The sequence below is a fragment of the Falco biarmicus genome, chromosome 4 (assembly GCF_023638135.1).
Source record: "Falco biarmicus isolate bFalBia1 chromosome 4, bFalBia1.pri, whole genome shotgun sequence".
NCBI classification, from domain to species: Eukaryota; Metazoa; Chordata; class Aves; order Falconiformes; family Falconidae; genus Falco; species Falco biarmicus.
The window spans coordinates 16,016,623-16,304,980 of record NC_079291.1 but is presented as its reverse complement, the minus strand read 5'-3'; the positions used below and the strand labels follow the sequence as shown (position 1 = coordinate 16,304,980).

General features: G+C 42.4%; 9 protein-coding genes and 1 non-coding gene across 20 annotated transcripts in view; 5 read left to right on the top strand and 5 right to left on the bottom strand.

Moving 5' to 3' along the window:
• Positions 1–13,683, top strand: part of UBP1 (upstream binding protein 1) — a 38,345-nt gene extending 24,662 nt beyond the window's left edge. For 3 of the 4 annotated variants that reach the window (XM_056334237.1, XM_056334235.1, XM_056334238.1), the window contains 8 exons: positions 3,249–3,352; positions 4,166–4,220; positions 4,413–4,506; positions 7,492–7,582; positions 8,258–8,367; positions 9,778–9,920; positions 10,467–10,518; positions 11,800–13,683. In XM_056334237.1, coding sequence (XP_056190212.1) covers positions 3,249–3,352; positions 4,166–4,220; positions 4,413–4,506; positions 7,492–7,582; positions 8,258–8,367; positions 9,778–9,920; positions 10,467–10,518; positions 11,800–11,837 — 687 coding nt within the window. In that variant the 3' untranslated portion in view covers positions 11,838–13,683. The remainder of the gene's footprint in view (positions 1–3,248; positions 3,353–4,165; positions 4,221–4,412; positions 4,507–7,491; positions 7,583–8,257; positions 8,368–9,777; positions 9,921–10,466; positions 10,519–11,799) is intronic. The other variant, XM_056334236.1, reaches the window with a different exon arrangement.
• A 178-nt stretch (positions 13,684–13,861) lies between these two features.
• On the bottom strand, positions 13,862–69,586 carry FBXL2 (F-box and leucine rich repeat protein 2). Of its 3 annotated transcripts, XM_056334240.1 has the most exons (16): positions 69,445–69,586; positions 55,218–55,279; positions 39,164–39,218; positions 37,605–37,679; positions 34,056–34,150; positions 30,889–30,957; positions 30,707–30,802; positions 30,274–30,400; positions 30,004–30,078; positions 26,598–26,728; positions 22,499–22,559; positions 21,030–21,074; positions 20,691–20,747; positions 16,758–16,970; positions 15,691–15,800; positions 13,862–15,542 (listed from the first exon to the last, which is right to left on the bottom strand). In XM_056334240.1, the coding sequence occupies exons 1-15, from the start codon at positions 69,445–69,447 to the stop codon at positions 15,693–15,695; spliced, it is 1,272 nt and encodes a 423-aa protein (XP_056190215.1). In that variant the 5' UTR covers positions 69,448–69,586; the 3' UTR covers positions 13,862–15,542; positions 15,691–15,692. The 3 variants fall into 3 exon arrangements, with proteins under 3 accessions (XP_056190215.1, XP_056190214.1, XP_056190216.1); XM_056334239.1 differs by having other exon boundaries at positions 13,862–15,800; XM_056334241.1 differs by lacking the exons at positions 37,605–37,679; positions 39,164–39,218; positions 55,218–55,279; positions 69,445–69,586 and having other exon boundaries at positions 13,862–15,800; positions 30,707–30,821; positions 34,056–34,149.
• A 28,784-nt stretch (positions 69,587–98,370) lies between these two features.
• SUSD5 (sushi domain containing 5) lies at positions 98,371–142,238 on the top strand. The gene is made up of 5 exons (XM_056338661.1): positions 98,371–98,613; positions 106,876–107,053; positions 120,021–120,139; positions 128,915–129,103; positions 138,764–142,238. Exons 1-5 carry the CDS (start codon positions 98,520–98,522, stop codon positions 140,044–140,046), a joined length of 1,863 nt encoding a protein of 620 aa, XP_056194636.1. The 5' UTR covers positions 98,371–98,519; the 3' UTR covers positions 140,047–142,238.
• A 6,266-nt stretch (positions 142,239–148,504) lies between these two features.
• On the bottom strand, positions 148,505–171,232 carry CRTAP (cartilage associated protein). 2 transcript variants are annotated; one of them, XR_008821549.1, is made up of 8 exons: positions 170,626–171,232; positions 166,957–167,106; positions 166,165–166,336; positions 163,184–163,312; positions 161,506–161,651; positions 158,997–159,080; positions 149,450–149,564; positions 148,505–149,239 (listed from the first exon to the last, which is right to left on the bottom strand). XR_008821549.1 is itself a non-coding variant. In XM_056336868.1 (7 exons), the coding sequence occupies exons 1-7, from the start codon at positions 171,076–171,078 to the stop codon at positions 149,180–149,182; spliced, it is 1,194 nt and encodes a 397-aa protein (XP_056192843.1). In that variant the 5' UTR covers positions 171,079–171,225; the 3' UTR covers positions 148,505–149,179. The 2 variants fall into 2 exon arrangements, 1 of the variants encoding a protein (XP_056192843.1); XM_056336868.1 differs by lacking the exon at positions 149,450–149,564 and having other exon boundaries at positions 170,626–171,225.
• A 2,251-nt stretch (positions 171,233–173,483) lies between these two features.
• LZTFL1 (leucine zipper transcription factor like 1) lies at positions 173,484–184,034 on the top strand. 2 transcript variants are annotated; one of them, XM_056334400.1, is made up of 10 exons: positions 173,484–173,588; positions 175,169–175,293; positions 175,774–175,968; positions 176,447–176,507; positions 177,380–177,448; positions 178,836–178,901; positions 179,010–179,087; positions 181,502–181,660; positions 182,142–182,245; positions 183,057–184,034. In XM_056334400.1, the coding sequence occupies exons 1-10, from the start codon at positions 173,586–173,588 to the stop codon at positions 183,073–183,075; spliced, it is 879 nt and encodes a 292-aa protein (XP_056190375.1). In that variant the 5' UTR covers positions 173,484–173,585; the 3' UTR covers positions 183,076–184,034. The 2 variants fall into 2 exon arrangements, with proteins under 2 accessions (XP_056190375.1, XP_056190374.1); XM_056334399.1 differs by having other exon boundaries at positions 181,487–181,660.
• A 131-nt stretch (positions 184,035–184,165) lies between these two features.
• Positions 184,166–205,552, top strand: SLC6A20 (solute carrier family 6 member 20). 2 transcript variants are annotated; one of them, XM_056334398.1, is made up of 12 exons: positions 184,166–186,452; positions 186,526–186,734; positions 194,551–194,691; positions 195,426–195,517; positions 196,190–196,417; positions 198,010–198,120; positions 198,515–198,756; positions 199,634–199,796; positions 200,283–200,487; positions 201,185–201,344; positions 202,380–202,545; positions 204,356–205,552. In XM_056334398.1, exons 3-12 carry the CDS (start codon positions 194,577–194,579, stop codon positions 204,503–204,505), a joined length of 1,632 nt encoding a protein of 543 aa, XP_056190373.1. In that variant the 5' UTR covers positions 184,166–186,452; positions 186,526–186,734; positions 194,551–194,576; the 3' UTR covers positions 204,506–205,552. The 2 variants fall into 2 exon arrangements, with proteins under 2 accessions (XP_056190373.1, XP_056190372.1); XM_056334397.1 differs by lacking the exons at positions 184,166–186,452; positions 186,526–186,734 and adding an exon at positions 190,013–190,639.
• Positions 205,553–205,824: 272 nt separating this feature from the next.
• On the bottom strand, positions 205,825–212,265 carry SNRPD1 (small nuclear ribonucleoprotein D1 polypeptide). 3 transcript variants are annotated; one of them, XM_056334402.1, is made up of 4 exons: positions 212,046–212,265; positions 211,372–211,448; positions 208,289–208,480; positions 205,825–206,006 (listed from the first exon to the last, which is right to left on the bottom strand). In XM_056334402.1, exons 1-4 carry the CDS (start codon positions 212,057–212,059, stop codon positions 205,930–205,932), a joined length of 360 nt encoding a protein of 119 aa, XP_056190377.1. In that variant the 5' UTR covers positions 212,060–212,265; the 3' UTR covers positions 205,825–205,929. The 3 variants fall into 3 exon arrangements, with proteins under 3 accessions (XP_056190377.1, XP_056190378.1, XP_056190379.1); XM_056334403.1 differs by lacking the exon at positions 212,046–212,265 and adding an exon at positions 211,541–211,564; XM_056334404.1 differs by lacking the exons at positions 211,372–211,448; positions 212,046–212,265 and adding an exon at positions 211,046–211,307.
• Positions 212,266–213,080: 815 nt separating this feature from the next.
• SACM1L (SAC1 like phosphatidylinositide phosphatase) lies at positions 213,081–244,134 on the bottom strand. The gene is made up of 20 exons (XM_056334396.1): positions 243,939–244,134; positions 236,223–236,320; positions 234,561–234,635; positions 231,998–232,125; positions 230,842–230,991; positions 228,392–228,451; positions 226,819–226,852; positions 224,019–224,120; positions 223,239–223,324; positions 222,962–223,048; positions 222,450–222,518; positions 222,268–222,347; positions 220,382–220,480; positions 217,730–217,868; positions 217,429–217,498; positions 217,269–217,341; positions 216,726–216,819; positions 216,550–216,642; positions 215,844–215,901; positions 213,081–215,171 (listed from the first exon to the last, which is right to left on the bottom strand). Exons 1-20 carry the CDS (start codon positions 243,995–243,997, stop codon positions 215,035–215,037), a joined length of 1,791 nt encoding a protein of 596 aa, XP_056190371.1. The 5' UTR covers positions 243,998–244,134; the 3' UTR covers positions 213,081–215,034.
• Positions 244,135–244,491: 357 nt separating this feature from the next.
• TRNAR-ACG (transfer RNA arginine (anticodon ACG)) lies at positions 244,492–244,564 on the top strand. The gene has a single exon. It is a non-coding gene; the product is annotated as a tRNA-Arg (tRNA).
• A 982-nt stretch (positions 244,565–245,546) lies between these two features.
• Positions 245,547–281,259, bottom strand: LIMD1 (LIM domain containing 1). The gene is made up of 8 exons (XM_056335566.1): positions 279,870–281,259; positions 269,322–269,423; positions 257,915–257,982; positions 256,556–256,618; positions 254,962–255,092; positions 253,797–253,848; positions 252,560–252,628; positions 245,547–251,706 (listed from the first exon to the last, which is right to left on the bottom strand). The coding sequence occupies exons 1-8, from the start codon at positions 281,023–281,025 to the stop codon at positions 251,569–251,571; spliced, it is 1,779 nt and encodes a 592-aa protein (XP_056191541.1). The 5' UTR covers positions 281,026–281,259; the 3' UTR covers positions 245,547–251,568.
• Positions 281,260–288,358: the final 7,099 nt, after the last annotated feature.

Here is a 288,358-nt window from a genome sequence, read left to right as displayed (position 1 = left end):
GTGTTTGAGGCAAGAACCCTGCATTTTACAGGTTCATTGAAAAAGCTGTATGCTGTTTATAATAAAACTGCTGCTTTGATCGCTAAAGATGATACTGTGTGCCCAAGTAGTAAGTCTGATTTGGAGTACAAATTAGACTTAATATATTTTGTTTTCATGTTTACTTGGTATTTCAATGTAGTATGGAATTATTTGCAAAGTTCAGTTTTACTCTCTTGTAAAGCAAGAATTTGGGCAGATTCAGGTAGATTGGAAGTAGGAAGGGAGATGACATTAAATGGTGGCCTAGAATAACTTGAGATTTTGCAGTTCTTCAGAAGTTAAGAACATTGTAAGCTTAAATGCTGCATATCCTGAATCTGAAAAGTCATATTTAGAAAGATTTCCTATCTTCCTTTTTAACTTAATAAAACCATTGGTAAACAGTTCATAACTTCATTCATGGCCTATACAAAAGGATGTTAAAGATCTGAAACCAGAATAGTTTTCTCCTTCTCAAGAATTAATCAGTGTTTGGAAATCAGACATGATTTCCAGAGTGCAGTTGTATCAGTATACTAGTAATGCAAGGCAGTTAGTCTTGAGACCTCAAAGCCCAACATATTTAGAAATTCACCAGGATATATTTGTTGTTCATTACAGGTAAACATACAGTGCCGGTCTTTCCTGTTCTGTGATTGCTTTTTACAGAGTTGGATGCTTCCTTGTGACAGGGTGATGTTTTTCTCTTAAGTTTATGTTTAGTGGCCAGGGACTTCTGTATTAGTATCATTAGCTAGCTGAATGTCCTTTGGTTAACTCAATTTTGGGCTTAAGAATGTAAGAAATACCCTGATTGATGAGATCACGATTCTGCGAAGTCTAGCGTTCCGTCCCAGGCAGTGGTGATTGCAGATGCTGTTTCAGGCCCATGCCACTTTGTGTGATCCATTCCCCTGGTAACCCCCTCGGTGTCCAGAATCATCATGCAGGCTGTTAGAAAGCACATCCCTGCTTAGTCTTTTTCATGTTAATGGAGTTGATGCCCAGGCACTTGTCTAATCCTGTTTCTGAATCTGATGTTTTTGGGAAGTGTGGGTCAGTTACGCATGTGAATGATTTTGAAAGCATAAGCAGCTCGGGTTAATTGCTCAAAGATGCTTGAATATGTGCTGTTACCTTTTTTTTTCCCCTACATGCTAGGCTTTCTTGTTCCTTGAACCTTTCAGAATTAAGTATTGCAGTATCCAAATACTCATTTTTTCCTCCCAACCTGTAGGACAGAAGAAAGGAGAACTGAGCCAATAGGCATGCTGCAGTAGTACTGTAATTACTACTGCTACTACTTTTTATGGTTTTTAACTAACTGATTCAATCTCAGTGGATAGTCTTAACATTTTTGCTGGAAGAGGAGACAAGGTAGGAAAGTCTGTTTATAGAAGAAAGGCTACTTGCTTCGGGTTGAGATTTTCTACGCGTTTCAAATGTGCTTCTTTTTGTATTGGAACTCAAGAGTTTTGTTGTGAACTTCAGCTGAGTCTGAAGGACAGAAACATGAACTGCAGTACATGCCTTGGGAATGGCTCAAAAGCTGTTCTCTGACACCAGCGCGTTCTTCCCTGCTGCTGAATTTAAATCTGTGTGATGAACAGAATCTTGTCATGGAATAGTGGCTAAGGATGTACAGCTTGCATCTGTGTGTCCAGATCAACATCTTGCATTAAAATTCAGGGAGAGAATGTCAGAGTATTAAAGAAAATTAATTATGCATTCAAAATACTTTGGAAGAACAAAGTCAACGTTATTATGTTGAACTTTTATTTTAAAATTATGACTTTGGACCAATAATTAGAGAGTGAAGGCCTCCTTTAACTACCTGTTGTAATATAATATCTATGAGATTAACGATAAAATGAGCTCGAGAAGAGAGACAACAGATGGGAATATACAGAATAGCACTGTTTGTAGTCTAAAGGGTGGCTCTGACTATGATAATCAAAGCCAGCGTGTACACAGTGGCTAGCAAAAATACTGATTTGAATCAAATATCAGACAGATCAATGATTTTCCTGATTTCTAAGCTATTGGCGTGCAAGATGACTATTCTTAAATTGTCTACGTTCTGCTGCAGAACTTGGGCTCTTGCTCTGACAAGTGAAGACTGGAGTCCAGCACAGAAATAGTTAAATGTTTTACAGAAGATTGCAGCTGGTGTTGCACTTATTTACTGTTTCCCCCAGATAGTGAAAAGGTCTTTCAACACAAAGTTGTTGAAACATTTTCCATTAATATTATATTAGATCATACTTGTTCCCTTCCATCCCTCCTTCTCCCCCCTACAAGGCTATGATATAACTCTGGAAATTTCCTTACAGGGTATTTAGCTGGTGCATAAGTGTATCAGAAATCTGTTGTTTTAACAGGCATGGTCTTAGCTTACTTTGTCTTGGGAAACTCACTTGTTTTAATCTTGTCTGTTTGTCTTTGAACGTACAAAATCTCTTTATTCTTGGTTTTTTTTTAAATACTGAATTTGCAGTAGTATTGCAAACACTAAGAGTTAGTCTCATTTTCAAGGGCTCTATCATGATGCTTTAAAAAAATACCCAAAAAAGTGTGACCAAATTGGACAGCTGGCTCATCATACACTTGTGATGACTTAAATTTATGTATAAAAATTCCAGTTTACCAAGCAGTTTAGAGAAAGTAGTACATGTAAGCATCATTTTAGTCCTGCAGCAAATCAATAAAAATTTTCCAATTCACAAAACTTTTCAACTGAAAATTCCATTTGTATTTAATTGTTCTCAGCGCAGCTACATTACATTTATCCACAAGCTTCATAGTTTTACTTATTATTGCTGAAAACCTATTGTCAAGTTGTGATACCTGCAGTTTAAACAGCCCCTTCATCCCTTTTAGGATGGAAATAATTTTTTTCGGCAGATGGCTTGGGGTGGGTTGGTTGGTTGGTTTGTTCTAAACAGAGTAATCTGTACAGGTCTTCTGTCAGTTCCACCACAAATACCTTCATTTTGTTGACAGAAGACAGTATAAATAGGAATCTTCATGAAAGAACAAGATAAAACAGAACTGATTTTAACTTGGAGTATCTGCATGCAATGTGTGGGACGGAGGGAATCATTATTTGGAATTACAACTCAAAATTCTCTGTGGATAAAACCCTGGCTTTAAACAAAAGAAGTAAGCATTAGAGTAAAAAAAATGTATTGTCAAGAGAAACTTAAGTTCTAATTCTTTATCTTCAGTGTTCACCATGGCCTGATACTCCTACAACATTTGTAAACAACAGTCCTACTCCTGCTCCAACTTTCACCTCTGCTCAGCATAATACCTACAGTGTCCCAGACAGGTGGGTTCCTTTTCTGTACCCTAATTGAAGGTAACATTTTAAAATCAGGCTTATTCAAAAGTGTTGTCTGAGTAACAGAAACTGCTTTCTGGTTCTGCTTGGGGAGTGAGAGATTGTTTTGACCTATGTATTTAGCGTTTGACACTTGCATTACATGATTCAATTATAATGTGATTACTTCTGCTTCTTCAGTTTTGTACTATACATTGTTGAAAACTTCTTGTCCTTTGTCGTATAGCAAATACTTGACTTTTTTAACTGTTCTAATTTAGTCCTTGTCTATGGAAACTAGTTTTTTTCAGTAAGAACAGTCTTTGTGCCCCTCATATACAATTAATACAATTTGCAAGGAAACCCCTGACAATTATCTTTACAAGATTTTCAACAGAAATTGTATTGGTAAAAACATTCATTTTGTATTGAGGCCTTAATTAACCTACTGTGATCAAACTTGTGCGCTCAATGGATGATTTACAGTGGTATTGTCTCATCTATATGCTTTTGTTTTGTCTGCCTTGTATTTTACTACCTCTTCCTCGGTCACCTTTTAAGACAGTTATGTGGCCATATAACCTCCTGAGTGGTGGTAAAGCTGCTTCTGCAGTTGATAAAAGAGTACACAGAATAGGAACCAGATCACTTGCATATTGAAGTGTGATAATCTTGCGAGTTTAATTGAACTTTGCTCTACACAGTGTTTAATTTGTCTTTCAACAGTGATATTTATTGTTTTGGGAATTCCAAGTTATTTTTCATCGATGTTTAAATATTTTGCTTAATAAAATTCTAGTAATGCTCTTTTCTTATCTGTAGCAATTCTTCCTCCCCAAATCATCAAGGAGATGGAACCTCTCAAGGGTCTGGAGATGTGAGTATTTGCTTTCTGGTATTGATTGTGTCTATATTTGTGTATTTGTGTCAGAACATCTGATTTATACATACCTTGGTATTAATAGGTACTGGGAAAGTGTTTAGCTAAGGGACATTTTTTTCAATGGTTTTGTCTTTGGTTTTGGCGTTGTTTTTAATATCCAGTCATGTCCAATCTTGTTTCTTGCAGCAGCTTCATCCTTCAGCCACAATCCAGGAAACTCAGCAATGGTTGCTCAAGCATAGGTTCTCTACCTATACAAGGCTTTTTTCAAATTTCTCAGGTATCTGTAGTTTGCTTTTTTATTTAGAGTGTTGATGTCAGTAAGTTTTGTGTGGGAAAACAATTCTCTAAAACCAAAATTGCATTGATATTTATTGTAATTTACTAATTTGCTTCTTAAATGTCGAGTTTGCATCGTAAGGTGTTTTTTTTCTACTTTGTTTGGTACAAATCCAGCCTAACAGCCAAAAGCGAAGCTAAATTCTTTTTTCTTGATGATAGTTCCAACAGCATTTTATCCCTGACCAGTCCTTTTGAGAAAAACGGACGAGTTTGGTGAGTCAGACCAGCAGGCTCTTTCTCCACGCTGTTTCCTAATGGCAGCCAGTAGGCAATGATCTCAAAGAAAGTGCAAGAACTTGTTCACATCTGCCCCATGTCGTCAGATCTTTTCATAGGAGTTAGATTTATTTGTAGTATATGAAGCTTTCATCCTTCCGAACTCCGAAGCTGTGGATAGTAGTCTTAATTCATAGAAACAGCAAGTTCTTTTTTGTACTGAATTCTGCTTCAGCGCCATGCAACGGGAGAATTCCTTTACCTACCTGTATTTGTCTGGGTGTTTTTTCATTTCAGCAGAGTATCTGGTTGCTCTTCCTTCAGTGTGGGTCAGTGTAGTTTCCACTGTATGTATGGAAGCAAGAAATGGCAATAGGTGCACTGTCTGGGGCTGTGGTTTGCTCTTTGCTTCTTTCATCTTCTGCGGAATTGTGCAGTGGGTGGCATGACACAGTACACACCATGAGTAGAGTTCCTTCTCAGGTTTTTTTTGGTGACACATGATGGGGAGAACATGATGGATGACACCTGCCTCTTAGCTTAGCTCATGCTTCTGCCAGAATTCCCTTTGTACCAGGCATCTTCCCTGGCTGGGGTTGTCTTTCTCTTAATTCCATCTAGTAAGGATTGCAGCCCCCCTGACGTACAGATGCTTTAATGTGGTGGTCTTGACATCTGTAAGACTCACTTCATCTTTTCTGTAGGTAATTAATTCTCTTTGCAGCCGCCTGATATGTTCTGCCTAAAATGCATAGTTTTCTTCTATGATATACAAGTTCTGAGAAATAAACTCGTTTAGCCTTTCTGAATGAGCTGTGAAGGTGTCATCCAACCCCGAGGAAGGAAGTTATGCAATCTCACCAATGAATGAGCCAGTATTTCGCAAGTACCATCCTCAGCAAACAGTATGGAAACACGCTGTTGATAAAAATTATTTATGTATAGTTCCAATGACATCAATGTGGGCAGCAATAACTAAATTTTTGTAAGCTACTGCTAATAATAATACAGCAACACAATATAAACAACTAAAATTTTGAGATCCCAGGAGTCCACAATATTTTGCTATACATAGGCAGTATGACTTCTGCAAATAAAAACTGACCACACATTGAGATGATAGGCCTCTGGAAAGCTTTTGGCACATAAGAACATGATTTCCATGAGGAAGAAAACCCCAAAATAACACTTGCAATATGTAAGAACCACTTGGCACTCGTCCTGGGTTTCCCTCCTCAGCGTGGCTCAGTGCACCTTCTAGCAAAGCAACCTGCTCTTGTACGGCAGTGGGCAGCACTGCGGCAAGCTTCTCTGGCACCAGCAGCATCGACCTGCTCATCAGGACTGACACACTGAGGCTCCCTCGTTTGCATATAAAATGTGTAACATAAAATATAAAATAAAAGCTCCTTAGCTTTTATTTTAAATACCCTGGACCTAATGGAAAAGCACAGTATTTTCTAGTCAACCCTTGCAGTGTTGGAAATTGATTGTTCATTCTGCTGCTGCTGCTGCTGCTGGGTTTGTGTTGTGTAATTTTTTTTTGGTGTGTGTGTTTTAATTGCAAAGCTTGCTCGGTAAACTCGGTACCAAATTTCTGACAAAGACTCTTGGAAAACTTCTGAACGGTTCTCCTCTTTCATTATTATTTTTATATGTTTATAGAAGTCAGATGCTAGCTGGCTGATAGATTTTTTTTTTTTTTTTTTTTTTTTTTTTTTTTTTTTTTTTTTTTTTTTTTTTTTTTTTTTTGAAGGAAGAGGTGTAGTGTATGTAACTTTTAGTATACTTCTTCAGGTATGGTGTTGTTTTGTCATCATAGCCATTAAATACTATAATAAAAAATTTATTTTTGCTGGCTTTTACCTATGCATTCCTAGATTGCCTGTGGAGTATTTTCACAAATAAGCACTATAATTTTTTTCCTGTCCTCCCACTCTAGTATAGCGACTGATTTTTCAGACAGTTGTTTCCTTTGTTGACACCCATGCCTAAGGAGGTATCCTTTCTAAGAAGGATCCTTCCTTCCATTTTGTGTTTAGATCTGCTTAGTATCTTCTATTGAAGCTTCCTTTTCTAAAGTTAATGTTCTGGGAAGCAGTTATTTTCACAGATCACTTATTCCAAGGATCATTAAAAAAAAAAAACCACCTGCTTTTGGATGGAAGTATCCCACAACCAGGATTCACCCCATAGGCTGCTGCTGTTTGACCACACTGATTTCGTGATGCCAGCCCTCAGCAGGATCTTCTGTAAATGAGCACATTGTAGTAACCTCAGTGCATAGGGCTTCTGACGTGTTAGTTGAATGCCTGGGATGATTCACTGAGAAACCATCAAGTATCTTTGCTCTGTATTTTGCGTGTGTTCAAAATAGACTAATCTGGGTAGCAGTTAAAACTTGAAAGCCATCGTCTTGATACCGAGCGTTCGTCTGGCTCTATAGAAATAGTGTGCCTTGCAGGCTTAGTGCTTTCTCAAAGACGTGAACGCCATCAAGTGAAACTAACCACCTTTGGAAAACTGGTCATTTTTTTCTCAGTGCTAGCTAGTGCCTATTCTAGATTTTACTTGCTTGTGTTTGCAGGATTCCTTTTTTTATAATAGCGGAGTTTGTTATTCTTGGTTTTAAATGAACATACGATTTATTCTAGAAAGTATAGATGTTCTAAAATAATCTTCATAAAATCCTCATGTGTTTTTCCAGGTGCTGATTTATTAAAGCTGACAAGAGAAGACCTGGTACAAATCTGTGGTCCAGCCGATGGCATTCGGCTATACAATGCACTGAAATCCAGGTAGTGTGTTGAATGTGAGGTTGAGTTGAGTGGGTTTTGTTCTGTCATTTACTGGAATCCCCTGTCCTTAGAACTGGGTCTGGGAAGTCAGTATCAGGGTGGGTGTCGATGCCTGTGTGAGCTGTCTCAGGAAGGGGCAGCAGTATGTTTAAAAAGACCCTCCTGTGCGGACCCCAGAGGAGGCGCAGGCACTTGATGAGTTCAAAGTTAGGCTGTAAGACTGGTACCAATGCCGCTGGGCGCTCCCAGTTTCTTGGAAATAGATGGATTTGTTGCCAAGGCACAAAACTTCTTGTTTAGGGGAGGTCAGAACACCCGAGGCTTTTGGGGGCTACAGGTGTTGAGTAGACAGCATCCCAGGTGATGTGTGTGGTTCTGACTGAAATGGGTATTTGTTGTTACCATTGACCTTTATATGTAAGAATTGTTGCTGTTACTTAGCAGTTATGTTCCAGGATTCCAACATTTGGAATTGGATTGAAATTTTGCTTAAATGCGGTAGCATATGAGAGACCACCTACCATTATAGTGATTTTTGTAATATTTTTTTGGTCCGTGGAAGAAAACATTTCAAGCGTAGGATTCACATAACACATCCACATTTGTGGCATATCATCTTGTGTAGTTCCAGGGCAAGTAGCCTTTTCTCTGACGTGTGATTTCGTTGACTTGCAGGTCTGTGAGGCCCCGTTTAACCATCTATGTCTGTCAGGAGCCACTAAGGAGCATACAACTGGAAAGACAAGATGCAGGCAACGGTGATAGCAGCAACGGTGCAATATATGGTATGGCACATAGGGGTCTTTTAGCCGAAGACATTTGTGTCTTAAAAAGTCTAAACCAAAGATAGACGGGAAGGAAAAAAGAATAGTGGAGAGGCTGAATTTGTTTCTGGGGTGCAGAGAAACCGCAGCAAGCTGTATGCACGACGATGTCGCTCTTTTAACACTGCAGGGGATGAACAGTACCTTAAAACCTCTCAAGGTTGAATCACTGATGTTTTTCAGCCCATTGATAAAACCAACTGTAGTTCCATGATAGATAATTAAGGAGCTCTCAAATTAGCTGTGCTATGTTGTTGCAGACATGGTATTAAGCAGATAAATGTAGGCGCCTGTAAAAGCTACGTGCAAATCAAGCACCTTGATCCTTTCCCCCTGTCTGTTAGGTTTTGCTGTCGTTTTCTGTGCAACTGAACTAAAACTGGTAGAGCTTGGAGGAGGGAAGACAGCCAAGAAGTGTACGGGCTGACGGTTTTAGTATTATTTTCCTGATAAATAGCTGTTGTTCCAACACAGATGGGAACTTCATATTTAATTGTAAATGCATGTCAGTTGTGCAGTTAAGAGAATGGAGCTATTTGAAATGGTTCTTTTCTTGATCTTGGCTTTGAGTGAAGAGACCTCCTTCCCCAGCCAACTGAAATCTGTATAGGCTGCTGCTCGAATAATCATGGTGTGTTTTCCATGCAAGAATTGAGCGGGAGGAGGATCTATGAATAGGATACTGTCTCTGTCAAATACGTATTTTTCCTCTGGATATCTTCAGTCTTTGGTTTGGGATGGAAGAATGTGCAAACACAGAGCTGCCAAGGGCTTCCAGCACAATTAAATAAAGCTGTGGAACTGTAAATACAGCATCAAACTGAATAGCTACTTTGTCTTACTGTTCTGTTTGTTTGCTTGTTGTATTCCCCCGCCCCGCCACCCTTCGGCTCTGAGATTATCTGTAGGAAATTTATTCACACAGTTGCAAAAGGCTTTCTTTACCCCCCCACAAAAAAATTACATCCCTATTTAAAACAAGTGTATTAGGCTAAGTCAGATTAATTACCTGCTGCTTCTGAGGTGGTCCAAAACTACTTCCCAGGTTATCTTTAGGTGACTCTAAAGATCCACGTAAGTGTGTTTGACATGGCTGTGCCTGTTTGTGCGGGGTACAGGAAAAAAGGTGGAAGTTCCCTGCAGTATCAGAGCAAACAGAAGCCGCCTCCTTGTCTCAGAGTTGTGCTCATGACTCGACTTGGAAAGAAAAGTCATGGCAGCTCATACTTTTTAGTGAGAACAGGGGGAGAGTAAAGTAAAGGTTTTTAGCTTTTCAAATTTTTTAAAGTTGGGGTGGAAACAAATTCAGATTTTTTTCATATATGTTATCAATCAGTACCATGCTTATGTAAATAATTTTTTTTCTTGTAGTTTATCATGCAATCTACTTGGAAGAAATGGCAGCCTCGGAAGTCACACGCAAACTTGCTTTGGCATTTAATATTCCTTTGCATCAGATCAACCAGGTTTACAGACAGGGTCCCACAGGCATCCACATTCTTGTGAGTGATCAGGTAATGGAAATTTTATTTCCTTGTCAAATTTTATTTATGAATTTATAGATTTTCTTACGCTCGCTTCTTTGTTACTGCTTTTTCTGTTTGATAATGCAACTCTTATTTTCTGACATTTTAGAGTATTTTTGTTCCTTTACATTAAAATAAGCAGAAGGATCCTTTTAAATGTCACTCTTCCTCTGCCTGCTTAAATTCAGATTAAGAGAAGAGAAAGGCAGCTGGTCTATATAGTTCTGAGATGCGGCAGTCGTTATTTAATATGCATTTATTTTGAACATGCCTAATGGCAGGGAGCATTTAAATGCTGTTGAACTCCTCCTCTTCAAGCATCTGTGACACGTATTTAGAGTTCCATAAACACAGCCAGCAGTAATAGGCTCCCAAATGGTTGTCATGTGATTAACAAGCAGTATTTTGACAGCAAATGTATTTTGATTTGATTTGGTATATGCTTGTCATTTGCTGAATGAAACCAAAAATTTTCAATTGCTTATAAAAGGCTGTGTTTATTTTTTGATGTATTTATTTCTGATTTTTTTGTAGATGGTTCAAAATTTTCAAGATGAGAGTTGTTTCTTATTCACCACAATAAAAGGTACAGTGTCTTTTCTGACAGTCTAAAACAAAATTGTTTATTCTGCCAAGGAGCTGCCTTTGCAGCAGAACGCTATTCTAGTAAATCTTCCCTGAGCAAAGAGTAACGGCAGAGCTAGTGAAGGCTGACTGGCAAAAAACCCCCAAAATTTAAAAAAATCTGCGAGTTCCTCTTCTCTTAGCCAGACCTTTCGGCCTCTGCGTGGCACCTCAGTCTTTTCCCCAGGCTTTCAGTTCAGAACCAGTGCAGCACTTGGTAACAAACCTCATGTAAAATCCATCCAGCCATCACTGTGCAGTGCCTGCTGTTAGTAACGGCCGAGAATGGTGAAATTTCAAAAGAAATGTAAAAAGTTAAAAAAACTTGGCTGTAGTACCTCTGAAGTTCAGAAACCGAATGTTCTCAGAGTCCTGAGAGAACAGAGTATAAAATTCTTTCATTGCTAGTAAATAATCCTCTTCAGCAAACTCTTCCCCACCACCCCACTCCCACCCCCGCCCCTGTGCTTTCTTAGGAGTCCGGCTTATTTCTGGTAAAAGGTGCCAGGAAACTGCCGGCATCGGTGGGCAAGTCTGAATCCGTGCAAACTTCACCTACAGAAACTGTCCCCAGCTTCGAAGCTCCAGTTCCAGTTACCAATTGTTAATCAGAACATTTTTGTTCGGCATAAGTAGGAAATTTTTAAAAGCTCTGGTTTTGCTGTAGATGAGCTGTATTTTTAAAGCCTCTGTCGCTTTATCAGCATCTTAACTAATTGTTCCGTGTATTACTAGATCTGTCCATGCGGTTAGTGATTGAGAGACCCCTCTGGTCCCAGTTGCTACGCCCTGTGGTGGCACTGCTCACTTCCAAGCATAAAACCCGCAAGTTTCTTTTTTTTAAAAAAAAAAAAAACACCACAACTGTCTCCATTTGGCTTTTAGTTTAAGGCTGAGCATCACAAAATAGGTGATTAAAAACATACACAAAGGATTTATATTAGCCTTGCAGAAGTTAACATCTTTCTATGACACTGTCACTGTTACGAGGGGGGTTTCATGTGTAACAGGAAGGGTTCAGAAATAACTGCACACCAAAGAGGTTTTTTAAAAGTTACTCTTCAAGTGTTTAGTCTGAATAGCAAGTTACTGGTGTTGCATGTGTTTCGAGTTAATTTCGCAGGAGTAATGAACCACTTGCACACAGTAAAAACCAGGTTCGTACTTGGGACGTTTTGGTGCGCTGGCCAGTATTATTTATGATTCTGTTTACAAAAGACAGATGCTTTTTTTTCTTTTTCAGCTGAAAATGGTGAAGGCTTCCATATAATTTTGAAATGATGTCACGTGACTGCTAGACTGATACTCCGTCGCAGAATGAAGTCCTGCCTCAAGATCATGAAGATCATCCAAAACCTTAGGATCTAGCTTCACCGTATAAGATGTTTCATATTGAAAACACAAAATGACCTTTCTAATGAGCTGTTTGAGAGGTGAACTTTCTTATCACTGCCATAGCTAAGTGTCCTCATGAGAGGTATAATGCCATGACAGCTTACGTACAGGCAGGGGAGACAATGTAAGCAAAGGTGCTTGCCCTTTACTGAAATAAGGCAAATTACGGCCAGTAGATACAGTTTCTAGAGCGAAGCGCTGCTGCTTTTCTAGTCTCTGTATCCAGTTGGAGATGAATGTAAACTTATTTTGGGGCATTTACCTTTCTGTGCCAGTTTGTCTATTACTTGCTTGTACCTTACGCTGATTTTATTTTTTGATGTTAGCAGAGCACATATTAATCTGTGTGGAGATGAGTAGTTAAGCGGATAGTGATCAGGTTGTCGGGTCTTTGAGAGTCAAGCTGTCAAAACAGCTTCCCGTGTAAATTGTGTATAAGAGTGTATGTAAGAAGTGTAAATGCCAGAACAGGGCTTTTAAGAAGCCCTAGACAGATGCAATATATGCATGCAGCAAACTGCATTATCAATAGTACCTTATTGGAGGGATTAATATAAATCCTATGGGGTACCAAGTAATTGTGTTTTGCTTTAATGAATTTAATGGAAAAGAATTGCCTATGCATCCTTTACGTTTAGTTTCCTAGGTTCTCTGCGGAGCACTGCTGCAGTTTAACTCTTTGCTTGTAAAATTGTGGGTTTCAAAATAGTAGCCGTGGGAGGCGGATTTTTATGACTTAGTGGAATTATGCTGATGAGGGAAGATGACCCACTGGCACCACAGGGCTGTCATAGCTTTCCGCAACATCAAATAAATTGCTTAAGAAACACTAAATATACACCATCTAAGTCTCCTTCCCAGCAGGTAAAGGCCTTGCTGTAGTTGCTGTTACGGACACGTATCTTACCTTTTCTGTTGACCTTTCTCCGCCCTCCGGTCCATGCTGTACAGCTGTTCCAGTGCCTCTTCCGTATGACCAAATATTGACTTTTCTTTGAAACAGGCAGTGTGCTTTTTCAATATTTTGGATATTCCTTGTAGAAACACGGCGCAGCGTTTCCTAGGTTAACGTTAAGTTTCAACTGGTAGGTACTTGGAGGGGAGTATTTCAAAAGGCGTTGAGCGACGGTTCCGTAGCTGTCATCTGGTGCCTTTGGGAAGTTCCCCCTTGATCTCTGGCTTAAGGGCTTGGGAATAGTTCGCTTCTTGTGCTGCAGGGTTCAGTGTAAACAACTACTACAGCATGAAGAAAAGCAACGTTGATTTTTTTTTTTTTTTTCATTCCCTCTTTCGTAACTGGCTCAAGTGCTTAGCAGAAAAGCTTCTTTGCTTCTAAATTTTTAAAATCTAAATTCATCAAGGCTAGAGGTTTTTTCCTGGTTTTGTTTTTTCTGCACTGAAAGTAAAACTTCATGTACTTATAGACAGTAATGTTTTTAAGTTTCTTCATCTTTGGGTATTGTTTGGTCCTAGTATTTTCTTGAACTGACACTTGTGTCTTTTCAGCTCATACCGTATTCAAATCCAAATGTTTTATAAAAAAGTGGAAAAATCCTTGATTAGAAAGTATCCAAATATCTAATTTTAAAGAATATTGAAAGTTGTACAGTAGTTTGTCCAGCTCACTTGAAATTGGAATTAAATTATGGCACCAGCAAATTGCTTTTGTTTTTTAATAAGATGTACACATTTCAATTTAAGTATAATAAATGTTTTTCAATAATTTTGTAAATGTGCTTTTCTTTTTGTTTACTCCCCCCCGCCCCCCTACATTAGAGCTACTCTTGTCGTTAAGGTTCAGGTTAACTGCAAGACTTACCGTAACAGCAGGTAAAGGTAAGTAACGGCAGCGCGCACCCCTAGAGCTTCTGCTTCTAATGGAAAACCTAACTTGAAATAATCAAAACAAATTCAAATTTGACATCAGCTGATTCTTTATTTAAGAGTGTATATCAGAGTAGGTTCCATTGGGTTTTGTACATCTTTAATGCAATAGACTTACAAGGTTCGTTACGTTCTTAGAAAAAAAACGAGCCAACAAAAGGCAACACGTCTTGACATACTGGTACCACTGACTTTCCTGGCACAGTTGAGAATAAAATCTGCTTAAAACTCTCAAGCGTTCCATCATTAAGATACGGCTGTAATTAAGTACGATTGTAACAACACTGCTCCACTACCTGTGCAAAGCAAGCCCTGATCGGCTTGTTTTGTAGTAGGCAGGAAAACCAGGTACTGCGCTGCGAGCTGTAGCCTTAAAGATGAGGCCTCAGTTTCCCCTCCCCATCGTCTGTGGAGCAGGAACGCAACCCGGCTGTTGGTATCTGTACAAGTCTCTTCACGTTCACGCTGCTTTTATGAAGTAGCTTAAAATTTTGGGGGGGAAACTGCAGTACTGTCCAGTAGGAGCTTCTCCAACTGCTTTTCAAACCAGTATTTCTATTAATTTTCAGTAAACACACAGGCCCTGACCTCTTAAAACATATACGCACACGATCAATCTTACACAGAAAAGCTTTCTGAACTGTTGAGTAGTTTCTCTCAGATAATTAAGTTGCTTAATATAAAAAAGTTTATCTAATCCTCTAGCACTGAAAAACTAAGGATGAAAGCATGGCCTTAAGAGTTAATACATAGTTTTTATTAATATTATCATCATCATTCAGAAGTTGACAGCTTCTTAAATAACCCAAATGTGAAGAGTTTGGCTTTCTACCTTTGAAACCCACAGGTTTGGTTTGGTTCGGTTCAACTCCAGCCCCTCTGCTTGCTGTGTCCCTGGAACGGGTGGGGACAGCCAGCTCAGAACTCCTTGCTCCACCACAGTTCCTGTAACTGAACCTGGTTTCCACTCCTCATCTGCAGAAAAGCACGAGTAACGCACCCTCTGCCTAAGGCCACCGCGTTCTTTCCTTGCAAAGGGAGGAGGCGGCTGAGGACACGGGGCGCAGGCAGCACCGTCTCAGACGGTGGCAGCCAGTCACGAGAAGTGCACGAGCTCTACCACGGTGGATTTCTCACCCCTTTTAAAGGCTGATGGCGTTGGGCATCAAACGTGCTTCAGTGACGGGCAAACCTTACACTAACATGTAGTTCAACTGAACCAAGTTCAAAAACTTGGAGGGTATTTCTATTTATATAGTTACCTTGAGGTACTAGCTTACCTTTTGACATGACCTATTATGTCCTGTTACGTAATTAAATACGAAGCTGAATCATGAAAAAGTCCAAGCTGTTTTGCTGTAAGAGCTCATGATTACCTTGCGTTTTTTGGTCAACACCTGCTAAAGCTGATTTGTCCTTAAACCTGATACTGAAATCTGTCGTGTATATTACAGAACAGCAGGTTCAGTTCCGAGGTGTGACGGACTTGAACCTCACGTTACTTTAGAACTTCACGCTGAGTAGTGCTTACAGACGCAAATTAACTTCCAAGTTTAGTGGCCTTTCACCACGTAGCTGCTACGCTGAAATGCCCGCACAGTTTACACGGTACTTCAGTTCTCATGCCAACAGAAGGAAGGAGTTACTAATACAAACCGAAGCATCACCAACTTAATCCACAGCTGCACATTACGTTAAGATTTTTACCTGGAAAAAAAATGCTTTTCTTATCACAAAACTGGATGACCAAACACCACCATTGGGACTGTCAGGAAACCGACTCCTTCCACCGACTCGCAGTCCCATTCTTTTCTTCAACAACAACAACAAATTTTTCTGTGTGGGTTGCACTTACTGTCAAAGGATAATACAGCATCTGCAGAGGCGCTGTCCGCTCCCTCCTACCGAGGGAGGGGGAGTTACTGGAGCAAAGTAAGCATGAACCTTCACGTGAGGTAGATGAGCCTGTGGATGAAAAGTCCGCATTACGAGGGGAGAGAAAGGAACAGAACTAGTAAAAAGGAGGAGTACGCCTCAATCGTTACTAGCAAGCAGGCTCTCGTTAAGGTTGGTTAGCCAAACAGAGAGTGTGCGTACACTTGATGCTATGCAAGCTGTCGTCTCCTGACACGTAATTCTCCCATGCCACCCAGCTAAGGCAGGCTCCCGTCTGGGCACTCGCCTGCTCGGGGCTCCCACTTACCACCCAACAAAGCCCTCGCCGGGCGGCCCAGCGCGCTCCCCGCCGGGAGAGGCACACGCTCTGCTGCGGCCACTGCAGCGGGCTCGCCTGCATCTTGTCTCCCATGTTCCGCCCTGCTGCTCTCGCCCTGGAGAGCAGCGTGGAATAGAACTGGGCACCTGCCCTCGACAGTCACTGTCGGGGATGAGCTCTCCAACCGCAGAAGCGTTTGGACACAAGTCTGGGACACGTCCAACAGAAAGGCTAAGGCACCGCCCTCCCACCCCCACCCTGAGGTAGGGGGTCCCTGACCCAAGAGGGGAGGTACGTGGCGGAAGGGTTTGTGGCTGGGTTCCAGGGCCTGAAGGCACTACAACCCACCAACCAAAACGTCCGCACAGATGTTGTGCTATTGGCCCTGTGTATTAACGTGTGTTTTAGGCAAGCTACAGAGTACCACTACCCAGCCCTAAAAACAAACCTGTACTTGAAAAATACAGAAAGCAGAAGACCGACACTCATCACCCCGGCAGCAGAAGTGCCGTCAGTTATAAACAGACAATTATTGCTGCCCGTACGGGCAAGCTGTGTTTAGTCTCTAGGGGCGCGGACCTAACAGAACCATGTTCAGATTCTGTTTTTCCATCCTTCCTTGCCTGGGACATCGGTGAGATCCATGCAACCTCAAGCACTATCAACAGCTCGGGCATTCCCACCGGAACAAGTCCGCAAACACGTACTCGGATCCGTTTGATTCCAGCTCGCGTGACTTGCTGACAGTCGTACAGCTCAATTCTCTCCAAGTTGTGGCAGTTCTCCAGGTGTTCCAGAGTCACATCCGTGATGAGAAGACAGTTATCAAGCTCCAGTACCTGCAGCCTCTCGTGACCACACGTACTGTTGCTCAGGTGAAGAATCCCATCATCAGTGATTAATTCACAGTGAGATAAGCTCTGAAACAGAGAGGCAAACGGTTAACGACATCACTCAGTCCCCTCTAAACCTCGGAAGTCCTCTTCAACCTCCTTCATTCCAGCGATTAAACAGTCACAAAGAGTAACAGAAGGAACAGCTCCGCTTCACAACATGGCCGTACTTTGGTTTTAACTTTGCTTCAAAACGAGTGGTGTCGCAGCACACACATCGCCGGCAAAACTCCTCAGGCCCCTTTGCTCTCCGTGAATGTGGGAATTCTGTTCCAATTGTCATGCACCTCCGTCACCAATGGGTGCAAACGGCACGTGTGCCATGCCAGGAAGAGGCGATAACTTTAAGGGTTGCTCAAGAACATACAGAAATAGATGAGGATCTACTGACAGGAGTTATAAATGGTCTAACACAGCTGTTTCACAGCTACCGTCTTTTCCTAGGTATAACCCAGGACCGAGCCCGTGCAAATCCACAGAGATACAGAACAATGAGACCGGACTGATTTGCCAAAAGATGATTGCAAAAAAACATGAGTGCTTAGCACCTCAGGCTACACATACAAGGATTAATAAACATTTTGTGCAGCAGGAGCAAATCTTTTTTGCCACAGTCAGCATAACAAACAAAAAAATTCTCTCCAGCATGTTCTTTAACACTCTTGTATTTCAAGGGCATGGAAAAAATTGCAGCATCTCAGGCAGCAGCACCACATAAAGCAGCTTCCTGGTTCCTTTAGGGAATTCATGACTTTTGGAGAAGCACTGATGATGACAACAACAGGAAACAGATTTTCCTTGGCGGAGGCTTAAAAAACACTCTTTGTCACAGTGAAATGAATGCTCTCCAGTCTTCTGCACTAGAAATGTGCAGGATCTATGAACTCTACTCCTCTCGCACTGGGCTCTGAGCTAGCTCCTTGCTTTGACCGGTTCTCAAGCAGTGTTTCCTTGCCCCAAGCGTTTTTCAGAGAGCAAATGGTGAAGAAACACTTGCAGCAATCCAAAAGCGCGTTTTAACTCAGGGTAAGCAAACAGTAGCGCTCAAAAGTACCTCCCACCAATCATCTGAATCAACCACGTAATCCTTCCCTTCCCTCGGTACGACACATCCGTCTTCTTTCATTTCAGCCTGACATGGAAGCCTGAGGACTCCCAGCCTCACCCTTATTTCACCTCCACTAGAGTCAGGAGCATTTCTTGCCTGCTACCAGACACACGGGTGGTCTGCCCTGCCCTTTAGAACAACTTGCCCCTCAATTTTTTGTCTCCTTTGCTCAACAGGATGGACAAGTAACCAGAGAAGAGGCTGGGAGACAGGTCTGCAACTCCCCTTGAGCTGCAGAGGAGCCACCCCGCAGCTTCCCTTCAGCTCCAGCTGGTCCGCTTCTACTCGCTCACCAAGTGTGAGCAGCTGGCAGTGACTCCAAGCAACACCACGGGTAGTGCACACTGTCCCCGAAAGACAACAGAAATGAAGCGCTTGTAACTTACGACACGTTTACATTCCGAAAGTCTATCAACTCTTTAAAGCTCCCTCCTATACCTCACATTTATGTGCGTGTTCCAAGCGTTCGATTTGGCTCACAGCCTGGAAACCATCAGCAGTTGCAGGGTTAAAGAACATTTTTATAATAGACCTGTTGTTTCAAGGAAGGACAGGAGGTTATGTGAAGCTGTTGGCTACGGCAGCAATCTGCTGGCTAATTAAGAGTTTTCCGTCCCAGGAAGTAAGCAGCTTATAAAATCAGCTTTCCTGAGACACTGTATTTGGTACTGAAAAGACAATACAGGATGTACAGCTGAGTTCGTAGAAGTTTGTAAAACAAATATGCCAAATGATAGATATTTTGTGTTAAACCACATGGTTTTTCTGACTTTGTAAGCCTGTTAGAAAGCGTTAATAAAGTGGAATTTTACAAAAAGAATTGCTTGACATCTTTAGAATAGAGAGATATGGTCAAATTCTTTTTTTTGTTGTTGTTGTTAATATACTGAACGCTGTATATTGTATAAATCAAATATGGCACAATACACTGAGAGTAAGAAACAGTATGATCAACTTAACTGAAGAACTCAATTGTCTTCTCATCTCCAGGAATATCATATCAACAGTTTCTCTAGTACCTTCAATTTACAATTATTAAACACTTTCACCAGAAATTACTTCTTGAGTAAGTAATAAAGTGAGTACTCTGATGCTGACAAAGATTAATGGTTATAACTGGTCTAACAGTGCTTTTGCTTATTTCCACTGTCTACTGAGTTTCCAAACATACCTAAACATACGCTAAGGCACTGCTACACAAGAGTTAACAGAGCCATCAACAGTATGTGATTTCACACTTGAAGTATCAAGATTAGTTCACCTAGGGTATTTGGTACCTCCTAGTCCGTAATTCTTAGCCATCACTGTTTACTCACACAGAATCATTTAGGTTGGAAAAGACCTTTAAGATCATCAAGTCCGACTGTTAACCCAGAAAATCTTTGAGTATGTATCCTTCCTACACACAGGATATACACAAACAAACAAAAATAAATTCTTCTGGTTCCCTTAGAAAAGGTATGCCATTTTACCAATGCCACACTTCACTGTCTGTGGGCTAACACACAAAGGCCAGCAAACAGAAGCAGGTTCAGAAAAATACTTGGAAATTATAAGGTTTTGTGGTATCTTTAGTGAAGCACCAGCAGAACCGGTACAAAAGATCTCTTGCAAGTACAATTACAATTGCGATTACAATACAAGAACATATCTGTTACAGAAGAACAGAAAGGGTCCCAAATAAATGTCTCCGCATCTCCTGACAACTCTTGTTTGGCTTAACATTAAGAATTATGGTACAGAAATGAGGTCAGACAACTAATAAGCAAAAATAAAAAACAACTGCCATAAAAAACAGTGAACACGCTCCTTTTAAAAAGCCATCTCTCCTTGTGTTGCTGCCTTAGTAACACTGAGTAACACTAACTAATCATAACACAATTTAATTAATGAAGCAGCAAACCTTCCTTTAATCCCATCTAAGGACAGATTATAAAAGATACCTGTTCTCTCACACTGACCTGAAGTAGTATATAACAAATCTACACTTCTGGGACAACTGGCCCTCAATACAGGAGCTCCATAGTAAGGAGAGTCTAGTAATTTTATAGTACCTTGACTGAAGAACAGCCAAATTCATGTCATCTGAAATTGGTTTTGATTTTCTGAAAGATCTAAGCAACCACTCCTTAGAAAACAGGTCTTTGAAATACAGCAAGCAGGGTACCCCACTGAAGGCATCTCAATCCTCTCCAATTACGTTCAAAAGTTTATGTCAAAAAAGCCTTCTATAATTTACTCCCAATTACATTTATCATCACTGGGTGGTTTTATTTAGTCAGTATTTTATGTAAACTGTCATACTCCCCAAGAAAAACCATTAGGGAACACTTCAGAGTATCTATAAAGGCTCTGACCACTATAAGCTGAACTAAGTAATCAGGTATGAAGGATGTTAACCATGAAATACAAGCTTCCTGCTTATTACCCACCGATTTGGTGATATTTTATCATCAAACAATGCATGTAAATATTTTAGGAGTAATCTGCTTCTTTTAGAATATTTATGAAATTTTGCACGCAATCATACTACATCAGGAACTTCTAGATGCAGGGTGAACAACCTGGTTTTGTACTGCAGGAGTTGTGTATGTGTGTGGTTTTGAGGGATGTTAAAGTTCACAAAGAGTTAAACTTACCAGTGCTTGTAGCTTAGGACAGTGTATAGAAAGTTGTATCAACGTGCTGTCGGTTATCTAGAAATAAAAGAAATCAGACAACCATAAGTGACAGGAGAGTCAACCCTCAAACAAGGTATCTCTTTCTCTACCAGATGAAGGTTCTGTTATTTCTGAGAAACACCCAATCACCAGTCACTCTTCAAGTACTTCCCTCTACAGAATTTCCCAATAATTATTTTTACTTACTATGACAAACACAGCAGTATAATAAAAACCAAAGCACATCTAACTGAAAGCGCTAATGCACTGCACTCTTCCACTGGATGTTCAATATTCCTTTTCATATTAAAATCTCACCAAAACACACTCTTCCAAGTCCATCTTCTCCAGCTCATGGCAATTCTATAACAAACAAAAAACAAACAGATAAACAAAAGATGAAATAAAGCAACATATAGACATAAAATCATGCACAGGCCTAGTAATACGGGATAATACAGCTTCCAAGAGGATACTGTGAACTAAAGCTCTTCAAGTATTTGATCACCAAAGGACAAAAAATGTTTTCAAAACAAAAGCAATACACCACCTCCCTCCCAAACCTCTACATTTCAGCCTTCCTCTTACTAAGTGAGACATCTCCTCCTTGCCCCGTAAGGTGGGAACAGTAAGTATCAGCACTCACCCAGCCCTGCTTCCCTGCCCCCTTTTAGAGTGAATTTCAAACCTATGCTATTTATGGCCTGTGCACTAAAGCTAACTAATCTGCATACAGAAGAATGCAACTTCTGCATACATCAGCCTGCACTCAACTAATCTGCAACACACTTAAGCCCACGGAACATCTCTTTTCACCATCATACATTAAAATGAACCCTTAAAACCGATTTACTTTGGTAGTGAATGCTGAAAATATTAAAATAGGGTCCACTTTAAGGTTGTGAGAAAGTTGCACTTCACATTTATAAAAGCAAGCTCCCTAGCAAGCTTTTTGAAATGCTTTCAATATCTGACCATGACTAATTTCAAGAAAACGATGTAACCTTGTGACCTCGCAGCAGCCCACATGGTGCCACAGCTCAGCTGAAACCCCAACTCATTTTTTACAAGAATAGGAAGAAGTGGTTTAACTTCCAGCTCCCCAAACCAGGCCTGAAGCAACTACCAAAAGCCCAAGGCTGTACTGCTGAATGACTACAAAACCACTCTGTTTAACTACTGTGGCTAGAAAACCCCCCCCTCTCGTTCACACTAAATATCAGCAGCATAAATTACTCCTGTTTAGAGAGTATTATTTTTGTATTCAGATTCCCAGCAAGCATACAAGTCTAACTTGAAGCATTTTATACCATCAATATGTTTACTTTACATATTTACAGCATGAATCAGGGCACAAGGGCTTATAGTTTATAATGTATCATGTAAATATCTTTGTAATTTAAAAGTCTGCTTAAAATAATCTATTATATGGCGATTTTTTGGGTGTAAATATCACAAGGGTGTGCGTCATCTTTATAGGGGCAATTTGGCTAGAATATACAACACAAGTCTGGAATTATGTTAAGCATAATAAATGCAAGTGAAACATACTAAAAAACAAGAGAGAGAACGAAGTAAGAAGTGCGATGACAGATGGCAAAATAGATCAAACTGCAGCTCTAAGTATAATCCAGAAATGAAACCACTGTTTAGTCCCCTCCTCCACTGGGTTCTTCCTACTTTATTTTTCTTCTTCTCATATTCCTTCCCAGCAGGACTACATCAATTCACAGCTGCTCAGCAGCAACGAAAACAAGGCAAGCTCTAACCTCTGAAATGACCCTTACCCGTGCTAAAAGGGTAAAACCAGCATCTGTAAGATGTGAACATCTTGCAGCTTCCAGTATCCTGGAAAAGTTTTAAATATTAAAGGAAACATTAACATAGAGAAAAGCAAATGCATCCGAGATACAAATCTGTCTCTTGCAATTTAAAGCTCTCAATAGCAAATGTATATATATGCCTATTTTTCACAGTGATTTGCAATTAAAAAGCACTAGGCAGACTTTTGAGCCAGCTTATTAGAAGATTCTAACAGTCACAAAACAGATCAACTTCAATCCTCAAATCTTCTTAACACTTAATGGAAAAAAATTATACATAATTATGTGCATTTTAACCTCTTGTTTTAGTAAGCATAATGCTCAAGTTTTCTCACGTGTTATCTGAGGAAAGATACGCAAGAATAAACCCCGAGTTGAGGAAAATGCTGACAAAGCCTGCATCTAAAACCTGTTATCTAAACACAGGATGTTGGGAAGCCACAAAACTGAGAAACTGCTTACTAGAAATTCACTCAGAGCCTCTGCATGAAGTACAGTAAAGTAAGTTACCAGAAAGCAAGGAGCTTAACGTCTCCAAGCCCACAGTAAAAACAACAAATTACACCAACACAACCTCAAAGAAAATAACACAGTGCTTTGGAAAGAGAAACCTAATGCTCTTTTGAGAGGCACTGGGAAGCAGCACTGACAAAAAAAAACAAAAACCGAAGTCAACTGCCCCAAACAGCACCACTACTATGTGGAACAAAGCCTTCATGCAGTGTCTTGTCATCTTTGTTTTCTTCTTCTTTTTTTTTTAAATGAACACTTTTTACTTTGCAGGTGGAATTAAGCATCAAGATCAGTAAGGGGAAACCACAGCACCATGTAATGAGCAGCAGAAACCAAACGCCACTTACCCACTCACCACAGCAAACTACTGTACTGGAGATGGTGGGGAGCAGGCAGGGAAAGGTGGACAAAAGAACCTCCTGCTGTGGCAACACTTAAGAGGCATCTAGATCCTTCCCCTGGTTTAGGAGGTCATTAGAAAGCCCTCTATCTCTAGAGAAAGTGCAACGGGAAAAGCCATGCTGTCTGCATGAGAAAAATACAAGCCCAAATTACGGGATGTGGGGCTCTGACTACAACTTTACTGGATCAGTCTCCTCCAAGCCAAAAGCAAGAGGACAGCTGCGAGTTTAGAAGTAAGCAGCTCTGCAGGACACACCCTTGAAAACCACTTCCAAAGCGCTCATCGGCAACAAGGTTCAAGGTTCAAAACTATGACGGAAACCCAAGAACAGCCAACAGAGAGGTACAAGACAGGTACCGCTTCCCAAATGGATGGTTGTAACACCTCTGGGTTTTCTTTCCAGACTCACATTTGGGAACTTCATGCCCTTCCATCAAGGGCAGCTAGCAACCTAACATAACATACTCTCAGCTACTCCAGAAATTACCCAGGACACCAAATAAGAAGGGAAAAACTCAGCACCCCAAAAAAAGCCATGATTCAGGCCAAATTTGTTACCCTTCTTACTCCTTTCATCTATTACTTGCTTTCAACCCCACCTACACTTAAAAACATTGGATCCCCAACCCCATTAAATTTCTAACTTTAAAGGAGGGGAATAAAACTGAAATCACAGCACGCAAAATAGCAAGGATGCTACTTACTGCACATCTGGTTGAAAAGACGACTATGGAAACAGAGGGATAAGAAACCAGAAGACTACTAGCAGCTATAGCTTTCCTGAACTTGGGGCTGCAGTCAGTCAGAAGAACAGAATGGGGAGAGCAAGCTATATATAACACATGCATGCATCAGTCAGGCCCCAGTATGAAAAACAGGTGGGAAGGCACTGGCCAGCAGGAAAATGAGCAATTTTTCACTTTGTTTTACTGATTGTACTTAATTACAGAGGGCTCTTTTTTTCCAGATACAGCTAACACTTATTTCCCAACCAGTGATTCCTGACAAAGTACCTAGTACAGAAGCTGATGAGGCAAAACGGTATCTGAGAGCAGATTCCCTGCTCCTATAAACGAGCTGGTCTCTGAGACAGACCTCACAGCTGCATTCATTGTGTTGCCTTTTGGGCACAGCTGGAGTGTCTCTGCACACAGCACCTCCTCGCTCCTGCTGAAGTAGCAGCAGGTGAGAGAGAACATCGGTGGGGTTAAAGGCAGTATGATCCTAACTTTCACACACCAACCTGGACACTTTCATGAGTGCTTTTCTCAGTAAGCCTCACCAAAACACCTACCAGTATTTTAACACCAAAAAGTGCTAAACAGGAAAAAAGAGAAGGTATCAAGCACTTAAATGAGCAGATACAAAAAGGGATAAGGAGACAGCTATGCCATGATGAGAGGGGGGAAAAAAACAGCTGAAGGGAGTTGGTCAAGCTGAGGATTATTTCTTTTTTTTTCCCAAAGAGATGTAATTTGTGAGTGGTAACAGCTGCAGAACACAGCAGTATCATGGAAAGCAGCATAGTAGGACATCCAAGACACTGAAGCAAGAGTAGCACAGCACAGCAAATACTCAAAGGTTTCCTATCAGGGCCAGCACGTCCAACAGAGGCAGTAGAATTTTCTTTCACACGCAACACCGAAACATTCAGAAGGTAGAAACAAGTGCAGAATTACGTTTCCCTTTCACTTCCAAAGTAATTTTTATCTGGTACTTTCCATACATGATCCCAAAAGTCTAGATGTAACCAGCTGTATCATCTCTCCTTCCATCATGCACTCCTCTGTCATAATCACTGCAAAGGGTCATTTTTCTACTGTTCCTCCTGACCGGAGAAGAACGGCAGACGCCTTCCCCCTCGTGGCACAGACAGGGGCTAACAGTTTACCTACCAAAGTCAATTCCTGCTACAGTTGTACTGCCCTCGGAAAGAACGGCACAACTAATAGCACTTTAGACCTCGTTTTGTTTCCAATTTGAGCTCTAAATTTAAAGAATGAGAGAAAACGTGGAAAAAGACTAGTAATAACAGCACTGCTTTCAAAGGAACACAAGTGTGTCAGAACACTCCTAAGCCCCCAACACCGGCACACGTAAGCTCTTGTAAGTATGAACGGCTACATGAAGGGGACTGTCATTCTGGAATTGTCTTAAGGACACGTTTTCTACAGTAACAAAAGCTCTATTTTCACTCAATCAACTAAAGGAACTCTGCATGTCAGCACAGTGCACACTGGCATTTGAATGTAGCTTTCCCTAATTTCTACAATCTACATTTATGTGATTGAAGTACAAGTTGTGACTCCTGCATATCCCTGTCATAAATGGCAATTTAGCATCAGCCAAAAATCTTCTGGTTTGATTTACGTTAAAATTAGACCTTATAAGAAGAATTATATGTCTCTACGGAGAGAACTGCTGCGTGACTGAGCTTCGTTATTAAAGCTGAAGCTGTCCCTCCTCCTGAGATTACCATCATAGCATACACGTTAACGCAAATTACACCAATATAAAAGTTTATATTATTTTTAACTGCTGAGCCCCTATTACTCAAAACATATCCCATAAATGTAAGTCCTCAGTGCTTGCACAGACATTGGCACACTCCATATCAGAGTTTAAGAATGCCAGGATGTACTGCAGAGCATATTAAAAGCACATTAATAATAAAATCTGTAAATACAATGCTCTAGTATGATTCAGCTGTATTTTTGCAACACACGACTGCGTAAAACCACATCAGAGTACAAACAGCACAAGACAACACAACTGCAGATATTTTTACCTTTTAAAAAAATAATGGGCTTTATATCTTCTTTTCTTCTGGCTTGTAATTAGTACCTAAAATATTTAGCTGGAAGCACAGAATTGAACTGCTAGGTTCAACATGTTTTATCTGTCATATATTAATTCTTGTTTTTCCAATATACAGGGGACTACATTTGGACAATAGCTACAGCGGACCAGCCCTCAAGTTTATATTCAAATGGTACTTCTAACTTAATGTTTGGTTGCAAAGGTAAAGGAAACAACCCAAAGCTAAAGCAAAGCTGTGGATATCAGCTGATTATCTTCAGAAGTTAATTTCTTAGATCAGGCCAGTAACAACATGACATACTCACGACATGCTCGTGACATACTCACTTCAGCCTTGGACAGTTTAGACCAAGTGCTGTGAGAGAAGCATCTGTAAGGTTGCTACAGCCTGAAACACAGAGTGACTGAAGTCTATGGCATCCTCTACAGATTTTTACAATGCCTTCATCTGAAATTTGCTGCAACACAGAAGAAGGTCGAAGTTACTCCATTATCAAGAATCAGCTAAGAACAAAAATCAAGTCATATTACTGAACTGTATATATTGTATATAGCCAGAGCAACTTGTGGATTTGCAACCAAAAAATACCATTGTGAAACCACATTCATTCGTAACACTGAAGATAATCAACATGCGCAATTCCTACTTATCTATGAACTTTGCCATTGATCTTGAAAGGCAGTCTGAAGCACAGAGGGACAGTCTGTTGTTGTCTCAGTCTCACTTCGCTTTTGCTTTATAATTTTCACATTATTTTTTTTTTAATTGTAGCTGTCATTGCGTGAGATGGCTTGCTGCTTTTATGTTTGTAGAGTTCAGGTCTTTTGTTCCAGTGTAAATTCAGTAATAGTGCAAAAGAATGCTTCAAGTTCAGCAGCAGGAACGCTAACTACCTGTTTTGTACTGGAGCAGTAGGACCCAAGGGTAAAAATCCATCACCTTCAGATAATTTTCAAACCAAGAGTTACAGGTAAACAATTATATACAATTCATTCTTTACATTAGATAAATCTAAAAGCCAGATCTGCCCTACCTCTATGCTGTTGTCTTTAGCTGGAAGGTTTAACTCAAAAGAGGGTTTTTCATTTCTCAAAATTGCTTTGTACTAGATATTCTGAAAAAAGGAATTCTAAATTTGGAATATGAATCAAAAAATAGCCCCAATGCAGCTGCACGCAAAATAGCAACAGGAACTAGATTATTGGGGGTGCATGCAAATGTTATTTTGTTTACAGGTCCTCTATTCTGGAGAAAGTATTCTCTCTTCTTCCCACTCCTAACTCTTAAAAAAATAATTTTTCTGCTGAATGACTAATCCTTCATGGTGAAACAAGTTATTTTATTTACTGGCCTAACATTACTCTTCCAATACTAGTAAAGGCCTCTACTGTATTTTGAATTGAAAATACACATTCCTGTTAGAATCCACTCATTTAGGTAGGCTAATACTACTACAGTAGATTTCTGAGGCTACTACCACAAACACTACCTTTCTGATCCTGTGATGAGAAATAGCAGTAGCTACTGAATAGCAGCACTTCTGAACACCTGAAGTTTATATTTGCATTTTGTTCTACCAATTAAAAATTATTCTAGACAGAAAACTAGAAGTCTTCTTTTTGTGGAGCCAGAAGGATTTGCATCACCTACAGATAAGAAAATAAGCTTTTTCTTTAAAAAAAAAAAAAAAGTTTTAATTAAAAGTCTAACATCAATCGGGTAATTTCTGCATTTGACTCTCCAAAAACATGTTATTTTCTGGAACTGTCTTGTTTCCTTTGAGATACTCATGACTATTACTGGGAAAAGGAACTACTTTGGAGGTAAGGACCATGTAAATTTTAAGCTGCTGCTGGAGATGGACAAAGCACTCAAGTTATTTTTGAAAATTTTCCACTCTGAAATTGCTTGTGATTCCAATGCCTACATCCCTCTCAAGAAAGAAGAGAGCTCAAAAAATGCCAGCAACTCCCCAGTTTCTAAAATCTTTTTTAAAGATGGTACCTTTCAGATGTGTAGTTTCCAGAGTTAGTATCGGTTCACTCCATAACTGCTGGAGCTTTACAAGGTCCATAAAACAGAGTCACTAGAATTAAAGTGTGGATCATACAAAGCACAAGGAGACCTGCTGTGTAAAAAAATCAGTGCTAGCCTTTACATCATAAAGAGCCTGGCTGCTTCTGGAAGCATGCTTGTAAATGCCAGTAAGCAGGACACATCTCCAGTGAGCTTTAAAGCACACGCAACTAGGTAGTACAAGCAATCAATCAACTCAAAAAATTCAAAGGGAAAAATACTTTCACTCGTGAGGGTTTTTTTTGTTTGTACTTAGTATCTACATGACAACAAACGTACTGGCCAAGGGAAAACTCTGGTACACTTCTATGCCAATGGCCCATTTTAAGTGGGAGGAATCGTAATTGACTATCATCAGATCTCTTGACAGCCTTCCACAAAAATAATCAGAAAAGGCTGGCCTTGATATATCTCATTAATCTCAGGTAAAATGCATCAGAAAAAGAACTCTGGAGGAGGACAGCAAAAGGAGGAGTGAAAGGGGAGGAAATTATGTATAGACTGTATTTATTTAAGTGTGGTTCTGACCAAAAGATGGAACTTCTTTTCATTCCTATTATCTTTAGGTGCCCAACTTCAGTGGGCACTTAAATTCAGATTGACAAATCTGAATTTGTCTCTTTCACTAAACATCTGGCTCATGGAAGCTCAAGCTTTGTATTCATATTGTTCTTAATTTCTGCAATTTTTTAATGTAACTTTTAATAATCCCTAAGCCTCCAAAACGTTCAACACTTCAAAGAAATGTATTAGGTCCAAAAATTTTCACTGCATCTTAATAAAAAACGGTCTTATGCCACATTCATTCAGGAATAATGTGTAAAACAGATCTGGGAGTTTTAGCCCAAGCAGATTTTATGGTACCTTCTAGCAATAAAACTTCAGAAAACTTTCCAAAAGTAAAAAAAATAATATTAAAATCTAACTTCATTATTCAAATTTGCATGACTGAGACACTACAGTTCTAATTTAGTTCAATATTTTCTGAGGCTTATTTACAAATAATGACTTCAATACATTTAAAATCTAAAGAAAATTCTCCTATTCCTAAAAATCTAATTTTTGTGTACTCTCTAAGTAGAATTAAAAGTACTTGAATGTTTCCCAGTCATTTCATTACAAATGAATATGTTCTTCCATCACTATTGAAAAAGCATACCCTTCTGTTACCTAGATAGTTCTAAGTCATCTTCAGTTACCATGCCATTACATTTTACTCTCACTTACATAGCCCAGAATATGGCTTTTGCTCAATTAGAAACCTTAAAATTATGTACAGAAAATGTCTGACCTTAACAGATGAGAGAACAAGAACTACATCTGCAGAACTGCATGTTTTATTTTTATTTTAGCACATACACACGTATGTTTAGCACATACATAGTTCATAAGATCTGAATGAATGCAGTTAATTCTTACTCTAGAGCTTGCTACAGTTAAAAGATGTAATAAGGGGAAAAAAATAACTCAACACTCCAAATACATACTCAGGCGTAGTAACAGCAAGCTCATTTAAGACCTCCATGCCATACAAAATTCTGTAAACTGCAGAGATGCACTATTTGAATTATTTGTGTGCACCAGAACAATTCATTAGCATTAAAAAATGCTGTATGATTCTTAGAGAATATATCTTTTGAAACTTCAAATACTTACTGTACAGGATTGCAAATTCAGGATTACAAGTTCATGACAGTGATTTTGAATGTGTTTCAATGCTTCATCTTCTAACTGTATTTAGCAATTAAATCAGACATAGGAAAAGAAACAAGAAATTAAAAGTACAGCAAAGCAGCCCAAAGAAAGTACACATCTTATAACACCAAACAAAAGACTATAACAAAAACAGTATTTTTTAATTCATGGAGATTTCAAAAACCCAAAATAAAATTTTATTCCTAAAGGATCACTCAAGCAGTTATGTACCTGTGTGCAACCTCTAAGAAATAGAGCTTTTAGTCCACTACACCCTTTCACCAGTGCTTCAATACCATCCTTCGTAATCTGATCACACCAGGAAAGATTCAAATGTTCCAGATTTCTGCAACCCTCACTGGGAGAATTAAAAAAATACATAAAGTTAAATCCAGCCTTCAAATAGTCATAACAGTGGGAAACCCAAATTAAACACACTGTTAGAAATTAATGATAGCCAGTGGACCGTGCCAGGCCTCCACAGAAAAGTCATGAGAAAAGACCACACACAAACATCATAGCCTACACCCAAGAAGTCCTAGATGCAGGATACAGTCAGTGCTGATACACCGCATTAAGGTTCAGCACTGACTTTTTGACTCTATTAAATGCTGAACAGCTCTTTAAACACTTTTCTTTAACACAAAACACCGAATCTTCTTACCTTAAGCCTTTCAAAGAGCTGTTTGTGATGGCTACACAAGATGTCAGATCCAGATGTTTCAGCTTGGAACAGAATCTGCTAAGACTGTAACACGTGCTGCAAAACAGCAGACACACTAAAAATACCTTCAGCTACTTCTTTTTCCAAGTTTTCCCATCAAACAAAAAACCCCTTTGACTTACCTGTCAGTGATTTTTGTGCACCCATTTAGATTTAAGTGTTCGATGTTTCTACAGTTCTGTGCAAAGGTCCTAAAACAGCAACAAAAAGCTGGAGAATTAATATAATGTCCCAGGTTGTAACACAGTCACTAGAGTGCGCTCTGTCCCCTCCCTCCTTCCACCTCAGTCAAAAAGCTTCACCTTCAGGCCACAGAGTAATTACAAAGTACATTTCAAATACATCTGTCTCAGTGGTTGCTTTTTCCTTTTGCTGTTGCAAGTTTCTGTCTTGCAGGTAACTCCTGAAACCAAGTGTTGTTCCCCTCTCAAATACCACTTGAGCAAAGCGTTTATTTCTGTCATACATAAGCCAGTACTGACTGACTTCAAACGCCTTAACTAAAAACATTACGGGCATAAACAGAAAGGTTTAAATATCACATCAGTTAAATATTAAGCTGCTGGGGAGAGTTTTTGCACATCTCATTACTGAAGACTTTGTAGGTCTTAAGGAGCTCACTCCCACATCAAATGAAAAGGAACGTACTTTGAAGAATACAGAAGCGGGACCTAAGCCTATCGGACTACCACTGGAAAGCCCTGTGGGCTGCATATTATTTATTTATGATTTTAAAAATTAAAGTGCATCTGTGTGCACTAGTGGGTATGAACTCTAAGGATGATTGGAGCTATTATACTGCTAAAAGCCTGTACGTATCATTATAGTAATTATCCAGAAGAACTATATAAACTTTCTTTTCATCTCTGCAGAGTAATATTTACAGCTGCGTTGCATTTCAGAACACTGTTTTTATGCCCATGTTTCCTCCAACTGCATGGATTTTTTTGGCAGGGGTGGAGGAAACACACAAAACCAGTTTTGTCTGGAGGCTTGCCGTGGTTAACAGATCCGACTACACACTCAGCTGGTAACAACTTCCTGGCTCTCCAGTGTGGATTGAAAACAATGGAAAAAAACCCAGCAAGCAGTTATACTGGTGTGAGTTTCCACTTCAACTCTCAAAACAGCTATTCCAAAATTCATGTACTGGAGGGAGATTTACAATCGAGACGCTCTTCAAATCACTTGGAAAGATGCTACACTCTGGAGGAACAGCAAACTTAGCCTCTGAGATTCAAGCATGGAGCGTGTCCAGAGAGAGCTGCCACAAACATTCAGTACTTACATAGCAAATACCTACTTCGATAATTGGCTGTTTTTAGACAGAAGTTGATGTAGAAGAAGGATAAACAGAGAAATTATTATCACCCACAAAACTAAATAGATCTGGACACAACTCAAAACAAAAAGCCTGACAGGAAAAGTAATTTTCAGAACAAGTATCTGAAAATTAATACCACCTTTCCCATGTTAGTGTTTTGAAAGTCTTAAAGCTCATGTATTTATCATTCATTTGTTAATTTCAATATAACTGCATATATTTCAGAGGTGAACCATCTTCTTTCCTGAAGTGTCTTAAGACACGACCATCTGCATCAGTTACTTGTTACGATGCATGTGTGAATACTGGTAATGCTCCAGTAGCTGGTGTCAGCTCAGCCTGTCCTATTACCAGCTAGCATGACTACCTATACCATCCCTACAATGCACACGCTACACACTGAACTGCTCTATACTCATTCTAAGTATCTGTTTATTAAATATATCGCTGTTTAAAAACATCCCATCTCCAGCCCTCCCCTTCTCCTCAAATGCCACTAATACCTGAATTCACTTATGAATTTTGGCCCTATTCAGAACCCTCACTGCGGTTCCCTAGCCTGTCCTGAAAAGCTAGAGGCCTAAACAAAACGTGGAAACAGAGTTGGGGGAGTGGGGGGACTGTTACATACTGTCCTGACTAATTTTCCCTACACCCTTCTCATTGCCTTCCCTGCTCCCCCCTCTACTACTCTTCTTCTACTGCCTTCCTTACGGAGCGCACAGGGATGGTCCACGTGAACGCTCTGGGAACTCGGGAGGAGCACTGCAGAAAGGTAACTCTGGTTGGGGCTACCTCTTTTTTGAAAGCAGTCGCCAGTAACCTGGGAGATGGTAATTAACATGCACTTTCCTCTGAGGAGGCAAGACTGCCTGAAAGTGGAGACGCACCATGGAGCAGTTAGGGAGATGGCCTAGAGGCAAGGAAAGCTCTGGGGAAATCTTCAGGTCTGAAGCCAGGATGCCCATCTGGGTTACTAAAGCAATCTACTACTTAACTAGCTGCTGGATGAATTGACCTTACAGACAAAAAACCCCAGTGAATTAGACTGACTTTTAAATTTTAGAAAGCGCTATAGGTCAAAAGATACTAACTTAATGCCCACAGCTTAACAAAATATTTGTGCTTGTTATTTTCCACCTAAGAATGGCCACACTATGTCAACTGAACACCAGCCAGCCCAGTCTCCTGTGACCGTGGAGGAATGCGTAACTGCAAAGCGCCATACCCCAAGGCTTCCTCCAACTGTTCTTTCAGCCCTAATGTATTTGTGGCTTAGGGACCCTGCAGCTGAGAGGTAGAATCTTTGGATTTAAACACTCAGAGAAATACCCACACAGGAATCTAGCTAAACAGTTTGCATACAGAACAAGTTATATGGGTTCAAACGACCTTCTGGGAACAAACTGCACAGTTCAATTTACAGACAGCGTAAAGAAGGATCACTGACTATTTAGAGACTCCTGAGATGTTTCTGTTGCCTGCCTGTTCTTACATTAAAGCAAGAAGAGAGTCCTAGGCCTTCCCTGACTTTGTAGGCACTTAATTGTACCAGTCTTTGTTCTTCCTCCCATTGCTAGTGTCACCTCTTGTCCAGACTAGAAGACAAACTATAAACTGACGGACTACTAATTGTGATGAAATTAGTATTGTAGGATGCCAGAGCATAGGTCTGAAAACATTTTAACTGCTTGAAAACTGAGAGATATCAACATAATACTAATGAAGGAAAAAGAGGCATTTCTGAAAAGCACAGTTCTCATTTCTTTGTTCATTTCCAGAAAATAGCAGTAGCTATACTTTGATCTCAAACTGATATCTCATTTAGTCATTATTATGGTACTTACTCAGGTATCCCATTTTGGTCATTAGTCAGTACTTAGAAACCCAAACAAATGTAACAATAATTGCTTTTGGTCCTGACATCAAGAAATAAGTAATATCTCAATCTAGGACTTTACTTACTTTAAAGAAGAGTCTCCAACACCAAGGCATCCTCTCAGACTAAGTTGTCTCAGGAACCCACCACACCTTTTTGATATATTTTCCACAACACGACCCTTAAACCAAATAAAAAGAAGATTTTGTTGAGTTTTACACTGACATTGCATTCTAACCAAATTAAAAATGCTGGGAGTGAAGACCAGCCTAAGCTACACCCCACCAGAACTACACCTCTTTGAATTTTTTTTGCTGCTTTAAGAACAAACAGTTACCTGTTGAGAATCTCCGCTCACACTGAAGTGCTATTCAATTCAAACTTTGGTTCTCTCTTTTTTTCAGTCTATCACATATGGCTCGTTTTTTTGCCTCAGCAAAACCTGCCCATTAAGACAGCTGAAATGATCTGCAAGTTTTGTCAGATGTGTAGAGAACATGAAGAACTGCCTCAGAGGCAGAATGGCAGGCATGCCAGTTCCTCAAGGATCCCAGGTACTACTACAGCACGTAAGTTTAAATTGTCCAAAAAGATGTGCTTAGGCTAGCACATCACTGAACTACAGCTACAGCCTCTGCTAAGTCCCATTTTACAGTCCCTGCTATAGGGATGGTTGCCTCTGCAACTGAAAGGTGCTGAGCACCTTGGTGGGAGCAGCCATTTCAGTTGCCTTCAGAAGATCAGCTGGAACCCACTGCCAGTCTTCAGTGTCATATATATTTGGGTGTCTGTGCCTGAAACTTGGGATTGCCAAAGAACTTCTCACACTGTGAAGCTTACAGACTTTATGCCTTGTTACCTTGTCAAAAGCTGAAGAACAGCTTACAAACAAAGCTTCCTACTTGACCCCACATTTGCTACAAAAGGCTTTTTATTTCTATCCTGGAAGTGCATTTTGCTATACCTTAGGAGTAAGCAGAATAGCACAGTACTTCTAATATTCAATCTGAAAGTAGCATTACGCAAAAATGTTAAACTACAATAATTATTTTTTTTTTGTAGGAAAACCAAGATAAGAGCAAAAAGCAGGTGCCACTGCAAAAGCTGACAAGACATCACATTGTGTCTAATTTTAGGGAGGTAAGGTCAAAGAAATCAACATTAATCATTTAACAAACAAGACTAATACCTAAAACCACCTTTTATTTTCTTCTTTTTTTTTTTTTTTCTTTTTAAAGGAATACTTACAAAATTACAGGTCAGTGCAGTGAATATTTTTTTTTCTCTTTACATGTGATGGCAATAACTTCACTGAAACAGTACAACGTTTTTTTGTTGACCTCTAACACCAAAGTCCTGGCTAGCACTATATAAAAATATTTTCTTATCAGAGGTTGTTTCTTAGTCCATAAGTAACATTGTTCTTCTTAACTCTCAGAAGAATTTACACCAAAACAAACAAAAAACCAGAAAATCATTATACAAACAGAATGAAGTATTTTTTAAAGCTTTCTGCTTAGTCAGTTATTTCTCAGCAGAGGACAAATAACTTTACTGTAAAGGATAAAGTCTTCAACAAATAATATATATTGCAAATTCAATCTAGATTGCAGAAAAAAAAAGCCAAACCCTAACGCATTATTAAAAGAAAATAGAAGCAAATAATGATGTAAGTTTTCCCAAACCCATTTATTTCTTTAGGCATGTAAAGAATCCAAGAAACAGCATATTCAAAAAAAGAACTTCAGTGCATTCAAATGTGTTTAGCTGTTTGAATAATTCAATGTCATTCAGAAAACAAATTTTTCAAATTACCCCAGCTTACATTTGGTTCCACATATCAAGAAATACTAAGTCACATTTAACTTCAAGAAGATCTTCACACATTTTTGTGATAGAAAAGAAACATTTTTTCTTTATAGCTTTTTTTTCACCTCACTTTATTCTCTACCGCATTGTCTTAGGTACGGAAAATTTCACAAAACCTTATTTTTCATTATGTGATAGTCTCAGATCAAGTACTGCCTGATGTTATGTGAAACATCAAACAGTACAATGCCCAACTGAGCAAAAAGTTGCCAAATACAATTACCAGCTTTTACCTGTCCTAAATCTATCGACAAAAAAAATGTTACTAAAACAGCTGAAGAAAAAACAGAGTTCTTAGACATCAAATGTGAAAGTGTACCTCATTCAAAACTAATTTATGTAATAATTGCTAGTTTAACATACTCTTATGAATAAACTTAAGGGGTTTATATTACAAATGTTCTTAAATATAACATACTGGAGTAACTGAATTGCTCCAAACCACAACAGCTTCTTATAGCAAAAGAAAACCATAACTTAATTTCATTCCTTCTCCTGAATCCCATGCTACAAACATGGTGTCTCAAAGGGCAATGCCACTAGGTACAACCTAAGACAAACATCAAAAACATAAAAATCCCATACCACCTGTTTCTGAACAGCAGGAGGATTTCAGACACAGAAAAGCCTACCAACAGAAGGATTTCAGACCTGTGGAGTTTTCTTTATTATTTCTTAGCAAATGAGAAACAGAACCTTTTTAAAGGCAACTGAAAAGATTACATTAAAGCTCCAAGTCTACTTAGACACATTTAGATAGAGGCAAATGCCAAAATCTTTCTCCTGCCTCTGTGAGATCCTCATGTTTAACATCAGTACAGCAGAGGAGTTGGCAATGAAATTTTAAAAGACTGGTGAAAAAATTTACCCTATATACTACTGTAAAGTTTTAGGAACAGTTTGAACCACGGTTAGCAAAATATACCAAATGAAACCCATCTGGATTTTATTCATGCAACTAAGAAACGAAAACATAAAATCCAGAAGCAAATTCATTACTGTATTCTAAATTTAATACACTTCATCAAACAACAAGTAATAAACCAGTTCAGATTTATTTCAGGATTTGTATTTTCCTATGGATTTTTGTCTTCATTTTCAGATGTCATATTTTATTTTGTTATGCACTCTATGATGGCACTAATGCAGACATGTTTTTCTTAAGTAAGACAAAACTGCCCTAATCCTTTCATTATATGCTGAAATGGTCTTTAATCTACATGCACCTGCATTTCAGGCAAGGTTCAAACACTATAGAACAAATGTTCATAAAATGGTAATCAGATACACACCAAATCAAACGTAGGCAAGTCAGCAGTAAGAAAAGTTTTTAGATTTGTTTCAATCTCCACTTCTGATAGCCAAGCGTCCAGAAAGCCTTCAGCACTAGATGGCACCCTCAGAGAGAGACTCGGGATCAGCAACTGAATTACCTTCTAAATGGTGAAAGTGATTTCGAGGATCTCACTCCACCCAGAGACATCATTTATACCTTTACTTTCTGGAAATGAGCTTTGACTTTCTAGAGCCCTGTATGTATAGGATATATGCAAATTATCTGATACATAGCTGGCAACCAAAATCGAAACACTTATTAAAAAAAAAAAGCAAATACACAGTTCTTTCCTATTTGCCCCTTCACAGTATTGTTATCTTGAACTTTAGCCTTTAAAACATGTGAAGGCAAGCACAGTCTATAGAATACTCAAAATGGGCTATGGTCTTAAACATCACCATAGGAATGAAAAAAACCCAGAGACACTTACCTCTATATCCGTTTGAAAGTTAAAGAGGTCTATTCTTTGCCAATTGCTTCCATCCAGAGCTAAAACATTCCATGCCTACAGAAAACAAATACAGTTTATTACCTCCACTGCCTGCTCCCTTGATTTGCTTCTCAGCAATTCAAATATAACAAACAAATACAACAAAATATACCATTTCAGGTAGCATTTTTAAAAAAGAAATATAATGGTAGATATTAGTAGTCTACAATAGCAACTAGTTAAAAACATATAATTTGTGGAAACGAATCTCAAATCTAAATGGATTACGCTTCAAACGCTAATTTATGCCCATAAAACATGCAGGAAAGCAAGAAATTAAATGTAAAGTACATACATGGACACAGCAAGATTTAACCCTCCACTTTCAAAAAAGCTTTTGTAAATTTGTCTAATAAGTTACTTTTGCTAGATCTATATGGAGAAAAGTATTCCTTCCAATGAAACCACAGTTCCTTAACCTCACTAGTTACTATTCTGAGAGGAACAGAAACCTTTCAGAAAACTGCTGACTTTCCACTATTAGGATCAGGCCTTTCCTTTACACATGCTGAGTTACGTGTATGTGTTCAAGAATTTATCCTTCACTGTCAAAGCCATAGCTGTTCACAGTGAAACAAAAAAGCCAGAGAAACACAACTAAACTCAGAAAAATAGAAAGAAGCATACAGCATCCAACTGACAGGTAGCAGTTCTGAGAGAAAAACACAATTTATTCAATCACTTTAATTTTCTTCTGCTATTTTCTAGGCTTTAGCTGAAGGTTCTAACAAAGCTTCACGTTTTGTTAAAACTTCCTGAAGTTGCAGGCCAGAGTGATATAGGTGTAGGAATGAAATAGTTACACACTTAATTATACAGTAAAACAAACACAAAAAAACCCCAACAAAACCAAACCGAACCAAACCCAATCCTCATTGAGAGAAGGAAGAAAATAATGAAATAAAGTTCATTCATGTTGTCTGAGAATTCACTTCATCCTACACACTTGATATAGGAACAGAATGTTATTATTATGATTCAAGAAAAAAATCAAGACTAGCTAAACATAAAAGCTCACTTGGTATGCTTTCTCTATTATCTTATGTGTGCCTTTTTCCTCTACTAGTAGTCCATCTACTTAACACCTTTTGTACTTGGCAAGCAAACGATGGATGTACTTCTTAGACACATGGTGCACACATTAACTGAACTACATGGAATTTTAAGCAGAAAATGCATTTGAAAAGTGTTATACAGACACATGCTTTATAAAAAGCAAATGCCATTATGCCAAACTGGGCTTAATCCTTTCTCCAGATATAGAGCATACATGACTAGATACCTTTTCCACAGCCTTTAAACAGAAGTCCAGTACATAGCAACTAAATCCACATCTGAATGCAGAACTGGACCATTTGTTTTAATAAACAAAGAGACTGAGATAACTATTTGATTTTTTTTTTTAACATGAAGCAGAATGCCCTAAAGCCCACAATTTGCATGTAATTAAGAGAATAGCATTCTGAAGAACAACAAAAAAACTCAACAGAAGTACATACCTTGGAAACCTGTGCACAACGACACAAAGTAACTATGTCCAAGAAAGAAAATATTCTAGGAAGAAAGGAAAAGAACAATTAAAATGTTTTATTGTAAATTCAGACTAGTACATGGATTCACAGTTTTGTAGTTCTATGGAAAGACACCAGTTACACAAGAAGCAAGTTAAATGCAGTATGAATGTTTTACTAAATTATTTTGCTTATTGAGACTTAAGGAATATCATAGCTATTATCTAAAGACTGTCAACACCAAAATGCAAGAACCAGCAGGTGCTTCTTCTGAAAATGTTTTCGTTTCTCCCTCCATACTACCCAGACATGTATGAATTATAACAATATTTTTTTTCCAATTCAGAGAAACCAGCTTATTACCTTTGTGCTACAATTCAGTAAGTAACTTACACAAATACAGATTTCAGAGGCTGGTGAAGAGTAAGAAATAGAAAACAACACGTAGATAAACCCAAGTTCAAGAATCTAAGTATTAACACAAAGAATAATGACCCAAATTCCTAAAGGGGTTTCACAGTACCAAGTCTAACGGTCAGTATCTTTTTTCATTTACTCTACACGAAACAACTACAACTGAAAATTTACCATTACTATTCTGATCACGGAACCAATTCCTCAAGGCTGCCAACTCTATATAATAGTTTTCTGAAAGAAATTTTTCCCTGTCAAAATGAGTTTTGCTAAATACCATTTCCAAACAACAATGAAATTGGTTCAAAGGATGTTCTCAGCAACAAGAAATCATTAGCATAAGCATAAAATATAGATCCTAATCCAAAATCATTTTCTATTACAGAGACTGGAAGATATGAAAGACATTACTGTAATTCACTTGTAAACTGTTACCTGCTCACCAATGAGCTTCTTCAGTCCTCAAAACAACGAACAGTAATAATAACAATTTCATCTCACAGTGAAATGTTAATTTCATCTTGCCAGTGAAATCTCTGGCAAGGGATGCTGAATTTAATTATGTGAAATTCTGGTTACTGTTTTCCAAGTGGAAATCTGAAGCTAGAGCTCAAAATGGATGCCTACATCTTAAGCACTGTGATTTTCAGTTGTGGCAAGAGTCAAAAAATGTAATGAAAGTTAATGGAAGTACTTCTTAAACGTAACAACCAAGTTTATTATGATCACTTCAGATACTAGTTTTCCAATATTTCATTAACACATGAAATACTTTCTCTTTTTCACTGTGCAGTAATACATTTTCTCAAAAAACTATGAGCCATGCAAACAGAAGGTCATTCTCAGCAGCTGTGAAATAATTTATAAAACCCTGTCAATAACATTTATTTTTATAGAATCTATTTTGTCATTTGAACATCCATCCAGAGGTCTGTCCACTTTAAGAAAATTAGCAGCAATTTATGCACAAAGTACACACTAAATGTGCTCAGCAAGATTTCTGGACTGCTCAGATGAGCACTCAAAGAACTCACTCTCCTTTAAGAGCAGCACTTATACCAATGACCCACCACGCATCCTCTTCTGAAGTCACCTTTCCCTTCACCACACGGCAAATGGCAGAAGTTGAGGGTGTGGAGATTATGCTAGACAGCTGCAAAAGCTTATTGCCTTGTAGAAGCTTCCTCATGCTACCACTGTACAAGTGGAATCTGAGGGTTATCTCAGATTTACAGAAGCTGAAGCACAAAAGACAGATTTCTATGTTATTTGTAACGAAGACAATTACATGACACAATACCCTTGCCTAAATGAAGAATTTGAAATGCTCTAGAAGCGATGTATCAAGTTCTACTGAAATAAACAGAAGAAATCGCAAGACACTGAAGAAAGGGTATTTTATACACCCCCACTACTCTGAGTTTTCTGGCAGTCTGTCTTCATGCTTGATTGTTTATTGCTGTCAAGAGATTAGTGTTGATGTGTGATTTCTGCTAAAAAAAGAAAATTAAAACCAAATGCAGAACAGATGTATTTTTAAAGAGTCAAAAACTAAAAGTGGTCATTCTACATTAAAAGAAGAAATATTTTAGTAAGTGTAAACATATACAATGCTTTTAGGTTTTTTATTTTTGTTCTAAAGAAGAAACCTTCTTGCAAGGCAGCCCAAACTGTCCCCATCAAAACAGGTAACATTAGGATGCATAACCCAGCAAAATCAGAATGATTGCTATTCAATTAAATACTATGATAGGTAAGAGATGCCAGTAAATTCTTTTACAACTCCAGAGTAATTTTGCCAACTTGCTTGAAGACGTTTTTTCCACAATTTTCTATTTATTTACCCTCTGTAGTAGTCTTACACATGCACCACTAGCACACACTTGCTTCTCTGCTGTCCCACAGAATTACTAACAATACAGCAACATACAAATAAGTAGCCAACAAGACACAAGACTAAGGTTTCACAAGACTCTGAAGGTTTAAAGTCATTTAAAGTCTTTAAATGCAACCAACAAACCGAGATGGAGATGGCAACACTGACATTGTCAGTCATCTGTCAGCGTCAAGACACTGACATTGTCTGGCTCTTGGGGTGAAGGACTATGTCAGCAAGCACTTGTAATTCTAAAAAGTGGAAAAAACTACCAAGTAGGGCAGCTGGTAGTTGCATAGCACTTCTGTCCTCTATGACCATAGCTATGTAGATGGAAGCGAATGCAGCCAGCAGTAGGATTAATTTCCATTTAAGTCTTTGGCATGGCTTTGTACAGGGAAACTGGAAGTTAAGTTAATAGATCCACAGTAAAGTTTAGGATCATCTACTCCGATTCCCGGCACCTCAGGCTATTCAATTCTCCATAGTTATCCTGCATCAAGCTCAGGAAGGAGAATCCGCTTATCAGCAACTGGAGCTCTTCAAGACCTTTCTTCCCTAGGCACATACCGCTCTGGACACGTGCCTCACGAGTTTGGCCTCGGAGATCTTTCAGTGCTAACAGTACCTGCAGCACGCATGAGCTTCATGTCACAGGCACAAAGGGTTGTACAAGCTTACAGTTCCTCAGTTCCTTTATGGTAAACTTGTATTGGCCAAAGCCTAACTTCCAGAAAAGGATCTATTCTTGACCTGAAAGCCTTCAAGAGATGGAAAACCACCACCTTTTTTGGTAGTTTGTTCCACTGGTTAATCACTCTGTCAAAATGTTTGCCTTATTTCCAAGGTGAACGTCTGACTTTCAGCTTTATGCTTTTTTCTACTTTTCTTCACCAAATTAAAGAGTGCTTTAGCAGTTAGCACTTTCTCCTCATCAAGTTTTAAAGCCACTTATGTCATCTTTCATTCTTTTTAACAATCTTTTCACTTTAGTTCTTTAAATGTCATTTTCTCTGCATTCATTTTGCCAGTATGTTTCTTCCAACGTAGACATCAGAAGCATGTGCAGCACTAAAAAAATGTATTAGTATCAACAAAGCTGTACACAGACATAAAGTATGATTTCACTACCTACATTTTCAGAGCCATTTCAGGCCACTGTAACTGCCTTTCTGACACTGCATCGGGCAAGAATCTTACAGTATACTACCCATTTCTCCCTCATACCCTCTTCTAGGAGTACACACTCCAGGCCACAGCTCTTTCTGTAGCATTCCTTAGTCCTGTATATCTATACACATAAAATTAATCCATAAAATCAATCTTGTTTGAACACATCCCAATTTATTGTGGTATTCAGACTTCCTGAGGAGTGCCTTGTCTTCACAGAAGTTTACCGTTACAGTTCTTGTGTCATCTATAACTTTTCTCTCTGGTGAATTCTGAAGCAGTGAGTTCCAAAGCATTAAATCAACCCCCTACAGGCTTACCTGTCGATTGCTGCAACCATTGTTAACCACTCCTGAGTCCCTTTAACATGCATTAATGTGCTGCATGCACACAGTGCTATTTTTAAAATTAAAAGGTCAAATGTTAAAGTCAAATGCCTCAGTAGAAACATGTAATTTTGGTTGGTAAAGCCAACTGGTTGTTTAATATCAAGGAATGATATCATCCAATCACTGATTTTCCAGAAAACAACAACAACAACTGTCATTCCTCTCTCTCAATTTTCTATCAAACAAATCTGTGGTGAGTTTTCCATACTGAATATGAGGCTGTGATTTCTGGTCATCTCTCCCTTGCCTAGTTAAAAGTGTTGCAGTCAGAATCCATATTCTTTTAGTCTTCTGGAATTTACTTGACACCCAAGACTTACCAAAACTCAGCGTAAGAGGGCCACAGACCTCCTAAGTCACCTTTTTAAGGCACTTTCACTGCGATTTGTATGGTCCTGCCAACTACAAGAGGTGATGATCTATTTACAGTCTCTCTCATCTTCCCATGTATTTCCACACATGCTTCGTTATTCCTGCGTGCTATAAACAGACTGTCCTGTGTCTTTCCTAACACAAAGACGCCTGACACCTAATATTTTGTTTCCTTCCCCATGGAGCCATGGAAAGAAACAGCTATTTCTCAAAACCCGGACGCTGTACAGTGTACCATCTACAGAGTCAGAAATCAAACTGTGCAAGAGTCAAACTGCTTCTTCTCTCACCTTTGCAAGGCCCTTCCAAATCTGATCATGTAAAGAATAAACTTCAGCAGTAACAGCCTGGCAATTACTCATTTTAAGTATTTTGATATAATACTACATGGATTGATAAAAGGTGGAGAACAAAATGCATACAGTAAGCACCACACATGCATACTGTAACTTCCTGGAATTTTTGGCCCAAACCCCAGGATTTGTTGTGACAGAAATACCCAATAATATCTACAAACATTCAACAATAATTTAAGTTAGAGGTTTTATTTAATAACTGCCTTGTGAATGAAATTCTATTTCAGAACTTCTATTTTTCACATCTTTTAAATTTATAGTGGTTTTGCACACAAAGAATGGTGACAAACCATCAAAATGAAAACCAAACTAAGGATGAGAAATGCCTGAAGATAGCGCACTACCTAACTGATCTGCTCAGAAGATCCTTTCAACTTGACCACACCATCCAGTTGTTACAAAACAAGCACCCAACAAATTTGTCATGTCTTCCCCATTTTAGACTATGAACTTCTTAAGGAAGGGACTTCATCACTGATTTGTACAATTCCTTGCATACCAAACCCGCTCTCATAAAGGCCTTTACATTCTACTAGAATACAAATGCAATATGGAAGAGTAAAGCCTACACACGTGACAAAACATCACAGAGAGACAAAGCACAGCTTTCATTTTTTTTAGCATCATTTGATTTTCCTCTTTTAGCAGGTTTTTCTCAGAATTTTCTGGAAGAATGCCCAAGCATAATCTGTTATTAAGTGACAGGGGAAAAGAGCATCAGCCACTCTCAGTTCACTGCTTATCAACATTTGAACACACACAGTCACAAAATCTCACAACCTGATAGAAGCCGCTTTGTATTTCTCCTAAAACATCATATTCAGTAAATATAAAGAATTGTGATAATGTTTTGTATGTGGAAGGTTTCTCTTCTCTTTGTCCCCCATTTTTACTAAACACCCTACTGAGGTATGACGCATCTCACCAATAACTGCAGCCCAGCAGCACATACAAACACTACAATAAAATACGCAGACTAGAAAACACACAGATAAGATGAATAATTCACAACCATAACTCATAAAAGCAGAACTTTGCATGCATAAATTTATATCTATATGATTAAATTAACAATGCTATTGTTGGTATACTTCCAAACATCACCAGCTTCGCAGGTAGGAACAGTGAGGCATATTAAAAGCTTAAGGAGTCTGACTATTTTCTACTTTTTTTAAAAAAAAAGTATCTTTCAGCTTGTTTTCTCTTGTTTCTCTCAGGCTTGTTTTCAGCATCACGTCACAAAAGACTGACCAAACACTAATTTCTACATGAAGCACACATCCACTAACTCATCTAATGCTTGACTTTCCAGGTCAATTATTAAAACAAATCCCTTTTTACTAGGGATGTGCTACTTTGTGAAGTAAAGCGCTTAAACTAGAAACTGTGTGAGACACTCCAAAACTTTCCTGTAACTTTTAGCCCTGCAGTTTCCACTTGTAAACTACTTGGGCTAAGATGCCTTTCTCAGCAGAGCTACACAGCAAATATTTCAATAACAAATGTGGCACCAAAAAACACCTCTTAACAAGCCAAACCTCCTCTTCCTTTGCCAAGATGCTTATTGCTACACAATCCTTACATAAGTATTAGCAACTGCAAAAGAACAGGCTGTCTACAGGATGCCTAACATCTGTTTTCAGTTGAAACAGAAGTCAACTACCACAAATAGTCAGCTCTGCTGTATTAATTTTATAGTTACAGGGCAGCATCTAACTTTATGGCCTATACATTTCTTGCAAGACAAGTGGATCAAATTACTTGCTCCTTAAAAACAAAAATAATTTTGACTTATTTGTAAAGCATGACCATATGTAACACAATAGCAACATTTTCAGTATCTAATTGCCTTAGTACCGGAAACAAAACGTCCAATGATAAATTCAAGAAGGGCCATTTATGTTTAATTTACTGTCAAACATACAGAATACAGCAACTACAACTTCTTTTGCAGGGTCAGTTACATAGCTAATAGATACAGCTACGTTATGCAAATCACAGAGTAACTTTAGCCTGAAAAAGAAATCCAGAAAATAGCACATGAATACATCCCTGTTGTATCTTTGATTTATATTTACTTCGATATTATGGATGCATAATACAACCTAAAAGGTCACATTTTTGTAACCTTTCAGAAGTAGAGTTAAAAACTTGAACACAAAACTTACATATAGTAAGTGTTGAAGAAAAGTTCAACCCATGAAACAGACTTTATCTAGTGTTTCACAAAAGGTCAGATCTATACTTGAATCAGTTTCAGTAACCTTGCTTAGCTGTTTCATTCATAATAGCTACTGACCTAACAATTTTAGGCAATCACCTCGTTGCATTGATTACCCTGATTCATGTAATACCAAGACACAGGAATCTTAAGTAGAAAAACAGTAACTGTTACTAGAAAAGAATCTAGTGTTTAGCATCATTAAGTCTTTAACAATACTGGTTAGGAATCTCACTGTGGCGCTTCCAGAAGAGAAGCTGAAGTATGAAGTTTCAGAATCCTTTCTTTGCTGTGAGTTTTCTCTTTTTTTTCTCCTCTCCTTTTTTTTTTTTTTTAATAAAATCATCTTTCGCCTTACCCAAAACAATATTCATTAAAGACCAAATACGATCTTTCAAACAAAAGGATGAGGCAAGTCATGTGCTTTACCTAGAAATGAAGTAGTAACAAGCTAAGAGGCCTCCTAACACCCCCACATTCATCCTTCATGCCTTCCTAAAACTGGAGTATTTGTAGAGGGGGATGATCCCAATTTCCAACTTTAAAAACCACATGGATTATCCAGTTTAATCACTTCTTGTAAATGCTGTGTGAATACAGTGCTCTCTAATTTCTAGAAGCCTGCATGCTGCAGCTCATATGACCCCCTAGCTTCACTAGTCGGATTTCTATCAAAGTTTTAGCTCTTATGTAGATCTTATCTAAAGCATAGGCTTTGTTTGGGTTTTGTTTTTTTTTTGGCAGGGGGGTGTGTGTGTCAACCAACAAACAACTATGTAAAGAAAAATGGGGCTCAGCTGAAGATTTCTAATTTAGAGAAAAGCATTTGATAAATGAGAAATTAACTACTACTTATGGGCAGACAGGAATCCATGGAAGGAGACACAGCCTGGAGAGGACACCTCATGCACCCATACAGGCTGGGAGTCACCTGACTCAGAAGCAGCTTTGCAGAAAAGGACTTGGGGATTCTGGTGAGCATGGACCATGTTGAACATGCCTCAAAAGAGAAGGTTTGAGGGGGATCTTATCAGTGTGTATAAATATCTGACAGGAGGGAGTTAAGATGACAGGCTCTTCTCAGTAGTGTCCAGTGACAGAAAAGCAGCAATGGATACAAACTGAAATACAAAAAATTCCACTTAAACAAAAGAATTATTTTTTTTTTCTGTGAGTACTGTCAAACACTGGACCAGGTTGACTACAGAGTTTATCAAGTCTCTATGTTTTGAGATACTCAAACGGACAATGCCAAGAACAACCCCGCTCCAGCTGACCCTGCTTTCAGCAGTGAATTTGGACTAGCTCATCTCCAGTGTTCCCTGCCAACATCAGCTATTTGTAATTTTTTAAAATATAAATTTTATTTTTATGAATTTTTGTGAAATACAAATTTGGCAACTATAACATACCTTACTAAATAAAAGCAGTTAGCCTAATGATTATTTAAGTGGTTTAACTCGTAGCCCACAGTCCCAATCCAACCTGCTGGCCATTCCAACTATCCTATAATCACTTAGGGGGAAAAAATAGACTATATAGTTTGGGCACCAAAAAGCCAAAAATCAACTATACCCACTCTGCACACATGCTACCAGCTAGGTAGAGATGTGGAAAAATAACATAATATGCTGGTATAGCAGCCTAGGGATCTCCATAAATCATGATCACTACAGCCATAGATGTTATGGAAACTTTGGCTAGTTGCTGGACCAGGATTCGGTAGACTTGATCCAATCTGTAGCTCTGCTACTGGCCTAGAGGATGACTTTGAACAAAATATTTCTCAATGCCTCTGTCTGCATCAGGAAGACACAGATAAGAAAGCTCACCTCTTCTGTAAATATTTCCAAGAGTTACAGACAAAAAAGAAGTTAAGTACTTGGTATTGTTATTTCATGTGTCTAGCATTAATATTTAACAACATTTTTCTTTTTTTAGGGAGTTACAGTATCTTTTCAATTGCCTTTATGTTTTGATAGCACTTTTATCATGCAAATGAGGAAGAACAACATTTCTCCATTTGCCTCCCAAGGAACATGACTTCTTTATATCCCTGATACTTCTGAACATTTGGTTGATTCAAGAGACTGAGTTTAAATAAGACTCAAGTTTCAAGGTAAATAAAGCTCTAAATGGAATTAAGTCTTCATTAAAGAACAGATTCTAAAGAGAAGCTTAATAGCAAATTAAAAAAAAAAAAAAGAAAAAAGAAAAAAAGGGTAATGTATGATTCCAAGGGTTGTGTAAGTGATTTCTGTATCCCCTTTAGCTGTTACACCTGCCTCAAATACTTGTCATTTACTTTTGTTTGTTCCAGTATGACTAAGCCTGTCACAAGCATGTTCTTACTGGGAGGTATTATCTGTACTTGAACCAGGTAATGCTGAAGCACTCCATTTATAAGGATATCTCAATTCTTCAAGCAGAAACATTAAAGTATTTCCTTTTCAGAATTCATAAATCATAGTCAGCACCCTTGACCAAAAAAGAAAAAAAAAAATAATCCCATCTCTTCCATTCCCAAATCCTCTTCATCAACACAGTATACAAAGCACTAGTGTGCAATTTTCAGCTTGTTCTTAGAGCCTCTCACTGAGGTTGTTAAAGAAATTCCATCTGAAACATCTCTGCCCAAAACATTCAGGTTTAAGTTTACTCTTGCCTTTGTGAACAAAACCAAATCACTTAAAACATTAAATGGAGGATGGCAGCTACCTACTCCAGTTTCAAAAGACCAAACCTAATTGATCATCTAATCATCTGCAAATGTTCAGCATCTCTTACAAGAAAGCCAGAAAATGCACATGAAGTGCCAACTAGTGAGGCAAAGAACTGAAAAATACAAAATTGCATCTGGAACTTACCTTGCCAAGAACTTCATAAGCAGACAAACAATACATGTAGCAGTGTAAAAAAAAGGTCAACATGAAACCTTTTCCGTATTTTGAAGAGGTTATGCTGACCTCCCAGCTATTGAGCCTTCAGTTTCCTCAGACAGAGCACAAGTTTTGTCCTGAATTTGAGGTAAATCAAATTGACACCAATTTCCACTTCAGAATAATTGGAAAACTTCCTAACAAAAGCTGATTAATCAGAAAATTTCTACTTGTTGCATTCCCAATGTATATTTGAGGTTAGACACACTATCTTGAAGGCTGAAAGTACAGAGAAACTGAATTACTATTCATTTTAACACTGGGTAAATCATGTTAAAACAAATAAAAATAGTACTCTTAGCTTGATACTATTTATCAATTGCTGCTAAAGCATGTAAGAATTCTGAAAACACCTAGTAAACCTTAACTAGTCCTGAAGAGTTAGAATTCTGTTGTTTCCCTGGCTAAAGATCGAAATATTTAATCACTTTCTAGAGGTTTTATCTTGTCCATGACTTATGCCTGTGGTTCATTCTGATCCCTTACTCAGTTTTCTAACCACTTTCTTGGAGGTAAGGATCACTGGAAATGAGTATGTGACTCCACAGGAGTGAGTCTGGATTTGTTATTATGCTGTTATCAGTCCCAATGTTCTTGCTTACTTCATGCCAATGTTAGTCTCCACATTTCTAGTTAACAAAAATATTTCCCTCACCCTTATCTAAAGGAGTTTTCTATATTGAGTAGTTAGTGTGAGACTGGAGAGATTGGAGCTGCTCTGCACTAATTCCTTGGACAGATGTATTTTCAGCACGCTAAATGGAAGGACTTGGCTTTACTTAATGAAACTTACTTGTGCAAGGCACTATTAGACTTCCCTTTACAAAAAGCATAATTTCAGCAACTATACAGAAAGGAAGTAAGTTTTCCTTTCATAAGCAACTCCTATACAATCCATTCAGTTCACAATCTATACGAATGCAGTTTACGTACTTGTATCAATTTGGTTGTTTCTGATGCTAAATTGCTATATTGTAATTGCTTGGCAGACTACTACAGAGGACTTCAAAGAGACACAAAATACCGTCTAAAAATCAAAATAAAAGACTGCATGTGCATTATAAAACTGGAATGTTTTCCTGGGATTGTACAAATAAATAGGGCAGTACATCACCCTGAGTAGCAACGACTGCTGCTCAGTATTTGACAAATACTTGAAGTGGGAAAAATTAATCAACTTTGAGGTCATAGATTTTTTTCCCCTCTTCAAAATACAATAATCGTTTGCCTGCTTACCAAATTTTTACCAGCTAAGAACAGTTCCAGAAACAAGTTTATATTCTTCAGTTCTTTGACTCACCAGTAGGTACTCTGTATGCTGAGATACAAATTTTGCAGTGATTGTGGGCTGTTTAAGTACCTACAGTACTGAGCTCAAACATACCAATAGCATTGTAATGATTTCTTATTGCAACCTTTGCTATATTTCTTTTTTATTTCCCCCATAACTGAGCACACAGATGGTAAAGCGTCACTTCAAATAAACTAAATATTATGTTTGACTTCACTCTTTTAAGCTTCCCGTAATTTTTCTTCTCTACAACAGACATACTAAAAGCCGAGCAAAAAGCAGTATGCAGTAATAAAACCAAAGAACAAAAACATGAAAACATGTAATACTTCATTAGCCAACTCACAAGCTCCGTATTCTTGCATACAAGAAAAGCTGCTGCTGGAACACAACTCCTGGGCTGCGGTCCTATTTTGAGTCCCAAAACTTTGCTTATCCTCTTTTAAATCTGACAAAGCACTCAAACCTGGAGTCTGATGACTGACTTATTATTCAAGTACATGTACCCAATAAGTATGATTTATAGCAGAACTCTCAACAGCTTCTACCTTTGTGGTACAATTTATGAAGTTGGTACTTTGCAGGCAGAAAGGAACTGAAAATGGTTCAAGTGGCCGAAAGGAATAAAAATCTCTGTTTCTGAAGCTTGCCATTTTTTGTGCAAAATCTTACAGCACAGAACATTAGCAGTTAAAATATAAATAACCAAATGTTATTTGTCCTTCTACATGCCAAAAGTACTGGCTATACCTCAATTTTCAAACATGTATTATTACTGTTTTATCAAGCATAAACATAAAAAAGTATTTTTGGAAGCTGTTGGGAAGTCAGAACAATCCAATATTAATTACATTCACTGGGCTTTTTGTTTCTAATGCTTTTGAAACGTACTGTAACTTTAAAAATCCATTTGTTTTTTCCAACAGTTTACAAGGAAAAAAAGAAAAATATTATAATCTTCAAGGCTGTAACCTCTTACTGGAAAAGCTATTACCATTAAAATTGCAATAGCCTATCTCTGACTTGATTTCTGATTCTTCTGATGATAGATAAGGGTTTATTAACTTTAGGCACCAATGCAAATCTACAACTAATGTACTGTATAATCAAATGATGCTTTTCCATAAACACATAGGTTACAGAAAAAAAAATAAAGCAGGACAAATGTCTGAAAACATTGTTTAAGTGATATGATTTATAATACCTCTACAGGATTCTTACTCAGACATCATACAATTGAGTATTTATTCACCCTTTCACTTCTTGTAATATATAGCAGGAGCGAAAGTGTGTTCCTTGCCAACTGGCAAACTAATAGCACTGCAACTGCTAACAGGGGTGATCATTTTTCTTTTAGCTTGAACTGTACTACAAATCAGAGTTTTCAGAAGCAGCCTATTTCTTCCACAGGAAAAAAAAAAAGTTACTTCAATATTACAAATAAACGCCCATAAACCAGAAAAAGTTACAAATGAAACACCTCCCTCTCTCCACTCAAGCTATTCTACCTACCTCAAAGCATAACTGGTCCCTCCAAACCAGGGTTGCCTTCAAACCCACCACTGTCCATATTAGTCCGGTATCTACTTCCTCCTCTGCCCAGTTATCTGGGTCCACTTGAGAAGGAACAAATAATCTCTGGCTTTGTATCCTTTCAAATGAGCTTCCTGCCCGAGAAGCTGAGGGTTTCAGTCATTTACTTACAAGCATAGCAGATGTTCTGTAGAAAATGTGCAAAAGACATGACACTGCCCTGAAAAACTTCCAATCTAATAATAACAATAATAACAAGAAAAAGTAAGAACTGCAACGTAAGACCAAGGCTTTCTTTGTTCAACTGTAGAGTATGCAACTATAGCAACAAATTAATAAATCTTAGAGTGAAAGTATTTGCTAAGTCCACCATCAGAAAAATATTTCTCAGTTTTAGAGAAAAAAAACCTGGAATGCTCATTATAGTCAGATTACAGAAGTTTAAATACTTGGGGCAAATGAGAACAAGACCAATTCTTACATTAGAAGAAAGTGTATTTACATTTAAATTCCAGATATTTGTAACAAGATATTAGCCACTCTTTTTCCACATGTCAAATTTTATATTTTTTTTAAAAGAGCTGCACTGCCTTCCAATGGTTTTCATGCATATCTGATACAAGCAACCAACAAACTAAGTGCATTTGATGACACTTTCAACAGTACTTACTATTCATTTCTGGCACTGTGAGCAAATTGTTTCCACTGCAACTAGTTTACTCTCCTTTTAATTAAAAGGTAGACTGTATAGTTAATATAGTAAAAATAATTAGGATATTAATTACACTCAGTGTGGCAATATTTAATTTCTCCTGTCATAATCATACAGCAAGACAATTTTAAAACATGTAGCACAAGCATAAACCGTTCTAGGTGCTGAAAGACATTCAGGCTCAGTCTTACAAAAACATTTATGTGCAGGATCATAAAACAAATTCCCCACTGATAATTCTTTAGACAGCCAGGTCTGTGTGCCTAAATTTCCCTGAGCATCTACACTCTGCAGGGATGAGAACTCAGACCCACATGCCATCATAACACTCTAACACGCTCTGCCCCTGGCCTTCAGAGCTTGCCTCTACGGCAGTACAATTTCAACAGGAGGTGTACAGAGCACCTCTCCATTCCAAATCCCCGATGACCAGCACAATATTGTGGGTGTTACAAAATATGGACTTTATCTCAGGCTATAGAAAAGACCATCACCTGAGTCCCAGCATTCAGAACGAGATTATCATGATCTTTATTGGAGAAAGCTGATGGTCCCAATTCTATTTCTCAGATGATCACCTCTCCCAGCTACAGCTGCAATGCTGCTTTGGTAGACCACTGTGCAATCACAAGAAGGACATAAACACACAAGAACTAGATATTTGGCTAAATCAGTTCTGAGTGTGCTTGACCTGGGCCATTTTATTTTGTTGGTCCAGCCCCAAGAAGACCTTCAACCACGCAAAAGGCTTCTTTAGACACTGCCACAACAGTTAGTGCAGAGGCAGTGCTTAGCCACACCACTTCCAGTTGGTCAAATCCAAGGTGAGCCTATATATCCTCTGAGTTGCTCTGTAAGATGTTACCATCAATACAAGAGCTAGCAGCTAAGCCACTGGTACTGTCCAGTTACTTGCACATGGGTTTTTTCCTGCCAAGTTCTTTAAAATGTACTGTATAGTAAGATATATGGTGGAATAAATTACTCAATGAAACAAACAACCTGCTCCCTATAGGACATTTTAAAAAACTTACCAAATTAGGTGTTGGAACTCAAGAAATTGACAAACGACAAACAATTCAAGAAACTGACACCTAGAAGTTAAATGCAGGAATTGTCACAGTAAACTTCACCACATTAATTTTATAGATGCTACTCATACAATTAGCATAGAAGCAATAATTTAGGAATTTAACTCTATATAGTTTCACAGATATTTTCCTTTTATCCTACAATGAAAACTGAGGTATACTACATAATCAGCAAGTTCTTTCAAAAGGTACTATCACAGTACACAATACTTTTCGCTGTCTAAACCACATCAACAAATTCTGTTGAATTACATAAATGGGACACTTAGCACCCGTAACAGTAAAAAGAACAGTCATTTCAATAGATATTTGGAGAGTCCTACTGCTAGAAAAGAATTGTTTGCAGATTATGATTCTCTGCTAAGGAGGCAGCATATTAAATTGACTTTTAACTTCTGGTTCATAGCATTGAGTGCAACAAAGCAAAGTTATTAGAATTTCTGTTCAGGGCATCATTCAGTGACACGTTTCTTTTAATCACATTTTCTAAAGAGTTCTACAAGTCTAATTTACAACACTGTCATCATATGGAATGAGTATTTCCCAACAAAAATTAAAATCCTTTTAAAATTCAATTCCTTTAAAAACAGACTGCTTTAATACCACCAAGAGAGTACTGTGATAGTAGACACTAAAAGAAGTCATAATATTTTAAAAGCACTTTCTTCAGACACAAGATACAAAATACCATTATTTGGGACATTCTCCCACTTCAAATTGAACAGGAAGCCATGACATACATACAAACTAATCCAAACATCTCTTCAGTGTATTAAGAAGAAATCTGCTCAATTTTAACACCACCATCACTGAAAGCTGTAATTGCACGATAAGGTTTTTTGTTGGGTTTTTTTGGGTTTTGTTTTGTTTTTTTAAAACTTTCCCCTCAAAGAGTGGGCTGTAGCGAAAGCTATATGCAGGTACAGAAAACATTGCTGAGCTGGTTCAGTTCCAGCTCTGAAGTGGTCACTTCCAGTCGAGTAGTATCTCCGCATCTGGCAGTTTACACTTGGTTTGAAAACAAATTCAACAAGATGAGAGTGTGACAACCTCCATCAGTGTCTCGATCATGGGCTGAACTTACTGATCTTCATGCTATACCTAACTCCTGCAAACGTGATCTAGTCATAAATTTCATCAGCTTGGTATGTGACTAACTAAATGACTACAGTAAGCAAAATCCTCCCATTGGTTCTACCTTACATAACAGACTGGCAGTAATTGTAACAGGCAGCACTTTTCACTGCAGTGACTTTCTGAAAGCTTTGAAGTTGAATTTACATTTTATTTTGTTATAAAACAAGTTCATGACACAAAGAATGTGAACTACATTAGAGAAAGTGCTATAGGCTCTTCAGACAGATAAAACATTGTATAGTGTGGAAGAGCTGATGACTCTACACCAAACTTTGGACATTTTATTTCACTTCTTTTTCTGATATGCAAGGAAAAGATCACTATTAAATGACATCTTCCATAGTGTAACATAATTTGAACGCATTAAAACAAATCAAGGCTAACCAAAAGACAAGTTCAAGAATTCCAAGAATTAAATCAGATACGTTGCTATTTATTTCAAAACAGATTTAAGAAAGAATCAATAGCACTTGACAGCCTGTAAGCCACGTAACTTACATACAATCCTCAGGTTTTTACTCCTTAACACATGGAGAATTACCTTAACAGAAGTTCTTTGGGTAGTTTTTTGTTAATAAGAGCTTCATCATTATTTGAGAAAACCTAGAAACAGAAAGAAAAAACACCATTTAAAAAGACCAACAAGAAAAGAGCTTTTAGAGAGTCTTTTCACCTTCTACTTAGGTGCTTAATTCTTTTAAATTCCTGTTAATGTCAAGTTTTCAACATGTTAGTTGGTAGGACTATAAAATGATTTCAATATACACAACAGGGCCACACTCACACATACACATGCTCTTCCCTAGTTCTAAGATTTGATTGCACAAAAACTGTGGAGTAACTTAATAATCATTAGACAAGTGATCAGAAGCCACATTCACACTCCATAAGAAAAATTTTAGGCAGTAGTGAAACTTGTAGCAATAGCAAGACACATATAAATATACATTAGCTGCACATCCTAAAATTGTCCCATTACAAAAACCAGAAACTGGACACTTTTCAGTTATTAGGTCCCTTCACTGTCTACAGTGGTCTCGGGCTTGTGAATACAGATAAAATACAATAAGCTAAAGATTTAAAGAATTTACTGCCACAGATATAACAGCAACTGTTATATAAGCAAGGGAAGCACTTCAAGAAATACTACAAGAAAAACTGAAAATACCTCTCACCCAGAACTCACGTATCTTTTAAGTGGAAAGACTGAAAGAAAATGCCCAAGGGAAAAAGCAGGCAATACTAATATTACATAGGAATGTTTCCACAAAAGGAGAAAAAGATCAATCAACAGTTAAGTAGAATAGCTAAACAAAGGAGATACTGACCAGACTCAAAACTTATTGTAAATATTTAGGTTTGAGAAATTTTGCCAGAGGAACACAGCAATAAACAAAACAGAAGGTGAATCAGAATGTAAGGAACCATGGCAGAGACTGGAGGAAGTCAGTCACAAGCAATCACTTCCCCTGTTAAGTGAAGATCTTTATGGAATCCATTTGCCATTCACATTGCCAGAAACAAAAGCTAGAAAGAGGGATCTAAAATAGCCAAGTTTTCTCAATGCTAAAAGGTAAATATGAAAAACACACAAAACAGAAACATGAAAAACGACTGGAAGAAATCCTTCCCCCGTCTTTCATTCAGAATATGGTGTTCCTGACTCAAGCATCAGGGTATTATCCCTTGTTCATCCTACCATCAACATGTATTGCATACTTGACAACTATTTGCTTTGCTTCCTGGTTTTACAAAATAAATAAATAAAGGGGAAAAAAAAGGAAACTCAAGAGGTAGTTCTGAAAAAAGGTACACCAAGCAAAAATGAAAAGAAGCTGAATATAAGCTTGGTTCTGTCTTCATTTTTTAAAAAAAGGGAGACAGCAGAAAGGACACATCCAGGAGTTCTGAGAATGTCTCCCTAAAATTTACTGTGAGATTAGAAAACCTGAATTTCCATCTGGCTGCTGTCAAGAACCCTTTTTCTCTTCCAGTACATCCTAGGCTGATTTCAGGTCGAACTGCATACTACTGTTTTTCAATTGTGACACAACAGCAAAAGCCACTTTCTTCACTCACCACCTCTGTGCAGTTACCCATACATCTAAGAACAATAAAACTGTCATCTTTCAAGAGGACTAACAAATTTAATCAAGCTTCCTTTTCCTGCAACACGAACAGCAGAATTACAGACTGGTGATTGTTGCCATTCAAAGCGTAAAACACCCATGCATATGTATTTCAACGGGATAACTCTGAGTTCCTTCAGAAGACAGACATTCCTGCCTTAAGCAGTCCCACTCGGCTGACCACAGGTCCAGGTTTGCTCTTGGTTCTGCTCTACATCCAATAGCTGTTGCTGTCAGTATTTTCAGCCTTTACACCGAAAGACACCGGTTTTAGAACTGGTTGACTCTTTATGAGCTTGGCAATTTATAGATTTATGAATTATTTGCATGTTTGCCATTTTAATATTATATACTACTCATGGATTACAGTTTATAGACTGAAAACAATAGTATATATTTGGGTAACTTTTTAGAGCAGTCAAAACAGGCCTAATTGTGTTTATTGCACCACTCATTCAGAAAAAGGAGACACATATGCCATCCTCATAGAACTTGTGATAACTAAAAAGCGAAGTGGGAAAACACTCTCGTACATTACAGGTTAAAACAAATGACGTTGCAAAAAAGGAAGTTACCTCTGTGAGAACACACACAGTCCGTGGTAAAACAGACAAGTGAACTTAGACCTCATTAATTCTGGTCCAGAATCTGAACATTCAGTACCATAGACTACTAAAAATCCTCTTTTAACTTAATTATTTTGTAGTTGCAGTTAATTCCTCAATAGTTACATCACCTCACATACGCTTCCCACTTATATACACAAATATATATTTTTAATAAAGCTGCCTTGCAGACTGCTACTAGTTTATGTGTGCTATCACTCTGCCAGTGGAAAAGTTGTTGTTACCAATTTTTTCCTTACACTGTAGATTCTCAGATGTACAGTAACATGGATATATGCTCACTGTGTGAAGGTGACACAGCATTTAAGTTTGTAAGGTATGAGCAAGTTACTGTTTAACACGAACAGCTACAATGTGTGCTCAAGACTTGATTATTTCCAACTACTCACCAACTCCTGCATTAAAAAGCCAAATCACTATAAATCATAGCACAGATTTTTGAGAACAATATTTTTCTACTAAGGCCAAGCTGAGAATCTAAACGTACAACATAACTGGTAACTCTTATGGGAAAAAGGCTTATAAGCGCTATATATTTTTATGTGAGGTAACTTTAGACTTAAAAGTTGGATGGAGAAACTGTTTTGAATACGCGACAGCAGGTATGACCAATACAGTTGCATTTAGGAATCCCAGTTAATACTGAAGAAAGTGCAGCTTTTACTACTTAATATGAGAAGCGTGCAACTTGCCCAGCCACATGAAGTACCCCGCCTGCTACACAAGCCACACATGAGGCCACAGATTTGAAGCTGTTTTCCCTCAAACAGTAAGTTTTATGTGTTCTTGTGTGCATAGCTATAGTTATATCACGAAGTATTGTTCTTACAGAATATGAATATTTAGAAAAATGGAAGAGTCTTTTTAAACTACTCTTTTACTCTACAAAAAGTGTATTAGCCTCTAGAGTCATACTGCATTTGCAATCTCAGGAGAGGGAATTCTTCAAAAGCTCATCAGTACTAGTTTTCCCCCCAAAGGAAGAATAGGCATGGGATAACTGGAGTAGTCACCTTCTAGATGAACATTTGTAATGTGATTTTGAATGTGTGCAAGCGGAGAGAAAAGACAGAAGGTGCAAACAGAGTAATATATTTATTCTTTGAACACTTCCTGAAAAAATAAAACATCCATTAATGAAATAAATATCCTGAGTACATTTATGCATCACCTCTCCAAAGTAAACAGTGCCATCCTTTTTGGTTTTTACTTGATTTTTATCATATAACTTCTAGTTTTCTGTTTCCATTTATAAAAAAACCAAAACATACACAAAAAAAACCCTACCAGAAACAATCAAGGAAGCATTCGATCACCATAAAAAAATATTTTAGTAATCTTGTCAAACATAATTTATTTTTCTTCAGTTACAGGTAGCGCTGACAATGATAAGCCCTCAAAATACCCATACACAATAATACAGAATAATAATGAAGAATACCATGGATGTAGACAGAGTATTTCTTCTCTCTTTGCTTTTGCATTTGGTAGCAAGTTTAACTGTTAATGACAAAGTATCTCAAAATCTAGAAAAGCGTTTTTAAGTGTATAAAATCCCACAATACAACAGACAAATCTGTGCACAAGGAAAAAGGACAGGTGAGATCGAACATCTGTAATAAATGTTACTCTAAAACCAACTCTAAATTTCCTGTAAACAGAAGACGAGATTCTTAAAGGAACTATGAGAAGCAGCAACACAAAACCCATGAGAGAAAACTGTAATTGCTTATTACTTGAATCTTGAGCCATTCCTTACATGCTTCAACTGACCCCTCTTGGTGGTATCTTCACTGTATTTTTGAAAGACTCGTTATAATGAGCTAAAAAGGAAGTATTTCCTTAAAAAATGACCAAATACTTGCTTACATTAAATGTCTTCAGCAACTACACTTGATTTTTTTATCTCTTTTATTATATAAATGAAGTATCCATTGTGTAAATCTGTCAAATTCAAAAAGAATACTCTCCCTGATTTGCCTCCTTAAACATATTAATTGCCATTAGTCCTAGAACATAACTGTACATCACAGTTAGCCTGCCACCATTAAAAGCACCACATATTATTCTCTTTTGGTCTAATAGTTAGTGATGAAGCTCTCCTGTTTTCACCAAAATTACTGAGTTGAAGAAGTCTTTTCTGATGGAGTTGTGCATTTGTGGGTTTGTACCTAGTCTGGCAAAGAACTCCAAGATGCTCAGAAAGTTTGTGTTTTCTCTACAAAGAAAAAAAGGACTATTAATCCTGGTTCATTAAGCTTGTCTAAAACAATAAGCAATTCCCTTCAACTAGTATTTCAAGATCAAAATAAGGTTATAGTACTGTTTTGGTGATAGTCCTTAATATTTTTTTTTAGTGATGCAATTTTAGGTGTCATTCAGTCCTCAATTGAAGAGGACTATTTTCTTTACAGATGAAACAGTTTTGTTAGCAGCCCAGACACTACGGCTCAGTTCCACAGAGATATTTATGCATCTAATTGCCACTGAAATAAAAGTAGATAAGGACTTTCAACTTGTCAACTTTTCAAATCAGAAGTTACTAAAAACCAAACTCAAAAATAGCCTTGCTTTGTAATGCGCTAAAGCAAGTAATTACGGGTAAATGTAGATCTGGGAAAGAGCAAAGATGAAGTCTAAGAGACCCCAAAGAACATCCGCAAAAAGCAAAGACAGATATATACTGAAAACAAAGCTGAATTATTTATCAAGCCAGGAATAAAACCCAACATTGAGTTGCTGTTGCCAAAGGAGACAGCAGTTCAGAATCAAATCCATACATTTCCCTCCTCCTATGATAGCTGACAGAGTAAGCATACTAGTTAAATTGTAAATATTGCCATATGTAAAACACATCAAGTCTTTCAGGTTTTCACTGGCAAGAACAGTATTTATTTAGTATTATTTAGGCAGTGATAGGCATCATAAGAACATCATGTTTAAAATGAAAATCCTGACAAAGTTTTATTCAGTTCCCTTGATGTTCAGATTTTCGTTACCAAACACAAAAACCCATCAGCTTGCTGTACATCTCTCCTCATTGGAGGCACCTGATTGTTGCCTGTGCTATTTCCCCTTCACTATACTACTGAAATTGCCTCTTGCTATTGTGGCAGCAAAGCCAGCAGATCAGCTTTGCTACCCAGAGCAGTTCACAAGCACACTAAAGTAATGAATGGCATCCTAAAAAGCTCTCTATTTAAATAGAGCAGAAAAATGCAGGAGGAAGAAGAGTAAACCATCTTCCTTTACTATAAATTTCAGATTATCTCACATTACACTATAGACTGCTCTCTAATGGTCAGAGAATTGCTGCTAGCTGCTGCTTTCTCCGGAAATACACAATTAATGCATTAGACAGGCAGACAGACGGAATCATTTAACCCATGCAAGTAGCGAAATGTAACTAACTGTATCTAGGCAGCAATAAGAGTGTTAGGCTAAGGGATATGCATTGCCAAGAGGACTGAAATAAGTGATACTGAAGACAACAGCTGACGGTGTTAAATTAGAACCCATGGTAAAGCTTTCTGTGTAATCAATAAAGTTAAAACACACTGAAGCAAACCTTGAAAGGCAATCCCATCTCAAGCCGAGCTTGTCTACAGCAGAGACTGGTGAAGTCTTCTATTTCAATACACAGACACTATCTGCTCTCCAGGCTCTCATTCCTATACTCTGGCTGTTCACCATGGTCCAGTCTTTGACTTCGTGCACTTCAAGACCCCAGCCATCCTGGTCTGTTGTGGTCACTAACCTCTTTTTCCCTTGGACACTCTTCTACCAAAATTCAGGGCGCTGCATTCAGTAGGCTTATAGCTTCCTCCTCACTGCCGGATACCTAGCAACCCTTTTGCACTGGTGTTTTGTCAGATTCTTTTCTCTTCCAGCACTGTGACAAACTGACTGATCAAAAGCAACTAATACCTCATAACAATTACTTTTGGTTTTAATGCATTGGTCATCTTAAACCGTTAAGGCTTACTTTCAGAGAGCAAGATCAAATGCACCTGTGAACACCTCTCTGTCTTTCCTTAATGCCTTCCACTGAGCTAGGGCTGCCTATAAGGGCCATATTGCTTTTAAAGCTTTCCCAGAGCAAGTGCTGTCCAATACTATAAAACCTGCCAGGCCGAAGCAGCTGGCCACACTGCCCGCTTCACTGCTCTGTTTTCTTCCAGAAGAGCTACCATTCTTGTTTTGCCAGCGCTGGTATTCACATCACATCATTCACATTTTACTGGAGGGCATCAGTCTGGTTCTGCAAGGCCCTGTTCTCACTGGGTGACAGGTCAAGGTCATTTGTGAACTTCAGAGCTGATGGCCATAGCTGCACAATTCTGTCTCAAGGCCTTTGGCTGTTCCAACTCAACTGCCTCTTAGCATGGAGCCGCTGTCTCGAGCACACTAGCTCATTCTCAGTTGACCAAATAGCTGACATCACCCTTTCCTGTGCGTTTTTCAGAAAGACAGTCACCTACCAACAACAACAAACTTGGAAATCACCAATCAAGTCTTTTCAAAAGTATGGCTTAATTACTGCAAGCAGCCAAGGCATTAAAGTCTAACAGGTTAGCCTGACCTGTTAGCTGAGCTGCCCATCCTTTAATGCAAAACTTAACCTCATCTCCTACAAAGTCACCAAAGAGACAGCAATCCTCCAAACTAGCCCCACATATTAAGCATACTTTCACATATTGCTGTCTTACCAGCAATGCTATTTAACATGCTGTGACACAGATTTATTTCAACTTTTAATACACTGTAAATTCTGATACAGACCAAAGAGGCACTGAACAAACTTGACGTTTAAGACTTTCTGTACCATGTCAATATTTCAGACTGACATAGTGTTATAGATCCTACTTTAACTTGTTCAAAAACAGGAAGGGGAAATCTAATTGTTTGCAGAATTAGTGATTGACCTAATTACTGGCAGGCCTAAAATTCAGTCGAAAGATAGTGTTTTATCAATACCTGCCATGATGTAACTGATGTTTTGTAGCCTGCATGACAGAAAACGTTAGGTTCAATCCAATACCAAATCAAAAGAAACAGCCATTACACTATTACTTGCAAAAAAAAAAAAAAAAAAGGTTTGCAAGTTCTACTTCCCCTATGTTACTCTGTGAGAAGAGCTATATGGAAGATTAATCCTCCATTCAGGCTATGATCCACCTAGCTCACACTTTGTCTTTAAAAGCATCTTGTTCTTACCACTACCAGAAATGGCAAAACAAGCCTGAACCACATGGAAAATTAAATTACTCCTTACCTAATATTTCAAGACTAGAGATTGTTTCATCTCAGAAAAAAACCCACAAAACAACAACTACTGGTTAAACACTAAGAAATTTGGAAAAAAAGCTGTCAATTGTACCTCTGCTTATTCTGTAAATATACATAAAGAGACAGGTGCAAAAAAGACCAAATTTTATCCTCATCATTTGTTAGTTATATACTGATTGGTAAATCTTTTCTTCAGTTTGTTTTCTTTTTAAACAAATTAATTACTGAATATTTCCTTTGTCAGATAGTCATCCACTGTTCCCCTTTTAAGATTACTCACTTCCAAATAAAACCAATACATGATGGAGCATTTAAACATTATTCCTAAAAAACAAAATAAAGCATTCAAGTAACAGTCAAATCTACAAATCACTTTAAAGTGGAACATGGGGAAACCCGTATCACCTACTTCATGGCTTCAAGAATAACAGACCTGTGGCAGAAAATTAAAATCAGATGGATGAAGCAGTTGTTGACTGTAGCCCATCACAAGGGTAGATTACACATCGTACAGCTTCTGTGCTTTTTTTTTCCTTGACCAGGTAAGTAATAAATCCCTCCTTAAGCATCAAGCAGAAGCTCAATGCAATTTGTAAAAGCCAACATTCAAAACACCTGAGAAAGTTACTTGAATGGTCAAAGGAAGGTACCTTTGAGACTCTAAGCAGAAATACTGGAATAAATTCTAAGGCAGCTTCCGTCACAACATTCACAGGGACTGCGTGCTCAAATCACAATTTGTTTCATCACAAAAATATTCCATTTGGTTTCACGCAGTCTTCTACAATCATGCTATATAATACACATTCTCAGACTCAGAGCATGATACGTTTCTGAAAAATCAGTTTGAGAAGAGCTGGTAGCCATTTGTTTTAATGCAGCAGTATTTGGTTACGGATAGCCATTCAGTCTAAGCCACCCAAGTCACAGGTTCATCAGAGCCCTTAAGAGTATTCCTTTCAAAACTCCTCCTCTGAATCACCACTTATGCATATAGTTGGTTTTACTGCCATACACACGGCTAAGTTTTATTCCCAGTCTCCAATATTAGCATACAAAGTAACACACTGATGGCACGACAAGGGAGACCTGAAATCCTCCCAGCATGTGCACACACAGATTCTCCTGCAGGTCCATTTCCCCAGGAGTTTGCACCATTCTAATTTGGACTGACACAGTCTTCCCTCCAGCCACGCAATCCCACATCCAGAAAGGCAATTATTTTTCTTACTGTACTTAGCTCAAACTGTAAATGAAATTACAGCTTAAGTCCTGACTGCGTGGATGAAGCAGAATCCCTTCTTCTAATCATCAGTGAAACAAGAATTTTGAGTACTAATAATTTTCTCCCCAACATAACTGCTCTTCAAAAATATATTTGAGATTTAAAAGGTGTATTTCATTACAAAAACGACTCTATAGCTTCTACAAAGCCATTTCAAAACAGTGCTTGATCTGCATCATAAACACTATGTCAGAACTGATGTTTTTCCTAATAATGAGAGTGTGAAATCTTTCTTATGAAAAGCAAACCTTCTCTGCAAGGCAATCTCCCTAGAGCATGAACCAGAAAAAGAGATGCCACAAAACCTGTATTGTGGCTGCACACACCATATATGTAGTGTGTAATTAATAAAAGCTTCCAATTATAAGAGACAAAATTAGGTACCTCTTCATGCTTACAAGCAGCAATTATAACTGACTTCAAAGGAAACAGCATCATAGTAGCATTCCAAAACACCTTTTTCAAGCTGATCCAAGAAAAGAGGTTGAGATTTAGAAGAGAAACTGGACACTCACTTAATTGTTAGTATTTGCCAAAATCTATGGTTCCTTAGTTTCTGCAGAGATAAAATAACCTTGATACTTTAGAAGTACATCATAGACCATTTTCAGAACTGCAAGCACACTCAGACATTCTGCCCCTTAATATTTAGATAACTACTACATAGTATCAAGTCATGATATGGAAATGCCCTTCCTCTGCGAAGCTCTGACCTCAGTTTCAACCTCTGAAAACAGACAAACCTGACATACTGGTAAAGTTTCACATTTATGGAGATCTGATGATGTCTTGTCTCCTTATCGATTTAAATTTATAGAACATACTGGTTAACCAGTTGAACAGCAAACAAATCCAATGAAAACAGAGTTTACTATTTCCTACTGCCTGAAGGAGAACACAGGAAAACACTGGGATAGAAAAAGAGAATATACCATGAAGTATGGCCAATATTTTAAGGGCAGCAGCCTGATACCAAATTTTAAGTACTTTGTGGGCTACACAGCAGCAGCTTGTGGTTCCATGTAGTCATAAATGCGCAAGCCCAGAAAAGGGCGCATTTCCAGTTCTAGTCCTCTAGCACAAGTGCAGTGTTTCCTCCAAGGCAAAGACAACCCAGAGGGAATCACCGAAGAGCTTGGCTGTAGCTGATTGTATCAACTGAGGTGCCCTTGTATTTTAAACAACGCAAGTATTGTTGCATTTCCATTACCTCTCTGTACCCAACAGAAACTATTTAGGCCATTTAAACACTTAAATTCATACCATAGTTTTGCTTGTTGTTTTTTTTCTGGGGTTTTTTGGAGGGTTTGTTGTTGGGTTTTTTTGGCAGAGGGGCAGGACAGGACACAGGAGGGAGGTCACTGGAGTCAGCAAAAATTACTTACCTTACAGATTTTGTGCTTTCTTTTTCCTGACCAGGTAAATAACAAACCCCTCCTTAAGCATCAGACACTCAAATGCAATTTGCAAAAGCCTAAGCTCAAAACACCTGAGAAAGGTACTCTCCTTTGATCCCCCACATAACTTTAAGACTCTACAGAGACATATTGAAATAGAAACTAGGGCAGCCTCCATCACATTTTAAGTATAATTTGTTTCATCACAAAAATAATCCATTTGGTTTCATGCAGTCTTGTAGAATCACACTGTATACACAATTTTCATTTACAGCACAGCACATATTTTGAAAAATTGATCTGAGAGAGAAGCTTGATCTTCACAAACTACTAGGAAAAAAATCTTCAATCTCAAGAACTAGTTTAAACTTTGATAGAGACATACAAGTAATTTCTGGATCCTGAAAAATAAACATGGAATTGACAGAGGAGACACCAGTTTGAAGTGAATTTTAAGTCCATCATTATGTTCTTTTAATGCCTTATGTGTACCTTCTTCTGTTGTAACAATGGATAAAGACTTCCAGCATTTTTAAGAATGCAAATCTGGCTTTCACCATTTTGAAGTTACTCTATGTTTACAATCTTCCTCCTCACAAGCTTTAGAAACAATTAAAATATCCCACACCATCTTAAAAGCTCAAGTGGGAAAGCTATTCTGTAAAAGCTCACCCAGACAGCTGGTCTCCAACCCTATCACATTCTAATCAAATACAACTCAAGTATCATAAGAAATTTTAACAGTTTTTGCACTGTGCTAAAACAAAGAGAGAAAAAAAAAAAGAAAAAAAAAAAGAAGCAATCTATGGAGCATAGGGATCACCTTCCTAAAAAGGTTATTAGAAAGAATGCAAGTGAATGCTGCAGCTATTGTCAAAACTAGCTCGAGGCTACTGAACTGTGAGAAAGAACTCTTTGGTTTCACAATTTCATTTGGTTTTGTCCTACTTAGCATACACTGTTTATGTGTATTTCTGATTCAGCAGAAACACTACCAGAACTTTCATATAAGTTATCAACTTGTGTAATTGGCGCAATTATTCTGATATCTAATTGACAAAGCAGCTGAAGTACTGTTAATGTGTAGCCTTCTGCTGTCATTCAGATCGATACTGACACAGTGCCAAGATTCGTACTACTTTTCTACACTAACCTAAAAATAGTTGCCATGCTTCAGTGAAAATCTGACTTCTATTTTAAACTTTTCACATCTGCTAGCCCCATGTTATCCCTAATTTTAACTAAGATGACTAAATATTCCAGTCTGTTGTCAAAATAAGCAAGCATTAAGCTAATGGTCCTTCTGATTTGTAGGAACACTGACATTCCCTATACTAAAAGGTCTAGTGTTAACTGGTCAAAATTAATTCCTTCCTTACCTTTCTTGAATTTTAAACTATGCAGCTATGAAGAGTTAAGAGGGAAATAACAACCTAAACGGGACTAACCCCTGTAACAGAGAGCAATTCAAGTATAAGCATTCATTGAATAAGATATCTGAACATACAAAAATAATTTTAAAATGACGTTATTTCATCCTTTTCTTATCAGTTGTCAAGTGCAATGAAGGAGCTGCCCAGTATAAGAATCTGCACAGCGGTAAGGCTTATCAGGTAAAATTTCTGAGATTCTACCTGTGCAGTTACAGCAACAATTCAGCGCTTCTTTGCGGATTCTATGTCTGCTGAGTTTGGACTGCTACAAGTATCTAATCAGGAATGTCAAAACAAGACCATGAAGGAAAACTCCATACCTGGAGTTTGGTAAGTGGAAAATATTTACTTATGTTGTGAAATGCTTTATAAATATTTTGTTTATTGTTTTTCAGTCTATAAGTTTTCCTAAGTTTAGAACATGAGATAAATCCACTTTATTCAACTGACTTTTAAAATACTGTATCTTCTCTGATGTGGCGTAAATGTGTGATGGAATACTAAGGTGAAGTAGGACATGTCATTAAGTCACATCATCATCACTTCACCAATACAACACCATCCACAGCCTCATTCACTGACATTTACTCCTCCTTATAGCAACAGCTACATGCTGAAACCTTTGCAAACCAAATCCAACATGATTCTACATAGGAGTGTACTGTAATCCCACACACATTCTATCCATTCTATCCGTATTTTTATTCCACCTCACATTTTAGTTTTCAAGGCTGTTTTGCTTAGGTTCAAAACATGTAGGCTAGAATCAGGAAGGAGCAGAAGGCAAACTGCAGGAGAAGAAAGAGGAGCATGAATAAGCCTTCATGCGCAAAGGAAGAAGAGAAAAGTTATGACACCACAGGGATTCAGTCCTTCGTGAGGCTGTGTGCTCCCTCACCCCCACCCAGAACTCACTACAGAAAGCCTACACACATTACACACATATGAACATACCCATAAAGTGATTTTGCTGCCTTAAAACACTGTGCATTGTTTTACCCCATGTGTGATAAGCTAGCAACTGTGCCTTCTTCCTGCGTCTATCACTGTAACCATCACTGCAAAGCAATAAGGCATCAGACAAGTTGTAACTGAAAACAGGGATCATACCAAGACCCTTTCCAAACATGTCATGCCTGTCCCTGCTCACTCCCCCTTACACGCCTTGTCATCTTCCTTTCACAAACATCACGATGGACCTCTCCCCCGCCACATGCTGCATACACGTACTGTATCACATCCCCACACAGGCTCCCCACAAAGCAAACCTCAACCACCCTTCCTTCTTTGCTGCACCCTCCACACACATACATTCCATGACACACCATCTCTACATACAGATGCAACAAACCTCGTGCTCACCACACACACAATCACAAATCTGTTATAAAGGCATCTGTGCATACATGTTAAGCCATTACAGCTATGCATACTTACACATATAAGCAACTGCCACTCTATAGATACAAAATACCATACCCTGTATCTGCTACGCACATATAAAAGTACAGATAATTCTTGCCACACCCATAGCATACATGCCTATAAAAATATCCACGTATTATGCCACACCCAATACTCACTATATATATATACAGACCCAAGCCCATACCAGACAACAGCATGCAGACACAACTACATACATACGATGCAGTGTCCCCGTACACAACGTCACACCTCCACTACAACACGAAAACACACACACACACACACCCCCGAAGCCCAAACCATAGCAGACACACACGCACACTGACACAGAGGCATAACGTCCCACCGTACATCTGCCACAGACACAGCCCACGGGCCACACCCCGGCTTAGGGCACAGGCACAAGCACACAGCGCAGCGCCCTGCATCAGCACCCCCTGCACCCCCTCCCCATGACACCACCACCCCCGTTCCGCGCCCCGGCACACACGTTGGCTTCCTCCCCACTTTACCGAGGGGACAGACACGCTTCTGTCACGCCCCAGCCGCTTTCCACACCCACAGACACACACCATCGCTCCTGCGTTACACAGGGGACGACACCCCCCCGCCCCGCCACACCTGACCCGCTCTGCACTCAGGGAGGCTCCAACCAACGGCTGCCCCAGCGTTACGCAGGGGGGCGAGGCACCCTCGCACCTCACCCCGACAGGCGGGCACACCCTCTCCCCGCCAGCGCTATGCCGAGGGACAGCGCAGCCCCACCTGCCCTGGGCAGAGGCAGGCACACTCGCTCCGCCACCGTTACCGCGGGGCACCCCCCGCACACGCAGCCCCGCCGCGGGCCGCACGCCCAGCACCGCACCCGCACCGCACGGTGCGCGCCCGCCCGCCCGTGCCCCGCATACCCCCGCCCGCCAAGCGCAGGCGTTACGGCCGCCCCGGCCGCCACCCTCCCCTCAGGGTGAGGGGCCCGCCCGCCGCGCGGCCCCGCGGCCGCCCCTCACGGCCCGGGCAGCACTCGCGCCCCGCGGCGGCACCGCCCGCCGCGCCACCTGCCCGCCCCGCCTCGCCTCGCCGCCGCTCCCCGCCCCGGGCCCCGGGCCGCCGGGCCAGCCCCCTAACGCCCGACGGCGGCGGCGGGGGGCGGCGGGGCGGGCCGGGCCGGGCCGCAGGCTCACCATGGCAGAGGCGCCGCGGCGAGGCCGGTTGTCCTGGCGACGAGGAGCCCCGAAGAGGGCGCCAGGTGCAACGCCTGCGCGCGCCGCCACCGCCGCTGCCGCCGCCAGAGCCGGGGCGGGGCGGGGCCGCCGCCGCCCCACGTGACCGGCACCGCCCCTGCGCGGTGGGGCCGCCCCGCCCCGCCCCCGCGGCCGCCGGCCCCCGCCCCCCGCCTCAGGTGGCGCCGCGAGCGGCGGGCGGCGACATGGCTGGCGGGCGCCCGCGGGGGCTGCCGGCGGCGGGGCGGGCAGCCGGCCTCGGGCAGGCCGGCCTGGCGGCGGTCCCGGCTCGGTGCCGGAGGGCTGGGCTGCCGCTCGGGCCCGGCCCCTCCCGCGACTCCCGCGGCCGCCGTTCCCGCCGAGAGGCAGGCGCCGGGAGCCTCACCCGCCGGGCCGCGGCCTCCGGAGGCGTCTGCGGGCTCGTGGGCGCGCAGGGGCCGCTGCGGCTGCCAGGCAGCGCCCGTCCCAGCCGCGGGTACTCCTCGGGGCCTGCTGGTGCTGCTGGCACAGGGTAGCTGCCCCTGCGCCTCCGGGTTTCCCGCCTGGCGTGTGGGGCGACAGGACTGCTGGTGACATGTTTAATCCAGGGTGCTGCCTTGTAAACTGGAGGGGCTGCGGCCAGAGCGGCCGGTCGCTCCTGTTGCAGCCACAAGTGTAGATAACTGGGGGTGATAACATCCTAGATCGCTATGGAAAAATCCACGGAAGCTTGTCTGTCAGAACGCCAAGCGCTTCGAAGCGATGGGTGCTGTCAGTAAGAGCGTGCCTGCCTGCCGCAAACACACCCTGTGTGAAACCACTGTCCAAGCCAAATCCAATATTGGTAATAGCACGCTTACAGGTTACATCTGTTCAGCAGTCACAATACCACAGGGAAAACAAGAGATGGGAAAAACTGGGGAGAAAAAACTACCCCTACCCCAGCAGGTACTGTTTTCTCTTGATTCAGTCCTTCACATTTCTAAGAAATATAAGTGGCCGTTGTAGGGTAACAGGAGTTCACTATTTGGAACTGGCTGTGTTCATTCCTTTAAGGAATGAAACATTCTGGTTTGATTAACAGTAAAAAATAGTTTCTTACGAAAGTGTCCTTTCTCAGAACCCGCACGGAAATAGTTGGTACATGCACATACCGTTTGCTGGCACATGTCTCGATCTACTGTCTTACACTCTCCAGATTTTGGAGAATGACCCGGTTCATACAGTTGATCTGGTTTGTATAGCAGGGAAGAAAGCCTCAGAAATGTGAAATATGTATAAACAATTCAGACATGTTCAGCTGAGTTGCAGAAGGTGCAGACTAGCAGTTTCTAAATTTTATTGGTTTGCATAAAAAAAATAAATAGAAAAAGATGATCGTCCCATGACTTTTTTTTTAGTTCAGTGCAAATCTTTGGACTGTATAATAAAGATAGTGACAGATTTTCCTATCACTACAGTAAAAAGAAAGAAATTCAAGGAGCTAGAATCAGTTCAAGTTGCAGCAACCTGAAGAAAAAAAGATAAATATATCTGACTTTGCAAAAAGAAGGGAGATTGCAAAATAATAACCATGTTCCGTGAAGAGGGGTTCAGGATAACTAGCCCCGTTGGGATCTGTTTGTGCAAGGGAGGCAAGACAGGAGGCAAGTGTGCAAATAGACTCTCCATGGCCTAATCAGCTTTCATTTGATTGAAAACTGTCAGAAGGCATGGAACATTACAGAACGGATTTGAATCAGTATTTTATCTATAAAAAGACTATAGGAAAGAAAGCACCTTGTTTCATCCCCCAAGAAAGAGAAGACAGACATGTATTTGCCACCTGAGTATTTGTTTAGGATGTGAAAGGGCGAAATCCGTATCTTTGGATCTGCACCAGCTAATGATGTATAATGCCACACTACTGAATTTCTGGACTCCTCTTTGTCTATGTTGTGGTATCACTTGAAAATTCAAGAGAAGCATACTCGACACACCTCCACACACCCTCTCTACAATGGCTTGAGTTTTGTCAAATAAGCAATTAGATGAGAATTCATCTAATGAGACTTCAGAAATGTGTGTACAGGAGCATCTACGTCCTGGTCTGTCTTCTCCATTTCTTGTCTGTGGAATGTCTTAGTATATACATCTGAAGTCCTAAGGGAATATATCCATGTTTAGTGTCCCGTTTTCAACCAATCCACAGCAATATTGTGTGATGAAAAAATTTTCATCTGAAAATTCCCAGCTAGTTCTAATTTTAGCATTCTTTTAAAATCATCAGGTTTTTAGGTAATGCCTGTGCACTGGTCAATTTAGAATGACCAATTATGTAAGTTATTACTGATGTGTTTTTATATTTTGTAAGCTGCAGAGCTGTGTTCAACAGCTTGGCCTTTTAACTTGCCTATCTGAAGTTCCTCCTAATTGTTCAGACTCTCATTGAATGCTGACCCAGTTCCCTTCTTACGTACCTTTTTACCAAACTTAAAAGAAATGAAAAATAGTTTAAATGCTTGTCAGAAAAAATAAACAAGTGGCACCCATGGGAGGGGTGAGTTAGCAGCGTGATTCTGGAGATCTTTGCTCTTGCTAAACAGCAGCTTTGGAACCTCTGGGCCGTTAGGTCCGACAGCCTAGAAAAGACTTTTGGGTTCCAGAAAGCCATCACAGAGACTGAGTAGTCCAGTCTTGTGAAAGGAGTTTTGTTTCTGGATTCCACCCAGTCATGCTTTCCCCAACTTCGCTCTATAGCCAGTGAAGATTTCCCCTCTGTGTATTGTTACCAAACGATGCCAGGCTGCAGTAAATGAACCTTTTCAGCACAGGAGGACACTTGCCATGGGGTAGCTTCCTCTACAGAGGACCTCTGATTGTTGGACTCCTTTGAATCTAGAAGTGAGTCAGTGGGCATTGTGCTTATAAATCCACATGTATGTTTTTCTAGGAATTTTCCTCGCTGGCTGAAGGCATTTGGTTTGAAACAAGCTAATTGTTAGACCTTTCCTTCCCTCTTCCCCATCCCCCTTTATGTAAGTCAAATGAAAGTACATCCCAGAGAACAGGCGAAATAAATTTGAGATGCTACAGTTCCCAGCTGTTTGTTACAGCTCTTGCTTCCACAGCACAGCAGAGGCTTGTGAAGCTTAGCTGGTGGTGCTTCAAGCTAACTTGCACCAAGACAGATGAAGAGCTTACTTAAGATTGTGTTAACACAACTCAGCTGTGAAGGACTTTGACTACAAGTGTGAAGCAAAATGGTTGTAGGTGGTTAACTTGTAAAATTACTACATTGGATCTGAAGGAGATCATCTTTCCTTAAGTTAAATGATTGTGGCAAGAAGGTTCACACCTGTTAATTGCCATTATGAGAAAAAAATGGTTGAGGGAGTGTATATCTTTTCTAGGATGCTTTTTTAGTATGCACTACGTGGTTCACATTAGAGCATAAATAGGTGAATTTTGATGTCTGACACGGCTTTTCATGTACTGCCATAACAATTGATAGAACAAGACTTCCCAAAACGTTTTTCTTTCCTAAGCATGGCACCAGTACATGCTAGCTTTGTGCCAGGATTTATACTTCTGTGGTGCTGTTGCCTTTTCAAAAGTTTTCAAAAGTTGTTTTTATATCACTGCTAGTGCACATACCGTTGGCTGGGAATATCCTGCCCTACCCAGATAATCTGTGGAGGTCCAAACCAGCGATCTGACAAAGTGACACCATGCATCCTCAGCCACCTCATTCCTGGATAGGATCATGAGAAGCATGTGACTTGCTGGCAGGGAGCGCAGCGATTCAGAGGGATCATGGCAAATTGCAGAAATATGCTGATGGGAGTCCCAGGACACTTAGCAAAAGCATTGCAAAGTCCTGCATCTGGGATACAGTAACCCTCCTGCAACAGCCTGGGGGCTGGCTAGAATGCAGCTCTGAAGAAAAGGAGCTGGGGGTCCTGGTGGACGATGAGCTGAACATGAGTCAGAAGTGTGCCCTGATAGCAACAAAAACTGCATTAGCAAGGGAGTGGTTCGGAGACTGAGGGAGATGATTATACCCCTCTATTCAGCACCTGTGATACAGCATCTGCAGTACTGTGAGCAGTTCTGGGTCCTGATCATCGGAGAGATGTTGACAAAATGGAGAGAGTCCAGTGGAGGAGCACTGCAGTGTCTGAGGGCTGCAGCATGTGCCAAGCAAGGAGAGACCAGTTGTTCATTTAGACAAAACGACCAAGTGGGATCTGACTGCAGTCTTCTACTACCTAAAAGGGGGGTTGTAGAGAAGGTGAAGCCAGTCTCTCTGTGAAGATGTGTTGTGGAAGACTGAGAAACAGTGGTCAGCTGCAACAAAGGAAATTCCACTTGGATATAAGGGAAAGATTCATGGCCATGAGAGTGGCTGAGGACTAGAACAGTGCTCAGAGGAACAGTGGTGTCTTCACTGTTGGAGATTTCCAAAACATGGCCACACAAGGCCATGCGTAACCTGCTCGTAGTTGAAGTTAGCTCTGCTTTGAACAGAAAGTCAGTTTGGGTGACCTTTGGAAGTCGCTTGCAGCTTGTATTATTCTGTCAATTGTAAGGTGTAAAATTGGTTGGAGAAGATACATACATGGGTAATTTCAAATGAAGCCACAGGCAGTGCGGGAGAAGAATTGGCCTCCTTCAAGTTCAGAAAGCAGGAAATATATGCAAGTCTGGAGATGCCTAAGCAGTCAGGTATACACAGAATGTCATGTCTGTGCAGTCAGCCCAGTGTTTTCCAAAAGTCACCAGCTTCAGTGCATATGCAGGTCTGTGCGTATGTCCCAGGTCATCTTAATGCATGGCAGCCTGCTTGTAGGCCCTGTACAATGGCTCTGATCAAGCTGCCATACATCAGGAAATCCCATACAAATAAGGAAGTCTTCTGAATGTCAGCCAGACAGTACTTCCATTCAGAGAAAGATGTGTGGCAGCTTTATGTTTAAGACATTCCCGTAACACCTGTTTTTCCTAGTTTTGAGAGGTCAAGGTTGGTCCTTCCTTTATTTCAGAAAAATTCAGAGGTGCTTTTAAACTCATTCTGTGTTAATGAATCTTTGCAGCAAAGAATTACTTTATACGAAGAACAAGGATTCGACCACATAACGTCTGTAAACTTTACCATGGTCACTCAAATAATAATGAGTTGGGAATGTTTGACAGTTGGTATCTGTGTGTGACACTTTGAGAAGCCGTGGCACCAGTCCTGTAAGTGCGTATGTGATTGGTTATCCTCACCTGCTGAAGTAGTTCAGTAAGCACAAAACCAGAGAGCTGCTGTAGAAGTTCCTCCGCATCCAGCTCCAGAATGTTCTCTGTATGTACTTGTTCTAACATGGTACATTTAAAGTGCATTTCAAAGCACGCTTTCATTTGCCATGCAGAAGGACCTCTGCTCATGTGTTTTTAATCGAATTTCTAGTTTAAGTAAGAAGTGTTGAAATTTCTATCACATTTGCCTTTAGAAGATAATTGCTGGGGAAAACTAGTCTGATAAAAACTTGGGAAGTCGACTTATGTTCCTGACAAGGACATGGTACGTGAGTTTAACTGCTATTGTATATGTCTATCAACAGTACACAGATACAGACTAACTTTGCATGCAGTACAGACTTGTGGTAGCAGTTTGACCGCATACGGCTTTCCCAGTAGCCTAGTATATTTGGCTGAGAGCTATGTTCAAAAAACTGAAGTCAAAATTAGAGGAATAAAAAGTCACTGTAGTAAGATTTGTGTGGTTGCAAATAAAAATAAAACTTAGGTTCACAAGTAGAGTAGTATTTTATTGTATGCCCTAATCTTCTGTCTGTGTCAAAATAAATGTCAATAAAACTTACTGTTTAATACTTCGTTGAATCAGTTCCCATTTATTGCATTCATTTGAAACATATTAGGATGATAGAAGCAGTGAGTGATGAGATAGGATACCCTTTACAAAGTACAGTAAAATCCTTTGCTCATACACTGTGCTGCTGTGCTTTTTGCTTTTTCTGTTTAATCTACAGACATCTGTAAGCCACTCACTAAAAGATACACGTTAACTCATTATAAAATATAGTATTTTATGTTCACATATAAAAACATGTGAAGATATTTTGCAAAGACTTCTCCTTGAGCTTTGTGTGTTGGGGGAACGTATGTATATTTGTTTGCATAAAAGTACCAGGCAAAAATTTTCCATTTGTTGCACTCAAATTACTGTTAAAATTTAGTAGACCTAATCTGAGTTTAAATTGAGTGTGTGATAGCATCCAACAATTCTGCAGTTTGAAAATGATGTTTGATAAACCTGTTCTACGCTGTACATTGTGTCTTGGAGTTTTCTAGTATTAGTTTGCAACTGTGAAATAAAAGCCTTTTAATGTATTTAGTTCTTGGTCAAGTAAACTAAAAATCATTACATCTGTGTCATCTTAGCAGGTAGAAACCTGAGTGGTGTTTTACTGAATGAAAGCAGAGAAGATAAATACTAGAATTTTAGATGGAGAATGAAAATGATTGTGGTCAAACAACTTGGCAGCATGTCTTCTCTCTCTGAACTTGGAATACATGCTGTTGCTTTAACAGAACAGGTATTTCATGCCTCTGCCATTTCCATTATCATATATTTCTTATTTGTGATTTCTTATATGTAAAAATGTGCCTGATTCTTTGAGAAAGCAAACAGCATGAAACATTGGACTTTGCAGAGAGGTCTTTCTCACCTGGGTCACCAACAAAAGGTTGGAGAACAGTAGGGGCAGAGAGATAGCATAGATACCTATTTTGTAGTCTTCTGGTTCCTTTAGAATCATTGCTCCTTTCAGGGATGATTCCTTCTCAAATTATCACTTTGAACTGGATGCCTGAGGCTTTTGTCTTGCTTTGTTTGTATTCGGTTGCTTCAATGAACCCTTTGGACACAGCTGAGATTTAGGCATCTAAATTAGCTGCTTAAATTAGAAGAACTGATTCCCTTTATAATAATCTGTGAGAAGAATCCACCTGATCCCCATTGATTGCATAGGGAACCTGAAATTAGATGCCTCAAGATGCAAACAAGGTTATGTGGATGAAGTGAAGCATAAATATTAATGTTATCAGGATGTTCTTCTTTAGTGTTTAGTGTATGGGCCCCTGAGTGGGACTCTGATAGTGCTGCTGCAGAAACTGCGGGTGGGAGTTACAGATGTGATGCCCACATAGAAATGAAGGGAAGGGTAAGATCTTTCGGAAAATTTTGCTTTTCGTCGATTCTTCTGAATGGCACATTTCCATTGAAGACCTCGGTGTACCTTTGTCACTGGCATGTTTAGTTCTCAAATTATCTAGTGAAGCACTTTGTTTCCAAATGCCCATGGACAGTTTTTGTTTCTATTCTAAATCCAGGTAAACTGAAGCATGGAGACAGCATGGCCCATGCACAGCTGATCAGAGGTAGCACGACAAGCAGAAAGCAGGAGTTTACAGAACATGGTATACACCTGTAGTGTGACATATGGGTTGCCTGAATGTCCTCCCAAAATTAAATGAATATTTGCAACCTAAGCTCCAATCCTCCAGGCTTGCAGTACTAGGTAAAATAGTTGCTACTTTGATTTCACAAGGACTACTAATGGTAGCAAGCACTGCTTTGGATAGCAAGTGTTTGCAGATGGATCCCTAAATTGCTTTCTATGGAAAAAAAATGAGAACAAGAATTTTGAGGGAGGTTGAAGCAACTGCTAAACCTATTACTAATGGTTGATTGGAAATACTGTAGCATATCCAAAAAAGTGTGCAATAACATAGAAAAACATGCGAAAACAAGGCCAAGACCATCTTTCTAAAAAATTTCCATAATCTCTGCATTTTTATGTAGGAAATATATTTTAAATATTGAATACATGAGATCTAAAAATAACCTTCAGTTTGGTTTACACTAAATGGTGACAAAATCCTAATGGCAACCCTTCAACTATCTGTTCTAATAAGCACGTTAGTGAAGAGAATAATAAATTATGAAGGGTGAATCATACTTGTTTCAGATTGGATGTGTTATGAAGACAATATATGGATCAATACAGAATATATTTTTGTGTCCTTTCATTACCGGAAAAATAAAGGTGCACCAAAAAAAACCCCTTTAACAGCTTCTTTCCTTGACAGTCACAGAACTAAATTAATCTCCACTGCAATTCTACTGACATCAATGAAATTAGTTCAAGAATTTATACTGTGAATTTCACTTATATTTTTTTCTTTTAATTATACTTTATATGCAAAACAGAAACAGCCAAGCAATCCCAAGGGACTTTTAGAAGTTATCAGCGAAATGCTATCTGCTTTCATAGAGGTTATCCATTGCAATAAATACTTCTTCGGTACATGTATTATGATGCTGTTTTTATTTTCTGGAGGACGAGCTCTTTGCAGGAATAAAGATTTTCCAATTACAACAAATGCACACGCAGTGTACCTCGAATAGAGTAAATCTTTCAAAGACACAGAATGGGAAAATTAATTAGGCTAGGGGAAAAGTCCCAATTTCATTAAGTTCATTGGGAAGATGACACTATAAGTGGATCAAAATTTGGTGTGGTTTAAGATTTCCTTGGAAGTCTGTGAACATTTTGCCTTCAGCGCTAAGTGGTGTAAAAGCACGTACCTGGTGCGTGGAGAGGCCCTGGTCTCTTGAATAGCTGCTGTTGGTCCCATCTAACATTGCAGTGATGTCCCATGACTGGGAGGGGACAAACAGAAGTCCTCTGGGTTGTTCCTTGAAGAGCCCGAGCATCACCTGCCAATAGGGGAAGCATATTTATAAGTGGCATGCATGGACAACATGGATGTTAGGTGCCGGGTCTCACATTCTCGTGGCTAGCTAATTCAAATGCAATGCCTCCCTTGTTACATTGATTAATGTATTATCAAAGATCACTCGTTGGAATGTGCCTTAACTTCCTACATTGTTCATCTATGGGAATATTACCATGCCTGTGTATTGTTTGCATCCATTGTGTATGTTTTCTGCAGCAGGGTGACTGGCCTTGTGGCATTTTCTCTTCCTGCCGGTCACGGTCTGGCTAACACCAAAGGCAGAAACCAGTCAGAAACCGAGCGGGCTTAGGATCTCTGAAACTCTGAAACTGGGGAGATAAGTCAGAATTTGGAAGAGAGTGGGGATGGATGAAAAACAAATGCTGTACAGAGTAATGGTGACAGCTGGGTGAAGCAATAGCAAGTTTCAAGCAGAAAGAGTTTTGCCACTGTTTAAAGTGTGAGATTAATGCTAAGCTATTACCACCAATAACGTCTATTGTGACTTTATGGAGTATACTCTACTGTTCTGAGAAAAAGTATCAATCCTGAAGTGATGGCAAACAAGCTAATCTTATGCGAAGAAGGTAGAGAAAGCTTTTTACATACCAGTTAAATTACGTTGCTTGCAAACACTCCTTTTATAACATTCTGCAGCATTATCTCTTCCTGATGTTTTCTCTCTGATTTTACATGTTTGCACCCGAGTTATCTGTGGCCATCCTCCTGCTGTATTCCTGGCATTCACCGATTACCGCAGCAGTACAGGATTGAGGTGTGGATTCGGGAGATAGGTTGCTGGAAGAAAAAAATCAAATGGGAACACCAGAAGTCTCTACATTTCTCAGGAGTCAGCCCTATAGAGCTTACCGGTTGGGAAGATAGCCGTGGTTTTAGACTAGCCTTAAAATCTTTCAGACTGCAACACAGTATGCATCTGGGTGCAGAATGTCAGACAGGGTAAAACCAACACAGAAAAGGTAACTGAAGTTGCGTTTTCCAGCAGCTGTTCATCTGAACAGCACACATAATCATTTACAATTACAGAATCACAGAATAATTCAGCTTGGAGGGGATCTCAGGCAGTCATCCTGTCTGACTCGCTGCTCAGAGCAGGACTGGCTCTGAGATCAGAGCAGGTGGCTCAGGGCTTTAGCCAGTTTGATCTTGAAAACCTCCATGGATGGAGACAGCGCAGTCTTTCTGGGCAACCTGTTCTGCTGCCTGGTCATTGTAATAGAGAATAAGGTTTTTCTAATATCCAGTAAAAACCTCTATTCTTTCAACTCATGTCTGCTTTCTCTTGTCCCCCCGTCACGCACCACTGTGTGAAGAGCCTGGCTCCATCACAACAGCCTCCCAGCCGGCACTGGCAGGCTTCTATGAGGTCCACCCAAAATCTTCCCTTCTCCAGACTGAACAAGCTGTGGTCCCTCAGCCTCTCCCCACAGGACAAGCATTCCAGCCCTTCCTAACCAGCCTGGTAGCCCTTCACTGAGCTCACTCCAATTTATCTTCTACTGGGCATCCAAGACTGTATGCAGTATTCCAGATGTGGTCGAATGAGTACTGAGTAGACAGAGATAGTACTCTGGCACTGCTGGCTGTGCTCCTGTTAATACAGTCCAGAATGCAGTTGGCCGCCTTTGCTGCCAGGGTTGGTGTTCCGTGCTGCTGGCTGATGACCCCCAGCACCACCAGAGTCCTTTCCAGAGAGCTGTGCCCCAGCCAAGGGGATGCCACTTTGTTCTGGCTTTACCTTTCTACTCACCTCTTCTGTTGATATCGTCCTGGAGCCTGAAGGTTCCACCTGGCCTGCAGATGGATGCAAGAAAGAGTTTCTTCTCAGAAGGGATAAGATAGCCTAGGGATGCAGATATTGCCAGATGAGCTGCAGCCTTTGTAGAATGGATGCCACAGAAGTTACGTGCGTTGTATGTGTTGCGTCGACAAGCAAGGTGTCTGCGCTCCCTTCGTAAGGAATGATGAGAGAGGCAAGCTCCTTGTTCAGTGAGGCAGGAGTGAGGCAGTGACTGTGTTAATCACTTTGCTCCCATCATTTGCTCTTTCTCAGCTGAGGAAAAGTCTGAGAATCTTAATTCCACACCCTCATTGCATGCTGTGAAATCTGAAAACGCTAATGAACAAACATTATCAGTTCCAGTTGCTTTATCAGTCTTTATTTCTGTAGACATATTTCGTTTTCTTTGCTTGTCTTTTTACCCTTTCCAGATGAGAATGATACTTGACAGCAAGAATGACCACTCCATGCCATAGAAATTAATTAGAAAATGATACTGAGAAGCAAGACGTTTGCGTGAGCATATTTGTAGAGGATTAAGCTTCGAGTGGGTGGAATGTGCCTGTTGCAAAGGTTCTGTGGTAAAATTTACTGGAGCATAACACTGGGGATTTGAAAGACACGGATAAGCCAAACCAACATATGTGTTTGTACTGTTTAGAGTGGCATTTACAACACAGGGTGGTAAACCATCCTCATTTCAAAACAAACCAATTCTCCAGGCGCTGTGCATAACAGCAGGAAGCTGAAGCCTATGCTCAGAAAAAGGCCAGAAGAGAAACAAGTACAGTTTGAGGGACAACGCAGCACTGCACTAGGGTCATGATGGCAGGAGGTGATGGGAGAGGAAAAGCTGCAAGAAAGTCAATGTAATTAAAAATCAGAGAAAGAAGAGCAGTGCAATTGCCTTTAGATCATGTTAAAATTTTTCACCTACTAAAAATGTAGTAAAAAGGCATTTTCTGTCAATTGTATAGCACTCAAAGAATAAGTCGGCTCTGGACTGGCACTTAACCCAGTCTGATGTCAGGATGCGTCACACTTTAGCACAAACCAAGTGTGGTCAGAATCAGGTGTAGCTATAATACATTTGATTGAATTTCACCAATTTAGGCTGACATAATTTGAAATGACACATTGGCATCACAGTAACTGTTTAATTGCAGTGTTAATAAAAAATTCTCTAGTCATTCAGTGTGCCACAGCTTTATGCCACACATTAATATTCTTAGGGATGCTATTACATTGAACAGTCGTTAATTTCCCTGTAGTCTGAAATAATAAGATAGTCCAAACTTCTGCTACAAATTATACATTAAATTACCTAAACCTGTCATTCAAACACCTTTTTAAACTTCTACAAACCCAACATCTGTATCCAAGCAGTGCCCAGTTGAGGGGCATGTGTACTTTCCCATAAAGTGGAGTGTGTAGCATCTGTGCATGGACATTTAGGCTAAAAGTTTTAAGAGGAGAAATTGCAAAAGGAGATACTGAGACCTCTGAAGTTTGGAAACAAGGCTAGTAGGTAATTGTGTAAGTACTGGCTTCCGAGTCAGTCTTCTGACTCCTGTATGTTGTTGGAAAATGGTTTATTGCTGGTGTTTCAATAGCCACGAATTGTAGTTAATTCCACAGTGCAACAGAACATACATGCACACAAAGGGAGTTTATTTTGCAATGATAAATCAAGTGAACAGCTACTTCATACTGGTAATTATGTGGGACTGTAAGCCTGGGAATATAAAATGTTGACTTCCTAGCAACATTACTTTCTTTCAGAACCACTGTTTTCTCTCTTTCTTTCACTCCTCCTAATCTCCCAAATTGATTTTTTAATGAAACAGCTTATGTGCGTGTAATGCTTTTCATCCAGAAAATGCCAAAGTACCATACAGACTCTGTATTGTATTAGTGAAGCCTCACAACACATGCGTTTTTCTGTAGTAGCACTCTCTAGAAAGAAAATTACCCTGTACACATGACAAAGTATGTCAAGAAGATGACAGCATGTATATTCACATATGATATAAACTGTTAGATTGAGAGTAAAGGTTCATGTAGAACCTTCAATACTGTCTGTATTAATTTTCCTTGTAATAGTTCAAGTATTTTAATGGACTGTTAGTTGAGGTTTCATGATTTGTAGAATAATCAGTAGATATTCCAGGCTTCTCTAAGTTCTGGAAGAGAATGAAGTAGGAAACATAAAAGGTACTATAAAAAACTGAAAAATGTAATTCTGAATTTAATCTCACCATACCAATCAGATTTTCATTTCCATTTTGCTTCTTTTGTTTTGTAATAAATAGAGGTCTACAACTCTCCTCCTTTTGCTGTAATGGGGGAAAAGCACAGATGTTTTGATAATTGTTTTGTAAGTGTAATTAATATTGAGTACTTTTTGTTTTGCATTGAACATCCAAAACATTGTAGTATTTTAAAAGCATATGGTATTACATATAGGTAAGGCTTACATTTGAGGTAAGTGTTACCTATATTTTCTTATAATTAGTTATGAACCCTGCCCTTGAGAAGTCCTCTGGGATATAAACCAGCTGAACTTTGCAGCTATTTATTGTCTCTATGGGGGTTTAAATAAAAATTCTGCATAACAGTCTCCCAATTTGAGAGAATTTCAGTTCTGACTTTGACCCTAGCATTTCAGCAAGGTCTAAACTAGGCTGATTATCTATATGCATAATTACATTATTAAAAATGCAGCTCTAGATCCTTGTAATGATGTGAAACACTTCCTTCTTCACTTGAATCTGAAATAAGAGAGCTTTTTGTGGAAACTCTGCTTTGGTAAGAACCACCGAATAGACCTACCTTTACCAAAACTGTGGGGACCTGAAAATACTGCAGCTCTGCAACTTCCATTTCAGCATACACCAGAAAAATGGTGCACGCTGTATCTCAGTTTTCCTCTTTGAAAGGATTTCTGAGCTCTGGGTCTGTCTGTGCATCACACCTGATAGTTCTTGCGTACCTCTTGTGTCTCTCTATGCCGTCGTGTGCCTGTGAGTATTGGTCATTGAGCGAATAACACATTTGCACATGCTCATTGAGGCACATCATAGATTTAAATAGGATCTTAACAACAGCCCCATCATGCTGGAATGAATTTTCCCAGCAATGCCCATTGCTAGGCAAAACTCTGAACTCCTTATCCATAGTGGCAGTCTTACTGACACAAATACAAGGTCAGACATTCCTCCCCCATGAGCAGAAGCACTCAGCGGTATAAATTGAAATTCCCTGTCACAAATGTGACAAGTCAACCTACTGGGCTGTTCTCTGCCTTGTGGTTTTGATTATTTGCTCAAAACTCTGGTGACCTTTGCAAGGGTAAGAAGGTGCTCTACCATGACACAATAGCAAGCCATCACCATCATCCTGCTTAGTGGTTTGTCTGGAAATTGCTTGCAGTTCAGAAAAGCTTTTCTTTTAATTTAGTGCATATGTGAAATAAATTATACTATGGAATGGTGCTGTCAAATATTTATTTAGTATCTCAGTACTTGAACTCACTTGCCAATCAGATAAAATTAGTTTTGAATTCTTTTATACTGACATCATTTTCCTAACTTACAATTTAACTCTCAGACACAGAAATAACGAATGTTTGCGTTGGCCTGTTGTGAATAGCAGCAATGTTTAGGAATTTTAATGTACAGTTTAGTGTTTTCATAATGTCACTGTGAATCAGTGCTTGATTTTAGTTAGAGACAACTTTGTCCTTAAACTACTTACTTCGTGTATTTTCCTATTTTCTAATTCAGCCTGAGTGTTAACGTTGGCTCCTTTTAGATGATTTGCATAGAGTTTCAAAGGCATAGGATTTCCCAAGACATTACTAAGCAGCAACAGTGGCTGCAAAGCCAAGTGTATATTGCTGGGTCAACAAGATTGGCTTTTAACAATCAAACAAAACATAATTGAGAATAATGACTAGTATTTTGAGAATTGTTTCACTGTATGTGTTACTGTGCCAACACCTTTCCACATAATCCTGATGATTATCTCTCATAAAAACGTCACAGTAACTTGTTTATGAAAGTTTATGAAAATAAGGCCTGCTCTAAAATGCATTGAAGTCAGTGCAGCTAGTTTAAAAATAGCTTTTCTTCTCTGATATTTGCTTTGTAGAGGATGGTAAGTTGTTGTGTTAACGCTTTAAGCACTTAGCTGAAAATTTGGTACAGAATTAAATTAACTCTGTAGCATACAGAAGTAGCATCTTATTTGGATTCATTTTATGGTGCTAGAGGGTGGTCAAAATCCAAAACCTAAACCCAGACAAAAATGAATCTATGTGTTTTCTGAATTAGCTTGCTGAAATGTAGTAAATCCTGAAGCACATAAGAGCTCTAATAACATTGCATTCCCATTGTGTATTTACCTTTTTTCGTTGTGTTTTGTGTGACTGAGAATTTTGTCACTCAGTTTTCAGTCAGAGACTAGGACATATTTGAAGAAGCTTTGCATGGCCAATGTGAAAAAAAAAAAAAAAAAAAAAAAAAGAAAGAAACCCGTGCACGGAATTGTGGGGAACAATGCATTTTCAGTCTCCAGTTTTTCAGGGTTCTGGTTGGATTTTGTCCTTAAAGTCTTGTCTGTGTGGCTGCGTTACCGATGCAGTAGGTAGTGAGGGATCACCAGAGCAGCCAGGTTCATGGGAGCGCAGGTGAGAATGTTGCTGAAGCCATTTGTGGCAAACAGTAGAAACACAGGAGGGGAAAATGGCCCTGCCCCTTGGCTGCCAGGGAAAAAAGAGCATCTCCCTGTATGTATGCCAGCTGCCAAGGGTAAAACTTGAAGAATTAGGTTGATCAGGCAGCTTGGGGAAAAAAAGCTCACTTTCTTGAGCATCGTCATTTCTTAGGAAGAGGCATCACAACAAATCTGTAATTCTAGTGGTTCCTTTACTCTTTATTGATTAAAAGCCCTGTATTTTTATAAGGATTGCATCTGTTTAACTGGGCCATACGAGCTTTTTACTAGCAGTTATAATGGAATTAGATATAACCATATACAGTCTAACTTGGTAATAGAGTCCAGCTTCTGTGGGGCCATTTACATCTGTGATCATATAGAACAGTCCGTTATGGGATTATACAAGAACAGAGTGAGCTCAGGCTGAAGAAATCCCAAAGTGTACTTTTGTACTCAGAATTTCTCAATCATAACCAAGTATGTGGCTTTTTTTCCCCGTCGTATGTACACAACCAGACCATAGAAAGTATCGCTTCCACCATTTACGGTGAGGAAGGCCAAGAAAAAAAAGCTGAGGAATCGAGGATCTGAAACTGTGGTGTGTGGATGGACTGCAGAGCCTTTTCTTGTGGTTCATTGAAAAAGAACTTTTTAGAACTACAACACGGTAGATTAAGCTACTGGTAGCGGAACGGAACGGGGTCTATGAGCAGATATTTTCCTTACAAAGTGGTCTGCTGACTGAAAATCTGGAGCACCATCAGAGTTCAACTAATTGAGCCAGACAGCTTGTTAGACTGTCTTATAAAAGCTGGATGTCTGGCTAGATAGCTTTTGGCACTTTGAAGAATAGAGAGGCAGATTTATGAACTGGACAAATGAGCATTACAGTCAGGATTTTTTCTAACAGTTTGGCTGTATCTCTGAGACCCTTTGACTTTCAAAAAGATGCTGCTTCAAAAGTCAGTTTCTGCCAGCTCCTAAATGCTCATTCAGCCTTGGATATTACTGCTGATTTTAAGCATCTTCCTGTGCAGTTCACAAAAGAGCCAGGATGAGTTTAGACCCTGTTTTATCCCTGTTTACCCAGTAACATGAATACTTCAAAATGGCGAGAAGGTTCAGGAAGGGGACAGGTGTGCCTTTGTATAGAGGAGGAACAGGCTGATGTTAACATCAGAAAGAGCTTGATGCTCTTCTGGAAAGGTGGACCTGAACCTACATTTTCCTGGCATTGCTGGGACTTCAGAAACATTCAGCTTCCTCACGACATACGTACATCCATAGTGGGCACGCATCTCTGTGATGTGCCCATAACACTCTGGCATGAGGTTCAGTTTGGGCAGGAATTGCTGAATCCCTTCCATGTCTCACTTGCAGCAATTAAGCCCTAACTCAGCGTGTCCTGAGTTACACTGTCAATTAGCCTCCATATCCTCGCCACCAGCAAACAGCCAGCAGCACTGCTGCCAAGGTTTCTGCACTTGTTTCTGCCTCTTCAGCAATGAACGTCATTCCAGTTCAGATCCATCAAACTATCCACCGCAGAAGCTGAAACACCGTGGGCAGAGGAATACACAAAATCAGACTTTCTTGGAAAAACCCCAGTCGCTATAATTGTAAATAGCTGCTTTTCTTCTTTGTATGCTATTTCCTTTATGGATCCCACAATTTCTGATTTCCGAACTTTAGATTGTCTTAGAGTGGAATAGATGGATTCATGCCTGAAAATGATTGAAAAATAAGGTAGCAGCTGCACAGAGGGGAGCATGTCATGTGGTATTTCCAGTACAACTTGTGTTAATGAAACCAGAAACACTGTGATACCTACCAGGGTGCCAGTCACCTTAGCTACGCAAACAGAAGGAAACAACTGAGAACAGGGAACACTGTTGCACTTCTGTAATTTTTTTATGCTGCTGCTCCTTCTCCTAACAGAACAAAGTAGAAAATGCAAAGCTGATGAGAGTTAAATGCTTTTTCATCTGTCACAAAGATTGTGACATCAAGTTTGGAGATGTTTCTTGTTTAAGCCGAGCCATTACTGAGATGTCATTTAGGCTATTAAAAGCAAAGCAAAGCAGAGGAAACCACATACCTCCAGACCCAAGAGGAAGATGATGCTGTGGCTTAGCATGTTCCCTTCTCACCCCTGGGAACCTGAGGGCAGATGATGCTCACCACTTGCATGCTTTGTCACGCTACCGCTCATTCTTGTCACTATTTGCTATCCTTGCTCACAAGAGGACATGTAGCCTGGTGGACCAGCACTAGAAAGAAATGAAGCAGAAGATTGTGTTGGCTTCAGAGCCAGACTGGGAGCCCATCCTCATCTGGGAACTGAGAAAGGAGGGAGCACAGCAGTTGTGAGATTCCTGTATTCCCTGTTTCGATCGCTGCTGGTTCTTTTTACCAGTTCTCAGGGTGCACACTGCTGTTTTGCTAGTTTGCAGGCGATAGATTTTAACAGTCAGCCTTTAAAAGTCCTGCACTAATAGGTAAGAGTAGAAGAGGAAGCAAACATATGGAGGAAGCTCAGACCAACTTTTGGCAAATCCTATGCTTGATCCATGTTGCAGTGTTGTCAGCACTAAGTGTTCCAAAATCATACGTGATGAGGGTGGCTTAAAAATAATCAATCTGGAGTTCCTTTTTATTTGCCTTCTGGCTTAAAAATAATCAATTTGAGGTTCTTTTATTTGCCTTTGGATTCCTAGCCTTCAGGGTACGCTCGAATAATGTTTTCTCAGAAACCACGTGTGCTAGAAAGCTGCTTTATCTTTTCCAAATAAAAATTACTATTTCTCAAGTCAAGCCCCAGCCCTGTGCTAAGGCTTCATGTACCAAATAGCATGAGATGTGCAATAAACTCGCTAAAGCTGCAATCCTTCACCTTGTTCCCCTCATATTTTGTTTTGTTTGTTGTAGTCCAGGGTAGGATGACAGAGAAAGAAGAAAGTAGGCAAGTTAATATGAATAAAAGCATGAGAACAGAGAGTTAGGGAAGGAGGGGCAGCAAATTAACAGATGAAACAGAAAACAAAGAAAGGAAAGCAAGGATGGAAATGAAGCAGGAGGATGGCAATATTCACAATGGGGAAAATTTAGGAAGAGAAAGTAAAGCAACCAAACAGGAAATATCATTCTGCATATACCTAGGCTTTTAGTGTGGCAGCTGCTTTGGGGCTCTGGAAGCTATCAGGGCTATAAATAGCTATGTATCTGTTATTAACGATTTGAAGCTGTGCCAATATTTAACCAAGGATTAGCCCTGCCAAAGCAAATGGGCAGCAGTACATGGATCTTTGGAGACCAGGTGTTTTCAAGCTTTTAAATGCTGCATGCTCATGTTGTTCTGCATATACGTGTCTTCTAGAGGGCAAAGTTAACTCGAAATTCAGAGATCTTTAGGAGTGTTGCGTTGGAGGGACACTCTTAAAATGCTTCAGTCTGGAATTAAATTTGCAAAATTTGTTTTCTTTAGCTGGTCTGTAACTCTGCTGAGGGCTATCAGTCTGCTTTTCTATAGCCTGAGTATTTGTTATGCCTGGTTTTCAGAAGGCTTGAAGGAATAGTTCAGCAAAACACACTGAAGTCTGGGTATTTCTTCAAAGTAGAAGGTTGATCTCGTTTTTAGAATTTCTTCCTCTTTTACCCCTCTATATATTTTTGGCTAGTGTGTCTCCTGTAGCACTCTTATCCCTTTCATTTGACATAGAATTGTCTTTTCATTGCTCTCTTTTATCAGATGTTTTTGTGTTTCCCTGCCGAAAAAATATGAAATGTCCTATTTAATGTACACTGAACTGCCTCCTATCTCCTTTTAAATCTGTCAGTGGATTTGCAAGATTTCTGGCTATGACGTGCTCTTTTTTGTATCCATCTGCTCTTTCTTAGAGCCTGTGAACTAGATGTGTATGGAACACAGAGCAACTAGTTGCATAGTTCAGGAGGCTAGATTTACCTTTGTTGTACTTGGTGAGACATACTTAATCTAGGGTAGATGTCAGGAATCTTTTCCCCCAGATTTCAAATGCAAAGCCCAAATTAAAAGAAGGTTCCCTGTATGATCTACCTGGATGGAGGTGTTTTCAATGAGGTCTGGATACAAAACCAGAGAAGTCTTAGGATAACCACAGAAGCACTGATACTGTGCTGGGATGGGAAACTGATATTGCTGTTGTGGTACAACTCTGGCCAGTAAGGAGGGCTGAAACACTGAAAAAATAAACTTTTCTCTATTGCATTCAGAGGCACAGAATATTTGTACTTGCATTTGTGAGCAAAGCTGTCATGCACTCATGTCTCCTTCCCACAAGACTGCTTGTCTTAGTAGTAAGTAGTGCAACAAATAGACTGAAAGAGACCAAAAAAGATCAGTCAGAATAAGAGGAAAGATGGACTGATAAATATGCTATGAACATAGACCAAGCTGGAATGAGCAGGTCTTATTTTAGGCACTATTTACTGGTGGATAATTCGTTGCTGCTTTAAAATTGGCTTTTAGTAAAGTAATTTGGTCAGGAATGCCTCAGCTACTGAAATTAGATAGTATTTATTGTATAATTAAGTACTGGTTTATTTATTCAAATATTTTAGCAGGTACCTTACTAATTAACCTTCCTATTCCATAACCTTTTTTTGGCAAATATTGAGCTTTAAATATAACTTCATTTCATGTTTTAGAGTGTCTTTTTCATACATTTACTGAAACATAACACGTGCTCATGAAGTGCACAGAAAAAATATCAAAAGTTCTCCAAGTGGGAAGTCTTAGCCACAAATCTAATTCGGGAGGTATCAGCATATGATGAGGTCTGCAATATTAGATCCATGTCTGGAAGTCACCTGTTGCCAGGTCCTGAGCTGCAAAAATAAAGAAGCAAGGAAAATATTTCTCTTTTTTTCTCTCCCTCCCTCTTTCTCATACACCCGTGCGAGCACACCCACCCCACCCACACATGTGCACGTGCATGCACGCATGCACGTGCACACAAAAAGCTTCTGTTCTGGTTTGGTTCTCCCAGCTTCTTTGTACAATTACAAGTTGCAGATGTTCCAGACTTCAGGGCAGGGGTCAATTTCATTTTCAAATTAAATATATGATTTATATATTTAAAAATATTAAAATTAACCGTCTCCTCAATAGCAATATTCAACCTCTGGACTGGCCTGGGAATCCAGAGTTATTACAAATTTATTTATACTTACAGAGCTAAAATGTTCAGTTCTTTGAGGACACACAGTGTTGATTTTTCTTTTACCAAATGAAGGAGAATAGTTCTTTTCTTTTCTAAACAAATATTTTAATATCAAAAATATCCTGGCTACTTCTGCTGCTAAGAGTGTGTGTTTTGATGTCAGTTTAAATTTAATGTATTTTTAGATATTTTTTTTAGCTAATAATAATCCACTACTATAATAAAAATCGACGGTTGCAATGGTAGTAGCCTTGCATTTGTGGATACACCACTCAATTTCTCATATTGTTCAACTCCAACCCGTTTGCAAGAGCTGACCAGCCCAAGGGGCTGACATTAACTCATAGGCTGTTAAGACCAGTTACTGGTTTTGGTACACAAATTATGTTGTTGCCCAACCCCAGTTATCATTATGGCTTGTAGGGTGTGCTTTAACAGCTGTTTAAGTGTTAGTCAACACCTGACGATTGGATGTACTGCAGGGGTGAAAGTGTAATGAAGTTTAGGTGTGGATGGTATTTGGCAGGCAGCGTGAATCTGGTTTGAATATTGTGCATCCATTTTCCCTGACACAAAATGAAGTGTTGCATTGAAAGGGAGAAGATGCAAGATAGTCTTCCAAAACGTAACCTAGCCATTGTAAAGGTCTGCTGTTGGAATTTGCTTAGGTATTTGATCTTCTTTGAAACAACATTCTCAGTATCATCATAGCGCCCAACCCAACTGCCCCCTGCTCTGACCTCTGAACCCCTGGTAACCATCATCTTGCATCAGACCCTGACACTGGCTTTGGATCAGCTGTGCTTTCCTTGGCCTTGTGTCTGTCCGGCAAATCTGGCTTTGCTTCTTCAGCCATCCCCCCACTCCTCAGACAAGCCAAGCATCAGCATGAGGCCCAGATGCTGAAGAGATGAAGAAAAGATGCAGAAAAGATGCAGGACAAGAGCTTGAGAGGAACCTGGTAAACCTATTTTCTGAAAAGATGAAAAGCCACACTGTGGGCAGGGATGTAGGTGAGGGGTTGAGAAAACAGAAATTAGGCTTCTCCGGCCCAAGAGCTAACGAGCTTGATCTTTTCTTTTCTAACGTCCTTCTCTCCATGCTTCAGTGCCCCAGACTCCCACAGTAGCTTGGTACCATCTGCATCTGCATTAGCTTTTCAGATCTACTCTCTGTCATGCTAATTCCTCCAAAGCTCTTTGGACAAAACCCTACACATTACCCTCCCAGAGGCTCAGTTCCACTCTCCTCAAGTACCTGCATATCTTGGAGAGATCATGGAGAGGTGTGAAAGAGGCCGGACTGTGAAAGCTAGGTGTGTGACCAGGAGGAAGGGAAGGTGGGGCGGCTGGAAGGGTGTTTCCTTCCCAAGTATGGATAAGTGTCTGTGACAAGAAAGACTCAAAGCTTCTTCAGGATTTGCCTTTCTCGTATTCTCTAATGTTTTACCAAAAAGTTATAGTGACCTTAGTAATGACATGCTTGGCTTGTGCAAGGAGAGAAGGCATTTCAAAGATTGGTATCAATAGCCATGCCTTCATCTCCCTGCGTTCAGTACGGCTGAGTTAGGAAACATAACAACACTGTCCTAACTGCTTCAGTGTGTTTAAGCAATGTCATTTTCCCCAAGTGGAATTAGGAAAACACAGCGTGTTAAGAGTTTCATAAAACTCTCCTTAAAAATGCTACTGTTTAAGTGCAAAGCACTATCAGAAGTTCTTGCATATGCTTTGCAAACTGCAAAGCATCTGCTGAAACTCACTTAATTTCATAACTGTACCATGTCTGGTTACTGTGACAGCCTGCCATAAAAACCTTTTGCTTCAGCCGAGCACTGTGCTCTCTGGCTCAGCCGTTCATTCCACCTTGAGCTCGAACTCCAGGCACGGAGGTGAAGAAATTTCTCCACTGGGCTTCGCTCAAAGCAGCACTTGGTCACATCCCCAGCAGCTGATAACCTGTGGGGTGGGTCAGAGCTACAAGTTGAGCTGCACAAGCAGGCAATAAATAAATATCAATTGAACTGGTTGGTATTGTAAAATGGGGTTACATTTGAGGTTGGGGTGGGATACATTTCAGAGGTCTGTTGTTTAAATGACTACAAATGGACTGGGAACCCACTCCCAGAAGGCACAAAAAATTCAAGCCAGTTTTGTCAACATGTAGATTTTTGGCCATTTAGCATCTGACCAGACAGCTTTTGAACACCAGCTGGGCTTTATGGCAAAGCCACGGGTCTATAACACGACATCCAGTTCCCGTGTTACATGCAGCACTAGAGGGCAGAGCTAACAGCTAGTGAGAAATTAAGGATGCCTTAAGGTCCAGGGAACATACGTTATAATGCAGTTAAACAAACTTTTAGGAAATAGCTGGAGAAGGAGGCTGAGGCACAAAAGCCAAAATATTAGGTGACTGCTAAAATAAATGGCAAATTAATTGCTATGCTGGAGGCATGACAAACGCTACAACCATGGCCCTGCATACTCCCCACGGCCCTGGTTGGGAACATTTGCAGCTCTAAGAGATGCTATTTCCAGCTTTCTGTGCACCTCTTTCTCCTCTATTTGCAAGGGTCTGTTTACAAACGGAAGGACTAGACCTGTCCCTTTGAAAACCAAAGCTGAGATGCTGAAGCACAATTCTGCCGCAGGAAGACAACTCCATGGCAAGCGCTATGTGCCAGAGAGGTGGCACCTTACAAATTTGCTAGGGCTGAACTCTTCCTGCTGCAGGTGCTCTGGCCTTGCAGTATTCTTGGGGTCTCCATGCAATGGAGCTCGCAGCTGGCTGGAGGGACCCAAGGTGGGGGTGGATGGAGAAGCTGTGGGGATCTGTGATAAATGCTGAAGAACAGCTTGTTGGTCCATGTTGACCCAGGTGAAGTATATCGCAGAGCAATGCCTGCAGTGCAGCACCCCGCTGATGCAGGTATGGGTGCTGGTGTGCGCACCCTGCTTCAGAGGAGACTCCCAGCATCACTGGGACCCCTAGAAAGAGACTGGCTTTTCTTTGGTTGTTGCCTGGGGACCATGAAAAGATGAGTCACATCCCACACTTGCTCATGCCACATGTCCCCAGCACAAGGCAGTCATCAGCTATTGACCAGGTAGATGCAGGTAGCCTTGCATTTAATTTAATTGTGTTCTGTCACCTAACTGAAGACCGTGGCTTGTGAAAGTTAGAGGGTGTGAGACAAGGAGAGTGAAACTATGAAATGGGAGTGGTTTGGTTGCAGGCTGAAGACAGTAATCCAGGCAAGGTATTAGGTTCTGTCTCTACCCGGACTTTTACAGATGCCCACAGAGACCAAAGAGAAACTATTGGGCTGAACTTGAGTGCTTTTTTACACTGCTACATACTTTTCACCCATTAAACTGCTGTACAGTTTTAGAAAAAGAAGAAAGTAAAAATTATCACCCTCCCCCTGGCCAAATAACACCAATCAAAACCAGCCAGATGTTTGATTTACCTCTGTTCATCAGGAAAAAAAATTGAGTTAATTCTGTATATCACCAATATTGTGGCTGCCATTTTATGGCCAGATATCTTCATTCTGTTCTTGAGACTGCTCGGTCTTCAAGAAATGAAGTGTGATTTTTACAGTTTACATGGCAATGATTTATATGGGGGTCGTGGCCTGTCACATGGCAGCGCCTGACCCCACATAACATGATGTAAGTGTCAGAATCACGCTCTTTCTCAGAGTCAGCAGCACCATGACACAGGTCCCTGTGTTCAACACACCACCCACAAAATGGGGCATATACCTTTTCCTTTTTATTTTATTTTTTTTTGGTCAGCTCCCTGAATTACTTTCAGGTAGTTCTGCACATTTCTACTTTTTCATTTAATTAGGTGCAAACACTCTGTATAAATAAAATAAAAAGTTCCCTGCAGCTAGTACACTGTTGCAGACTGCCAGACACTGAAAAATGTTTGTCTCTGTTACTGTTGCTTAATAATTCACATTTTATAAACAAAGAAATCTTTCTGTCCCTCTTTTTTCTTTCCCTTTTCCAGTCGGCTTTTGGGGGTTAGAAGCTTGGATACAGCTGCAGAATAAGTTTGGATCCCAATATACAGTAGGTGCAGTATCCGTGAATACAATAGGTGTACAGTACTACCCAAGATTTCCTGTCTGCCTTCAGTTGCACAGGCTCCATATCCTTTAAGAGATGTCAGTCATTGCAGGGTTTGTATGTAAATGCCATGTTGTCTTATTAGGTATTTCAGATCCCTTTACATGGTGCTTGGCAAGCCAAGTCATAATTCTTTATGTCCTGTTTCTAGCAGCAGCTCAATTCATAGGCTTCGGGAAAGCAGACGTCCCCCATAAGAATGATATGATACTACAGAGGTATCTATAAAGAAACTTGTGTTGATTTATTAGGCTATATCAGAATGGTGTGTAAAGTTGATTATCTCCATTTATATGTGAAGACAGAGAGTCTGGAGAGGTTGTGCAGACTTACAAGTTGACGTGTTAGCAAGCTGCAGACCCTAAACCCGCTTGGTTTCCACAGTTCTCACCACTGTATCCAGGGACAGCCATTGCCAACACGTCTGGACTGTAGGAAATCAAGTATTTCATGACATCTACATACATCAACTGTTATCTGAAAGTTTGGATATGATAAGTCGTACCTGGCATGGGTCACTGCAAACGGTTGTGGAGTTATCCGGTAGTGCCATCCTTAATGCAGGCTCTGCAGCCGAGTGTAGGGCACATAGCAGGCTGTATGCCTCACTTATTTCTGTACTTATCTCCTTTCAACTTCGGCTGGAGACAGTACTTCAGAAGTTCCAGACTGTATGATAAATTCTAATAATCATGCTGGTTAGAGCAATTTAGTCAGAACTCTGCTCACGTATTGTTGTAGATCTCTGTCTTTTAAAAACAAATTAAAATTTAGGATGGTAAGTACACCTAAAGCCCATATTCCATTTAAATTCAGTTCTTCAAGCTAAATTATGCAGACTGTCAACATCTGAAGCTATTGCATTATGCAGAGAAACAAGTTAAACAATCTCACGCTTTAGTGACGTGACAGAGAAGAGAGGTATCTTTCTCCAAACGGAAAATTTATTTCTATTGTGCTTTATTCTGGTATGAAAAGCGACCTTTCCTATGACTTTCCAGCGTTCTTCAAAGACCAGATTCTTTGTCAGCTGCAGCACTTTAACAAATCTGCCAACATCTGCCCAGCTTGGCTTGAGATAGCAAATGTTTCTGAGAGTGTCTATTTGCTCAAGACCTTAGGATCCTAGGTCCTTATCTTGCAAAGCTTAAGGTCATGTGTTAGAATTTGCAGAATTGGAGCCTCTACATCTATAATGTTTATAATATGTACATTTTTAATAGCAGAAAGTAAATATTGCAAGTAGTAGATATGAAGAGACCAAATACAATAATCTCTATTGTAAATACACATGGTCCCGTTTTCAAATGTGTCTTTGTTCACTTATATTTCTTTTAGGTGTTTTATTTAGCATTAAAAATCCACTCTAACTTGAATGACATATTCCAGATATAAATGTATATAGATGCTCTTCAGGTACTAGATGCCCAAACTATTATTGTGTGCCTCACAGTGCATGAGTGTTTTGTCTGTGTACATTCATATGTGTATGTACATACTTTATGGCCCAGTGCTTTCACGTGTCTTACTCCCTATGTAAAAGTTGGCATATAGTGAAGCACTGTTTTGTAAAATACCACCCCTGACACATTCACTGCTCCCAAGGAAGGCACGATCTATGAGTTGTGTAAAGCTGCATGTACAATTAATCTTTTGTAATGTGTCATAATACATTGTACACCATACACTGAACAGTTTGACCAATGTGTTACTGTCGTGCTATGAATGCCAGAGGTTCTGAGCAAAAGGTTATAGCTGTTCCTAACCATCTTAATTTCCAGATCTCATTTTGAGTTTTTGGTTCCAAGAAGCTCAAAAATCTAAAGGCAGGATTTTTTCCTGATTAATGTTGATTTCAATGCAAAACAACGTGTACATAATTTCAATACAAAACCTAATCTGCTCAGCTTTATGTACATCTTCCAAAATACATTAGGAGCAGAGATTTTTGCTGATAGAAATATTAGATTGGAAGGTCAACTGTTTGGCAGCAAGGTACTTACTTACCCTCCAGGAGTTAATAACTGGTAAGTGTCCTTACCTTTCCACACTTACAGGCTTACTTTACAGTTGAGATGGGATGACAAGGAGCAGCCAGGTCATTCTACGAACTGTTCATGCCTTGAAAAAGGAACAGATCCTGTGGTCTGCTGTAATTCTTTAAAATCAGTAAGATGTTCTACTCAAGAATACAAGCTGAGATTTTCCAAGACAGGAGCCAGAGTGGCAACATGCCTTTACATATATCAACACAAGGAAACGATCCAGTTTTAGCAAACTAATCCAACAAGCCTTTGGAATTTTAGATGGAAATCTGGAAGATACTGTCCTTTCATGGCCAAACTCATGAGGACACCAAAGGACCAACAAAGTCATCAGCCCTATGACAAGCGTCAAGGAAACCTAGAGCTGTTAATGTTGTCACGTCAAGTCTGTGTTAATATCTGTGTCTTTGCTGTAATTACTTACTCAGCTTCATGGAATCTCTTTGCTCTTTTGCTGAAAGTGTGTAGATTCAAAATCTCCCATCTTCTTGTGTCCACTGATTTTTAAAATAGGGGTAGAACTATCAGCGTATCAGAAAGTTAAACTTGCATTTTATGCCATTAGCTATGTCACTAGTAAAAGAAATACAAATGCATTCAAAGAACGCTGCAATTTTCTGTTCCTTTTCTCTCATGTATGTTAATTTCTGTTGTACAGACCATACAGTTTCCTTTGAAAGGTAATGCAGTTAAGTAGTTACGTTATGCCAACTGTCCCATGTTAAGGATGGAGCGAGCAAGAAACTGCCCACCTTTCTGATTCTGGAGGTGTTCCTGAGGAGTTAGGCTGGCAAGGCAACGTAAAGAAACCTGCTGCCATCCCTGTTCCCTGGATGAACAGGAAATTCAAAGCTACCTGTCTGAAAGCTTTCAGCGTGTACATTCACATGCCATGCCTGGGTAATAAAGAAGGGACACGCGGCTATAATTCTTTAAAAGTCAACAGGATCAGAGCATTGTCTGCCCAAATTCATCAAACATGGGTAGTTTTAAAGCTTCCAGCATTATGGTGTTACTTGCTTACTTCAGTATCCTATAGAGAAGTTCCTGAGCTTGAGTCGTTTTCAGACAATCTGAAACCCATGCGGGGCTGGTTCCTCACCAGGAGATGCCGCAGCTGCCTGTCAGCATCTTGCCATGCAGGACATGGGGCCTGTGGCAGTGAGGAGGGTCAGGTCCTTGCTCCTGTTCCTGGTGGCTCAGAGTTTCTGGCAGACCAAGCGTTTTTTTGCCCAGCTTCGAATTTCTAAGGGAAAAAATTTTAAGAAGCTGAAATAAAAGCAAAATAGGATGGGAATACGAAAACAACATTTCTGAGCCCTGCTCAGTTCCAACAGCAACACAAAACTATTCCGTTTATGTATTTAGTGAAATAAATCATGGCATCACCACCAGTATGTTTCCTCTTATTGTGGGGGTTTCTTTTGGGTTGTGTTGGGACAAATATAGGACGAATGAGAAGAAGGGACAGATGTTAGTGCTGTAGGTGCTAGTGGGAGCTGGAAACTCCCTTTATCAGCTGCTTTCAGAGCATTCAGACCTGACCAGCACTATTCACATGTACCAGGAGCACTGACAGAGACCAGCCGATGGACTCCTGCTCTGACCTCCAGCTCCTCATGCCTGTCCTGAACCCGGGATCTGAAATGGCAGGATTAATCCATCCCGATCCCGATCTTCAGGGAGGCTCAGTGGCCAGGGTCCCATGCCATTTGTCACCTTTCTTCAGCCCTTACCTGAAGACCATCACTGGTGCAGCAGCAGCCCCCGACCTGCAGCTCTCAGCAGCGTACCGCTGGCTGACTTCACGTTGCAGAGAGAAAACACTCCCCATGCCCGAACCCATCCCTCCGGAGATGCACAGCTAAGCCCACAAACTCACCGCGTCCCAGTGCCAGCTATCTAGCTGCCTTCTCCTCTCAGCCAAGGATTTCCTCTGCTCGTCGTGTGTCTTTCCCCCACCCCCCACCCTTTTCTCTCTCTCCTGGCTTTTACATTTCTTCCACCGTGATCCGTTAGGTATTTACCGACAGGGTAATGTGACTTTTCACACCGGCTCCCTGCGTGCACTGCCCTGCAGACTGGGCTGGATAAAGCCTCTCCCCAACCCCAGCTGGCTGGACATCTCCCCCCCACCTCCCCTCCCCTTCACACTACCCAAGCCAAGGATTCCTCTCTCCCTCCCTCTTTCTTTTTCCACCCCTCCCGCCTTCCGTGCAAACCCAAGACACAGGATCCTGCCGAGGGAAAGTGCTCCTTGAAATCATCACCACAGACCCCGCTGCGAAAGTGCAGAGGAGGAGAGAGAAAAAGCCTCGGCAGCCAACCTCCTGCAGCTGAGGGCTTTGCAAGCAGGGCAATGGCTTCAGGCTCTCACAGATTCTCTCTCACCTTTCTCCAAGGCGTGGGATCTGCCTTCTTCATCCTTCAGATCATCTCTGTTCAGGCTGATGGTGAGTCCCCCATTCAGTTTGGGCTGGGTTGCTATGGCTGTAATGAAAGCTGTATGTTGAAATGTGTTCTTGAAAGAAAAAAAAACAAACTTAAAAAAAACAAAACCAAAACTACTTTTTTTTTTTTTTTTTTTTTTTTTTTTTTAAGAAGAAACTGAAATACATGCCCCAGTTTGAGTTAGGAAACATCTGATTCAGAGGTTTTTGAGACTCTACAAATATCCTGGGGTTAAGGAGAAAAAGGAAATAAGATCCCAGAAGGCTAAGATTATTTTATTACAACAAAGCAACAGGATAATGAACTTTTCAAGAGGAAATAAGAATAACAAAACAAAGCCAGAACATGAATAAGAAGACTCAGCTCTATTTTAGGAGAGCTCTCCTTATAATGAGGAGTATCTTTTCTCCAAAGAGCTTCCCCATCTGCCAGATTCAGATGCCCCCCAGTATTGATTTATACAGGCAGGTACTTGAGGAAGGGAAGACAAGAAGTCAAGGCTTTTATAACCTTTTCTGTTCAGTACCACATGCACCAAGGATGGCTGCTCACCTCTCTGCACCTAATCTGCCTCATCTGCCCTTCGCTGCTGAGGGATGTGATCAGGACACGAATTTGGCTGAAGCACCAGCCACCAGTTACTCTGAAATGGGAATTTTTACCCACTGATGATAACTCTGAACAGCTGTATCCCTTGAAAGTTTCCAGTAGCTGATTGCCCTTTTAATGATTAAGCCTGTAGTAGTGACGACCAGCTTGCCTTAGCAAAAACACGATTTATTTTTGAAACAACCGTGTCTTTTCCTGGGAGAGCAATGCTGAATGGCCACTTTTTTTCACTTTCACAGCTGCGATAGATTTATGCCTGATCTCAGGATTTTTTTTATTTTGATACACTAATCCTTTACCACTGAATTTTGCTGCATTATTCCACAGAGCAGATCTTAAACATTATAGGGCAGTAAACCCCTCTTTTTTTTGTTCTTGGAGTATTTTTCCTCTTTCACCTAAATTTATTTCAGCTGATGACAAAGTATGGCAAAGCAAAGGGAGAAAATTAATCTTGCTTGTATGTTTCTACCACTTTGTGTAAATTACCATTTATACAACGGAGCCCTGTCCTGTAAATTTGAAGAAAACACATTTCATTAAGAATAAAGGGAAAGAAATACGTCAGGCAACTGCACTGTGTTGCAGCAGGCAAAACTGCGATTCTGATTTTGGGAAATATTCCTTCCCTAGTGAAATGCCTCAGAAGTGAGGGGGGAAAATGCATACCCATGAAAGACGGTTCTCCGCAAGAAAAGGGTACAGAACAGGAATAATTAATTTCCCTTGCTAGGAATGCTTCATATGAACAATTCCCTTATCTTTTCAAAAGCACCTCCCAAGTTGTCTTATTTCTATAGAATCAGTAGCATCTTCTTGGTTCCTAAACAGTCATCCTCTAAAAGAGAAAAGGGAAAATAATGTTGGAGATCATTTTAAGGCACAGTTCATGACAGATTTTAATTGCCATTCAACAGTTTGTCAAATTCATGCATGGGAAAGCAATTATAAGCATTAAAGCGTAGGATATCTGAAGCGCATTACCGTTGTAGAGCATTATTATATTACTGTAGTTTCCATTTTTAACTTCCAAGTGTCATTGTGAAAAATGTGCAGGTCCCTCTATTAACATGTTTTTCAGTATATTCTCCTAATATTAATATTCAAGCAGACAATTGTAACACTGCCCTATAAGCCATCTGGCTTATTATACATTGATACAGAAGAAAACACTTCATGTGAACTTTAAAATTTACCACTGCCTGTGGGCTTATGTATCTAAGAAGATCTGAAAGTACAGAACAGGATTAATACTTTCTTTTATAACAGTTTCTGGCCTGATCTAGACAGGAAAACACCTTCTCATTTGTGTAAGTTGTAGGTGAAAATACAACTGTGCTACTCTCTCATACACGTCACTAAAGTGCCAAAGGACCTTTCTGGGTGACACATATGTATGTGTGTATTTGTTATTTTTAACTGAAAGTAACTGACTGTTTTGCAAACCACTGAAGGGATTTTGAACTCACCTTGTAAAAACCCCATGAAATCCAGACTGGCCCCTGCTACAAGCAAACCTCCGAAACTGGTTACAACATATTTCCCTAAGGAAGACTTTCTCTTTATTATCTCGCACACAAATAATGACAGAGAGCAGGCAATAAAACTGGAGACCATCGAGGTCTGCTGAAGGTGTAAAGCCTTGAAGCTTAATTGATCTCTTTTGACTAGTATTTACCGCAGCCCATATTGCTGTAGCGCAGATAGGCTCCATAAAGACCAAGGTGAATGCCGAAATCAAAGATAGCTTTGTTTCGCTTTGCAGATTTTTGACGATGGAAATTTGCTTGCTCATAGCTGTTGAGGTCACTGTCAGATGGACAGAAGGCTTCCCAAGGGCTTGCTCCTGCTCTGATGTACTGTGGTGTGCCACCACTGTTAGTGTGGTTACTGGAGAATAATACAGATTATCGTGACAGTTATCATGACAGGTCTTGACTGTGCCGGTGCAAGCACAGGCTGTTTAATATTTCTTTGCATTTGCACTGGAATAGGAGAAGAAGAATGCAGCTTCATGCATCTCGCACAGGAGTTTCCTCTGACTATTTTTGACTCCCTCATTTGTCTTTTCATGGCTGCTAAAATACCCATATGCCTGAATCGTAGTTTTCTGCAGGGCACTTGCTCGGAGACAGAGCACATCAGGAGAGAAGCATGGTGATTAATTACCTTACTAAGACACCCCTGAATTGAAAGACTGTGCTAATTGCAAAACTTTACTATTTGTTCCAAAGTGGAGTTGGTCTGTTGGCTAAATTTGGGTTACATGGAAGACCTGTTGGTCAAGAGAGTCATCTGGTAGTGACCATGCATAGCGGCTGCAGAGGCTGCAAGGGAAAGGATTCTGAATCCAGAAAGCTAGGCACAATATATAATGATAGGCACAAAAAGCTAGAACCAGATATGTCTGTTGTCAATGGTAGGAAAAAAACCTACTATGCTCTTTCCTTTGGCTTGCTTTGCACTTTTTTTGTAAAGAAAAGGAAAAAAGTATGCTTTTTCTCTTTTGCTGTCTCCAGATGCGTGCATATGAATAGCAGGTGTCTAAGCATCTCAGGCTCCCGCTTGCAAAACAGCACACATTCTTGTATGTTCAAAAATAAATGCATAAACAATTCCAACTATTTGATTCTAAAGCATGTAGTAAAATTAAAATTTAAGCTCAAACTGAATTTAGCTGAGGAGGAACTCAAAGGTGACCTCCTAGGTTTTCTGGTTTTTCTGATGATGTAATATTTTAAGCAGTTTGAATTAAAGAAGACATCATTCACTTTAGTTTCTTGCAGAAATAAATCCTACATTCAAGTACACTAAGCAGAACTGGTAATTACCCAAATCTCTGTCTGTAATTGTACAGTTTTACTGAATCCTCCACCCTTACTGTTACAATCAAGGCCATTGTTACACACAGCCATAGAAATGGAAATTAAATTGCTCTTGAAGTACAGAAGTGACCTTCCCTTCCTCTGCTCTCTTTTACCTCAATTTAAAGTTTTTAGCACTTAAGTAAAAATAAATTATGCTCCACATTTGCACATCTTTCACCGCATTTATTTTGTTGAAACTGATTTAAGTTTTATCCTTTGAACTAGTAAGTACCACGCTATGAGATCAGCGCGCCAGGCGTGCATTTTAAAGTGCTTTCATTTTACATAATTTGTGGGAGACATTTTTATTTCAAAGTATATTTTGCTATGCGGTTTTCTGTTTCTCCTTCAAGCATGACGCAAATCCTGCTGAAGACATGGAGAACTTTGAACTCATTGCAGCGGGCCTTGAACCATACCTATATGCCTCAGAAGAACTTGTTATATCTGTTACTGCAATAAAATAGATTAGCCAAACTCTTCTTGATAACCAAGAAAATCCCGCTAATTCCACTGAGATTCCTAAAAGTACATAGAAACAGGTTTTGGATTGGTTTTATTTTTGAAGAGTCCCTTTTTTGCTCCTCCACGTATCTGATTGTAGATGGCTCTTCAGTCTTAAAAACATAGCAAGGCCCAGCTGTTAGAAGCTGAGCCTAGCAAAATTTGAAAATGGAAATAAGGTGGAGTGAGAGTAATGAACCATTGGAACAGTTTACTATAAAGTGTGCTGTAAATTCTCCCTTACTTGGAGTCATTGAATCACGACTGGATGCCTTTTGAAAAGACATGCTCTAGTTCAGCCATGAATTTTTGGACTCGATGGTGGAATTACTAGGGGAAAGCTACAGTCTGGTTATGTAGGAATTAAACAGGGTGATAAAAATGAACCCTCTAAGCCCCGAGATCTATGCTTCTATGGGTATGTTTTCAATCAGAATATATTGGGGTACTCTTAAATAAAAACTATATTCAGCTGTTGCTTGCTTACAAAGTTTTAGTGACTAACAATAGTAAAAATTATTCCTTTGTCACTATATCAAATATAATCAATATTCTGTAATAATAGTGATCAGATGAGGGTAGAGGCTAGCAATATAATATAGGCTAGTTATTAAAGAAAGACTCTCTTTGGTTTCAAGCGTGATTTTTTTCTTCAGAACTATGAATCCAGCTGTTACTTAACAGTTGGAAGAATTATGTCTTATCATTTACATTTTACCATTGAAGTTAAAACTTTTTCATTAGTTTCAAAGGGGAACCTAAGGAAACTTGCTGTGACAAGGTCATTTTGCATTCTAAACCTGCTAAACTCAAGGTGTGCCTTAAGCCTCCAGAGGAAGACCAATTTGCATGGATTTTTAGCTTGATCTTGCAACCAAAGGGACTGGCTTTGTTTAAAAAGGCTTCAGAAAAGTACATAGAGTTTTGGAAACAAATTTCCACGCTACCTGTCGCATCATTACGGGAAAGAAAAGACACAGGCAGAAATGAAGGGAGAGAGTTGAGAGGGAGCTCGAACATGGGGGCTGTTCAAAGGTACCACAACCAAAGGCTTACTACATTCTTCACAAAAATAAACACAAAGACATGATCCTTCATCTTGTGCCTTATGGAAGTAAAAGGCAGTCTCATATTTAATTTCACACATTTCAAACAGAATGACAATACATCTCTTGATATTATCTCAGAAAGAAAACTGATTTCAACTACTCCACACTGTCCCAATGTGCTAGAGAGAAAGGGGATACCATCTAAAATTTTCACAACCCCAACACCAAAAATTACTGTGATGTCATCAAGTATGTGAGACAAACCTTATTTAAAAAACCTTTCTTTACAACTAGCAGTGATAAAAATTTTACAGATAATTTTACAGATATTTAACAAGGACCTTTAGATCTCCAGCTTGAAAAAGACACCACTTTTGTGCTAAAAAGTGAGAAAAATTCAGTACATTAATGTCTCAAGCATGTTAGCTGTGCCACTGTAAGGTGCAGAATTCAATCTCAGTGTTGTACTCTTATTTATTTAAGGGGATTTCCTGTTTTGACATACTTTTGTATTTTTCTTATTACGATGCTAGGATGTCCGCTGTATTTTTTTTTTTTTTTCTGTAATGCCCCTCAGTAATGTGATACAGCTCAGGGTGCTGGAGATCCAGCTATCATTCCATTGGTCAAGCATCCGATAAGTAAACCTTTCTTACTATTATATTTTCTAAGTAAGAAATCAGGCAAAAAAGAGAGGGTACATCTTCAAAACTGGGCAGGTAGCCATAGAGCTTCTAAGGCTTTGGAGAAGATTCCCAGGTCCGCCTGGTAAGCAGGTCAGCCTTCTATATCCACTTCTGGCTAACCAGAAATTCCTACAAAGCAGTTCACTGTAATTTTCCCAACCGGTAAGTCCTTCCTAGCTTACCCTAAAATCTATTTGTCCACATAGTCTGGGCATCCCAGATACCTTTTTGAAGGACAAGACTCTGTCTTGGATCAGCATCTTCATAGTTTCTAGTAAAAAGTTAATTTATCTTAAGTACTAGCAAACACATAACAGTAGCTAAGGAGTTGTCTCGGCCTCAGTCTTGACTGTCTAAACTCCTCTAAAACTAATTGTTACTTACTGGCAAAAAGACTAAATGATGGACTTAATTTCTTCTAATTACATCTCGATGGAACTTGATCCTTAATGATTTTCCTTTCTTTAAGTCTTGTAACTGAAATACTAATAGCTGGAAAATAAGGATTACTGCCATGGCAAACTAACATTTACGATTTAAGTCAAATGCTACACAAACGTGCCCTATATGTCTTTGGTGATGCATCTCAATCCTGACAGTCAAACAGTGAAATGCAGAATGTGGGCAAGTCTTTATCTGGGGTGAAACCTCAGTAAAGCATTACAATTAATCCCTACTTACCTTTACGAATGAAAATTGTTCCACAACTCAAGAATGATTAAAACCGTCATCTTTATGCTTATATCTCCTCTCTCCCTATGCCACACGTGCTTCACTGCATCTATTCATGGCTTTGGGAACAGCAGCCTCGTGTGCATTATTTGGGACATTTTTCAAAGAATCCTGACGTTTTGGTGCTGAGGACTGTAGAGGCTTGCTTTTTTCACTGCTCTGTGTAAACTCCCCTGTTCTAATTACAACTCATTGTATTGATTAAAGTTGAGAATAAAGGGACAATGTCATCTAGTGGTTACGACGTTGATATATGCTGCTGGGTTGCATTCCTTGGTCAGCTACTGTTAACTGCCTGAGAAAATCACTCTGGATACCCTGAATTTCTATTCCTTCTCATCGCTGCTTGTCTGGCTTATTTAAATTGCTACCTGCCTGAGTCAGGACAACTTCTTGCTGTGCACATGTAGATTTCCCATCAAAGTAGGAATCTTCATCAGGACCCATCTGCACTTGCTAGCTAATGTAAACACAAATAACATGTTTACGTGAAAGAAACTTTGCATTTTTTGCTGTAAGGACTGTGATTCTTCCAGTGGGTTAAACTGTGCACAGGTGAGAATGGAAAGCTGTCAGGGGCAGAGCTACCCTGTATTGGTTCCCTGTATTTATGATTAGATTCTGATATATCAATTTGTGGGAGTTATCTGCAGTGGGGGTGGCACTTGGTGCAGAATCAGGCTGAATCAGTCTGAAGGATTCCTGATGTTGGCCAATATATCCTATGACTGTGAAGCTAGCTACGTAGTGAACACTTGGTACATGCTGGAAGCTATACATTCATATAACCACTGCCACTAAACTACATTTGAAATAAGACATAAGTGTTTCTGGGCATTTACTGAATGAACAGTGCTTCGAAGTTGTCTTTTGGCACCTGCAAGGAACCTCAGCCTGTACCTTTGAAATTTAGAAGGTATTCTGAGGTATGTTATCTTCAGAAAGAAGATGCTTAATGGCAATTTCAAAGTCAGCACTGTGAAGTCTCATTGTTTATTTCTTTTTCTGGAGGCACTCAGCTAATGTGTTTATTCCATAGCCCAGTAACTTCTCAAGCTTCATTGCCAAAACCCCAACTGCCCTGTTCCCAGTTGCCAAAACCTCTAACTTTCACCCTTACAGCTTTCACAGTGTTAGATAAATCAAAGTAAAATAAACTGAACTGAAAATAAAAACAACGCAAGAAATTGTTATGCTAAATATGTTCTCATGCTCATTCAAAAAACCCTTCCATTAAGAAAAAAATTCTGTCTTTCCAGAAAGATATGAAAACAAAGTGGCTTTGCAGCAGCCTTTAGGCACAAGTTGCCATAGAACTACATCATTTTGATTTTAGAGAATAAGTACACATCTATTTCTGACATGGAAGACTGGGTTGCAATACTGGCTTTTAGATTTGTGCTTACTTTATAGACGTAGTTGATAGAAATGTAATTGTAAAATGCTTAGCAATTAATTCCGGTGTTACAGCCGACAGGAGATGTTCTGACTTTTATATGTGCATGTGAGAGTGTCGTGCTTTCTCCAGATCTTAAGCGTAGTCCTATAGAGGCAAGACAAGCTTCTCATATGGGCTAGGAACAAGTAGGGGCTTAGCCGTACCTGCTTTTCTGTTGGTGAACAGAACTAAAAGAAAAGCTAAAACAAAGGTACTTAAAGTGCTGATAAAATTATTTCTTCCAAGAAGTAGGTTGCTCATTAACATGAACTTAGGAAAAGCAAGAAGGCTTTATTTGGTGATAATTTGCAATAATTTAGTTGAATATCTGTTGAGTACAATACCATGACGAGTGACATGTCCTTTCTTGGTGCTGCAGGGAAAGTGTTTGCGCTTGAGTCCAAGAACAACTCTCAGGGTCTGGATTTAGCTGAAGCTGAGAAGGCTTGTGTTGACTTGAGTGCTCGCTTAGCAACTGCAGAAGAACTGAAAAGGGCTGTTCTGGACTGTTCTTTCGCTGGCTGCACCACAGGATGGCTCGCCAGTGGCTCCACCGGGTAAGGACAACAGTATAACCCTTCCTGAGAAGTATGAATGACAGCTGTCGAGCAGTTTTTTCTCCTTGACTGAAAATATTAGTGAAAAACACTGACCACAGCTCACGCACCATGACATATAGATAAATATGCCACTTTCCCCACAAAATCAATTTTTTACAGGTAATATTTCAGGGGGACACATATTTGTCAGCCTCAGATCACGTATTTCACAGATCTGAGGCTGACAGATGGAGCAATTCCCCCTTCCTCTTCCCTTCTGCACTGTGTCGTTGCGGTTCCTTTCCCCCTGCCCTGTGGTGGGGTGCCGAGCCCCGACGGAGCATGAGGACACGGCGCTGGAGCTTGGGCTGCCACTGGCCCTTCATTCTCTGTGCCTTAAGAAGCTCAGCAAGCTTAGCTCCTCACGGAAACCATGTACCTACCCCAGGCAGCTGCGCATGTCTGAACAGACAACAGGCATGTTCACATAGGTATGACATTAGAGGTATGTAGACATGATAGCGCACACCTGATAGAGTTTTTTGAGGAAGCTCACCAGGGAACTGGTATCGTCACTTGATGCTTTGCCTTGCAAAAGATGTACTGGCCACCACAGATTCTCCAGGCAGCATTGTGGCCTCTGTAGAGACCAGTTCAAAGCAGGAACACTAAAGTGTCCTGTGATGGAAGCTGCTTCCCTCTGTTGATCCCTCTATCGATTGTGGTTTCATGGGGCTAAAGTCAGCCTTCACGAGCACTCCAGAAGCGACTTTCAGTGATATTTAAGGTTTTGAGAACTTATGCCCACATAGGTGCTAGGTGCATGCCAGAGGCAGCATGGCCCTGCCACCATGCCGCTGTGCTGGGGCTGATGAGGGCTTCCCAGACTCAGGCTAACTCAGACTCATTCCAGCCTCGCACAGGTCCAGCTATGTGGCACTGCACTGGGCAAGCACCTATATCCCAGCTCCCAGTCACTTCCAAAATGGAAGTCTTCACAGCATGCCTCAGGAACAGGTTTCAAATGCGGCAAAGAGACCAAATCACAGAAAATTCAATTTAAAAAAACCCCAAAAACAGAATGGAGGAGCTGAGGATTGGCATGAATGTCTCATGCCTCTGAAGCTGGAACCATACAGGAATTGTCCAGAAGGAGCATGAGTAGATCCAAAGCCCCTTCTGTCAAATCTTTTCTTCAGCAGGTTTACCAGCCACAGCCTTACCATAATAGGTATACTCGTTCCCTTGAGGTGCTTCACAAAGTTCTCGTGAGTTAGAGCGTAATATCTCATCTACTATCAATGTTCAATGGTGATAAAGCTTTGTTTTATCAAGGTACTCTTTCCAAGTTCCCAGAATCTAGTGTATTATTGGATTTTGTGACAGTTATCAGTTATTTAAGTAAGCATTGGTATTTGTGACTATTTTCAGTCATAAAGTTTCAAAAGGACAGAAAATTGCTACTAGTAATGAAAGGTGATGTTTAAACAATCTCAAGCAAAAGCAGCTGGTTCTGCTGATCTTTTTCTTTCCAGGTGAAAAATGGTTTGAAAAATTATTTGTATGTACTTCTGGTCATTTAAAAAAAAATCCAGAAATCTCTCAGGATATAGGACAGTGATCTAAACTCTAAAACCTTTTTTCCTTAAGCCAGTTGCTGTGATGCCATGCAGGCTGAAGAGCCAGGAAAGCTATCGATCTCTAGGAAGTACATGGCAAAGTGGTTGCACGGATTCTTTTATGCAACCTCTGTATTATGTGTTATGGAAGTAAAAAATGATGGCGGTAGGAGGAAAAACCATCCATCTTTTATCTAAGCAATACCACTAGTTAGTTCTGAGAGATCCTCAACTAATTACTGCAGGCACTGGAGCTACAACTATTAATATCCCAGTTGTGGACCTATCCCTGAATATCTTCAATATCAAAGTTGGATACAGTGATAGTATTGTACACCATGATGATGTGAGAACATACACATCATACCAATGGGAAGGAAAGGAAGATTTTTCACCCCTTCCACCTTTCTGTACTCCATTCCTCCAGTAAACCTGTCCTTAATAGGCAAGTCTCTAAACTATTTATCAGCAAGGATTTTGTGGGGGCACATCAGCGTGCCACTGCTGTGCAGTCACCACATCTGACCTTCACCAGAGAGCTTCATCAGAGAGAATAGTTCTTCAGAACTGGAATTTAATAGTTTTCTTCTCTGGGACTATTTTACCCATGGCTGGGCAAGCACCAGAATGTACGTTACTTGGTTCACTGAGCTGGATATTTTTGACTCGGGGGAAAAAGAGGAAAAGTATAATGCGTAAAGAGGCTACACTGGTTTCATGTTAGTTAATGCAGCTCTGGAGAAGGAAATGAGCAGTCAAGTGCAAAGTATGCAAATAGGACAAAGTTGTCCAGGTAGGACAAGCTCAAGCAGAATATAAAGATTTTCAGAGGGATTTAGATGAACAGGCAAAATGATGACAAATGGAGCTCAATGATAATACATGTGGGACAAATATGCAATCTACTTGAAAAAATAGAGTTCTGATTTATCTCTGTCAGCCCAGGATAGATATGAGGACATCACTATGGACAGCACAAAGAAAACCTCTGTCAAACTGCAGCTGTGGTAAAAACAAACAAACAAGCAAACGAAATTGCTAGAGTACTTATGGAATGGGGTGGAGAATATGAAAAATATATACATATATATGCACACACACATACACAGATCAGCGTAACAGTCTCCTTTGGAATATTACATATACAACTGTTACCACATCTTAAGAAAGGTACTAAAGGAGGCTCAATAAAGGGTTCAAGAATTATCAAAGGAATGGAAAAGCTATTAAGAAGGCACTTAAAATATTATATTAAATTATTTATTAATTTAAAAAATCTTAAATTTAAAAATTAAAATTAAAATATTAATTAAAAAATACAGTTACCCATTCAATGCATTGGGCATTAACTTGCTAAATGGAAACGTGAAAGCAAGGGTGAAGGATAGCTGGTAAACAGAAAAACTTCAATCCAGACTCAACTGATGTAACACGGGGAGGGGAAAGCAGGCTTCACAGCATGCCCAGGAGGTTACAGGAGGAGCGAAAAATATTTCCAAAATGAAGGACTCCTCTCTGGGCACACCTTGTGTTATTTATCTTGATGGACCTCCACATGGTTGAATGAGACCCATGTATGCCAGGCCCAAAACTGTTCAGCACTTTATAGGTTGGATCTAAACCCTTGAATTCCTCCCAGCAGCTAACTGGCGTCCAGTGCAGATCCCAGAGCTTTAGTCTGATACTCTCCCATATCCTCTTGGACTGTGTACATCAGAAAGGAGATGAACAGGAGGGAACATGATGAAAGAAGTTCCTAATTTCAAGAAGAATGCAGTTTGGTTTATTTATTTGGTGCCTGAGAAATATCCCGATCTTCCCCCTGAGGAAAAATGGATTAGCCATTGGCAGTTGCAGTAAACACAAACAAATTATGTGAGTGAGGTCATTATAGTGTTGCAGATTTTCTGACATGCTTCAGTCCTCCTTCCACCACATACTTAAAACTGAAGAGGAGCTGTAGCAGAGATGTAAGGACTTTTTCACCTCTAGATCAATTTTCCAGGTCAGTTTTCCAGGTTTGCACAAGTCGGTGATTTGTTCACCTCTGATGGCTATTTTATGGGCTTAGTGAATAATTACGGTCCCACTCCTAGTAAATATATCCATCACTGTTGGCTTTTGTGTCCTTATTATTATTTTTACAGCCAAATCAGTGTCCGGAAACCTGTGGGCGTTTCTCCTGTTAGGACTGAGGCATATCACTGGGCCAATGTGTGTGCCCGCTCTCTGGGCTGTGCCTCTTGTATGGGCAAAGAAAAACTACGCGGTTTGGGTGACTGTCAAATTTCTGATGACTCATGTGTCAGTATGGATCCATATATAAGTATGCAAAGATTTTGAGGTTATAATGGGATATCCTCTGCTGGATCCAATGAGGTTGTGGCCACCCAGCTTGCTCCAACCTACCTCTTATAGACCCACAGCAGTGACTGCTGCCTCCTCAGCTGGGCTGGTAGACGTGCTCATCTCTTGTCTATTTTAAGTCAGAAGTGAACAGGGTGGGCAACGAGTACTAGTTAGGGTGCTGAAAACCATCGTCCTGCAGAGTGATGCGGGTGGAAGAAGACAGCGACCTGCTGGTGGAGATACTCACGTCGTGCTCTTTAACCCACTACAGTCCCTGCAAACTGGGCGAGCCCAAGCAGCAGGGCTCAACAAATGGGGTTCAGTTCCACCGATGTAGGATGGAAATTGATTAAACAGGGAGATCTCTGCCAGCAAATCCAAAAAGACAATAAACTGGGTGGTTTTGTGGTTTGAGCAGCCTGGGACAGAACCTCTTTCACAGGCATAAGGGGACGTTTTTGTCTTCCGCTTTCGGTTGTTCAGACCAGCCCAATTCAGAGTTTAGGGCTGTTTGCACAGGAAAGTCACTGGCAGGTCCAAGGGCTTGGGAACTGTTGGAGAAGAGCCACTGACAAGTAGATGGGGGTTAAGAAGATAAGGGGTAAATTCTTGCAGCAGCCTAGAAGTAAACTATTTACAAGTTAGTCCTGATGTGTGTAACTTATAAAGCATTACACATTGTTACCTTTCAGGGAAAGAAATGTCGTTAGGCAGGTCTCATTTGTCAGACAAGCCCTAATATCTATTTATACTACAAATGACACTCTTACGATTTATTTGCATGTCAGACAAGTGAGTCAGTAAATCCAGCAAGCCATCTGCCAGAACATAAATGAAAAAAGGTGGCTGTGTTCTCTGAAGGGCTCTCACTGCTATCTTTTGAATTCAGATGTTATACTGGAAAACCTTGTGTCATGTCCTCCAGTACTGGGCAGCATGTCCTGTAGGGTCTTGTGTTTATTTCTGGGGTTTTTGAAATTCGGAAAGTGAACGTGACGCAGTTTTTCTTACGATTAGCCTTGTGCACAGAATAGCAGAAAGCAGTTATTTATTTTTTTTAATTGTAAACAACCTCAGCAGCTTGTATTAAGATATTCATAGCAAATTTACTCATTTCCATCACTTTTCTAGACTGAAAAGCTGAAGCTGTCCTATTCCCTATCCTGTGCCTTACTCGTCTACAAAAGAATGAAGCCATGTATCCCTTCTATAAGGGCTTTGAAGCTCTGCAAGGGCTTTCTATTCTACAATAGATCCCCTGCAGGGCTGCCAACCTGTTCCTTTGCATGGAATTGCCCTGGGCTGGTTCCTACACAGTCCCTGCAGGATTTATTTCCAAGGGGATAACTGGAGTGAGCAAAAAAAGTCAGCTAGAATAAACCTTGCTGTGGGAGTCAGAAGACTGGGGTTCTTTTCTTGGCTGGCCACAGACCAGAGGTTTGCCGATAGGAAAATTACTTCATCTCTATTTTTCCTTCCTTTTGTTAGCTCTTTGGGTTTTGCACTGACTCCTATTGAATGCTTCTACAGTGTCAAGCACAACAGGGCCCTCGCTGCAGATGATACTAGTGGGAAATGTAATAATAAGACTCAGAAATGGCATTTCACAAGACTACCTGCTTCTTTTTCTGCCTACTGCATGGGACTCGCCCAGCACCTGGCAGTAGGGTAATAACAGCACATTTCTTGGGAAAGAAAAAAGCAATATCCAGGGAAAGAAACAAGGGTCAGTTGCTAACCCTTGCCAGTCCTCTCATCTGTGTGTGTAAACCCTGGGACTTGTGGGCCCCATGAAATATATATAAAATCTATAGCACACACTATAACAGGCCCACTTGCTTATTTACAGAGAAGCAGTCCTAACGATACGTTGTTTTGGCAAGCTCTCTGTTTTATTTCGAGGCTGTGCTCTGCTGCCTGATAATAATGCATATGGATTTGCTCCCAAAGATGTGTGAGGCAGGTCAAATAATTCCCTTTGAAAGAAAAATCCAGACACAGCTGACAGGAGGACATGGTCCAATTCAAAACACTGAAATTGCTCATGGAACTGTTTGAGGAGGTCTTGGGCTCTGAAATGCCTTCATGTCACAAACTCCAGTCCAACAGCTCACAGCTGGGGTCACGCTCTGCGAGAAAATGATGCTGTCTTCTCATTGTCAATCATCTCAGTAAGTCCCATACAGAGAAAAAACAAAGTAATTGTGTTACAGGAATAGGGATTTCTACATGAAGTCAGTCAAGAGACTTGAATTTGATTTATGGACATGGTCGATTTGCTCCAAGGAATGATATCACTGAGCAATGTGGACATGAGGCACTTTGCATCAGCTTTGGGGGGATGTAAACCTTTTCCTGGCACAACCTGGGAAGGCAGCATGGGCAAAGTATGACATCCACAGTCCCTGTAAAACAGACAGCCCAGTAATTGGATTTTTTTTTTGAAAATGTACTTTTTCAGGAAAAGCATCATACAAAATAAAATACTTTTTTGATGTATTTTCTAGCACAAACACCCAAGACACCATCTGCTAAACTGTAGCATCACAGTCCTCAGAGTAGCTATTTACATAGCTGGAATTCGCACTTTTAAATTGTATTTTTACTGGGAGTTTTTTTTTTAACAAACTTTGAGGGCTTTAGGAAAACTTTAGCAAACTTTGGCACAAAATTTAGGGGTATGCTACTGAAATTAGTTAATGCCAGAAGGTTAGGTTTCATTGTTAAGACGGAGGAAAATCATAATATTGAACAGGAAAGTAAGCCTGACTTCAGAGCCTGAGTAACAGAAATGGGGTGCAATTTAACAGTATTGCATGAAGACTAATCGGAATTTCTGCCTTGAGCTAGCAGTTCAGCTGGAAAAGGCAGAGCAGGAGAAAGAGCTGGGTGTAGTCACAGAACACAAGACAGCAGCAGGTCTGTTGTAAAATTAAGTTACTGCATAAAATTCGTGAAGGAAGGAAATGCAGCCCTCCTAAAAGACATCCAGCAGCTCTTCCAGGAGAGAGGGCAGTACTGAAGGGCTTTAGCGAGGCACCGGTGAGACATCACCCGTGACAGTGCGATGTAATTCTTGGTGTCCAAGCTCAGAAGGTATGAGCTCAGACTAGGATCAGCCCAAGACCACCACACGTGGTTAAAGGTAATCAGTTTGTTTAGCCCCAGCAAATGAAGACAGAAAGGGGACGTGCTTACTCTTAGCAAATGCACAAGACCAACTAATACCAGGATTTTAACTTGCCAGTTAGTTCGATCGAGGCTGATTTTCTAATTTTCAAAAGAACTTCACATATTTTGCCCTTTTTTTTAGAATCTTTGTAATCTTTTGTCCTATCCGAAAACCTTTTGTCTGAGAATTGAGTTTCTTTGTAAATTAATAGCATTCAGCAAACATTTTTGTATTTTTTTAAACCCTTTGGTGACTAATCAATAACATCTGTTATGAAAACCATGGATTAAACCAGAGCCCATAAAATGAAATTGGGTAAAACCAACTTTGTAGTGACACTTGACATGTCTTTGAGCACCCAACCGGTCCAGGCCAGGAAGCAACACGATTCTCTTCTACATGCACTAAGAATGCCCAAATTATATGTACATAGCAATATTATAGTAAAATGGCTATATAAAATCTTTCATACTAGGCTACAGTATGAAAATCTGCATGAATGGGCCATATTTATTTAATGAACAGAGGCCTTACTATTTCAGTAGTCATATGTACAATTTTAAGCACAAAAGGCTGCATTTTGGTGTATATTTTTAAGAATCTAAAGGATATTGGTTCTGCCTTGGTAAGACCTCCTTTTGACATTTCCAGTGGCAGTATTGCTGTTGGAATGTCTTCATGTCACACTTAGCAGCTGCTTTCTTTGGGTCACATCCAGCCAAAATTAGCCTTTATAGTTCCCAGTCAATGGACTTTCCAAAGCCCACCTGTGCTCCCCTTCATGACTTTTCAGGGAAATTTTCTTCCCTTCAATAATCATGAACATGTCATTTATATTTTATTCCTCATCAGAGCCAGCTTTATAATTTGCAGTTTCCCAAACTACAGAAGGGAAAGACTAAGAATAAAAATCCTCTAGTTAGACTTCCAGACTACTGATTTTTTTTCTCTCACCTAGTTACTACTAGTTACACAAGTGGCAAAGCTGACCCATGAAAAAAAATCAGCACAAAATGTTAAAGATTTATCTTGACTAAGGAAAGCGATGAAGTTTTTAATTTTCTAATTAGGAGAAGGTTTGTTATAGCTATATTATGTTATGAACCAGACTTTCACGGTGCCTCAGCTAACACATTGTTAATAATGCTCTTCTGAGTTGAATATATCCATATGCAAGTTCATACTACTTTGAGTAAATGTCCTAAGACTGTTCTGACTCCATTCAGTGGATTTGTTGACTAAGACTACAAAACTTACAATCAACTGGCAGATAAAGTACTGACTACAAAACATCCCCGTCCCACCTACTGGGTTTTGTGCTGATGGCTCACTCTATGTCATATAAACTCAGCTGCTAACTCCATATGTTTTAACTGGGGTTTAATGAAAAGCTTTCAAGTATTACAAAATTGCTATGTAATCATCTCAGAAAGTAGAAGTACCAGTGGGTACTACTACAAACAAAATTTATAATTTATATTTAAGTGTTACGTGTTTATTATCTATTTATTATACATGCATATATACAATATATAAAATAACATGTCATTACTATGGCTCGAGTATATTATTATGATATATTTAATGTTATGTATTATGTAATGGCATATTGTGGCATATTGTGAAATAAATACTATTCTTGCCACCTTTTCTGCTATTTCTTTCTTTGAACAGAGGAATTAGGAGAAGTGAAAAATATACCAATTACTCCTTGGTTACATAATAGATTAGAAAAAATTTAACCAGTGCAAGAGTAAAAGGAAGGCTTCTAGGAAATGTAGTTCATACGTTATTGTGCTATATATTAAATTTTCTCCTGATGTGTGCACATAGTGCTGTATCTGAGTCATGGCCCAGGAAAACAGTGATCAGCTTGGCCAGCCTCTGATCCTTCTTTCGGGGTAGGTACAGGGGAAGGACCGTCGATTGTTCTTAGCTGGATGAATATCGCACAGCAGGCATTAAGCTGAGTCCCTGTGTTCTCTTTGTTTTCTTACTTGGGAAGAGGCACCATGAAGCAGGTTGCCCTTCTAGGCTGGGTAGCAGTGGACTGAGAAGAGTCTCAGTAGTTTTTGGCTTGGCTTGTCAAGCAACCAAAGTAGACACCATCAGGCGCCCTCCCACCTTCCATCAGAGAGCAGGAGCTGTTGTCAACACCACTAAAACCCCTCCTTTCCCAAGTATATTTTTTACCTTACCGATAGTATATGGTGCTTACATGGTCTATAGATAGTAAGTGTGACTGGGGTTTATGCTGTGACTGTAAGCTCATGGCTGTGTAAGAGTAATTTTCAGGGACACATAGATGTTTCAAGCAGATGTGTATTAAATATAGAGGAGTATTATGGATGATCTGCAGTCTGAACTCAGTATGTTTCTTCTAAGCATGTCTACTTCCGTAAGAGATCTCCATAGAAGGACAAATAAAATCACGTCTATTTCTTAAATACAAGGTATAAAATCATGCATTGCACTGCTCTAAGCATCAGATTACAACACACTGAGTAACGAGCAAGACTGTTTTAGGTTCAGTTATTACACGAACATAGCAATAAACAGATTTAAACTTCCCTGCATTCTTCTAAATGGCTGGGTAGGTGGAGGTATCCCTAAAAAACGTACGAAGTTTGTGGCATTCTCCCAGTCATGGTGCATGCCCTAGTGCAACAATTCAACATAGTAAAGAAATGAACTAGGTGACACATTGCCACAACCTCTCAGCAGTGTGCTGGCAAGAGTAGGAGTTTTTGTTTCTTATTTCAGCGTGGTGATGCTGCTGCTGAAGAAATCTTAAAATATGTTGAATTCTGAATTGATAGCCATTTTTCAGTGCTCAATGGAAAATGTAACAAAGGTAAAAGCGTCAAACCCTACCTTGTAGAATTGGGACAAAGGTACACCTATGTATTTAATCAATAATTATAGATGAAAACCTAGTATTTTAGGACTTAGGGAAACATATAGCCACCCGCAAGAACTCAGAGAAAAGGGACTATTATTGTATATTTTTAGTCATACCTGGAATCCTACTGAGGGTAAAGAGACTATTTCTATGCCAAAGGTGTTGCAGGTCTGATTGTTAGACCCACTGCTGAGAAACGCTGAGCACTCTTGAAGCTCCTTTCAGCAGTGGTAATAACATCTCAGTGAAGATGTTTAAAGCCTGCAGGATTGAGCTCATGGTAGGAAACTACTGACAGAGAAGGGGAAACGGGAGAGGTGAGATAGATTTTTTTTTTCTTAAAAAAAAAACTTAAAAAATAGATTTTTTTTCTTCTGTTTTTGTATGTGCATGTGTATGTTTCTTTAATATCAGAATTACAGTTTTAATCAGATCAATTTTAATATGACAAAAATCCAAACTGAAGTCCTAAGTAGACGATTAACCAGGGTCTAGTCTGTGGTAGGAAAAGAAGAAATAGGAACAGTGATTTTTAAAATTCATGTAGGAAATAAATTTAATGAGAAATACATTTAAAAACTCTTAATGTCATTTAAAGCCTTTCTTTATGTGTAATGTTAAAACTATATGCAAGATACACATTTTTAAGTTCAGTCTCATTGGATAGCAGCCAAGAAATGCTCTTAACATTAATTAACTAATCCATATATCCTATCAACTACAAACTTGTAAATCATTGTACAATACTTGGGGGAGGAAAAAAAAAAAGAAAGAAAAACTTGCTCTTCGAGTACAGACTCTCACATGTGAGCCAGGTGTCCTGTTTTGGAGATGACCTGAATACACCAAGAATGTGTCACCCACAGATAATTTTTTAGCCTACTGAAGAAACAGTAAAGAAACTACAGTGCTTTGGGCAAAAGCAAAATACTCATTGTATTTTGTATTTCATTCCAATAGAAACTGGAATTAGAGATCAGAAAATTCAGATAACATTTTCAAAAGTGGCTTCCAAGTATCAGAAATTTTATTTCTTGACTGAGCATGGAAAGGCATGTGGCCTGATTTTCAGAGATCAGAATTTTATGATGGCAGCAACCTTCAGAACTTTGTGGGGTTTGTTTCGTTTTTTGATTGTTTTTTTGTAAGAGAGTCTGAAGTGTTAAGTACAGAATTACAGAAAAAAAGGCGCAAATGTTTAAAGACATATCAGTATTTGTCCAGTCAGTGTTGCAAGGCATAACTGACCTGGATACCTGGGTGAGTGAGTAATTATTGGAAAGATTAAGGTACATAAGTCACTTCTTGAAGGAAGGCATAACTGTGTCATTACTTACGCCTTGTAAGACCTAGTGGAACGATATGTGAAGGCATACAACATTTTTCTAATTGATGGCCTGATTCTTCTAGTCATCTGAACTCACTTTGGTAGATCAAGTCACTTCTGTCTAGGTGCCTGATTACTGACTTGGAGGACTTGGGGATTAAATGCATTAAATTCTAAGAAAACTTGGCTTTAAACTTTTACAGATAATTTTGTCCTTCACATGCCCTCCCAAAAAATCAAGGGGTGTTTTCCTTACAAAAGAAACATATTTGATTTGAAATTGCAAAGGGGCTTTCAGCAGGGGATGATCATGTCATTTTCCAGAGCAGAAGTGTGGTAGGAACCATTCTGGTATGTCTGTGTGACCACCACCATATGACTTGTTTCATGTCACTTTTGTTTATTTACATTAAAAGAACATGAAAGTTGCATATTCAACTGCTCAAAAGCTAACGCATGCCAGAATGAGGATGGTGTGTACAACCATAATTCAGCCCGGTTGTATAAATCAGTTGTTACACAGTATTTTAAGCACACGATCAAATGCCGGGTTTCCACTGGATCTTTTCCACGCTCAGTGAATGGGCAGCTAGTCAACATTTATTTTATTCTCCCAACTGAGTGCAGGACTGACAGCGAAATTAGTTCAGCTGTGGCACAATACAAAATGATAAATTTCCTCCACTCGAAGGATTCCTCTGTGGAAAGCATTTTTGTCTCACTTTCGCTGGAATAGCTGACCGTGCAGCACTTCTACAAACCTGCTGTGCACAAAAAATAAACCCTGCACCATTAATATCCAGCTGCAAAGATCTGGGCTGAATTCACTTTCCCAGCCTTTGTAACCTTCAGTGTAACAGTAAAACCAGTGTTTTCTACAACAAACTGTCTTCTATTTGTTAGTTTTAAGCAGCCAGTACAGCTGAGAGAAGAGATAATTAGTAATCTCCTCCTTCATGTTCAGTATCCACAGAGTTGTAAAACCAAATACAGATTTACTACCTTTGTTCAGGCCTATGAGGGGCAACAGGATGGAACAGGTACTGCTGAGTACCAAACCAGGAGAAATGGAGTGTACACAAAGGTGTGGAATTACTTGTTAAGAAACAAGCAAGCAGTTTTTCTTCCAAGAACTCTAATTTTCTGAGTTGGCCTGTGTTAGCTTTTGAGCAGTTAAATATACAACTTTAATGGTCTTATAACATAAAATGCTAATGGTTTATAACCTTTCAGATAAAATCTTGAGTTTTCTGTTAATTTTTATCTGGGTGCCATTGGTGGGAATCTGTGTTGCTGGAATGTGAGAGCAGAATGTGGCCTTAGATACTCTGGGGCTTGTTCTGATGTTAAGAAGTATTACAGAATATAAGATAAACATTTTTTTTACTGCTTCCTATGCTTTGAACTGGTCTACAGCAAACACTTTTTTAATTACCTCTAATTCTCCCTTGGCTTTTTTCATAGATCTTCCCACACTAATGCCTTCTGTGCCAACTCTTAAACAGTTAAGCTGAGGCTAAAGCCTGACTACTGTGATAAAAGATCTCCAAATTTCACCTGCATGTACAACTCCAGAAGATTTCTGATTATTTTTTTCTTCTTCTTCTTTATTTTAGGACAATTATATGCAGAAAGACGGGCAGCAAACAGCAGAGCGTGAAAGCCATTGATGTTAAAATTGAAACCGATCCCTTTGTGAATGACCAATATGATGCTTTTTGTGTAAAGGACGAAGGTCAGCATTGATAATACTATTGAAATAATGCACAGTCATCGCTGTCTTGTAACATTAAAAGTTTTGCCTTCAATTTTTCTACTGCTGAGAGGCAAAGAGGGAACGTTAAGGAATAAATCTTTACAGTAATCACCCGCTAGGTGAGCCAACTGCTGCAAAGACTTGGGTTGCAGGAAATAAATTGCATTATCTTTTGCCTTTGCTGCAGTTTAGCAAGTTCAAACGGCACTACTGATCTGAAAGAACCCATTTTGGTGTTCACAGAACACAGTTTACAGAAAGAAATATACCTGGCACCAGTATAACCTGAAGCACCTCCCATACCCAGCACTGTAACTGAATGTAACTCAGAGAGCTGGCTTCCAACTGCGGAACACCATGCTGTTCCATATCTATCCATTTACAACATTTGTATGCAAATAACTTTATTGCCTCCAGATTAGTTTTGTTTGGGGTTTGTTTTGTTAACAAGTGTAGACCAGCATGCTAGGGACACTGATATATCATGGATGATTCTGAAAACCAAATTATTTCCAATGTAAATTGATGCTTAAACTTTCTGATATTCAAATGGTGTAGCCCACAAGCAAAGCTGGATTCTGAAGGCAAAAAGCAAATTGTTACTGGTAGGCAGGGTTGTGTAAAGAAGTTTGGGAACGCCTGAAACACTGTTGATATCTGCAGTGAAGTTTTGCATCTCATTTCCAAGAAAAGCAGGGACAAGCGGGTGGCATTTACTGAGGAATAACAAGTTCACAGCACGGGGGTGGGCATTTTGATAAACAGTGGCAGCAATGGGAATGAAAACATGGTTGAAGTGAAATGTGGAAGAGGTGCTGCTATTTGGTGTGCACCTAGTCAATGACAGTTTGACCGACCATCGTCTCAAGCAGCCCTCGTGATACCAACCCCAGGCTCCGTGCTGCTGTGAGTGATGCCAGCACCGTCACCCTGCTGCTAGTGTTGTCACACAAGCACCTTTGTGCTGTCTTCCATGCTGCTCCTCACATATGGGAGCAGCTCCCTGTAAACATCTGCAAAACTCTCTCATTGTCCTCCTTCAAATCTCCCTTTTGTCATCACCCCCCCGCCTCGAGAAAAACCTTGCCGTGGGTGGGACAGCTGCGGGAGGCTGAAATCATTGCTCTGGCCGCTATTGTTCCATTGTGCCCTTGTGCTCCCCTGTCTCTCTCCACCTGCCTGTGTCTGAGCTCACACGTAGATGCTGGGTCTCGGGGAAGGAGCTGTTTGCCTTTTGCATTTGGTCACTGCTGGCAGTAAAGAGGCAGTAAAGGTGATGATAAGAATGCAGTCTGCCAGTGCTAGTTGGAAGGGAATGCTGCACAGGACTCAGAAACTGCATATCTTTTGCCTTTGCTTTATCTTTTTGCTATCAGGGGAAAATTTGGCTCTTTTGCAAAGAAGAGACGATTTCTGAACAACTTGTTTCGTACAAGTCAGGGCGTTTCCTGGTGACAGAATGGGATGATCATTCCAGTGTACTCACCCAACAGTCCTTACACACAGAAACATTTCTGGATGACAATCCGGTCCTCTCTTCTTTGAATATATAAAACATTTTGGACGCAGAGTTGATGTTTGAATAGAAAGGCTTAAGCAAATTTGTGTGGCAGAGCCTCGTCTGTAGTTGGTATGAAAAGAGCAAAGTCCAGAAAGGTTAGTAGCCATAACATGCAAGCATAACACACAGTAATGCAGGATCAGGCTTTTACAAATACAAGGTACCTTTTTTGTGCTTCTGAAATGGATTTTTTTGTGTGCACACAGAAAAACCACAGCAATCTTTGATACTAGCAGTTATGTTTTACAGGGGACCGGTACTAAGAGTTATGTTTGACAGGGAGAGATGTAGCTGTAATGTTTTATGAACACTGAGTATAGCCGTAGTTTTCACAGTACAGAGAAATGTTGGCTGACGAAAGAGCATGGTATGCCTCAGGAATGGCACTTCCAGTTTGGGGAAGTAAATACCCAGCATAAAGCAGCAACAGCAAACCCTGCACCACAGCCTCAGGCACGGTGTGTCTGTTCTGTCATTTTGTACCTGCAGCTACTAGCTGCACATCTAAGTTATGACTAGTGACTTGTTTCTTATGTGAAGCCTCCTGAGTTATTTCTTTCTTTTAGAAAAGTGGACGTTGCTCTTAATTGATACAATTTCAATTATAATACAGTACTACAATAGCATTAATACCTATGTATCAAGTACAAAAAGCAAGTTGTTTTGCCCTGCCAAAAGTGATAAATCCCAGGTTTCTTGCACTGAGACCGATGTCCCCATGCAAAATAACCAAAAGCCCTTTCATTTCTTCCATATCCATCCAACCAATAATCTGCAGTTCCATATAAAATTCATCTGGTTCTTTCTCCATTATTTCTTAACCTCACCCCCTACCTGTCACGCCCCTGCCTTCAGGGCTCTTCCAGCTCCATGCAGGGTCCAGGCACAGCTGGCTGGGCAGGGGGCTGTGGCTGCCTTAGGGGTATGAATCCGCGGTTTGCTCACCTGTATGCAGTGCAGGATGGCTGGCCAGCACTGCCTGTGGGGACAGGTTACAGCTGAGTCCTACCTGTGCCTGACCCCGTGGAAAAGACACCCAGCTTTGGCTCTTTCCTCTTTTAAACTCATCTTACCAAAACGAGCAGACACCCAGCAGCTTGCCCTCGTTGTCAGGCTTGGCTGGGCTCAGCCAAAGGCTCAGGCAGCCTGGCAGGCTGAGGATGGACAAGGGGAATGGGCACATCAGCCTGCTCTTCTTCAGAAACTGAAGCTGATGGTAGTAACTCTTCATAACTCTATTTTCGGTTCTTCAGGTTGTGCAAAAGGCTTCTCAAACCACCATGAAACTTCTAGTACAAACCGTCACAAAATTCCCTCCTTAGGCTTTGATTTATAATTAATCTTTACTCAGTTAACATTTACCATGGAAATTATTTTGGTCGAATTGCTTAAGCACATGCCTCGGCATGCCTCAACAGCCGGGGCAATGCTCAGATGCCAGCAGCAGCTCCGGGCGTGCTCGCAGGATCAGGCTTTTACAAATACAAGGTACCTTTTTTGTGCTTCTGAAATGGATTTTTTTGCGTCCACACAGAAAAACCACAGCGATCTTTGATACCAGCAGTTATGTTTTACAGGGGACCAGTACTAAGAGTTATGTTTGACAGGGAGAGATGTAGCTGTAATGTTTTATGAACACTGAGTATAGCTGCACTTTTCACGGTACAAGAGAAATGTCTTCTCAGTTTCTTGTAAACAAATGTTTTACACAGCCATTAGAGTAGGGAAGATGACTTTGTATCAGCTCAGTATCTACTTAGATCAGAAAGTTGCTCTCTTAGCCCCGAGGGCCAAAAATTACCTAAAAATATATAAGATTCTGCCTGTTCTGAAAATGGAGTATCACACATAAGTCAGATCTGGCCCACAGAATGTGCATTTATTCTATATCAAAGTCCATAAGAAAATGCCTCAGAGTATAAAAGGGATAAAGCAAGAAAAACAGAAAACTGGGATTCTTCCTACCAGTGTTATTTAATTTTTTCTTTTTTTGTTGTAGGGCTGTATACCATTCACTTTCATATGTCCTCTCAATTCCCTTTCTTGTGTTGTTTTTTTTTAAATGCAACAAAGGGAAGATCTCTTTGTTAATAACTCCAAGTTTTAGTGGTTCTTTCTTTCAGTGACCCACTGATATTTAAAGGCAACAAGTAAGATCTCTATTCCATAAGGCTTTGATTTACTGCCACCATAGAAAAACTAAACAGGCAGCAACTTGTAGTAACATACAGCATACGTGCAAATCAAACTTTGTTAAACACAACTGCTGGCTCTAGATTCCCATCCAAGTTTGATGGCTTATGTACATATTTCAGTTTGCCTTTTTCAGCATTAAGAAAAAAATAAATTAGTGTATTCTATATAGCAAATACATTAAATGTATTTTGCAAGAGCAAGCAAACTGCGATTTGCTTTATGTAATATTTGAACCATTTCTTTGTATTTGCCATGCTTTCCTGTGGATGTGAAGTTTTTCATTGCTACAGTTTTCTTTTCCAGAGCTTTGCGTATAGCTGACTGATTTTCCAGCTACCTGGTGATGTCATTTAAACTAATAAATTCTTACAAGCCCTATCTGATGAAAGAGGTATTGGCATCCAAACTTTGGTAGCTTACAAGCATCACTTACACTGGCTGTGATTGAGTTTTGGTTCTTTGTACTCTATTTGTACTAATATTTTTATCCAAAAAGAAAAAATCCATATATTTTAGTGTCTCTGCAATCAAGAAGAAAAACAAACATCCACACTCAGCTTTCACAGGGCTGAGCATTAAGACTTGGGTTCTCCATTTTTTTAATGACGAGATGATATCCTATAAATTCCAGTGGTCTCTCTGGAAAAACACTGAATCAGGCAGTTGTAATGGGATGTTTTACGTCAAATAGGATGTTTCATGTCAGCTTTCAGAGCGTGATACATAGTTAAAGTAACAATTGCAGATGATCAGGTTTCGGTAGAGTCCCAGTTCTGCCAGGCGGCAGGAAAGCTGAAGGCTGCATCTTTTTCACGTTGATGAGTTTTTTGCATTCATGTTAGACTCTCCTTTCTGTAGACGGTATTTTATCAAGACACTTCAAAAAAACCATTACAAACTGGTGGGATGCTTGTAGTTTAAATCAAGAAGATGCTTCTGGAGGAGTCTGGACTGGGGAGGAGGGGTGCTGTGTTCTTAAGGTGACTTGTGTCAACTCCTTGCCAGAAGTCAGCTGTCACAAACTCCTTCCAACACAGTTTGGAGTTAAAGTTATGCTTTGGAGGGGCCATAACTCCTAAAAGCCAATCATGACTTAATGTTGTAATTCAGTTAACAAGAGGCATCTTCTGTCCCTTGTAAAAAATAGTTACCGAGTCTCTAAGAGGTCTGTAACCAGAGTCATCGCTAGCTCTAACATACCCTTGCTCAACACTGAAATTTTTGTTCTGCCTCTTATTCCCATTCATTTGTCAGATGTTGACTCTGCCCTGATTTCTGCCCATGTGTACTGAGTTCTTTATTGACTGTGGCGGTGATTTTCACTCCAAGAGACAATCTGTGCCAAAGTACTGCTGACACGAGGATCTTCTGTGTCCTTCAGCGTTGCCTTAGATCTGTGCTGTGCTGTCCCACTGTGTGACCCAATCCATCCTTGCTTACTGGAGGTCAGCTGTCAATGTATGGAGCCCTGTTAGGTGTTTGACCTCATTGTCAATGTGTGGCAAACCCAGTAAGGGTCACAATGTCCAGAACTGGATTCCAAGTTTCCAGGTCTGAGATGTGACCTCACACATGACCAGGCAGAGCATGAGATCTGCTGGATGAGGCCCAAGTATCAAGCACATCAGGCTCTTCTACTGGGAAGCATGCATTGGGCTTATTTTTTAGCAAGCACTAAGAAAATATGCTGGTTTACTGGAGGGTAGATGAGGGGGAAAGCAGTGCTGCAGATGGAGAGTTCAGCACTGGAGGAGCCCAGTCCTGACCTCCCAGTGTCGCCACCCCAGGCAACCCCTGTAGCCACCTTGACAAAGAGCATTACTGTTCCTCTACATGACAAGCTGCTGCCAACACACCCTCTGTCACGCTTCATGGCCCAAATCTGCCTCTTCTCTTCCAGCAAGAATATGGCCTGAATGCCAGCACTGAGCACAGGCTGTCGTTCCAAACAAGCCCATGCTTTGCCAGCTCCTGGTACAAAGGCTGCAGACTAAAACCTGAAGCCTGTCCCCAGAAGCGGCTCAGTTTGATGAGCTGCTGTGCCGCTGTCGCTTCTGTATGTGTACCAGAAAGAACAGGTTTGGTAAAAGGCTGAGCAAGAATTGTCATAGCAACTGAGACTGCAGCAGGATGAGAAGTTGTAAGATGCTGCAACCCAGAAAATTCCTGTATATCTTACATGGGAGAGGACAGCAGCAAAAAGGATGTAGGAACCTGAGTATGTCTTTGCAGGGTATCAGCTTTCCCTTAGGCTTGTCCATGCTGTCACTTAGGCTCTGCAGCAAAGACATGACCTTGCAAAGTCTCATATGAGAGAGTCAGAAGTTGTCCATACAGTGCTCATAAACATCTTTAAAATCTCTGCTTTTCTTTCACGTCACACGTCAGACGGATCTCTCTTTCAGGATCTCATAATTCTCTGTTACTACATCTGTTGCCAAATTTTACAGTAAAGCTCCCTTCAGCTTTCTTCTTTCCTGGAAGGTTATAAAATGCTTTTTGAATGTGCTTGCCATGTTTAACTAATGTAAGTGTTACTTTTCTGCTTCCTCTGGCCACAGGATTAAGAAGCAAGGCTTTGTAGATAAGAATACCCTCCGACATATAATTGTCCCATACAGCCCTGGGATCAATACTTCCCTCAGAGCAGATACACAGCTCCCATTTGTACCGATGGAAGTAGCTACATAAATAAAGTACATGAAACGCAGGGGTCTGTGGCCTTCCTATGAGGCAATAAAATATTTTTTTATTCCTTTCATCCACATCAATCTCTATTCATCCGACCAGTTCACAGGAAAGGCATTAGCTGCTAACTGCTCCTCACTTCCTCAGATGCCAAGCCTTCATAAGACTATACATAAACTGAGCTTTGTGTAGCCTCAAGAGCTTGTTTTTTCTGTCAGTGTGTGTGTGTGCGTAACTCCCACTAACTTCTGAAGCTGTTAGACAGTATGTATGTATGTGTACAGTATGGAGAATAGACTTCAAAGCTTTGACTTCAGTAGCCTGTCCCTTAAATTAGTGGCAAATGCTTTTCACATAGCCAGTTGAGCAGTGGTTAGTCAGGTCTATCAGACAATTTCTAAAAGCCTGATCCAAAAGAACTTTCACAGAACATGGATGTTTATTTCACTACAAGGTAAACAGCTGGCAACATAAATACATCAGATTTTTAAATAAACATCTATTTACCTATGCCTGGGTCAGAAGTGGATAAATGATGGGAAAAGCTGCTGCCAGGACTCACAAGGATCTTGCAGAATGTCCCTGGAGCAAAAGCAGGAAAGCCTATGCTTTTGCAGAAAGTAGAGTGAAAAAGCTTTCCTGTCGAAACTGTTACCCATTGAAAACCCTGAGCACGAATTTGTGTCAGTGGAAATGTTGCTTGTAAGATCTTGTGCTGATGCTGTCCTAAAAGCAGACTCCAGTAAAGTACCAAGGATGCTCTTTGAAGATGTTTCTCCTTCTGCTAGGTCTTGGTCACTTCTCCAGCTTGAAAACAAAAGCCTTCCCAAGAAACATAATCTTTGCTTAGCCTACTAAGTAATCAGGGTTTTGTACCAAGGCAAGCTCTTCCAACAGGAGAGATCAATACTAGAACACAGATCTGGCCCTAAGTTTCCCGTATCCCATATAATTACCAGAAATCCTGAGCTATAACCTATCAGCCTTCTCATTTTCTGTTGTTCCTTATCAGGTCAAAAGCACATTTTGAATCTTCAGTATCTTTGGCAAGTGGGACAGTTGTTTGTTTCTTTTCCACAGTCACTAAGGGCTCTAGAACCACTGGAAAAAATCCCAGTGTTGAGAAAGAATACAGAAGTGTTTATTTGTACCAGCACTGCACACTTTGTCCATTGCGTTTCTTGGTAAAATCATGTTCTTGAATTATAAGGTTTTTGTTGCTTGCTTTGTTTTTCTGTTAGCAAAGATGTCTATTCCAAAAGGGACTGTAAAAAATCTGGGGGAAAAGGGGACACGGAAACCCCCTCCAGAAGAGCACTTCTGAGAGAGGAAGACCTTTGAGAGAAGAGAAACTGCAATGCTTAGAAGTTCTCTAGATTTTGCCCTACCTGATTAACAATAGCCAAGATTGTTCAAACCTGAAAAAAGAGAGTTAAAATTCAGTTTACACTGGTGTTGGCGGTTGTCTGCCCGCATCTTCTCTGCACTCTTCCACGCAACAAAATCTCAAATCAGTTTTGTTGTTGTTTATAGTAAATTTTGCTTCCTGGCTTTTGGTGCTGGCAGCAGAAATATTATCAAACATCTTGTTAGATTTTATATCCTGATAAATCTAGCTCTTCAGATTCTCACAGAGAGCAGAGCTACGTTACCCATGGGTGTTGTTCAGTTGAAGAGCAAAGTCACTGCTTATTTTAGGGTGTCTCTAACTGAAAATGTGGGAATCTTGAGTATCTGGGAAGAAACTTTTGATTCTGAGAAAGACTAGAAGATTAGAAATAGTCTGAAGAATGGCTGGTGTCCACCTGGACCTTTTCTTCCTGTGAATGTGGACTGGGTTATTGCTCAGCTCCTGCCTGCTTGCTACAGTGCGGTAGACATCAAAACACCAGTCTTAAACAATTTCACAAGCTTTCTTGCCGTTAAGAAAAATTACTGTGTCCACGCTTCTGCCTGCCAGTCCCAACCTACCCAAACCTTTGTTAGCCTTTGTAGAAGCAGGCAGAGGAGGCAGCTGTAGGCTGATGTCCTGGGCTGACTTATTGGAAACAAAGCCCCTCAAGATGGATCACTGCTACACATCAATAACATCACGGTTATTCCATACCAGTTACAGCCCAATGTATACCTTCCAAGTTACAGCTGAAAATAGTTACGAAGGAGGACAAGGGCATGAATCAGATGAGATGTATGGCTTCTGTGGACATGTGTAAGTTTGTCCTTAGGGTAACTCTTCCAGCTCCGCTGTTAGCACTGCATTTAAAGACTATTGCAAGGTCTCTACCATCTCATTTCTTTTTTCCTTTCAGACAAGCCCTGCGGGGACCCGCCATCCTTCCCCCACACCATCCTGCATGGCCACACTGGCTTTGAAATGGGGGATGAGCTGCTGTACGTTTGCGCCCAGGGGTATGTCATGGGCAACAAGGAGACAGCGTTCACGCTGCTCTGCGACAGCTGCGGGGAGTGGTACGGACAGGTTCAGGCCTGTGTCAAAGGTAAGCTCACCCAGCACACGGAGCATCCCTCCGGGAGGTCGCAACCTCTCATCCTCAGCCCAACTGACACAGTTTCAAACTTGCAGGGGTGTCCCCTGGGCATGTGTGGTCCTGGTGACTAGACCATCAGCATCTTAGCTGGCCCAACAGGGCTGTTACAATCCCGTTGGTAGATATCTCCAGTAAACCACAGGAGAAGATAAATTGTTCATACTGATATGAGCATAAAGTTTCTTCCTGGGTGTTGGAAGCCATTCAACAATTTTAAATGGAACTTTTTATGTCATCTTTTTTTTATTTTATTTTTTTTTTAATCTGCTGACTCCATTTCAGGGATTCACCGAGTCTTATCCCAGGGTTATCGCTCAGTTCCTGCCTTCCTGCCTCCTCCTTCCAGTTCGCCATCTTCCTTCTTTCCCCCACCCCCCACCCCCCCAATACCCTTTTTCTTTAGTACTGAACGTAATTTTTAATTACTGGAGCATAACCTATGGAAAGGTTATTAAATACCTGTGTAATTAATATCAGAATCAGCCCCTTTGTGGAAATCAGTTGTTCACGATCTTGTACGTGCTCATTCTGTTTACTGGACGAAGTTTGTAACTTTTCAATGTACTTATTTTGTTTACTCAAGCAATGGGATTACTATGGACATTACAAGAAATACCAGAGGTATTTTTTCCAGAGGAGTTCAAAAGCCATGCCCCGGCAGCATCGGGGAGCCAGAGACATTGTTTACCAGACAAAGTATACAATGCAGGTTTTGTATATTCTCTGCTGTGTTTATTTTCACACGAAGCCACAGAGTTGCTACAGAAATGAGAACTCTGTGTTTCTTCTCACCTTTGGGAACCCAGAGCAAGCACAGAGAAAAGCCGGCGTCTTTTTGCAGCCATGCACTAACCACGTAAATAGCATCTTGCCTGACCACAGACAGGCTGAGGCTGTCCATGGCTTCATCACCATTTAGCATTACATCTTCATGTGATGCTACGGGCTGAGTCCCTGAGATCGCATCCGCCTTACAGAAGAGTCAAGATGCCGTGGTGGTGCTGTGGCCCCATGGGGACAGGGGTCAATACCTCTCAAGGGCACAGCAGCCCCACATGCAGCTCCCCCCACTTCATTTTGTTTTCTAGGTTAAACTGAGCTGACCATCCTTTAGGTGCTCTTGGATTTTTATTTGGGATGCAAAATGGGCAATACAATAGCTGTCCATCTTTTAAGCCCCAGACTTTGTCCAATGGCTTATACGAAGATAGTTTGGCTGATCTGAGCTTTTACTAGCCCTTTCCTGCTAGTTGCTTTAGTACTTTTGAACTTCTGGCTTTACATGTATGACAAATGCCGCTTCCTTTTGGTAAGTTAGGAGAATTAAAGACCTGTGTGAGTTAAGAGAGCTGCCCACACCACAGAAGGTGGCTGCAACAGAATGGCAGAAATACAATTCAGGTTAAAGCTAAGCAGTGAGATGGAAAAGTAAAAAAAAGTAAAAAAGAAAGTTAAAAAAAGAAAGCCCCAATAAAGAGGCATACAATTTTTATCTCATACCATGCTTTCAGGATTTTTGTCTACAAACTCAACAGTATCTACCCAGATATTCACTCCATTAAAAGGAATGAAAGTGGATTTTCTTATCAAATAACTTGACTCAAGGAATCAGGCTTTTATTAAAAAAAACATCCACCAGAAGTAAAATTCAAAAGCTCTGAGAAATTATAATAATGACATTTCCTTAATTTAAACCTTCAAGAAAATCCACCTTTATATATTAGTTAAATTTTGCAACAAACTTTTAACTTTCTCCTTGTTTAAACATAAGCTAAATAGTACCATGGGTTCAGATGTGGATGCAATCTGAATTCTGTTTTCTCATTCCCTTTCTCACGTTACCCTGCTCGATGCATAGAGCTCACAATTTTTCCAGTATTTGAGAACAGTCATCAGAGTTTCTTACTATTTTTTTCAGAGAGATGTCACACCTTTAAGATGATATTTCTGTCAAAACCAATAAATTTTAAGCAAAGGAATGGGCAGCTGTTGGGTAGCTGAGTTATCTATATGGACTGGAGTTAGCATAGCCATTTCAGAACCTGTATATTCCTTAATGCCCAGGGACTTGCAAGGAGTTATTTTTACTCATGAATATACACCACCAGGCAGTGGATAATCATGAGAAAAGGTCAAACTTGTTCTTAGTAGAAACAGATCATGTCTGTGCACCAGGGAACCAGATATTCAAACACATCCAAATGGTACAGGCATACAAAAAAAAATAAAAAATTCCAACACCTTTCTGAACTATTTCAGCTTCCAGAACTATTCTTTCAAACAGCAGTTCAGATGCTTTAAGTGAAATACTGCAGGGAGTGGAGGAGGAGATTGGATGCAGAGAAGGAAAAAGAGTATCTGCATCTGATAACCCAGCCGGTCTGAATTTCCTATAAACCGCACCAAACTGCTACTTCTTTTTCCTTCACGGAGGTTAGTGAAAATGCTGACTTTATCACACATAGAAATAGAACTGTATTACACCGAAGTAAGACAGGGAAAGAATCAGGCCATTTAAGTTGTGTGTGGTGCACTATTTTCCCTGGATAAATGGTCTGTTTCCACTGTTTTGCCTGAGACTTTCACACAGCCGCAGGGGAGAGAAAAATATTTTTAAAAGAAATAGGAAAGTGTGGCTGTAAAATCACAAACATCAACACTGGAACTTGGGAGCAGATGTAATATTGTGAATTATGATTTCTAAAGTTATTTAAATGTAGACTTCATGCTGAGGGGCTTCCTTTGATTAATGTTTTTCAAACACTTTAAGGACCTGGGAAAGAAAATACAATATGTGTTAAATTAGTAATTATATATTCAATCCTCCTGATCACAATTTTTCAGGAAAGGAGGCTTTACGGGAAGACAGAAGTGTGTGATACAAGTGTTCATTATTAAAAAAAAAAGTAAAATAATTCAGCTAAAAAGAACAAAACATGGAATTCAATTAAAAGAAACCTGATTTGCAGTCGACAGATAATTTGGGTCCATAGAAAAGAGGGCAATATTTATTAATTAAGTACTGCAGAAGCCAGCACACACACTGCTTTTTAAGCACTTTGGGGCAAGAGAGTAACTTCCCTATCATGAAGGTTAATGATGGGACTTAATGGAGATGCTATATCCCTGTTGGCAGAGTGGGCAGAGTGGGCCATTCCTGTCCTGACTGGCTGACTTCAGAGGAAAGATGGTCGTGAAGCCACTGCAATGAACATTTAAGTGCTATCTTTAGAGGCTGGTTGGATGATACAATTCCCTTGTTCTGCACCCATGCTGGGTGAGCAACTGGAACTGGGAAATGGACCCGATGCTCTCACAACAACACAGCTGGACCACAGGGAAAAAACTCCCATCAGAGGATGCAAAGATATAAGGCCTGTTCCTACATCTGGCACTGTCTCTGAGCCAGGGGCAAGCCACTGGACTGCTCTCTGCTGCTTACTCCACCTCGCGAATGCAAAAGTGATGTTTATCCAGCTTCATAAAGCTTTCTGAGACTTGCAGGCATTACAGCTGCCTGTTACTGTATGGGTTGGTAATGGCCACGTTCTCATGCCCAGCTGTCCGAGCAGAATATCAGACTAAATAGCAATAATTGGCTTTTTCTCTCGCTTGTGTAGAAACATTGCTTTACATTCCCAGTTGTTTACCCAGAGCAAATACGAAGGCAAAGAACTGTCATCGTAGCGGCGTCTAAATATAGCACTTAAACGTCCTTTGAAGTAGCTTTATGATCATCTTTCCTCTCTGTTTTGATTCAGTCAGAGGAGATATGGTCCACTCTGGCACCCAGGATGTAAATGTACAACGATGCAGCTGGCAGATTTGTAAATTAAATGGAAAAAGTATATTATGCATCAATACACCTATAATCCAAAATAAAATATGTGGCAAAACTTGGCTATAGGCATAGATGAACAAAATAATTTTGGGGTTATATTAGGTGGATTCTGGATAAAGTAAAGTACAGTAAAGTGCGCACACCAGGTAATGGACTGTAATTTTTAGTCAAGATGCTTTTAAAGAAAAAAAGTGTCTCTGTATAGTTAGTGTTTCCTACAATTTCTCATCATGAAAAGACACTGTGTTCCAGCTGAAAACACAGGGATATTCAACCCAGCAAAGCAACCTTAAGCAGAAAACAGGGAAATACATGGTTTTTGCAGTTTATTATTTTTGCTATTTCAATGGAGAGAACACATTTGTTTCACAAAATATATCCTGAAGATTGGCATTGTGGTAAGGTCTGAGAGCAGAGGTGTACATGCCTTGCTGTGGCTGTCCTGCAGGCACAGAGACTGAAGTGACTGTTGCTATGTGACACTTGTATTTTTTTCCCAAAAGGAACCATAGGTTCGGTATCAGAAGCATTAATACTAACATTTCAGGATGTGTGTGTGTGTATGTGTCAGGACTGCACTGCATTAGGCTGCATCCTTGAGAATTTGCTTCCTCAAAGACAGATGAGATGGCTGGGAGATCATGTCACATCTCTGCCCTAAAACTGGCTAAGAAGAATGTCAGATATTTATCCTTTTCCCTTGGCTATAAGCTTGTGGCAGCTATGAGCTTGTGGCAGGAGAGGTCGTATCTTCTGCACATCTAAGGAATCTCTCCAGCGTCAACTCTCGAATACTTGTCTGGTGTGTTCAGAGCTGGTCTAACCTTCCCGCACGGGGGACCGTCCTTCTGATTTCTGTGTAAGGAGGATTCAGCCGACTCTGACCGCCTCTGAAAGCTCCATCTGCAGCTCCCAGTCTTTTTGCCTGGTTCAACTGTTCTCATGACTTCAGACGCTGCTTTCTGAGTTTTCAAGAATAGCATTGATTCACATCCATGTGGTCTGTAAGCATGACTAGCCAGCACCATTTAATTCTTTCACTTTTTTTAATGGGGAGGGTAAAACAAAACGTCTCTGGTTTTCGATCTTATTCAGGAATGCTTTGGTTTTCCTTCTGAGAGTGCAAATGGAGAATTGTGACAGACAAATAAGATCAGCAACAAAATATGTCCGTGGCCTGTCAAAACAAATGTGATGACAAACTTTGGTTCTTTTTTCAGGTCTGTCACTGAGTGGTTGTATTAGATTAATGTAAATTATTGATCTGGCATGAACTGATTCTGCCAAATTGAATTAGTTAAAAATATTATGATGGGTTATTTATTTATATTAGCAGGCTTTCTGCTAGAATAAAAGTCATCCACCTTCTTGTAGCTGTTGCAAAAGACAAAAGGCAACACAATTTTTGTCTAGCATACTCTGGTTGATTTGAGAGAAGTGTGTCCATGTGCCTGATCCGAGCCAAATGGACAATCCTTTGGGATGCTGTAGGTCACAAATCTGACCAATCTAGGCAGGTTGGTCTACTTGCTCTTTTCCTTCCCACCTTTAAAGGCTTGTTCATGTTTTCTGTAACTACTTTGAGATTCTTAGAATAAAGATGTTTTTATACAGTAGAAATGTTTATGATGATGGTCTACATAGAATCAAGTTTCAATTTCCTGTACTCCAAAAATACATCCACAAAGTATGCAGTGCACTTTATGGTTGTCCAAAATAGCAACACTCAAAATAGAGCTTGGATGCCAATATGCTATCTAGAAGAAAAATTAAACGGATCCTAGAGTGTGGAAAACCAGGCTCTCTGGAATTGCCTGTTTCTATGTTTGGTTACTGTTTTCACATTAGCGTCAAAAGTTGAAGGAGATGAAAACTTTTTAGGATTGGATGCTTCCCAGAAAGGACAAGGCTAAATTAAAAGGATTTTACCTTTTAAATGAGCTTCACATCTTTGGTAGCATGCCATTTCAGCATCTGCTGCTGTAAAATGTTCATTTCAGCCCCGGTAATCCCTCAGACAGTGAATCAAGACTCACTGATCCTGGAGTCTGCCAGAGAAGGGTAGGGGTAAGATGTCACAATGACCAAATATAGAAAGATTTTGGTCTTGGACTAATTAATTTTGGTGCTGGGTCCTCTTAGAACCAGACCTGCTTGGATAGGAAGGAAGATGCAACCGCTTTTAAATCAGTTGCTAGCTGGTTTAAAAATGTGTATAAATAAAGGTTTCAACTATTTGTATAATAGGTGGAGCTGAATCTACTTTGGTTATTGCTTTTCAGTGCTGACACTAAAATTCAGGGAGCTGGAAACCTCCAGAAACTGCTGAGGAGGTGAGCAAAAAGGAGTGCAAAAGTCGTGCAATCTGTTCCTGGAAAATCAAGCTCACGTCTGACTTAAAAGATTGTCATGGTAACACAAACTCACTAAAACCAAGCCCCGTTTGAAGGTCTGAGGCCCAGGAGAAAGAATAGAGTATTATTACTGTGTAAGTCAGTTCAGGATCATATAAATCAAAGCTTCAGAGTAAGGGGGTCTGTGTTTCCTTTGATGGTCAGAGCGCTCAATAGTTGCTTTCATTCTGGTATCCCATAAGCTAACATTAGCTATGTTGATAGTCCTTGCTATAAACTATGCAAATATGGGAGATTGCATATGAAAATACATTATAGCAGCTTTACAACTCGGGTCACAATCTGATTGTCGGAAGGAACAAGAGTCCCTTATGCAGTGACGAGCGGGGCATAATGAGCTCTGATCTCGGGCTCTCTTTAGACTACAATGGGCTTTTTCTTCCCTCAGCTGGACATTAAGAAAGCACCAATTCATTTCTATACGTGCAGGATCAGGCCCAAAGACAGCAGGTTTGATGGAGGCTTGACTGATGGTTCAACAGACCCTTAACATGTTCTGATGGACTGAGGACTCATGTTTTCCTAGGAGCATGTGCTCTTTCCTGACATGCCTCCGCAGGACTTTCTTCTTAAGGGCTGAAAGTAAGTGGCAGGAGAGATGCTAAAGGGGAAAAGCCTCAATCTCTATAAAAAGCATATTACTACATCCATTAAGCATTTATCAATGATCCATAACGGTCAATGAGATGAATACTAGCCGCCCATTCATATCGCTAACTAAAGAATGGGTCTGGAGGAAACACCACAAGCATACAAGGTGTAATTTTTGTTCATGGATGCGTGTGCATGCAGTAGAACACCATAAAGTAAAAATCCATGTTTCATCCTCAGCTGGATGACACATTCTGACAAGTAAATGAGTGGCAAAAGTAGAGGTACAGGAGACGTACAGGTGAAGACAGGCTGGTGTGATGATTCATCTCAAAAGAGGAAACAGGGGCCATCATAGTTGGTACATGGTGAGTTCTCACATCATGACATTCCTGTTCATATATATCAAACAGACACAGGCTGTCCTGAGAGACACTGGACTTTAGTGAAGCAGGTGTGCAGGAGTCTGGATGGTAAGGTGACAAAATTGCTCGAGGCACTGTTCCCATGCCAAGAGAGCACCAGGGAGAAAAATCCCTAAGGGAAAGCGAGAGAAGGGACAAAGTGAGGCTAGCATTTGATGGCTTGTGTAAGTGCTATGTAGCAGTGGCCAGTGCCACACAGAGCATCATGAATATGTGGCTGACATGCTTTGGCATTCAGAGGTACCCTCCAGTCATTAATGGAAGACTGTTGGAAAAGATTTTAGGATTAATTAGGAAAGTGAGAGTCCTACCAGGAAGCTTTCCACGCTGAGAGCTGGATTCCCCCATCTGTTAAGTCATCTTTGCACCAGACAGAAGGGTTTTCCTGCTTTGCAGAGGACAGAGAGGATCTAGAGGATTACACAAGTGGATGAGGGGACCAGGACCGGGAGGGAGAGGGGTCCGTTGTTGGCACTGTGTTATCGTGCAGAGGTTTCACCCCACACCCCTGCTGTGAGAGGAGAGGACCTGCTGAGAACATCCAATTCTCACACACGATAGCTTTCACAGAGGTATTAGCACTTCACAGGCTGTGTCGCACATTTCGGTTTCCACAGTGTAACTGCTTTGGTTTCTGGTAGACCTGGACCCTATTCCAAGAAAAATACCTTTTGCTAATACTCATTCTGTTCTGGCACCTGGCTTAAGCTGTTCTGGCAAAAAGTGAGCTGGTGTGAGCTGTATCACCACTAAGTGTTTTTGGTTAGACTGGTTTGACAATATTTCTAATCTTTCTTAAGACTAGACCAAATATGGCTCCGCCAGAAGTCTGGGAAGCAGTCTCCAAGGAGAATGTGACTCATTCGGAAACTGAGTTGGGCCCCAGATGAAAATATGATTCAAAGTTGGTTGAGTGTAAAAAGGCAAAAATAGATAAGACTTTATGAATGCATTGATTTGTAATACAGCTTCTCCTAATAACTCCTTGTTTCTTGTGTCATGCCAGGTCTATTGCTTCACTGTCTTCATGAAAGACTAAACACTCTCTTAAAAAGAAAAATTCTCACCATGATTCAGTTTGTTTTATTTTCCATATCCCAAGGCACTGTTTTCTAGGACTTTTAATGCCAGCATATATATCAGCAATTACATCAACTTTCTATGGAGTAGAGCTTGTGTGAGCTGAAAATCAACCACCCTGTCTAGTTTGGAAAATTTTTCATTGAGCTAAGGTTTTAGAAGAGCGGAAGAAACATAAATTAAAATGCATTATTTCATTCAAATTCAAACATTTAGATTCATGCATCGAGTAAAGTCTATTTTGCTATGAGTGGTAGGTCTGTTGAGGCATGGGGAGTTATTTTGAAATCAAATTCAAATTTTGTGATAAATCCACCCCTCTGTCGCACTCAGGTTTTTTGTTGGTGTGGGGGGTTTTGGGTTTGGTTTGGTTTAGTTTTCTGGTTTGGTTTTGGGGTTTTTTTCTCTTTTCTTTTTGGTAACATTCAGTTTCTTAAAACTGGAAGCCTGACAGCTGATTACAGGTGGTATTACCTTGATACCTAGGCATTAGGCTTTAAGTGTCGGAGACAGAGTTTTCTGTTCTTGCAGTCATGGGTGCACCTTAGTTTCTTCAGATGCAGATGAGCAGAACTCAGTATCAGCTTTGGTGGTGGGGTCTTCCTCAGGCAGCTCTAAAGAGCTCTCATGGAATGAGAAATACTGTTCAGGCCACCTGGCCCCAGGTGTCATATCACTGCAACACCAAGGTCATCGAAGAAAAGCAGTATAATGATAAAAAATTGAATATATGGTACTGAATGTAATCCTTTAAAATCAGCTTGCTCAAAAGGGATGAAGTTGCTGTAAAACTTCTGGTTTGTTTGTTTGTTTAAAGTCCAACTTGTAATTGATCACTTTTTGCTATACGTTCCTCTCTACACCCATTTCTTAATTGAATATGATGAAAATTTTTCCTCAAGTCTGGCAAAAAGAGTCATGTTAGGGAGAGCAAAGGTTTGAGAAAGCAATAAGCAGTTGAAGAAAATCCTCTAACTGCAGATAGTAAGTTATTTGTGTACATCTTTAAATCTGGAAAGATAAGATATTAGCAGTTAGCATTGACACCTATCTTGATTTTAAAAAAAAACAACTTGATATTGATTGTCAGCTTATGGTGGCCCGTTCCCTTTTCAAATAAACAATGACACTGAATGAAAAACAGTCTAAAAGTCACTCCTCCTCATTGCACCTTTCTTCTTGGCTTCTTGTGACAAATGAGCCCAGTTCTCTGGAGAAATTAAATGTTGGCTTTTGTGGTTTTTTTTAATGTTTCTAGATGAAACTGAGGCACACATTGACTATGAAGATAACTTTCCTGATGACAGATCGATACCTATTGCTGAGAATGAACACATAAATGGCAAAGAGGAAATCGAGCAGGAGCAAGAACAGCTTTCCTTCAGTAAAAGTTCAAAGGAAGGAAGAACTGAAGGTACCGGAGGTGTTACTCAGGACACAGACACTTCTGAAAAAGGAAGCAGGGCACCAACCGAGTCCCCCGTCTCACTCCTAAGCCAAAAAAACTTGTTTTGGTTTCCATCAGAGGCTTTCAGTGAGCCTGAATCAGAGAAGGAGACAGATGATTCCACTAAAGCACAGCTTTCTGAAGGTGACAACCGCATTGGAGTGAAGACAGCTTATGATGAACCTGGTGCCAAAATGTTTTACGACAGTGAGGATTTCCCCATCGGACCCATTCTCACGACTAATGATACAAAGGCAGAGATAGATGCAGTTGCCATTACTGACGAGTCATGGCTAGATGGCTATCCAGTAACACAAGAAGTGGTAGAGGATGACGAAGAGGAGGGGGATAAGGTTGATGGCTCGATGGGAACAGAAGACGACATCGTCCTCACACCTGACCAGCCAAATCACGTTGAAGTAAGAAAACCAGGCAATGGTAGCCCAGCCCCAGAGGAGGGTTTAACACAGATTGTGGCAGCAACAACGAGGACGGATGATGAAGGAGCCAATGAGACACCGATACCACTTACGTCAGTGAGTGGCCTGGAGAACTTAAGCATGAGCAGAGGTTATGATGATGCTGCATGGGACCACCCAACTACATCTCTGGAAACTATGACTCAGGAGCCTGGTACAACGATGCTGTTTTACATAACCAGCTTAAAAATGTCTGTGTCAGAAACCTCTGTGATGGGCAGCCCCTCCGATCACACTCCGTATGCAGAACCAGAAGAAACAACCAGCTACCCAGCACAAGTAGCAACCACTGCACCAGCTCCAGATATCGTTACTGATACATCGTCCCAGGAATCAGCTGAGCAAGAAAATCTCACCCAGGGCCTTGGAGAAAAGCCCGTCCCCACTTCCGAGCCGTGTGAAGGGGAGGATTGCCCCAAGTCCAGCAAAGGTGCCATCATAGCAGTAATTGTGATTCTTCTCTGCTTGTTACTGGTTGCAGCCGTACTGGCTGTGTGGTTTTTCAAAAAACGGCAGCAGAAAAATTCTGTCTATAAACTAAATGGAAGGTGTCAACCCAGACATCATTGCTACCACCACTACCACCAGCAGCACATCGAAATGCAGAAAGTCTAACCAGGGGTCTTTTGGCAGAGATGCTAGAAATCGGAAGAAAAACCTATTGATGCTAGAAGGATCGCATGACTCATGGATGCTAAAATCCAGCAGTGCAGAAAGCAGAAGAAAAACAGAATGCTAGAAGAACATAGAAGACAGAAAAGATTCATCCTTTTGAAATCACAGTTTAGTATATTCGACCTTTCAGAGTTAAAGAATCTGTACATTGTTATCACAAGGGTCTTTTGGAGACACCAGCAGGACACAGTGTGCTTGGTAGTACATCTAAAATTTGTTCCGCTTTCACATTTTGCTCCTATTAATAATAAATTAATTGATTAATTTCTGTGTTACCTGGTTATAATGTAATGGCTGGGCTGGTCAGGCCTTCTTGGTCTATTCTCAGTGGAAGAGGGGAAGAAGGAGGGGAGAAGGATGTTTTTGGAGCAACCACACATTTGGTGCTTGTTCCTTTTTTAGAACCTGCCCAAGCTGGTCAGGATAAACCACCGTAACAAATTACTACCTGATGTGTCTTAAAAAGAAAAACTATTTGCTACCATACTTTAATGGATAGTATTGCAATGATTACTAAGGTACTTTTCTTCAACATTGTGAATTTAACAAGCCACCAATGTTGGATCATTAAGCTATTTTTCTGGAAGACGTTCTTTTAGCCTTAGTGAAGAAGTGCCGTTGTTATACTAATCTTTTTATAGAATTCATGATGTCTCCCTGGAATTCGGAGAATACTGTAAGTGCCATTCTTCCTTGAGTATCAGCAGGAGAGGAGTCAGAGCACCTTTGATTCCAGGTGTTATGATGAAGAGCCTCTTATCACGGTGTCAAACAGCGATAAAGCACTTTCCAGGGGAACCCTGTATAAAGTCGGCTGCTTTTCTGAACAGGACACCGACTGGCCAAGATGCTGAATTTCACACTGATTCACAGCCAGTAGACCTCTGGCAACTGAAGCCACATATGATACTTCTGCCATACGAACTCTGTGGAAGGACTGATTTTCTCCGTTCTGCTCTTCCATCAGCTGGAGGTGTGCCTGGGGTGGACACTGGCTGTGGGAGATGGGTATCCATCTTGAGTGCTGCTTATTGTGGTTTTAAAGATAAAGCAAAACCTGGAAGAGAAAGATATCGCATCCACTTGGCTTTTAGGCTGGGTGTTGGTGTAAACACACGGAGGCTTTTCTAACAGCGTGTTCCATATCCAGCAGTTCTGAAAATAAACAGGGAGAGAGGGGAGGATGTTTTCTAGAATCGCTTAATATAGTTCTGGTGAGTTTAGCACAAAATACTTTTCCTTACCTTTCTGAATGAACAGGAGAAAGACTGGCAACTGTGAATAATCTGCAGGTCAGAAATAGATTCATCTGCCACTCTATTGTACTGCCTTAGCCAAAATATGCCAGTAATTCCACACACCAAAATGCTGGAGTAAGAGAAGGCGACCGGGTGGAGTTCACCCATTTCTGTGTTCTGCCTTGAGTCACAATGGCAACCGTCTCTGACTCCATGGAAGGTAGACTTTATGAAATGGAGTGCAGAATTGGGCCCGTCAGACATACAGCCGTCAACCTCAGTGCTGGTAAGGGAAACAAAGCGGGTTTAGACAACGGCTATATGTTACCTTGGAGAATTTGACCTCAGAGTGAGAAGAGTTGAACCTGATTGCCTGGCAAGAGCCACAGTAAATAAAGAAGGACAGAAACTGTACAGATTTGTAAATATCGTGTTCTCTGACATGTGCATGACTTTATGCCTTTAATGCATTCTAGACCATGAAATAACCTACAATTTCTGTTGTAAACTATTTTTTTATGCAGCAACATTTAAAAAAAAAACAATGGATTTTGCACTAAGCAACTTTATGGAGACTGTTAACTCAACTAAAACATACAGTCTGTAATCTCATGGAAATATGCTGAACAATAAACACAGGAACATCCATTAAAAATATTGTTTAACTGAAAGGTACGAGCATGCGTTACAGTTCTGTGTAGCATCATTCAAAATGAAAAGTCAATACTATTTGGCTCAGGAACTGAACATGTAAAAATGAGATTCAAAATATAATTACAAACACAAATTGTACAGGGATCTTATCTGAGACTTAGAAATGCTTGTTACTCATGAACCAGAAGAAAATGTACATTAACAATGCTTTGGAGGTATTTAAATAAAAATCAAATTGCAAAAAACAGGAAAGGAAGCGCTTGTGTGTGTTCTTGTGCAAATCATCCAGTTTGCCCACATGTTTATAGAGAAAAGATAGGTCTGCCACTTGGATAATTCTTGTAGAAGACAGTTCGATACTAAAAAAATTAGCTGAAAAGTGTTTAGCTTAGGCTGCCAGCCCAGTTCTGCTTCAGATCATCTACCCCCTTTTGCAGCAGCATCTGTTTGTACTCAACGGTTTTCACTTCACCAGCATGATTCAGGGAGTTTGGGAAAACTGATGAACAGATGGGGATAAACAGCCCATGAACGATACATTTGACTTAGGCCTCCTTTTGGATGCAAAACTTGGCTAATCAAAGACAGTAGGGATGGCGAACAATAAATCTAGTACAGCAAATACAAAACCTGAAGATGGTATGGTCAAAATACAGTAGGGGGTGAGTACTTATTGCAGGGAATTAAGAGCTGAAAGTGCCAGCTGTGGGTTGAAATTAGGAAAGGAAAAAGGAAAGGGGGAAATGTCAGGAGGGATTTTGTGGTGGGGACATCCAGTCATTAAGAGACTGGTCTGTGGCTCTGAGATAGAAGTCACGTATTCCTCCTCTAGGGAAGCCACGTATTGCAACAGGCTGGCCAGAATCAGCTCACTGGTGTTGAGACTGATATGACCTCCCTTTCCCCTCCTTTATTGACAGCTACCTATTGACTGGGCCCCCATTTCATGTCGATCACGCGCTGCTGCATCTGGGCAGAGCCCTGTACGAATGTGCTGTCAGGGAGGCTGGGCGGTGACACTGTGGGGTGTAACATCAAACTGCTGACACTGTTTGGGGGTTCCAGCCCTTGTAACCAAAGGGTGTTTGCTCCCCTTTGCACAGAAACACTGGGGTCATGGATTTTAGGTATTAAGCTCTCGGGCTAAAATCCCCTCAATGTCTGTGCTCATCCTTGCATTTGCCAGCTAGGTGATAATATATGGCTTGTGGTGCTGTACTGCCCTATTGCATACTGTATTTATACTGTATGTGAATATATCTATCTATCTCTATGCAATACTGTACATATTGCATACCTCAAAAGCTATTACGTTGGGGATTTGTTGCCACAGGCATTGAAGCCAGCATAGGTATTTTTTTTCTGCAATGAAAAGAAGTTACCTCTTCTTTTTTTATATATAGTAAATAATTCGTAATGCAAAGATACAACATAATACATAGCTGTGAAAGATGAGGATACGTAGCTATGAATGAACATTTTAAAAATGAGTCATAACAAGAAATGAGTAGATAGTTGTAAGACTTGTCAAACTACAGGGTTACCACCAGCTGAGGATAATACTTAAATGTTCAACCCCTTTTCAGATAAGTGATAGTGAGAATGGGGCAAAAGCATAAAGACTCAATTTTTTTCTTTGAAGTTAGTAGTCACATAAAGTTACACCTCTGACCCCCATATTTCCCCTTGAAAGTATGCAAGTTCCAAAGTTACTTTGCAGAAGAATTAGTCAAGAAAAAAGCACATTTGTTACTTCATGCTGCTTAAAAGGCCTACCTGTGAGATAAATCAAAGGGAAGGAAAGGTTTTAAATAATCAAAGAAAACTTAGAAAGTTTTTTTTCTACAGAAAAGGTTAGCATTTATAAACTTAAAAATTCAGAACTCTACAGAATTTAATTTTCATATATCATTGGTACTCTAAGGAGAGAGAGCAGAGGGGAGGGAGGAGAGATGGGTGTCTAAACCATTGAATATTTCCTTGCCAAAAATAAATAAATAAAAAAAAGGTATCTGTTTATTTTAATATTTTTTCCTAGGCACTGAAGAGGACTTAAGACACAAACCCCTGATTTGCTTGGGTGTGCAACCCAACTTACTTTGGCGACTTCTTGCTCAACTTCTTTTTTGTATATAGCTTAAACTCTCCACACTAGGTCATTCAAGCCTTGAGTCACCAGAAAAAAGAAGTCGCTGTTTAAAGTATGGCAGACAACCAAAAGTTCAGACAGCTGCAATGAAGGATTAGTTGTGGGTTTTTCTCACTGCCTTGCTACAAACTGCATCACAGCTCTGTGTTCAAACATTATTAAATGGGAATGTTTTCTCTGGCACCAACTACTTCTCCCCACAGTTTAAGTATTGAATTTTTTTAACTGAAGTAGCTTTGGTTTACAGCTCGCATTAGAACTTAAAAACATATTTCCATAGTAGCTGGCATATGCAGGCAACTGTTTATTCTCAGTACCAGCCATAATAAACACTTGTACTTTTATAATCCAACAAATCTTTGTCTAATCACAACTCCGTTTTCAAAGCTGTAAAATTTGCATGCTATTTAAACCATGTCTCATGAAGACTCTCTAGAAATTGAAAGGTTTTCCAAGTCTGCCTTCATTATCAATATAGACCAATAATTCACTGTAAAGGATGTGGAGATACATGGTGGGTATTAATGGCAATGGTCTAATGAGAAAAAGCTTTGTAAAAGCAAGACATGCTGTAGGATTCGCAGGGGGACAGCTTGTCTTGGGGAGACCCACCTCGAATTTACTCCAGCAAGTATGAAGAAGTAGCATCTCCTTGGTCAGACGGGCTTTCCAGGTGAACTGCAAACAGCATCCGATTAACTTTTGGGTTTATATTTCATCAGCATTTCAAAGCAGTGAAGCTCTGGAAAATGGAGCAATTTGAATTTGCTTTTGGCTCTTGCCTTGTCAACAGAAGTGATGAAGGTCTGCTTGCAGAACTACTACGGTGAATGAAAGGGCCCAGCAGGACATTTGAATTCCCATTCAATTTGCCAGAACTGATCATTCTAAAAGTATTTGGGTTTTGTAGCTGACTTTATCGGCTATTGGGATCACTGAACACAGAAGTACAGAGCCTGCAATGCTGTTTTATGGGAACAGAATTAAACTTTGTGGAGAAAAATCACTACCACTCTTCTTCCTTTTTTAATGAATATTGCTACTGAGGATGAATTAGCAAGAAGCTGGAAATACATGAAGTATCAGTAAGATCAGGCATTAATTTGGAAAAGATTACATACTTAGCACAGCCTATCAGATACACTGATTTCCAACCTATGAATCCCTTCCCTTGCCCAGGCTTTGGTTCTTACCTAAGAAAGATTGTTCTGACAGCTAGTACCTGTGTTTTTCACATACCCAAATACCCGCTTCAGCGCACCTGCATTTGTGACTCAGTTTAACCTTCAGCTTTCTAGCAGCTCCCTGTCACGCAGGACGCCATCCAACAAGAGATCAAGCATAGGACTCACGTTGCATGCAGACCCCTGTGCCAGCCAGCTGCCAGCAGATGGGCTTCACCCCCCATTCACCTTGAAGTGGTGACTGAACAACATGCTCAGCATTACTGCAGACTTGCTGGTGGGCAGCAGTGGAGGATCAGAGGCCAACAGCAGCTACCCAAATAGCCAGCTTTGTTACTAGAACGTGAGCAATTATTAAAAAGTGTAATTGTACAGCTCTACAACAAGTTATACTACTACCAAGGTCAATATGAATCTCATCTCCAGGGTTAGCCCAGGGTCAGCAGACACAGGGTGCTGATGCTACGTTCAAGCCAGTCACATGAACATGGTGGCTTCAACAAAATGATGTTTCCCTGAGCATCAGCATCATACTGTGAGCTTTGTCAAAAAAAGAAACAGAATAAAAACCCTGAATATCCCATTGGGTTAGGCAGAAGCTGCTAACATCTGAGGCAGACAACTCACAACTGCAAGAATCTGGGGTGGCAGAAGGAAGGCAAGAACCATATTCCCGCAGCCTCCCAAGAAGAGCTGGCAGGATCAGAGAAGTGGAAGAAAAGACACTAATTTATTGCAGTCACATGTAAATGTTGGCATTTAACAATAGCAGCAGCAAAAGAAAAAGCAGTTAAAAGAACCTGAGAATGCTGAAAAAAGCCACAATAAATACTGAAGAACTGGAAGAGGAGCTATTTCTCATTAGAAAAGAACAAGGGTTTGAGAACTACTTGTACTTATTAAGATTGAACTGGCTTGAGACCATATGTAGTGGAAATTAAGAAAGCCAGAAAAAATCCACAGACACTTGAACAAAATGAAAAAGGGATCATATAGTGCCATTTCAGGAGGCTGCAAGAGTATCGGTTGCCTCCTCAAGTTAAATGGAACGGTAAAGGACATCAGACTTACTTAAAGTAGGCTTAAGAAGAACAAATCATTGGCTAATGGACATCTTAGTAAATCACGAAATCCCCACCTGAGAAGGCACAGTGGCAGGGGATTTCAGTTGTAAGGTTGAGCGCTGAGGAAATGACTGGACATGAAAAGAGATCAGCTGAAGAAGCCTTAGACAGAATCGCAAGCTTACCAGGAAATTTATCATACCCCAGGGACTTGCAGTGGTCGAATAACTGATGAAAAGGAAAAACTAGGGTTCATAGGTGCTAAATGTATCCCCGGTGAAACTCACTGAAGTCAAATGAATCACAGAACAGGTTAACTCCGGTGCTCAGTGTTCCACCAGTAGAGTGAAAATATTACAGCATTTTACCACACACCGGGTTCTTTAAAAGAGACTACAGCAATCTGACAATTACTGCTGGAGAGGGGAAGGGGGTTCTTTTAACTGGAAAGAAGTAATTCTGGGCGGCAAAGCAAAGAGAACCTGGAACTGACTTTCTGTCATCTCATACCTCCTGTAGTCTATGCTGCTTGTTTCACCAACAGGCAAAATCTGATTTACACATGTTATTTCCACACAAGATGTATAGCTATGGAAAGCCTCAGGTCCAGGAACATGTTATAGGCACCTCTTTTGCAAGTCTTTAAGATTTTGCATCGCGGTACCCACGGACAGCACACAAGAGCGAAGGCACTACAGAAACAAATAGCCAGACAACAGCCGGTGCTTGGCAGAGCTCCTAAGTCAGTTTGGTACACTGCAATGAGAAAAAAGTAAATGCGACAGCAACGCACATGGATACATCCATCTCCAACCAGCTCCGTGCCCTTCAATAGCAGGATTTCTGGATTTGGGAGCTAGAGTATAAAGGTGAAGTTATTTGGGCATATGACCTTAACATCAATGGTTGAGCTCCTGAGGAGGAAATCTGGAGTTGTCCTGTGCAGGTTTGGAAAGCAGAAGGACAAGAGAGGCCTGCAGTGCAGTAACCTCTCCCTTGAGCATACACCTCCAGCAGGAAAAAACTAGGGACAAACTGGAGAAGCTAACCCAGCTGGGTATCACAATACATATATTTCATGGGGAAGTGATGGTTTACAATCAACTGCTTGTGACTTTTAAAAAGTAAATTCTTATATAAATTTACAATAGAGTGCTAATATTGCATGGAACAGAAAATGTAAGGGAATCTGATACACTTTCTCTATGTTCGAAACATATAGCAAGCTAGATTCTGGTCTTGTCACCACAAGTGGAATGGGTAAATCTCCTTAAAAGGCTCTTAATAGATTTTCATTTTGAGAATAGAATGGTCTGCCCATCAACCTCAGTGGATTAGTTGTGATTTATATTAAAGAAGAAAAAAAAACCCAAACTGTTCTTCCAAATATCTTTCACACACAATTTAATGTTTTAAAATTGTTTCATTGCTGCCACAGGACAGAGGACACTTAAAACTGATCCTGTGGATTCCCCTTATTCTCTGCAGACACTCAATGGTGTAGATACCGTACTTCTACAACACCGATGAACTACAGCAGCAACCACTCAGCAAGATAGTGTAGATCACGTTTTGTCTTTTTAAAAACCTAAAGCAGATTTTGGTTTTGCAATTCACTCTCATTCAGCTGAATCAGGGTTCAGTCATAAAAGCACTGAATGCACTTGTCTACTTTGACGTAAGTGGAATGAAACCACTTGTAGGACTTGGACTTGAAAACAAGACAGGAAAGCAAAGGATGAAATCCTGAATCCTCGTCTGTGGTCAATGACATTTCTGTTCTTCAGTAGCCTGAGGTACTAATTCACTACTCCTCTCTAAAACAGTATTTTCTGGGCCTTCAAAGTACTTCTGTATTGGACTCTGCCCCATATAATTAACAAAAATGTCAAGATTTCACATGCAAATATTTTTCAAGATTCCACTTAAAATTGCCTCAGTCTCCACTTGTACTTACTTTCGGATGAAAAAGTCCCACCAGACTGAAAAAAACATGCAAACTCTTTTCTACAGAAGAGAACACTAAGTATGGCGATCACCATTGTTTTATACAAGATTGGCCTGACCTCACACAGGAATCACAAGTTGTTTCAACAGAAAGAGTAAGAATTGGTAGGTAGAAGAAATTCTTTATTATTCATTTATAAGTGACCTCAGTTTCATGTCATGTAATTTAATTTAGTTTTTAAGAAAGATTAACACTGCTTACGGAATTCTTTAAGCATTTTTTACAAGACCACTAGTTGTGCTTTGTTGATCATCTTATTTCAGCTATTTGAATGTATCTTAACATCTTGCAGGTGCACTGGGATTCAGTATCACTTTATTCATCATCACAGAAAAAGACATACATAAATAATACAATACACAGCTCAGAAAGTCTAGAGGAACTGTTATGTTTTCCATGGTCCATAATCTGACAAAAGTTCTTTGGAATTTAGCTGTACTGTTATAACTTAGTGGAAGAGCACTGAAATGAGGAACCTTAAGTGTCAGCCCAGAAGATACAGATAGTCTCTTTTGTCATGTTTGTGTAAAGGAAAGCAAGCTCAGGAGGAAAACCCATATGCACCAATTCTGTAAATGCACAGTGGAAAGCCACACTCATGGAAGAGTCAGTGCAGCACAGAAGTGACCTTTCAGGAGTGGATCTTGTGACTTAAGGTGGAGCTTAAAGGAGCAGCTTTGAGGTATATCTAACTGGAACTACAGGTGACCAAAACAATAGTAAGGAGCAATGGTGAGTCTTCACGTTTGTAAAACACTTTGCGGTGATTTCACTCATCAGGATTCCTTCTTTTCGTCCACTTCTAACAGCTCATCAAGGAATTCCACAACTTCACCCTAGAAAGGATTATATTTAACAGAAACAAGTTAACCCTGTACTGCAAAAACAGTGGAAAATTTTAACTACTTTAATATAAACATAAACCGTAATAACAGAATCTAAATATTTTTAACACCCTTCACACAGAAGCTAGCACAACAAGCCTATAAAGTGGAACTAAACGGCCCACACAGGGGTAGCACAAGTACTTGCAGTGACATACAGACCTTAAAAGAAGGAAATGTTACACTTCCCAGTAAATCTTCTTGTACTTTTTCAGGTATTTAAATAGACAATGAAATACTCAAACTTGGACAGTAGAGGCATAAATGTTTAAAGCATCTGTAAAATTAGGAAATTGTTAAAATCCCTTAAAACTTTAAAGAATTTTAGAAAGCTTAAAAATTCAAAGCAAAATGTTTTGTAGAACCATAACTTCGACTTCACATCTGTCTGCTCTGTTTATGCCCTCCGCCATACCCTTCAGCACACACCTTCTCCATTTTCAACCACAGATCTTCACATGCCATGTTTCAATGCAGCAAAAATGTAAAGAACCAGAGACACTAGAATGTTTTCCACACTGGAAACAAACACATTGGGTTTAGATTCAGGCCTGAAAATATTGTATTTACAAGCTCCATTATACTAATACAGGGTACCAGCACAAAAGAACAATCCAACTTACTTTGTTTAAGCTACTCCTAACGTATTTATGTGTTATAAACCACAGTCAAACGTCTTTCTGCAGTCAAGCCTGAGTACTATGGGATGATACAGCCCCACTGGCTGGAATTCACTGCCTTGTCAGCCAGGCTACAGCAACTGAGCTAAAACCTGTTGTAATCGCTATCAGCCCAAGGCAACACCTTCAGTAGCGAAAAGCAAGTAGCTAACAGCAAACGTGCAGCAGCATCTCAGACTACTCAAAACTGACTGTAGCAGCCCATCTGCTGGCACCCTCAGAAATACTAGTATTTCACAATTTGCCTTCCATGCAGAGTTCAGAAACAACACTGACTGAGACGGGAGACCCCGTGGGAATGCCTCTGCATATTTTCACTCTTTGATACAACTCAAATGGTGAGCTGTAAGGGTAATGTGGATGCTCAACTTTACATTTCCAACACTTTATTCTAGTAACTATAATGTTCTGTTAAACTGTTTTAACTGTGTTCTTTTAAAACTTTCCTGTTCTTCCTTTCTGGACATAAACCTATATTCTAAAAAGGTCTTAAGATGTTCTTTTTTTTCCCCAAAACAAATTGTCACTTTCTGATAGAAAAATATTCTGCTGGGAAATCTGATCAGCTCTTACTCACTCTCAAGTTTAAAATAATGATAATTTATAATAGTTATGTTGCAAGCAAGTCATCCTTGCTTGGATGTTCATTCTCCCTCTTCCCTTCACCCTCCATTCCAAGCCTTAGTGAACAGTATGAGGCTTCTAAGCCTGCCTGATGAAGACAGCAAACAGTATCTTAAAATACTAATTAAATTTTAAGGACATTTTTGTCTAGAAGGGTATTCCCTTAGGACGACAGCACCTTCCAGACACATTCAGTTTAAGGCTCTAAATTTTACAGTTTTCTATTCTGGTGAGGAAAGGCCACTGAAACCTCTGTCAGTGAAAATAATAAAAGGAAATAGAGAAATTTGGTCTATTTTGAATACAACAATTGTATTACGGATACAGTGATCAAAAATATTAACATCGTATTTTTCAGATGTGTAATTAGCAAGGAGAGAAAGAATGAGAACCAAGCAAACAAAAATAAAAGTGGGAGGAAAGCTGGCTGAAATAACTGCTGCTCTTGTTCCCTGCTTCACAGCTCCATCTCAAAATACTGTTGAGTTTTTGCAACTATGAAGTGGTTTTAGCAAGTCCTGAAGGATGGCGATTTATTTTGCTTTGAATTTGTTCAAAAAATCCAAGTACCCAATTCAATAAAAACACAAGAAAAAATGCCAGCACTTTCATATTCCCTACTTGTCTTCCTGGTTGCAGGAAATCTGGCAACTGGAAAACAGGAATTCGACATTTCTGCACGTTCTCCTTTGTTAGAAGTATTTTGATTGCCTAAGGAGCCCAATCGTGGGAGGAACTCAATACCACTTCACAAATGCACATGAAGAAAATAGCCACTAGATCCAACACAGTGACTTATGCAAGCAGTTGAGAGATACAGAAACCGAGGCACAGAGGACTTCAGGTCAAGTTTTATAGCAGTTCCTAAAACTGTAGGCACAAGCAGTTGGGTGCCTCTTAAAGGACTAGAGACAGGCAAGTCCCATTAACTCCAAACAGAGTTATGCGAGTGGGAATATGGCTGTCTACTACAGGGGTCCCAGATCTAATTTGGACTGATTCTTTTACACCTCAGGATTGCAGTGTGATGAAAGAGTAACAGCTATTAAAAAGGATTTCTCTCCTCAGTCTACCTGCAAAGACAACTCTCAAAAGGTAAAAGTCCGAGAGGTAGAGTCAAAGGCATAAACATCTGACTGGATGACTCAGAATTAAGTATAAGGAAGACATGGGAAATTCAATATTGTACCTCTGGTAACTCAACCATATGGGAACTTAATTCAATCCATATTATTGTCACACTCATCAGTAAGATAGGATATTTCAAAAGACACAGAGGATCCAGACAGAATTCAGGTTTTTTTCTTCTGGTATGTTTTCAAACCCAGAAACATGTACGAAGCCCAAGTGTTAAATGGAAAAGGGTATTTAAAAGCAATAGTATTTGAAAAAAAATTTACTGAAATCTGCAATCTCTGGTGCCTGAAATTGATCTCTAAAGTAAAGTATGATGGAAGCTGCTGCAGTCTAATGAGAAGTACTGCAGAGTAAGAGAGGCTGAAATACAGCAAAAATATAAAAATACTTGCCTAAACAATACACATACATTGTAATACAACTGGAAAATTGCCTGGAAGTTGGTTATTTTTGAAAAGGCAAAAACTCCGGATTACAGTTAAAGACAAACCAACCCCATAATTAAAAGTATTTTTTCCTTGTGTGTTCATGGTCAGAATGTCAAACATTTGCAAGTTTTCTATAGTGTGGTTGGCAGCCTAATGCAAAGGTGATAACACTACATCAGAAGAGCTGATCACGTTGTCACACTAGCAGCTATGACCAGACTGATCACTGTCTTTGCCCCATTAGCACTCACTTGACACCGCACCAGGCATTCTGCATGACTGAAGCTGGCAAGTATTTCACAGGTGTTCATTCCAGGGAAAAAGGCTCCTGCCCACAGATACCTAATAACTTCATGCTGGCCTGCGGATTTGGAGTCTGAAATGATTCTCTGATATGATTTAAGCATTCAGCATGACGGTGTTCCTCCTGTTATCTGGTATGCTCTTTGGCTCTTACCTACCTTAATAGAAAGAACATCAAATTTTACATGCAAAGTCAGCTGCAAACCCCTAATTCTTTCTGCTGCCAGCTACTAGAGGGGACAACAGCCACCCAGCTCTAATGCAGGTTACACAAATATGCTGCTCAGACACAGTGCTGATGTAAACCAGACTTGAGCAATATATGGCCCAAAGCGTGATGCAGCTGGCTGGCTGGCAGCTAGTAAATCAGTATGTGAAGTCTGACTAAGCTTGGGGAAGAGAAGGGTTTGCCGCCAGACCAGTACATGCATGGTAGTTAGACCACCACCACTGGAAAGTACGCACATGCGGACTGCTTGGTCAGCTGCAGTGAAGCACATCCTCGTTAGCAAGCTGGCCCTCGGTCCACGGTCATCGCCTCCTGGTTTGCACCGGAGCTCTGCTGGCACCCCATCATCTCCCTCTCTGTGCTACCAACCTCTTCCCTCTCCCAATCCAGGGACAGTCAGTCGAAGGTGGGAGTGACAGAGCAAAAATGCATGGGAAAAGATGGTATATACCAAATTTATATATACTAAATGGTGTATATATATACCATTTCAGGTATAGCCTGAAACATGCATGACATTGGACAGCAGGAAGGAAATGTTCCCAGACTGATGTGAGTGGTAAGAAGAATCACAGAAGCTGATCTGACTGGAGCCTCTAATTATGTGTGAGATATGCATATTGAGCACCCTTGGCTTAGATTAACAGCTGGACAGAGGCACAAACAGAAAAAACAAGTTTTGTACCACAGTAAGTAATTCGAAAAGGTTTTACGGAGCGTACTTGACTAGGTGGATATAATAAAAAAATTAAAAGAGTCCTTGGTCAATTCTGAATAAGCTAATCCAGGCTAGTGAGACTGGTGCACTATTCCAAGTGAAGTTAGATCATATGAAAAAATAAGTCCTAAAAAGGACAAAAATGCAGAACTCCTCACTTATTACCACAAGCTGAGTGTCTAAGACCAAGGTACACATTGGGCCAGCGACTGTTGCTGGCCCTTATGCAATATTAAATGCTGCATTCACACACACAAAACACAACCTTTTAGAAGAAACATCTGTTTGGAGACTCCTAGCCAGCTATTAAAATAAACAGCAAAGAGGAAAAGCTACCAACACATGGCTCAGTTATGGCCTACTTGAGACTGATGGTCCAGCACCAACTTTTCTTTCGACAGCAGCATTTAAAAATAGTAGGAAGCAGTAGCCCTTGTACTGCTCGCTGACAGACCCAGACACTTTGCAAAGTTGGTTGCAAAGACTGCCTTCTGCGTAGCAAATATTAATCATTCACAGGTCCTCACCTCCACCTACAATCTGTTTTGTCCTTTCTCAGTGTGAACTGGAAAAGTTCTGGGAAAAAACAGCTTTCTTGCAATAACCCATACTTTCCACGCAGACCTGCTGAAGGCCTTTCCTATAGGGATTTCATATGCACTGCAGTGGGATAGCCCGTTCTTCAGAGAAGTAACAGAAAATATTAAAATAATAGTGTTCTAGAATGAATTAAGAACTACAGAAAAATATTATGAACATGCTTTCATGTGTGACAATCAGCAAATGAATAAGAAAGTCTTTATCCTAACTCAGACAACAAACTGAGCCTTAAGAGACAATACACAGAGCAAGAATTAGCTGGATTTTTTGTTTCCTTACTATCTATGACCGAGAAGGAAAACATGTATCCCACAAAATGTCCCCCAGCTGTCCTTCATAGCAAAAATTCAGATTTTGCTAAAGGTTAAAGATCTAATGACTGGAAGCTTGTTAACAGAATAACAGATTTGATTCCCTTAGGTATTGGGTGTAGGTGGCAAGGTTGTGGTAGCCTCTGCAAGAATAACTCAGGGCTGCCCTGTAACTAATGAGTAATTGTCTTGTAACTGCCCTGGTAACTAATTTGAGTAACTAATGGGAGTAGTGACAAAGAGTCAGGTTATGAAAAGCAGTGGATTTTCTTCAAGGGTGAATGACCATCTTGGAACACTGAAGACAGAGGTTTCATATGGGTGACTGTGGAGGACATGTGCTCTGTGGGCCCGATATGCTGCAAATGCACACCACACAGCCCGCTGGCCAGCCATATTTCGCAGGGCAACACATTATTTCGGGATAACAGTAAGGCATGTGTCAAGGAGTGGCTCAGCCTGAAAGGTTTATTCAGCCTTCAACCAAGAAAAAGTTCCTTGATCTAACCTTCAGTTAAAACACAGGAGTTCACTGTAACCACCTCAAAGCCCTCCCAGACCCTCCATGAGCAGCACAGACCAGGCTGTACATTCCTCACATTCTAGCGGGGGGGGGGAATCCCTCAATTCTTTGTGCAGAAAAATTATTTGGCCCTTAACTTGTTTATTTTTCAGATACTTAGTCCACAGTGTGACCCACTGTCCCATGCTTTTAGGTAGGGTTTTTTTTTCCAATATTAAAAAAGCTTAGTTGTTCTTTACACTCATATTAACTACTTTCTCAGGTATCTTTCCATTGCATTTTTTAATGATCTATTCTGAATACATAACTGTTCTTTTCTTGTATGCTATGGCAGATTGCAGTACACTGCAGTTATTACAATAGTATTTTACAGTAATCCAATAAATGTGTTTTCCTCTTAAAATTTTTATAATGCCTATAAAACATGAGTCAACCTAGTTTCAGAGCAACTTCAACATTGCTCCCATTGCACTGAGAACAGAAGCCTTCTAGTGGCTTTGTTTCTGAGCTCTACTTATGCTCACTTGCCTGCTTTATGCTGCACGCAGAAGATTAAGAAAAACTGGGCAGGTAAAAATTCCTCCTTATGTCAGCACCTGCAGCTTGGGGATAAGCACCTGCCTTTTAAGTCCAACCATGCCTGCAGCTTCCCATGGTAGGTTGTTTAAATAGAAGGAGGAACACCTTTGACCAAGATAAAGAAGCAAGCTGAGAAAGCAGGAAGCTTCTGGAGAGCCAGCCACAGGGGCAGTAACTCTACTAGGAAGTGATGATGAAAAAGAACATTTTCTTTTTTCTTTAAAGAAGCGTATGTTGAACAGAGACCATAACAATACCAAGTCTCTCTGAAACAGCTGCCACCAGCTCTTCTCAGTGTAGCAGTGCTATTGCAGCCCTGTTGGTCTGAGGTCGCAGGCAGGGCAAGGTTTACAGGTCTGCAATTACAACTTGCCATTACGAGCGTTCTTCCATAAATCATTTGAACATATGCAAAAAGTGAGTTAATAAGGCTGAAAATGTTGCGATTCCCAAACAGAAAAATAGGCTGAATTCAGATTATTATTTGCCATCAGTAGTCAGTCCACTGGGCCCTCGTGCTTTGGTGCTGTTCCTGTATATTCTCTTTCCACCAGTCACATCAGTTCAACACTTACTCTCCTTTGCATCACGCTTGGGAACGGAGCATTTGAATTTCGGCTACTATACAAATGGACACACATATTATATACAAATAAAAAGAACAAAGTGCCAAAAAATTGGGTCAAAGCTGCCAACAGTTCTTCACCTACTGATTAAATACAGAAAGAAAAAAATCACATTGTAGGATCATCCCAGCCAAATACTTGTGGTTCTTATGTAATTTAGAACAGCTAAGTAGCCATCCCTGAAAAAAAAATTTCTCAGGAACACTGATACTATGGGCCAGAAACATGTCTCATACAATTAGTGTAGTGCTGAAGTTATATCTACACTAGCTGAGTATCTGGCTCTTAACAACATTTCAGTTTGCTGTTTAAATCTGCACAACACTAGTTGTATCTATTACAGCCTTTATGCATTACACATCTGAACAGAAATAAAAAAGCTTGACTACTCATGGCCAACCAAGAGGACAACACTGTGTAATGTTCTTTTAACTTCACTGTGGAAAACTGTAAGGATATTTAATAATAATTACTTTTAAGAAAATGTAATTTGTAGCTAGTTGGCATTAATATTCTCTGTCACCTCTACTATGTTAGTTATATGTAAGTTATGAACCAGTTTTTCATTTCCTTGTGGAAAAACATTAATAAAGTAACAGGAACAGGACAGTATTTCTCATAGTGACATATGCAAAAATCATTACTGCATGTTCCAGCCTCTGCAATTACTGCAATGTATATTGGAAGAAGCCACATGTTCTCACTTGCTTTGTTAATGGGATTTAAAAAGACACATGGATGATCTGGGACACAGGAGCACTGAGAAGTCTGAATAAAGTGAGATTCTCCGCTTGGGAATAATGACACATTCACATAGGAAGAGATCCTTTTGCCACATCAGTCTTTTTGCTTCACTCAAGGGAAGAGAATGATTTTCTTCTGTAGATTATTTTATGGTCTTGTTGGCCCACAAGCAACTTCACAGACAGCAAACACGGACCACAGAAACTCACATAAGGTATGGCCTATGGCCCAAGCAGCACATGGTTTAAATAAACAGAGTGCACTAAAAAGAGGTTGCCCCCATTTTTAACAATTTTTAATAAAAGTTTTACTGTAATACCTTATCTGGGTTTTTCATCAATTTTCAGCATTCCCATGGAATAAACTTCTCCATCCGTGCCAGGAGAAATATTAAAAAAATATTCCACTTACACTACCAGGTCCTGCCCATACAGCAGAAACTGCAAGGTAGTGGTTTTACCTTTGTGCTATTCCTGCTCTGTCTGGACTCCCTGGAAGGCTCCTGCAGCCAAAGACAAGTTCTGGTAGCCAGGGATTTATGAGTTCACTACCAAAAACCAGAGCCAAGCCTCCATCTCTCCTAGGTTCTTCAGCCCTAGTAAGGGAGGGCACAGAAGCCCTTCAACTTTTTTCCCAGGAGAGGAGGACGGTAACTTTCCCAATACAATTAGAGTGTGGGGTAGGGATATCTGTGGCATGACCAGGCCCAGTAATTTTGGTTGTTTAGTGCTCATCTAGTGTAATGATACTTCCTTGTCACTTCCCCAAAAGTTTAATTGACGTTTCCACTGCACTTCCCTCCTGCAGATTGCAAGGTCATTTATAATTGCACCAGTGAAACAGTCTACAGGAATTAATGCCAGAAAATGAATGCTTGTTTATTCTATACATGGTGCTTGAGGCTGAAGACTGCTTCTGTAATTCCTTCTTGTAACAACACATGGGGAAAGCCCTCACAATGGACTGCTTCTCCCCTTCCTTAATTATTCATCCCTGTGTTTTGAAGCAGCAGATATCAAAGAAGAAAAAAGTACTAGTTAGGTTTATGCGTAACATAACAACACATTATGGGCAAAGCACAAACCAAAAACAGAATATAAAGAAGTGCTCAAGTATTTCACACCCTGCTGAAAATCCATACAAACTAGTCCTCCTCTAAGCTTAACCCTGTAACAACCTTATTAAACTGTCTTTCATGGAGTTTTATCACAATGGAAAGTCTTCCTAAAGTCGGGTAACCTTGCAATGCAATTTTATGTATAGAGTTGTTTTCAGGTCACTAGCATACTGAAGGCAGCAGAGACATGTTATTACTTCTCCGTTATAAAACATAATCTCTCCCTATGTGCTGGATAATATAAAAATTGCAAAGGTGATTTCATTTTTTAACATAAACCATCGTTTTCTAACTAAAAAAAGACCTCAGCAGTGCTCATTACAAGTACCGTGCCCCATGCCATAACTGAACATAGTTGGCTGGCATTGGCAAAGAGCTATTCCACCATTTGAATATTTTTTAAAAACTTTAAATGAAAGGTTCTGAAAACAAAGCAAAACAAAAAGCAATCCAAAACCTTCATGATTTATACTTTAATTTCAGTTGTGGGAGACAAAGAAATGCCCTTTCAACAATTTAACTACTCTTCTTGCACAAAAAATCCACTTTACTTATTTCCAGTCTAATAGTAGCCATTATACGTTATTTGGCCATGAATTCCAACCATTTAAGAAGCAAGACTGGGCTACCAAAATGTTACTGTGCAGAAAAAAAATAACAGATAAGACTTCCTTTTGACAAAAATTATAATTTAGGTGGTCACTTCTGGACAAAATTATAAGGATGTTTAAACATAACTTAAACAACAGTTCAGAAATAAAAACCCTAGAATTTAAATATATATATATACACACTGCTTCTCTGCCCCCTGGTGTTACAGCTTGTGAAGTGGATTTTCTTTTTTTGTGGGCTCAGTGCATTGTATTTAACCTCTGCGTTAATGCTGTCCATATTTTTTTAAATGCTATGTCATGTTTTTTGGGCTTGTCTCTTATATTGCATTTACAAAAGAAAAATTTATGATAAATTGGTCACGGTTACAAGAAGGTTTTTCCATATTAGCTAAATCCTAGAATTTCATCTACATATCATCTTCGCTTTAATGTGATTGCTGGGGTTTTGACCATGATTTCCTCTCTAGGAAACTCACCTCATCATCATCCATCAGATGCTCCTTTGCAAATTCATACATTTCCAACTGGAGTGTGGTGATGTTGTGGTATCGAACTGCCTCCTATCAAAAACCAAAATTTCAATGTTACTTCAGGGTAGCAAGACAGGGGAGTGTCATCACATGCCACCTGAAACTATTCCAGTGAAGTCAGACCCAGACTTAGTAGAAGGTAGATCCCAAGAGGGGTTATAATGTTTGAGAAAGGAAACAGCAGAACAGCAAGCAGCGTATCCAATGTCCTCTGTGGATCTTTCTAAGCACAGGCTCCATGGGCGTGAGAAGAACAAAGCACTCTCCCCTTTCTCATGTTTCAAAGCATTGGCGAGTCTTAAAATAAGGAATGAGACTGCCAGAGCTGAGCAGCAGCCTGTGCCTGCATTCCAGCAGGCTTTGGACAAGAGAAAGTCTCTGTCTCCCTGTGCACTGGCTTATGGCAGCAGGCAGTTCTGGGAAAAAGAGACACTAAGCTATTTTGCATGATAATGACTCACCACCCCAGCCTGAGTCTGGGCTAGGGAAATTCTGCTCAGTCACCCACCTGTCCCTCCTCGCTCCCCCAGCTGCTTGCCTGGGCAGCAGTTTACCTCAGCCACCTACTCTCATATTTGTGAATACCAACAGTAATCTACTTTGATAATCCTGTTTAACTCTTCTTGGGGAGGAAAACAGGAGAATTCCTCTTTCCAAGAACATCTAGAGCTTAGTGCCAGAGCTAAATGCTGCTGTCACCCCATTACCACTTTGTGAAAACAAACCAGAGGCATTATGATTTTCATGGCAAGTGATTAGGACAGTAAGCAACTCTGTTCAAAGTTACATGGATCAAAGTACAAGAAAATACAGCTGTGTGCATTTAATATTTTATACTTGAAAATTAAATTATCTGTGGTCCCCAGCTCCTGAGAAGCTATCAATGAAACATTCAGAGTTCATGTGTAGGGCCCTTGTTCTGTCATCGCTGCACATGTAAGCCGAATATGTTTGTGGTTTGCAGTTTCATACTGTTGCTACCCCACAGTCCCACTACCATTAAACATTGTCTCCAACATGGCTATAAAGCACCATTCTGTTCCCAAAAAGCAGTGACAAAGGTGTGGTGCCTTTCCCCTCCGAGTTCAGACTTGCTGCTGCTGCCTGAAAGAACCAAATGCATTTTTGCTGTCCTCAGTCTCGGCTGGCTCCGCAGGGCAGGCCTGGGTTTCCAGTGTGTGGATAAGGGATGCAACAGCTGTCCAGAAATAAAAAACCCTTCACTCAAATGGAGTGGTATTTCTTACTTGAGCTGGCTGGCCTGAGAGGAAGGAAACAGTAATTATCAGTCCAACCTGTAAGGTGCATACATGAACTGCTCTGCGGTGCTGCTACAGATAAAGTCAATCACCTAAGCACTGCACAGATGTATTAATGCAGCATTAAGAATCAAGGGCCCCTCTGGGCCAGTACAGGTCTCCATGACTGAGGTGTCTGAAGAAGCAACATGGAAAGGTCAATTGGAATGTTACCCTGCAGGATGCCTGCTGTTGCTTCAGCTAGGTTAACTCAGACAACTCTTCCACCAGAAAGCCATGCCCTAAGAGAAAGAGAAGGCACTAAATTTCATTTGTGGAACATGTGTTGCTTAATGGCTAACTACTTGTACAGCCACGTACCACTGATGCCTAAGGAGTCGCTCAAATATCACAAAGCAGTTAATTCAGTTGCATGACATAAATCCTGGTAACAAGAAATGACAGAAAATCCAATCTGACTGTCAGAGTCCAGGCTGCAGGAGTCAAGAAGCACAGCAAAGATGCTTTTATCTGTAAAATTTCCTTGGACGTGGAAATTTAAGACCAGCATAGAAACCCATTTTTAGAGTAATTTTTCAAAGCCAGATCATGATCTTTGTTGGATGGACTGATGTTTACTCTGGGTTCTTTGCAGTATTCTAACTGAGATAATTAGATGCAATACAGTACTGAACCTTCTTCCATCCTCATCCACCCATCTATGTTCCAAATGGAGTAAGTGGGAAGTGAGTTTAGCTGGAGTTATCATATCCAGACACATTTAAAAGCCCACAGAACCTGAAATAACAAGCAGGTGGGCAACTACATGTTGGCAAATAATAAGTGATTCACAAAAGCCCAAAAGATCATCACCGTGATCTTTTCATCAGGAGATTTCAGGGGCCAGTTGCTTTATTTATCAAGGTAGATAAAGATATGCATAAGTAGCAGTCAAGTACCAGTGTGAATTTACTTGTCACCATATCATATTATATCCTATTGTAGCATATTTCAACACAAAGGGAAGAACTATAATGACATTCTGCGTCTGCATTACACAGTACATATCTGTGTACAACTTTCTATATGGTTTTAATAAAACAATATCTGTTTTAACTCCAGAACCAACAGATAACACATTTTCCCAACCTCTGACCCACAGAGTTTCAGGAACATATCTGAATGTCTCTAGAAGGCATTTTAAGTAATTCACCTACCGATCGGGGCTGAAAATCCTCTTCTTTAAGTCCCCATTTGTCTTTGTGGTACTGATAATAGACCATGTTCTGTTTCATTACTTCATCTTTCTGGTCAAACAGAAGGTAACTAGCAGCACAAGCAGCTGCATTCTTCATGTCATTCACTAATTAATAAACACACACAAAAATCCAGATAAGGTAAATTAAGCAATTCCTACTATTATCTAAGCTCTGAAAAATTCAGATGGAAACAGAACACTTTTTCTACCTCCACACCAGCTGCACAGAAAAAAAAACATTGCTTCCCAAAAAGGATATGCTATCTGTGTGTTCTGAAGCAGGTAAGGCCATGATTCAAAAATGGGGACCTACCTCTGATGGCCTTCTATGAAAATCCTAACCAAACGTCCCTCCCAGGTATCCCAGTATCAGTGAAACATCAGTCAACAGCCTGGTGATCCCCATTGGGGCATTTATTAAAAAACAAGTAAACAAATAAATAAATAAAAAAACACTTCTTTGTACTAGGATTGACAAACAGGGAAGAGTCAATGTGTAAAACGTGTAGTCACATAACATAAGCAAAAGTCATTAATAGCTTGATGCGACATGGTTGGATGTATCTTCCCTTTGATGTTGGAGCCTGCAGGAGTAGCTGTTAAGGGCTACACGTGCTCTTCGCAGTGCAACTAGTTCCTCAAGAAATCACAAAATGCAATGAATGATTTACCTATCAAATATGTAATCTCTGAGCACCAAAGCACTACAATTTCTGTTAGTTAAGTGGTCCCCTCTTTGTTCAAAACCCCCATGTGCCCCAATCTAGCAGGACTGTAAGAATCCACTAGGAAAAAGCGAATGGTACAAAATACTCTAGATTTCTCTGTGGAAGAACTTCTGAATAGTAAACTGAAAATTGAGTACTTTTGGAAAAGAATAAGTGGTGTTACATTAGATGTGTTACTTTGAAGTCACAATCTTTCTTCTCTTTAACTGAATGAGTTAGAAGTTTAAGAAAAAAAATTCTTGTTAGGACCATATATTCAGCTGCTTAACAACCATGTGGGCCTGACAGCTTGAGCACCACGGCTTTTTGGATCAAACCATGGCATTTTTTATACAGGTATACAAAATGGGTCTGTGTCATTGCATGTGTTCCAATGTATAGGAACCTTTGTTCACCCTAATGTGTTACATTATGAGTTACTTCAGAAAGGCAGAAGAACATATAATACACATACTATAAACATTTATCATTTATATGAAACTCTGAAAACTGTAAGCAACTTGTGCTGGCAGTAGGTATCATATAAAGAGTGAAAGGCAGTGATGGATCAGCTCACACTTTCTCTGTAACTGCCCCATTTTTCCAACACCCAAGTGGAGACCAGTTACAACCACGCATAACTTAAAATGGAAGGGCCTGCCCTGGGCAAAATCCAGCTCTTATGGGACTCATGGACTATAAGCACAGGCTCTATACATTATGTTTCTCTCCCGTGTCTGTTAACTACAGTTACACAGGGAGAAAAAGATGTCAGGCAGCTCAGACTATCTGTCCCAGAACAGGTTAAAATACAGATTCTGCAGGCCACTAGTTACATTCTAAAGCATTGTAACGAGAGGAAAAAGATCATGAATGGAAACTGTCCCACATCATCCTGATGTTATTTAAGCATATTAAATCACTACTTACATTTATAATAAGCAAACTGCAAGTAATGGTACATGGTGGCCACAAATTTCTCAACAACAAAGCCTCCTATAATGGGCGTCAGATTACTCTCGCACTGCACTTTGCACGCAAGGGCTTCAATGTAATGATCTAGAAGGAAGAAAACAACACAGGATATTGATAGCACACAGTGGGCTGTTATAACCCTCCCTTTAGCTGCCCATTAAAATTTGGCCTTATAATGCTCTCCTGGGTCCTGTGCATCTGGATCTTGCTGCTTGGAAGTACTGAGCATCTACAACTCCATGTGAAGTACACATTGAGTATTAGTGCGGTCTGGACTTGAAATGGATCACAAGCTGCAATTCCAGAGAACTAAGCCGTTAGGTTTCACTGACACCTACAGGCAGTCTGTGGCTGTGGGTTTTATATGGAGTTGTTATGGGGTATCATGTTATTTCATAATTGTGAACAGTACTTTTTTCATTATTTATTTGATAGCCTTTGCAATTGCATTAAATTATTGCATGAATAAGGTAAACATGCTGCTGAGTACAACTGTGTCACAGAGAAACACAACTGGTGATTGCAAATTAAACCTCCAGAGACAGCCGCATTTTGTGCCTGCAGTTTGGATGTTCTAGAAGAGAAGACAGGCACAAATATGCTGCTCACTACAGAACAACTTTCAGCCAGAAATGTTTAAATTCACAAGTTTACACAGCCTACAAAAGCTTGCTACAATGGGACAGGATTAGAGATGATCTTACCTTCAAGAAAACCTTCCACCGAAGAATTTCAAGCATCTTCAGGATGTATCACATTAGGCAACACCGCCAAACAGAACTATTTTAAAGCCTCAGTTTCCCTGTTAGCCACATTTGGCAGGTGAAAGCAAGTTAGCTTCCACCTCTGACCAAGGCACAACAGCAAAGGTCCCTTCCCCCATTTTTCCCTGTTAGCCACATTTGGCAGGTGAAAGCAAGTTAGCTTCCACCTCTGACCAAGGCACAACAGCAAAGGTCCCTTCCCCCATTTACACCTCTGACAACTCCTAACATGAAGAACACTGAAGCTAACTAAAAATGATTGGCCAAATGAAATTATCAGACCCATCTTTTACAAGAGCAGCAGAGCCTCCAGACACAGTAGTGTTCAATTCCAGTCAGCACTTGAAATCAGAGATGCAAGTCCCTCAGTGAAACAATCCCATGCAACGAGGCCAACTGGCTTCCAAGCACACCTCATTGCTCAGGGATCAATCAACATGTACCTAGTGCAAACACCAAATACTTCTGGTTAACATTTTTTGCTACATCTGCTTTCTGCAGTAAAAACCTCCAGGCAGAATATATCTCCCTGGGACAAGAGTGAAAGTAAATTTGAATTTTCTTAAGAACAAAATATTTGAAATGCGTGCACATGGTCATGATGACACAATGCGGTAACTCCTGCCTTTCCTTCTCACCACTGCTGCTAGGAATTGTCCTTTCCTTCTGAGGAGGAAGAAGGACAGCAAATGCCAATCACAGCTGAGCACAGACACTGCACCCTTTACGGCGGCTTGGAGCTCGGACTCCCTGGGGACGAAGGCCTGTGTTTCCTCTTTACTACCTGTCATTTGACCTTCACTCCTCATTTGCTGTCCTGGGCACCTGCCTGCTTTGCCCAAGAGTAAAGCAAGGCTTGAGGAATAGCCTGCAATAGCTGTTCTGTGTCAGCTGTACTGGCAGATACCAGTTCCACACTGTGACAAACAGTGGAGCTGCTCAGGTATCAACATGTTTCACAAAATGTTGGGCTGGTTTTCCTTCTGGCAACTATAGAAATTCTGTTGCATTTTTCAAATTTTTAAGTTTGTTAAGAAAAGATGCAGGCATTTTCCACACAAACAACACTGAGCCCAGAGCACCAGAGAAATTACTTGTTTCTTTCGCTATCAAAGAGCATAGGGAATGCATGCACCATCAAAAAGGTTCCATCTCTTTTTCTTCGCAAAGCAATGGATTTTTTTTTTTTTTTAAGCTGCACACTACAGAAAAAGAAATCTTATCTGCCAGAAAAAATCTGCTGTAGGAAAGATGAAAAATAGTCAACAGAAACTGGTCATATTTATGAGAAAGGAAATCTGTATGACCAGTGATACAGAAATCACAAAGCAGACTTTGAAGGCAGGCTAACCACTAAGCCTCAAAGGCAGCCAAACTGACCCTGAGGTAATGGTCAAGAGACTTGTCTGGATAACTGCTGCTAGCTGGATGGAGCAGTTGTCACTACTTAAGCATCTATTTTATTCTGACACACAGCTTCCACGTTAATGTAAGAACTCTCTGTTCTTATTGCAGCACCCTCAAAACTAGCCGGCTGCAACAAAGCTTTTACCATCCCATACCAGGTTAACTTCAGTAAGTGCTCCCACACCTTGCCCCGGTGTGGCCAGCCCCCCCCCCCAAAGTCTCAAAGGTTCATCTACTGTTCATGCTGTTTCTTCATACACTTCAGGCCAGTCCACCCTGCTTCTTGCCTCTGCTGCATCATCCTTCTCCTTGTCTCTCCTACATCCAGGACACGCTCTCTCCTCCCTCTGCTTCTTCCAGGTCTCTCTTCACTAGCTGCTCCTCTTCACCTGGCCCTTAGGGCTATTTAACTACTTAGCAGGAACCAGCCACAGCTGCACCTTATCCACACCAGCCGACCCACCGCCCCTGAAGCCAGCCCACAGCTGTATATTATCAATATCAATTAACCCAGCTTCATTCCTCTACATGTTCTGATTTTCTGACAGCCCTCATTTATATTACTGAAAAGAAGAAAAACAGACTAAACCAGAATTCAAGCAGTTTTCAGTGAATCTAATCAATTCCCATTGGCCCAAACGGAGCAGGGGACACCCTGCGCATTTCACACTGCAAACAGAGGAACAGGACTTTGGTAGCCAGACCTATGGATAAACGGAAATGCACCTTTGGAACATCTTTCCTTACTGTTTCCTAGCCACTCACCTGCAATGGAGAGATAGAAGTCTTTAAAATCTTTGATCTCTCGGGAGCCTTCACAGGCTGCTGTACAGTCATCATAGGCTCTGAAGAAATCAGGAAGAGCTAGCTCCATGTCTGAGATGGACGTTCTCCAATTGTCGCCATTGTATGCTCTCACAGCCCTGATGAAGAGATTCTAAAAAATTGGCAGAAATGAAACCCAGTAGTAAACAGATCTATGGAAAGCTGTGTGTAAATTCAAAGACAGTAAATGATGTCTTCGAAATTCTGGATTACTATAGAAGCTGTTATCCAATGAAAATGAGGACAAGAAATACAGATAGCTAATAGATTTTACCAGATATATCCTAGAGAGCAGAGTAGGTAATTCCATTTCAGATCAACAGAAAAACCTGCTGGACAGAAGTAACAGTGTCAGTTTAAAGCACAGGCTTTGACAGAGATTTTCAGTGTGATCTTAACACCAAATGTCTGAGTTATTTTAAGCTGTGCGCTACAGCACTCATGCATTTGAGTAACTCCCTGCACCTGTTTAGCTCCAGTGGTGATCTGCATGTAGTAGCTTTCAGGTATGCCACTGTCTATGATTTACTGTGACTCATTCATAGAATGATGAAAAGCATGGGAGGTGAGAATTACTGAATGCATCAAGAAGGCAGAACAGCAATGAAAGAGGAAGACAGCAAGAGGGAGAGTAAGAGCTGAGAACACATAAGCAATTGAGATCCTTGAATCTCACACAGTAAGAGGAGTAATCAAACAGTTCCAGAAGACCAGACTGAATAAAAAGCATACCTCATAAGGCTTTGTCTCCAAGTCTTTAATATGTTCCTCAGCATCAGGTATACTCTTATAGTAGGCCATATTTCTTTGCATCATTTCATCATCTGGATGCTTCAGAAGAAATGTGTGAGCTGCTGCAATAGCTTTTGGAAGATTATTAGCCTAAACAGGGATGGGGAGAGGAGGAAAGGGGAGGAGGGAAGATTAATTGGGAAAAAAACCAAACAAACAGTTCAGAGTTTCCCAGGCTTTGTCAAGGAACTTCCCTGCAGCCTCTATATTCCCAAACTTACTTCTGCTGAAACCACAGCCTCAACAGATATGACCATACAGTAAAACTGATATAATTATTCTCAGTTTTACTCCTAGCTGCAACACTATGAATATTTTTTTTATTTTAAAAGTCTATTACTGTTGCAGATAGCACAGATGATTTTAAGTCAAAAAGCAGGCTTTTTTTTTCCCTGCCCCCTCCCCTGTTCATACAGCTGACAAGGCACAAGATTATACCGTTGCTCCTGTGTAGGATTAATCACACAGCAATTACTGACGCTAACCTACAGATACTGGGCAAGAGCCATCATTTTACCATGTTTGCAGGGTGTTTATGTCAGTTACTTGCCTAGCAGCACAGAAGACAACGTTACAACAGTGTATTTTCCTGATGGTGTTACAAAGTCAGAGCAAACAGCAGGGACTTCCTCAATAATCGTGTCCTAGCGTACTATGTGATTTTCTGTAATTGTTTTTAAACTAACTTTAAACCCCACTAGAGATGCTTTATGAAGTATGTATTCCTCATTTACCATTGCATGTGCCAAATATATATGAACTTCTCTGTGCATTAATTTATATTTTTTTATGTTATATGTTTTTATAAATGATATAGTATATATACACTTATTTGGGAAAAGTGAGAATGTACAAGTCTTAAGCATTTGTGAAATGTTAAAACCTCTTTCCTCATAAGCCAAGATCCATATCAACCCACTCAGCATATTGATGTTTAAGTGATAGAGTTCCACCTCACATCTGAAACAGCTTATGGAAGTGTACATATAAAACTATGAGCCAGAATCACAAGCACATACGCACATGCACTCTGCATCCATAAAAAGTACCCTTTCATTTCCGACAGAAACCTGAAAGACAACTGCACCAAAGAAAGACCTCCCCCTAACATGAGCTCTTGCTGCTGTGCCGCTATGTGTCCCAGCACTGGAGCTCTGCCAGCTGCCCTTCCCTGCTGTCCCAAAACTATGCGCTTTCAGTCAGCCCCGGCAGCACTAAACGCAAAGGGAAATCTCAGCTGCACTTTCGTCAAATGCCTGGTTTCTTTCGTGCTTTATGCTTTAACTCTGTTTGCTGATGGGTGTCTCATTTTTGCTTAGTCCATAATTCTCTCCTGATCTCAATTTTCACCACTAACAAAAAAAAACGAAAAAAAAGTTTTTGTAGAAACACATTCCTAAGCGAACTCAGTGGCTACGAGAAAGCTCCCTCCAGAGGAACAAGCAGCAACACAGAAACGTCTACTCCCAGGATCTAAGACGTGGCAAAATTTCACTGTGGAACCCACCTGAATAAACACATGGTCACTCTAAAAAATTACATAAAGCATTTCCCTCTGCCTTCTTCCTATATTACAAATGCTGTTGGTGGGGGTGGGGGGTGGGAAAAGTGACATTCCTTTCTTCAGAAAGCCACCAGCCAGGAAAAAGTCCTTTGTACATAGCAGTCTGTAGCTCTAGAAGGCCCATTCAACACTCCCCAAGTGAGTGAGAAGAGCTCAGAGCAGGACTAGAATCTAATAAAACATACAATATGAACAACTGGCACTAAAGGCAAAACCACTGAACCGAACCGCTGAAACCTCCTGCAAACGCAACTGCAAAACACTTTAAAGGAAGGGGGGAGGCGTTTCTCTGATTTTCCTCTCCCATTCCTACCTGCCAGTTACTTAACTGTATCAGAACCAGTAGGTAGGAATTACTTTTGCTGTGATCCACACATTGCAAACTTTGTACATACTACGAGGGGGGAATGAATAGTTCAAGCAAGTAAGACAAGAAATGGAACATTTGCGGGGATGTCATTTTGGTATCCGTATACGGCTTTGAGAATGCAAGGTGTGCCCACCCACGCTGTTACTCAAAAGAAATGTCCACTCTTTGATACCTTCTGTTCTGTGTGTGCAGAGGCTGTAAAGTTCAGCTCTTCTGTACGGTCATAGGGATGGCTTTACACGCACAGAATTATGCTGGTGTGATACTGTGCACGTGGATACTGTTCCTGTTTTCTGAGAACACATTTCCCTGCATCTGTTTGTGTCATTTGGGAAAACCATTGATATTTTCATGAGAAAATGGCACTCCTACAAGTAAGACACAGCAACAGTTAAGGAGATGGGTATTTTCAAGCAGCAATCTCAAAAACAATGCACAAGCACGCAACCTGATATAAGGTATGTTGGCATATGTTGAGAATGAATCCCTAAAAAAGAAAACAATCTAACCAAAGAGTTCAGCTTGTTTACTTCCCCAACAGATGTCCCATTTCTCTGAAATGCAAGTAATTGCTATATCTGAGCGGATGATATGAGGGATGTGCCTTGATTTAGAGAACAGAAGATGAAGATGAGTAGGAGGGAGAAAATTGTCAGTTAGATCCTGGACAGAAGGATGACAAGAAGCTAGAAAAATGGGATGAAATCTGTTAAAAGAGGTGTGTGTCCCTGGTCTTGGCTGACCTGAGAGCAAAAAGTAAATACCACACCAGGGCTAGCATTAGTGTCATGCTTCAGCAGCCCATTTTTGCTTTATTCCTTCCTGTGGCCATAACAAAACCAGAGTTTTGCAGGCAGCGGGCTACCGTCGTGTCAGCGGCTGGAGGCTGCTGCACTTGAAAGAACTGAACCAGAAACGAGCGAGGGAGGAAAATGCACACGCTGAGGGACAGGAGGCAAGGAAGAGTGCTTGCAATAGCACAGCAGTGACATGAAGGGTCTGAAAAAAGTTTCAGAGAAAGTTAGAAGAAAGTAAGGTGGATGGAAAGATGAGAGAGGCAGGGGTAGGAACAAGACAACTACAGGACAAGAAAACAGGGTCCAGTGGCTGGGGAAGAACCACAGGAGCTAATCTAGGGGACGTGCTGGATGAGTGGTGGAAAAATTGGTGAAAAGGGAGCTGGACGGTACTGTGCCGGCAATCAGAGGGAAAGACAAGGCACACGCTGGCCCCACTGGGTTACAGGAGGTGAGCAGGAGGAAGGGGCCCAAAGGCTTGCCAGCGGGAAGACAGTGCAGCGCAGGGCTGGCAGCCCAGGAGGGCAGGGACTGGGGGGCCCGACCACGGAGCGGGAGAAATGGAGGTGGGGTGGACAACCGGCAGCTAAGCTGGTGTGAAAGAGGTGATGGGGAGCAAGGCTACGGCCCTGAGTAACCCGCTCCGAGGGCCAGGCAAGAGGCTGGCATGACAGGCGGCTTCTCCAGCAGTGGGTGCACCAGGCACCCACCTCCAGTGAGGCCCCGCTGGGACACACCATGACACTGACAGGCACGCTTGGCGTGGCAGGAGGTGGCGGAGCACCAGGCGAGACCCGGGGGAGCCGAGGCCGGGGGGGGGAGCGCAGGCAGGGCGGCGAGGCGGTCGGCCGGCGGAGGGGCGAAGGGCCGGGCCTCACCTTGAAGTAGGCGAACTGCAGGTACTTGTAGGGCTCACGGCGCTGGAACTCCTCGAGCAGGTCACGGCCGGGCTGGGCCTGGCGGAAGGCGGGCAGCCCCTGCTTGCAGCGCCGCAGGCACTGCGCCCGCCGCAGCACCCCGGCCAGGAGGCGCAGCTCGGCCAGCGCTCCCCCGGCGGCGGCGGCGCCGGCGGCGGCGGCAGGGGGGGGCTGCCCGGCGGCGCTGCAGTTGCGGTGGCAGAAGGCCTCGCTGTCGCGCAGCAGGCGGTACAGCCGCATGCTGACCTCCAGGTAGTTGACGCTCTCGGGCCAGTTCTCGGTGCTGTACTGGTCCAGGCCGTAGCGGTAGGCGGACTCGAGCGGCATCAGCTCGTCCCGCGGGAAGCTGCGGAAGCTGTAGCGCTCGTACTGCGCCCCCGCCGCCGCCAGCAGCGCCGCCAGCGCCAGCCACATGGCTGCGGCCCCGGCCGCCGCCCGGCCACCACGTCGCCGCCGCGGGGAGAGGGGAGCGCCGGGCCGGGGCCGGGCACGGAGGAGGGGGCGGGGCGGGGGCAGCCGGGCGGGCCCTGCCGAGGGGAGGGGACGGGAGGGTGTGCGCGGCCGGGGGCGGGAAGCGGGGCCGGGCCGGGGACCGCGGTGCGGCCGCGCTGCCCTTACGGTGCCCGGCCTGGGGAGCTAAGCAGGGGCGGGGCGGGGCGGGGCGGGGCGGGGCGGGGCGGGGCGGGGCCGGCCCCTTCCTCTCTCGCCCTCGCCCCCCTCCCAAAGCCCGCCGGCGCCCGGGGCCGGATTGGCCGTGGCGCCGCCTCCCGCCTCCACCCTGTTCCACCGCGGCCACCGCTGCTGCCGGCCCGGAGCGGGCCGTACGGTCCCTTCTGCCCGCCCGGGTGGCGGGGGGCCTCCCTCGTCCCCTCTGGGGAGCCGGGGCGAGTCCCCGCGCGGGGCCGGCCGGAGCCATGTGGTGCCCTGGGGAGGCGGAGCGAGGCGGGGCGGGCAGAGCTCCGGTGCGGGGCCGCGGGCGCCGGCGGGAAGGGCGCGGTGTCGTGGGACGGCGGGCTGAGGAGCGGGCGCTCCGCCACCGCCTGTCGTGCTGCGGCTCCTGCTCCCGCTGGCCGGCTTGGCGGGGCTCCTGAGGGGCGCGGGGGGCCGCCGGGCGGGCACGGCTGCGGGGGGCAGGGGCCTCATCTCGTCCCCGGGGCAAGGCGAGTCACTTCGGTGCGTTTTTAATGCGGCGGCGGCTCGGGGGCGCCGTGCGGGGCCGGTGGCGGCGGAGGAGGCTCCCTCCCCTCAGCGGGCTGCCCGCTCCCGCCGCGCCGGGCCGCGCTGAGGGGGCCGCCGCCGTCGGGCGGTGATCGAGGGCTCGCTGCCTTTCACACGCTCCGGTGGTGGTTTACGGGCAGCCGGCAATGGAGCACCGCAGCCGGTCGCTCCCCCGCGGCAGCACCGGGAAGCGAATCGGTAAAGCGAGAAAAGTCACCGTGTAACGGGTAACTCGAAAGCCGCGCACACGTGCAGCGCAAAACGAGGGGTTCGTTCCGCAGCGGCTGAACTAGAGACAGTCCGCAAACAGAAACCGCTCCGTCCATGAAATCAGGACAAAGGTGGCTGTGACAGCGTTTCTGGGGACAGCTTGTGGTGCCTATGCCACCGTGGAGATCTGTCACTTTTTTTTTTTTTGGCCAATGGAATATTTCACGTGAATTTTTATGTTGGCATCAAAAAAAAAAGGCTGAAACGTTCCCACACTATAATTTTTTCTCGTGTGTTTCTAAATTATTTTTTTTTTGTTTAAGCTTGTGAGAAGAAAGGACTATCTTCAATAGCATGTCTTAGGATTAAAAACTCGAAGACTATGGCAGCAGGAATACAGGCCAAGCAGTCCCTGTTCCCTGAAGAACAAGAGGTTGAAGGATGAGGACCGGGGTTCATACACAAGAGGAGGAGGAGGTGCATGGTATTTTCCGAAATATTACAGTTATGGATGCCAGTGCTCCTTTTTGCACATACTTGCTAATTCATTGGTCTGCTAGCCTGGTGTCATGAGCACAGAAGGCTGCCAGGCTGTCTATTCAGTTAAACAACCTCAACATTTTGATGTGAAGGGACAGGTCCTCGCATGAGTCCAAATGTGGCTCTGACTGAGCAGCAGGCAGGGCAAGGCTGGAGACAAATGCCCTTGCCAGCAGCACTCCCCTATCCAGAGGGGAAAGGCAGTCTGTCAGGAGCGAGGACTTCAAACCCTACCTTATGTATCAGCTAAAACCTGTGTTTTGAGTCAGGCTTGAGAATGAACGGGCAGCAGGTGTGTTTGAAGAGCATGCTTTCCCCTTCGGAGAGGGCCCTGCAAGGCAAAGGGTGCACACGTGGAAACAATTAGTTCTGGCTGTGCTAAGTGCGTACTCAACTTAGTGCTGTGTATAGCAACAATACAGACTGGAAGCATCAAATTCCTCGAGAATTGGACTGATTGCCACATCAAAAAAGACGGGTCACATCTTTTAGCCCGTGGAGACGGATAACTTTTTGGAAGTCCAGGTGTTACTTGGCTTTCTTTAACAATATTTTTTCTTTTGCCTTGCCCTGCCGTGCCTTCTTTCTTCTCCCTTTCCACTTTCTCGCCCCCTCTTCGTTTCAGCCCCAAACTAGAGCCTTTTCCAGGAGGGCCCTTGCCGCACAGGAGGCAAACTGCAGGGTCCCACCAAACCCCTCACACACGCGTGCGGACGCCCCCGGGCCGTCGCTGTGCCGCTACCCAGCCGCAGCGGGCTGTGCACGTACAAGGGCTTTTCAGAGGGCACCGCCGGGCGCTATTGCACACGCGGGGCACGCCCCGGGGGCGGGGGGTCACGTGGGCGGGCAGCCGCCAATAGGAGCACAGCAAGGGCACTCGCGAGGCTTCGCTCTCCATAGCAACCGGCTGCGCGCAGCCCCGCGGCGGTCCGGGCGCCGGCGGACGGGCCGCCATGGTGGGTAGCGCGGCCGCCCGCGGCTCCGGGTGGCATCACGGGGCAGAGCAGTGCCGCGGCTGTGATGGGGGGGCTCCGTGCCGCCGGAGGCCGGGCAGGGGGGCGGCCCGGTGGGGTCCGGCCGCGGGAAGGGGTGGCCCGTCGTCGTGCGGGAGCGGCTGGCGGGGCCGCTGCTGCCGCCTGGCGCCCTGCGCGTCCGCGGCACCCCAGCTCGGCCCTGCGCAGGGCGGCCCCGGTGGCGGCCCCGGTGGCTGACTGGGACATCACGAGTGGCTTTGGCCATTTATTTGTTTATTCAAATTTTGGGGGTTTAGGTTTGGGGGTTTTTTTTCTTGGTTTTTTTTTTTTTGGGGGGGGGTGGTGTTTGGGGGGGGTGTTTTTTTGTGGTTTTTTAGTTTTAACTTATTTGTTAGTTTAATTTCCTTTCGAGGCTGCTTTCTGGATAGTGAGGTTTCAGCGCTGGTGTTGGTGTACATCTTCCTTTCTCTCCGTGCCGGACAAAAATTTGTCACTTAAAGCTCAGCAACAGCAAAGGGAGCGTTAATCGAGCTTTTCATCTGTTCTCTCATGTGCAAGATGTGGGACTCTGGGGGAGACACCAGACTTGCAGCCACATTGTGAGAGCTTGCGTTTACTGCTGTTGCTGTTTCCTAGACCACCTGTAATTTCCAGGCAGTCAAGATCTGTGCCCCCTTTTTCAGTATCGTTCATCCCGGTATCATAGTATTGCATTTTTACCGAAGCTACCCTGTGCAGTCAGATTAATAAGGACAGGGTGATCAGATTAACTGTTTGCCTGAGTTGCCACGTTGCTGTCTCCAACACCAGCAAGACTAACCAAGTCCATTGGAGAGAAAGAAATGGGCTTCACCTGTGGTTGCATCAGCTCTCCAGGGACTGTGCTGATAACCTGTTTGTGCCCTGCTCTGCCTCATTGTGACTTGTGCTACCTGCATGAGCAAGGCTTACTCCAGTGTCATTGGCCATGCCAGTAGTCTTTCTTCTGAAAGAGAGGTATACATAGTAGGGCTAGTTAGCCAAATCTAAAAACACTTTCTTCTTATTTTGCCCTGGGAATATTTGTCTCTGGACAAATAGGCTGTTGAGAAACAAATGCAGATGGGAAGTCTCAAGATTTTACATATAAACTAACAGAGGAACATAACATACTTTCCTGTATATTTTTGTTAGTACCTATAAAAGATGCATCATTCAGCTGCATTATATATGTGCACACGTAATACAAAGACAAATTTATCCATGAGTTTCCTCTCCCCTACAGTCCTCCTGCTTTTGATCCTCTGATTTTCTCTGTCTCTGATTTTGTATGACTTTTCTGAGGGTACTGGTCACTTGAGGCCTTACTTCCAAGTACTGGCACTTTTAAAGTGGGGGCACTTATATGAGGTATATGTAGGGATTACACGTAGGAAAATGTGGTGTTTTTTTAACATACTAGTTAATGTGATAAACCCTATGAAGGCAAGCATAGAAACTAGTCAGAAGGGAAGTCTTCACAATGCTTATGCTCCTTTTTACTTGGTATATATTTGTCTTTGTGCTTATATCCTTATCCACAGGCAGAGCTGGGCCTTAATGAGCACCACCAGCATGAAGTCATCAACTACATGCGCTTTGCTCGTTTCAAGCGTGGTCTGTGTCTCAAAACAGTGGACTCTTGTTTCCAGGACCTTAAGGACAGCAGGTAACATAAGGGACAGTTCTACCCAAGAATAGAGCAAAACGTGCTAGCAATACTTGCAGGTTTAAATGATTTATGGGGCAACTTTTTTCCATTTACATTTGTACGTTCTTAGGGAGGAAGAAAGACCCAATAATTTTGTGAATGTTACAAGTCAACTCCTTTTAAAACTGATTTGTTCAAAATAGATATTGATAGCATGACATTGCTTTATGTCTTGCTTCAAAAGACATGTCTAAATTTATGTCTAAATTTGATGCAAGGCTGTAACTGAAGTAATATTTGTGATTGTAATGTTTCCAAGGGAAAATTTAAGCACAGTAACCAATTAGCAGTGCCATGGTCATCTAATAGCTACTGACAGTGGATGTTTTCAGAAGGACATTGCATTGTATAAGAATGATACCTGCTTGAAGAGATCTCATAACAATGCAAAATTGTTGCTGTTATCATACATGACTCATCTTGACCACTTTGTTTTAGACTTGTTGAGGAGACCTTCACAGTTGATGAGGTGATAGACATGCTGGATGGACTGCAGACTGTTGTACACAGTGAAGTGGAGTCAGAGCTCATAAATACAACTTACACCAATGTTTTACTTCTGCGGCAGCTCTTTTCGCAGGCTGAGAAATGGTACCTTAAGTTACAGACAGACGTCTCTGAATTGGAGAATCGGTAACATATATTGGACTATGCCTCTCAATAAGAAAACTTGAGCGTTGACTATTTGCATTCTTTTCCTAGCCATAGAAACCTATTCTTTTACTCTTGTATCAATGATAGTCAGTTTAAAGTCTTTAATCTGTAAAGTAGCAAGGTACACAATAATTTCAAATTTGTCAGGAAGATGTTTTTATTGGTAATGCTTTTACTTGAATTAATCGGTTCAGAGCAGGTGATGGGATTTGATTAAAAAGCCATTGTTGTCTGAATAGATTATATTTTAATCAAGGATACTAAATCTCACAGTTGTAATGCATATACCGTACCATTGCGTGACATGATTTGTTGCATTTATTGTATTTGCTTAGGACTTCATTCTGTACTGAATCTTACATGCAATAAAGAGCATAGCATCAGCCTGGTAAAATGTGTTTCATAGCGTAGCTCTTTTACTAAATAAATACTTCCTTTTTTTTTTTTTTTTTTCAAGAGAATTGTTGGAACAGGTTGCTGAATTTGAGAAGTCAGAATTTACATCTTCAAACAAGAAGGTAGAGTTTTATTTTCATCAAATCCTAATCGATTGTCACGTGGAGTCATTACAGATGTTTAAAATACTTAGTACTGACTGTTTGTGCTTAAGTGAGAAAAAGAAAACACCCACCCTTTTTCAAAACAATCTTTGAAAGTGTCCAAATAGTAGCATTTTGCAGTTTGGCTTCTGGGCTCACACTGAATTGCCTTGGCTGTTCCCACATTGCAGATTCTGCATAGCTGGGGCATGCCTCATAATCCTTATCCCAAAGTCAGCCAGACCAGGGATGTGTTGGAGCATCTGCTCCTGGGTTCCCTTCTCCTGGAAACTGGGGTGAGACTGGGACATGCGTTTGTCCCAACATGGAGTCAAGAGCTGAGAAGATTCCGCAACACTCTAGTTTATCTTGAATGACTGCACCTTACTTGGTTTGTAGTGTAAAGGTACATTTAGTTAATATATATTATATTTAAATACTTACGAAAATTATTTAGAGCTGTAAAAATATTTTTGACTTTTACAATCACTCAAATATTTTTTCTGTTTTCCTTACTCCTTTGTCTTTTGGTTGCTGCAGTATCAGTAGTCTTTTGTAAACTCAAGTTTGCAATCCTGTTATGTCTCTATGCGGTATTTTTGTGTAACTTTAGCTGAAAGTGAAGTATATAACTTAGGGGCCAAGTTACCATTAAAAAATGGACTTGAAATAAAAGGTCTTTCATTTGCTTTACAAAGTGAAGTTGAATTGGCTGTCGTTAGTTTATATATACATACATATATATATATACACACACATAGGTAGATAGATAGATATACAGGCTGAAGGAATACTTTTCTTCCTCCTGCAAATCTGTATGATTTTTTTATTACCCTTTGTTATTTCTTTAGCCCAGTGCAGATCTCATTAAACCAAAACTGGCTCCATTAAATGAGGGTGGGTCAGAGCTGCTAAACAAGGTAAGAACTTGTCTGTTCATGCAGTTGTGGTCAATGACCATTCTTCATGTTCAACTGAACAGGATAGCTGTACAGTAATGTTTGTATAATGTCCCTGTCTCTGTATAGATGTCAAGGTAATGTAGTGGAGAATGTAAGGTAAAATGCTAATAAATTAATAAATATTGGACAGCATTTTAAAGTTATTGTGCAGTTATGGTCTCTAATACGTATGACAATATTGACCTTCCTTTTGCAAAGATGTTTTGGCCTTTGCAATTATTTATTTTTCAGTTTGATGAGGTAAATTAATAGAAACCAGTATTCAGTTTGTTCTGTGCAGCTGGCTGGCTTTCCAACAAGGAAGTGAACTAAAATATGTAGCTGGCTGAAATTATTAGGTTATTGAACATGTTCTGTATCACTCACAGTTTTTTAAGTTGGTTAAATTCCTCCTAAAGAAACTGTCACTTAAAGAATTTGGAATTTACTAGTTTTGAAAATGTCTGATTTCCCACTTGCTAAAGATTTTCAGAATTACAAAACACATTCTAGTACTTAATGGTATCAGTAGTTTTTATTAGGTATTGAACTCTTTAGTTCAACTGAAGCTTTTTTAAATGACACACTTATTAGAATACACTTTTAAGTTATGGGCAGTCAAGATATTTAGCGAGGAGTTGTGTTTTCTGTCTTCTAGCCGGCATTACCAAAATGATCTGTCAAGTAGTGTCCGAATCAAATTGGTTTTACCCATTAAGATAATTAAAGCATTCAAGAATTCAGACTTGTAGATCAGTGTAGTTCTCTTTCAAAAAAAAATTCAAAATCTGTTTCGTAACAGTTTTTGTTGAATATGTGCATCCGATGTCTTTTTTTTTTTTTTTTTTTTTTTTCAAAAACAGTTCAAAGTTTATATGATGAATTTACTCTTGACTGATAAAACATGGTTATTTCCTGTGATACAGAACATGACAAGCGGTAACCTGGATTTGTCTCCTTTTAAACTGGAACTATGAACAAGTTCTTACTTGCCTGTTGATTGAAAATACAAATGAAGAGCAACAATGAGATCTGCATCTTTGAATATGCCATTTTCTTTATTGTGAATCTTGATATTAACAAGACGCTGAGCTCACTAATCTCAATTCAGTAAAGCATGTGCCAAATTTAAATGAAGAGTCCTATATATTAGAGGAGAATTGGAGACTTAAATGTCTTGCTGACTGAGGCAGAAAACACAGTAAATAAATGGATAACTGATTTCTTATGAAGGCCATTTTTGTAAGCATTTAGGAGCTTGTTTGCTTTCCTAAGATATGAATTGAATTTTCTTACCTGAAATATTTGGAAAATTCAAAATATCACAGGAGTGTTCACAAACTTTTTCTCATTCATTAACCCAAAGACTGTTGCTTGCCTCCAAGAAGAAAATGAAAAATTGAAGACCAGACTCAAGACCATAGAAACACAGGTAAATTCCCTGTAAGCTTAGATACTTAATCCTGTTTACATAGAATCCCATTCTTAGGTTTTCAATTAACGTATGTTTCTGAGGTTTTATATTTTCAATGTATCACAGGCTACAGCTGCACTAGATGAGAAGTCCAAGCTAGAGAAGTCACTGAAGGATTTACAGATGATCCAAGGAGATCAAAAGGTAAATATATCAAAATTTCCCCCCACCCCTCCAGTTTAACGCAACTGTTGCCTGTATGTCTAAAAAGTTGGTCTGTGTGGTATGTTTCTCTTTTGGCAAATATAAAAGTTCAAGTTAGTATTGTCATGTTCCTGCTGATGTTGTCTGGTCCTGCTGATCTGTCAGTCAGCAGATAACCCAGAACATTAGCTGATGTTGTGACATGTATTTTGTGTCACATAGGACATGCTAAATTATTATCAGAAAGCAGTATTCCAGGTCCTATCTGGAAGTAGTATTCCAGAGTGCTATTTGTATTAACAGATACAATTGTTAGAATAGTATCTAGAATGATATCTAACCTGGTTTCCATAGCAACAATAAACCACTAATTCTTTCAAGCATTTGTCATGTTTGGTACTGACATGGACAAGCCAGACTTGCTGCTTCTCACTTCAGATTTTAAAAGCCTAAATACTGACATGTAAGTGTCCTATATTCTTAAAGATCAATTAAGTTTTGCTACAAATGTCAATGATCATGGGTCAGATGGCAAATGTTTGATTTTATGTAGTTCTGTCCATATCAACGTACTGTCCAAAATGGTTCGTCGTTTATTTTTACTACTTGAGGTTCTTAATCTTGAAACATTGTGATTTGCTGCTGCAGAAATCAAGCTGTAAAAACCTAGAAGGCATGCAGGTTGACAGACATAAATCTGTTCAGGTCACCTTAGTAGTTTAAGTTTATACCTTTATTTCGTCAATAATTAGTTTTCTAAGGATTGTTCATGTGTGATTGTTTCTTAAACTTAAAACATTTTAGTTCAAACTTTTAACAAAATTAGAGCACTTTAATCCCATTACTTTGAGAAAGTGACTTTTGTAAAATTCCTGCAGTGTTTACAGATTTGGAAGTGAATTTCAATATCATAAAAATTTCCACTTTAATTTTCACATTTTAATCCTGATTTCTTTTTATTTTGCTTTCTAACTGGTTTATGGTATGTACCTGGCTTTCTTAATGTGTTAAGGTTTTATCTAGTAACTTTCAAAATCTGTATTCAATAATATTATTGAATAGGGAACTTAATTTATCAGTCATGGCAAATATTTTTATCTGTTTTGTTAAGCCTTAAAATATTAAAGGGGTTTATTAAATCCTGGATAATAGTATTTGTAGTTTTAGAAGATTGAAACTAAGTCTCATCCTACTTTTCTGGTTAAACATGAATTGGCTTCCATGTCAGAGCTGCTGAGTATCTTCAGCTTTCATGTCCTAATTTCCTCTCTATAATCTATCACTTGCTTTTACAGCTTTTACATTTTCTCAGCAGAATTCTACCTTTTCTTTTTTCTTAATAGTTAATATGATTCTACACACCAAGTGTGAACAACAGTTTGGGAGTAACTGCTCTGTTGTATCGGTTTAACTTGAGGATTTAGAATTTTTACATAGTTGACTTATGTCACAGTTTAGAAAAACGATCACTGTCTATTCTGATCTGAAACACTATACAGTGTAGTGCTTCTCAGCATTGCAGCCTTGGACTCTGTATCAAAATGCAAAATAGCTTTTCTTCTGTACAGGTACTATTATCAAGTGGTTTCCTATGCTCAAATCTTACCTTCCGCACAGAAAAATGAGCAGAGCTTCCTTAGTTTTAGATTTTTGTTTTTTAAAGCGCTGCTGGTTCAGCGTCATTCTGAGTCACTATACTTTTGACAGTTTGAAGTTGAGCTTTTAAACCTGAGAGGGTGTGTGTTTGTTTTTTAAATGGAAATCCATTAAACAGTGACATGAATATAATGTTTTGTGACCCAGAACTGATGTCCAGAAGAATTTGGGTTGTTTCTTCTCACAATGAAACAGGAAAGTTGCTTTACTAGCAACTTTTTGGCTCTTTTTGTAATGCATCTGGTAACAGAGCAATATTGGTACATGATCGATAATATGAGCCTTAACACTTTCATCCTGTTCTACTTGTACTACACCAACAGCTTCTGAAATGTCTGTGATATTTTACCTGCTTTAAAAATAGATTATAGCATAGACATTCAGATCTTAGACTGTAACTTACTTCTGTACGCTAAATAACTTCTTGTGATATGCTTCATCCTGTGGCTTCACCTAATTCCTAAGGCAGTAAAGTACAAGAACTTGAAATCTCAACTTGGCAGAGAGGTCATTCCAGCCATCTTTAAAATGCATTAATTAACTTTTTTTCTCAAAGTTAGTGCTTTAAGTTTCATTTTTTCTTTTTCCCAGTTAGAGCACTTCTAATTTAGGCTTTACAGGAAAAATGTGAACATAATTATTAAAAATTAAGATGTATTCACTTTATGTGGAATTCTGCATTTGACATTTTAAATATTTCTTCTCTTGCATTTGACATATTTTAAAAACTTCTTCTATTGAAGGCTAATGCAAACCAGGATATCGCTGAACTGGAGAATAAAGTGGCAGCTTTGAAATGCCAGTTTGAGAAGACTTTGAATGACTCTACTGCAAACCAAAAATTCTTGGAAGAGAACTTGGTGACAACAAAACATGACTTACTTAAGGTTCAGGATCAATTGTCCACAGCTGAAAAGGTTAGCGTTTTATTATAATGTAAACATGAGATCCTTACGTTTTAAATTATTAGTAATTTAAGAAACATATGCTACAGGATGCAGGGTTTACTGGGTCACACTTGTGCCTGCATATTTTTGTTATTTCCATGGGAAAACATGTTATATGTAAAATAACAAAAACACAACTAAGTGTGTGGTTATAGCTAGATGAATACTTAAAAATTGCCTATTTGTCTGCATAGAACTTTTTGAATAAAATGTGTATTCCCAGTCTTCAGAAGACTTTTAGCCTGATTTCATTAGAAAATAAAGTTTGTGTTTCTCAGTCTCTCCCAGTAATCTCATTTGAATCTACTAGCTGACTTCGTCTAAATTTGAATAAATTAAAGAAACTACTATTCTGAAACTTGAGGAGGAAAAGCAAGTTATCTTTTTCAAAAAGCATGTTAGCCTTGTTTTCGTAATATGTAAATAATATGTTGATGGTGTTATTATGTAGGAACTGGAGAAGAAATTCCAGCAAACAGCTGCCTATCGCAACATGAAAGAGATTCTCACTAAGAAGAATGAGCAGATAAAGGATCTACGTAGAAAGCTTTCCAAGTAAGTGATGCTGTTCTGCCTGTCCAAAGAGGATCCTTGTTCTGGATCCATGTTCTGCGCCCGTTTTCTTTTTGGAAATGTGAAGCTGTCTCTAGAGCAGGCTGTAAGTTTTCCCTGAAAAAGAATTTCAGGTAGGCTGTTCCCTGCTTTTTGGCAAGCCAGTCCTTTTAATGGGTGCTAGGTGAATAGGACTGGTGTGTGCAACAGCGGCTACCTTGTAGCAAAGTCATGAGAGAATTTAGTATGAAGAGGATACAAAGTATTCATGGGTGTGGTAGATAAGGCCCTAAGTGCTACACACAGAGGTAAAGATGGGAGATGTACCAGATGCTTCGGCATTATCTTATTTCTTCCACACGTGTTAATGGACATGGAAGTCCACGGTATGTAAGCAGGATTAGGCCTGTATTGAGTAAAGGAGGATGCGCCGTGGCCATTGTATTGCATAGAACACTATCATTCTGCAAATGTCAAGTGAACTTTGGCAACATGGGTGCCTTAGACCTGTGCAGTAGGACAACAGAGGTAGAACTTGAAAACTTCTGTCTAAATTTCTCTCTGTGTTTTGGGATTTGTGGTTAAGTTTCTGGTCGTTCCTTCATTCTACTGTTTGCTAAACCAGCCAATTTTAAAAGGAGAAGATATTCTCAAAATTATGTATGTTTCTCTGTGCCCCAAGTCGTACAGTGAACCTTAACAGGAATGTGTCATTAGTGGGAGTAATTTGTTACTTGGGTTTCATATTTTCTTTAGAGCCAAAATGTCTCTTGGGTATTTTCTGTTCTAATGATTTTATTTGTTTAATCCTCAGATATGAGCCAGAGGACTAAAATACTGAAACCATCTGATCTATTAGAAGCTGCCATGGAAAGAAAATGTAGACTGGTATTATTTTTCAGTAATTTTTGGTTTGAATGGTATATTTTTTCCTTCTAGTGCTTAAAGTAACTTTTTATTAATACTAATAACATGCTGAAACTCCTACCTTACTTTCTTGTAAACCTACAATTTATAGGTATTAGTTTCTGTAACCATGGTTTTAATTTTTAACCATCAACGTTCCTTGAGAAATAGCAAACAGGAGCTTATTGAAGAACTGACATAATTCCCTACAAAGAAAGGAGTTTATTTTTATTAAGAAAAGAGGAAAAAAAGAAAAAAAAGAAGCATTAGGGTTTTTTGATGTCTTTGAGGTGGACCATTGTTACTTTTGTATAGGTAGTGTAGCCATGAAGTGGCATTGTATGTGAAAATGCCGTCAGTGGAAGTAAAAAGTAGGAGGAAAAAAAATGTAACCCACTGATTCTGTAATGTTGTTTCATGCCAGACATGTCATAACTCAGCAAATAGGGTCAGTAATATTTTCTAGAGAGTGTTCATTAGATTGTGAGGTAAATACTTCATAGCAGAAGCGCTGGACCCTTTCAAATAAGGCCACTAATTGAAGTTACGCTTTTTCACTTGAATTTATTTGAAACAAAGTTGAATAGCAAAAGACAGATTCTGATTTTGCCAGTATTCTTAACATTAAGATGATCATCTGAAAACACATAGGGAAGTTGCTAAGGGAGCAACTTTCTTGGGAAATCAGTGGGTTTAGATGGTTATCATCTCCTTTCTTAATGTAACCTGACCAGAAAACAGCTTACTTCTCTCAAGTCTTTTACTCATAATCCTCTGCCTTGCATTTATCTGGCAGCCTCTTAATAGTGCATTCTACTTGTCAATCTGTCTCTGTTCATATGTATGTTGTATTTTACTCCAAATAAAACCATTACATTTTCAAACATTTAATCTTTAAGGAGCTGGATTTTTTTTATAGGAATGTTTTGCATAGCTGTTTTCTTAAGTATCTGTAGAAAGGAGTAGCAAACCAGTAAAGAATATTGCTAGAAATGTGAACATGTAAATTACAGATTCATGCTCAAAGCCATACCACGTCAAACAGCTGTAAAAAAGCGTACTAGTAGCAGGGCTGGGGGAAAGGCTGGGGGGTGTGTGTGTGTTACAGAAACTGGCATTTAACAGTGCTTGTCTCAGGAGCTGCTTGAACTGAAATGGATCTTTTTTCCCCTTTCTTTCTCATATGGGCAAAGCTGTTAAAGTTGCTCAAGCAGTGATGCCCCAGTCAAATCTGCCATACGCTTGCAGCCTGTAAGTTCTCTTGTCCTTTTCTTCCCACTGGTTAAGCAAGATTGGTTTGGGATAAAGTCCTGTGTCTGTAGCATGATATTATTGATGTAGCGCAATAGTTGGGCTTTATGGGGTGACGTACTCCTCATGCAGCGTCAGTTTAAATTCATGAAAGGTAGTATTTTGCCCCTTGTGTACAGTCACTAAAATGTTACATTCTTAATAGGGATGTACTAAAGAGCTTTCTGGCCTGTGTTTGCTCAGAGCAATTATGTTGACACCAACAGAAGTACTTATCTGCACGAATATTGTGTTTTTCTTCATAATAAAACTAATTTTGTTGAGATCGGTTACTGTTTCTAAAATGGCAGGCAAAGGGTGAAGAAAGGCAAAGAATCTTATGACTTCTGCTGGTCTTCTCTTTTCTGATAAATCTTTGGCTGTTGACTTAGCTAGAATATTGACTCTGTGATAGACCTTCATTATCTGCTTAGAAACCATCTTAACAAGAAAGCACGCTATCAACTTCAGTGTATGGACAGGTCTCAATAAAATTTAAGTTGGCTGTAGGCAAGCAGGGTTACAGACCTTGTTATCTCCTCAAATGAGTAAGGCAAATCTTGTAGAGAACTGTGCAGTGCAAAACTGAAACCAACTTTGATTGCCTGTCTCGCAGATTGCCAGTTTTGTGAGTGTGAGATCAGTGAGATGCTCTCATTGGTTTGTGTTGCAAAATGGCAAAGTAAAGGTCTAGTTTGGAGCTCCTCATGAAAAATACGTCATCTGTCAAAGGTGATGTACCTGTCAAAGAAGACCTGGAACATTATACAATAGCGATTCTCCTTTTGTTGAGATAGGTACGACATTTTGAAGATGAAGATGACATCTGAACATCTCCTGACAGTGTCTGATGTTTCTAAAACCTCACTTCTTTCCCTGAGACGCAAATTCTAATACTGCTTTTACCAGCCTTTGTTCTTTGGAAGTTCATTATACTGCTTGAATAGACATCATCCATTTCTTCTACTTCAGCTGTTAATTCCCTAGTTATGCCTGAAGGGAACATTTAAAAAGAAAATTTCTCTATAACTGGCTGATCTGCAGGAATCAAATCTTTTTCAGGCTGGGTGGGTTTTTATTTTGCTTGCAGACTGAAGAATATTTTCTGTGGGAATGAAATCTAGGCAGCTCAGCTTCACTAGTATTAACTCTGACAGCTAACAAACAACCCTATGCTCTAACCGTGACTTGAGTTCAGCAGTTGGTCGTTAATAAATGAGCCAGGAGTGCTGTGTGCTACCATCTTAATGAGACAGTATATTACCCGATGTTCTTTAACTGTTAATAAAGTACTCCTTAATCTGTTTTTCTCTTGTGAATAATAGCCGTTTTTTAAAATGTCCTCAGATGAATACTAATTTATGTTGAAACTTAAACTGCAAGTGCTTGTCTTTATTTGATAGACTGATGTGAGGACAGCTGCAATTTGGACATTTCCCATGGGAAACCCACAGTCATCTGCCAGGCACTTAGATTTCAATGCAGCCAAAATGTCATTAAAATTCCTCAGTTCGATTCCCCTTTTCTGGCATTTTCAAGGATGGCTCTTGGCTTCTGTGTGATACCAAATGCTGTCAGACCACAGTGAAATGAGTCTTGCTGCCTCCAGAAACAAATGTGAATCATCTTGGGGTGTCAAGTGGCTGAATGGATCAAGCTTGAAATGTTTGGTCTGGTCTGTTCTAGGAGGATGTGCCTTTTAAAACATTAAAAACAATTGAATGTAATTTGAAGGTAAGTTTGTATGTGAGCAGGTAAGAATTGTTATTGTAATTATTACTGTAAATGTTTCTCAACTGGCTTTGAGCAGAGAATGTTCCCACGGGAGTTACCCTAAGGCTGTTAATTTTGACAACGTCCCAGTGAAAGTATTGGCCCAGGATTCCTGCCCTGCTCTGGCTGCCTGCAGACTCCCTGAAGGCACCTAGATCTGCCCTTCTTATCACAGTCCTCTCTCAGACATATGCTGAAACATTAGGCAGCCTATTTGGAGTTGACTCTTCTCCAAATAAAGGTGGGTAGATACATGTCATTCTGTTTCAACAGTCTTAATATCTAGAGACTTTTAATTATTGTTTTTCTTTTAGGATCCTATTAATGTAGTGTCTTGGAGTGTCCATAGAAAGTAATGGTCATGCTGAGTGGTGGGTGCAGGACTCTGACAGGGCTGCCCATGACTGACAGCTGCTGGTGAACAAGAGAGCTGCCCGGAGATCTCCCCAAACTGCAGGCAAGGTTTGACAGAGAATGCACAAACTGGCAGATGACAAGCAGAACAACTGACGGGATAGGCCAGGTATCTTTTTTTTATTTTAGTGAGATGTCAGTTTGTGGCTCTCTTGTTTTACACAGGCCGGTTCTGAGGTCTGGGCGCAATTGGGTGAATCGGAACTGTGTTGAGTGCACCTTCACGGAGGGAGTATCCTAAAAAACCCACGTAGTCAGAAGATACATAGAGCTGAGGTGCTAAAGAAAAGCAAGGAAAATAAAAAGAATGACTTTTCTCAGGCATGCTTTTCTTGGGAGGCTGAAGTAATGCAAAACAGTTTTAAGGATGATTAAGAGGCTGGACATGACTTCAGGGTACAGAGCTTAAGGGCATCATCTACAGTTTGGAACTAAGCAGCAGGTGGTAGTGATGAGCTAGAAGGAATAATTGCAGTCTAATAAGTGCTTAGAGGAGTAACTGTAACCTCCAGTTATGCATAAAGCAATCACCCAACAGTTGTCATGGTCTGTGTGTTGTCAAAGATCTGGAAATCCAGCTGGATTCTTTCTTTCCCCTAAAGTAAGGGAACACGGAGCTTAGATTAGCAACTGTAAACAGTGAATCCAAACAGGAAGACCATATGTGGGAGCTGTTACTCTCTTGACTATATATCTGCCTCTCTTGATAGGATCACTAAACGCTTGCAGAAGCTTTTTAGTCTCTTCTGTCATTCCCCTTTGATACTCATCTAATACACTAACAGCCAGCATGTTTCCATTTGGAAGTCAGTGCCTCCAGGAATAAGAGGTACTAAACACCAAAGCTAGCCACTGCTGACACTTTGTCCCCCTCCCATGTGTCTGGTTCATCAAGGAAAGTGCAGAGGGTTTATTTTTAAATCTAGGGGTTACAGGTCCTACATGTTGGATGTACCATAATGAAGTCCAGGCTACCTGGTAACCTAGGAGTTGTCAATACCAGACTTCTTCCACCACTGCTTATTATTCCTCCCTTCCTTTTTTCAGTCTCTTTTGCCAATAGAAGTGTTAAGCTTCTCTCACACCCTCAAATCATGGTCACCAACCTGTTGCTAGGGCTCCTTTTGTCTGTATTTTAAGTAGCTGGAAAAGGCGCTTGGCTTCTTACTGTACGGGCATCAAGAGATGCAAGCCCAGGATTTTTAGCTGGTACCTTCACCTAAGTACTTCCAGTTTTGCTACAGTGAGAAATGGAGTTCTCTGCTTTATTTACCAGCTTCTGACTGTTTATATAGGGCAGTTCTCATGCTGTCCCATCAGTCCCTGGCCCGCTGTGGAGATGAACCCCCATCCTTCTCAACCACCCCCCCAAACCCCACACTCTCAAATTTGGTAGGTACTAGGGGGAAAAAATTCTTTCTAATTCTCCTTGAACATGAGCAGTGAAATGATCAAAATGTCTATCACAGGCTTGTCTTTGTCCCTGAAGATAGAGCCCAAGTTGTCCCCCAACCCAAATGAAGGAAGTTCAAAGGAGATAAAATCTTGATGAGCATCAGAAATAGCATATTGATTATCTGAGGTGTGTATGAGAAGTCCCACATCAAGAATTCCTGAATGTTATCTGTTTAAATACCTTTAAATGTATTGAAAGCCTCAATATCCATCTCAAGGAGCCACTGGCTGACGGGCACTTTGCTGGGTCCCTATATGCATGACTGCCTGTAAAAAAAACCCCATAGTAGTTTGTGGTCGGAGTGGCTTATGAGGCTGATGTTTGTGAGAGAAGCAAGGATTCGTTTCATTGCATCTGCACCTGATCTGGCCTGACCTGAGCTAAGGACGCCACATCCCTCTGCCTGCACAGTGTCCCTGGTCCATTAGTAAACTAGTTTGAAATGTAATGGGAAGGAGGTACAGAGCCAAGGAAATGTTTAACTTGATTACGCTCATCAGTAGCAGTAATCTATTCACACAGAAGCATCCCAAGTGCCAGTGATGTGCTATTTTTTAAGGCTGCCCTGTCTGCAAGTTATTAAATGCTGTAAGTTATTTATAAGCATCATTTGTAATAAATCCCACCGGTAGTGACAGACATTTCACTTTTTAACAATTTGAAAAGTTTTCATGATGTGGGACAGCTGACATATCTGTAGCTTCTCAGTGTCCTTCAGTTTAATAGATCTAAAACTACCTTGGATTTTTCCTTCCAGCAGAATTCAGGGTGATCCATGAGATGTATTTCCAGGGCTAGGGTGGCATGTTGCAATTCTGCGGGCAAGACAAGAACTGCAAGGATGTTGCAGAAGAGCCATGAGCTCCCTCAAAGCTGTACTCTGGTAGGGTTTGGCAAACCCTGATGTTTTCCAATGACAACTTTGGTTTCTAGCAGTGTTAAAACACACTGTGAAGAACGGATTCATTTACAGGAGATGCATAAAGCTCTTGCAGTCACCTTTTCTAGCAAGCAAAGAAGTGGCGTCCCACTTTGTGACTTTTCTACTACAGATGGCTGGTCAGCAAGTCCACCAGAGTAGTTCCGCCATTCTCAACAGCACTGCGTGACACACTTTGCAGTTCGGGCTTGTGTCCAGAGGCCCCATGGTAGGGGTTCTCACCTGGACCCACAGCTGGATGTCTCGGCGCTGCCAGCACCTGATGGGATGCTGGAGCAGCACACGCAGTGCTGGCAGGGAGCAAGTTCCTGGTGCTGGAGGAGTAAGACTGGCCGCAGCTGAGTGAGTCTTATTTGTAAAATGGACCTGAAAGGTGCGCAGTCCTGATCCAAAAAAAACACATTTAGAAGAGGAAGGAAGCTGAGTACTTAGAGTTGTTCAGCCCTTTTTGATTGCTGCAGACGCTGCCAGCAGCCTCCTTTGCTGGGAGACCTCTGTCTGAAGTGGTTGAGCTCAAAGTGTACCTTGGCAGGGACCCAAACGCACGGGGTTCATGTTCAGACCTGGCTTCTGAGTGTGCATTCAGGTGACCCAAAGGCCTCCTAGGTCCTTCTGCCTCCGCAATGGGCCATGGACACCTTTTCCCAGTGGCATCCGTATATATTTGGTCCCTGCCGGTTAAAAGTATTTTAAAAGCAGCCCCTCAGACAAGCTCATGCGCAGCGGTGGGGTTTGAGCCTGAAGGCAAGTGAAAAGAAACTGGGCTATTTCATGCTCTCACACGTACAGAGTATGTAGAGGGAGCGTGGTATTCCCAGAGGGTCAAACTGGAGTATCGTACTCAGGGCTGCGGCAGGCTGCGGACCTGTATGGCTGATAGGGACTCTTTCAGGGCCACTTCTGGGGCTGGGCTGGTTGGGGTGAGCACTAGGGCACAAGTGACGGGATGCCCAAGGACCTGTTTAGGGCAAAGGATATCGGAAATAAAAGGAAGCTCTGACAACCACTAAGCCCAGTCCTGATGGTGTGGGAACCCCTTCCCTGTGCTACCAGATCCAAGCTGGCGCCTCATGCACATGAATGCCACTCCTGGGGAAGAGAGCCCTTTGGGGAAAGAGTGTGCTGATTCCAAAACCAAACTGTAGCCCCAGTGTTATTTCCTCCCAAGTGTCAAGTTGGCATGTGAGCTGACAAAAATCCCTGGGCTCACATCCTTCCCAGAAATGCCAGTCAAAACCCAAGCAGCTATTCACCCAAAGTACCAATTTTATAGTTCTGTGTGTGTCTATAATCTATTTACCAGCATTCCTACTTTAGTATGTGCCTGTTAATAAGATTAGTAATTAAAAAGCTTGATAGGAATTGGCAAGCATAGCTCCTCCGCCTTTCCCTCCCCTCCAAGCTGGGCTGGCGTGGAGTCTGAGGCAAGGCTGGCAGAGTACCTGGAAGGAGTGAAGGCAGCAGGGCTCTGCTGAAACCTCTGCCTCCAAGAAGGCAATGGAGAAATCCCGGCCACTATGGGACAATCCCCTGCAGTTTGTTTTCGCCTGCATTTCCTATGCCGTGGGGCTGGGAAATGTGTGGAGGTTTCCATACTTATGTCAGATGTATGGAGGAGGTAAGTGTGGTTTTATATTTCTTGCTTCCCTCGAGGAGGAGTGTGGCAAGCTTTAGATTATGTTGTCCGTGCTAATGCCCTGTCCACCCAGCGGGGTCCAGGGCAGAGCAGGAGGTCAGGGTTTTTGTTGGTGTGCAATATCTTCTATTGCCGCTTTATTTTACGTATTCTTTAGCATAAAGCTTTTTTACCTGACAGCTGCCCCGATATGGTGGCCTTGTTTCCTAGAAGTGCAAAGAAACAGTGGGAAGGCCCTGTTTTCTGAAAGGATGGAGATCGTGAGAGATGTAGGTCCACGTACTATTTGTTGCTTTCTTGTCCTGTTGAACCACTCTGGAGGCATCAGAAACTAGTTTGCTTTCTGGTGGGTTCACATATGGGGACTTGGAACTTAAGGAGAAGGGGAGATGCTTATGCTGATTTAATTTAAGGATCAGCAGTATCATTTCAAACTTCTGTCATTAATGTATTGTCTTTTGTACAAAGCCTTACTTTAGGAGGTGATAACTTGGCTGCAAGTCTGCCTCAAAGCTGGCTGAAACTCCTTAATCAACAGGAGTTCTGCCGCTAAAGCCTCCCCAGAAGCTTTGAAAATGGAGAATAAATTTTTTTGGGCTCCAAAAAAAATAAAGTCTTTGAAAGTTTTCCTTCTCCTAGGACAAACTGAGTAAAGATGATGTCTATATCATATACCAGCCACAGAAGTTCTTCCTCAGAAATCAAATGTCAGTTAATTAGATTAATTAAAAGCCAACACTAATAATCTCCTCTAGTATACAGCTACCACTGCTTAATGACCACATTTTGAAGAATCCTTATAAAGACCGTCTCTTAAGACATCCCAGTTTTATACTGCTTCTCCTACTGCATCTGTTGTCATAGTGTTGGACCCATCTCAGTCACACATTAAGCGGCGGCGTGAGCATCTGCCTCATTTGCTTCTGGTCTGTTTTCGCCTTTTCCTCCTTTTAGGATGAAGCACACTGAGATGTTTAAGTGCTTTTTTGCTGGTTTTGTGCTTGTTTTGTTGGCTTGTAGCTTACTTCTAAATGCACATGTGATGGTAGAAGTTTGTTCATGCTGGTTTTTGAAAAGCCAGCTCAGCACAGGGACTGCATCACAGCTGCTCTGTGGGATCAGGTCAGAAAAATCCAGATAATACAGTGGGTGAAATTACAGTAGAAGCTAGATGCTGCAGTGGCTGAGGCTTTCTCAGACAGTTCAGATAGCAGATATGACAGACGTGATGCAGTTCTGGGTGTATTCCTCTACAGGGATGCTTTTGAGGGTAAAGACTTCATGTCTGACACTGAAGTTTAGCACAAAGCTTGAAATGCAAATATACCTGTACACAATTAGACTGCATGTGATTCGTTCACTAGCAGCGTATTTTGGCAGACATCCTGAAGGACAGCAAAACTCAGACAGTGAGGGGCTTTGTGTGGTTTAGGCTCTTCTTATCAGCCATCAGTAGTGTACGTAGGTGGTGAAAATTCTCTGAAATTTAACCAAAACTGGAATGCTTGATTAACCTGACAAAAAGATTAAATAAACCCAAGTATTTTCTAAAAAGCATGTTTTTATACATGCACTATTTTTATCCTCCCTGGGCAAATTCCGCAGGGGAGAGGTAGCTCTCTCTGCTGTGAAGCTAACACTCTTGACAGCAGGCTTTTCTTTTCTTAATTGTTTTTTACTGTCCTCTTAAAAAGGATTTGGTTGCTTTTAAGGGGTCTGCAAAACCCACGCAGACAAAACATAATTTCAGGAACTTAAAAGCTGGATAATGCCAGGCACCAGGCTTAGGGAGGATGCAGCAACTGCTTTTTTGGCATCTTCCTTCTAGAGAGACACAGAGCCAGTCCCTGTCCTGCCCAACACAGCAATAGAGCCCTTATCGCTGATGACACTCATAAACAGGGTGTTTGCAGACTTTGTGACCTCCTGTCTTTCCATCCGTCAGCAGATCGCCTCCTTCTCCTCGCTCTCTTCCAGAGAGCTTGACCTGAGCAGAGCACGGGGGGTTCAGACCTCGCAGGTGCAGTTAGTCTTGTCCGTAAGCAGGCTGGGCCAGGCTGGGATGACACCGGGATGGGTTTACAGCAGGGCCGGTGTTCAGCAGCGCTGAGCCCTGAGCGAGGAAGCCCCTGGGCACCCGGTGGGATGCTGAGCAGAGGCAAGGGTGCCGCTGGCCAGGCCCAGCGCCTCAACCAGACCCAGCGCACACTCTGTGTGTTGTGCCAGCTCTGGGGGTCTGTCCTGGGAGCTGGTTTTTGCAGGCAGTTGGCACCGTAGGGAGCAGCGCCAGGTGTAAGTGAGCGGGGAGGTCGGTGGAGCTGTGCTGGTTCACCGTGTATAAGGAGATGGTTCATACGGCTGCCCTGAGGCACTTACATGAGGTGCTTTGGTTTAGGAAAAGTAGCATCGGGAGCAAGATCTGCATGCAAACAGGGTGCAGAGCAAGGGGCAAGGGGGCTCAGCCCCAGCACTCCCAGCTGTGGGAGGACATCGGGGCGAAGAACAAGCCTGAAAGCACTCCTCCTCCTTGCAAGGTGGCAAAGCCGATGCCAAGCACGTGGCAACGCTGCTGGGAGGATGGAAGAGTCTTTGCAAAGGGCCTGACACTGATTTTCTGCCCCCTCTGGTACAGGGCAAAATTCCCCCGGGCAGCTCTCACCCCACCGGGGCAGGGTGGCTGGGAGAGCTCTTAAACCTCCGACGGCTCCCTTGCGGCATAGGAAGTTATCTAACAGACTAACAAAGGGGTTGTTAATAACAAGGGAGCCAGGAGGTGGGAAATTAATTCCCAGAATAAACCGGATTATTATTCAGTGTTTATTTCCAGTTCTTTGCTTCAGTCGCTGCCCAGAGTTCATTCCTCCGTGGTGCTGCACAGAGCCCATTGCAAGGAATGTTAATGCTGCAGATTAAATCCTAAATAAGAGATATTTACGTAAATATTTTTGGCTTGCTGTAAAAAGAGAAACAGGAAAGCCTTCACAAAAATCCAGGTTTTGACTCAGTCAGCAGCTCTTTCTGAAGTGAGCTCCAAGTTGAGGACAAGGATTTATTATTTTTTTTTTCCAGCAGAAATTTAAGCAGAAGCGCATCCTTGTTGCTGGGTAGGAAGGTCCTTTCCCCTCCACCACCACCATCCTGCCCAGTCCTGCTGCTGCTTTTCTGCAGGAGCATCCCTTTGGCTCTCTGTGTGGGGGGAGAGGGATGAGCAGAGAGGGGTGGGAGGAAGCTGTGTGCCTCGGCCTTAGGGTCTGCTGCCACAGGTGGGACCCTGGGGGAAAAGCCTTCACCCTTTTTCTGGTTCTTGTGTGCGCAGCATAGGGATTTGGGGGATATTTTGGGGTTGTTTGGGGGGTTTTTTTAAGCCCGGCCAGACTTCAACAAGTCACTCAAAACCCTATTCAACACAGACGTTGCTGTTACTTTTTCATTGAGTGCTTTGGCTCTGCTGCAGAACACCACGCACAAAGTAAATCTTTCCCTCGTCCTCCTTCTCTCATTATCTCCCGCAAGGTTTGACTGGCGGTTAGTTACCCTTTAACAGCCCCGGCCCGAACATTGCTCAAACCGCCTGCGAAGCACCTGGGCAGCCCTGCTGCACCAGCCAGGCCACTGGCACAGTTTAACAGCGGAAATCCCAGCTCTGCCAAGTGCTGGTGGAAAATTCCCTGCACCCAGGTGCTCAGCGCCCACCAGCACCTGGGGCACCACCTGAAACCCTGTGAGATGCCCTCAGGGTTGTGTCGTGCCCTTGATACACGAGGTGGCCAGACAGGACCTAGCCTTAGCCAGCTCCTGGGACACTAACAGGGTGATTTGACCACAAATAGGGCAATGTGGTGTTTAGTATGCTGCTCATCTGCTGAAGGCTATCTGTTGGTTTTTTCTTGCAGGTGGCTTTTTGATCCCATATTTTATCATGCTGATCGCTGAGGGGATGCCGCTGCTCTACTTGGAGTTGGCCATGGGGCAGCGCATGCGCCGGGGCAGCATCGGTGCCTGGAAAATAATAAGCCCCTACCTCTGTGGTGTCGGTATGTTCCCAATTTTCATCTTCAATTTTAAACACCTGGGGAAAACGGGTGACTTTTGAATGGAGAACTTTTGACTTTCAGAGGAGAAACCAGGTGGGAGCTGGGGTTTTACTGGGTCTCACCAGGCTGAGCAAAGCGGTGATCCAGACGCCACACTGCATGTATTTACCCCGTCCCCTGTGGGGCACTGGGGCCAGACCCCAGCTCAATGTGCTGGGTCCCTAGCCCTGGAGGTGTGAGTCCCTGCCAAAATTACGGTGTGAAGGCGAGTGCTGAATCCATTCCCTGGGGCTGCCTGCAGTGGGTTTTGACCCCAAGAGCATCTTCCCATGATCCCACTCAACATGGAGTGATAAAACAGTGCCCTAATTTCTTACCATCACTGCCTACTATTTACTAATGCCCCCTCTTATCTCCATTATTACGTCATTAAATTACCCTGATAACCCAAACTATCATTAATTTGCTTTTTCTATTCTATTTTTATTCTATTCTATTCTATTTTTAACAATACATTGAATATTCACTCCCCAGTGGCTAATGTATAAAATCCAGTGGAAGATCGCCCTGATGAGAGGAGGAGCAGCTGCAGCAGCAGGGGCATGCCCTGTGTGCAGGACTGTGCGGGGGCAAAGCCCCTCCGCGTGCCAGCTGTGGTGCCCTTCTGGGTATTATGGGGCCAGTGGCGTTTTGGGTTTTCATTGCTGACCGAGTGCCTCTCTCCATGCCCGCAGGTGTTGCCAGCGTTGTCGTCTCCTTCTTCCTCTCTATGTACTACAATGTGATAAACGCCTGGGCCTTCTGGTACCTCTTCCACTCTTTCCAGGTGCGTGGGCACCAGTGGTACGGCTTGACCCTGCTGTGGCCACGGACGTTCATTGTGGCTTTGCATCAATGCTGGGTGTTGAATGGCACAATCATCAGTTGGGAGTGGGGGAGCCCAAAAGCTCCAGAAACCCTTCCAGGACTTTTGTGGTGAGGAAAAAATGAGGCAGTGGTGTCCCCCTCCAGGGGGTCCCCAGGGGCATTGTGGTATCTTCTTCTCATCATGAAATGCTGGCCAAGGCCGGCCCTGTGATGCCATGCTTGCATGTGCCTTGGTGGTGGCCATGGTGTCCTGCACCCTGGGATGGGTCTGTCTGAAGGTGGGGGAGAGGGTTGGCCCTGGGGATGAGGATCAGAGAGGGTCAGAGAGGCTCGGTCCTCCAGGAGAAAGTCAGTCTGGTCACCCCCAGGGAAAAGGGTCAGAGTGGGTCTGTCCTTGGGGAGAGGGTCGTTCCGTGGGTAGATGATCAGAAAACAGCAGTCCTTAGGGAGGGAGGGTCCGTAGATAACATCCCCAGGGAGAGGGTCATCCTCAACCCCAGGCAGCATGATGCAGGGACAAGCAAGCCGTGGGCAGAAAGCCACCCTCACCTGCAGCCCCCCCACCCTCTGCTGGCACCCCAGCTCTCCCCACCATGTTGACGGCTTCTCTCCCCGCTCCCCTCCCTCCCAGGACCCCCTGCCATGGGCCACTTGCCCCCTGAACAGCAATCGCACTGGCTACGAGGAAGAGTGTGAGAAGACGTCGTCCACCCAGTACTTCTGGTACCGGCAGACCCTGAACATCTCTCCATCGCTGGAGGCCAGCGGGAGCATGCAGTGGGAGCAGGCGCTCTGCCTGACGCTGGCCTGGCTGGTGGTCTACCTCTGCATTCTCCGTGGCACCGAGTCCACCGGCAAGGTGAGAGGCGGGCGCAGCCCCACCAAGCCCAGGCAGGACATGGAGAAGATGAATGCGTGCTGAAAGGCAGCAGCCATGGCTGCTGTAACTTCAGGTTATGGCATCTCCCCCCGAGCAGCCAGCCCTGCTGCCTCTGCCACCCTGTTAAGTTGTAACTGAAGAAGGCACAACCAAAACACTGAGTGATATTAAAAAAATAATCCAGAAAAATCCTTTAAATGCAGCCACCTCTGCTGCAAGACCAGCCACCAAGCTGCTGGCCCTGCGGAAAGCCATCTGCCACGGCAAAGCTGCGGCAGGATTCTTTGGCCTTTGGAAGTAAAGAAAAAAAGACATCTACCAGGCAGTGTTGCTCACTTTTTATTCACAGCAGAAGGTGTGAGGAAGTGGGGGGGGAAAGCCCTAGCTGAGCCTGCACTAAGAAGCATGCTGAGGGTTGTAATCCCCAAATCGTCTTAGCTGAATGCAGAAAGCCAAGAGACTGTAAACTAGGAATAACCCCTTAAACTTGCTGTAGCTGGCTTTGGGGGCAAAAAGGCTATTTATATTAATATGAATAATAACAGAAATAATATAGTAATATTATTTATATAATAATATAAATGATAGCTTGTAAAATAATTAATATGAATAATGTATTTAATAAAGAGCCAAGGAGCATTGAAACAGCATCATATAGGCAGCGTTTCATCACGGGGAGGTGGGGCATGGGGGGTTTCCCCTGCACCCCTTGTGCAGGAACAGCAGTGGATTTGGGCAGTGGGTGCAGGGCTGTCCTGCAGTGGCAGGTGAAGCTGCTGCATCTCCGGGTGTGTGATGGGAAAAGGCAGATGCCAGCTGCCACCACAGGCAAGTGCATATTGGAGGAATATTGGTAATTACTCAGCCAATTTTCTTCCTGAGAGCTTAGGAAAGTGGGTTTTTATGAGTCAGTTTTTATGTAAGTTTTGGCGTGAGCCACTGGGGTACATCCCAGCAAAGAGAAGGTGAGTGCATTCTCCCTTTTATTTTTTTTCCTCACAAGTGTCTTTTTCCAATGCAGAGATCGAACATTTTAGATGCAAATTCAGGGGTTTGATCAAAAGCTCATGGAAGACAACTGAAAGATTTCATTCCCCCTCATCTGAGTTACATTAAGTTAAAGTCTTTTTCACATCTGAATTAAAATGGTTTCATTCAAGTTTGAGTTGACCTTTTATGAGGTCTGCTCGCCCTCCTTCTAAAGCAGATGATGGATGACCTTTGTCTAGTGAGTTCTTGAAAGATGGATAGATAGTTGCAAACTGGCGTTACTCCACTAAATACTGCGGAACCCAGTTTGTAAATGCTGCAAATATTTTAGATTTTCTTATTTCTCCAGTCAAAGAGAAGACTTTGGGAACAGTAGCACAGGTCGTTATTACTAATAAAAACTTGACTCCCATAAACGTAGATCTAAAGTTAGATGTATCTAAAAGTATTTTTTCAAAGATGAATACAAGGTAACAAACACAATAATGGAAATGATTTATGCAAAGTAAGTGAGACCGCCCACAGCAGATTAGCTGTTTTATGTATTCTTTAGACCAAGGCATTTCCCCTTCTTTCCCCAGGTCGTCTACGTAACAGCCTCTTTGCCGTACTGTGTTCTCATCATATACCTCATCAGAGGATTAACGCTTCACGGAGCTGTGAACGGGCTCATCTACATGTTCACACCAAAGGTACAGAAAAGCCATACCAATTTTTTTCAGTAAATGTTATTAGTTACCAAATGTGTAGGTTTTTAAAAGATATGATACTCCTTTTCCTTATATTGAATTTTTGCAGCAGTAGCTTAGGTCAGGCAGCTGGAAACACTGCCTGGGAGTGGCTGGAGCATGCTCTGCCACGGTGCCCTTAAGCTGCTTGCTTTCTCCTGCAGAAAAAGCCCTGCCCATTCACACAACCTGTAGCATATTACTTTCAGTAATACTTTCAGACTGAGCAGTAATCCTCCCCAAAACCACCCCCGAGCTCAAACAGGTGCAGGAAGGGGCCCATCCCCGCAGGGTGGAAGGGGCAGTGCCCGGCATCCTTGCGCAGCTTCATGCTCCTGCTCTCTGTCTGGTTTTGCAGCTGGAGCAACTGTCGAACCCCAAGGCGTGGATCAGTGCTGCCACGCAGATCTTCTTCTCACTGGGCCTGGGTTTTGGCAGCCTCATTGCGTTTGCCAGCTACAACGAGCCCAGCAACAACTGCGAGAGGCACGCCGTCATCGTCTCGCTGATCAACAGTACCACGTCCATATTTGCCAGCATTGTGACTTTCTCCATCTATGGCTTCAAGGCGACGTTTAACTACGAGAGCTGTATAAACAAGTAAGAGCCTGGTATTTCACTTGTTTTCCATTCCAAGCCATTCTGGGCGAGGTAAGAGGGGAAGTAAATAAATAACAGCATGCAGCACTGCCAGCACTGCCCCAAAAACAGATCTAATACTGCTCTAATAAAGCTAATGGCACTATTTAAAGTGATGAAGTCTGAGACGAAAGGTCAGGGCTGGCTTTCCTTTTGACACCTGGGTGCCACTTCCAGGCACGGGCCAGGTCGAGAGGATGAGTTTGTCTGGGCGAGTCACAGTGGCACTATCCCCTGTGCCCTGGTCCTGGCACATGCTTCTGGGGGTGTGCGGAAGCTGGTTAATAAAACGCAGCAATGCTCAGCTCCCTTCGTTTAAGGCTAAGCCCAGTGCCAGGAGCTCAGCCTCCTTGGCAGCGATGCTCTGGAGGTGCCCAGCAGCCTGCAGGATCGTGCCCTGAGGCAGCAAGCTCACATGCAGCCCCTGGCACAGGGCCCATGGCGGTTACACTTTTACTCACATTTTTACAGTCTTCAATCTCTCTGCTGATCAGAGAGGAAACCAAGCTGCTAGTCCCTGCTTGTTGCCAAAAGGCTCGTTAAATTGATGGGCTGTGGACGTGAGACTGGAGGGCAAAGGGGAAGAGACGCCAGCTGGCACTGGCTGGCACCCAAAATGCCTGCCTGGGAGCGACGGAGTGGGCACAGGGGCCGCTCCCTCTGCCCACGTCCCAACACGGTGCTGGAATTGCTGTGGTTCTGACTGGGGGAGACCGGAGCCCTGGGGCTGGCAGAGCATCCCTGCGTGGGGGCCAATGGAGAAGGGGATGAGGTGCAAAACTGGCCTCAATTCTGTACCTTGGCCTGAAAGCCATTAAATTCCCGTCGTCTTTCCCAGGGTGATTCTGCTGCTGCTGAACGCTTTTGACCTGGAGGAAGGCTCTTTAACAGCAGACAACCTCAGCGAGATGAAGGACTACCTCATGGCCACCCACCCCCAGGAATACGCCCAGCTATTGCCACAGCTTAAAAACTGCAGCTTGGAAGCTGAACTAGATACGGTGAGTCCCCGCCTCGTGCTGGCACCTGGGCTTCACTCTCCCCTTTCCTCCCGAGCCCAGGCAGCCCCGCAGCCCCACGCAGGCACGTCCCCGCTCCCAGGAGCCGCCTGGCCGGGGGCTGCGGTGGGGCTCCTTCCTACACTTGGGGATGGGGCGGGGGGCACTGGCTCAGCCCAGCGAGGGGCTCGCTCGGGTCATTAGCAACTGAGCTGGGTGGCGATGCAGCCAGACCTCCGGCTCCAGCTGCAGGACAGGGCAGATCTTAAAGGTCTGGAGCAAATAATTTTGCTACGAGCGTCACTGCAGCAGCTTCTGTGCAGTTTGAATAAGCTGGTGAAGATCTCATCTGCCTCTGCTGTGCAGAACCACCACCACAGGTGTATTTTGTCTGGGTACAGGGTCAGTCTTTTAAGTCCCTGTTCTTACGTCCTTTATCGAGCCGAGGAGCTGCCTGTAACTCATTTCTTCCCCCCTTCTTGCCGGCAGGCCGTCCAGGGGACAGGACTGGCATTTATAGTCTACTCTGAAGCGATCAAAAACATGGAGGTGCCCCAGCTGTACTCCGTGCTCTACTTCTTCATGCTGCTGATGCTGGGCATCGGCAGCATGCTGGGCAACACCGCCGCTATCCTCACGCCGCTGACGGACAGCAAGGTCATTGCCACCCGTTTCCCCAAGGAGGTGATCTCGGGTAAGCACCGGCTGAAGCGTAGGCTGTGCAGCGAGAGGTCAAAGGGGAGAGCGGGGAACAGCAAATACGCTGCAGGAAGGGTTTGCCTGCCCTTCGGAAATCCTGCCCAGCACCTTCCTTCAGGAGGTCTCAAAGCACTCGGGCAATCGTGTGCTGTGTTGCAGGCTTCCCAGCACACCCCAGCTCCTTCAGACTGGTGTCTACTGACCGGTGACATTCAAATGGCCAAGACAAATGTTTAGATACCTGCACCGAGTGCCTCTTCGGCCGCATAGCCAGTGTCCCAGCTGCAAACCACCTCCCTCAAAAAGCCACACAAGCGATATACCCTGCTTGGCCAGGCATGGAAATCAGTCACCCCAACTTAAAACCTGTTTTAGCTGGATGCCCAGCAGTAACCACAGATGAGGCATGCACTCACGGCACTGGGTTCTCTTGACCCTACTGGGATGATGGACTGACTGTGCAGGTCTAAGGAGCAGCAGTTTAAGGATACACCAGAGTAGTCACACACACACACACACACACACATAGGTCTTTTCCAAAGGGAAAAGAATTATCTTTCTCCTTGGAGAAAGCTGCTCCTTGACAGAAAGCAGTAGAAAGCCCACCAGCTCTTCAGTCACAAGCAGTATGACATTTCCCAACGCAATTAGATTTCCAGGCTAATGGCAGGGTCCCTGTTTTATCCATGCAGGTGTTGTGTGTTTCATTAACTGTGTGATTGGCCTGATCTTCACCATGGAGGCTGGAAATTACTGGTTTGACATATTCAACGACTATGCAGCCACCCTCTCGCTGCTGCTCATTGTGCTGGTAGAAACCATTGCTGTGTGTTACATCTACGGGATAAGAAGGTAAAAGCTTGAACCCTTCTTTCTTCATGGCAGGATAGCTGGGGGAGTGACTGCTGGCCCAGATGATAATATATATATATATAACACCACCACCGCGCAGGCTAAATACACTATGGTATCAGCAAGGCAACGGGGATCTCCCCTGCCCTGCAGGGCCCCTGGCTCAGGGCTGCGTGGGGACCAGGCTGGGCTGACACCTTCTCTGCAGGCAGGGGAGAGCTGAAGAGCTGTATGTGCTGCTCCCTGCTCTTCCCGTCTTTGGTCTCAAGAGCACCTTCTGCCAAAACTCCTCCTTGCGCAGTAATTCAGCACGAGCACGACAGTGCCGGTAAGCCTGCTTTCAGAGATGGTCACCTCGGGCGTTGCTGGTCTCCCAAGTCATCCCTTGTGGGTAAAAGCAAGATTCGGCATCAGGGGAGGTTTTAAACAGCAGAGCCGTTTGCTCAGGGCGTCTAAGGGAAAAGGCTTTAGTATTTGCTTTGTTAGTCCGCTAGCACAGTTTCTGTACAGCACCTACGTTGGTATGACGCCCCTGAGGAGTTCAGAGCCTTCAGTCAGATCCAGGTTTCCTGCACGAGTTCGGTATTCCAGCATTAGTACTCCCAGCACTAGTACTTCCCCAAAGACAGCTGAACCAACAGTGGCGAGAACAGCTCTTTTCTCTTTTCTCTTAAGCTTCAATGCTCTTCTCTGTTAGCTTACACCAGGAACGGTCCGAACTTATGCTCCAGGCATTATTTAGTCAGGAATTTTCCTGCTGTACCTATTCCTAGCTACTCTTCTGCAGTTTGGGACCCTTTTCAAAGCCCTGCTCTCTTTTTTTATTCAATTTCACCCTCACTATATGATCCCGCTAAGCCAGTTCTTCAGACAATACGCCTCTGCTTGTTACTCTTCTGGTCAACTACTCCCCTTTCCCATCTTGCATATTTAATTCTGTAGGTGGTTTTGAAGTAACTCAGATCAAGGTATTAATTGAACATACACAGCCATTCTCAAAAATGGTGGTTTGTTTGGTTTTTTTTTTAAATACAGATTTGAGAAAGATCTTCACACCATGATTGGACGCAAGCCAAACTGGTACTGGAAAATTATGTGGGCTTTTGCTAGTCCTTTGCTAATTATAAGCCTACTCATATTTTACCTCACCGACTATATCCTCACAGGAACACTGCAATACCAAGCGTGGGATGCCACACAGGTAAAATAGGTTTGGTTTTGTTGTGTTTTTTTAAAAAAAACTTTCCTTAATTCCTGCAAGGACACAGCCTTCCTTCCCAACTACACTGTTCCACAAAACTGTCTTCTGTAAGCTTGCAGCTTGAGCTGGGGCCATCCCTTAATTTTGTGGAGAGGTAAAGCAGGGAAAACTTGACCTAGTGACGATGCAATGGTTCTGTAAAACAGACCAATTTCCCTCTACAATTCTTAGTCGACCCCTTGAAATACCAAAATTTTGTTGATCTTAAAAAATACACTTTAAACAGAAAAACTACTTTCAAACTGTAGCATTTTGAACAGAATTAGTGCTACTTCCACAGAACTGAGCTGCTGCTGGAATAGTTTTCAGAATTTCCCTATACATTTTTCTTCACTGTCAAAACACTTTTGTACGGATGCTGAACTGTGTATTTATCACAGCGGAATTACTATTGGGTAAGTCATCACTGGTTTCATAACCTTTTGTTGAAACATTCCTAGCACGCAGAAACAAATTACACAATTGTTTCCATGTCGTGGCTGATTTGGGACCCACGGCAGGCCTGGCATGTTGACTGGGTGTCAGCATGAGCCCGCGGGCTCTGGAGAGGAACAGAGACCTGACAGAGGTCAGGGCCAAGCCGTTTCATTAAGAAACATTAATCAAGCCTAAATCTGCTCTTTACCAAAGCCTGCAGAAGTTTTCCCCAGTATTTTTGTCAGCAGCTCTGTTCATGTCAGTTTTAAGCTCTTATGGTTGGACAAAAAAAAAAAAAAGCACTGACAGTCGTGAGCTGCTACAGCTTGCAAGTGCTTCTCAGATGTCCTGGTTAGATACGTAGTTTAATGTCATTATCAATGATCGGGAAGAGGGGATCGAGCCCACCCTCAGTAATTTGCAGATGCCACCAAGTTGCCGGGGACTGTTGATCTGCCAGAGGGCAGGAGGCTGTGCAGAGGGATCTGGAGGTTCAGCAAGGCTCAGTGCCGGGTCCTGCACTTGGGTCACACCAGCCTCAGGCAGCGCTACAGGCTGGGGGAAGAGTGGCTGGAAAGCTGCCTGGTGGGGAAGGACCTGGAACAGCCACCTGAACACGAACCAGCAGTGTGCCCAGGTGGCCAAGAAGGCCAACAGCGTCCTGGCTTGTATCTGAAGTGTGGCCAGCAGGACTCGGGCAGTGACCGCCCGCCTGTGCTGGGCACGGGTGAGGCCGCCCCTGCAATCCTGTGTTCAGGTTTGGGCCCCTCACTTCAAAAGGGATGTAGGGCTGCCGGAGCGTGTCCAGAGATGGGCAGTGAAGCTGGTGAAGGGTCTGGAGCACAAGTCTTCTGAGGGGCGGCTGAGGGAGCTGGGGTGGTTTAGCCTGGAGGGGGCTCAGGGGGGACCTTGTTGCTCTCTACAGCTCCCTGGAAGGAGGCTGGAGGCAGGTGGGGTCTGTCTCCTCTCCCAGATAACAAGCAGTAGGACAAAAGGAAGTGGCTTTAAGTTGCACCAGGGGAGGTTTAGATTGGAGATTAGGAAAAATTTATTCACCGGAAGGGTAGTCAAGCACTGGAACAGGCTGCCCAGGGAGGGGTTTGAGTCACCATCCCTGGAGGCATTTGAAAAACACACAGATGCAGCACGTAGGGACATGGTTTAGCGGTGGGCTTGGCAGTGCTGGGTTAACGGTTGGACTTGATGATCTCAAAGGTCTTTTCCAACCTGAATGATTCTGTGATTCTGTATGCACAGCTCTGCCCCAGACCTGACTCCAGCACACTAAAAACCACAGATCCCACAGATCCAATACTGCTTCTCTCCCTTGCAGGGGCAACTGGTGACGAAGGATTACCCAGGCTACGCCCTGGCGGTGATTGGGCTGCTGGTGGCGGCATCCACCATGTGCATACCCCTGGGGGCACTAGGAACTTTTATAAGGAAGAGACTGAAGAGGGAAAGGGTTTCAACCGTTGCATGAATGCCAACAGGATTTGGGAAGACCTTACCCCCATCGTCTGTGACTGGGCACTTCTGGAAGACAGCAGCAACCATTATTTGTAGCGGCTATGTATAGAGTTGAGAATCGCGGGTGCTACATTGACCAAAAAGTGCTCTTAGGAGGGTCCACAATGGTTTGGAAAAAAAAAGCTTTTCTGTAACAAGATGAAGCTTTACAATGGCCTCTGTAAGAGAGGGGAAAAACAGAACAGCAGCTCACAAAATGATAGCTAGCACAAATTAACCAGCATATCAACCCATTACGCAATGTTAGGTAATTCTTTTCCACTCTGTTGTAGCGCTGCCCATGCGGAAATACACGAGCACCCAACTAAGCATGTTCCTGCACCAAAGTACTGGCAAATACCCTTTCCATTCAAGAAAGCCATGCTTAAACATGCACGTTATTTGAAATGACATCTGTATTTCATCAACAGATGAAACTGTTCAAGTCTTGCAGTGTGAATGTGATAATCCCTTTCCTACAAGGGAAAAGTCAGTAGGACGGTATTTGAGATGAGATAAATGCGGCCAACACTGCTTCTTTTATACTTGTGTCCAGCAAAGCAGTTTATATGTATATATCTATATATACAGCCACACACACACATATGAGCTGCAGAAGTTCTCTTACCTCCAGAAGAAGTAAGCTTCCACTTCCAATACGCAATTGGGCACTGTGCTGTACTTTGTATTTTCTAGGGATGCACTGTAAATACACTAGAAGAAATCTGTGATAAAGCTGCTTTACAAGCCCCACCCAAACAGAAGTATGCCATATAATTAGCTTTGACAAAGTTCATATCCAGGTATACTTTAATCATCAGATGTAACAATGCAGCAGTTCCACAGAACTGGTTAATTTCCCTAAGTAAACTTTTTATAAAGACAGCAATACCTTTAACTTTAAGCTTCATGTAATAGAAAACAGTAAAATTGTATCTATGAACTTTAAAGAGGACACTGAAGAACAACAGTAGAGACACACTCATGGAATGCGGATTCTTAATACAGTGACTTAACTATGTGAAGTTCTACTACTATGTGATGTTCTTCTACTTAACATTAGAAGATGGCAAGTGCCTTACAGAAGAGGGATTAATTTCAAACAAACATCATTAAAGCACACCAACCATTGCTTGCTATGGGGCAAAAAGCAAGAGGCAACTGTACAGCCTTCAGGGGTGGATGAAATCTTGACGATGACAACCAAGAGCCACAAGGCATGCTTGGTCCATAACAGCCTCTAGAAATAGGACCTGCCTCCCTCCCCAGACTTAACTAACACAGGAAAAGACAACTTTTTCACATTTGAGTTTATTAGAAATGGATACCATAAACAAGACCTGTACAAAAAAATAGCCGAAATTGCCCAGAATTTGGTAACAGTTGCACGGTGAGAAGTTATCGTCTTGGGCCCCCTCTTCCTCTTCCACGACCTCGGCCTCTGCCACGGCCTCTGCCACGGCCTCTTCCCGCAACTAGCAGATGAAACAAAAAGGATAAATCAAGTGAGACCCAGAAGTCCTTTCACTTTGATTAACACATTCTGTTTCAAGCATAAACAATGTAACACACTGTTCCTCTGTGATGAGACAGATATTAAGTCTGTTAATGCTTAGGAAGTTTCAGACAATATTTTCATCTTTTGTGTTAGGTTTTTCAGTATACCGCCTCCACAGACTACTGTCTGTGGCTTCACTGCAGAAATAAAGGGATGTAATAGTTGGCTGCTACCAAATGCTAGGGTAAGTCTGACAGAGAACTATGATTCCTCCTCTTTTTTTTTTTGTACAAAATCTAGCTTTTCAGGCATCAGTAAAAGCATATGCAAGACAATTCTATTTTGTTACTATTCATTACAGTAGAAAAGATTTTTTTTTTTTTGCCACAGCTCGCACTGTGGTTTATAAAGTAGTCTGCTAAAGGGAATGTGAGTTTTAACACTCTGTGAGATTCCCAAGCTCAGCCTTTCTCAGGCACCATGTGAAAGGGCAGAATTTTGAAAGGATCCCACCACCAGACAGCTCCTACTGTTTTCAATGATGCCTCTGCCAATTTCAGATGTGATTCTCAGGCCAGGGACTTGGCCGTGTGCTCTTGCTTTTAAATACTGCTATTTAATGGTAAAGGGAAGACAACCACAGAATAATTCAGGCTGTGAGCAACTGCTGGAGGTCAGGTGATCCATATGGTGATAACATGTCATTTCACCCGTTTCTCCTAAAGAAACATAACCTGTCCCGTCAGATTGCAAGGCTACCTACAAACTTTTGAAATCACTGGTTAATTTCAAGTAAGTTTGTCAGGCTAGGGCCCCAAAAGATACTTAAAATTCTGTGGAGGCGGGTGGCCGGGTAAGAGACACACACTAGCATCCACATTCAAGAAAGAGGCTGTAACAATTATTCTGCGCCATCTGATAGTACGTAGGTTAGAAATGCAGTGAAGACAGAAAGACCAGAGGCATGGGACAAATTTGCAAGAAGCAAGCCATCACTTGTTTTGCTGGTAGTAGACTGTAAAAAACCAGAAGCATCAACACCTGACTAAATGATTACAGCATCTACACGCATCAGTATAGTAGTGTTCACTAAGTGGTCAGACCCAAGGCACACGTGTCACGTACATCGCTCAGCCAGCACCCTGCCTGCCACTGACAATCTCATTTCCCGAGGACAGATCATGTGTTACACACTTTTGAAGCCCAAGGGAAAAGCACAGCACAACAAGTTGCAGTCAGAGTGCTTTGGTACACTGAAGATACAAGGAGTATTAAACTGAGGTAGACAGTGCTATCACAGATGTTCCTGTTCACATCACATCATGAGGTTCAGAAAAAAAGCAATCCAGCCGCTCTCATTTTTCCATGTGGTCAGATTATTTTTAAGGGACATGAGAGGAGCAAAATGTTTTCAGGAGCTTTATCCTTATTCTCTACAAAGCCAACAGCTGTGCCACTTGCACTGTGTGCTGCACCCACCTGAGGGTTGCTTACACCATTTCAATAAGGTAAGCACACCAATTCATGACATATGCATGGATCAAAGACCACAGATCCAAATACTTAAACACCAATTACAGGAGAATCAGTATGACATTATTTTAGAGTCAATTAGCTTTCACTTACAACTTACTATTTTAAAAACAAACAGATTAACTGCTGAGCAAAATACATGCTGCCTGAAGACAAGCTACAGATTTTCAGGGGTTTGCTGGATATTAATCTTTAATAGTATGGATTACAACTGAATTACTCTCTAGCCTGTTAGGCTTCTGGGGAAAAGGGTTTTTTAACAGCCTTTTTTTTGGGGTGTAGGGTGTGTGGTGTCGAAGTTACAGGAAAAGCGGAGTAGAACACTGCTGGGAGCCAAAGCTAGAGAGTTGCTCATCCGAATACAGCCTTGACTCCCTTAAGATTCTCACCTCTCAAATTTGGTTCTCTGACAGATTGTTTTTACCCATTACCAAGCGAGATTTCAGTGAAGCATTCAGCACTGTTCAAGAGGCTTTTCTGTACTTTCTTATTAGGCTATGTGAAGTTCCCTGTGCAAACCGGGGAAACACACATGAAAGAAAGCTCTACAGATGCCAAGAAGGTAGGCAAGGCAGACTTAGCTAGTTTGGTATCAAACCACCAAAGATGAAAGAAATAGCTGCCAAAGGCAGATATTAAGACACTCAAATCTGACGTCTTCAGATTCAGAGTATTAAAATGCATACAAAGGCAGAACAAACACGTACCGGAAAAGCACAAACTAACCTGCTTCTCTTTTCTTCGATTTGACTTTTGGTTCAACATCCACTAGCAAAGTATCCAGAGGCAAACTGTCTGGCAGAATGAAGTATCGGATGTTATTCCCTCGAATGCTCAGCGTCTCCAGCTGTACAGGTTCTCTGTTCTTCAGTGTCATTTTAACTGCCTTGAGATGCGTATTCATACTGACATCCACCCCTGAAACAACAGCAAGTCTAATTTCAGCGATGAAAGCCTATAAGATGGTCCCTTGTTAGCTATTTTTAAGCATGCACATACTTTGAGATTTATCCTGTTCATTAACACCTGCTTCTGCCACTCATTAATTCGGCCTCTAACTGAAAGAAATTAAGTGTCTTTTTCCTCTCTTAAATCCCTGATCCCTAATTTATCAGTTGCCGTCTTTAACACCTCATTGCTAGAGATCTTTATCTAGGTTCTGGCAATAGCAATTTCGTAAATGGTCAGAATTGAACAATAAATAAACCGCCACTTATTACAGAAGCCTAATACTAGTCTTTTTACTCCTTTAAAAAGAAAGGAAACAAACCTTTGAGGAAGAAATCTAAATTGATCGTTTCCTCTTTCTGTAAGCCTTAGAAAAATCCAACTGCCAAAGTAGTTGCTTATTTTCTGATAAATACTAGTTATTTTCTGATAAATACATCTAATACTAGTGTGGCATCTTCTATGAAAGTATGTAAAACACACTCCTGTAAGGAACCATCATTGTGGTTACAAACTCCATGAACAGCCAGTATGTAAAAATGTATGGAATCAACACCATGCTCACTATATTGTGCTATGCATAATCCAAAACTGGAAAAAAGTCTCAGTTGGATGCACGTATTCAGTAACACCTTGAGAAGCATTTAAAAAAAAAAAACAAAAAAACCCCAACCCCACCCCAACAAACCCCCTGTTTTAAGTGTTTATTTTGCACATCACAAGCTTTGTGTGGAATCCGATCTCAAACTGTTAAGATCAAAATGAAACTAACTTTTTCAGATGAAAAAATGTAGGCAAAAAATACAAACTGCAGTTTACACGCACCTGCTGACTCAGTGACAGGACACTCACACGAGCAGAATTCTAATGTGTTCCAATACTTGTACAAACAACCCTTCGTGGCAAAAATAATTATTGTCTTGTTTCATAAACACAGAAAGACAAACTGTAAGGCGTCTTGCCAAGGTAAGGAAGCCAGTGGCAGGCCAGAAGAACCATTGTGCTGTGCTTATTCCATGCATTTTTCTGTCTTCTCCCCTTATTTCTAGATTTCACAGCTCACTCCACCTGACCGGCCCCCCCGGTGCGTGTAAGGTATGCATTACACGCAACGGGCCCTTCAGCAAGCCTGCTCCGGCCAACCGACACACCGAGAGGAAGAGCTTGTACCGTTCGCAGATGGCACAGCAGTCACAAACAGAAATTCATGGACCAGTGTGAAGGGAAAGTTGCCGTTTTAGAAAGAGGGATTGCATTCAAAGTTTTTACAGATTCTTAGCAGAAAACGAGAGAGAATTTGCTCAACAATTAAGCCTGCAAGAACACCGAGGTCAGGAGAGAAGCAGCTTGTTTGCTTCCTACCTAGCTGGGTTCGACAAAGCGTGCTGCAATCAGACACCAGGGTGGCGCATTCAGGTCTAATCAAAGCTGATGAATCTGGCTGCAAAATAATGGCAGTTTTGAACTTTGCCAAATCTCAGAAGATACTACTGGCCAAAAAAGCACCTCAGCAATCCCCTGGAATCTAACTCTGCCAAGTTTGAGTTTTCTTTTCTTTAACAGTGGGGAGAAAAGCTCCTAAAGGCAGCCTGGGGTGAGTGAAGGAGATCAAGCACATTCATCAGCTTAACTGTAAGGGTTTGCTTCACTGTATACAATGTGCCCCTTCGACATACCCAATCGTCTCTAAAGTAATCCTAGCACCAATATTCTCAGAACAATACCTGTTATTGACATTATTAAAGCAAACAAAAATAGTCCGCACGTTTTTCAATACATACGAGAACCATAAAATGAACCATAAAGGCTTTCCCTACAACTTCCAGTTCAGTGACACATGGAAGCACCTGCTAGACAGTAACACCCACAAACTTACACACAGACGGCTGGCAACAGCAGGGGACCAGATTCTCAACACCAGGATTCCTTTTTGCCCAAGCTATGTGTCTTCAAACCCATTTCAGGAAATCTATGCAAATATATGCAAAGATGCATTCCCATATAATGGAACCATTATTTTAACCAGAGCAAATCCAAGCTCAACAGAAATAATTCATTTTTTACATTAAAACTGCCTATACACAAAATTTAACCAATGTAAGACCATATCAGCACTTAAGATTTGCCATTTATCTGTGCTACCATTAAAAAAAGAAGTCCCTCTTCTGAGGATTCAGCTGTAACATTTTTATCGCTTATTGCAATTTCACAAATCAAAGTCGGATATACCGAAACATCTTATATAAAAATTTAGCTGCATATCCACTACCAGTTTGATACGGTAGTAAAACCACCTCAGCAACATTATCATGCTGCTAAAATTCTAAAAAAATATTGTGCTTACACCGCCTTTGCCACCAGTTTGGAAAAGTTTACTTCCTTCACCCTCAAGCCCGTTTGTAAGCAAAGCCTGCAGTCTGGCGCAGAGACTCCCAGGCCTACAGCAAATTTACTGCCTCCCAGCAGCACTTTATAGAAAAGAAAGCTTGTTATAAAATGTTTCAACAACGTAAGTTTCACCATGGGTGAACTCACCCACAAGGATGTGAAAGATGATCCGTGACCAACTGAAATTTCCATGCGTTTTCATGGTTGCCCACCGAAAGCTGGGCGGTCACAGCTCTGCACTTTGTCCCCAGCAGCTTTTGCCATCGCCCAGACTCTTTTGTAACGAACATAACTCACGGCTGTATGTAAAGATCTGAATTAAAAAGAACATCTCCTGCATCTTACTGAGAAGGCCCCCACAAGAGGGAGTACAAACCGAAAAAGCTCAGTCCAAGCCAGGGCTGCCGACTGTTAGCAGAGAGGTGACGTTAAGGCCACGCTTTGCTGCAGGCCCCCCACCCGCCCTGCCGTACCTGTGATAGTTCCATGCACTTGTGTCCCATTCTTCAGTTCAATGGTCACAGTCTCATGGCTCAGCTTCATCAGAAACCTAGGGGTTAAAAAAAAAATAATCAATTGTTCACTCCCACGTAAAGCCTTAACACTTTTAACGCCCTCCTGTTGAAGAAAGCCAATATATACCGAGTATTCACACCCCCGAGCTTCCAGAGCCACCGCCCCCCGAGCTCGGGGACCCTACGGAGCGGTTTAGCGAGGCGGTGACGACTGCAAGCGACAGACACCCGAGTGCCCCCCGGCCCGGCAGCGGGGGCGCCCCACAGACAGCGCGGACCCCGCGCCAACCCCCGCCAAGCGGCCGTCACTGCACCCCGGCGGCGCCGCCCGTTACCGCCTCAGGCCGGCGCCCCGACCCGGGCGGGGTTCCCCTCACAGGGGTGGCTTTGCCGAGCGGCCTGCGCAGGCCGCGCCCCGGGAGCGCCTCCCCGCTGCCGCACGGCCCCGCCAGGCCCCACAGCCGGCTAACGGGGGTCGGCAGGCCCCGCGGCCCGGCCCGCCGCCGTCACTCTGCGGGCAGCCCGAGGGACCGTGGGCAGCCGCCGCCGCCCGCCCCCGCGGCCGGGATGGGCAGCCGTCGAGCGCGCGGGCTCCCCGGGCCGGGCGCGGCAATCCGCCTCCATCCGCTCACCTGACGAGCTTCATAGCGGCGGGAGGCGGGCGGCCCGGGGCAGGGAGCGGCGGGCGGCCCGCGGGGCGCGGCGAGCCGCGGGGCGGTGCGGGCCCGGGCGCGGGCGCTGCGGAGGCCTGGCGCAGGCGGAGGGCTCGGAGCAGGCCGCGGCCTCCCGCGCCAGCAAGCGGCCACCGAGCGCGGCGATGAATGGGCGGAAGCGCCGCTGCGCGCGGGGCGGAAGGGGCGGGGCGGCGCATGCGCGGGCGGCGCGGCGGGGGGCAGCGGGCCGCACCCTGCCCGTGGGAGGGGGCGCCCTGGGGGGTGGTACAGCCGCTCCTGCCTTACACTTTAGAGAAAAAGGAACAAGTTTGGGCGATATTTTTCGGTGAATATTTGAGTAGTTCACTTTATACCTGTCTAAGCTTTGCAAAAAAAAAAAACCAAAACCCAAACCCAACCGTAAAACCTTTAAATAATTTAATTTTTTAAAAAACTTACAGGCTCAGGATCCGAAATTGCGTTTTTAACAGTTTGGTCTGTGCACGGCCGTCTGCTCACCGAGCAAAGCCCCAGCCTGGTGCGGCACCGACCAGGCACCGGTGACTGACAAGACCCAGGCTGGAAGAGGTGCAGCTCTTACCGCGATACAATTAAAAAAAAAAAAAAAAAAAAAAAACCAAGATGTGCGCCTGCAGCAAGGGAGGGAAAGGAACGACCCCCTGCCTTTCCACCCCGAGCACCCATTGCCGTGGTTAATAAACCCCGACAGTCTTGTGAGGGAAGATTAGCCCCGAGCAGAGGTGACAGTGCAGACTTTAAGCATCAGAGGTGCAGGCAGGTCTCGCGCAGAGGTCCAGCCGTGGCTGTGAGGACTGGCACATGATACTAACACGAATTTGTGACATAGGGTGCAGAGCCAGATCATCAGTCTTCACACACAGAATAGCAAGATCTTCACATGCAATCACCAGGAACAAAACCCAAGCATCCTTCTGGTAAGAAGGAGCTCCCAAGGAACACTTTGGGAACACAAACTGCACCACAGGCAGTGTATCTAGAAAAGTTGAACATTTTATTGTCATTTATGAGAACACCATTTGTGATTTTAGAAATACAGACTCTTTGCAAAGCTCTGAAATACAGGTGCCTTCCGACTTCTAAAACCTAGCTTATTCTATGTCTTACAAATTTCTACTAGCAATTCCAGTTTGGTCTTTGCCGTAACAAGTTTTTTAAAGATGCAAAGATTTAGTTATAGGCTGCAAGACAACTGAACTGAGTTTCAAACACCACCTACCAGTGAGCTACCAAAACCATTACTTTCAAATATTGAGTCTAGGATGGTCTTGTACTTCATGCCCATAATGGAGTTCACCTTTGAAAATTTTAAGTTAGAGGATTTTCCAGTTAGCCATCAACTGGTATTTCCATTATAGCATCTAGAAGCAAACAGATACTTTGCAAGTACTAGTGCTTATGAACAGGTTATGTTTACACGAAACCCAGAGAGGCCTCCAGAAACATTCAAGGTTAAAATGAACAGTTAACAGTTGCAAAAAAAAAAAAAAAAAGATCTGTACATATTTTCAGTCGTAACACAAGGCAACACTGAAGTATCAGCATTTTGTGTTTTAGCTTCAATAATGACAACTGTGCTACTCCTAGTATTCTACATGTTTCTCCCTTCCCCCCATTTAAATTTTATACTCGCAATCTGAATATACAGCTGTACTTACAGGAAATATTAAACAATGCACAGCGCCTTAAGCAAGCTCCATGTCTGGTTTGGAACAAACCATACAAAATAAGTGACAAAATAGTTTAAAATTGGTCCTTGATTAGGATTACTTGTTTTTATACAGCTTGGAAGCACTAAATTTAAAGACACACATTTATTAACCAGCACAAATTATTCTGTAGCTTTTTTTGTCTCTTTTAAAGAGTGTTACAGTATCATGCATGAAAAGCAAGCTGCTGCTCCCAAGTGCAAACATGGGGTTTAGACTAAACACTTTCTCCCCTCGTTGTTATTCCTTCCATCACAGATTACTTCAACATAACCAAGAATAGAAGCAGCTGACTAGCAAAACAATATGAAGTTCACCTTTACATTGTGACCCATTCTTAAAATTAAAGCAATACTTTGGACCTTTAGCATAAGGAAGGTTCCATAAACACTGCCAAGGATTTTTACATTCTTCAATTTCATTTACATCTTTAGAAAGAAAATTCTGTATTTCAACTCGCTACCTAATGAATCTTCATCTGGAGACTGTAGTACTGAAACAGTGCAAGACATCTGCAACTTCAGGAACATCCAATTACACTGTCCTTTCACCCAAACAATTAGTAGAATATGCATCAGTCCTAGATAAACAAGACAGGATGAAAAAGCTCATTTTGGAAGAGCATTAGGATTGAAAAATCTTTCATATTTAGTGAAAAGAATCCACACACAAATATGCATGAAGGACTCCTTAACATGGACTTTATCACAAGTGTAATCCAGCTGTAAATCTCAGAATAGACTTTTATTGGTATGAAGCCGTATTTGTTCAGAGACCACGATTTGAAGCTCCATTATTAATGCTTCAACATCTGGGTGTTTTGACACAGGAACAGCATCAGAGCTCTCTCCTGTCAAGCCAGAGACCAAAAATTCAACTGAAAGAGCCCAGGTGGACTACGAGCTTAAGCAGTCCACTTCTGCTCTAACACACTCCAGAAAGCTGGCTTTTGCCTTTGCGTTACCTCAGCAAGAGTGGAGTCCCCTCCACCAATGCAATATTCCAAAGACCATTGCAACTAAGACTGTTGAGTCGGGTCTCAGTTGACAACTACCACTGGCAAAGGACATTATTTTCCCACCACCACCCCCCACCCCCCCCAAGGCTGCCAAGGAAGAAAGTTAAAAAGACCACTGTTTGGTGTGGAAAGCAGGTCAGTAGAGACTCCAAGTGTGGCTTGAGGAATCCTCAGTACCAAGCCGCTTTCCACACACACAAATTCAGTCCATCTTCTCTTTCTGGACCAGCTTGGGTGCATCTACAAAATCCTTGCCATTGTAAAGGATGATAGCAAAAGTTCCAAAGCTTGCACTTCCCCAGAAAAGCACATAGGCCAGTGTCTCAGTCCATGTCTCACCTGTTAAGAGTCAGATAAACAGTTTATTATCTCCAGCTACCACAGGAAGTATTTTTAGTACAAAAAGGAAAATATTTCAAGCTCTCCCTCAGAGATCTGCTGTCCACTGAAGCGAGAAGCCCTTCATGGGTACTGGTGTCTTTTCTCTTTCCATTTCTACCTAGGAAAACTGTTTGCCACACAGTTCTTGGACTTTGAACAGACAAGTACAGAAGTCAGTCAAGAGATCTATTAGCACTAAGGTCAGAAAATTAAAGCTAAAAGCAGAAGGAAAAAAGCCTTCACAGCTCCTAACACAGATTTAGATTAGGGGGACATCCATCAAGATAGGCTTATGCCTATATTTAAGTTTTCCAGATTGACTTTCTGCCCAAAATTAGGTAGGTATTTTGGGGTTTCATCCAGCCTATACAGCTAGATGTCTACTCAGCGACTACTAGAGTCTACTCACTATTAAAGCGACCTCTACAAGAGTTTTAACATTGTTTTCTACAGTACCTCAGGTTTTTCCACACTAATGTTATAGAGTAACCCTCAACCTCCAGAGCCATGCTCAAACACCTTTTAGTATGACTGAAAAGCAATTTTTTAGTGAATAGTTTCTGGAAAGCATTTATAGAAAGCCCACACATGAGCAAACTTTTTGTAAAATTAAACAAAACAGTGACTTACCAGCCATCAGCAAACAAATAATGCACATTGAGAAAGCAACCACCATAATAATAGGCAACTGGGGAAAGAGGAGAAGAATAATCACTTATTATAGCAGCACATCTAGTCCTTAATCTCCTTTAAGATGGCCTGTACTGCAGAGCTATTTACCTGCTATCAGGTACAAAAAAATTTGGATGGCTCCAAAATTTGGAAGAGTGTGTTCAATAACTACTAGATAGGTGTATTTTAATTCTTAACCTATTAAGAGAGGTTGAGGTTCATCTTTTGTTTAAAAAAGAAAATACACCAGCCACTAGTCAAACCCATAACATCCCCAAATCCTGTTTCACAAAAACAGAAGGGAGAGGAAAAGTTTGTGTGTGTTACTTCATGCAGAAACAGACTGTATGAGAAGAGATTTCCCACAAAAGAAGCTTGTGAAGGAAACAGTCATTGATGGTGACTAGTAGAGTATCTCCCTCTCCACTTCATAAAGCAGATCTTAAAGAAAAGCAAGCAGTGGGTTTTTTTTCAATACCTCAAGGACACTCCGTTTTCTGTCAAGGGAACAGTCTGGGTTTGGTCTATAAGCAGGTATCATAGAAACATAACCAGATTATAGGGATGCTTCATTAATAAATAGACAAGTTCTACTTAATCATATGAAACAAGTGACTAAAAGGTTGTACGTGTTTCTCCAATCATGAATAGTCTCCATACTCACAGCTAAGAACTTCCAGTCTTTCTTGACATGTAGAGGACTAGCAGGTTCTACTTCATCCACTGAATAATTTCCAAGAAAGAGATCAATTGCATCCTGGAAGAGAAAGGGAAAGCAAGAGTTAAAATGCACAGCAATGTTTATCAAATACATTTCCCCACGTTAAAAGCTTAACTTACTTGTCTAAATCCATCAGAAAAGTTATTTTTGTAGTAACGTATTAATGAGTTCCAGCCATCCATTATTAAGCCCCACTGAGTTCTCTTCCCAGTTCTGCAAAAAAGTTTCGAAAGATATTTAAAATAGATCTGTAAATCTGAAATTACCTTCCTGAATTTATGAATTTATAGCTCATTATTCAAGTGTGTAGTATGTTTAATGAATACCTGCATGTAAATACATTTGCCTAGTGTTGCCTCTGCATTATTACCACACATGTAACAAATTACACTTCTCTCCAGCCCACAATATATGTCCCTTGAAGAGACACATTTTCTTGGTTTTACATCCAAATAGGCTTCTCTCCTTTCCTACAAACACAGTGAAGAATGGTGTTCTGTAGATTTTAGTCTGACATTTTACTAAAACTTACATTTTACAGTTTACAAAACTCTGTAATGTCTAAGCCCCAAATTAATAACCTTCTCAGATAGGAAGACTTAAAAGAAAATCCCAAACATGCCCAAAATCCCAGAAGGCCTTTACAAAAAAGGCTGACTTGCCTTGTATAATCTGTCTTTAAGGCACCAGTTCCAGCATATTGTTTGGCACAAGCATTAGCATTATCAGCCCATGCTGTGAATAAGAAAACATTAAGATTAAGGAAGTTATGTACTCTGTTTGGGGAAAAAAGCGATTGTTTGAACTCTATAAACAGCTTACCATTCTTGTAGATTTTCTCAAAGTCTGCTTGTTCTTCAATTCTCTGTCCAACATGCAGAACACCTAGCCTCTAAAACAGAAAGCATGTTGAGGCTCACTAGTAGTTTGTGAGAAAAATTAGGATTTGCTTCCAGAAAAAGCTATGTTTATTAAAATAAGAGTCTGGCCAACGCATTTCAAATACATAGTACAGTGACTCAAGTATGCAGAATGTTATTGTAGTGTTAAAGTGACATTTCTGTTCCAAACAGAAAGCCTCTCCTCTTCCAGCTTGTTAAACAAGAATACAAAAAAAATTTACCTGAAGCTGAGCTTGAAGTGACCTGCGTGCTAACAAGCTCTGAATCACATTAGTTCGATCAAGGCAGTCCATGCAGTTACTGCGGAATATTCCTTCCTGCTGAGTCACAATGTTACCATCGGAATCAACTAGAAAATAACTAGCACACACAATGGACGTCAGTATTTATAGATAACAGTCCATATAAACCACACATTTTCAGAAGTATTCTAGCAACCAAAATACAGCTGTCTTGAGCATATGAAGAGTTCTTAGCCATGTCTTTGAACTTTGATGCCTCCCTGAATTCTTCCCCTCCCACACTGATAAAACATTTAGTAATCTCAGGGCAGTATTCACTCTGATTTAGATAGCCAACCAGCAATACAGAGTTACATGCCACTGCAAAGAGCAGCTTCTGATGCAAAATCAGTGACTTGCATTTTATTTTTTTTCTAGTGACTACAGGCTGCTAGCTCCACAGATATCATTAGTAAAGTCTAACAGCAGAACTAGCCAGATTTGTATGTATCTGGGCACCTGGTTCAATCCAGTCACCTCTGCACAAAAAGTCATATAAGCAGTCAGGCACGCTTCTTCCAGGAAGGTATTCAGATCTTTAAGTCCACTACTGAAAATGTGCTACTGCCGCACTTATCTCTCCATTATGCAAACATCTGGGGTATCCAGATGTTCTCTTGCAACTGCATATGCTGATTGTTACCTCAATATTTTTTAATCAACAAAACTAGGTATTTCTAGTAATTGGTAACAAACAGCTCACTTTAAATACTAAACTGCATGCAAGTAGTCTGATAACTGAGCTGGTAAAACAAATATGATGGTCAAGTTACAGGCTAGATGTGTGAACAGGACAGAACTATACTTGTCCTTCTGCCACAGCGTGAAACTTTCTTGCCTAAAGATTTACAGACCATATTCTACAGATTAAGTTACTCCATTATGCAATTAAGAACCCTGAATGTGGACTAGCATACAACCCACTCTTACTATACAGCATTTCAAGATTATAGTCTTAGAGTCATGCAGTACTAAAAAATCAAGAGCCTTAGAAGCATACGCATTTACTTTGATCAACCTTGTGTTAACAAGATCCATTTTTATCATCCTTTGAGAACTAGTTTTGTTAAAACATGTTCTACATTGTTGTATGATTAAAGGAGACAATAACACCTGCTCTTCATTTTCCCCTCAAGCTTTGCCTAGAACTGATAGTAGAATAATTGGCATAGTTGAAGCGTAGATATTTCTGACTAATGACACAGTTTAAGTGCTGCAAATAAGTAATTTCTCAAAGAAAAGTTAAGAGCAAACACCATGCCACCACCCCAAACCCAGCAAGCCAGCTCTCATTTCTGACAGGTCTTTCACAACTAGATTTAACCTGCAGAAAATAGAGTTGTTTATCTCACTTACAGATGCAGAAGTATTTTCTGAGAATATCGGAACTCCGTTTTCTGTTTCTATTTAAGCAATAGTCACCCTAGATGAAACAAGGCAAGGTAGAGCCAACCTAACCTTGAGGAAGAGACTTCATTTTTGTATCTTTAGAAACACATGGCCTTTTTTTGTTCTTTTCCTTTATTTCAAGGAAACCCAGTTCTTTTGTAAGCCTCCAATGGCAGATGACAGTAAACAAGTTATGGGATTCAGTATTCATTCTGAGAATATGAAGGATCCTTGCTGTACAGGAAACCTACACACTTATTCCTCCTTATTTGAAGTCCTTAAAGCCCATTTATTCTTCACCTTGTCATATGTTTTTTAGGCTTTTTTTTTTTTGGTGGTGGGCAGAGAATATCATTGATTAATTTCTACTTTCCCATAGCCTTCGTTCCAGGCAAGAGATCTAATTCATGAGACTCCTGTTCTAGTCCACACCTCACTTTTTTTTAAGGTATAATATACTACTACCAGTTTTGTAATGTTTTAACTGACCTACTTTGTGCTTTATGCACAAGACTTCAGGTGTATAGGAAGGAAGCAACCAGGAAAGCAGAACAAAGTAAAGTTTCCTTAACACACTACACATGCCTACAAGTAGCAAAGACCAGGAAGTGCTTAAAACACTTGTGGGACATTTAATCTACTTCTATATGACTACACAAAATAAGAATTTGTTTCCTTGTGGATTACTTGTGCTAGCAAGGGCTAACAGCGCCAGTGCCAAGGTTTGGTGCCACAACAATGTGTGTTAGAGAAAACACCCAAGAGAGCAGGTGCCTGTGGAAGGAGCACTGTTTGACACTATGTAGCAGAACAGTTTGCTGTCAACACCACATGGAATTAATACTGGATGAAAAAATACCACCTGAAGAGACTTTTTAAAAATAATAGCTTCAGTTGTATGCACACTTATTTCTCTGTTTGACCTTTCACCCAAAGGTACAAAGGCAGCTCTTGCGTCACAATGCGGGATTGCTCAATTCTCAAAATCATTTTACTGGGACATAAGAAGGGCTATACATCTTACCCACCACCAGGTCTCCAACCCTGCACGTGGTTATTGGCAAGAGAGCAGAGATACAGAAACACTAATGAGTACATCTTTAGAAGATTACAGGTCTGTTTTGCTGTGCCTTAACTCAAGGCACTAGAACCTATGAGAAAGTGGTCTCATTTTAAAAGCGCAGAAGGACTGCACAGCCTTACCTAAACTCATCTTGCTGCTCTGCTAGTTGATCCATCAAAATCTGAAGTCGATCCCACCTCATCCGACTGCACTCTTTATGGAAGTCAAAAGCTACATACCTGTTCAGAAAGAGAAACATCTTTTCAGGTTACATGTGTATTGCAGTGAAGGTCTCAAAACCCCACAGGGAAGATATGACCTATAAACCAGCTAGTGACAGAGGACTGTTTTTTCTTTAGATATGCCTTCCAGCAAATATCTGTGGATTTTGTCAGTGCTCTGTAATCTTCCCGAGTCTGCACCCTTGCATGCATGGTGACAACATTTACATTTCTTTACAAGATGCCACTAGTCTGGGGAAACACATCCCGTTTCAAGTTACTGAAACTACATTCTGGCTAGTATTTTTCCTCCAGTAAGTACAGAAAGGATATGCGTCTGATTTCACATCTTTTTTCCACCAGGATTCTTTTGCCCTCCTCTCTTCCAAGGAAACGCATTGGGAACTTCAGTTCACTTTGAAATAGACCCAGGTGTTGAAATGCAACACTCTTCACTGGCATGCAGCATAATTCCCTTGATAGCTCTCTAGAAACCCAAGACAAGTTCTGTTTAAACAGCTAACCTAGCCTGTCATAAGAAAATTAAAAAGCTACTGACTTAGAACAAGATTTTAACAATTCAACTCTGGCAAGAGCTACTCTAAATAAGTGGCGTTTGATTCAACACACATGAATATACATGTTTAGCTGTGAATTACAGGGCATTACATTACTCCCCTCAAGTATTTATAATCCAAAAGTTATTATTTGCCAAGTTTTCAAGACTATTCGCATGAAAAAAGGTGTATATATATACACAATGAAGCCTCAGGTCTTAGTCTGGCAGGTAAACACCATCAAAACTAATTAACAAAGAATAAGGATTTTGGCAGCATTAATAAAATGGGGCTACCAAACACCACTTTAACATATACAGAACATCACTAAAACAGACCCTGACAGAAGACACCCCTGAGGATAGTAAAAGCAGCACACAAGCGAGACAGACATCTATAACTACCCTGGTGAAGGCAGCAGTAGGGCATCATACAAGCAGAAAAAAGTTCAAGTGTGTCAGGATTTATAAGGACATCTTGAACATACTCTGCAATTCCTTAATTATGCTTAGACAGAAGTGAATCCTTATTAAAACAGGATGCCTTTTTGCTTACAAGTAGGATTTTGTCCTTTGACATACAGGAGTGACAGTAATACTGTGCAGCAGTTTCAAGGAAAACTGAGGGGTAAGCATCTGCGGGAGCTGGATGCTAGCCCTCCCTCTAGAAGTTAGTGAAAGCAAGCACAGGGAGGTTGTAAAATTGTGTCCTGGACTCAAGATTCCCACAAAGAGATGTAATTTCTCTTGTTATTAAAGTGCATTCTCCACTCTCTTGGTCCATTGTTACACTGATGTCCAGACATTTAAATTACATGTTCCCCTCAGTGTTTCCTCCTTTATATCAATACCAGTTTGCTCACACTCAGCACTCCCTTACTAGGTTAGCAATGTAACTACACCCTTTTGCCAGAATCTAGTTCTACAGGGCATGATTTCTTCTCCCTAAAATGCAGATCTCCACAGTTCTTATAGCATACTATTACTCCAATACTAGCATTACCATTGCCTCTGAGCTCCCTTCTTTATTCTGTTTCTTCTTTGTCCCATATTCACTTCACAGTCTCACTTCTGCTTAGAATGTAACCTCTGAAGTAGGGACATCGGTCATATGCAAGTTACTTCATAAAAATAAAACTCAAACAAATCAGACAGTTGGTAAAGGCTCCCAAGGAACTGATGATCACTCTGTGGGTCTCCGAGGCAATGCTCACTTAACACAGAACATATCATTTCACTTCACATGTACCTGACCATTCCATTTGCCATGCTGTTTACCATTTTCGCAAACGTTTGCTCAAGAGGCTTCTCTGAACCTTTTTGGTTAACCTGAGAAAGAAAATATATTTTTTTTTTTTAAAAAGACAGTATTACTCAAAAGCCTGCTTAAAAGAACAACAGCTTTTTCAGGAAGAAAAAGTAAAAGCATACCAGGTTGACAACCATTTGCTTTCCATAGCTAATTATTTGTGAGTCAAAGTGTCTTTGGAAGCCATCCATCTAGTAGAGAAAGGAAATGTGTTGACAGATGTACACTGCTATTAAGATCTGTGGTTTACAAGAAATATGTTCTAATCTTATTGATGATACCACATAATTTTAACTGTTTGATGTTCTCTATTGTGCTAATATATTCCTACTTTCACCCCTCGAGTCCACTCAGCTCTCCTTAATAAACATGCCACGTAAGTATCGTGCAGCTGTTTCATTTGCAGCTGCTGCTAACAAGAACCAGAAAAACTATCCCCATTGATGTATGGATCTTTTTTTTGTCAGGCTCTGAGCTCATCTTAAGGAGTACAAGACTTCTCGCTACTACTTTTTAAAAATGAAGCTCAATTCAGTACTGCTGATTTTTATTCTTTCAATTACCATCCGTTACCCTATCACACACAAGCCCAGAAATATATTAAAGCACCAATATACAAAAAACACTCACATACATGGTTTACTGACTTGCTGATCTGTGGCTTTGGTTTATACTTGAGGTTTGGTCTTTGAGACCAGAAAAAAGGAATTGATCCACGGGTCTGCAAAAGAACGGGAACAGTTTTAAACAAAAAGACTTACAAACTCACTTGCCATTTAAAAATCAAGCAGACTGGTTTATTTTATTTGTGTGCATGCACATCTTGCATACAATCTATATTTAGAAACTATATATAGATAGGTAGCTCTGTCTAATTTAAGCCAGTTTGCCATTCCTTACACTGACTTTACCTGAACGAATGATGCCTTGCTCCCCTTGTAATGCACAATTTGTTCTGTTTCAACAAAGTTAGCAGCATGTCCTTCTGAATCAATACCTATGTAGGAAAAAAGACCTCGTTAACCAGCTCAGACAGGCTGCAGTACAGTGACAGTATATCAGCAAAAAGGCTTCCCAACCTTCCCTTTCAGGTGCTCACAGAAAACATGAAAATACCACAGAGCTACCTGAAGACTGTAAATTAAAACACCTTTGGCAAAAGTTTAGCATGATCTATACCACATTTAACTTGAAAAAAACAAAGTATACTTAACACATTTTGATATTTCTAGCCTTAGAAATTGAACAGTTTAATACAAAATTAAATACGAGTGCTTTGATACTAATATCCACTATTTAATAGCAATGATACTGTGGAATGTGCCAGTTTCTTCAAAAGTGTGTATGTTGGGAGTAATAACAGAAAGTAATTTAAATCCATTTCCTTGTTCACTTCTTAACTTGAAAGAGTTAGAGAACATCGCTATTTAGGGCTCCCCTGACAGCGCCAACAATGCTCTTAGTTGAATCTATTGCTAGGCCAAAAGGGCTATTACACACTTGCATTTAACAGTGTTAAAAACTCTACAAAACTGTTGCAGTTACGTCTAGAAGGAATAAAGAGTCAGTTTTAAGAAACACCAGAACATGCTTGAGTTCATCATACAGGTTGCTAATATTTTCTTTGGAGCAACAGCCTCTGTCACACATATAGAGTTTGCATTATTTTCAAAATAAATTTGCTATTTTACCTCTTACATAGTAGCGTACACCAGCCCTGAAACAGCTTCTTCTGGAAACCAGCAGCCAGTCAAAACACTTGCCATTAATAGAACAAGAGTGCATAGTGATAACTAATGAATAACACTAAGGAAAACCCCCAAGATTTCATTAGGATATTTCTATATATCAAGAGGTAGGTAACATCAAGGAACCAAGTGACCACATTCAAAGAAATTTGTAAACATTACTCATATCAGTAACAGTTTAATATTCAACTTGAGAGAATAATATTAGCATCAGCATAAGCATCACAAAAAGACAGACTGCAGGCAATGTCACTGATTACTACACATTAAAACTGCTTTAATTTTGAGAAAACTGGATTCCAAAGATTAATCTGTTTTATGATCCTATGTATATCATTAAGTGGACTGACTTCTGAACTTCTGTTCAGTGCTTCACCCATCTTATCCATAAATAAGCTATCTTAACATTTTATTACGCCTATTGCTTTTAACAAAAAAACCAGAACCCCACACTTCAAAAATGTTTCCTAGGCTTTTAGAAGAATCAATACCTTGGGCTGTTATACCTTGCACCTGTAAGTGCAACACACATCATTTACAGATGCTAGAACTAGCAGTAGGCTGGCTTTCAAATCAATGCCAAGAAAAATATACATGTACCATCTCCAGTGCAAGCTTCTTACACAAGAATGGTTTCCTGCTCAGCCTAGACAGCCCAAGTGCGGCAGATACACCATAATCCGGGACTAATCAACAAACAGCAGCCATTAATAACTATTTCCATTTTAGAGTCTTGTTCTGTGCTGCTTATAATTGCCTTTATTTGGACTATGGTAAACTATCAAGTCTAATAAAAAACAGCATTCATTGTGAGTAATTTCTCCAGGTAAATTCACAAGCTTTCATCCTTTGCCCCTAAAAACTGAAACCCACAACTCCAAAGCAAGCAAAAAATCAAAGTGGTTGTTTTCTGCAAGCTGCAGTATTAACATACTGCAGTTTTCTATTCTTTGAGGAATCTAGATACTTTGTCTTAAGGCTGGTAAAGTAAACAATTTATTTTCTCTTTTAAAATAGCACACTTTACAGTAAAATCTACATTCTGCATTTATGATTAATTAGGACAAAGCAGCTGTGTCACACAAGCACCTAAGCTATGTCAAAGAGCACACTGGCTGCATACACTGAACATCTTGATTTGTGTGCACTCACTCTCTGTAAAGAATTTGAAAAATATAATACAAACTGGCCCTACATAATCCAGAACATTCTCACAGTTCAAGAATTAAGACTGCAAAAAAGACCTATTCCTCTGCTTTCGTGGAAAAGCACTGCCAGATCCTACACCCTTTGATTCAACACTTGTACAGCCAACAGTTTCCTGCAAAAAAGGTTTCCTCTAAACTTAGCTGCTTAGAAATAGTCAGCCCATTTTCTGTCTGCAATCTGTCCAACTTAAATGACAACTTGCTATTGGCTACTTCCACACAAAAAAAAGAACTCTTCCTTAGAAGGGGGATTTTTTTTTTTTAATCAGCAAGGGAAATATTAAACAGTTTGGGTAACCAAGACTTTTATCACCTATAGCCTAAGTATGCCCATTATTTCTCATCACTGCAAGACCTGAACCCCAGTACAGACTGTCGAGCAAAATGTATTTAGGTTACATGGGGCAGGGGGTATAGGGGGGGAAGAATCTTATTTCATTTAAATAACTGCTAGTGGCACTGTAACAGGTCTGCTTAGGGCTCTTCCTAGCATTTTCGTCACTAAAAATCCAGTTTCTTTGAATTCTTGGGTTCTCTAAGGTGTTTGGTTTGTATTAGAACTACAACAAAACAGGTATTCCTCATGCTAATTATTTATATAGTGAAAATAGGACAGAGGAAGGTGTTAGTTGCAGTCTGCTAATTGCGGTCCACCCAGACTCTTCCACCCAGGACCTGCAGGACAAAGATTCGGTTGTTTTGACAGTTCCTATTTGCTATCTTTCCTTGCTTCTCCACTTACTCCCACTACATTTTCCATTACATGAAGTCACAGGAAAGAAGGACTGAAGATCTGCCAGCTGCTTACAGTCCTACTGGAACAGACCCAGGCTGGAAGCCATTCCCTGCATACACCTGAGGGGTGTGCGCAATGGAGGAACGAAGGAGGATGGGCAGTCCAGTTTTGCTATTCCTTTTCATGCTGCCAGTCCAGGAGCACCTCAATCACACACTGCATGAACAACACAGCCTCCAGAAAGCATTAGGCTTACTCACAGCATACAGCCTCTCTCAAAAATAAACTCATGATTGCTTTGCTAAAAAGGCTATTACCCAAAGCGTTGGTGCAGGAAGAGCAGCTGGCTAGGAGAAGCATTCCAGCAGCCTTCGGCAGAACTCCTTATCCTTTTACCATCAACAGGAACATCCAAAAGCACTCCAAGTCAAAACTGTTCTCCCTTATTTTATATCCAAAGCAAATGCTAAGTGAAGGTATACTTACAGCAAAATAAAAAGTACTACTAAGGCTGATGTAAGTATTTGCCACATTCATCTTAACCTTCAATCCCATTGTAAGACAGTTGTGCAAATCATGCCTCTAAACTGAAATACATTAAGCCTTAAAAGCAGAGTATTTGAGTTAACATGAGTGGGCTACCAAACAATGTGATGCTCATATCTGAGCTACAACTTAATTCTGGCTGTGTTCTGTTACAGTTGCCAACATGGCCACTAGAGCAGCCTCACTGGCAACCATTTTGCTGCTAGACTACCACACTGTGTAAAGCACAGAGCTTTACAACATAAAAGGATACATCCGTGCATCACTGGCGTAGCAAACCTATGGATCTGAAACACACACATAATACATGTTAAAAATATTAAACACTAGCAACCAAAAAGGATAAGTGAGTGACTATGCCTTGTCTAGGTGGTGGGTTTGTTTTTTTTGATAGTTATTACTTTTTTACTTTGTTTAGGGTACAGTATTTCTTTGAGAAAAAAGTTCAAGGAAAACAGCACCATACATAATCCTTATTAGCAGGGAAAAAGTTGAAGTCTAATCCCAATTAAATGACCTTGACAAAAAAACAAGCTGCTTTGTCCTCCTGTACATGGCATTTACTCTTCCACAAACATGCCAGGTATAAAGCAGTACACGCTGAAAACCTTTTGATATTGTATTTGCTGTACCTCCACAGCAGGATGTAAGCAGAGGCAGTAATTAACACATGGCTTCAGTAGGGAGTACTTTTATGCCATTAATACTCAAAACACTTGTTCCAGGGTTTCTCCCATCCTGCCACTCCTGAAAAACTTGGTCTTTCAAGAATGTTTAAAGTTCTCCAGAACTAGAAGTCCTAAGAACTTTTACCTAAAACTATTACTATAGCAAGCCACTTCTAGTCAGCATTAGGTCATGCTTCCCCCCCATATCATTTATCTCCCTTTTTCTGTTTTCATTGAACAGCCTCACTTTGCTTTCTTTGCTGTTCCCAACACTGCTACTCTCTCATTGCCCAAGCTTTGCTTGCATAGCACTATCCAAACCACATACCCAGTCATATGCCTCTGGAATATGCACAACAGCCCTTTACCAATTCCTATCTTCACATTCCAGAAGCACTGCACAATCCAGCCTTTTAGAACAGTGCTGTAACGTAAGAGCACATCTCCACAGGTGACCAAGACAGAAATAGAAGCAGTGCGCCATTTACTTCAATAAATAAGAAGTACTGTTAGAGATAAAAGGTTGCTGTAGTGCAGAGAGTTTTAGAAGTTTAACACACAGCTGAAGTCTCTACTAGGAAGGAGCTTTGATCAGCCTGGTCATTGAGGTACTACAGCTATAGCTCACAGCCATGCACTTGTATTTGCTGGACTCAGTGAATTCAATGGTTACACTGTGCTAGTCCTCATTTGAAATAAACTGAAATAATCTAAATGGTTAGTCTTACTCAATTATCAGCTTTAAGAGCTATTCACTAAGCAAATGGAATTTAAACTACATTCAGAGCAAGATGCTAGCCAAAAAAGTGAAGAGTGAACCTTGACTATACCTAAAGATAAATAAATAGCTAAACTTCAAAAGCTTGAGAAGCATATGCTGTGCAGTCAAACTTTCCCTTTGGTTTATTAAACATGATCTCAGTACAGTATCTTCAAATGTAGACATTTCCAAAAGTCAGCTTTACTATATGTACTACCAAGGATGCTGACATGAAGTTTGAAAGCAGAAGACTGTCACTGTGCTAAACTGGAAGATGCATAGCCACATTACACTAGATTCTGGCTGTCTGAAGTAAGAGACAGAATTACAGGAAACTTGTATACTTCTAGTAAAAGTATATTAGTCTTCTACCAATATAATCATTACAAAGTGTTTACCTCTGGTTGAGCAGCAAATTCTCTAAGAAGATGTCCGTTCCACACAAACCGTGGGTCTGCCTGTAGCAAGCAAAAAGCCAACATGCTTTTAGAGACCATCAGTTCTGTTTAGTTCAGCATAAAGGTAATACTGTAGTATCCAGATGGAACACCCTTCTTTCATCAGTACCCTTCATATCCTCAACATCTAAATAAAATAAGTTAAAAAAAGAACAGTTGTCTCAAAGCTCTAAGGGTGCTGCCTGACTCTTCAGACCTGTGACACCATCAACAACTAAGCTGCAGTATCAGAAGAGCATTCTGGTCTTTGCCCTAAGTAATCAAGCCTTGAAGAAATTATCCAGAATTAAGAACAGCAGTAAGGTAATAATCCTAATGGGCAGAATGTAAAAATGCAAAGAGTCCTGTATGCAACAATCAACGATTCTGAGAACTGAAAGTTAAACAATATTTGTAGTTTATTTATATTCCACTGCATAAATGATCCTCTTCAGCTTTGTGTATTTCCTATTCTTAATTCACCTCAAAAGTGTCTTGAGCAGGTTGCTGAGCACGTTCCAGAAAGCTACCAGATTAGTTACAGAAGTGCCATTTGCTGCAGAATGTTAGTGCAGGCTCTGGGGAAGTGGCATAAATTTCAGCTTTATGAGGCAGCAAGCAGACAATACATCGCTGAGTATAAGGGTTAATTCAAGCTCGGTGTTGGAACAGTTCTTTGTCTATCAGGAAACAACACACACAACTATCTGCCAGAAACTGTTCAAATCCTACTTGCAGGACCTTGGACTAGTGAAAGAACACAATATGATGCTTTGGTGCCCCCCTGCATTGGGGCTGTTTCTTTCTACCAGCACTGTTTAAAAAAGAAAACACAAACCCACAAGTACTGAACCAAGACACCCACACATCAACCACAGGCCAGGCTTCTCTTGCAAAGGTGGAGACACCCAAAGTTGGTACCATCCTTTTGTTAACCCATTATACTGCAGCCACATGACTGAAATGACATTAAAATTGTTTTAACCATCTCACATCTGAACTTCCTTGAAACTGATGCCTTTTTACTGTACTTTGCCTTCCAAACAACCTGAAGTGCCCAAATTGTAAGGCAAACCAATCCTTTTGTGTCAGCAACTGCTCTTCCTGGTAAGAGTACTGCCGAGCAGCATTTGATAATGCAAAATAGTCCCCAACTATAAACTGATTTTAATTTTTTTATATATATATATTTGTGTGCTGCTTCTCCAGCATAGATAGTTACTGTAACTAAGAGACAACTTCTCATGATTCCACTGCCACGTTCTTGGCAAAAGAAGAAGAGGTACCATTGACTTCCAATGTTTCAGTATTTCGGTGCCTAGGCAATTTCGACCTCGTTTATGCTGCCGTATAGTAAGTTACCAAATTAAAGATTCTGGAACTCTGGAAACAAGATAATTTCAAGCTCAAATTGCGTTTAAGACAAAAGCAGTATATTGAATTCATGCTTCAAACATAAGTAATAAGCATAGTTTAGACAGAATACAACATCCCAAGGGAAACAGCCATAAACCCCACAGTTTCTGTTCCACGTTATCCTGGAATAGAATACCAAGTTGCACACCATTTATTCCACTTTGGGTGTGTCCACCCCCTTATTCTAGGTCAGAGAAATGACCTGCTTTCTTAGTTTTTTCTGCTTAGCTCCCTCTTGTTGCAATTAGAAGTGTTCAATATTAAAATCAGAGACAAACTTTCATTTATTTTGAATTCTTAAAATCCATTTAAAGCAGCGTTCAAAAAGTACTTCTAACTGCCTGATCCAGAAGTCTAACATCACACTAGAACAGATTTCTAGAACTTCATGTTGCTCACAAGCTATAAGACTTAAGGAAGGGTGGACTAGTAAGCTCAGCCACAACTCCTAACAGTTTTGATAAAATACTGCAGCACTGAACAAACTCATGTGCTGAAGCTTTACAAAACAGCCATTTCCACCCTTCTTCTAAGCACCCTATGACGCAAACTCAAATTGTAACTTGACTCTGTATACTTTGCACACTTGCCTAGTTACTTGTATTTCCTCTTGCTATCAGCTGCTTATTCCAGACAACTGTCACAGTACAACTCAATTAAAATCAGAAATAAGTCTAGTTACACAGTTCAGCAACATTGGGCTATTTTTTGCTAGTTCAGTTATAAGGACTTGCATTTAAGCAACATATAAATCTGTCTCACTAGTCTAGTGATTAAAATAGTAAAGCCATTTTTAGTTTTAACAGAGGACCATAAATGCTTTAAGTGTCTACTACCATTTAACATACTAAAACATTGTTAAAAAAAGGTTTAAGATCAGGTGCTGCTGAAATTTGTGGTCCCATTACATCATTCTAAGCTTTACATAGTTTCCTTTAGTTTTAGAACTGATTGACAATGTCTGAGACAAATACTAAGCAAAATTAAATCCTTACCCTCTCTAGGAGGCTCATTTCCTGGAACTCTGGGCTCGTGTTCGCTAACCGTTGCAGAGTATGTGTTAGGTCATATGTTGTTGAGAAGTAAAATCCATCCACACTCAAGACATGATTAAGCATTGATAAAAACACTTTATTGTCCTGCAACTGTGGGGATGAGAAGAAGAGGACAGAAGAGCTCTCATTTATTGCCATTGAATATCTCAAACTACTGCTACTTTTAGAAGTGATGAGATTAGCTTTGCTAGTGCTCCAGCAACACCTGACATCACCCAGATATTACTGTACAAGAAGGAAACTATGAGATTACAATTTTGATACCAGTTCACTGATAACTTAGAGCTAGCTAGCACACTGCAGCCAGATTCTGCAAGAACAGTAGAAGGGAGAGTAGAAAACTGTATTCCTGTGAGGTATATATTCCAGCTACTGGTATTAAACTAATACTAGCTACTTCCAAACAAAAAGGAAGCCATTAGTTATCCTACAAACCATTTGGTCAAAAATACCAAAACAAGATGGCAATGCAAAAGGAAGGATATAACTTACTGTCAAGATTATGCCAATAATCTTGTTCTGGTTCAAGACTATGCTCATTCCTTTCCTGAAAGAGCATCAGATTTCCTTTCAGCTCTGTTGGTTATCCACCCTTATCTACTCTATCAATCCACAGCACATCTGTTTTAAGCAATCTTCATCCTTTCCCTCCCTCAAAAAAAAATCAATTCTTCCTTTATATCAATTATGTAATTGAACAATTCTACAAATTAGGCAAGAGATAATTAGATAACAGCAAGGCATCTTACTGTAGGGACTATCAGAATAGCAGAGCTGTGAGAAAGACTTAACAGGAAGAGCATGAAGAAGAGTGTGCCATCTCAAGAGGGGGGAAAATGCACAATATGCAGATCAAACTCTGGGGATGATATTCTAAGTCACACAAAGTGAGTTTGTTATCTTGAATGACATAACTTTATATACACCTATACTCAAATACTGCAACAATATTTGATGCCTGAACAAATCGGAGGGAAAAAGTATAGTTCAAAGAGCTTCTTAAAAAATGTTCATAGTCTCATCAAATTAGGTCCTGTGGTAATGGACATTAACATAAGGTAACGTTCCCCCACACTCCTCTAATCAATCCACCTACCTGAATATCAGTTAAGTGTAGCATGGTCTTCTTGTACGAGAGGATGTCAAAGTCTGTTGCTTTCCAGATTGCATGACTAAAAATCTCACCTACTTTTTTCTTTTTTGTTATTACAATAAGATACGTGCCTGCAAACCAGAAAGAGCAAAGTTAAAAAAACAATAGATGCACTGTATTAAGAAAAGCAGCCTACAGCCATACCAGAAAACTGAAACCAATAGCTAAGAGTGAGGTTTCTTCAACTTACACCTAAGATTTTATATTCTATGTTCTTAACAGCAAGCGTATGGAACAAACAAAACACTTCCTAAGCTACCCATTTCTCTGTGCTCACAGATCTTGAGCTATTCATTAAGTTTAAGAATATTTTTTTTAAATGGACAACATAAGTATCAGCTACACTTTAGACCTGAGACAGTCTGAAAGTCTCTAGGCTTGCAAATGCAGAAAGTGGCCAATGGTCTTGAATGTGGTTTGGAAAGCGAGTCTGAAATACACAAAAGGAAGCATGACTCAGAATCCAAAAAGCTGATTCATCATATCCTGAAAAAAATATTTATCCTAATAGGTTCAAAATGGAGCAAGGAGAAAAGGGGTTCTTTTAATAATTTAAGACAGGAAGCTTGCCCTTTTCCTGGATGCATAAGTAACAAAGCAAACAAACCCATGGTCATGACAGTTCACTTAAAGCAATTTTTACACTTTTGGTAAACACAACATAGCCTTATTTCTAAGGCTACCTTACTCTGGTGCCTTTTTTTTTTTAAAAGTAAAAAGTTTCTTAATTAAATTGTATGTTGATGGATAAAAATGTCTCAGCATCTACATCTTATAACCGTTAAATGCTTGCTTACAATTCCAATAAAGCAAATCAACAAGCAGGCCATACAGAAGCACAGAGCCACAAGTCTAGTACATTTTTGTACTAAAGCATTCAAAATATAAATGCCAAAGCAGAAACAGTTCACATTGTATGTGGTAAGTTTACCCATTATTTGTATTTACTACTGTATCTAGATATACACCAAGTTTTATGGACAAGTGAATTATATCAGGTATCTATTCCATATAATTAGTCAAAGAACAGGTGCCACCCCCACTTTGACATCCACAGCTCTAGTGTTACACATTTAGATGGAATATTCAACCACTTGAGATGCAAACATGCTAGAGCATTTTTAAGTTTAAGTATTGCTTTTGGCTGGTACGTCAGCAGAACCCAGATACCTTACGAGAACAGCACATTACATCCACAACTATGCTACAAAGATGCTGCACAAATAGATACATTTAATCTGACGGGAATTTTCAATGTTGTCTTTTCCTATCTGGGTATCCAACCTTCTGTTTGATATTTCAGAGCTTCAGGTGTTACTTCAGCAATTTTTCCCCCCTTAATACTGTAATAGGCAAAGAATATTTATGCTTGTTAAAGATACTGCATTGCTAGATAGGCAACCAATTTTACATTTATTTGTTAACTGAACTGCCTAACACCACTCAGCTAAATATTTACTTTAACTGTATCTTCTTTAGTTTGACAGCTGTATACTAACACACACTGCAAAGCTTGGCAGAAGTGGAAAGAAAAAATCCAACCTAGTAAAAGAATATACTGTCCATATTATATAATAGTCAGATGAATGAAAGTCATTATCAAGCCTGTAAGTTGTGAAAATTTCCCTTTGGGGCAGTTCAGTTTTAAAACTGTCAGGGCTTGTCAAGTACCCAAGACACAGGTCTCCATTACATTGCTCTTACTCTGCAAGATCCACACTTCTTTAGAATATGTGCATATGAAGTTCAGCAGATCCTGCCACAAGTTACTACTTTTAACACAATAATACTTCGCTTCTGTTGAGAATACTGCAGTGAGTGAACCTAAATCCTTTCTGCATATGGAAACTTACTCAGTATACATGGTTCTTATTACACCATTTTTCAGACTACTTTAGCCTCAAATAATAAAGTCTACACAAGAGATCTTTTGAATAGCAAGTTACTTTCTTGGAAGCTCAGACTTTACACATCAGGTTTATATGGGGCAGTTTAGATCTGAATGCCATCGAGACAGAGAAAGCAGACAGCTTATCCTTACCTTATCCTACAACTCCCCAAAATACAGACTTGTTCTAGTCTGTCCTTTTTCTTTTAATGTTGAATTTTCTTTATATTTGTAGGATAGTTGGCACACAACCATTAGTTGCACATCTGCATCTACTAGTCTATCACCCTGAGTCACTCCAAGTTATTTGTGTGCCAAGATTACTGATTTTAAGTCAAACTTCATGACCCAATATTTGACTGCTGCATCAAGTCCTGCAACTAAGATCAAAATAGTTATGAAAAGTAGATGAAGTTCTTTGCATGCATTTAAAATGCATTCCTTAAAACTCAACAAGCTGCCAGTTAACTGTACATTTAGAGCAGCTACAACGAAAGCCCATCATACTGACGAAAGTGTATCCTCACACACTTCCAAATACTACTTTTGACATTAAAGCTTCTTTAGCAATGTATTTTGCCTAAGTATTTTCAAAGAGTACAGATCTCTTTTCCTTACCTGCCACCAATCGGATTGTTCCCAAAATACCATATATAGGTCTCGTAACCGCTGAAGGAGGAACATCTTTCTTAACTGAAAAGCAGAAGAAAAAATTCAGAATTTCTGACTGCATCTTTCAGGACTATCTAAAAAATGATCAAACTAGGTTTGCCAAAGCTTCTTGGTCAAACCTCAAGTTTTGCTAGAGTCTGAAGTACAAGAAGCAATGCACCCGGATTTCAAAGCCTGACGGGGGGACAGAGGGGAAGATGTGGAAGCATTTCTCATGTTTAGTCAAAGTGGCCATTCAATTTAATAAATTCAACCTCATTCACATGATAGTATAGCAAGTAGACCCCTCAATGTATTGTCCTGTCAGCTTCCAGAACCTTTTTATTTTGAAGACATCAAGGACAAACAAACTGTAAATGCTTGTGCCTCCCACTTCTGACTCCTTCTTCTGAGCCTCAGTCTATTGCCGTTTCAGAAGACCTAGTTCACTTTTTTATCTATCTCTGCAAAACTACCAACAACAGCATTCATGTGGCAAGGGATACAGTATTCCAAACAACATACTAAGAGATCCAAAAGGTATCCAGATATCATTTAAAAGTCCTAGCACATTAAACTTTCATTATCCACATTTTGAGGGTAACAGAAGGAATACTAGAGAAGTTTAAAAAACACACACCCACACCAGAGTTTGGCATTTTCCCAGAGACTACAGAACAGAGAAATACAGTGCTTGAATTTTCCTTTGCTTTAAGCACCTCGCAGGTTCCTCTGATAGAACACCAGCAATGAGAACAGACGTAGACTAATAAGATTTGGGATAGCTATCTTTACAGTTTTGAAGGAGAAATTGAAATATTATACTACCACACCAAAAGTATCAGTGGGAAGAGCACACTGCTCTGCATGAAGTATACAAAAGGCCAAATAAAAGAAAGAGAATGACTGCTTTTACATTAATATTACTGTAGCATTTCTGTCTGTTTAGAGATTAGTAATACTGAGGTACAAACTCCTGAAGCATCAGAAGGGAAGTCACCCATTGCCTTCATGAGTGTTGTCATTTAATACAAGTTCTTTGATTGTTTTTATGCATTAGTTTCACACTCTCAAAAAAACCTAAAATTTTGAAGACCTCAACATCAGAATGCTTAAGACTACTTGCACTGACATCTGAATCCAGATTTGCAACACAGAACCAAATTTAAAGTGAGGGCGTTTTACTGGTTTTGTTTCTACAGGCTTTATTTAAGGCTAAAACCTGAATTTTCACAGAAGACAGCACTGGAAAAATTCAGCAAAAGCTGCAGAAGCCAGTGTTCAACCCTTCCCATGTTTGATCTTCCAAGCCCAGCTAGCTTGGACAAGTCAGTTCTTCCTGTTGTGCTGGGCAGTCTTACCAAAAAAAAAAAAAAAAAAAAAAAAAAAAAAAGGAGGCAAGCACCATCACCCTGGTCACCCACTGCATCAATCCCACAGCAAAAAGGCATTTCAAACAAAGTTCTCTGCAGGACAGAATACCCAGCACAGTTTTAAAAAAATTAACTAAAGATAAAACAATTATCCCCATACCAACTTAAGGTTCTGAAGTTCTTCTCCGAGTGCCTAAGCAAGACAGACAAAAAGAACAAAGATGCCTATATTGAGAAATATTGCTGAGGAGAATACCTGTAAGAGTAACTTCTGTGGAGACTCTATCAATTGCAAGCACATCATCTGCTCCATCATCACAAGCTTCCACATAGAACTTCTCTGGTGTTATATGCCTTTAAGAGAATGGATAGAAAAAAGGAATTTGTTTAGCAACACTTACTTCGGGTTTGTTTATTCTTCACAATCTGAAGAAGATAAAAAAATTAAGCCTTATTTCAGCTGCAAAAAACAATTCTCACTGGATTGCTTCCCAACAGCCACTGATGTTGACAGTGGGGAAAAAAATAAGCCAAACTAATCAGTTTTTGCAAAATCAATGGCTTGTTTAGTAATCTAAATTCCAGTAATAACCAAGAATTAAAAGACATGTAAGTGAGTTTGTGTACATAGTGGTCCACTAATTCATGTAAACTTGAACTATAGACTTAGAAGTCTGATAAGCCAAAACCAAACTTCAAAATCACAAGTTTAATCAAACACTTTCTAATATAGCAACCTCAAGTACTACATCCCTTACACAAGTCTAGTAAGCAGAAAAATCGGAAAAGTTAAAGTAGCACTAGTTTATTGAAGCAGGTGTCTCAGCATTGCCATGTCACAGCTTAGTTAGCCAGGGCTGTGTGACACACACGGGGTAGGTAACATGTACCCTCCCCACTGAACACATCAGACAAGCCATACACTGACATCCTGTTCCGACTTCATAGCTATCCTTCCTGTCAGAAAAACTGTATGTAGTACAGTGCTAGCCATAAAATTAAACATAGTTTTCAGAAATATTCTTTAAAATACACCAGTTGAGGTACTTGCAAGAAGCCAGACATGTTATACTGTGCAACAATTCAAGAGTTATGCAGAAAGGACTCGTAGCTGTGCATAGGAGATGCTAAACAAACCAACCAAAACGCTCTTGAACTAGCATTCTTAACTCTCATAATTATTTTTTCTTTCTTTAAGGCTTGACAAGAGCAGAGATCAGAGTTTTAAATATCTTGTTCTGGGAACTTATTCTACCAGATAGATATTTTTAGGCTCTGTCTCCCTAAATAGAACTTGCATTTCTTCACATCTTTTGTGCATTTTTAATCCTTCAGAAAGCCGAATTAGAATCCCAATTTAGACCAGAAAAGCCCATGTTAAAAGAGGTCTAGAGGACCACTTAACATGTGTAGCACCCCCTTCCACCCACCAAAAGCAGGACCAGCTTCAAAGTTTATCCAACTTCAAAGTTAAACCCTGTTTCTTAGGATGTGTTTTGACTCTCCCCAAGGATGAGGGTTCTACAACCTCTCTGGGCAATTAGAGGAAAGCCAGAGACCACCAAATGCTTAACTGAACTAAACCCCAAACAGTGTAACACAACAAACTGAAATCTATAGTTAAGTGCTCATCAGGTCATTTAACTTCTTTAAAGGAAAATTAAGTCTATGGGCCCTAAAATGGTAAATGTATCAACAGTGTTCCCTTTGTAGAACAGCCTCCTTAATTTTCACGTACATGTATGAAATGCTTTATCTTTGAGACTAAAAACATCCGACTAAGAACCACAAATGTGCTGTTTGTTAAACACTGAAGCCTTAAAACCGCTGCTTTCATTGCTTTTAGTTTTGATGACATGCACATGTGCACCCCTGGCTCTTTAAGGGGGTTTCATGACAATAATAGGAGCCATTTTTACAGTGAAAAGCAAACAAGCTTACACAGCTAAAATGGGCAAGACAAGTTTAAGGATACTTAGAAGCCCTCAATTTGTTAAAGAACTAAAAAAGAAATCAGGATATGCTATCTAAGCTGCAGTCAGGAACTTATTGCTACTTGGCAGGAGACAGTAGCAGGCTTTCTTCCCCACAGTAGAAAGCTGCAGCTACTTCTATCAGTTTAGTTGAACAGTCACCTTTTTCTGGGACATCAGTTGACACACAAGACTCCAGCTAAAAAAACTGAGGAAAAGATGCTGCAAAGTTTAATATTGGACCCGTTATGCCTTTAACAGATGCTTACGTACTCTTACTCATCTGACTCTCTTAAGCAAAATAATTTGAAAAAATCCTTTAAACACAGCAGGATGTAAAATAGCACCTAAAGTTGTGAGAACGATAGTTTCTGTTTTTAAATACTCTGTACAAAAACCACAACCTAGGCAAGACACTTACACTGACAGTACAGAGCACAACTGAGTATTTCCATCCATGATCAGTATTTTTAAAAGCTGCTTTTTTCATTATAAAACACAGCCATGACAGTATCATAGTGTCAGCACTCATTCATTGTGTTTAGTTATAGCCTGTTCTCAAACAACTGAGAAAGATTACAGGTGTAGAATAGTCATCATATAAAGAAGTTTTATATTTACTACACTCGAATAATAATTTCTCCTTGAAGAACATGAAGTCTTTTACTCTCACCATCCACAAGTTAAGATAAATGAGAGAATTAAGGTGCAAATTATGCCTGGTCTCTCAGTATGTGTCATATGCCCTGCATCACTAGACCAGCCCCCAGCATTTCTCTTTCAAATCCTCACCCATATTTTGCCTTCTGTCACCTACCACTGCCTTTTTAAACATTTTTTTTCATCACCTTGATCTCTTCTTACACAATGCTTGCACATTTCTAACTTTGCTTAAACTACATTTTGCCTTCAACAAACACACAAAAAAAGAGAAAACTTTGCAATCAAAATCCTCCTTCCCATGGTCTTCTACAAGACCAGATTTGGTCACAAAAGCATCATGGAGAACACAAGACAACTTATGCCTGTTTTCAGTTCAATGAACCAAATCAGCTCTAGGCTTCAGCAGCTTGCAGCACACTAGAACAGTCTCATTGTTGACTGTTTCAAAGCTTTGCGTGGTTTTGTTTTGGTCATCTTTTAGGAGGGACAGGAGGACATCAAGCTGCTAGTCTATGAAGTTGAGAGAACTTAAATACTTCTCTCTTGGGATCACCATTAAAAACTGCCTAAAACACAACTGTACAACACCAACTGAAAAGCCTAATGCCCTGCAAAATGTTAAATCCTTGCTTCAGAAGAAGTGGGAGAATTAGTGCTCTTCAAAGTTTTTAACAGGAAGATGAATCACTTCATCCTTGCTTCATTTGTGTAAATAGCTGAAAGTTTTCTATAGTTAATATGGTTGAAGAAGAGGACAAGACTCAAAAAGGTTTCAGCTCAAGTGTTCATTTACAATCTTAACAATTACCAGAACTAGGCTAGTAGTCTCATTCTCATTTAGATGAGCTTTTAAACTGTAAGACTGCTATAACTAAGATTGCCTCTCACTTCTCTTCCAGGTAGGAAGCTTATGAACACTGCTTGCAAGAATGGTGTTTTTCCACAGACTCTACTCAGCATCAAGTCTGTAAGTCTATGACAAGGTTGGAAAGATAACACATGCTTATTTTAATGATCTTAGGAGATACTAAATGCTGAACAAAGGATCATTCACAATGAGTAGGAATCTGTAGACAGATTCATTCTATTCTTTTAATGAATTAAGGAACAGATGAAAGTCCAAGTGCTAGTATTATATGAAATATAATAAAGAAATCTGTATTTTCAAGATGCCCATAAAGTCTGTAGTTATTTTTGAAACTGGTTTCCATTCAACAGGCCATGTTCTGCTTTTGTATAACCTTCATATTTGATAGCATAGCCTACCTTCTCCTTGGCTATGTTGTCACTGCTGTCTATAGCCATCCAAAACATCAAGAACTTTAACAGCAATATCTTGCTTCCCTTACAGCTTAACAGCACATGAAGCCTTCACAAAATTTGGGTTCTTGTTACTTTTCTAATACAAAAAAAAAATCATGACTACCATCATCACGGGCTATTTCTCAGTATTGCTAAAGAACAAAGGGAGTGATAAATGGAAATATTTGGCATCGATACTACTCAAGAAAAGGAAAGGTATTGAACTGCAACCACCAAATTCATGTTTCAAATATTACTGAAGGTGACTTGGATGTCATTTTGAAATCTTCTCCTGAAACTGTGTGGATTGCTGCCAAGAGATAAAGCAACTCGCTCACTAGATTTCATTTCTACAATTCAAAGCTGAGAAAAGTGTTGATTCCCAACACAACAGAAATGTAAAAGCAAAAATCAACCTCTGCCCACTTACACCAAGTGCAAAATCAGGCTTTTTTTCATTTGTATATTTGTGGTGAAATTTCACTTCATTACTTAGACTATATAAAGCACTGTTGTGTATCACGAAGATGATGCAGAGTTACAGCCCACATTTTAGTTTGGTTGATCTTGCAAGAATATTCCTGTGTTCAGATACAGCATGAAAGAGGACCCATCGCGCTCTAATGGCAACTAAAGATAGTACTTCACTCAATATCATTTAAACCTTCCAGGCCTCAATCGCCAAACCCTTACTTCAGTAATTGATTATTTCACCATAAATACTTAACATTGCTCTAATGCAGGAAAATCTTTGATGTCAGCCTCTAAATACTGTAATAAAGCAAGCCAAAAAGCACACCCTGTACCGCACAGCAATGCGTTTGCTGTACTCAAGATACCGAAGTGGTCTGCAGCAAGATACAGGGAAGGCATTAGTATATGCACAGAGTCCCAACAGCATGTTAAGTAACAGTGCTAACACGCTGATGGTTTCAACACTCCAGAGATTCCAGATTTTCTAGGTGAACAGGTGTGCTAATTATACATCTACCATAAATATTACTCCTCAAGCAGAAACAGCTCAAGGAATTGGAACATCTCCCATGGAGCAGTAGTTGTTGCAGGGAGAAGAAAGGGAGTATAATCCCAGGATTAAAAAACCACTAATGGAAATACCATTTAAAACAACAAAAAAAAGCACATATTAAAGGCATAGCTTCATAACAGCTATGTCCAGTTAAGTGTCACTTAAGATGACAAATAATTTACTGCATAAATAAATGCCCTCAATCAACATCCCTGAGCTTGTCCATGACAGCCACTTAATTTAAGTAGGAAAAAAAAAAAAAAAAAAAAAGATGTGTAGCTGTTTTTTCCAGAAGTATTATCCAGTCTCTGAAAACTCAGTCTAGAAAACAAGCAAAAAAAACCCCAGAAAGACAAGATGCACTTTTGGTCCCCTCCCCAAATACAGACAGGTGGAAGGCACTGTGTTCAAGTGCAATAGCTACTAATGACTGACAAGTACTTTCACAAAGCATGCAGGCATAACTGTAGGCAAAAGGAGTTAAATTTGAAACAGACAGTATCAGAGACCCACAGGATACTGAGAATGCTGTCAGCAAGATAAGTCATCATCCAAATACAAAGGAAAAAAGTTATTTTAACTGAGCCTAAACAACAGCCAGAATTCTCTGTTCTGCAGACAGCTTTACCGATCGGTTTTTATTCATTAATTGGAGTGGTAGCTTCACTACCATCTACTAGCTTGCTACTTACAGCAGCTGTTTGAATTTTACAATTTATTCATGAGGCTATGAGAGGAAGCTAAATAAGTATAACCGTGACATAGATGACAGCTACAGGTAGCAGTTTTCAGGTTAATAGTTTTCCCCAATAACTGCTGGTGTAACTCCACTAGCTCTGATGGCAGCAGACACTAGACACCAGCATTTTTACCTGTATCACCTGAACTTGTCTGATTACATTGGTCAAGGCACAAAGGGTTTGAGTCACTACTTTTGATAGAAAAACATAAGGTTTGCCTTCTGAGCTAGATCCTGTGATTGCATGTAATGAATGGGACCCCACAGAGCGCTACAATCAGTGTGGCTTCATAGAGGGCCACCAGACTAGCCAGAAAAGGTGCAACTGCAGTATCTGACCTCTTCATAGTGAAAATGAGAGGTCAGTTAAAAAAAACCACCAAAACACTGTTACCACTAAACCCCCAAACTGAAATCTAGCCTGGATTTCTCAGAACATTCTCCTTTGACTTTGCCAACCTAGTAAGTTTGGCTCATCACCCAAGTTGTGGCCCTGTATCTTAAAATGCTTGGCAGAAAGTCTGCAGGCATCGCCGCAGCTTGGTGTAACAACAGGGAAAAAGCCCGTTTTTCAGAACATGAGACAACTGTTTTCAAGTTTGTAAAAAAATAATTCATGTTAAACCACATTTGAGACAGCCTTGTTCTAAAAAAATTCACAGCTTGCTTTTAGTTAAGATTAAATGAGAAAATTCTTTACTAGCCTGTACCCAGAAAAGTGCTTTTACTTAAAAATTCTCAGTAGGAATGACCGTGTACTACAAGTCACACAACTGCTACTCCTACAACTTACCTTTTCTCTTCTGCTGGCAAAAAGATCACAAATTCAGCTTAAAGACAGACAAATACTGTTCAGGTGACAAGAGGAAAAAAACTTTCTGCCAAATAAGCAACTCTTTCAGCCATCACTAATGACCTTACTTTTCAGTAATACTCAATTTTATCTCCAGTGTCTGTGTACCCTCACACAGCTACCTAATCAAAATAAGGAAAGAAGCCCAGCGATTTTTAAACACATAACAGCGTTATGTCAATCTGTTTACACAGATCTGTAAGAAATATCTGTTTGCTCTGAATCCAAAAGATGACAGTCAAATGAAATTTACAAGAGCATTAAATACAGTTAAGCCAGGCTTAAAAATCACTTTCAGATACCGCTGCCTGAAAATGGCATCAGTAACTCAATTACAAAGTTTCAAGCTAATCTTTAGAGGTCAGAAGCCTGGGAATGCCTTTAGGACACACAAGGACATTTCGCTTGGCTTCAGCCATGGAGAGTCTCATGCTCACAGTCATTTTTCCAGGAGTCCCAGCCGGCCAGGACGAGGGCTTATGGCAGAAACGCCTCTTCAGTTTTAACTTTGCAGTGCCTGGGTTACGCAACTTCTTTGGCTGTATAAAAGGCAGCAAGCAAACATCTGGCACGCATAAGTTCAAAGGGCTACATTCTCCCCCGAAAAACTTTAACAAAACGATTCCAGCGCGAGGTTAGAAGAATTTATTTGAAAAGTTACAGTAGGTGCTAGGCAGAAGAGTCCCAAACGTTTCAAATCATCAGCTGGCATCAAAAAAACACCACCCAAAACCAAAACACCCCAAACCCAAAACAAATCAACATGAAAGAACCAACTGTGCCACAACAGACTGACGGGCAAGTACGCTTAAGGAGCCTTCTGCTGGCAAGCGCCACTGTACACACAGACCCTTACATCAGCACCGGCACTGGAGCCGCTACGAGTCACCCACGGGGCGGGCCCCAGGCAGCCCCCGCCCGCTGCTCTGCCGGCGCCCCCGGGACAGGGCCGGGCACTGCGGCTCGCCGGCCGCGCCGCGGAGGGCACCGGGTAGGGCCCGCCGGCACCCGCCCTCCGGTGTGTGCAGGAGCGGAAAGGAGCCGGCCGGGTGGCCGCCAGCAGCGCCTCTGCCCGGAGCGGCGCTATCAGGCGGCGGGCGAAAGGGGATCGGGTCCGTGCCGCGGCCAAAGTCCGCCCGCCGCGGGGGCTGCACGCAGCCGCTGCCTGGGGCCGAGCCCTCCGCGCCGCCCCAGGAGGCGGGGCGGCGGCGGCAGGCACGGCACGGCGGTGGGGGGCGGCGGGCAGTCGCGGGGCTCCCGGGGCGCGCGGGTCCGTGAGGGGAGCGCGAGACGGGCGGGGAGGGCACAGGCGCCCGCTTCCCCACGGCCGGCCCCGCCCCGCCCCTCCGGCGGGACCGGTAGCGGCAGGTGACCGAGCCGCGTACCCCCCCCCCCCCCCCCGGCGGGTCACTCACAGCTTCAGGCTGGCGTAGGCCGCCGCCGCCGCTGCCGCCGCTCCTGCTGCTGCCGCCATTCGTCCGTCTCCGGCCGCCGCCGGCTCCGCGTCGCTCTCGCCCCCTCCGGCCCGGCCGCTCCCTCCCTTCCAGACTGACGCGTCCCCCAGCCGCGAGGGACGGGACCCCGCACAGGACAAACCTACTCGGGCACGTTAGCGAGCCCGCAGGGCGGGGCACCGCCTATAGGGGAAGGGGGAGGGCCCGGCCTGACTCTCCAGCCCCGCGATTGGCCGGACCGCCGCGCTCTAGCCCCGCCCCCGGCGCGGCGCGGGCCAGCAGGAGGCCGCTAAACGGTGACGCGCTGCCGAGAGCGGGAGGGGCGGAGGCGTTCGAACGGAGCCGGTGGGGACTGACTAGCGCGTGGGTGCGTGGGGAGCCACGCTCCGGGAGAGCCGCTGGGAGGGGCGTCGGCGGGGAGGTGGTGTCGGGTTAGCTGTCCTCTAGGGGGCGGCCCCGCCCCCAGGCCCGAACTGTGGTGAAGTCAGTGTGAGGAAACATTATCATTCGAGCAGGGCCAGTGGCGCAATGGATAACGCGTCTGACTACGGATCAGAAGATTCTAGGTTCGACTCCTGGCTGGCTCGGCTGCTCATTTTTTTTCCTTTCTTGCCACACCGTAACTCTTTTTTCCTTCCAGGACTCCAGCCCGAGGGTGCTGCCTGCACCACCGCTCCTGGGCAGCCCCCGCTCCTGCTCAGACCCACCGTGGCCACCTTCATTCCCCCAGTGTAGGGGTCTGTCAGGTGCAGGGGCCTCCAAAGCACCCCAGGGCTGGCTGGCATTACAGGGGTTCATGCTCTTGCCAGCACCCCCTGACCCCGCAATCGCCACCTCGGAGATGGCTGCTGTGGGGGAGGCTGGTGCCCACCTGGGCACCCTGGCTGGGGCGGGGAGCCCAGTTCTGGGGGTTTAGTATAGACCCAGCCTGGGGCACCTCCTGGCCACTTTCCCACTGGATCCAACCCCCTGGGTACCATGCCCCAGTTTTGGGCAGCTTCTTGCCTTGAAGAGGGGGAACCCCACACTGTAATTACAGTTAATGCTATTTATTCGCTTCATTTTAGCCAATAGCTCCATGCTGCCGTGGTGCTCTTCCGCCAGTGGTACCTGAGCATCCTGCCTTCAGACATAAGGTGGCATGGCCACTGATAATGAAGCCTATGGTGGCACCCCAAAACCCTCTAAGGAACCCATCCCCACCAGCACTGCAAAGGAGAGCCCCATGCTGGGACCAGAGCCTGCTCCCACCCATAGACATCCCTCCCCAGTCCCTCACCAAGGGAACCAGGTCTCCCCAGAGGGACGCTGGGGCAGGACAGCCTCTGATGGGGCAGGACAGCCTCCGATGGGGCTGCAGCAAACACGGCCTGCTTGTGAAGGACTGAAAATCCCCAGTGAACCCCACTAGGGAGGTTCCCCTGACCAGTCACAGCCTCAGCCACTGATGGGGGGGGGGGCAGGAGGAAGGCAGAGCTTGGGAAACAATCATTCACAGCGTAACTTCCTCCTCGTGGACTCTGGGCGATGACAATCATTGTAATTTTAGGAAAGACTTGATGCTGAGCATTGCTTGATGATACTGTCTTTAATCACTGAAATCACAACAGGCCCGTGGCTTCGCTCCCGTTGCCGGCCTTCATTCTTTATAAATATTTAACAGCACAGAAGAAAAGAGGGCTGTGTTCACAGGTGGCTAAGGTTAGTTACACCAGCACAAAACCTAAAATACTCTCTCCCAGAGTTGAGCTTTGAAGGAAACACGAAACCAAATAATTAGTACCGTTCAGTATCGTTAGTGAGGCTCTGGATTTGCTCTCTGCACGCAAAGCCACAGCCTGCGTGTGTGTGCCCAGGTCCCCCCACCTGGCTGTGCACCGCAGACCTGCTGCGCGGGGACCAGGGCCGGTGCCAGCATGGGAGCTGCAGCCTGGCCACCCCACGGGGACAGTTTCTTCCCGTCTCTCATCTTGCCTTAGCGGGCTACGGATGCATGTTGCCATGCGAGCTTCTGGCTGCCCTGGAAGAAAGCAGGGGGAGGATTTTTATTGCTCTGAAAAGCTTAATGTTGCTTCTCCTTAAGAAAAGGGTGGGTGAGCAGCTCCAGGCTCCCTCTGGGTTCACAACAGGCAGCCTGCCCAGCCAGCTCCGGTAAGCACACCTAGCGCCACTGCAACCAGCGAGTGGCAGGACGCAGAGATGGAAAAGAAAAATGAAAGCGTAAATGCGGTGCCATGAGAGATGCACCCCCCCTCCCAGCTTCTCCCAGCGACGCAGGCGCTCGGCCTCAAGAATCTGGGGCAAAAGGGACATGTATTTGGCCATAGCCCTTCCCTGCCCACAAGTACTGACTCCAGAGATGTTTCTCCAGTGATGAAGCCTGGGTCAACTTGTCCTTACACTCATGCACAGAAAGTTGCTCAAAATGCATCTACAGACACTTGGTATGGGCACAGAGGCATGAAGGGCGGGTGTCTCACAGCAGCACATGCCGCGTATGTCCACGTGCATAGTCACGACAGCACACGCCACCCCAAAAGCGAACACAGAGCATGAAGCCAAGGCTGACATGGGAGAAGCACGGTCCAGACCAGTGTATGCAGCTGCACTTCCCCACAAAACCCCCTCTAATAAGTGTCCAGGAACACGACAAACTAGAACAACTCCTCTCCGTGCCGCCTTCTCCCCTGCTCTCTGTAATCACCTGCTCTCTTTTTCCTACAGCTACCGTATTTTTAAAGTCGCATCCTTCTTTCTCTGTGCACCCCCACACTGTTTTTTGAGCAAGAAAGTTGACAGTCCACTTCAGTGGTCATTTCAAGGCAACTTTTACACTGCCACAGATTTACCCTCAAGTATGTCTCATCTGCAATAAAATAACTCTGCCCTTGATCCCAACTGCCCTACACACACACATCGATTTTCATCTACATGCACATCTTACTGGTTTCAGTGGGACTGCCTGCGCTTCTCAACTCCAATGCTGATGGAGCCCTTCATGTGATTTTCTTAGCAAAAACAGTACAAAGCTTCTGCTGCATCGACTGGCAGCAGTCCGATAATCAGGTAATTCGGAGGATCAGGTCAAAGTAAGGATGGAGAGCGTGTGTTAATTTTCCTTCCAGCAAGGACCTGGTTTTGCTGTTGCTGAAATAATGAAGTGGTAAGATTTCCAGGAAAGTGCAAAATAGGGACTAAATTCATTAGGAAGCATACACTTGTGATTCTCCCCACGGCGGTGAACTCATGGGGGAGAGAGGCAGAGGTCACAGCAGTCCTTATGAACAGACCTGAATACTGAATTTCAGGGATGCCAAATATTTTCCCAGTGCTAAAAATCAGTACAAGGAAAAAGCATGGGAAGATATTTACTTTTTTCTCTCGGCAGCCAAAGATAACCCCTTTGTTGAACAGCCAGCCAGACCCACACCAGCTCTGAGGAGCCCAGTCTCCCCCTTTTGAGGCTGCCACAGCACACCTGATACTGATGGAACTCCACCATTTCCACACCAAGGAGCTGGTCACTTTGTAGTAAAAAGATCTACCGAAAAAATCACTTAAACCCTGAAAGACTAGGAAAACATTTTAAAAGCCCCCCAATGAAACTTGGAAACTGAAGAGCCACAGACCTCACCAAACATCAGGGCAGTTCCCTAAATCACTTTGATCACACAGGTGTTTGTTACACTTCAAATGACAGAAAAACGTCTGCTGCTTCTATAGCTGGGGCTTTTCCCCAGCTTTCATGCAAGAATCCCGATTTAAATGAGTTTCTGTATTCTAAATGATAGAAATTTAACAGCATGATCTGAATGAAAAAAAATATCTATTAAGCCCCGGTTCCTGAAAGCAAGTTTCAGAGAACTCACTTGAATAACCATTTGCATGACAGTTACTCATTACCAGCACAATGGGACTTCCAAGGGTCCCTTACCCTAAAACCAGTCAGAAGAGCACTCTGGGGGAGGAATAAAGACTAACTTTTCATAGCACGTTTCAGCACCTTAATAAATAAAAAAACCAAAGTTCACACAAACAGCAAAACCCAATGCTATCAGCCAGGAGATAGGCAGAATTCAGCATGTTTTCTGACATTCTTCTGCAGAGGATGCAATTCTCACACCTCCAGCTCCAGAGCTACCTGCCTGCCCGTTCCTCCCTGCGGGGGAGCTGCCTGGAAGCAGGCAGCGAGGGTTTGCAGCTCCACAGATGTCTGGCGGGGGGGTCAGGAGGAGAAGCCTCCCCTGTGCAGGACGCTCCTGCCTCCCCCCTCCTTGGACCCACTGTCAGGCAGCTGCAGAGCCAGGGACAAGCCCGGGACAATCAACACGGACTCAGACACCCACAGCCTAGGAAAAATAACAACGTGGTTAAACGAATTCAAACTCCCAAAGATACAAGCGGTGCAAGTGAGCACGCGTAGGGGAGCAGAGCAATGCAGTAGGTGCCTTCGCTTTAAAAGCATGAACTCACACGCTCCATCTGCAAGAGCTTCACATTGTCATTCCTAGCTCTTCGTAAATACAGGAAAGGAGAGCATTGGCACTAAATAATTTATACGGGACCTCAAAACTGAAAGTAGGGCAGCCTTCATTTCCCCAGCGCTGAGGGACATGGGACAGCTGGTAGGAGTAAGGTGACACGGCGTTGGAGCAGAGGCCAAGCTCCCCGGTGATGCGAAGGGGGCTCCTGCAGACAGCTTACCGCACAGGCTGCTCCAGGCCTTCCACAACGGGAAACCGTCCTTCTCCCCCTCCCCTCCTTTCCTGCTTATTTTGGGGTTGTGGGGAAGGCTGCAAGAGTTAGACAGCAGTTTAAACCACCGTTTAAGAAAGTCTCAGTCCCATTGGCGTTTTCAGATCCTTCCGAAACAAAAGCCAGAAAATGTGCGTGAGGGGCTGCTCTAAAAATCAAGAGCCAGCGAAAGCGTGAGCCACACAGCAGCAGGTATTGTAGAGACAGAGTAACAGCTGATGGAAGCTGGTGTTTCCAGCTGATTTCCAGAAGCCACTTCGTATCTCCCTGCCTTCGCTGCCAAAGGAAGCTCAGAGAAGGAAACCACTTCCCCGGGACTATCTGACTTTTTTACCGGGGACATCAGCTGGCATTATTTCTCACCTCAGTCGGTTCAGACAGTCCTAAGATCACAGTCACACCTTGAAATACACATCCCCCTGGCCCTGGCTGTGCTGCAGGACACAGCTGATGCCATGCACCAGGGTGAGAGCACTACAGGATCTGCCGCGGCTGTTGCTGCCCCGATCCATACTGCCTGCATGCAGCACCGGTTGTATCTTGTGTCAGCTCCCATCCCTTTGCCATCCAGCATTTGGAGGCTAAATTTACGGCTCTAGGGGGCTCACATATTTGAGGTCAATTTTACCTCCTCTAAGTTCACGGGTAAAACTCTCCAAAGACAGATATGGCCCAGAGCCACGTGTACTGGTGGGAAAATCCCCCCACTCAGGCTTTTGGTCACTCACTGAGGGGCTGCATGTCCCCAGGAGAAACAGTGCCACAGAGCCAAGCTACACAAACCTGGAACTCTGGATGGTTTCTAGGGCAGGACCCTCCAGCCACTTGCTGCCACCCCTGTCCCCAAGGGCAGCAGCAATAGTAGAGGCGCTTATGACTCGATGGGGCAGAAGGCTGGATGATCTGTCAGCCCGATGAAACTGCATACCAAAACCACCAAGCTCGCGAGGCTTGGGCAGTTTCGGACGTTCACATTTCAGCCGAGGAAGTTGATACCGACGTGTAGGAGGGTGCTAACAGGCCACGGTCTCCATTTGTTTTACAGCAGATGCTTGTGCCTCTGTTTAACGCTGAGTGCAGCATCTTGCACCACTCAAAACAGAGGCCTATGGTATTTATTAGCACAAGCAGACAGGCAGCTTGCTGCTACCTGGCGCCTGTGCTGCTCCAGATGAGTACACAGGGCAGTCTGACTCCATGATGTAAAGTTCAAGCACCTATCTAGCTACATCCATGCTACTGGAAAAGAGGTTTGTTTGAACCATAGTGGGTTCTTGGCACAGACTCATTTCAGGAGTCCCAGTACCACTGCTCAGCTAATTTATTGTAGTTTCCTCACTAAGAAGGTATTAAAGAGTATCATTTCATTCTCTGCCAGCCAGAACCAAATTTACATCTTTAGCATAGACACATGAGGATTTAGCTAGTTTTCCACAACAGTATGTTGGAAAAGGTAGCTAAGATCCCCAACTGCATGTGAGGCTTTAAATTAAAGAGCTTTTTCTTCAACAAAAACTTTGTACCTGTACGTGAGGGGCTGCACAGCTTTGGTACCTACAGAACATGCACTGCAGGCACGCTTACATATTAACACATTGAGGGAGCAGATTTCTTTGCCTATAAAGCAGGGGGGTTCAAAAAGTGAAACCATCTGCCATTCTGCTTTCTCAGCAGAACAGAAAGTAAGTGCCCTCTAACCCCTTGCTCAGATAAGCTGTTATTATTCACGGCAGCAAATATGTTTATACCAACATACTCATCTGAGTACAGGTTGTGGAGCTGGGCTCTAAATCCCTGTGTAACAAAGCCTTCATAACAATCTCAAGTTTGTTCCCAGAGCTCTAAATAAGCACCATTATGAAATGGCTTTGTGCTGGGCAAACACCATGGAAAGGAGTGGCCAGGCTGGGGGCTGAGCCATGGGGACAAACTGGAAAACTCAGGCGAGTGTCTGTGTACAGAGAGCTTTTTTCCAAAGTGAGCTCTGCAAGCAAGAATGAGGATGGATTTCCCCCGTGTCCACACTTTCAGCATCCCGACCTTTCCTTTTCAAACATGATCCTCTGTTCGGTCTCTGACACAGCAGACCGGCCCCTGCGTATCATGCTGACACGGAAGCCTGGGCCCCAAGTCATTGCAGTAGCTTTGCCTAGCTTGTTCCAGTTTTTTGTTCTGTTTGAAATGGTGTGTCAGCCTCCAGCTGCCAGCCAGTGCACCTGGTTTGTCCTTGGAGAGTTGGTGCTTTTGAAGCCAGGCTTGATACCAGAGTTTGGGGAATTAACTGAAAGGTCTGAGTGCACCATTTTGTACAGACCTCTTTCTTTTCTTTTCCTAAAGAATTAATTAAAAAAAAGAGCATCTAAAACCTGATATTAATAGCTTGATGTCCTTCAGGGAATCTGATGAAATGTGCTTGTCAGGAAACATTTAGTAGACTGACGGGATGTCCCCAGCAGGCAGGCAGACAAGCCAGCCTCTGGCTTTTCAATTGTGCATGGCACGATCTGAGTTCATAGGCACGATAGCAAATTGTGCTTTCACTGAAGAAGCTTCCAAAATGAGCCAAGAGGAATCTCCAGACAGCAGAAAAAGGCACGTAGAAGTAAACCAATCAGTTTAGATAACATGCCACATTCTTGGTCAAGTAGACATGGTTTGATAGAGCTGGAACTCACAAGCATAGAGACTCTGGGAATCCAGCAAAAATCTCTCATATCCTTTTACAGGAATATTGCCAACTGGCAGAAAAACATGCACAGGAAATCAGCTGAGGATGGGGAGAGGGAGATCATGTAACAAGTTGTCTGTCCCAGCTTTCCGATGTCGGCCACGCTGGCTAGTAGTGGTGCTGGTAGGCAGCTGCCGGAGTTGTGCCATTCTCTATGTGTTTCAGATGACAGGAGTGACAAAGCAAATGTTCGTCTAGTGGGTAACAGCGATGCCCATCTTCATCGTTCAGTTCCATCCCGCAGTCCTGCAGAGAGGCCGTGCAAATTATTAGAACACGAGGAGGAAAGCACCTGACGGGTATTTTGAGGGCAGGCTTGTACAAATTTGTCTTAAGCAGTTTTATTGAATAAGCTTGATCTTGTTGTGAGGCGAAACCCTATGTATTTTAAATGTGCTCGTGTCTCCTTACACTCTCGGGTAGGATTCACCTCTTCACATTACATTAATTGCTGTTGTACTGATGTGAAACCAGCCTGATGAGTCAGGGCTTCTTTTCACTGTATTATGAGCAGAGTGAGAGAAGACATTTAGGTATTTTAATTCACAGCATTAGTATGAAGACACTCTGGGAAGCCCTGCACAGAGACAAACTGGTGTTGAAGAGCTGCCATCTCTTGGGATTTTTTTGTGCAGCCATATCCTTTCTCCAGCCCCAATGACACCTTCACTTCCGATAAGAGTGAAGGTAACTTACACCACACGGGGTGAGTCACCACCTTAGTGTTTTTGAACAATCTAACTTGGAAATCAGATACATTAATGTGATCTGGAGCTCAAGGCTTCTGAAAGGCAGCAATAAACCTTACCAAGTCACCGTGTTTCCTTCATTAACAAATAAACTGCCAAGTTTAAAAGTAATAATTAACTCTTTGCCCATACCTTTATGGATAGCAAATGAAATAGCAGCTGAGACATTACTGCAAAAACTTTTGTCCTCAGACTGGAAATCTTTCAGCCACTGATATAAAGGGTCACACAATGCAAGGTTTGAATTGCTCGTCTACTGCAATTGGAAGCGAGGAGATTTATTTCCATCTTAAAAATAACAGTAGTTATCACTATGAGGTGCCCACTCCCTGAGAAAGCTGCTGACCTACCTCGCAGTGGTAACATTCCACATGGTAATCCTTGTCCATGGACACAACCCGAATGGTTTCATCAGACCCCTGTAAGCATTCAAGCAAAAAGAGAAGGGAATTTACAAAGGATTACAGCAGGGTCAGACACATGCTCTCTGTAGATTGCTTCCTCCGACAATGTCAGTGTTGAGGTTGTGCATTTGGGCTGCTGGTTGGACATGACAAATAAATCCTGTCACCTGCAGTTATTTTCACAGGAAAGCATCATCCAGTGACTGCAGATGTTGGAAGACGGGTTCGCCAGAGTCAAGAAGACGCTCAATATGAGTTATGCATCTTGCTCAACTTTATTAGTTTCTAACACTACTCATAGAGAACCGATACACATGCATATTCGTAAAGCAGAAATACAATTGGTTAGTAGTCTCTAAACACGCGTGGTTCTCACACCCCTAATTATCATGACTAAAATAAGCATTCTATCCATGTAGCTAATTGTGTTGCTGTGCTTCAGCCTCGTAGTTTGTTACTCCCTATTTTCCCATACCGGTCCCTATCTTCCTTGGCCCTGCACCTGCTTTCCCAGCAGCTGTATCTTGTTACAGCCACGGCCTGTTGGCACAACATAATTACTCAGTCTCAGGATTCAAGAATAGCTCAAGGCTACCTTTCTTGTTAACTTCAGCACAGCAACTTCAGTACAATTCTGATTACAGGCCTATTCTAATACCAGGCCTGGATTGTGCAGATCTTCAGAGATTCTAAGGCCATGCTTCTGCAGCCATTCTTCTACATGCAGATATTGTCTACGATGTAGCACCAGGAATGTAAAAGTCTCTCTGACAGTCACATCTATCCATGCATTAATGATTTGGTAATTTCAGTATATCACAATTTCTCAGCATTTTGAATTAGTTTTGCCCAAGAGTCGCCTCCTCCAAGTATTAAAACAAGTTAATCCCAGAGGGGTCACACAGAGGTCATTCACGAGTGCCACCAGCAATTGATTGACATCAAGGAAAGGTATCACGAACATAAAACTAGCAGCAGTATAACCCTGCAGGAGATGAAAAAAGCCTAAGCCAGCAAGATTAAGCTTCATTATCAAGCAAAAGACGGGTCACATCTCAAGAACAGCCTATGAGCTTAGGCCAAAAGGTTGCACACTGGGGGCAGTGATCATCTCTCCCCATCTGCAAGGGCCTGAGAAACAACGCCTCCTCCCCTGGGGGCATACGGGAAAAAAGGCTCTCACCTCAGAGGGCAGGATGGGAAGCCCACACGCTGCACACTTCGGAGCTAAAACTCTGGAAGAGCAATGAGAAATTGAAGACAAGTTATAGATCAACATAAAAAGAGAGGCCTGTATGTTCTTGGCTGTAAGATGAAAAGCTGCAGCTGTAAATAACATATCCACAGGAAAGCTTTGCATCCTGAGATCATAAACGCATTTCAGCATTGACTGTAAGTAATCCTTAGCACACATTGCTCCATCAGGCAAAAAGAGACCTTACATTTCACACAGTGCCAGAAGAAAACCAAAGCCCCCTGAAAAATTCTTGGCTGCTACTGAGAGATTTGGAAGAGAGAATGAAGAGAAACTGGGCAGAACCATCCCCAGAAAAACATATCAAAAGAAGTGGCAGCTCTGGGGCAGGAAACCTCAGATAAAATACTGCAGGACTGCATGGTTCTTTAGGGCTTTATAACACAATGTAACATGATAAATAAATAACTAAATTAAACTAAATTGCAAAGACATATGCATCATTTCAGAGCAACAGTGGCACACGGAGGTAAATCTAGTTTTGGCACAACGCAGAACCGCTCCAGGGGCTGCCTGAGCAACACGTAATACCCTGCCTGCTCAGAAAATGGAGCAAGGAGCAAAGCAAGTCAGAAGGACACTCAAATTGTACGCAGCTCTAATATCATAACTACCAGCTAAGAGCACAGCCGTTTTATCTTACTGTCTAAATGACAAGTGAGTCTTTAAGTGGATTTATCAGTCGTTTAATTTAGAGCTGGGTAAGTTCTGCTTTGCAGGCTCGGTGGCGATTCTTTAAAAGTGAAACTCTGCCCCTCAACTATTCAAAAAGTAACCCACACTGATTTCCACAAGCATTCAGTCTTACCTTAGAGCAGACTAATTTCTTACCTCACTGAACACTTCATGAGCACTATTTCTCACTACCTGTGCTTTGCAGAAGGGGCAGCTGAAGCCTAGGCGTTAAATGACTTCCTCAGAGTTACACAGGAGTCAATGACAGGACAAGAGGAGACATTAGGAATTTCTAGGGTCTAGCCCCATCCTCAAACTTCTAGCTTCTAACCCTGCCCCTGTTTTACTAATCCACACTTCCCAGCTAGCTGAAAAGCTAAATTAGCTTGTGGACCTCTGCTGTTTATTTTGTCCTTACTTGTGGTAATCTCTGACACAGTAGATTTTGTTTTCAGAATCTACGGTGAATGGCACACCATCCAGACACTCATTGCAGACCACACATCGGAAGCAGCCTGGATGATATGATTTCCCTAGAGCCTGCAGGATCTGTAACAAACCAAGAGACAGGAAAAATGCATGTGAACAGCCAATAAAGGTAAAAATAATAAACACACAGCTTTATACCAGACAATGCTGCATATTGATCAGCAGGGCTGTGTCTTTTTCTAGGCACCTCATCTGAAAAATGAATTAACAAGGATGGAAAGGGCAGCTTGAATCAATATGTATCACCTGGTTCCAGAGAAATGAGTTATTAGCATGGGTAAGAGAACAATTCAGAGTCTCAGTCAAGGTATTTAGCCTTACAAAGGAAAGAAGTGACAGAATTTAAAGGAAAGCAAAAAATTTTTGAGGCCAACAGGTAGACAATGCACAAGGTAATACATACCAAGCCAACAAAAGGAAATACATCTTTATATTCTCCATGAGAGGCTGCAACAAATACTATTGCCAGGTTTTCATAATTCCTTAGATATCAAAGACCTTTGTACTTGCTAGCCTGGCTTTCTAATTAACACAGATCATGGAAACTGTGTAGAACTCAATAGCTGCAATTCACCTGCTAGCTTTGGGGCAGCAATTACGACCTAGAATACCATGGTCCATCAGCTGAGCGATCAGACTTCGGAGTATAAAGTAGCTTTTCTCACTTTATATGCTTTCCAGTGTAAACAGGAAAGCAAAGACTATTAACAATAAGCATGAGAAAATCTTGGAAAGCGTGCTGTGAACTGACCATCCAGAAATTCCTAATTTCTTTGCCTCAGCTGTAGTTATACACCACCACCTACATGATCATGAATTTGTCCCCCTCTGAACCACCCAAAACTGAACGCTGCCTGGTGCTGGCTAAAGGCCAGCTGATCCTCAGAGCTGTGACCTGCTTTGTGCACATCTTGAATGGATGATACCTGTTGTAAGCTCATCAGAACCACCTGCTTCAGCAGGATGTCTGCACATCTACCGAAGAGTTTGCAAGGACTCGGGCAGATCTGAACAGAGGTCTGGATCACATACTCTGGGTCAAACCTGTTTCCCACAGTATCAGCACCCACAGAAAATGGCAATGAGACAGTAGCTTCACCCTGAAGACACAGGGGAAGCCACAGCTTGGCTACAAGGAAAGACAGGCTCAGCAGAGCCATGCCGATCCTCCACAGCAAAGGAGCACTGCAGAGGCATGGCGCTTCTGAGCAGGAAGCACCAGCAGATTACAAATACACTGTCCAGGAAAGCCCAAAAGGGGATGAAAGAGCTGAAGGCTCTATTGTTCAGCACGCCCTGATGACAGGCAGAGCAGCCTCTGCACCTCACACAGGAGGGTGCCAGCTTCACTTCTCAGCAAAAATCAACAAAAGCCTTAGTGGATATTTTTTCTGCCACCAATCTCACACTAGACAGACTACCAGATGATAACAGACAGTACTGGATATGAATATATTTTGCTTTTGATGCATTCTTCTAAAAAGCCGTGGGATTTTTTTTCTCCTAAAGCAATTATCACTTACCATGTCCATTATCAAATGACCACAAATGAAACACCTGTCTGCTGACTGCTGGAAACCAGAATACTGCAAGGACAAAAACAGAATTCACTTAAAATTTCACAAGGCTAGTCGAGCATAAGCAAAAGTGCATTGCAGGGTGTTATTTGCACGGCCTTTTTCTATACTTCTTCCACAAGCTAAACTATCCAGTGCTTTTTTTCAGTACATGAAGCTGTGGATGGATCTCCAGAGGATGTTCTATAAAGACAGCAGACTTCCAGTGTTCAGAGGGAGTACGAGTTCCTGTAACTTCCAAGTCCTAAATTTAAATTTAATTAGGTATAAAAGTAAATACCATAAATGCACATGCAAATAAGGCATTTACTGATCAGACTTACATGCTTATTTGATGATGTGAATCTACAAGCCAGGAACTACTTGTGTTTATCACATTCATATCACAATATCTGTATATATAGGCTTGGGAAACCAAATTCTTCCTTTGGTTACACTGTCATAGGTCTACTAAAGCTTCTCCAAGGTCAGTGGTGTTGTCCCAGCTCCCTGTTAGGGTAACAGCCACATTTGGCCCAGAGCAACTTTTTTGGTGCTGTTGCTGAGATCTAATGGTGAGGAACAGCCTGTCATGTCCATGACATGCACCTCAGGCACAACACATCCTCTGTCTAAGGTTTCAGTCCTGTCTGAAGGGTGGAAAAATGAAGTGTTTTATACGCATTTAACAAATCCTTCCATTTTCAGCTTATATAGAATATACTGATGAGAGCAAAGATTAACTCACTTCTCTCTGACAGAAATTACTAGACTTCTCAATAAGTGGGCAAATATGACTTTCTCAAGTCCCAATGAAGGCTTAATCTATCAGGACTCACGGCAGAAGGGTATATGGCTTTTTATCTCCACCAGCCAAGGACAGGACTGTGGGGCTGCTTCATGCTCAGGTACGTTCACACAAAACCCATTGAGGGCAATAGAAAGATATTTATTAAGAAGCCCAAGCAAACCCAGTTCATTGGAAAGGGAAATTCACTCATTCATTCTTCCGTAGCCATCCTTTTCACTCCTGTCTCCACAGCACAGCCACAGAGACATGCTTTGAAGGAGCCACCACAAGAGATTATGGCTTCAACTAGGGGCCGTGTGCTGCAAAACCATGGCCTCCCAGCTTGGCTGTTTCCAGCACCACATGTGGGCAGCCACCATGGTTGGGGCTGGCCCTGGGTTAATGGTGGAGAGAAGGGTCTGGCAGAATGCCGGACTAGAGCTGTGTGAAGCACAAGTAAAGCTGACAGGCAGAAAGGCTGCATGTCTGCCGGGGAGGCTGAGACATGCTAGCACAAGGGTCAGCTGCATGCTTACCAGGAAATCTTCTTCACAGAACACCTTGCCATTGACAAAATAAAAGGCTTTTCCTCTCAGCTTTCGACCTGAGGAAAAAATGCAAAAAAAAGAGAAAGGTCAGCAGAGAGCAGGGAGAAGACAACAAGGACATCCAAGCACAGCTGCTGCACAGCTGTAGAGAAGCACCCAACCCAGCACGGGTCTTCCCAGCCTCCAGCCCAACTAACCCCGTCTCCTCTTCCCCTGGTGATGGCTGATGAATGCCCATCACTGGATCCAGGTAACAGTTCCACCTCTGGGTGGGAGGGGGTAGCTTTGCAAGCCTGGACCACCTCCTGGCAGATTACAACATGAAATAACAACCTGGTGGCCAGAGCAAGTGAGGGTACTCTGACTCACACTGGAAAACAGCCCAGGAGAAGAGCAAGGAGGAAAGAAGAAAGGGCATGCAGAGAGTGATCCATGCTTGACGTCCTTCCTCAAAATGTCACACCAATGCTGTTTCACTAGAAGGTGCTTTCAACTGGCAGCTGCCACGTAAGCCACTGAAACACCCAGCAACCTGGTCTTCCCCCAGCAGAGCACAACACTGGAGCGCTCACCACCAGCACATTTGTTACTGCAGCTGCCAACAAAAGTTTGAAACCATTTAAAGAATATTTTTTTTCAAACCAGAACACCGTAACAGAAAGAAGATGACAAAGGTTTTTCCAAGAAAGGACTCTACATATGGGGAAGATTTATATTTACTGCAGATTTTGTATTTGAGCCTCATATTCACCATCTGTTTTCAGTTCCACGTAACTATGGCAATGCATGCTCAGGCTGCTACCACCTCTCCTAAACGCCCTGCCTTCCCCCCAGAGAAAAGGGCCAGATTTTGTTTGTTCATAAAAAGCTGCTCCTATCTCTTACTCTTTGCAGCCCAGTTCCCCTGTTCAGCCAGGGGGTTGAATTGCAGCTGGGCACCAGAGTGGCTCTGCCCGTGCTGCTGGGCCAAGGAGCCCCAGACACGTGCCTGGAGGCAGCAGCACCCCGGGCAGGGCGAGCAGGCTGCCCGGGCACAGCCGGAGCTGCGTGCTTTCAGGAACCTGCCAGGCGCTGCTGGAAGGGAATCAGAACTGAGACAAGGGGGCCCCCAGAAGCCTCCTGCTTGATATGCTACACGTGGCAAGCATCATTAAAAAAAGTGATCATCGGCTGCCGGGTGGATGTGGACGACACGCAGGACTGGCCTGGAGGTCACATTTCGGTGCTTTCTGGCATGCACCTACCTGGCGGCCTTCAACGAATAACCACGGTGCCTGCAAAGCTTTAAGAAAAGGAGGAAGCCAAGTAAAACCACTTCGGTAAACTACAGTTTTTACTGTCTCCTGAGCACGCCAGAGGGCACTCTCCGGCTGGGAAACAGCTCCCGCCGCTCCTTGGGAAAGGGAGATGCTCCGGTGAGGTTTTGCCATGAATTGAGCCAGCCCAGCGTTCCCCAGTGACCCTCGGTGCCCTGGCCAGGTTTCAGCCAGCCAGGCAGGCGGAGGCCGCGGCAGCTGCTTCGCAAGGGATGAAGCCCCGTTTGCACATGCAGCAGCTTCGTGGTTAAGCTGCAGGCGTTGCTCAGCCACGTGTTTACCGGCAGCGCGGGAGCCAGAGGCACCCCAGCAGAGTCCTCATCCCCCATCCTCCTCTAACCCCCGCTGGGGACAACTGCGCTACCCGGAGGTCAGAGATGAGTCGGGGCACCAGCCCATTGCTGCAGTGACGCAGGCATCGGATGGGACATGGAAGAAAACCCAACAAACCCAAAAGCATCCCACTCCGATTTCTCTCACCCACCCTGATGCTTTGCCAAGGTTGCCAACACCGAAATAAAAGGTACTTAATCTTGGATGTGTTAGCTTTTGGGCTCATAACCCAGAGCGTGTATTTGTAAGATAACCCCCGCTCATGCCTGACCATGCACGGGGAAGCCCAGCACGCTCGCCAGCAGTTGCAGGGTACCAGCTCCTGAGGAGGGGAAGGAGAAGCATGGGGACACCCGGGATTTGCAGCACCCTTGTCAATGGTGGTCCTAAGCAAGTTAACAACAAGCGTAATACGCCAAGAAATACCCCTGAAAATCTCCCACTGATTTAAATATACCATTGGGATTTGGCGCTCTTAAAAATCAAAAACAAACAAAAACCATTTAACTTTGATTTTAAATTCTGCAACAGTGTGGGCTGCAGTTCAGTGCAATAAGCAGGTGCCCAGACAACTTTCCACCTGTATGCAATGCCTCTCCTTAAAGACAAGCTGGCAGTGGTGAGGAGCCATGCAACGAGGAGACGCTCCTTTGGATGAAGGCCCTGGCTGGTGCATGAGCAGCAGCCGTTCAGCAGAAGGGATGAGGTTTGGATCGCTGTCACCACACCACTCTTCACCGGTGACAAAAAAAACATCTGCCAGCCATTCTGCACCCGGTGTATTTTTAACCCCATGACATTAGCAGGTCAAGACTGATGGCAACAGACCTTCAGAAAAGGTGCCACAGCCAGCACACTGCGCCTGGGCTTCTGTTGTACACTCTTTCAGCAGAGGGATAAACCCCTTCTTTATAAAGGATTTATAATCTGGCTGTTGGCATTACGTGGGCCCATGAAGAAGAGATGCTGACACCAAGAACACTTTGAGGGAAGGGCGGAATGATTTAATTACTTTCTTTAGGAAAGAGGTGGTCATTTTAAGTATTTTTAGCTCCTTTCCACAAATCTCTTTAAGCCCCTGTCAGAAACGTAACTGGGAATTTGCCAAAAACATGGGTAATCAGGTAGCCCTGCAACCACTGCAGGAGTGGTGCATGCAAACAAGGCCAACTTCTTTCTCTCAGCCTCTCCCTGCCCACATCAGAATGGACTTCTCCCAATGTTCCTTGGAGGTAAGGAAGCATCTCCTCATCATACATATGGGAAAGCAAGATGCAGGAAAAACTCACTTCCCCAGGCTGCGGCCACACCAGTAAAACAAACAGCACTGGGACTGCCCCACAGCACAGAACAGCGTGGCAGTGGCTTCTGTCCCTGCGCTGAGCTCCCTGCCATGGACAGTGCCTTAAATTAAACAAGTCCCTCTCAAAAGCGATACTTCTGGCTGTGTGCCTGCAGAGGCTGGCATAGGTTTCACTTGAGCACAGGGATGCTGTTCACCGAAAGGAAGGACTGAGAACGTAAATGGCATATAAGGAATCACACATTGGTCACTGCCTGGTTCAAACATACATCGCTATAAACATGCATCACGATGACTACAGAGACCATATCCTTTGATAAACCCATGAATATCAATGCATGGCTTGCTGCTTTCAGGATCAATTGCTCTGCTACATGCCTTAAGCTGCTGGCTCCTGACCATATTTCACTTTCACTTCACCCTGAACTTAGCTAATCTCTCACCCCAAAAAATTCAGACAACTAAAATTCTTCAGCATTTCAACCCTACCCTCTTCACTCCTTGTTAAAACCTTTTTGTTCCTCTCCCTCACAGGAAGTTTGAGCCCTGAGCTTTTATGTACTGCTCATCCCTAACACATCTGTCTGATCTGTTTAGCTGTGGGACCTTCAGGATGACCTCAAGGTCATTTCAGCACCAATTTCAGAATATTTCAAGCTTAGTCACTACTGCCTCTGTGCTAAAATAAACACACTTTGCTTAGCAGGTGATAATAGGCATACCATCAGGCTCCACTCCCAGGATGCTGGTGCTTTTGCCTATCATTTTCTCAAATGACAGCTCCCTCCTTTTGAAGTTCATAGGGAGAGGGATTTGCCAGGGACTTGCAACGGCCATAGGAGAATGCTGGGAGATGCATCATTTGCTTGCTGGGGACCTGGACCCAACTTTCTCTTTTGAAGTTGTTTTTCCATTATTTATTAAAAAGACAATGAGGTCACAAACCCATGTTCAAAGACAAGAGATTGCTTTCAATGCATATAATGGTACAGGGCCACGTCTGGATCCCAGGGCTCTACGGGGATGCACAACCAGGACCCTGCCTTACTGGGGAGGCAGTGTGGACCTCACTTATCACTTATCTAAGCACTGTGGAGCTCCCTGCGGTATCTGCACAGCGGATTGGCAAGAATCACTGCAGACCAGCAGCTGCTTCTTGGTCCCTTCCATGCTGACAGCCCTGGGCCTCTGTCATTATAAAAATCAGTCCTTCTTAAACAGCACCACAGCTGTAAGATAAATTTGGACATGTGATCACTAATGGCAGGTTAAATACAAAAGGATTCCAGGTTTTAAAATCACTGAATGTAACCTCCTGACACATTAGTGGGACGGCAGGCTGGAAAAAACATCCATCTAGCTTCTAAGGATTGAAACAAGCTCCTCCTCAGTTCCAGGTGGCTCGGGCTCAATCTGCAGTCCTTACCCTAGTTTTAATTTCTCCCATGTAAAGCTGCAAGGAGGTTCAGATCAAAGAACCTACGCTGGTCCGTGCACACTGTGCAGGCAGTACAACAGGTGCAGGCAGAGCCCAGAGACCTTGGCTCCCCCATTCCATTCAAAAGTCCCTGCTGCCCACAGTTCAGCATTACGTGAGACCCACCAGTCCCCAGCCAGCACATGCACTTTCGGAGCCCTCCATGGATAATCTGCTGACAGGCAGTATGGTGTCTTACCACGTGCAGCAGACTAGGTCAGGCATCAGAGAGCTTTACTTAATTTCTGCCATCTGTCCCATTTCTGTTGGCCACCATTAAAGCAGGATGCAGCACTGAGACTGACGTAGCAGTGTCACTATTTCCAATCCGCTCTTAAACTGGAGTTGCAAGAAACGGTCACTTAAGATGCCTGCACATCCTCCAAATCAGGTAAATTCAGAGTGTGATCAACCAGCAGTTATCCCAGGTCAGACCAAAGCTTTGGTGAAACTGTAGGCAAGAGGGTAGGGTATCTGTTAGAAGAAACTGTGCTAGGATACAGTAGTAGCTCCATTACCATGTAAGATGTTCAGTCTGTCTTTCATCTATACCAGCTGTACTGTACAATTGCAAAAAATGCCTTCTGTGCTCTCACCACACACTTGAGGCAGTAAAAAAAAAACCAACCACCAACAAAAAAAAAAAACAAACCACCAACTTTGAGAAAAAGATCTAATGTCTGCAAGCCAAAAGCATGTTCTGGCACACGTAAGAGGAGGTCAGCTGCCTCTAACGGCAAAGAACCACAGGTGAAGTCAGAAACGGTTCCTCAGAGGGAAACACTGCTAAACCACAGTAAGCCACACACAACTGAGCAACATCTCTCCTTTGCTGACGGCAAACCATTGCAGGAAGTCAAATGTTTTTCTGTTTAGGGAAAACCTCTAGAAGCTTCAAAATTCAGAGGTAAGATAAAGCCACCCTGGGACAAAGCAGTACTATCTGGCAGGTCCCTGCTGAGGTACCAGTTTTCAATCCAGTGCCCAGATGCTCTCTGCACCACTCGGGATAACTGCCCTGTTCCCCAAAACACACCCAAACTAGGCTGGCTCCCCACCCCATCACCCACCGACTGTCACTGAAATGTGTGGAGGCTCAGAGGAGGAAGAAGGAGAAAGCAATCTCTGTGTCCTCAGTGAATGCAACTCTGCATCAAAACTATAAGAGAGCAATTTTTAAATTCCTCTAGGTATGAAAGAGGCCTTAGTGCTTACTGAGCTGCTACTCAGAAGATTACTCACAGGTACCACTAAAACATCATAAGAAACCCCCTAAAATCTTTACAGCACAATTAACCCCATGTCTATTCTTAATAAAAAACAGTACTTTGAATATGACATTATAAAATAAAAAGACCAGAAAGACTGGAAATGTATTCCATTAAAGGTTTCAACCTTTTTTCTCACATTGTCCTAACGCCTTCAGAATTTCAGCCAGTACTAAAACACATGCAGCTGACTCAAACTACTAGCATACTGATAAAGCCCTGACCGCATCCCCTGTTGTGTGAGCTGAACGCTTGCACCTTTCCAGCAGGGATATCTACTGAGGACACCTGGACCATGCCAAGGCCCCTTCAGCTCAGACCCCAAAGCGCTACCACCCTGAAACCTTGGCCAGGAGAGGAACAAGTACTGCATCCTACCGTGAAGGCTGCCCTGGCATTTCTCACCTACAGCAAGCACTTCTTGTGCCAAACAGTGGGGATTTCTCACCAGTGAGCTGAGAGACTGAAGACAAGAAGTCAGCAAGAACAAAGCAGGAATTTAGACTGGAGCAGAAACACACACTGATGCCTTCCCTATTTTCCAAACTGTAAAACCAGGCATATCTGAATCTTTTCTGACACTACTTTTGGTAATTAAAAAAAATAAATAAATTACTACGTGGGCTCTGGCATGATAATTTTATTGAAGGGACGCTGAGGAAGGATTACGAGCAATACTTTGCACACTGCTTTGAAGATCTGCACATTTCTCACATGTGTCAACCAGTGTAGCGGGTTTATATCTAACTACAGGCGGTAAAGTCTGCCTCCACCAGAAGAGCTGGCAGTTTCTGCATCTGAAGATAACCATACACTCACCGTGGGGAAATTCACTTGGCAAGGCTGGCTGTCCTGCTGTCTGGGATTAAGTCACACTTGCAGAAAAAGGCAACTTTTTACTTGTAGAGTTATTTAGTGGTGCCAATAAAAAAAAAAGACACGGCCTTGTTGTTCCAGGGGTTACATACCAATACAGGGCATGCTTATTCAGAGTAATTAGCCCAAAGACACCAAGAGCTGCATTGCTCTAAGTAGCCGTGCTTTATAATCACTGCAGCAAGACTAATTAGCCCGAGCAGAGGGCTACGCTCGCAAATAAAACTGCTTTGACAGCTTAGCTACCGCGTTTAGTAAATGACCCTTGATACCTCTAAACACAACTACATTGTGAAATATTAAATGAAAAATACATATACCCAGAGAGTAGCAAGAGACAACCAGCTTGTGTGATTTCAAACTCTGCCACTGGAGCAGCAGCCTGTTACCCTTACACAGACATCATCATTAATCTGAGTTTACAAAAAAAAAAAAGAAAAGTAATGCAGTAATGTGACATGTCAAAGGTCGAATTCTGTAATCTGGCAAACATGCCAAGTTTCCACCTCTTTGCAATAAGGGGCCAAAAGCTGGTCCTTGTTTTGGCCCTTCCGTAGTTCAACATCAAATCCTCCTTCAAACTACCTTGCAATCAGTTCTTTCTTTCTGACTTCCTTCCTTGCCTACTGATTTCCTTCACAGTCATCACTGACACTTCCCTTGCACTTTTTTAGCTTTCAGATTTCCTCTGAGGACCAAGTAGCTCAAGTACAAGACCCTTATGGTCCAAACTACGCTTCTAGCAGAGTTTTCCAGGCAACCTGTGGCAGTTGGATATACGCCTGGCTGAATCCTAAAGAAAAAACTAACACACCACAACAGGTTAGAGCAATACTGTCTAGTTAAATTTATATCATTTATAAGGTATTTATATGGGCATATATATATACACATTTACTACCCAAATAATAAACACTGACATCTGGAAATACCTGCATCTTTTGTGTTCTGAGGAGGCATAAACTAGTGATTTAACTTAAATGGTTAATATGTAACAAACCATTTGATAATTATAACTGTTTGTCCAACAAAGTTTAAAAAAAAACAAACAAGACTGAAACAGACACCTTCAGCTTGCAGGAAATAGCTGTATGAGTTTCGAGGATGACTTTTTTTTTTTTTAACCTACTTTCATGGCCCTCCTGTAAAGCAAATATAATTTATTACTAATCCTACAGAAGGAGCCTGAAGTTTTTTCCTCTCTCTCTGCAAAAAGCTGTCTTGTTTGTGCCTCTGCCCTGTAACAAACATGAAGACAAATGAGAAATTTATGCCAAAGTAATAATTCTAAATCTGTTGTTTTGACCTCTAAGCCAAATTTTCTGCATTACATGCCAGTGGCTCAGATAAAACAGTACATTTTTTTTCCTGACAACTGAACCCTGTAATGTATGTGTAGCTCTGCTCAACAAACTGCTTTATCATTTATCTCTGAACATATGTGGTATTGGGAAACAAGGGTGTAGGAAATTTGGCACTACGAGGTATCACACACCCCTCCTCCTCAGACCCTGTTTTCTGTATCAGGGAGCCAACGCACATTTGGACACAAATTCAACTATAAGCAAAATTAGAAATCCCCCCTAAAAGGAGAACAGCAGGACAGCAGATATAAATATCTGGAGCACAATATGCTTTACCTTAATAGGTAATTTTCTGTATTTTATTTATTGGACTGGAGATATTCAGTGTTCCACCAGAGCAGAAATTTTAGGATTGAAATCATGAGCAACCTTGACTTCTCAAAGACAAATTTGCACTGGATGGTGTCCAAGATGAACTCCACTTGACCTCAAAAGCACTGTGTTTCAGCTGGAAACCAGAGTTTCCATATAGGCTGCTCAAGATGTGCTTTGCAGCTAGATAGACAACACCATCCGGACAAATATTTTGTTTCCTAGCAGATAAAATGGTCTCCTCACATTTACTGCAGTGGCACAGATGACAGAAAGCCGGCAGCCCTCTCTGGGTCAACAACAGGGCTGTGTGCCCTTCATCCCCGCAGCAGCTGGGGGACTGGGAAACCACCTCGGTCTTTGAAAAGAGGGATTCCCCTCGGGTACACTTGCTCCCTGAGCGCAGGGCAGGATGCTGTGTGCCACCCCAAGCACCAGTTAAACAGCCGCAACACGAAGAGGCTTTGATGAATCAGAAAGTCAGCCCATCTTCCCCTTTACAGCACAACAGGCCAGGCAGCAAAGCCCTGCAGCAAGAGACTGCAGGGGCAGTCCGTGCAGGAAACACCCCTCGGACTGGAGGGTTTCTTGTGAGCCTTGCCACTCATAGAGCTGCGTGCACAAGAGGGAAACACCGCTGCTGCAAGGGCCCCCCTCCAGCACTACCCTCCTCCCAGTGCTGGGAATCCCATGCCACCACACACCCTCCTCTCCGTCCATCCGTGTCACCCTGCCGCCCACTGCTGCGTCCACCTTCCACCTTAGTGCGGCCGCTGCCCCAACGGGAACAACTTGAGCCTTCATGAGTCACTACTCTCCTATTTCCCATTCTCAGCCTTTTTCAGACTTTTACCAAATACTTGTGATTTAAGGATGGAACCCTGTTTTCTTCCACAATACGTTCTTGGCTTCCTGAGCTTAACTCCAACATTCCCTCAGAGCATTCCTTACATGAATGTAGAATTACATTCCTTATACATGATAGTAGAATTGTAGAATTAGGCTTTTGATTACGCTCCCATGACTTGCATTCCCCTTTTTTATCTTGTATGGAAATACAGTATTTTCTACTCAGGAAAATATTATTATTGCTCCCCATCCTTTTGGTTTTTTTTTTCCCCTACCATTTTCCCTAGATTTTTTTTTCCTTACTTCCTATTTGAAACCCGTTGCCCCAGCACATCTCCTCAGCATATTTATCAGCTACAGCCAGGGTAAGAGCAAAAATTGACTTCACTTTGCTAAAGTTAGCTTCTTTCCATCCATCTAAGTCACCTGACACCCACACCTTTTTGTCTTGCACTGGAAGTCTTTGGAAAGGGCTTCCTTTTAGAATAAGCAGCAAATAGCGAACAGTGTTGAGCCTTCACAAACCCACCCCATCAGAAATGGGATTAAGCTATTTTTTAACCAAACACAAACACAAACAAACATAAATGGAAGTAACCACTGGTACCTCTGCAACTGCAAGTACCTCTCGCGCTGGTCTCCAAATAAAGAAGGTAAAATCTGTTCTAAAAGGAGGATTGAAAGTGTTTCTTTCTAAAGCACCAGTTGCGTGGTAGTAATTTTAGAAATTCAAGACAGCTCGAACGTAGTGCTGGATTATTTTTAACAGGAACTTTGTGTGAAAGGGCAGCTCAGAGACTGCCTGGCCACAGAGGTTGAGAGGTCTCTGAAGCAAAGCCCTGGCTGCAGCCACGAATCCACTCTACAGAAGATTTCAAGTTAATTTACAAGAGAGGACAAAAGAGCAAGTTGTTGACTTCTGAGCCTTTAGGGAGCTGCCACTATGTGCAAACACCACTTTTTCTTTTCAGTTTTCCCGCCTTTGGTCAGTCACCAGTGAAGTGCTCTACTGAAAACATAGGTGAGGCAAGGCAGCTGGTGTTGGACAGCTGGGAAATGAGCACAGTTCAAGGTTCAGCTATTATTAAAAAGTATACACATCTTTCTATATTTACTCCCACTTTACAGCTCCAAATAAAACACATGCAGTCCTGATGAGTTTACAACTCTAAATACAATGCAGGAGAAAACCCCTAAGACTCATCTGGGAAAACCAAACTCATGTATACAAAAGCATCAGATGGATATTTTTTTTCTGCTACCACATATACAGCTATGTTTCTTAAAATATGCTATTAGCCCTAGAGTTAAACATAACAAACCAGGAAAACCACTGTCTTACAATCACAGCTGTGATTTGAAATCAAGCGTGCTGTTCCTCACCCCAGTTCCATCACAGACGTCTTTGAAAAGCTGCTTAGGAGGATCCATACACTGCAGCGTGCTGTACGCTCCAGCAAACTTTAGATGTCGGTCTGACAAGTGGCAAAGAGGTCAGTGGGGCCAGCTGGAACTATTTACCCTGCTTCTCAGGCAGATTCCACAGAGGCTCATCATCACTGCTCCCAGCCTGATACCTCTGGCATAATAACCAGCTCCCTCCCTGCAATAACCAGCGAGCAAGCTGGCAGAGACATGCCCCCCGGTCTCTGGGCACAGCTTCATTCCTCCGAAGAAAGAACAAGCAAGATGTGTAACCTGAGTCGTTCTCATCATCATTTGACGCCTTGACTGCAGGTCCCTCAGAAAGGCAAAATGATTTTAGAGTAAAAGTAATGCACACGAAGAAAACACCATCACTGGATCGACTGCGCAGCAGTTCCACCTATAAAGGTGTCTCTGGCACTCGCAGAGCCCACTGCTGGCACCTGCGCCCTGCCTGCACTCACGGCATGGCACCGGCCCGGCAGCTCTCCCTGGGGTCTGCAGACTGAAAGACCAGGATGGCTGTACAGTTTGCCGTGACAAACAACAAACATCCACGTGCTAACTAAGGCATATTCACTGCCACTTTGAAAAAATACTCTTACAAGCAAGAAAATGTGGCTGTAACTGTGAGGCAGAGGAATGAAAACAGCCACCCCCCTTACCACGGCCAGCACAATCCAAAATATCTTTTCTACATGCCTTGCAAGAATCCTTTAAAAAACAAACAGAAACCACCACCATCAAGACATACAGCTGCAGCAGACTCCAGCCGGCAGATAATTCAATAACCACCTCCTTTCTTTTCCCCTTTACACCAGAAAAATGTTGAGCCCAAAGAGTGCCCCAGGGGCCCACACCGGGGTACTCACTGCAGGCTCCGCAGGTGAAGCAGCCGTCGTGGTAGAGGTTGCCCATGGCCTGACAAGCCTGGTTTGCTCCATACACCCCCTTGCTGCATTTCACACAGGTGCCTGGAAGAGAGAGGGAGACAAGAAGTCAGAAGCGGGACTCAGTGAGGCAGCTGGGGTCACCGGCCAGGTGACCACACCTGTAATTCAGCATTACTCAGCAGCTTAGGACCCAGCAGTTCACCAAAGCCATAAGATGTACACAACATCGGCGTCACCCACCCTAAGAGATGCTATTAAGAGCAGTCAGGATGGTCATCAGACCGCCACAGCAAAAGCCTTTTGCAAACAAGTAAATTGCACAAGAACAGCCCTGTCTGGCTACAGCGACATCTCCGTCCTTCCCCAAAACCTTTATATACATTTAAAACCACTTTTAAGGACCCTCCCAAAAGCTGGGGTGGTAGTAAGTGATACTCAGGGCTGTTCACAGACCGACAGTTTCTGCTATGTATTGCATAAAATAAGCTTGTTGGTTGCAACCAGCGTGAGGAAAACACACCTCTTCACTTAGCCCCTTTAAGTGTATTGATTTCAGACCCTGGTCGCATCTGCTGAAGGCCCTAAGGATTTCCCACCAAAACAGAGCTGGACTACCTGACACCTCCCTCCCTCCCCTCTGTCAGTCACATCTGAACACAGACCCAGTGTAGGCACTACGTACTGACTACATATCCCGCCCAGATGTTCCTCTGGCCTCTTGCAGGACAAGGCAAGAAAAAAGTCAGTTTTAAGGAGAGGACACCCACTGGTGGCAACAGCCGAGGGGGGCTGATACTCAGGCAGCCCTCGGGGCAAAGGAGAGCCAGGGAAAGCACATACAGCCAGCTTCTGGCTATAAGCTGTCCCAAGTGCAAGTCCAAGCTGCTCCTCACAGCCAGGCTTTTCCATCAGCACCATCACCTAAACAGCAGGGTCAGCTCCAGAGGAGGGACATGATCACGTTTAGCTCTTCAGCTCACTCTCTTGCTGGCACAGCCAAGCTCATTTCCACCAGCGCCCACCCCAGTGTGGGGCTCCAGCCCAAACCCCAAGCCAGACAGAGAGCAAAGGGTGAGGACTTCCACCTCACAAGGAAGCCTCTGCTCTGGGACCCTCCAGGAACAGACCTGCCTGATGGGGGATGGGAATCGTGGCGATGGGGCAGATGCGCCGTGGTGCGGGTGAAGAAGTGCAGGGAGAAGATTTTAGCACTGCAGGTTCACAAAGGGCGTTGACCTAGGGCCTCTCGAGTCTCACATTTTCATCTAAAACTATTTTACTGAGTTTCACACCCTTGTCAGCATCTGCTAGCAGGACCTGCTCCCTCCACCTTGCAGGGAGAAATGCAGCAAGGCCACCCAAAGCCACTATTAGTGGCTGCGGAGAGAAAGTCCTTGTCCAAGGAAAATGACACATCAAACCAGTTCACTTACTTCAGGCATTACACTGTGATTGCCACAGACTGGTTTTAAAGCAGCATCACCCTTCAACTACCTCGAAACAAGCAAGTTTAAGCCCTGTTTAAGCAAATAAACACAGTTCTACCCAGGACAGACAGTGTGAAGGACAAACAGATGATGTGCTTCTGCCTCTGGTTTGATAGGACCCTGCAGATGTAACTTCATCTCCAGGTCTATCCTTCCACTGCTGCTCAGTCCCATTTACACTGGTTCTTAAACTCCCTGGGGCAGGGACTGTCAGTCACGTCTCGTTCCTACTGGGCCAAGAAGAGGGACAGTATCATCCTGCTGGAGATCCTTAGTCATGCTGCGGTTAACAAAACTTCACTTCTTTTGGGACACCGCAAGCTCCACAGTAATTGGAACGGTCTGGTGAAAGTTGGGAAGAAACACGATGCACTTACGACAGTGCTGAAAACTAACTCCCAACTCCAGCAGCACCACACTGGCACTCCCAGGGTGGTTGACAACTCCCTCCTGCAGCTGATAGCTGCAGCTGCCAGTTTTCACACTACGGGGATAAAAACGCTCAGGACCCCTTCGCAGCAGCTCACACACGGCTGCTGAAAAGCAGATACTTCCATTTTCCCAGAGCAGACCTGGCGCTCGGTACTGCAGCTGCCCCTGTGCATTCAACCAGCATACTGAAAGCTGCCCTAGCACTGCTCCAAGCCCCGCTGCACTCACAGCCGGAGTTCACACTGACACAAACCTGGAGACAAGGCTGCAGACAATAATTAGTTACTCTGCTTTGTCCAAATTTGACCCGAGCTGAAATGCTAGCTTGGCCACGGGCCCACTTCAGCACGCAGACTGGCACCAAGTTAGCAAAACTTGCTGGTTCTTTTTGAACAAAGCAGATTTATCTCATTTACTGAAAGAAACATTTAAGAAAGCAAAAGATTAATCATGCAAGCGTTACAAAGCAAAAAAGAAAAGACGAAGATAAGAAAATTCAGCTTTTCAAATAGATATGTTCTCCCAGGAATGAGCACATTCAGCGGCAGCCTGAGGTGCTGCACAATCATCTGACACAAGAGCTAACAGCCACCTCACAAAATTCCAATTTGAACAACAGTGCCAAGCAGAAAGTTTTGAGAGCGCAAAACCTGCCAATTTTGCTGGTCGAAACCTTTCCACAACATCCACCAGGCTTTCCAGATAACCAAGGTATTTATTGCACTGCAAGCGCTGCATTCTCCCCTTCCCCGTGCCAATGAGTGGCTGCTCCAGAAAAAATTCACCAGCGTGCTCTGATTTCCTCCTTTCCAGAAAGCAGCCAGGTGACACTGAATATGGATGAGCAGCAAGAAGAAGTGGGAGGCAGAAGGCACAGCAGCTGACTGCACACACAGTGCACGGTAAAGATGCTGGCAGGAACCCGAAGCTGCTATAAAATACCCTAATGCAAACCCCATGGAGGGCAGAAACTGCCTCTGCTGCCTCCAGTCGATCCCATTTAGGCTCCGGAGCATAGGCACTGCCCCTGTGTTTTCCCCAACGGGACAGGTGACAGTCCAGCCAGGTCCTGCAGGAGCTGCCTGGGCTCCTGCATCCTTACCCAAATTTTCTTCCATCTCCTGCCCCTCAACCACACCCATCATCCTTCCTCCTTGCTTTCAGTAGGTGCTCCATTTCATCGTGATTAACCCTTCTATATCCACTTCTTTAAATATTTAGGCCCTCAAAACATGAAAACTTAAGTCACGGAATGAAAGGGCTTTTAAAATAAATCGACAATGTTGTCTGCAAAAACTATAATGTGCTAAATTACCCAACTATGTAATAAGCAGTCAAGCTATAAATATTTATAGCTGTGGCAAGGCTGACAACTGAAAAATGGCACTACAGCAAATCTATGTATAGTTTACGTTTTCACTTGTATCTGCTAAATCTTACTGGAAAGCCAATTAAATCTCAGTAGCAATTGGAATTATTCTAGAAATAAGTCTTTGCTTCTTCCAAATATAGTATGATGAAGTATTTTAAGCAACATACTTGAGCCTTCACCTCTGACTCCCAACACACCTGGCCTGAAAGGGGAAAAAAAGGTGGGTTTTATTGGCTTTTTCCTTTCTACTTCCCCCCCCCCCCTCCCCCTTCATTCCCTGCTGCCACAATGATCCTGTTCTTTCGGCTTAGACTGTGCAAGGAAAAACCAGTACCTGTTGCTGAGAGTGGCCAGTCACTGAGCTAGGCAACACATGTGCAAAGCCAGCCTGATGGAAGGCAGCACAGCATGAGCCACATCCAACCCCATCCTGCTGCAAACCAGACTCTGCACCCTGCTCCATGCCAGCTCCAGCGACTATTTCCCGAAACAGTGCTGAGCGTGCTTTCCGCTACCCAGGACACAGAGTTAAAATGTCAGCAGCATCAGTCCAGCTCCACATGCCGCTGACACTAGTCAGCGGTTCTGCGTAATTTTCTTGGCATAGAGCTGCTTTTAGCAAAAACTTCTGTCCTCAGCTCGAAGCAGGGGGATGCCGAGTAGCCACGGCTCAGCAAGATGCCCAATTTCTGCACTCAGGTTACTTTGCTGGAAGTAACAAGCGCTTATGCAAGCGCCAACTGGAGCAGACATCCCCCCTGAAATTATGGCTTTTAACTTCAGACAATGTTATTAAGGTATTATTAAAGAGAAAGAAAAGGCTGACAAGCCTGAAGCACCACACATGCACAGCACCGGTAAATCCATGCTCAAGCGCAGCGGCAGAATGGTAGCCAGATTTGGAAAGCGAAAGGGATGGAAATTGCTGATTTCGGCTCAATTTCTGCCGGCAGGGCAGCCGGGCTCCGGACAACAAAGAAATCTCTGTTCCCTTTCGCATCATGTGGCGAACAACCGCCTGCACTGCAGCTGAGCGCCTGAACAAAGGGACCTTTGGGGCAGAGCTGGGACGGACAACATGCCCTGTAAGGCACTTCCCGGCGCTCACCGTACTCCATCTCGGCACTGCAAACCGGGAGGTGGGCTGCCACTGGGAACAGCCTCAGCTCACAAGATCAAACAGGTCCAATGCAGACCTCATGGGCTGTCAGAAATGAAAGCGAACCCGGTGCTCGGTCTGAAATGCCAATCCCACCCTTAAAGTTCAACAAGTTTATTTCCATTCACTGCTGGACTCAAAGCCTTTAGAGACATTTTTTCCTCTAAGTGTTGCTGTTTCACGCTCACCAGAAGGAGGCTCCGTTATTTGCTATATCCCACTTGCTAAAAATTCAAGGCAAACCATGCTAAACAGCAGCATTTTCTGGGACTGGTCGGTATGGTTTATTTCCACGTGCCAGACATCATCTATCTACAAAGTTGTGGGTTTTCCAGCAGCATCCCCCTTCTCAACATCCAGGACAGCCAAGCTTTCCTACACGTGCTCATGGTTGGGTTTGCTATGCCTGTCACTTAATTTTGGAGAGCCAAATGTGATGGTGTGTTGCTTCAGTGGTGAGATTTCCATGCCAATCTGGTCCCAGATAAGAGTACAGCAGCAGGATGATTCTGCATGTGGCACGGGTCTGCATGTACAGCTAATCCAGAAACAACACTTGGAAGAGTAAGTCTGTCCCACCCTTCCACTTACTCCCATGCAAGCCACATTTCCACAATCAGCTTGACCCTTCTACAACACACAACTCTTTTTTTTGCCCTTTCCTTACAGGAGTCTGAATTTATGCTGAAGAACCCCCAGCTGCATTTGGAATAAACGCCCAGAGCCTTTGCGTGTAAAGAATCTGGTATCATCTTTCCTATCTGCCCAGACACGCAGGTGGTTAATTCAGAAGCAGACCCTGATGCCTCTTGGCAGAAGTGGAACCTTCACGAGGGCCCTCCCCGTCAGGGCAGGAAAGGGGAACAAGGTAAGGGGAAAGCTGGCACATGCCTCGTGAAGGTACAGCTTCGGCATTTCCAACCCACCTATTCATTGCAGGAGAACCAAGCACTCCACCTGCACACACATTTTTCAAAGACTGACCACTGAGAAAAGATTTCATCCTGTCATACCTAATGAGACGCTCAGTTCTTCACATTTTACCTCAGACCTCCTCCAGAACCTGATGCCGTCTCCCTGCGGCTCACCTTAACCAAGCCACTTCTCCATCAAACTAAATCAGACACATTGTGTGCCTCACTGTGCCGTTATCCAATACTGCGCAATCACTCTTGCCAGACAGCTGATTTCAAGGAGATACGGAGGCCCATGTGGGATCCAGTGCTTGGAAAACCTGGCAGTTTGGTCCCATTCACCACTGGGCAACTGGGTCATCACTCAATGGTAGCAAAGACGTACAGGTACTCCCTGCCCAAAGAACCACAAAGCAGGTAAATGCAATTTTTCTGTACTGTTTTTGCATGCCACATTCTTGACCTCTGACTTTGCTGTAGACAGTCACATACACACTGCCAGCAACGTACAAAAATGCCATCAAACTCACACCAGTGACATTTTAAGTACCCTATAGCAATGTCAGACACTATGTTAACTCCAGTGCCACATGAATGAGGCTCCTTATTCCTTTCAGTCTCCCCTGCCACAGTATCCTGGCTGAAAGGCCTATTGCTACTTTGCCTCAACTCCTTCCATTTTTTTTCCTTTTTGTAGATTTGTCCTTAGCTTGCAAACCCAGCTGAGCTCCCAAGAGGAAGGGAGGAGAAGTGCATACTGCTGTAATCTTGAAGAGCCATATCCCTGACACATACTTACTTGCTTCGTTCCTTGCAGTGAGATAAGCTTTGCAATCTGCACACACCCACTAGTCCACATGCCACAATCTTTCCAGCTTTTCTCATTCCACCAGGACCCACCTTGCCCTGCCACCTCTCCCTCCTCTCTGCTACAGGCTGGCATCTCCTTCCAGCTGTGGTGTTCTCCCGGGGACAGGCAGTGGGGGATGCCTGCACTCATTCCCAGTGGAAACCACACCATTACCATCAAGCACGTACAAAACAAACCTCAGAAAAACTTTCATTTTAACCAGAAATTCTCCACTTGGCAGCCCTGGAATTACCCTTGTTGCCACCAAAGCATCCTGGTGCACCAGCAAGGTTTGGTAAAGTCTGCACATGTGTACAGGCTTGAAGTTAAACAAATTGTGGTTTTGGCAGTGGTAAAACATTAGTGTTTTCACTAGGCACAAGACTTTGGAACAGCACTGCTGGCCTCCAAGCTGGTGACACCGATTCAGAGGCGCTGGGGTTCCAGGTCTTCACAGGGTTCAGCCATTTGGTTACTCCTCTGTTTCTGCCACGGGGAAAAGAAATCTGCAGACTTCGCTGTGAAATCTTCTCTGCCTGACTGCTGGGAAGCATCCCAGTATTTTGCTGCATAACGAGACACCTGGCGCGCTCCTAAAATACCTGTAGCTTATCAGCTCTGCTTAAAATAATAAGGAAGCCAAAATGCAACACCTAAAAAATACTTATAACTAGAAAACTATTTATAAAAATTGTTTTAGAAAAAGATCTTGGTAAGGGTGTAGATGGTCTTCATCAGACAGAGATTTCCATCTAGCTATATGAAATAAGCCCTGGTGAAACCACGATGCTACATGTTACACCTCTAAAAGCATCCACCTGCGCTTGCAGACCGAGGAACGGTGTGGTACCACAGGCACTGCTAAAACAAACGGTAAAACCTCGCTGCAGACCCTGGCACCTCTCAGCCAGGCCTCTCCCCTACCAAGTCACTTTCAGACAGTGCAGCCAGATGCTCGCTTTGCTTGTGCACCTGCCTGGCTCTCACCTGAAAACTCACCCAGCACCAGTCCTTGGGATGATGGTGCCTCACCTAACCCACCTGCCTTGCACTGGGTGGTGCTGGCGGAGCAGTTGCAACTCCCCCATTCCCTCCTGTTTAGTTAAAATTCCTGTTTGCCAAGTGGAAATGAAGGCTGGTGCATCCAAAGGAACACCACAGAAGATCAGTGGGATTCAGGCACCTCACTCCTGGGTGTTCCCTGGAAACAGTACACCAAAAACGTGAATACAACCTAAGCTGGCTTTCAGCGACACCACGCAGGGACATGGGGCCCCTTCTCTGCTGCGTGGGAACCAGCCTCTCCAGGAGCAATTTCAGGATTTCCCTCCCCAAGCTTAAGACCTGGGTGATACCTGAGACTCCCTACTTCCTCCTCGACAGCCCACATAAATCAAGTCAGCGCTTCAAAAGCACTCTTGGATAACCCAAATTCTTCCAGAGACACGTGTGGCTCATGCTGCTCACACATAGGCCGCTATTAATAAAAATAATAATTCTTGGCTTTGTTTGCTTCTTTCCTTTCACTTACACATACTCTGAGCAGACAGAAGTATTTTGTACAGCAAGCTAGTGCTGACAGATAACGAGAACCAGCCTGTTACTCCTCAGCAGAGCAGCCTACCTATTTTGCACCTAGCCCCAAGCTTACCCTTTCCCGGTCTTTCATTTACAAACACTCATTGTCACAAAGTAAAGTAAAAAGCAGCTCCTTTACTGTGATCAGAATTAAAAGTTCATGATAGGTATCTGGTCCAGACTGAAGGACTGTATGTTACCAAGATGGACAGACCTGTCTTAAAAAAAAATAATCCCCCTGTTACAAAAGCAGCACTCAAAATTAAGAGAGATGAAAGTATTTTAGATAAAACAATTTGGTCATTTGCACTTCAGTCCTGGTTTCGTTTCCTGGCTCAGATGTACTGTAAAGCTGCTGCATTAGACTTCCCTTTGCTGGGGAAAAGTCTGCAACAAAACAAACTGTTGATCATTTTTATCACTACTGCATAAAATAATTTGTTTTCCATCCTAAAGTTTGCTAGCTTGAGGGTAGGGCATAGCAAAGATAGAATCAGATGATCTGCTAGGTTTTTTGTTCCTCCAAAGGAAGTAAGGTAATTGCGAAAAAACGAAAACAAAAGTGAGAAAACAAGGGGGAGGAGGCCCAGAATTAAAATACCTTGGTACTTGCCCTTGGTACTTGCCCCGTCCTGCTCCTCCACAGGGCAGATCTGCTGAGCCTTCCCCCCCAGAGTTCAGGCTCCACAAAACTTTCCTTCTTCCTCTGCCGTGAGTACTACATCATTTCATTTTTCCCTCTCCCTCTCCTCCTTCCCGAATTTCTAAGACACTACATCCTGGTGTAAAACCTCCTGTCGGGAGGATGTCAAAAGACCACAACCACACCAGGGATCAGGCAGCCTCCATCCCTCCTCCCTCCCTGGGGCTCACCAATAACTCGGCCGCCTGACCAGCAGGACTCTGTGCTGCCAGAATTACTCCTGCTTCACTACCAATTTTTCACAGGATGAAAGCTTCCCCCTGGCGCTACCCCTCATTTTGTGACAAAACTGCAAAAATCTGACCACCTACTAGGTCCTTCGGCTTTCTCATCCCATCCCCATGCGCATTTTGGGCAAGGTATGATCCAGCTGATTTACTTGCATCATGAGGAGAAGACGCATGCAGTGGGGTCTGTTGAAGAGACCTCCGACATGTCTCCAGTGGAGCTGAATAATGCCACCTCCAGCAAAATACTCCCACTTTTGAGCACCACCTCCCAGGAGACTGTTGTCCCAACTCCATCTTTGTTACCATGGTGCTCCTTGTCACGGCACTAAGGCCCCCCTCGCCCCTGAGACAAGGCTCCCTGAGCTCATTCAAACCACATGCTGCCCGCGTGGGACAGAAAGCACCAAAACATGTTTCCAGGCCAAAACGCTCCAAGTACAGCAACTCAACACATCACTTTTCTGTGACAGAAGAAAAACACATCTGCCCTGCCACAAGGCTGAATCCAGCCTCAGATATTAAGGTAAACATCCCAGCACAGCCCTCTGCAGGCAAGTGCCACTGCCTGATGCGAAGAAACACATTTTGTTACGCAATTTGCAACTGAGCACTCAGTGGTCCCTCCAGCTGCGTCCCCAGAGACTGGTGTGAAAGCCATGGCTGCTCCTGTGTGCACAGACCACCGCCGAGCCACCCAACCTCACCAGACAGGACCCTGTGCAATGGCACCTGCGCAGCCTCAGATGCAAACTGTTCCTCTGCACCAGGTTGAGGAGTTTATTCTGCCCCCGCTTCTACTTCTGTGACAGTGGGTCTATAATCGTGAGGAAAAGCCATACGCTAGACCTGCTCCGTCATTCATTAAATTAACTGTGGAGTTCTCAGCCTTCCCAGCAACTTCAAGTTTCCTTCTCCCACAAGCTGAACTCTCTCACCCGCTATTAAATTGCAAAGTGGCACAGTAGGGAAAGGTAACACTTGATTTGCCCCTGACCTTCTGCCATCCTGGAGTAGTAAATCGGTTTAATCCAGCAGGACACTTAATATTCTTATTGGGAGATCCTCACATGTAAGCGGTCCTTTTTCACTGTCAAGCACCAGCAATAACCTCTGGGTCTGGACTACTTGCAGACCCCAGATTTAGGGAGGAATGTGCCTTCCACCTCCCATGCTGCCTTCAGGATACACCGATCCTCTCACAGCTGATGAGGACCAGCCCCTGGGGGTGGGGGGGGAAATCCTGGAGAGTCTGAGAAACCACCACCCCTTTCATCCCCAAGCAACTCCTCTTCGAGGGACCCCACAAGCATGCCCGGCCATGCCCACCTCCATGGAGGGTACCAGCAAGTCTCCCCTGAGCTCTGTACCCTTCTCTGCGCCCGCAGCGTACGCAGGCGTGACTCCTCTGCACGCTGACGGCTGCCTTCCTACCCACACGTGGTCAGGCAGCGTGCTTTTAAGACACAGAGAACCAGAAGTACTGTCAAGAAAAGTTAGGTGCCTCCCTGCAGGCAACGAAGGGCACTTCAAAAGACACTGCTCCAGCTTCTTCTCAGCGCTGCCCCCTACAAAGCTGTTAAACTACCTTCACCTTAAAATTTCATAGGATTAAAGAAAAAAAAGCATTGCAGGCGGAAGAACCTCCCGCGCCCAATAAATGCAAGTTAAATAACAAGCCAGCCAGCAACTGAAAAAGCACAACCAAGCGGGCGTATGGGCGGACACAACCCTGCAGGTGCAAACCCTGCAGCGACCCTTCGCAAGGAACCCTCTCCACACAGCCTGGCAGACTGCCTCCTTACCAAAGTAATCGGCCTTTGGGCGAGCGTCCATCTCCTGCTCCAGGCGCTGGGTCAGCGCCTCCAGCTTCAGCTCGGCCACCGAGGGCCCCTGCTCCGGCTGCGGGAGGAGGGTCTGGCAGGGCAGCTTCACCTTTGCCGTGCCGGAGCCCTCCGGGTGCCCAGCATCTGGCCGCACGGTGCTCGCACCCTCCGGGAAGAGCGGCGGCGGAGCGTGCGGGGCATGCGGCGCATCCGGAGCCGCCGGCCCGCGCGAGGCCAGGCGCGAGGAGCCCGGCTCGGGGCTCGCGCTGCCACCGTTGGGCCGGTGGTTGTGACCGTGGGCCACCAAGGGGCCGGCCGGGCCGGGGCAGGCGGCGGCGTGCTGGCAGTCCGCGCCGGGGGTGGCGAGCGCGGAGCTCGGGGGGAAGGCCGGCGGGACGCCCCGGTACCAGGGCTGGCTGCCCTCCCCGCCGGCCCCGGGGGCGCCGGGCTCGGCCGGGCCCGAACACCCGCGCGCGGGCTGCGCCGAGGGGGCCGAGAAGGAGGCGGACCTGTGCTGCGGCGGGGCGCCGGGGGCGCCCTCCTCCGGCCCCGCCGGGGGGCTCCGGGCGTGCGAGAAGGAGGAGGACCGCTGCCCGGCCGCCGTCGGGTCACGGCCGCCGCCGCCCCGCCTGGCCTCGCCGCCGTTCTCCTGCCCGCCGCGGCCGGCCCGGGGGTCGCCGGGGCTGCCGGCCCGCTGCTCCCCGCGGCCGGCGCCGGGCCGTGAGCCCCCCGCCCGGGGGGCCCTGTCGGGCTCCGCTTCCCAGCCGCGGCGCCCAGCCTGGCCGCCCGGGGCCTCGGCGCGCTCCCCGCCGTCGCACGGCCTGAGGCGCGGCCCCTCGGCGGCGGCGGGGGGCGGCTTGGCTCCCCGTGCCGCCGGCGGGCTGGGCCGGGGCGCGCCGAGGGCAGCCCCTCCGTTCAGGGCGGCCATCAGCATCTCCTCCTGCTGCTGCTGCTGCTGCTGCTGAAGGTGGATCTTGGCCATTTTGGTGGCGAAGACCCGCCTGGTCTCCTCAAACTCGGGGTTGTTGCCGGCAGCTTTGTCCACCCGAAAGAGACCGTCCTTGGAGGCCTCGTACATGTTGAGGTCTTCAATGAACTTGCTGGCTTCCAGACCCAGATCGTCGTACTTATCCATCCCGCCCGGCTTGGCGGGCTGGCCCCCGCCGTCCTGCTCCTGCCGCTGCTGCTCCCCGCCGGGCTCGGGCCACTGCCGGCACCGCCGGCCGCTCCGTCCCGCCGCGCCGCCGCGCTCCCGCCGCGCCCGTCCCCGACGGGGGCGGGACAGGGGGAGGGGGCGGGGCCAGGAGGCGGGGATGGGGCACGGCCCCGCCCCCGCCGCCGCGCCGCGCGTGGCGGCCGCCCGTCACCGGTCCGACGCGATGGCGTCTGCGGGCGATGGGATGAGGTCACGTGTGGGGGCGAAGACGTAAGGCGCGCAAGGAGCGCGCGGGGCGGGCGGGCCGGGTGGGGGAGGGGTGTTATTCCCCACGTCGCTCGCCCGCTACGGGCCACTGAGGAACCGCCACAGCGGCCTGAAACCCCGGGGCAAAACCCTTGAGAAAGCTCGCACCCACTCGTGGTGAAAAAACAGCCCCCTCCCCCCCAAAAAAACCCACCCCCACAAAACAACAACCTGTTGGGAAAACTAATTCTGTAACTGTTGCGCCAATTAATCTTCATCATATGAATTTAGTTAATATGGATGTGTTTTACGTCGTATTACATGCACAGCCGTGGCTGCATGCCTGTGCTGCAGAGAGCATGAGGAGAGGACCCCAACTCGGTGCAAGGAGGACAGCCCCCACCCTGGGGAGTACAGGGCACCCCTGGGTGCTCCAGGGAACACCCCAACCCCGCCAGTGCCTTTGTGACACCCCCCCCACCCCCCAACACCCCCCAACACCCCCCCCCACACACTATGTAGCATCACAGACAGTAACCGCAGCAAGATCAGTGCCGGGGACATTCAGATCTAGGAGGACACAGATGGGTGACGACATCCTAAGGTGATAGCTGCTTCGGAAGGTGGCCGCATGCGCGTTACACAGCCACCAGCCCAATCCTGTGCTCCGGGGGTGCTGGGGGGTGTCAGAACTGCGTGTAACGCCACCTTCGTGGGTGTTAATACTTACCGGTGTGATGCTATACCTCGCATCCCAGCCCCTCTCCTCCATCAGCACGGTCCAGGTGTGGAATTTCCATGGCAAAACGCAGCTGGGGGTGCCCGGAGGTGGGGGGCTGCGGCAGGGTCTCTGCTGGGCTGGGGGCAGAGGGAGCCGTGGCACCTCTGAGGGAAGTGACCGGTGCGGTTGATCCTACGGGCCCAGGCGTGTCCCCTGCGCTCCCGGGGCTTGTTTTAATTCCCCAGGCTCCAGTAGGTAAGGCCAGATGTTAAGGAACCTGAGGATTTGCTGCCTTTAATAATCACAAACTGGGCTGTGACAAAACCATGGCAGAAACCAAAGCCATGGCAGAAGCCAAAGCCATGCCCTCCCCTCTTTGACCAGTCCCTTACAAAAGTGCTTCTGAGCAACGGGGGCCAGATCTAAAATGGCCTGCCTCCTCCAGCAAGCTTCGGCCCGATGTGCTTAAAGATCACAGCACTGGGAGCCCCTGGAAAAGGTTCCTGTCTTCTCCCAAAGCAACTTCCAAACCGGTTTGGAGCCTCCAAGTAGGCTCCTGGAGGGGACCAGCTCCAGGAGGCATCTCTGCAGCAGCAGCCTGAGGCTCCAGCCTGAGCCGAGGAGCTAGCGGCCTTCACAGAAGTTAGCCCAGCAGGAGACTGGGTTAGATAAGGGTTTTTTTGGTTTGCAGGGAAGGCAGGTGGGTGGGAATGCCAGGCACAGCAGTGGAGCTCCTCCAGTCCCCAGGAGCCAGGGAAGGGGGACCCTGGCATGTGCTGCCCCTAACCACAGCCTGCTGAGGTTTTAAGGGATCAATAGCTCTGGAGCTTTCACCCAGTATCAGGAAAACCTCCCATCTACCAAGCAACCCGGTCTATCAAACCTTCTGAGCCTTCCTCTGGTGGCGGTGAGGGAAGGAGGGGTATGGCGGCTCCCGCAGGCTGGGCCCCACAAGCCCTGCTTCCCTTGGGAGGAGCGGGGCGCTGGGGGGCTGAGCCCCGCTTGGCACAAGCCCCAGCAGTTCAGGGGGGTTCAGCTTGCACCTGGATGTCTGCCGCACACCCCTGCCCGAGCTGGGGGCTGGCTGGGGTGGAAAGGGTTCACCTCTCATGTGGTGGCTGGCAGGGGTCGCGGTGGCCCCTAGCAGCTGCTTTGGGCCAGGCAGGTGTAGGCTCAGGCCACCAGTTACCGAGAGCCAGAGTGACCACCTCTTTTGAGGGACTTGACCAAAACTGTTGAGTCTGAGGCTAAGCTCAGCTGGGGTGGTGAAAGCCAAAACTGAGTGCCGTGTCTGAAGAGCATCCTCAAAAAGGGCTAGTGCAAGGCCATCTTTGGCAATGTCCTGGGCCGATGAGGAGAACCACAGCACGTGACTGAGCTGTGGGATGCCCCCTCCTCCTCAATGGCTTCAGTGGGATGCCAAGTTTTCGTGTGACTGCTCTCATTTAAAATGGGGAGAGCCCAATGTTAAAAGGATAAGCAACAAAGTTGGTACTGAAGAATGGATGGGTTGAGTCCATATTTGTACAGCCAGCCCGAGAGAATGACGGAAAGGCAACAGAGCAGCAGGTGGATAAGGATGGGAGCGTGAACCCCTCCACACTTCTACTCATGGGAGGAATCTGCGACATTAGTGGACAAAGAGCAATCGAAAAGGAAATTACACATGGCTCTCGCACCTTCTTCCCTCCTTCTCACCAAAGGGTGTAAAGTTAGTTGAGGGAAGGCACGCTCCTATCCAGCATATCAGAGACTCAGCCGCTATCTATGGGGTTTTTTTCTTCAAACACACCGAGATGAAGCTCTTCAGACCTCTAGGAAGCAAACCCCTTGGTGGAACAGAAGTATCTGGGAACAGACATCTCTACTTCCAGCAGTCGACAAACAAACCAAGGAAGAATCTATAACTTCCCTCAGATCATGGTTGTTTATTTTTTTTCGCGACTTTCTTTTTTAAGGGTCATGCATACATTTTCTGCCATTACTTTTTATCTAACATCTGTAAGACATTTTACAGTTGGACCCGCAGGAGCTCACCACTTTGGGGGTGGTGGGGAACGGGGGAGCAGCCTTCTTGCCAAATGGCCTCTCTGGGTGCTGCTGACCTTCACCAGCTACGTACAGTACATTTCCTTCCTATGCCAAAGGATCACATCAGCTGTCTGCAGAACAATGCGCGCGCGGACGACGCGGGACAGGCTGCCGGAGCCCTTCGGATCAGGAACCGTCGCGCCGGGCTTGGCCTCCTGCCAGGCTCCACACGCATGAGCAGACACTTTGACGGCAAGTGCCTTTGAAGGGAGATCGTCGCCAAGCGATTCAAAGGCATTTTGGTGTTTAATTCGCAATGCTTTCAGCGAACGTTAGGCAGCAAAATGCCTTTGAAGTTTCGTGCTTGGATATTTTTTTTTTTTTCTGTGAGACTTGGGTATTCCCGAGTGAGCAGATGATTAACTTGAACTTTCTCCTAGAGCAGAGATGTAATACTACACTGACTTGCAGACCCTTCTGCTGCGATTAGATGTGGTCCCACATTTTTGTAGTTCCTGGGAGTTTTACAACCCATGACTATAAAGAAATTAAGGGGTCCAGGATTGCTGTTGTAGCACAGGACCAAAATGTACGTGCCGACTTGAATTAAATTATTCTAAACCCTACCCCTCGGAGGAAAAAAAAACCCCCATTGCTTATTTAATCTGGTTTTGTTCCTGTGGGCAAGGCTTACATGCTGCATTTACTCATGCAAAATAATGCTGACAGCTTGTAACCCAGCCCTGCTCCACGTGGCAATCGCAGCTGCTGGTGGGGCGGAGGGAGGTGGCAGTTTGGGGGTAGCAGCCCCCAACGGCGCTCGCTGATTTCAGCCCCATGCCGGCAGGCTGGGGCGGAGGCCAGGCTGCCCTGATGAACGGCGAAGCGGCGAGCAAGAGCAGGGAGGGATCGTCTGCCTTTATTTCTTGCTGCCACGTTTGACTCCCGGCTCACGTTGCAGAGAGATGGAGAAAATGCGGAGAAATCCACCACCCCACCCCCCGCCCTCCTGATCATTTTTCTGCCTGGGAGAAAACGCTCTCAGATTTTGCAGCACAACATCAGCGTGGGGCTGGATAGTTTATGGAGAAAGATGACTAGGACGTGCCTGGGCGACAACTTGTAGCTCACTTGCTCGCTCTCCAAAAGCAACTATCGTATCCTCATGCTACCTGTTTGCCACCGAAGGAGCATGAGGAACCAGCGGCTGGCAGCACACCTTTGTCTTTCTGGACATTTCCAGGTCTAATCCCTGGTGCTTTTGCCTCCCAGGGACTGGGGCTGTCCCAGTCAGGTCATTCCCTGCGGGAGCCTGGACTGTGCACGCCACTGCCATGCCCGAGATACGTGCTCTGGTGTGTTTTAACAGGAAAGTAATAAAGACTTCAGTGCTAGAATATAAACAGTGTGCGGTTCATAGAGCAGAAGCATGCTCAGGATGGAGCCTGGCGTGGCTCTTGCAGGAGCAAACGCATCTCTGGGCTCTCGCAGGGCAGCACCACAGCATCCCCGAGCTGTGAATGGCACCGGGAAATGGTGAACGCTCCTTTTGGCTTTCTCATAGGGGTTTTCAACAAACGTGCACTTTACACAGAGGGATGATGCACAGGCCTGCAGGGTAAATAAGCAGGTGGCAGAGGGAGGGTTGGAGGGGGCCGCTGCATGCAGGAATGCCAGCTTGGCCGGGCATCAGGAACTCAGAAATGAGATGCTGGGGAGGTGGAGAGGCCAAACCTCTGCCTCTACCTTGCAAAAAATTTGCAGGAAGGCAGCAGGGCAGGCAGGGCTGGGAGATGTAGTTCCTCCCCACCAGTGCCCCAGGGGCCTCTGCATTCCTCCGGGAGCCTGCCCTGCCTGCTGCCTGCATTTAACCCCCCAGCTGCAGGGGCAGCCTGGGGGCTGGGGGCAGCCAGGGTTTGTGCATTCCCTGCCCCCAGGGTCGGGGCAGCAGTGGGTCCACACTTGGGATGTTTTGCTTCTGTTGCTGCACAGCTGCCTGCTACGGAACACCATCTCTGCAGGGGATTACACTGAGAGTCATTTAATTAACGCTAATGGCACAGAAGGGCCGGGGGACAGCCTTCCAAACCGCCTTTCTGGAGTGATAGGGATGCTTCGCAGGAAGGCTTTCAGGGTTGTGTTCCTGAAATAACTGCACCAGCAGCATTGGTTCAGTGGGGATGCTGAGGGCCCTGCTCACAGGTGGGTAAACTGAGGCAGGGAAGATGAGAGAAGCCACGGGGAGTTACCAAGATCCCAAGCAGAAGCCCAGGAAGCCGCAGAGAGGGAAAAGACGCTGCAGCGATTCAGTTTCCCTGAGGAAGGGCAGAGCTGGCTGCCAGGTGCTCAGCTGCCACTCCCTTCGCCTTCCTCTCTTCAGTTTCTCCAGGTGCCATCAGCGATGGTGGAGACCCCCATCTGCCTTCACCATCACCCCATGGAGCCAAACACTTGCTTTTGGTGGCTGCAGAGTTGCGCCAGAATGACGCAGGCAGCTTTGGTGGTTTTCCTACTGCTGCTCGAAATAACATGGAACAGTTCCTTTTCTCAATTTTCTACTAAAAAAGAGCCTTTTATCAGGACTAGAATTCGCCCGGAGAATTTTCCAGCTCCATTTCCATGCCTCTTTATCAGCGCATTAACACAAACAGCACCGTGACCTGTTTAACCAACATACGTGGCCTTTAGTAATCCTGGGCTGGAAGTACTCCGCAGGGCAGCTGACATCCTGCCATCCATCATCAGCCTCACGTGCCTTGGTGGACTTCAAGTGGACTTGCCAGATGCAGTCAGTGCATCCACCCCATTCTTCTGTGCATGTCCTCGGAGAAGCTGTCTGACTAACAGATGTTTTTAAATGCTCTTTCACATGGGAAAATTGGGAAGTGCATATTTTTATTGCACCCTTGCTATTTCATCCAGCCACATGGATCTCCAGGGATGGAGACGTACTTCAGAAAAATATTCATTTTTAAAAGCTTCTACAATTCCTTTTCACGATACTTTCTTGACTTAGCCTGCCTGGCAATGCACACTCGTATTTCTGTTTTGCAGCAATTAGTAAGATTTGCTAATGACACTGCTGTGTATTTAAAGGCAATTGATTTCCCTTTGCAGCAGAAAACCATTTCCTGCTATGTCAGTTCTCTTAATCTTCCTCAGAAACAAACCCAGGCTGCCATCGCCAGTAATGTGTCACGCTCTGTTATTAAATGGCTCTCTTTTCTGCCCCAGTTATGTGTCCTGTGTTTATTACTCCTGATCAGTGCATTCGATCACCTACAGCTGTTACAACTGTACGTATTTCGCTTTGTATATTGTTGGCACCAAACACGGTTATCAGAGAGCAATTCCCCTCGCTCGGCAGCTCGTGCGTCTCTTCTGGCAGCGGGAGCTGGCTGTGCTGGAGAACCTTGGACCTTTTACGCTTGGGTTTGGCACGTATAAAAAAACTAGTGGTAGATAAGGGAGTTCAGAGCCTTAGATGTGACTGTGGGCCTTCCCCTTGCAGCCAGCCCAGAGTGTGTTGTATCTACGAGAGCAAGCACAAAGGCGCTCATTTCTGCCCCTAGAAACATACCCATCCTGCTTAGAGTTATGTTGAAGAAGAACAGGCTTTTCAAATAAAGGAACTTCTTGTGCCCTAAAAGTCCCAGGCCGTGTCACAAGTGCGAGCAGAAAGAGAATATTCGGCTCATTATAGTTAAGCTTTTCCCATTTACGTGTTCCTTTGCTGAGCGAGCAATTCAGCAGCCTAAAACGCAGAGCAAATCAGTGTGGTGCAGGCAGGGGAACATACAGGGACCTGTCCTGGCTGTTCGATATTGGGGGGTACTTTTGATGAGATTCCTGTGATCAAAATCTCTCACAGGTTTGGGCCATGTTCACCTGACAATAAATACATGCATCTGCTTGATGTTGGCTGTGTTTCCAGTCTCTCATGGCCACTGTAAAGGCTGGCAGGTAAAACAAAAGCCATAAGGACTTCTCTCAGCAACATTGCTGCACCCAGGCAAAAATACTCCCATTCAGAGGCACTAACAACTTACAAACCCAAGAAAACCTGTTCAGACTCTGACTACACATAAAACTCGAGCTAAGTTTGTATGGAAGGTGATGTGGGTTTGCAGCTCTTCAGGACTAAAACCAGGGCTGAACTTTTCCGCCCCAAGGCTTACTTGGGTGAGAAGCCCTGAGACACAAAGGCTGTGTGTGACCTGAGGCCTCTGGGAACAGACGGGGTTAGTGAATTGCAGAATGCTTCATGGTGCTGGAAAGTCACTTTATTCGGGAAAGGGGAAAAAAAATCCCACC

Bases quoted from the DNA above. Each gene is read 5' to 3' on its own strand.
- CRTAP (XM_056336868.1), bottom strand. From the start codon at position 171,078: ATGTGGCTGGCGCTGGCGGCGCTGCTGGCGGCGGCGGGGGCGCAGTAC. The intron at 163,313-166,164 runs GTGAGTGGCTAG...TCTTCCTTCTAG, and splicing joins CTTCTATCTCTCCATTGCAG to ATCATTACATTGAAGCCCTT. The intron at 159,081-161,505 runs GTAGGTGAATTA...GGTTTTTGATAG, and splicing joins AGGATTTTCAGCCCCGATCG to GAGGCAGTTCGATACCACAA.
- SLC6A20 (XM_056334397.1), top strand. From the start codon at position 190,519: ATGGAGAAATCCCGGCCACTATGGGACAATCCCCTGCAGTTTGTTTTC. The intron at 198,121-198,514 runs GTACAGAAAAGC...CTGGTTTTGCAG, and splicing joins TCTACATGTTCACACCAAAG to CTGGAGCAACTGTCGAACCC. The intron at 199,797-200,282 runs GTGAGTCCCCGC...TCTTGCCGGCAG, and splicing joins TGGAAGCTGAACTAGATACG to GCCGTCCAGGGGACAGGACT.
- LIMD1 (XM_056335566.1), bottom strand. From the start codon at position 281,025: ATGGATAAGTACGACGATCTGGGTCTGGAAGCCAGCAAGTTCATTGAA. The intron at 256,619-257,914 runs GTAAGCATGCAG...TTGTCCTTGCAG, and splicing joins TCTGTGAAGAAGATTTCCTG to TATTCTGGTTTCCAGCAGTC. The intron at 253,849-254,961 runs GTAAGGACAAAA...TTGCTCTTCCAG, and splicing joins TGTGTCAGAGATTACCACAA to AGTTTTAGCTCCGAAGTGTG.
- SUSD5 (XM_056338661.1), top strand. From the start codon at position 98,520: ATGGCTTCAGGCTCTCACAGATTCTCTCTCACCTTTCTCCAAGGCGTG. The intron at 107,054-120,020 runs GTAAGGACAACA...TCTTTATTTTAG, and splicing joins CTCGCCAGTGGCTCCACCGG to GACAATTATATGCAGAAAGA. The intron at 120,140-128,914 runs GTCAGCATTGAT...TTTTCCTTTCAG, and splicing joins TTTTTGTGTAAAGGACGAAG to ACAAGCCCTGCGGGGACCCG.
- FBXL2 (XM_056334239.1), bottom strand. The intron at 30,401-30,706 runs GTAAGAAGATTC...TAATTCTCCCAG, and splicing joins AGCTCTTTGAAAGGCTTAAG to TGAGGGTTGCAGAAATCTGG. The intron at 16,971-20,690 runs GTAAGTTTAACT...TCTCTGTTTCAG, and splicing joins GTCCTAAGCTACAAGCACTG to AGCTTATCTCACTGTGAATT.
- SNRPD1 (XM_056334402.1), bottom strand. The intron at 208,481-211,371 runs GTACGGCAGGGC...CTGTTGTTTCAG, and splicing joins AGTGCATGGAACTATCACAG to GGGTGGATGTCAGTATGAAT. The intron at 206,007-208,288 runs GTTAGTTTGTGC...TTCATCTGCTAG, and splicing joins ATCGAAGAAAAGAGAAGCAG to TTGCGGGAAGAGGCCGTGGC.
- LZTFL1 (XM_056334399.1), top strand. The intron at 177,449-178,835 runs GTAAGAACTTGT...ATTAACCCAAAG, and splicing joins GGTCAGAGCTGCTAAACAAG to ACTGTTGCTTGCCTCCAAGA. The intron at 179,088-181,486 runs GTAAATATATCA...CTTCTATTGAAG, and splicing joins TGATCCAAGGAGATCAAAAG to GCTAATGCAAACCAGGATAT.
- SACM1L (XM_056334396.1), bottom strand. From the start codon at position 243,997: ATGGCGGCAGCAGCAGGAGCGGCGGCAGCGGCGGCGGCGGCCTACGCC. The intron at 236,321-243,938 runs GTGAGTGACCCG...ATTCTCTTAAAG, and splicing joins GCCTACGCCAGCCTGAAGCT to GCATATAACACCAGAGAAGT. The intron at 217,869-220,381 runs GTAAGGCTGTGC...TGTGTGTGCTAG, and splicing joins GAGCAGCAAGATGAGTTTAG to TTATTTTCTAGTTGATTCCG.